Source organism: Nyctereutes procyonoides, unplaced genomic scaffold, assembly GCF_905146905.1.
Source record: "Nyctereutes procyonoides isolate TBG_1078 unplaced genomic scaffold, NYPRO_anot_genome, whole genome shotgun sequence".
In the NCBI taxonomy this organism is placed as follows: domain Eukaryota; kingdom Metazoa; phylum Chordata; class Mammalia; order Carnivora; family Canidae; genus Nyctereutes; species Nyctereutes procyonoides.
In genome coordinates, this window is record NW_026575049.1 from 20,560,251 (window position 1) to 20,840,683 (window position 280,433).

At 54.8% G+C, this 280,433-nt stretch overlaps 7 protein-coding genes and 1 non-coding gene across 18 annotated transcripts in view; 4 read left to right on the plus strand and 4 right to left on the minus strand.

Moving 5' to 3' along the window:
- Window positions 1–235: 235 nt before the first annotated feature.
- On the plus strand, window positions 236–135,815 carry CELSR1 (cadherin EGF LAG seven-pass G-type receptor 1). The gene is given in 36 exon segments (XM_055329418.1): window positions 236–4,118; window positions 54,510–55,108; window positions 55,110–55,149; window positions 73,005–73,227; window positions 76,382–76,497; window positions 76,871–76,959; window positions 94,944–95,101; window positions 96,082–96,245; window positions 96,642–96,767; window positions 97,924–98,090; window positions 103,777–103,962; window positions 105,182–105,295; window positions 106,204–106,378; window positions 106,936–107,077; window positions 108,485–108,605; window positions 109,294–109,477; window positions 109,771–109,872; window positions 110,549–110,643; window positions 111,123–111,332; window positions 112,629–112,812; window positions 114,629–114,772; window positions 118,588–118,792; window positions 119,582–119,749; window positions 121,290–121,416; window positions 123,082–123,282; window positions 127,620–127,794; window positions 128,520–128,632; window positions 128,981–129,060; window positions 129,702–129,828; window positions 130,387–130,512; window positions 130,906–131,000; window positions 131,270–131,373; window positions 131,625–131,774; window positions 132,174–132,407; window positions 133,003–133,264; window positions 134,007–135,815. Coding segments are annotated over 36 exon segments (9,060 nt in total). The 5' UTR covers window positions 236–589; the 3' UTR covers window positions 134,032–135,815.
- On the plus strand, window positions 35,630–35,754 carry LOC129512286 (small nucleolar RNA SNORD22). Its single transcript, XR_008665018.1, has one exon. It is a non-coding gene; the product is annotated as a small nucleolar RNA SNORD22 (small nucleolar RNA).
- A 2,662-nt stretch (window positions 135,816–138,477) lies between the features above and the next one.
- TRMU (tRNA mitochondrial 2-thiouridylase) lies at window positions 138,478–155,907 on the minus strand. Of its 4 annotated transcripts, XM_055329055.1 has the most exons (11): window positions 155,796–155,907; window positions 153,888–154,053; window positions 150,635–150,741; window positions 147,651–147,773; window positions 144,390–144,562; window positions 142,858–142,911; window positions 142,707–142,773; window positions 141,270–141,370; window positions 139,861–140,005; window positions 139,402–139,484; window positions 138,478–138,999 (listed from the first exon to the last, which is right to left on the minus strand). In XM_055329055.1, the coding sequence occupies exons 1-11, from the start codon at window positions 155,875–155,877 to the stop codon at window positions 138,823–138,825; spliced, it is 1,278 nt and encodes a 425-aa protein (XP_055185030.1). In that variant the 5' UTR covers window positions 155,878–155,907; the 3' UTR covers window positions 138,478–138,822. The 4 variants fall into 4 exon arrangements, with proteins under 4 accessions (XP_055185030.1, XP_055185032.1, XP_055185031.1 ...); XM_055329057.1 differs by lacking the exon at window positions 155,796–155,907 and having other exon boundaries at window positions 144,390–144,503; window positions 153,888–154,022; XM_055329056.1 differs by lacking the exon at window positions 141,270–141,370 and having other exon boundaries at window positions 138,836–138,999.
- A 3,512-nt stretch (window positions 155,908–159,419) lies between these two features.
- GTSE1 (G2 and S-phase expressed 1) lies at window positions 159,420–179,569 on the minus strand. 2 transcript variants are annotated; one of them, XM_055329033.1, is made up of 12 exons: window positions 179,508–179,569; window positions 179,072–179,166; window positions 173,017–173,074; window positions 172,290–172,914; window positions 170,145–170,315; window positions 169,373–169,487; window positions 167,025–167,411; window positions 164,155–164,227; window positions 162,226–162,465; window positions 161,004–161,208; window positions 160,357–160,569; window positions 159,420–159,883 (listed from the first exon to the last, which is right to left on the minus strand). In XM_055329033.1, exons 2-12 carry the CDS (start codon window positions 179,091–179,093, stop codon window positions 159,800–159,802), a joined length of 2,193 nt encoding a protein of 730 aa, XP_055185008.1. In that variant the 5' UTR covers window positions 179,094–179,166; window positions 179,508–179,569; the 3' UTR covers window positions 159,420–159,799. The 2 variants fall into 2 exon arrangements, with proteins under 2 accessions (XP_055185008.1, XP_055185010.1); XM_055329035.1 differs by lacking the exons at window positions 179,072–179,166; window positions 179,508–179,569 and adding an exon at window positions 178,728–178,834.
- Window positions 179,570–182,902: 3,333 nt separating this feature from the next.
- On the minus strand, window positions 182,903–205,878 carry TTC38 (tetratricopeptide repeat domain 38). Its single transcript, XM_055329052.1, has 14 exons — window positions 205,776–205,878; window positions 204,754–204,831; window positions 202,470–202,551; window positions 200,936–201,107; window positions 199,335–199,508; window positions 197,225–197,300; window positions 194,602–194,721; window positions 192,311–192,370; window positions 191,431–191,469; window positions 189,866–189,947; window positions 188,052–188,217; window positions 186,400–186,559; window positions 186,144–186,217; window positions 182,903–183,999 (listed from the first exon to the last, which is right to left on the minus strand). The coding sequence occupies exons 1-14, from the start codon at window positions 205,806–205,808 to the stop codon at window positions 183,906–183,908; spliced, it is 1,410 nt and encodes a 469-aa protein (XP_055185027.1). The 5' UTR covers window positions 205,809–205,878; the 3' UTR covers window positions 182,903–183,905.
- A 3,685-nt stretch (window positions 205,879–209,563) lies between these two features.
- PKDREJ (polycystin family receptor for egg jelly) lies at window positions 209,564–217,260 on the plus strand. The gene has a single exon (XM_055329030.1). It carries the CDS (start codon window positions 209,577–209,579, stop codon window positions 216,348–216,350), a length of 6,774 nt encoding a protein of 2,257 aa, XP_055185005.1. The 5' UTR covers window positions 209,564–209,576; the 3' UTR covers window positions 216,351–217,260.
- Window positions 217,261–224,097: 6,837 nt separating this feature from the next.
- Window positions 224,098–229,278, plus strand: CDPF1 (cysteine rich DPF motif domain containing 1). Of its 4 annotated transcripts, none has more exons than XM_055329083.1 (4): window positions 224,098–224,181; window positions 224,603–224,715; window positions 225,744–225,855; window positions 227,977–229,278. In XM_055329083.1, exons 2-4 carry the CDS (start codon window positions 224,603–224,605, stop codon window positions 228,121–228,123), a joined length of 372 nt encoding a protein of 123 aa, XP_055185058.1. In that variant the 5' UTR covers window positions 224,098–224,181; the 3' UTR covers window positions 228,124–229,278. The 4 variants fall into 4 exon arrangements, with proteins under 4 accessions (XP_055185058.1, XP_055185059.1, XP_055185060.1 ...); XM_055329084.1 differs by having other exon boundaries at window positions 224,098–224,177; XM_055329085.1 differs by lacking the exon at window positions 224,098–224,181 and adding an exon at window positions 224,183–224,195.
- Window positions 229,279–229,491: 213 nt separating this feature from the next.
- PPARA (peroxisome proliferator activated receptor alpha) overlaps window positions 229,492–280,433 on the minus strand; it is a 73,155-nt gene continuing 22,213 nt past the window's right edge. For all 4 annotated transcript variants that reach the window (XM_055329050.1, XM_055329049.1, XM_055329047.1 and 1 more), the window contains 6 exons: window positions 257,506–257,752; window positions 247,993–248,153; window positions 246,392–246,530; window positions 245,432–245,634; window positions 238,611–239,058; window positions 229,492–236,469 (listed from right to left, as the gene is read on the minus strand). In XM_055329050.1, the coding sequence (XP_055185025.1) occupies window positions 236,222–236,469; window positions 238,611–239,058; window positions 245,432–245,634; window positions 246,392–246,530; window positions 247,993–248,153; window positions 257,506–257,713 (1,407 nt within the window). In that variant the 5' untranslated portion in view covers window positions 257,714–257,752 and the 3' untranslated portion in view covers window positions 229,492–236,221. The remainder of the gene's footprint in view (window positions 236,470–238,610; window positions 239,059–245,431; window positions 245,635–246,391; window positions 246,531–247,992; window positions 248,154–257,505; window positions 257,753–280,433) is intronic.

Below are 280,433 nucleotides of genomic sequence, written 5' to 3' on the forward strand. Positions count from 1 at the left end.
TGCGCCCCCGCGTCTCCATAGCGATCCTCCCGGCGCGCACCTCGGGGCCGGCTCCCCCCCGGGCTGAACAATACGCGGCGGGGCCGGGGGCGGGGCCCAGCGGGCTGGGGCGGGGAGAGCGCGGCCGAGGGGGCGCGGGCCGAGCGCACCGCCCAGGCAGCGGCCGCGGGGTCCGAGCGGCGCGCGGCGGCCCAGCCCGCCCCGGAGCGCTGCCCCCGCCCCGCCCGGGCCCGCCCCGCTTCCCACGCCGCCCGGCGGAGCGCGCGCGGGGCCCACCTGGAGCCGCCCGAGCCGCGGCCGCCGCAGGTTGATGCGCGGCGCCCTCCCGGGACGCGCGGAGGAGCCATCTTGAAACCAACTTCGCAAACTTCGGCAAAGTGCTCTCGAGGTGGAAGCTGCGGGGGAGAGCGGGCGCGCGGCCCCCGGAGTCCCCGCCGCGGCCCCCGGGGAGGCAGGGCGCGGGCCGCCCCGCGGGCCCGGGGCGCGCGCAGGAGCCGTCCCCCGGCCGCGCCGGGTGCATGCGGGGCCGCGCCGGGTGCATGGATTGTGCTCGGGCGCCCGGCTCGGGCTCGGGCTCGGGCTCCGGGCCATGGCGCCGCCGCCGCCGCCCGCGCTGCCCGCGCTGCCCGCGCTGCTGCTCTTGGCCGCGGCCGCCGCCCTCCCGGCGCTGGGGCTGCGAGCGGCCGCCTGGGAGCTGCGCGCGCCCGGCGGCGCCCGCGCCTTCGCCCTGGGTGCGGGCTGGACCCCCGCGCCGGCCGCCGCGCGCACCTCGCGGGCGCTGCGGGAGCCGCTGGACGGGAGCCCCGACGGGCGGGGGCGCCCGGGGGGGCGCCCGCTGCCGCTGCCGCTGCCGGTCCGCCCGGGGGCCCGCGGGGCCCCGACGGCGCTGCGCCTCCGCTCGAGGGTGCGCGCACACGGCCCGGCAGGGTGCGGCGCCCGGGAGCGGCGCGGAGCGGCCCCCCGCGCGGAGCTGAGCGCTGCGCTCCCCGGCCCGCCGCCCGGCGCGGTGCTCCGCCTCCCGGCCCCCGGCGGCGGCGGCGGGGCCACGCTGCCCCGGGCGCTCGCGGCCCTGACCCGGCTCCCCGCCTGCAGCTGCCCGCGGCGGGGGCGCTCGGCCCGCCTGCGCCTGCGCCTGCGCCTGCTGTGCGCTCCGCGGCGCGGGGCCGGCGAGGGCCGGGTGGGGCCGGCGATGGAGGCGGCCGCGGGGACGCCCTCCCCGGCGCCGCCGAGCCTTGCCCAGGGCCGGCCCCAGGGCCGGGGGGCGCGAAGGGCGCGGCGCGGCGCGGGCGGCAGCACCGCCCCCCAGTTCCCGCTGCCCAGCTACCAGGTGTCGGTGCCCGAGAACGAGCCTGCGGGCACCGCGGTCATCGAGCTGCGCGCGCACGACCCCGACGAGGGCGAGGCGGGGCGCCTGAGCTACCAGATGGAGGCCCTGTTCGACGAGCGCTCCAACGGCTACTTCCTCATCGACGCGGCCTCGGGCGCCGTGAGCACGGCCCGCGCGCTGGACCGCGAGACCAAGGACACGCACGTGCTCAAGGTGAGCGCGCTGGACCACGGCTGGCCGCGGCGCTCGGCCGCCACCTACCTCACCGTCACGGTCAGCGACACCAACGACCACAGCCCGGCCTTCGAGCAGTCCGAGTACCGCGAGCGCGTGCGTGAGAACCTGGAGGTGGGCTACGAGGTGCTGACCATCCGCGCCACCGACGGCGACGCGCCCTCCAACGCCAACATGCGCTACCGCCTGCTGGAGGGCGCCGAGGGCGTCTTCGAGATCGACGCGCGCTCGGGCGTGGTGCGCACCCGGGCGCCGGTGGACCGGGAGGAGGCGGCCGCCTACCAGCTGCTGGTGGAGGCCAACGACCAGGGCCGCAACCCGGGCCCGCTCAGCGCCACCGCCACCGTGCACATCGTGGTGGAGGATGAGAATGACAACTACCCCCAGTTCGGCGAGAAGCGCTACGTGGTCCAGGTGCCCGAGGACGTGGCGGTCAACACACCTGTCCTGCGCGTGCGGGCCACCGACCGCGACCAGGGCCAGAACGCGGCCATCCACTACAGCATCGTCAGCGGGAACCTGAAGGGCCAGTTCTACCTGCACTCCCTGAGCGGCAGCCTGGACGTGATCAACCCGCTGGACTTCGAGGCCGTCCGGGAGTACACGCTCCGCATCAAGGCCCAGGACGGCGGCCGGCCTCCCCTCATCAATTCCTCGGGGCTGGTCTTGGTGCAGGTGCTGGACGTCAACGACAACGCCCCCATCTTTGTGAGCAGCCCTTTCCAGGCAGCTGTGCTGGAAAACGTGCCTCTGGGCCACTCAGTGCTGCACATCCAGGCGGTGGACGCGGACGCAGGTGAGAACGCCCGGCTGCGCTATCGCCTGGTGGACACGGCGTCCAGCTCCTTGGGCGGTGGGGGTCCCGGGACCGAGGACCCCGGCTCTCCTCCGGACTTCCCGTTCCAGATCCACAACAGCTCCGGCTGGATCACCGTGTGCGCGGAGCTGGACCGCGAGGAGATAGAGCACTATAGCTTTGGGGTGGAGGCCGTCGACCACGGCTCCCCGCCCATGAGCTCCTCGGCCAGTGTGTCCATCACGGTGCTGGACGTAAACGACAACGACCCGGTGTTCACCCAGCCCGTATACGAGCTGCGTCTGAATGAGGACGCGGCCGTGGGGAGCAGCGTGCTGACCCTGCGGGCCCGTGACCGAGATGCCAACAGCGTGATCACCTACCAGCTCACAGGTGGCAACACCCGCAACCGCTTCGCCCTCAGCAGCCAGAGTGGCGGCGGCCTCATCACCCTGGCCCTGCCGCTGGACTACAAGCAGGAGCGGCAGTACGTCCTGGCGGTGACCGCGTCCGACGGCACCCGCTCGCACACCGCGCAGGTCTTCATCAACGTCACCGACGCCAATACCCACCGGCCGGTCTTCCAGAGCTCGCACTACACCGTGAGCGTCAGCGAGGACCGGCCGGTGGGCACCTCCATTGCCACCATCAGTGCCACCGACGAGGACACGGGTGAGAATGCGCGCATCACCTATGTGCTGGAGGACCCCGTTCCGCAGTTCCGCATCGACCCAGACACTGGCACCATCTACACCATGACCGAGCTGGACTATGAGGACCAGGCCGCCTACACGCTGGCCATCACCGCTCGGGACAATGGCATCCCTCAGAAGTCCGACACCACCTCCCTGGAGATCCTCATCCTCGACGCCAACGACAACGCCCCCCGGTTCCTGCGGGATTTCTACCAGGGGTCCGTCTTTGAGGATGCACCCCCATCAACCAGCGTCCTCCAGGTCTCTGCTACCGATCGGGACTCGGGCCCCAATGGCCGCCTGCTGTACACCTTCCAGGGTGGGGACGACGGTGATGGGGACTTCTACATCGAGCCCACGTCCGGTGTGATCCGGACGCAGCGCCGGCTGGATCGGGAGAACGTGGCTGTGTACAACCTCCGTGCCCTGGCCGTGGACCGGGGGAGTCCAGCACCCCTTAGCGCCTCAGTGGAAATCCAGGTGAGCGTCCTGGACATCAATGACAACCCCCCCGTGTTTGAGAGGGACGAACTGGAGCTGTTTGTGGAGGAGAACAGCCCGGTGGGGTCAGTGGTGGCAAGGATCCGTGCCAATGACCCTGACGAGGGTCCCAACGCCCAGATCATGTATCAGATTGTGGAGGGCAATGTGCCGGAGGTCTTCCAGCTGGACCTGCTGAGCGGGGACCTGCGCGCCCTGGCTGAGCTGGACTTCGAGGTGCGGCGGGAGTACGTCCTGGTGGTGCAGGCCACCTCGGCCCCGCTGGTGAGCCGGGCCACGGTGCACATCCGCCTGCTGGACCAGAACGACAACCCGCCCGTGCTGCCCGATTTCCAGATCCTCTTCAACAACTACGTTACCAACAAGTCCAACAGCTTCCCCAGCGGCGTGATTGGCCGCATCCCGGCCCATGACCCGGACCTCTCCGACAGCCTCAACTACACCTTCCTGCAGGGCAACGAGCTGCAGCTGCTGCTGCTCGACCCGGCCACCGGCGAGCTGCAGCTTAGCCGCGACTTGGACAACAACCGGCCACTGGAGGCGCTCATGGAGGTGTCCGTTTCCGGTGAGTGGCCCCCAGGGCTCCCGCTGGGCCGCCTGGGGAGCCGCAGGGACCTGCAGGGGTGGGGGGCGCCTGACGTGCCGGGGCGCATCGGGGCAGGGCCCAGGCAACTCTGGGGCTTTGTGGCCTCTGGTGTGATGGTTGGTGCCGCGAGCTGGGGGCGTGCTCCCCACCGAGGCCAAGGGAGTGGGAGGGGTACGGCGCTGCTTCCCTCAGCATTTTTGCTGGAAGCAGTCCTGGGCTGCTTCAGGTTCAAGACCCGGGCATTTTGGGCGCCTTCCTCAGCACGCTGCAGCTCTGGCTTGTGCCATTAAAACGTGCTCTCCGGGGTTATCGGAGTCGTCTTGGTTTGCTTGGCGATGCTCTGCAGTCAGCCGTCTGCTTGTCTGGCAAGATCAAAGGTCACTGCCCGCCCCTTGTGCTGGTTGGAAATTGCTGGATGGTTCCCTGAGTCACCCCGTAATATGGCTGGAGTTGATTCCCGCGGTGTCTCTTTTCCTGTCTCCTCCAGATAATAACAATCCGGCTCATGTGTGCCCGTCTGTCTGGGAGCTCTTTGAAAAGCATAGCCTCGTTTGATCTTGGCTTCTGCTCCTGGACACGAGCTTATAATTTGGGTGTTACGGAGAGGCCTGCCCAGTTTGGTGGTGGAGCCGGTGTGGGAATCCGGCTGGCCCTCTCTGGGGCTGGAGGTGAGCAGAGGAGAGGTGGTCTCAGCCCAGCGGGCTAATGCTCGGCAGCAAAGCGTTGGTCCTCCGTGCTGTTGGTCCCCGTGTGCCTGCAGGGCCAGGGAGAGGGCACAGGTCGAGGGTGTGGGAATTGGGGGACAGAGCGGCTCCTTAAGGGGGCCTGTTTGAGGACGTGGTCTGCTGGTGCAGGCAGGTGATCTTAATCACGAGACCAAACCATCACCAACAAAAGCTTGGAGCCCGGGGGTTGTTTGAGTCAATTGTCTCGGTTGACTCTTTTGAACAATAAATTATTAGGGCACAGTATCACGGTGGGAGCCCTTCAAGCATTAAAAAATTGATTTTCTGATTTGTTTTGTTTTCACGGGTGGTTATCACTCGTGATACGCCAAGGGTGGCAAACAGGTTCCAGCTTCAGTTGTTTGCTCATAAGATCCGGGACTTACAGGTCAGTAAGTCCAGTTTTGGAGTGAGCAATCCTTCACCGTGGATTTTGGCGGCACAGTCTATCTGCAGGTGAACATGTTAGGTTTTGTGAGGTTGTGAATATGAGTAGAGAATATGGAAGAGGCCCATGGGGCAGATTGTTAACCAGGTTATGGGTATTCCAAGCAACGACCAATTACAAAAAAAGTCTCTTTCCTAAATTCCATTTGCATTTCTTGAAGTTTTGTTTTTTTTTTCCTTATGCTACTGTATCTGCTAGATGAAACGGGGTGGAAAATACCCCGTGTAGAAATGACTTGGCAACATCACGGGGTTTTCGTTTCATAGGGGACACATGGGGCTTTAGTGGGAACGGTGGATGCGGAAGCAGGGATGTGGTGTGCATCCGAAGCATCAGGAATGCGCCCCCCCTCTCATGGCAGCCGGATAACAGGGCTTAGGCTGGATTTTGTTCACAAGAGGGTAGTTACTGAGGGCTGCTTGCCTTCCTGGAGGGCCCACGGCTGGTTGCGAGGACCACAGTTGAAGGCGGGCTGGGGATCTGGGCTCAATAGGGGACTGTCTTGGTGACCCGGTGCTGGGCTCTGACCCTGTGGTGACGAAGGCTTGTGCCATTCAGGCACTGGGCCTCAGGGGTGGGGCTCCCCAAGAATAAATGGTTACCTTTCCCTGGGTTCTGATTAGACAGCAACAGTTTTATAAACTCTTGCACTGCTGACACTTATTCCTCTGGTAACTGGGCGGTGAGCAGTGTTATGCTTCTTGCTGGAGAGAAAATGCTCGAGGAATTCGTTGCTAAGCTGACTGTTCCAGCGCCAAGTCCTCGCTCAGTGCTGACTCCTTGCTGGGGTTTGAAGTGGGCACCTTGGGATGCTCTGCAGCCCTCAGACCACTTGCCTGCTACTGAATGTTCCGGAGAAGCAAAGGCTGTAAACTCTCAAGTCTGTGATTCCAAACAGCAGAGAATTGTGTAGAAACACACAGAACAAAAAGATTGATCTTTGAAGGAGGCAAGGTGGATTCTTAGATTTTGTAAAGAAACAATGGGGAAAGCTGTTGTTTGGGACTCACACCCTGTTTTCATTGAAGTGTTATTGGCTTTTCCGGATTTACAGCCCTGCCCTAAAGCCTCCAAGATGACATGCGTTATTACTGCCCTGGAGGTGCTGGATGGAGGAGTGGATTCTGTGGGAGCCAGGCCGGGAAGGGCTGTGTGCAGCCAGCAGAGGAGCCTGTTGTGAGGGTGCACACTGGGGAGGGCCTGAGGTGGCCAGGCATGGGAGTGGGCCTGCAGGGTGAGGAGGGCCTACGGAGGAGAGGACCTGCCCGGGGGGGGGGCATGGGGGGCCTGCTTGGGCAGGGCCTACAGAGGAGAGGGACTGCAGGTGGAGAGAGCCTGCAGGGGGGAAGGACCTGTAGGGAGGAGGGCCTGCAGGGGGGAGGGCCAGCAGCAGGGGGGAGGGCCAGCCTCCTGGGGGTGGTTGGGGAGGTCTTCATTGGGAGTGCTTACAGGAGGGAGTTCCCTGCCTGGGGGGGGGGCCTGGAAGGCCTTTCCTTTTGCCAGGTCAGGGGTTTTGCCCAAGCATCTTGACTGTGAGTAGGTAATTGGTTTACGGAGCCGCCGAAGAGCAGAACACCATTTGAAAATGCTTTTGAATTAGGAAATAGTCACATTCAAATAACTGCCATTTTTGGAGGACATCCAGCGATACAAAATGCTTATTTTTTGACATGGCAGTTTTTGAACGAGGTTTAAAATTCCGTGATTGGGACCTTCTTATGGATGTCTTATAAAAATCGTGTTTGCATTTTTCAAAGTGGTCCAGCTGCTAACCCAGCAGGACCCTTCAAGCACCAAATACTTTTCTCTAATCTTTCTAGATGTCAGCTTTTACTAAGGTCTACATTTATAATCCGGCCAGAACATGTGTGTGCCTGTGGGGTTAGGGCAGGACATGGCCCTCTGTGGGAAATGAGCCTGCGTTTGTGGGCGTTGCAGATCCGCGGATGTGGGACTAGCTCGTGTGGGGTAGCGAGTCATTCAGACACGCCGGGAAATAGTGCAACGTGGTGAAATGAGGTTGAGCAAACCCGGTGTGCCGGGGTGGCTCAGCAGGGTGAACGTCAGACTCTTGATCTCGGCCCAGGTCTTGATCTTGGGGTCCTGAGATCAAGCCCTGCGTCAGGCTCCGTGCTGGGCATGGAGCCTCCTTAAAAAATATAAAATAAAGGTCGAGCAAGCTTTCCGTCGTTGACCTTGGTGGGGAGTATATGGCATGAAGTCGCTGAGGCCTCGTGAAGCTTTAGAAAGTATCTGCCTGGTTAAGATACAGGGTATGGCGGGGAATTCTCGACAGGTGATTGCAGACAAGGAAGTAGAGAGGGGGCCACCGTGCCGGGCTGTGTCTGCCACTTAGCGTTAGGGTCCCTCCCAGGTCTCACGGTGAGGAAAGGCTGGAGCTGCTGAAGCCGTGTGAGCCGTGGAGCCGACTCCCCGATGACACCCCGCGCCCCGGGAGGGTTGGGTGCTTCTCACAGCTGCTAGCATCGAGGGCTTCCCCGTAACTCCGGGGGTAGCCACTTGCTAGCATACTTTCAGAAACAAAAGAGTGTTTGTCCCTTTACTGAGCACCTACTGTATGCCGGCCCCGGGGAGCTAGCGTGGCCCTGCTCTCCAGGGAGTTCGGGGGGCGCCGAGGAGCCGGTACACGCAGTGAACACACAACTGCCATCGAGGAGAGGGAGATGCAGGAGGAGGTGAGCAGGGTGTGGGGGGAGCCCCCTGAACCGCACAGGGCTGACTCAGGGGGTGGGGCTCGGTGGCTGGTGGGGGAGATCTCGAGGGAGGACCGGGTGTGTCTGAGCTGCCCATGGGGAGGTGGCTCCCTGCAGTGAGCTCGGAGGCCAGGGGAGGCATGGGGGTGGCCGAGGAGCGTGGGTGGACAAGGTGGGGTCTGTGAGGTTAGATGGTAAGGCGCGGGGGCGATGACAGGCTTGATCAGCCCACTGCTCCACGTGCCAGGGCCTCCCCAGGCACGACCTGCCTGCACATGGCATGATCCTGCCCGGAGCAGAGCAGGGCCCTGGAGGCTTGACGGCACATCCAGGGCAGCCCCAGGATTTGAACCCGGATGGTGGCTTCCAAGCCATGTTCTCTCAGGCTGTGCTTTCCAGAACAAACCGGCTCCAGGAGCACAAGGGTGAGATGAGGGAGGTACCCCTACGGAGCTGGGGTCCTTGCAGGGGAGGCTGGCTTTGGGAGGGGGGCACGAGACCATGTGTGGCTATGGCACCTCTGACCATTGTCACTAAGATGGCTGGACACACAGGTCTGGGCAGGAGAGACCAGCTGGAGTCCTGGCCAGAGGTGGTCAGCATGGCCTCAGGGTGATAGAGAGGACAGTCGTTGCTGGGGGTGGTCAGTGACCAGTCTGCAGGGGTGTGAGGGCATTTGGGCAGGGGATGCGTGTGACAGGAATGGGACCCCGGTGTGGCCTCGAGGAGCCATGGCCCCCATGGCCTGTGGGCAGCAATGGCTCTGCTCAGGAATAACCACACACAAGGGGACAACGGGAGGGTCAGGGCTCCGGGGGCTGCAGGTCCCAAAGTGGGTCACTTATGGGGGCTGGGTAGCCTGGGGACAGAGATGTGACTCTAATTAACCAAAGGGAGGTCCTTGGTGGCCCCCATGAGAGCCGAGTGGGGGGGCTGGGGAGCCCCTCAGAGGAGCAGAGGACAGGCCTATGGGGCTGAGGGCAGGTGGGGTGGCCACAGGGATGTGGAGCCTGCAGTGACCCAGGCTCAGTTGAGGGCCGGGAGGACCTGACTGGCTAACACAGCACCATACAGGCCTTCTGGTCCCTCTACCTACCTGTGCAGGTACTCACCTAGTGCAGGCACCAGACCTTCCAGGGGCACCAGGGGTGAGGGCTAAGCCTCAGTGGCCAAGCTGAGTATAGACAGGGCTGCTGGGGACGGTCACTTCTATTTCTCTTTGACTCGCAGGATCTGTGATGGGGAGCAGGAGGGTCAGGGGAGGATGGGGGAGCAGAGGGTCAGGGGAGGATGGCAGGGGACCAAGGCCACAGGGATGCACAGGAGGGCCAGGGCATCCCATCTCAGCACTGGTTATGTGGTGACCTGAAGTCTCCTTGTGGTCCCACCTACCACTCAGAGTGACAGGGAGATTGTTATTTAAATGTAGGAAAGGCTGCAGGCAGGTGAACCCCTTGGAAGGAGGGGGGGACAGAGCTCCTGTATGGAAATAGACTGGGGTGTTGGTGTGCTGGGGACGCCCAAGCTCCGTCCACGGCCCCAGCCACTGCTGGAAAGATGTGCACACCTGCCCATGTGACAGCCCCAAACAGAAAGCCGTCAAGGAAGCGGGTCGGGACGGTGGCTGCCTGGGCCTGGCAGCGGCGTCCGTGCCCTGAGGGGCGTGTTGTGTGGCACGGGGCCACGGGCCTCCACCCTGCCAGCACTCGGATGCAAACAGAAGTAGATTTTATCGTGTAGGGCTGGGCGTGTGGAAAATATTCCCGAATCTGGCATGATTCTTCTCTGCTCGCAGCCTTGGGGGTAATAGTTCTCTGGTGTTTCTGCTCCTCCTGTAACCTGAACACATAGGTTTGTAGGAAAGCCGTAGGATTCCTGCACCCTGGGGGTGGGTGGGTGGGGTTAAGTGAGCCCTGCTCCCTGCGTGTTTGGGGAGGGTCACTGGGGTGGCCTGAGGAAGCATGGAAGGTGTGGGGTCTCAGGGTGTAAGGGGCAGGGAACTAGCCTTGAGTTTGTGGGGGATGACGGGGACCCCCTCTGTGTCTCCCCTGTGAGTCTGCTGGGCTGCTCTGTCTACACTGTGGGTGCTGTGCCCTGGCTGTCGGTTATTCATGGACTGAGCCTGAGGGGCCTAGAAGGAGGGTCCCCCTGCAGAGACCACGGGGGACCAGGGGAGGCCAGCACAGAAGACAGGACGCCCCTTAGGCCCCACTCTGGGTCCCTCCGGGCCTTGCTGGGGCCGTGGCCCCGGGGGAAGAGGTCTGCTCCCCTGGCTGTGTTCTCGTGCTTTGGCTTCAGATAAGAACTTGTGAAGACCTTGGTGATCTGTTCCCCTTTCTGGGTGTGAACATTCCAGAGCTGGGAAAAGCCCGTCAGCAGCTCTTCATCGTTCTATCACTCCAGTGAGCGTCTCCTGATGTCCTGGAGATGGGCCAGGGTTTCTCTTAAACGCGCACACAGACATGTACACACATGTGCACACAGAGTCATACATGCACACACAGTGAACACAGGTACGCAGACACACATACATGCAAAACACAAATAAACATGCACACATACAGACATCCATGCACACATATGCATATATGTGGACACATATGTAGACCTAGATATAGACACGTGCACAGATGCACAAATACATATGCACACACAGACATGCACGTATGCATACATGTGAACATACACCTAGACGCAGGTACACACAGACACACAAATACACAGTGCATGGACAGACACACATGTACACACATATGCATACATGTGGATACATGTAAACACATGCATACAGGTGGACATACACCTAGGTATAGGTACACACACAAATATGCACATGTGCACGTACAGACGTGCATGTACACACATACACATACATGTGGACACATGTAAACATGCATATAGGTAGACATACACCTAGACACAGGCACACACAAGTATGCACATGTGCGGGATCCCTGGGTGGCGCAGCGGTTTAGCGCCTGCCTTTGGCCCAGGGCGCGATCCTGGAGACCCCGGATTGAATTCCACGTCGGGCTCCCGGTGCATGGAGCCTGCTTCTCCCTCTGCCTGTGTCTCTGCCTCTCTCTCTCTCTGTGTGACTATCGTAAATAAATAAAAAATTAAAAAAAATATGCACATGTGCATGCAGAGACATGCATGCACATGCATACACGTGGACACATATAGACATGTAGACACAGGTACACATATATGCACAAATACACATAGACGCAATACACATATGTACGCACACACAGTTTAACAACTTTGGAGGCGGATCGTGTGTGTAAGCCTTCCTTCCAGCCACCCTGACACACCCCAGCAACCTTCGCTGTAGTGAGAGGGTCGTGTTGGGGCCGGGACATTGTGGACCGTGGACCGTGGCCCTCCCGTGAAAGGGGTCACACAAGCCTTTAGCTTGTAGGGTCACCCAGTGGGCATCATGATGTCAAGGGTGCCAGGTGTGTGGCGGGTCACCCCCCGTGGCTGCTGGGATGGACCCTGCGGCGGCTCCTCCGCAGTGTTTGTCGTGATGTGCCATCGCGGAGGACGAGCCTAGGTTTCTGCTTCAACCCTGTGGGTGGGGGGAGAGTCCCTCCACCTTCCAGGCGGGAAATGGGTGGGAAAGGGCACACGCCATGCTTTGTGGTTGTGGAAGTGTGAGAGGTGAGCGAAGCCCACCCAGCCCCTGGCCCTGTCACCAGCCCTGTCGGATTCACAGGCCCGACTCATAGCTGCCACAGAGCTGACTGCGCAGGTTTGCTCTCCAGGGATGTTCAGATTGTTCCCGACCCTCCACGGTGGCCCAGGGGTGGGGGGCTTCCTGGCCTTGAGGGACCTCACTGGCTTTCCCAAGCCTCGCCCCAGGGCACCCCCTGTCTGCACGTGGAGCTGGTGGTGGATGGCTCTGTGCCTCAGTTTCCCCCCTGCACAGCCTGGCCGGCACCATCCACAGGGTGTGGGTGGGTGTACTGGGCATGCCGTGCTGTCGGGACACGGAGGGACGGGCTGGCCTTCTCCACCTGGTCCCTTTGCTGCGGCCTGACTCTTCCCTCTGGCTGCTGGTTGAGCAGGTGCGAGGACGGCCTCCTGCACCGCCTGGTGGAGGCCTTTCCTCCTCTGAGCCCGTCTGTCCTTTCTGCCTCTCCGGCTGCTCCAGCACGCCAGGACGGTGCAGGAGGCCTGTCGCCTTGGAGGGGAATGCAGGCGACTCTGATGGAGGGGAGCTTGGTGCTGTGACGCACCCCCCCCCCCCCCCCCGCCTCTTCCCCCAGAGGCAGAGGCCATGCGTCTTGCAGGACGTTAGGACCACAACTGTTTTGAATGAGCCTTGGTCGGGGACTTCAGGTGCCTGTGATAACTTGAGGGGACAGTGTGGTCCAGCCACGGGTGGCCTTGGGGTGGCCTCCTGCCAGTAGGCCAGTGGGCCCAACGCTCAGAAGGCAAGAGCTGCGGGAGTCCCACTGAGGCCCTGAGCTGTCGGACCAGCCTGTGTGGCCCTGTGATGCCACGTCGCAGCCCTGCCCTCTCCTCCGGCTGCCCCTCACCTGTTGTCTCGTTTCTGCTGATAGTGTGCAGACTTTCAGTCCCTCCATGGCACTGTGCTGCCTCCACTCCTCTGGCCCTACCCTCTGCCCCCCTCCTCCTCTCCCCTGGGACTTTGAGGTCAAGTGGTCAGTGCCTGACCTCTGCAGACCTGGGGGGAGACTGGCCTCAGAGCCAGGACGATGCCCCAAGAGGCCATCCAAGGGTCATCTAAGGGCCCCATCACCACACTGCTTGGGGCTGTGGGCCATCCCCCCCCCAAAGCCCCACCTTGTCATCTCTACAGAATCCAGAGACTCCCCATTTTATAGGCAAAGACATAGAGGCTGCAGAGCCCCTAGCAGTAGGCAGTCAGGCTCCCGTTTTGTGGTCCGGGTCTCTAACCACAGGTGACCCCACCGTGGGCCAGTGGCTAAGCCCTGCAAGGAGGAGCAATGTGGAATGGCAGCCCTGGGGACGCAGGTGTGGGGTGACCCCGAACAGGAGGGCTGTGGGTCACGTGTGCATCATGCCTGATTCCACGGGAGCCCTCCAGGTGAGCAGGGATGCAGCCGCTGCACGATGAGGGCAAGGGGGTCCTGGCAGCTGTCCCTGAGTCTTCGTGGGGCCTCCAGAGCTGTATCACAGGAAACTGTGGAGTGTGGGACCTATGTGCATAGGTGCGGGGAGGGGCCTGAACCTGTGCGGTGGTCAGAGTCAGAGGCAGTGGGGAGGTGGACAGCGCCGGGGGCTCATGCTGAACTCGCTGACGTGCCCTTGGGGCCCTCCAGCTTCGAGAGCACAGATTGTCCTGGCCAAGGACCAGCCGGCCTTCCTTCCTTCGTTCGTTCCTTCCTTCCTTCCTTCGTTCCTTCCTTCCTTCCTTCCTTCCTTCCTTCCTTCCTCTCTCCCTCTCTCCATCAATCAGAATTTTTCCTTCTTTTTCAATTGTTTCAACTTCTAGTTCTCAATTTTTTGGGGGAAGGGTTTAAAAAATATCGAATCTAAGTGATACTTGGTTAAGGTAAACTTACAGCAGCTAGTTCAAACAAAGTCATATGCTGTGTTAGCGTTCAGAGATAAGAACTCTCTTGCAGGGTAATAAACTTTTATCAGCGAGTTGACTGTCAAAGGACGGTTTTCACAGAGTAAGGTTGTTCAAGCTGCCGTGCAGCCCCACTTTGGAGACAGCCACACGTGGCCGTGGTCCCCGCAGCTGTCCCTGGCTGCTTTGTGACACATCTCTGGTGTCGGAAAGAGCACGAGGTTTCCCTGGCGGTGAAGCCCAGGTGGCACTCTGGGTGCTGATTGCTAACACTGGTCAAGTTAGCCCCCTCTGGGCCTCAGTGACCACTGAGACGAGATGGTGGGAGGGTCATCACCCAGGACCCTCATCCTGACTCCAACCCTGTAATCGTTTTATAGACGAAGGATCAGAGAAAAACAGAAACCCAGCCTGAAGGTGTGGCTGTGTCTTGGGAAAACTTTTTCTTGCCATGAACATTGCAGCTGCTGAGAAATTACCTCATTTAAAAGCTATCATGAAGTATTTGCGAATCATGGATCTGGTAGGGGGTTACTATCTAGAATACATAAAGAACCACTACAACTCAACAAGAGAGAAACCACCCGATTAAAAGATGGACAACGGACTTGGTTTTTCCAATGAAGACGAACACGTGGGCAACAAGCACATGAAAAAGATGCTCAACATCACTCCTCCTCAGGAAAATGCAAACCAGAACCATAATGAGATACAACCTCACACCTTTAGGGTGGTGATCGTAAAAGCAAAACAGAGCAGAAAATAAGGGATGGCTACGATGGGGAGAAATTCGACCCTCATTCCCTGTTAGTGGGGATGTAAAATAGCGCAGCCACCATGGAAGACAGTATGGCACTTCCTCAAAAAACTACACATAGAATGGCCAGAGGATCCAGGAATCCCACTTCTGGGTATAGACACAGAAGAAGTGAAAGCAGAGCCTGGATCAGGTACTTGCAACCCTATACTCACAGCAACGTGGTTCGTGATAGTCGGAAGGTGGAGGCACCCAAGTGTCCATGGGCAGATGAATGGATGAGCAGAAATGGCATATCCGTACAATGGGATTTTAGTTCCATTTTAGTCAGCTTTGAAAGGGAGGGAGATTGGGACCCGTGCTACAACATGGATGAAAAATTAGGACATTGTGCCCCGTGAAATAAGCCAGGCATGAAAGGACACGTATCGTAGGAGATAATGAAGTTCCTAGGGTGGCCGCGTTCACAGAGACCCGAGGTAGGATGGTGGGCCCCAGGGCTGGGGGAGGGAGGGGGCAGTGAGTGCCTAAAGGGGACAGGGTTTCAGTTCTGCAACATCAAGAGTCCTGGAGACTGATGGAGGTGATGGTCGCACCGCAGCGTGAATACGCTTAATGCCACCAACTGTTCAAATGTTTTAAAGTCTTCAATTTTGTTTGTATTTTACCACAATAAAAAAGTGCTAATAAAACCGTTCTGACCACTTAGGTGCTGGACGTGTGGGAGCAGGTGCCTCTGCCTGTGGTTTCGGGCACACTGTTTGCACCGGAGTTGAGTGGCTCAGCCCGGCCCCCTATTGTCCTGTCCGGGGGTCCTCATTCTGTGCGTTTCCAGACTTTCCACTGGTGTCCTGACATCGTAAACAGCAAAAGGGGTGGGTGCTTTAGTGTAACTTTGGTGTCTGAACATGTGTGAAATCTCTTTGGTGTTTGACTAGGTGTTTGAAGCTGCAAGATGAACATGTACCTTGTTCTAGAAGCCCAGGGTGAGAAGAAGGGTCCTCGGGGCCCTGGGCACACAGGTGACCCCAGTGTCTTGCAGCCCAGCCTGGGAGGGAGGCCGATGACGGGCTCGGGGCTGGAGATTCAGGCCCGACCCCACTGCTCGGGGAGCACAGGGGGGGCTCTGCTCTCGCCAACCCCACCCTGCCCCTCGGCCCCCTCTCCTCGTGACCGAGTCAGCCTGCAGGCCTAGGCGGATTTTTATTGGCAATTTTAACATGTTTAAGCAGTTGGGCTTGAACTTTCTCCGCTTTCATTTTTATTGAGATGAAATTCTCCATGTCACAGCACACAGCTCCGTGGCATTTGGTGCATTTGCACTGATATGCTGCCCCCGCCTCTGTCCCCTGAAGCATTTGTGTCACACCTGAAGGGAACCCTGGACCCATCCTGGCCACTCCCCATCTCCCTGCTCCAAACCTGGGAGGCACCAGTTTTCTGTCCCTGTGCGTTGGCCTGTTCTGGAGATTTCTGATCAGAATCACATACTGTGTAGGCTTTTGCATCTGGCTGTTTCCACCGAGCACCTTGCTTGGGGGTTTGCCCGCCTGGTGGCCCGCGTCACTGCTTCACTGCCATCTACGTCGACTCTTGGAAGCTAGCGACACGAGGGTGTCCTCTGCTGTCCCAGACTGCCAGAGGACAGGTGACTGTCACCAGAGTTGCTAGAGCAACCTCGGAAAACCGGAATATTCCGTGGCACAGGTCGGGGGGGTAGTCATTTGAGAGGACTGGACACAGTGTTAGCTCCGTGACGATGGCCTGAGAGGTGAGGAGGGACCCTCGGAGCATCACAAGCGTGCACTGTCTCTGTCTGTAACTTCCTAGCCCCTGGGAGGGGAGGTGGCCTGAGTGAGGAGTTCCAGAGTCTTCTATGTGACTCTGCCCTGTTTTTAAGATAGGATGTGGGGGGAGCTTACTTGTGTAAGCACCCTGGTCAGCCAGTGGATGTGGCAAGTCAGGGGGACCCTGCAGGTAAAGGACGGTGGGGAGACGCTTCTCAGGGAGCCCAGGAGCAATGAGCGTCCTCGGTGGGTGTTACTGAAGGGTGGGGGGTGAGGACCTGGGTGTTGGTGAGTGGCTCCAATTAGGGGCTTGCAAGCTGCAGCTTCTGGGGAGGGAGGTAAGCTCACTGGTGCTGAGCAGAATTATCCTCGGGGCTCGGGGGCTGGGGTCTGCAAGGTGGTACGGCCAGGGGTCAGGTCTGCGGCGGCGATGAGGGTGGCGTCTTGGGATTGCTTTTGGCTGAGCTGTGTCAGGTCCCTGCTGGGCATCTCCTTGGCCCCTTGTTCCTTCTGGAGTTTGTGTACAGAGAGGGTTTGAGGTTTGGATTTGTGTGTGATGTGAAGGCACGTAACCCAAGCTCCCGCTCTGCGCACCTTCTGGAAGGGTCTTCCTCACCTACAGATCTTTATAGGCTGCCACCTGGCTTGATGCAGGCTTCCCCGGGAGCCAAAGGGGCTGTGACGGGATGGATGTCAGGTTCAGTGAGGGGCCAGGGCCGGTTCTGTTTGGCCCCATTCCTCAAGGTGACAGGCTTGCTGTGTCAGCTTCCTGGGGCTGTAACATGCACCACAAACCGGTGGCTTAGGACAACAGGAATTTATTCTCTCACTGTTCGGGAGGCCAGAAATCTGAAATCAAGGTGTCGGCGGGGCAGCCTTGGGAGGGAGGGCTCTGTGAGAGGCCCCTTCCTGCCTCCTTGGCTGGCCCCGGGTCCCCCCAGCTATGCTTCTGTTGTCAAGTGGCCACCTCCCTGCGTGTGGCCTGTGCGCCCTCTCCTGTGTAAGGACACCTGTCCTACTGAATTACCGGCTCAGCTACTCCCCACTCTGACCCCGTCTCCATTTATATCTTTTTTTTTTTTTTAAAGTAGAAGCCGCACCCAGCATGGAGCCCAACACGGGGCTTGACCTCAGGACCCTGAGGGTCAAGACTTGAGCTTAGATCAACAGACACTTAACCGACTGAGCCACCTGGGCTCCCCCTTAATTTATATCTTCATTATCACCCGCAAAGGCCCTATTTCCAAATCGGGTCACACATCGCAGGTACCACAGGTTAGGACTTCAACATAACATGTTTGGGGGCCACAGCTTAACCCACCACAGCACCTGCCTTCACCTTTAGGTGGTGGCTCTGATGCCTTTGTGTTCAGTGGGATGTCGGAGTTCTGCTTTGTCCCTGGGACCCACGGTTTGGCCCGCTGAGCACCCGAAGCACTGCCTTGGTCTCCCTTACTGTGATGCCACGTGGCCCATCTGGATGCTGCGCCTCTGTCCTCTTTTCCCCTCGGGCTCCTCCAGTGAGACCCAATAGCTCACAGGCCGAGGCTCCCCTTGGGTCGTGTTCACACAGGCCCCCCACTCCCTGTGTCACTTGAGGGATACGAGCGGCGTTGGGCTGCGTGCTCCTGCCTCTGGGCATCCCTTGGGAAGGAGCAGGGTGCAGAGCCCGTGTGGCTTGAGCAACGGCACAGGGGTGCGTGGGGCACTGAGGCACAGTCTGAAGCGATGACAGCGCGGCCTGCCTTTGCCTTTTGTGCCTCACTGCCGAGTGACACGGCTGTGGGAGGCACCTTTTCAATTTAGCTCTCTCCCCTAAGCATGGAAAATTCTCTAACGTATAATTCAGAGTTCCCTAGATCTTCAAAGAGAGAATGGAAAATATGAAAGTTTATTGTTCTGGGCGATTTCCTATGTATCCGGCACGTGGCTGTCAGGGGTCAGGGGTGTGTGTGTGTGCAGGGCAGGAAATACAGCCATGAGTTACAGCGTGTTTGCCAGGGCACTGCACCATGCAGCCAGATGCCCGAGAAAGTGGGACAGGGGCTGGGGCAGGGGCTGGGGCAGGGGCTGGAGCTGGGGCAGGGGCAGGGGCTGGGGCAGGGGCTGGAGCTGGGGCAGGGGCAGGGGCTGGGGCTGGGACAGGGGCTGGGACTGGGATGGGCTGGGGCAGGGGCAGGGGCAGGGGCTGGGGCTGGAGCAGGGCCTGGGGCAGGGAGGGGCAGGGGCTGGGGTTGGGGCTGGGGCAGGGATAGGGGTAGGGGTAGAGGCTAGGGGAGGGGCAGGGGCTGGGACTGGGACAGGGCAGGGGCAGGGCAAGGGCTGGGGCTGCAGCAGGGGCAGGGGCTGTGTGGCTGGGGCAGCGGCAGGGGCTGTGGCTGTGGCTGGGGCAGGGACAGGGGCTGGGGCAGGGGCTCCCGGGGGTGGGGGACACTAGTCAGGGACTGGGTTCTACATCCTGGCTGCACTGCTTACCACCAGATAGAAAGTGACAAGTGCTAGATGAGTCTGTTTGGGGGGAAAACCAGGAGGCAGGAAGCTGAGGGCTTTAGGGTCAGGACAGCTGTCCGAGAGTCCCCGGTTTGGCCTGGGAAAGCCATTGTTTGTGGCTGGGATTCTGTTTTCCCTTCTCTGGTTGGTACTGCCCAGTGGCCTGGTGTGTTTTGACCAGAAGTGAATTTGGAACATCATGAAAATGGGCTGGCTCCTTTCCCTACAGCTGGGGAAGTGAGGCAGGGGAGCCCACAGAGGGGTCCCCCCACCCTGCTCTGTGCCATGGGCCATCGGGGGGAGCCCACCTGGTCCAGGACACTCTGGATTCTTCTTCCACAGAAACGGTGTCTCCACATCTGAGCTCTAGGAAGCTGAGCACCGCAGCCTCCGAGTCTTTCCCTTATAACCACTGCTTGGGGAAACCAAGAGGAGCATCCTGTGGCGGGCCCAGCCGCGACACGGGTTTGGGGGGGATCCCGGGGGTCAGCGGCAGGTGGATTTCGGAAGTAGGGAGGGATGAGCAGTGGTTAGCGCCACAGCATCCTGTCCCGGCTCTTGGGTGTTGCCCGTGTGAACTGGTGAGAGCCCGAGAGAGGGGCCTCTGCTGCCAGGGGAGCGAGGGAGCACAGGGCAGTGGGATGGCTGGGAACCCCCTGGGGGGTGTTGACATGGCAAGAAGGAGCTTTTTTTTCTTTTAAAGATTTTATTTATTTATTCGTTCATGAGAGACACAGAAAGAGGCAGAGACACAGGCAGAGGGAGAAACAGGCTCCATGCAGGGAGCCCGATGTGGGACTCGATCCCAGGACCCCGGGGTCATGCCCTGAGCCCAAGGCAGACGCTCAACCACTGAGCCACCGGAAAGGGCTTTGCAAGTGTGTCCTGTCCTGTTTGGCTTGATGAGATGAGACTGGTGTAGATGCTGCCAGAGGCTGGGGTCCTACCGCGTCGTGTGGGTCGGCTCCACATACCCTTAGCCGTCGGTAGCCGCGTCCAGGATCGCGGTCCAGCCCATCCAGCCGCCTGTGGTTCCGATGCCCAGGGGCAGGCTACGTGTGGGCTACAGTTTGCTGCACACAGAATGCACCCACTGAGCCATCTTGAGTGGACAAGCCGGTGGTATTGAGGACCTTCACACAATCTGCACAAGCGTTGATTCCATGTAGTTGCAGAACTTTCTCCTCCCCCCAAACTGTATGTTTTTTGGTTTACCTTGTTGTTACCTGAAGAGATCTTGTCAAATGAGACTTATCTGTGGCAATGGATCGGGCCTGGTTGCCTTTAGCAGCGAGGTGGGTGGAGGTCCGGCGAGGGGAGGCAAGTGTCCACACTCATCCTCAGGGGGTGTGTGGTGGAGGGGGCAGGGGCGGGGGCCGGCGGGCGGCCCATAGCCAGGGCCCAGGTCGATGTGCCCGCCTGCAGGGGCACGGAGCCCGGAGGTTCTGCCTTGAGAGCTGGAAACACAGTCTTCGGGTCTTTGCCTTGATGCCATGTGTGCCCCATCTAGGTGGGCACTAGAGTTAGTGCTGGGGCCCAAGGGGCTTCGGGATGTGGGACTGCAGTCCTAGAATGCGGGAGTCCTGGGCAAGGCAGGCCGGGTGGGTCCCCTTGCTGTTACCTAGGCAGACAGTCCCCTGGAGCCTTGGGCCTGTAGTCCTGGCTGTGCCCAGCTGTGCCTGGCTGGTGCTGGCTGGGCCCCGTCCTGACCCGCCAGCCCGTCTGCTGTCCCTGCGGCTGGCCCTCCGTCCATGGTCCCTAAGTGTGGCTCCGCCCCCATCTCCCTCACCTCCTGCCCCCTCACCTGGACCCGACAGATGTGTCTGGGCCTGAGGCTTCATTCAACCCTCCCCTTCTGTTCCTACATGGAATCCTGTCCCTGCCGCCTGTCTGACTTCCCAGAGCCTCGGCCGCCGCTCTAGACTCTGCCCCGAGGTTCCGAGGTCGTGTTGTGTCCCAGACCGGGGCTGCTGCCCGGTGAGTTCCTGCGCCAAGAGCCCACCTAGGTCACCCGGGACCCTTCCCTCGGGGCACCTGCTTATGGGACAGATGCCCGGTGGCAGCGTGCAGCTCGTGATGCCCCTGCGGGCCCTGCGGCCTCCTCGGCGTCTTGTGGGCGGCCCTGCTCCCCGCCGCCTGGCTCACCCCGCGTCAAGGGCTCGCCCTGCCCCGGCAGCCCGGTCCAAGCCAGGTGTCCTTCCTGTGAACTTCTGGCACCCATCAGCGTCCTACAGCTTGGCATGTCCGCCCACCAGCTTGCTTGGTAACACCTATGCTCACCGCCCAGGTGGCTGAGGCCGGTCGGGGCGAGCGCATGTCCGGAGGGGAGGGTTTAGTACTTCAGGAAAGTTTGATCCTGCGATGCGTTCCTGTTGTCTCCTGCTTTTCGGAAACTAGCTTTATTAACTAGACGAACCGGGCGGTGTCCCCTAGGGACACAGTCACCTGAGGGATTTCAAGGAGAAAGGGAGGACAGCCCCGGTGGCGCAGCGGTTTCGCACCGCCTGCAGCCTGGGGTGTGATCCTGGAGACCCGGGATCGAGTCCCACATCGGGCTCCCTGCATGGGGCCTGCTTCTCCCTCTCCCTGTGTCTCTGCCTCTCTCTGTGTGTCTATGAATAAATAAATAAAGTCTTAAAAAAAAAAAAAGGAGAAAGGTATCAGGAAGGGAGTTGGGGGTGGAGGAGCAGAAGGGGAGCCAGCTCCCACCTCTCTCACTTTCTCTGCCTTTGTGCCGTGGGCACACGTGCTGTCACCTTCTGGGGCTTGTCCCTGCCACCCAGGGCTCAGACTAGGTCAGCCGAACCCTAGGAAACCAGACTTCAAAATGAATCCACTCCAACACGGTGCCCTCGGGGTGGTGGGCCAAGGGGTCCTGTGAGACCTCCGAGGAGATGCAGAGCCGAGACCTAAGTGTGGAGGTGCCTGTGCGGGTCCCCTGCCCCCTGGGGTCGGGCCTGTGACAGTGACCCTGAGTTCTGAAGCAGCACAGGCTCCACGTGTGGGGTTTGCATGGATGCCGGGAGGCCCAGAGTGGCCGGGTGCTCACCTGCTGGGCTTGGGGACTGCGGGTGCAGGCAGGCATCCCTGGGTGGGTGGGGGCTCCAGGCTTTTCCTGCAGGGACTTGCACTTGCCGGAGGCGTGGGGATGACTCAGAGAGGTGGTGCTGAGCTGCGAGCTCCCCACTCCTGTGGCAGAGGGACTTCTACACCGGGAGGGGGACCACAGAGTCGGCTACCATCTGGGGACACGGACAGGGAGGGAGAGTATCCACAGGGAGGGAGAGTATCCATTGTCCTGCCTCCCGCAGGGACCTGGTGACAGGCGCCCTTCTGGCGTCCTTGAGCCGTGTCCCCCTAGTTCTGGTTCTGACTGGCTGGCAGCCGGAGGGGCAGGGCCCCGGGCCTCCGGGATTAGAACACGGTTGGACCTCAGCTTTGGGGCCTCTTGGACGGCACACAGGGGCCTGTTTCAGTGTGGGGCGGCAGTGTCACGCAGGTTAGCAGTTCACCTATGGCCAACTAGGACAGGCGGGAGCCGTGATGGCCCGCTCAGCAGGCTCGCTGGCCAGCCTCTGGCACTGTCACATTGTGGTGTTGGTGCCTCCCCCCACCTCGTGGTGCTGTGGGGGCCCAGCTGGGTGGGGCAGGTGTGCAGTCAAGGTCAGAGGCAGTTCCATTCTCAGGGACTCCTGTTCGCTGGTGGCTGGGAGCTGGGAGAAAGGTGGATGTGCCGAGGGAAACATTGGGACAAACTGAGTGGGACATTTGCAGGGTCTTTATATGGCTTCAGTCTCCGAGCCCATATCCAAAGGAGCATTCGTTGAGTGGTCTGTGTGCCGGTGAGTGCAGGCCGGCCGGAGTGACGGAGCGGATGGAGGGGCTGCTGCCCTCGGGAGGTGCGCTCCAGGCCGCAGCCCCCCCAGCTGGTGTGTGGAGCAGCCCCCCCGGGCCGGGTCTCACTGTGGCGAATCCCCCCGATGGCCTTTGCTCCTGACGATGTAGGGCGGAGGATGGGCGTTGGGTCACCTCCGTGTTGGTGGAGACGGTGTAGTGTGGACGAGGATGCAGGCTGCCCTGGGCTTCCCCAGAAACCTGAGTCATGAGCCTCCACGGGGGGCTGGTTTCGAGTGGGGATTTTATCTCCTTGAGGGTTTACACGCTGCTTTGCCCACGACTGTGATCACGGACACAGTGCCCGTTGCCCCGTCTGATGCACGGAGGACTAAGATGTGCAGTTGGACGCTTCCGTGCCCCGAGTGCCTCCCTCCTGGACGCGGGGGCCCCGGGCTCAGGGCTGGTCTGTGCCAGCTCGGGGACCTCGGGACGGAAATGATTTGTACTTCCCCGAAGGCAGCAGGATGCCAAGCGTGTCATGGCAGAAATAGCTGATGTTGGGAAGAAAAGAGGAGGAATCCGTCACTCCACAGTTATGTGGCCCGGGCAGGGGGATGCGCTCATTCAGCGCCTGGGCTGAATTTCCAGAAGGGAGGCGGGTAATTGGGTCTAATTATCCGGAGACGCTCGCAGGGCTGGGAGCACCCGGCCATGGAGGGTGCCCGGGTCCCTGACCCTCCGTCTGGCCGCCGTCCCGTCCCCTCTCCGTGTGCCCTCAGTGTCACCCCGGGCTGCCCCTTTATGCCCTGGGGGCCCCCAGGGACCGTGGCCCTGCAGAGTGTCTGCCCCTCTGCCCCAAGCGTCCCAGGCCCTGGCATCTAGAGCTTTCGATGTTCGCAGATGCCCTGCCCATGGGGCAGACGTGGTCAGTGTTTTTTGTATGAACGGTCGAAAGCCTGCCAGAGAGCAGAGTTAACGTCGTGTCATAAAATAGAGAAGAAGGAGAGGTTTGCTCCGTGCCCTGCTTGCCCGGGGGAGCTGCGACTCTGTGACAGATGCTGTCCCAGGGGGATTCGGGAGTCGTGCGTGTCCAGGTGCGGCTGCGTGGACTCAGAGCCACGGCGTGGTCCTCAGGCAGTGCCCACCTGTGCTCGTCGCCTGCGGTTTTTTTCCTCCATATTAATCACATTTCTAGTCCATCTTCAGTGCCTGGGTAGAAACAAAACCAGAAAAACCGCTGAGCAGACATGCTGCAAAGAAACCCAGCGTTGGATATTTTTAATTTTCTTAAAGCTTTATGACGGGGTATTAATAGAAGTTGCTTTTCAGAATCAGAAGCGTTTTTGGTTCGTTTGCAACGATGAGCATGCTCATTCTAGAAAATTCTGGCAGTGCAGAAAAGCATAAAGGGGAAAGCAGGAACTTGCCCCAAACCCCAAGCCCAGAGCGAGTCCTCATTGACCTTCTGGTTTGTTTCGAGTCGCAGTTTTTCTTTCTTTCTTTCTTTCTTTCCTTCCTTCCTTCCTTCCTTCCTTCCTTCCTTCCTTCCTTCCTTCCTTCTTTCTTTCTTTCTTTCTTTCTTTCTTTCTTTTCTTTTTTTTTAATTTATTTATGATAGACATAGAGAGAGAGGCAGAGACACAGGCAGAGGGAGAAGCAGGCTCCATGCCGGGAGCCCAACTCAGGACTCGATCCCGGGACTCCAGGATCGTGCCCTGGGCCAAAGGCAGGCGCTAAACCGCTGAGCCACCCTGGGGTCCCCCTCAAGTCGCAGTTTTTCCTCTGCTCTTTCGGACCTTTCACGTGGCCGGTGGCTTTCTGGTTCTCAGAAAATGACCCTCAGAAAGTGACCGTGTGGCTCATCCTGGAGGGGCCGCATGCCTCCCTGCGGGCCCTGGTGGGCAGGGTCGTCGTGGTGATGGTGCGGTGATGGTGCGCCCTGAGCTCTGTGGCCCTCACACCGCAGGGCCGTCCCTTTGTCCCGGGACAGGGCACCCTGCTGACGCCTGTTTGTGTGTCCAGCTCAGTTTAATTACCTGGGAGGGGATGCCCTGGGAGGGGGGGGCTGCAGTCCCCTTGGGATGAGCCCAGCAGCCGAGGGCTCCTTTTCCTTAAATGTTGAGGCTTGGATCCCTCACTCTGAAGAGGTCGTTAGTGTGTTTCCCACCAGGAGATGGTAGCTTGGGGATCCCTGATGGCTCAGCAGTTAAGCATCTGCCTTTGGCCCAGGGTGTAGTCCTGGAGTCCCAGGATCGAGTCCCACATCAGGCTCCCTGCACGGAGCCTGCTTCTCCCTCTGCCTATGTCTCTGCCTTTCTCTGTGTGTCTCTCATGAATAAATAAATAAAATCTTAAAAAAAAAAAAAAAGGAGACCATAGCTTCTGTGGCTTCACCTTGATGGGTCAGGGGTTGACTCCGAGGCCAGCTGCCCAGAGGCCCGTCCCTGCGTGCTGGCCACAGAGGGTTCAGGGCCACCCCGGCCCACCGGTTCCATAGCCAGCCAGCTCCTGTCCCGTCCCCAGCCACCCTGGAAAGAACACACTCCCTCTCCTGCTGCAGTCCCACAGCTAGGGGCTCCCTCTCCTCCCTGACCTGGGTGTTGCATGCGAAGAGAGGCCTTCCTGGAGGAGGCAAGAAGCTCCAGCTTGCTCACCTGTGCCCCAAGACGGACGTTGGGGCTGAATGGGTGAGGGGAGGGCTCTGGGGTTCTTCATACTTCCTTGGATGGGCCACGTACTCTGAAGCCTGCTGTGTGCAGGTCCCAGGACAAGCCCCCCGTCAGCACCCTCAGGTGGCCCTCCCTGAGGCCGGCCCCTCCCCAGGAGCCACAGAGAGCCTCTCCTTGTCTGACTCCCCCACTTGCTTCTGTCCGTCCCCAGGCAGGCCTTCCCCACTGGACCCCACTGGATGCTGATTTGAGGCTGGGGTGGCCTCTGGGGTGGGGGGCCTGAGCTGGGAGGATATGGAGCAGCATCGCTGGCCCCCACCCACTCTGTACCAGCAGCTACCCCCTGAGTCCTGACAGCCAAAAATGTCTCCAGACACCGCCACGTGTTCCCTGCCATCCCCCCTTTCCCCCCACTGCCGAGACGCCTGCCCTCAAGCAGTCAAGTCCAGAGGGTCAGCTCCAGGTCTGTCAGGTTGACCGGTGACTCCTCTGTGCCTGGAAGTGCCTCCAGCCCTGGGGGGCCCCCAGGAAGCCTTCGGGGGTCACGGTATGTGTGGCCTGGTGCATTTGGCCTGGGACCGGTTGCATTCTGACAGTGCAGGGGGGCTAAGGCACCAAAGAGAGGTACAGCCCTGGGTCCCGGCTTCCAGTGGAGACACTGGCTCAGCCTGGCCCCTCCGGCTGTATGACTTGGGGTGCCTCTCACCCTCTCTGAGCCCCTTGTCAGTAAAGGGGTGTGATGAGCACCACTGTGCAGACTTCATGGGTATGTGGGTCCTGCAGGTCCTCCCCACTGTGCCCTCGACTCCTCCCTGTGACGGCAGACAGCCTGGCTGTGCTCCGACTGACAGCTGTGCTGCATCCTCATGCACTGGCCTCCAGCCCCTCCTCCTGTGCTGCAGGGATAGGGGACACTGCTGACTGCCCAGGGCTGGAGGGGGTTGCCAGCCGCAGGGACAGGGTGCCTGGGAGCTGTTTCATGTTAGAATGATGGCTTTATTTTATTTTTTTAAAGATTTATTTATTTATTTATTTATTTATTTATTTATTTATTTATTTATGAGACACAGAGAGAGGCAGAGACAGAGGCAGAGGGAGAAGCAGGTTCCCTGCGGGGACCCCGATGTGGGACTTGATCCCAGGACCCCGGGATCACGCCCTGGACCGAAGGCAGATGCTCAACTGCTGAGCCACCCAGACGCCCCAGAACGATGCCTTTAAAATGGAGCAGCATAGATGGCTGGACGCTGTGCTGTCCTGCCTGGACAGAGGTTGCGGTGGCAAGAGTGACAGCAAATGAAACCGGGAGAGCCCCTGTGTTCTGGAGCCTTCCAGGGATGCAGAGGCTGCCTCTGTGCTCTCTGCAGCCCGTGCGGCAGGGGTGGCAGTTGGGACCGCACAGATGGCTGACACCCAGCAGGCCTGCCCCGTGGCCGCCTCTGTGTCCCGGGGCCCTGACGCAGGGACGGCTCAGCTTCCAGGGCACACTCACGCGCTGTAGGGGCTTCCCGGCATCACCCGCGGGGCGTGTGCTGTTTCTACGTCGTTGAACATCCTCGGTCCTAGGATCAGATGTTTCTAAATTTCAGCCCAAATGAGGCTCGCGTGGGTCCTGGAGGGAAAGTAGCCCTGGAGTCGGGGCAGGCGGGAGAGACGCGGCGGGCAGCTGCGCAGGAAGGGGACCCACAGTGAGGGGTGTCGGGGATACGCGGAATTTGGCAAGTAAGCGATGTCCTTTGGGGGAGAGGGGCCTGTGCATGTGAGAAATGCCACAGGACAAGGCTCTTCCGGGAGGGGTGTGGAGGGGGGGGGGCGGCGGGGGCGGTGACACCAGCAGGTGACAATGTGGCAGAGAATGTGGAGCCCCCTAGTCTGACCCTACGGGTGCCCGCTGCCCATCGCCGCATGCACGGGTACTTGTGAGCCTCAGCGGGTGCATCTGGCCCGCCTGCCAGAAGCTTCCATCCAAGAGGCCAGTCAGCTCCCAAGGTCAGCTCGCACTGCGGCCAGAGCTGCGAGGTGACATTTGGGCGACAGTAGGGTGGAAGGGGCTCCAGTCGGGGGCCAAGCGGGTTTCCGTGTCAGGGCTGTTGTCTCCGCAGTGCCCGTGGGGCACTGTGGGTGTCGGGGCAGAGAAGACGGGGGGGCACTGCCCCGAGCTCCCTTTCCCTTCCTGCGGGGGAGCTGAGGGTGGGCCGCATGCAGCAGGGTTCTGGCCAAGGGGAAGGCCGCCGAGGAAGTGGACGGGATGGCAGGACCTCGGGCCCCGGGAGTTAGGAGCTGTGCTTTCCAGAGGAGGCTTCCCAGGGGCCTCGTCCTGAGGCTGGGAGACTCCCCTGGCTGCCCACCTGGGCCGGGGCCTGGTCATACAGGCTCTGTGTCCCCAGCACCGTGCTGGCACATTGCAGGGCCCACCGTGGTGGCCAGGAGGGCTGCTGGTCATCCGGGGCATGGCTGGTGGGCACCCAGAATTGGATGCAACGTGAGTGAAGTGCCAAAGGCTCTAGGGCGTGTCCCATCAGCCCCACAAGGGGCGCCCATCCCTGGGGTGCTGGTGGTTGTGGAGGACCCGCGGGCCAGGAGTCTGCCTGGACACTCACTATACGCTGAGCACCGCCTGGGCATCAGGGCCACGGGGGCGAGTCCCCCAGCATGGGCATTTCGAGGAGCCCACGGCCAGGGGACAGGTAGACAGATGGACACAGTGCAAGACAGTGTGTTGAGGTGGAAGGAAGGTACTGGGAGGTGGGCCCGTTCATTTCTCCATTGGGTCAACCAGCACATCTATTGAGCACCTACTGTGTGCCAAGCTGTGTTCTGTCCTAAGGACTGGCGGAGAGTGGAGCACGTCTCACGCCCCTTCATGGCCCTTGGTGCAGCACTTCAGGGGAGGGTGGGGTGCCGGGGGGAGCACAGCCAGTCTGTTTGGGGGCAGGGAGGGCCCAGAATGCAGCCCCTGAGGCCTGAGTGGTGGGCGATAAGTGGGGAGAAGGGTCGGGACAGGCCTTTTGGACTGAGGTGCAGTGAATGGCCTGGTGAGGGTCTATACCCCCCTGCAGGATGTGGGGGGACTTGGGGGACCCAGCCTATGCGAGTGGGGGCCACTCAGGAGGCTGGTGAGTGAGCAGGGCTGGCGGCAGCATCGGGTGGCGCTGTCAGCATGGGGACCCCTCTCCACCCCAGAGTGCCAGTTGGTCCACCTAAGGGGAGGCGACTCCTGGTGTCCCCTTGGGCTGCAGTGGGTCCTAGGGGGCTGGTCAGAGGCCCACTGGCAGGCCATTCTGGGGTCCCCAGCCACTTCCCTGAGGTCTCCATTGGCATTGGATTCCGTTTCCAGTGCTTAGAAGCTGTACTCACACCCGTGGTGCATCCAAATGGTGCACGGTGCATCTCTTGCAAGATCCTGTTCCTGAACATCTTGCAAAAGATGGTGGCATCTGTCCACATGTGGACGGTGGCACAGAGATTGGAAGGTCAGAACACAGCTCCTGATTCTGGCCTGTCCGTGTGCTGTCAGCTTGGCTGGGCTGCTGTGCTTCACTGGAAGCTGCGCCCACAAGTGGTTCTAGGAACATCCACCCCCCCCCCCCCCCCCACCGAAGTGGTCTTGGAAGAGAGTGAGCATTCCAGGAGGCAGGACACCTCTCTGGTCTCGCTGGGACCTGGGTGGGGTGGGAGACAGAAGGGCTTCACTGGTGCCTGGCTAGCAGGCTCCTTGCTGGTCTCAGATCTGTGAAGGAAAGCATAGAGCTGGGGTGTGGGGGATGGAGCGGAGCAAAGACATTCTGAGGAGGAAGGACGGGCTTCCTGCCTGGAGTCTGAGGGTGGGAGGCTGTCGGGACAACTGCTCTTCTAGGTGCCAGGTGCTCAGGGATGCTCAGAGGCGCTGCCCCTGGTGGAAGCTTTACTGGTCTTTCCAGAACCAGCACTCAGCCATGTCTTTTGGGTAGGGAGGAAGGATGTGAAAGATTTATTTTATTTTATTTTAATTTTTTAAAGATTTTATGTATTCATGATAGAGGGAAGCAGAGACACAGGCAGAAGAAGCAGGCTCCATGTAGGAAGTCCAATGTGGGACTTGATCCCAGGCCTCAGGATCACACCCTGAGCCAAAGGCAGATGCTCAACCACTGAGCCACCCAGGTGTCCTGAGATTTATTTTATTTTTTAAAAATACCTAAAAATCGGGCAGCCCCGGTGGCTCAGCAGTTTGGTGCCTGCCTTCGGCCCAGGGCATGATCCTGAGTCCCAGGACCAAGTCCCACATCGGGCTCCCTGCATGGAGCCTGCTTCTCCCTCTGCCTGTGTCTCTGCTTCTCTCTCTCCTCTCTGTGTATTCTCATGAATAAATAAATAAAATCTTAAAAAAAAATACCTAAAAATCCTCCTAATCAAAAAAAAAGTAAAACAACCTTGTAAAAATTAAATGATCAGAGATGCAGAGTAATTGGGTGCCTGGGTGGCTCAGTTGGTAAAGCGTCTGCCTTTGGCTCAGGTCATGATCCTGGGGTCCTGGGAATGAGTCCAGTATCAGGCTCCCAGCATCAGGCTCCCTGCTCAGCAGGGGGGCCTTCTTCTCCCTCCACCCCTCCCCCACTCGTTCTCTCACTCATTCTCTCTCTTCCTTCCTTCCTTCCTTCCTTCCTTCCTTCCTTCCTTCCTTCCTTCCTTTCTTTCTTTTCTTTCTTTTTTTTTTTTAAAGATTTTATTTATTTATTCATGAGAGACACACACACACAGAGAGAGAGGGAAAAACAGAGACCCAGGCAGAGGGAGAAGCAGACTCCATCCATGGGATGTGGGACTCGATCCCCAGGACTCCAGCATCATGCCCTGAGCCGGAAGGCAGATGCTTAACTGCTCATTCTCTCTTTCTTTCTTTCTTTCTTTCTTTCTTTCTTTCTTTCTTTCTTTCTTTCTTTCTTTCTTTCTCTTTCTTTCTTTCTTTCTTCTTTCTTACTTTCTTTTTCTTTCTTTTTTTTTTTAAAGATTTTATTTATTTATTCATGAGAGACACACACACACAGAGAGAGAGGGAAAAACAGAGACCCAGGCAGAGGGAGAAGCAGACTCCATCCATGGGATGTGGGACTCGATCCCCAAGACTCCAGCATCACGCCCTGAGCCGGAAGGCAGATGCTTAACCACTGAGCCACCCAGGCATCCCACTCATTCTCTTTCAAATAAAGACAATCTTTTTTTTTTTAAAGATTGCATTTATTTATTCGGGGAGAGAGGCAGAGACACAGGCATAGGGAGAAGCAGGCTCCGTGCAGGGAGCCTGATGTGGGACTCGATCCCAGGACCCCAGGATCACACCCTGAGCCAAAGGCAGATACTCAACCGCTGAGCCCCCCAGGCGTCCCTAAATAGATAAAATCTTAAAAAAAAAAAAAAGTAGAGTAGAAAACTAGGACTTTCTGCATACCCTCCATATGTTCTTCTCTGGATATAAACCTGTGTAGCATTTCTGCATTTCCCACGCACCCCGAGTGCAGCATCCTTTGTAAATGTGTCGCATGGACTTTCCATTCCAGCCCCGGAAGCTCCACCTTGCTCTTCTCAATCCTTGTGACACTGGCCAACATGTGGGTATATCCAGGTTCCCATTTTCTCAAAGGGTGTTGCAGCAAACATTTAGAGAGAGAGAGTGTGTGTGTTTCACTTTGAGGCTATTCTGAATAACAAATTTCTCAAGATACAATTATTGGTGCCAAAATTCTGCTCACTGTGTTCTGATAACCTTGGTCGCAGTGCCTTTGGGAAGTTTGTACTGATTTATACCCGAATGAGCGATGTTTGAAAACCCTCGGTGTTTATACTGTCACTGCGAAGAGAAATTTCTCATCTTTTCTGATCCTACAGGCAAAAAACAAATGTCTTCTTTTCTTGATTTGTGTCTTTCTTTAGGGCAAAGGAGCCGTGTTTCACGTTCATCTGTCATCCCTAATCCTTCTGAGAATTGGCAATTGACTTTCGAGTTAGATTGTTTTTCTTTTATTGATGTAAACTCTTCTTTACAAATACAGGAATATGTATTGATTTACAGTTACTCTGTAATTAAAATACATCCTTATGTTTTTTAACATGTTGCAAATATCTTTTTGCAATTTTGTATTTTTCTCGTAGTCGATGGCATCCTTTCACAACCCCACCATGTGGGTCCTAATGGTTTTGTTGTAAATCCAGCCTTTTCTTTGGTGGCTCCTGGGTGGCCTGGGACAACATGCTCAACCTCTTTGGGCCCATTTCTGTTTTTTAAAACAGCTGACCTCGTAGGGTTGCTTGTGGATTAGATGAAGGAGTGATAGAGATGTCCAGCCATTAGCACCTCGCCTAGCCTCTGGTCCCTTGGCTGCTCCTTATTGGGAGCTGACCCAAGTCGACCTGCCGTTGGTCAAGTTCACCCGTTAGGTTATCACCCGTTAGGTTATCACCCGTTAGGTTATCTCCACAGATGATCCCACCGTCATGGGGTGATGGGAGCAAAGGGGAGCCCCTGCCTGCCTCCCCACCCAGAGAGCCACAAGAAGAAGACAGAGCCTGGCCGCAGTTCCTGGTCTGCAGCTAAGTGTCCTCTAGCTGCCCAGTGGTGTCTGGCCTGAAAGGGCCGCTGGAAACAGATGCTGAATCTTCTAGCACAGGGTCTGGCTGACCTCCTGGCAGCGGGAAACCCCTGACGACTGATTAAATACCACCAGAACACAGGCAGGGGGGATTCTTGGGTGCAGAGCTCCATTCCCAGGGGTGAGGTCCTGTCCCTCTGGCGAGGGCCAGAGGCTGCCGTGTGTTAGTAGAGCTGGTACATCCAGAGCCACTTATGTCACCAGGAAAGAGCCTCTTGGGGACAGCCATGTCCCCAAGTGTCCTGCAGTTGCCTCCGGAGTGGCAGGTCCAGTGAGAGTCCTTCAGATGCTAATAACCAAGTGCCCTGGGATGTAGGGTGCCAAGGGGGCTCTGAGAAAGGTACCTAACTGCTCACGGTGTGCATGCCTGCACAGCTCACGCTCCACGTGAGGTATTTGAAAGTCACCCCTCCGACGGAGCATGCCTCCTGTAAAAGACATCTCCTTCCTGACTTGGCCTCGGGTTGTCGAGTATTTAAAGTTAAGAGGGCAAAAGTCAGAGAGAGGTGGGAGATTGTGGGAATGTGGGGATGGGTCATGGGGTTTGATGTCACTTACCCGGTGCCCTCGGGTTTATCACATAACCTCTCAGAACCTTGATTGTCTTGTGTGACAGCAGGGACCATGGTTCTTATGTCACAGGTGATTGCAAAGCTCCTAGCAAAGGATTGGCCACTTTCCCATGCCATCAGGGCTCTGGGAGAGTCACCCTTGTCACTAGTGATTTCTAGAGCGTGTTGCCCAATAAAATACCCTGTTCCCTATGTGGTGCTTTTCTGCATAGTGTTAGAAAATGTAAGGAACTTGCCCTGCTCCCTCAGAATAGAGGCGGGTCATGAATCCCTCTGGCTTTGGGTGCCTCCGCTGGTACTTCCCCGGATGATGATGACCATATGATCTGTCTGTATCTTCTCTTCAAGTCAAGGAAGCTTGCGATTATGCCAGAAAGGATTTTTTTATTTTTATTTTATTTTATTTTTTTTAATTTATGATAGTCACACAGGGAGAGAGAGAGAGAGGCAGAGACACAGGCAGAGAGAGAAGCAGGCTCCTTGCACCGGAAGCCCAACGTGGGATTCGATCCCAGGTCTCCAGGATCGCGCCCTGGGCCAAAGGCAGGCGCCAAACCGCTGCGCCACCCAGGGATCTCAAAAAAGTATCTTAAAAGTAATAAAATGACATTTCAGTTCTACCGTTGTAGGGAGTCTTAACACTGGTGTTAGGTGTGTGGCCTGAGAACGCCTGGTGGTGGTTGGCCCTCCGTGCACACAGGGCCACCTCGCCCCGTGTAACAAGTGGGGGTTGCTGGCGCCCTGGGCACCCCTGCTTCCTGGGCCAGCTCCCAGTGTCTCGGACACCAGGCCGGGGGCTTGTCAGGGGCACGGCACACTGGCATGCCTCCACTCCTGTCGCCTGGAACACAGACCAGGGCATCCTTCTAAAGTACAGCTTCCAGAAAAGAGTGCCGGAGCGCCCGCAGAGTCATTGTTGCAAATTCCCCTTAAAGATTTAGAAGCACAGGTGTGGGCCGCCCGGGGCCTCTGTTCTTTTGTGACAAGTTATGGCGTCATTTACACCCACCCCCTTTGGAAGCCGAGCCCGCGTCACTTCATCACTTTGCCAGTGGCCTTTGTGCTGGGCTCCCATTCAGCCCGCCCAGCCATCTGAATAGGCGCTGAGCCACCGCTGTCATTGTCCCCCGGGTTACTCATCAACCGTTCCCGTGGTTACCGCCATGGTGAATGTGACCCCGGCCCCGGGGGAGGGGCCCCACTCCGTATAAAAGGGCACCTCCAGCCGGAGATGAAACCCTGCACCCGGGTTCTGCTGCTGTGATCCAAGAACTTTCCTTGTGTGCGTCCCCCAGGGGCCGGGAGCCTGGTGTTCCTGTTAGAGCCGCGCTGTGGGCCTGGGGGGTGGTGGGGTGGCCCCCGGAGGAGAGGGAGGGGGCTCTGCTCTAGAAGGGGCTTGAGTCGGGGCACCTGTCGCCCAGGGGGCCTGAGAGGCCGAAACAGAGGAGGCGGGTGAGCGCAGGGGGGTGGACTTGCCAGCTTAGAAGTTCCAGTGCAGGGCGCCTGGGGGACTCCGTGGTGGCGGGCGTGACCCCGAGGTCCTGGAATCGAGTCCCGCGTCGGGCTCCTCGCAGGGGGCCTGCTTCTCTCTCTGCCTGGGTCTCTGCCTCTCTCTGGGTCTCTTGTGAATAAATGAAGAAAAACTTAAAAAAAAAATTCCAGCGGAAGGAGCACCCTGTGCTTGTGTTTGGGGGAGGGGGGGTCCCCATTCTCACTGTTGTAACAAAGTCGTGAGAGTATCTCTGAGACCGCTGTCTTTGCGTGTCTATACCACGGCTTCCCGAAAATAGACACGGCCAAGTGGATTAGCTGCAAAGGAGCGCATGGGGCGTTCACATTTTGATCAGATCACCAACTTGTCTTCGAAACACCTGTCGCCGGTTGACATCCTTGCTGCAGAGGCGTGTTAGTGCGTGAATTCCCCAGGCTTGACATTGTCACTGAGATGTTTGCCCGTCTGCTGGCTGGAAAATAGCCCATTGTTCACTTTTTACCTTTCTCGGGTTCCTTTGAAGGGGAGCTTTTCCCCCAGTGTTTGTCGACCATCAGTGTTACTTCTGTGGCCAGTTCCTGGTCCTTTTCTAGGTGGTTTCTGGTTGGGGTTGAGCATCCCCACCCCAGAGCCACAGAAGTGGCCTGTGTTTTAGTTCAGTGTTTTCCAGCCTTATCTCCCTGCCATGCCTGGCTCTGTTGTGGGTGAGAGGGTGTGGGGCGAACATTGGTTTTCCCAACTGTCTCAGCACTTTTATTTGAAGACTCCATGCCCCTCCCTTTATCACAAACAACATTGTGCCACCACAGTGTCCCGTGTAGCCGTTCCTGCCCCACACCACCCACACTGTCTGAATTACAGGTACATTATAGCATGTTCCAAAAGCCAGTTGTTTTTTTTCCATAATTTTCTTGGCCATGCTTATGGATTTTCTCTTCTGTGTGAGCTTAATACTTACTTTATAAGTAATATAATTTTAATTCTATTGAATTAAAAAAATCTGGGAATTTTTTTAAAGATATATTTATTTATTTAAGAGAAAGAAAGCAAGGAGAGGTGCAGAGGGAGAGAGAATCTCAAGCAGACTCTCCTCTGAGCGCAGAGGCCCGAGTGGGGCTCGATCTCAGGAGCTAGAGATCATGACCTGAGCTGAAACGAAGAGTTGGACACTCAACAGACTGAGCCAGCTAGGTACCCCTTCCCCTGGGAATTTTGGTGAGAATGACATTGTGTTTGTGGATTATTTTGTGCAGTGGATTGCATAGCGGTTCTCTGGAAAGATACATGTACCTTAGAACCCGTGGATGTGGCCCTACTCGGAAAAGGGTCTGTGCAGGTACAGGTTAGCTAAAGATTTCGAGATGAGATTTTCTTGACGTAGAGCGGGCCCTAAATCCAATGACAAGTGCTGAGAAGAGGAAGAGAGGGGGCCCAGAGAGAAGAAGGACCCCGGAGGGTAGAGGCAGAGATTGGGTGGTGCAATGCCAAGCCAAGGAACCCAAGGAACCCAAGGACTGCTGGCTACCGCCAAGGCTGGAAGAGACAGGGAGCAGATTCTCCTTCGGAGGGTCCAGAAGGAGCCAGCCCTGCCAAGCCAGCACCTTGATTTCAGACTTCTGGCCTCCCTGGCTGTGAGAGAGTAATCTTCCATCCTGTGATGCCACAAATTTGTGGTAATTTGTGATAGCACTTCTAGGAAACTAATATACTTCGGAGCGGTTTCTTTACAGTGTTTTTCTTTTTAGGAACATGGTGCATTTCTTCATTCCTTAATATCTTTTGTTGTAGTTAAAACCAATCATGTTCCCAGTGAAGAAACAGTCACATGTCTTACCTCCTGTCCTAGTCCCAGAGCCTGTAAAGGTGAACCCACTGGGGCTGGCTGGGGGAAGGAAGGACATTTGCTCCAGAAGGAACTGTCTGAGGGATCATAAGAGATTTCTAAATATGGAAAAAGGGAATAAATCATTTGGTGAAGTCAAAAAAAAAAAAAAAAACCAATCATGTTTTCCACATACATATTTCATTTCAGGCTCATTGCTAGGGATTTTATACGATTTGCTGCTGTTGCAGTTAAGGACTCCCTTGTTTTCAGTTGCATTTTCTGACTGGCTTTTGCTGGGTGTTGAAAAGTAATGAATTTTTGTTTTGTGATTTTGCATCCAACCACCTTCTCAAGCTCTCTCTCTCTCTCTTTTTTAAGATTTTATTTACTTATTCACAGGAGACACAGAGAAAGAGACAGAGACACAGGCAGAGGGAGAAGTAGGCTCCCTGTGGGGAACCCCATGTGGGACTTGATCCCAGGACCCCGGGATCATGCTCTGAGCCAAAGTCAGATGCTCAACTGCTGAGGGACCCAGACGTCCCTCAAGCTTTTTTATTAATTAAAATAATTTATCAATCTATTTCTCTTGGAGAGCTGTTGTGTTGACTCCACATAATGTAGCTTTTGTTTCTATCTTTCAGCTCTTTTATCTCTTCCTCCCCCACTTTTTTTTCCATTTTATTTCCTGGTCAGGTGGTCTTTACCCTCTCAGACCCCATGCAGACCCTGTTTGTTCACAAGCAGGGTTAGGACCTCCTGGCATGAAGTCCAATAGTGAGCTCTTGAGCAGAGAGACGTGCTGTTGCTAGTTGTTGGTGATTGGCTAGCTCAGTTCTGACAGCTTGTGAAAATTTAGGTCATTCATTTTCTCAGTCAATATTTATTTAGTTTCTTCTGTTTGCCAAAGTTTGTTTTAGATGCCAGGTATATTGCAATATTGTATTAGAAGTCTTAGCCAATGCAGTAATACAAGAAAAAAAAACCCGATATAAACAAACAACACTGCTTTATTATAAACGATAACACTGTTATTATACACAGATGATATGGTTACATACAAGGAAAACCCAAAAGAATATGCAAATCATAAGAAAGTATATAAGGGAACAGACTGAACCAAATCGTTGCAGCCAGTCAGGCGTGCTGGGCAGCATGGCCACACATGATTTTTATGTGTAAATAACATTGGGTGAGAAGAGCCAAGGCAATCTTGAAGAAAACAAGGTGGGGGGACCAGGTCTGCTGGATGCCAAGGCTTATTAGAAAGTCACTGTAGGTAAGAGGGTCTGTCAGTGGCCAAGGATGGTCAGATAAGCCAGCAGAGTTGAGTAGAGAGCCCAGAAAACAGACTCCACATGTTTAAAAGCACAATGGATTGGAGTGCCTGGCTGGCTCAACTGTGAGGGCATGCTAGACTCTTGATCTCAGAGTTTTGAGTTCAAACCTAATGTTGGGCATGGAGCCTACTTAAAAAAAAATTTAAAAAGTACAGCTGGTCAAGTAACAAGGAATAAATGAATAAATCAGAGCTGAATTACACTCCATGAGGATAGTCTACACCTGCCTTTTTTTTCTGAATTTCATTCATTCTGAATATTCTCTTTTGACCTGTCTTCCAATTTACTTTCTCAACAACTAGGTATAATCTATTCTTTTTTTATTTTAAGATTTTATTTTTTAGGTAATCCCTCATTCTTTTATGGGTCTGTTCCTTGTGGTCTTGGCGCCTGCTGATTTTTGCTCAACTTGTCTTATCTCTTTGTATGCCTGGTTATTTTTATGTGCTGGACATTGTGTTTTCATAATTGTTTGTAGAAATGATATGAAGCTTATGATGTTGTTGTCTTCTTTTTTAGAGAGATTTATGTTGGGTCCTGGCAGGTGCCAGGTGTGCTAATGATCTGGGGTCACCACCCTTTAGTAGAGATTGGCTCCTGGCACCATGTGTAGTTAACAGTTGCCAGACCCGGCATGGTGACTGGTCAGGCATGTTCCTCAATGCCTGGACCTTCTGTGGGTGAGCCAGAGACGTGTAAGTTTTCTGTACACTGTTGCCCCTCACCCCTTCTTTCAGAATATGCCATGTAGCTTAGCTTGTAGGTGTCATCATTAATTATGTTGTTTGCATGGGAAATGTGGTCTGGGCTGCAGAGTTATACAACCTGTTGCAAATGGGGGCTTTGTGCAGGAAGCACTGCTTTTGGGAATGCAGTATATGTGCTAAGTTGCAAATATTGATAGCCTATTAGCCAATGAAATTGTGCTGGAGCCTGCACTCTTTTTCTACCTGAGTGAGGTCTTTTCTTCTAATACAGCAAGAAGAGATTTGTGAGGCCCTGTAACTGTATACAGGTCAAGGGGACACAGAGGTGAAGCTGTATGTTGCCATATCTTAGACACACCCTATGTGTTTCTGTCTATGGAAATAGGTCCCATCTTTTGTAGCAGAGTTCCCAAGGCACTGACTTTGTGGAATTATAAAACCAATCTCCTCCAGCATGGAGTATCTCAGGAGGGGTCTTGTTTCTGAGACCCCTTCCGCCCATCCTGCATGTGCCCTCTCCTAAGGAGGCAGCTCTGGAAATGGGCACCACTCTTCTCCTTCATAACCAAGATGCTGCTGGAAGATGGAAGAGTCCCCTTAGGATGTAACTCGCGAGGGCGGCTGTGGGGTAGATATAGGTTTCCACATGCAAATGTAGGTATTAGGCTCAGTGCAGCTCTGCCAGAGGAGCCCAGGGTGGGAGGGACCAGCAGTTCCCACACCTGCAGGCAAGGGGCCCACACGGTGGTTGTGCATGGCTATCCCAGGCACCTGGGCACCCAGATGTCAGAAGATCACCCCTGCCCAGCTTACCACTCTGCCCCTGAACAGGTGGTAGAGGAATCAGTCCCCAGTGGTCGTGAGAGTGGGTACACAGAGGGACGGGCTTCTGTGTGGCCATGCTGCCCAGCACGCCTGACTGGCTGCAACGATTTGGTTCAGTCTGTTCCCTTATATACTTTACTTTCCCCCAGAGAAAATTTAAATATTTTCCATATTCACTCTGCCTGCCTTTTAATCCTTCCTCCTGTTACCGAGAGCCCGTTACTAATGCAGAAGAAAATACATCAATGTAAGAACAATACAGGCTGTTGGTTTTGAAAACCAAGGGGTCAGCTGTAGGGAAGAGAGAAGGAAAGAGGTAATTTTCACCCGTGGCTGGAGTTAGGCCTGGAAGACTGTGGGGAATTACAACAGGACTGTGTTTTTGAGTGAAATTACTTAAGCTCCTTGTTGCTTGCTTATATACATGACAGAGCCGACATGTTTCAATGCAGAATTTTATAATGGGAAGAACTTCTGTTTTGAAATGGGGCTAGCCTGTGAGTGTGGAGGTCTCTGGAGGCACCTGGCATGCAGGTCAGCATCATTCGTGGAATGATGGGGTGGAATAGGGGGTGCATGCACCCCAGGATCACCTGGAGCCTGGGGAGCGTCCTGGAGTGGACATTGGCTTTGGCCATCACGGGTTGCAGCGGCCCCACCATTCCTTCCTCCCTTCTGCCTCCTGAGTTGTTTAGTGCAGTGTCACAACATATGTACACTATCACTCGGCCTTACCTGACTTGCTTGCAAATATTTCTTTTTTAAGATTTAAAAAAAATTTATTTATTCATGAGAGACCCAGAGAGAGAGGCTGAGACACAGGCAGAGAGAGAAGCAGGCTCCATGCAGGGAGCCCAAAGTGGGACTTGATCCCAGGACCCCGGGGTCACAACCTGAGCTGAAGCAGATGCTCAACCACTGAGCCACCCAGGTGCCCCACTTGCAAATATTTTATTGAAAATACGGTAACTATATTTTTTCTCCTTTTTCAATTTTACAAAAACATCTCTTCTTTTAAAAAAGATTTTATTTATTTATTCATGAGAAACACAGAGAGAGAGAGGCAGAGATACAGGCAGAGGGAGAAGCAGGCTCCATGCAGGGAACCCCACGCGGGACTTGATCCTGGGACTCCGGGATCATGCCCTTAGCTGAAGGCAGGCGTTCAACTGCTGAGCCACGCAGGCGTCCCAAGAAAAACATCTTTAAAGAAAACTTTCTGGTTGGGTTTCTTCATTATTCCTCAAATGGGAGCAGTTTTGCTCCCCCCCACCCCACAAGACAGTTGGTGATGCCAGGAGACATTTTGGCTGTCACAGTATGGTGGGGTGTGTGTGTGTGTGAGTGTGTGTGTGTGTGTGTGTGTGTGTGTGTGTGTGTATGCACTTCTGGCATCTCATGGGCAGAGGCGAGGGATGCTGCTCAGCATCCTTCGATGCAGAGGACAGTCCCGTGCAGCAAAGAATGATCCAATCCAAACGTGCATGGTGCTGAGGTGGAGAATCCACGGAGGGTGGATTTCGGCAGAGCCCCTTCGTGTGCCAGGAGCGTGTCTTGACTCAGCTGTGTCAGACTTGCCAGAGGCACAAACTCCCTGCATGTGGGTTTGGTGGGCAGCACTCGCTGGGGCCCCTGCTTGGATGTGGGTTTGCATTTTGGCGCGTCATTAACGAGCCAAGTGACCTTGGGTGAGCCATTTAACCTGCTGACCTTCTGGGGCCTGGTCTATAAAACAAGAGAAATGGAAGCTGCCCGACAGGACCCCCGAAGGACTCGGATGGCGCTCGGAGCCGGGTCGAGCTGGGCTGGTCGTCTGCGTGGATGGGGTTGTCAATGGGGACGGTGATGAGACAGGAAACTGGACCTGACAGTGACCAGAGGCAGGGCCTGCAGGACATGGGTGTGGATTCTTCTGTTGTTTAAAAGTGAATCCCAGGCCCCAACATCTGCAGGCTGCAGCTGGCACCATGTGAAGCCGCTGTTTCTGGAGCCCCGTTTGGCTCAAAGCTCCCGGGGCCCCTGGCATGGGAGATCTCTTCTCAGCTCCTGTCTCATCACCCATGAACTCGTGTGGGGGCCCCTGTGAGTCTGAGGGCATGTGCCGCGTGGACCCAGGGAGCCCTGCACGTCTGAGGGGCGGTTCTCTGTCTTATGTGGCCAGCTCAGCCCTGCAGGGTGGGAGGCTGAGCCTGCCAGGGGAGGGAAGGGCCTGCTGTCATGCTGAGCAGGCCCGAAAGCTGTTCTCAGGGGCTTGTGAGAGAGAACCCCAGGCTTGCGGAGGCCTGGGCTGGGGAGCATCCGAACTTAGGGGGCTGAGGCAGCAAGGGGACCTCAGAAGCTGAGCAGTGGCTGCTCCTGTAATTAGAAAGGCCGTGACGGCCACTCCGTACCTGCAGAGGCCGCGGTGCCTGGAGCTCAGGCCCGACCTGCCATCAGGACAGCCTTCCCGGCAGTGGTGATACATGGCATCTTGCTCTGCCCCAAGATCAGGAGTGGGGGGAACCGGGGCCTCGGGTTAATAGTTAGAAGTCCTACGTCAGAAGGCACACCTCCCACCCCCACAGTGGGGCCGGGAAGGGGACCCTGAGATAATCACTGGCGGGCACTTTTGGTGTGAAGTTGAGGAATTGGGAAAAGCAGCGACTTGGGTAACAATTCTGCACTCAGGCAGCCCGGAGACAGTTGCAAACTTAAAACACTTACTCTAGAAGAACCCAACTCACTGGCCATGTTAGGTCAGTGTCCACCTGGCAGGGAAGTGGCCTGGCCCTGCTGTGGGGTGGGGGCACTTCCAGGGATCTGGGCTGATATATCCCTTCCTGCCACCGTGACCCCGGGTGTCACATGCTGGAAAGTGCCACTGAAGCGCGCAGGAGCAGTCTCCTGTCTTCAGCAGCCAGCGCTGTTCCTGGAAGCCTGTCTGCTGTGGGGCTGGGGGAGGCCTTGCTCCTTCTGGGTCTTGGGTGAGGCGTGTGGGGCCGCCCCGGAGTCCCACCTTGGTGCCAGGCACAGCCTCATCGGCACACTTGCCCTTCTCAGATGCCGCCTGCGGGGTTGGGGACTTGGCCAGTTAACACTACGTCCCCTCACGGTCCCACAGGTCCACACGTGTGTGTGTATGCACACAGGCAGGCAGGTGCACATGCACACACGTGCACACACAATTCGCTGGGGCCTCTGTGGATGCTCCACATGCTGTGTTTTCCATCTGCCACACTTTGGTCCCTGTGGATGACTGGCACGGGCAGAGGCTCGGGGGAGGGAAAGGCTGGGCTCCTTCTCGGACTCTACAGCCACGTCCCCCCACAGCTGGTGCCTCAGCCTCCGGGGCCATGCTTGGGTTCCCTGCCAGCCACCCCCTCGAGGCTGACTAGGGAGGGCATGGGCCTATGGTGTAGCTCTGCTGTGAGTGCCTCTGGGAGAGAGCACGCATGGTCCCTGCTCGTCGTCACCAGGTGCAGTGACATTACAGGGACGGTATCAGCCTGGGGCCTGTGCTGGACACAAGCCTTCACCCAGCTGCCCTTCCCCGCCTGCTGGGCCCTGTCCTCCTGCAGATGAAGCTCAGGGCGGCCTCTCCCGCTGCCAGCACTCCTCCTCCCCTCCCCCAGCACCTCATACCCCTCCCCCACTCCCCAGCACCCCACACCCCTCCCTCACTCCCCCAGCACCCCACACCTCTCCCTCCACACCACCATTCTTACCCTGAATGTTCCCCCAGGGCACTTTCCACACCCTGATTGTGGCCCCATCTGTCAGGCTAAGGAGGACAAGACTGGGGTTTTCCTCCTGGCAGCCATAGATCTGGGCCTGGCACACAGACGGCTGCAAATATTTGAATTAACGAGTGATAACGATTTTAATTAGTTAATTTGAGTTTAGGTTGCAGATTACAATCTTTAAGAAGATTTATTATACTAAATAATTTCTAATTATAAATAAGTTTGTAAATGTGGTTCCCTGTGATAATTCCTGAGTGAACTTATATACCCTTTTCAGGACCCTTGGGGTGCCATACCTGGGAAATCCACTTCGTTACTTGTAAGTCATCTTTTAATCATTTAATAACAGGATATCTGATATTAGACTAATCTCTTCATCTGCTCAGACCCACGCTAAAGGCGCCAGAACAAACTCGGAGCTAGCATTCTCCCGCAGAACCTCGGAAGTGTGTGTTCTGTGAGTGTATGTGTGTGGTGTGTGTGTGTGAGCATGTCTGCGTGGGACTGTGCAGTGTATGAGTGCATAGTGTGTGGATGTGTGTGAGCATGTCTGTGTGTGAGCATGCAGTGTGTAGTGCGTGCGTGGGTCATGTGCAGTTTATGAGTGTGGATGTGTGTGCAGTGTATGAGTGCATAGTGTGGATGTGGATGCTCTGTGTATTGTGAATGTGTATGTGTGTGAGTAATGTGTAGTGTGTGTATCTGAGTATGGAGTGTGTATAGTATGAGTGTGGAGTGTGTGGACACGTGTGCATGTAGGGTGGGAATATGTAGTATGTGCGTGTGAGTGTGTAGTGTGAGAGTGTGTGAGTGTGTGGTGCGTGTGTTGGAGCGTGAGGGAGGCACGGTGGCCATGCATACAGTAGGTGCTCAGTGGCCAGCCAGGTGGCCTGCAAGGGTGGGGAGCGCAGGTGAGAACGGTGGCCTTCGGGTATGGGGTGACAGGTGGTGGAGGTGCGACACTGGGGCCAGCGGCCCGGGCCGTGTGCGTGACTCCGGAGAGAACCTGCTCCCCGACTCGTGCTGGGAGCGGAGTCCGTGGGCCACGGTCGCGCAAAGGGGCAGCTGAGGGGCGGTTCCACGTTCTCGGTTCCGGCACCTTCCCTGGGGCTGCGCGGAGCCCGGTGAGCCGCCCGTCCTGGATCCTGGAGACGTGGCTTGTTCCCAATCGCAAGCCGCTCCGATCCGGGCACGTCATGAAGGGCAAGGTGTCAGTGGGCCAGATGTCATCCTGGGCTTCCCTGGAGGTGTCCCCCCGCGGCTCCCCCGATCATGAGCCTCGCTGCCCCCGCTCCTGGCGGCCTCACCCCCCACCCCCGACCGGAGCTGCCAGTTGGCCTTGGATCCGCGCCCCCTGCCTGCAGAGGGGCCTCCAGCTCATTAATTTCAGGGGGTGGGAGTTGGGGGGCGGCTACAAAGGCCACGGGCGGGGGGGACCCACCGAACCAATAGGAGGAAGGAGGCTCTTCTCCCGCCAGAACCACACGCGAGGTGGGAAGCAGCTTTGTCCTGCCATGTGAATACTGGGGCTGATTTTACCATCTGGATGTTGGGAGGGGGCCCAAGAGATGTCATTAAAAGACTCCACTGAAGAAACCCACGTAGGACAGAATGACGATGAGAAGAAAGGGCGTAGCTCACGTGCACGTTTTCTCTATTTGCTGCAAGATGAACACGCACCCGGAGGGTGGTGTAACTTCCCTGTGCTTCCTCCACAGACTTCCTGGCCAGTCCTCTAAACCATGGAGGCTTACCCTGCCAGCGTCGTGCTAAATCAGACTCTTCAAATTTAGGATAGGAATTTCCTTAGCAAATATTTAACCAGGACAAAAAAAAAAATTCCTTGCTTTTCTGTTCTCAGCTCTTGTGATGTAAGTTGCAGATTAATAGACGTCTAGGCCAATATTTGATCTTTTCTGCAGAAGAAAGTGATTTGTCAGGTCTTCACTCGACTGCAGGGAAGGGTTCCCGGGGAGCAGAGATGACCTGCTGCTGTTGGTGGGTGGCCAGGGTGGCCGTTTGGTCCCCCAGGTGCAGAGAGCATTCACTCCGGCCTCTCCCACAGGGCGGGGACGCTGCGGGCATGACCCCGGTGCCTGGCCGGAGCAGGTGTCATGGAGAGTGGCCGAGAGGGCCTTCCCAGGGTGAGGGCAGCTGCCCTCTGCCCCGGGGGAGTCCTGGGCTGGCCCTGGCCTCTGACTTGAGGGGGTCAGGGGGTTAATATAGCCTCACAGTGCTATTTGCATGTCAAAGAGGTCTCAGTAAAATTATTCTGGAAGGGACTTCAGGGCCCCTGAGCCCGGAGACATTTGGAGACCAAGAGTGTGAGCGTGGCCCTTCTATCTCTGTCAGATGCTGTGCAGTCTCCTAAGGAAGGCTAAGCCTGTGGCAGGCAGCTACTACCACAGGCCGGGCTGTAGGCGAGGGCCCTGTGCCCTCCGGGGCTGAGCAGCCAGGTGGGGGGCTGGTGGGGGGCGTGTATACGTCAGGTCCCCTGACCTGCTCCCCACCACCTCAGCTGGCCCACCAGCACCTCCCGTTCTCTTCCCCATCCCCTGGGCCTCTGGATTGAAGGCCCTCGGGGCTCTTTCCCACAGGCGTGTCAGAGCTGGGCCAGGTCTGGAATCTGGAACCCACAAATGCATCGGAACTGGGCCGGGGTCTGGGAGCCCACGGGCGGGTCGGAGCCCGTTGTTGGGGGGGTTTTAGGAGCCCGGGGCGGTCTGATTCCTGTGTTGCTCTGGGCTCTCTGTGCTCACTCGTCCTTACCTGGAAGCAAGGAAGCAGTGTCTGATGCCATTGGTTCCACTTGCCTTTGTTGTTGCACATTTGCACTTAAATAGGTACAAATTATTGGTATTAGACATCCTTACAGCTCCCTCTCCTCATTAAGCCTCTGCAGTTAATAATTATTTTCTCTCTGTAAAGTGTTCGTGTAAAACAACAGGGAGCCACGTGGAGGCTGCGAGGCCTCCTCCTGCTGCCGTGGCAGGAAGATTGCAACCTGCATCCCTGTCACTGGAGGACCCGGTGCCCCGGGCGCAGCCCCTGAGCCTCTCTGGGCCCCACGTCCCTCGTTCCTGGGGATGTGGAATCCACTGGTGTGTGGCTCTCTCAGTCCTCGCAGACCTCTAGGGAGCAGGAGATCCCATCACCCCGGTTTTACTGAGGAAACTGAGGCACGGGGAGGTTCAGAAACCTGCCCAAGGTCACGGAGGTGAGTGGCAGAGCAAGACTGTCTCAACAGTGACTGTCAGTGCCAGGCGGATGCGTGGGGCCCTTCAGCGGTGTGTGACCCAGGTGTCACATGAGAGCACCCTGGCCTCCTGTGTTGGTGGCAGCTGACCCCAGCCCTTCGGGACTCGAGGGGAAAGGCACACAGGTCTCGCCCGTCGGTGGGGGGGTCGGGAACAGTACCTGCGGCCGTTTATTCAAGCCATCAAGCCCAGGACAGGGAAAACCTCACATCCTTCCTGAGCTTCTCACAGTGTCCCCATTGGAGCCAGAAACTCCTCTGCTTCTCTCCTTTTACGCACATGACCCTCCTCGCCACCCCGTCCCCATCTAAAGAATTTGTACTGTTTCGAAGAGTTCAAATATAGGAAATATGATCACAAATGTATGCGTGTTTGATATAAAGAACAACGGACACGTGTTATGTATTTGATTGTGGGTTCTTTCTGCGGCTGTGTACAGTCATATGTGCACCATATTCCGGATTTGGGGTCCCAGAACCATCTGATCCCAAGGGTTTCAGATAAAGGATTCTGGACCTGTCTCGTTCCGTTGTGGGCATTTCTGGCATTTGTATAAACGGGACCATCCTGTGTTTCCTCATCAGCAGCCCGCCTTTCCTTAGCGCCTGTTCTGGTGTCCCCAGCTTGTGGTCAGGTCGCTTGCACCATTGCATGGCATACAATCCTATGAACATACAGTTCTCTTTTTTCTTTAAAATATTTTATTTATTCATGAGAGACACATAGAGGCAGAGACACAGGCAGAGGGAGAAGCAAGCTCCCTGTGGGGAGCCTGATACAGGGACTTGATCCCAGGACCCTGAGATCATGACCTGAGCCAAAGGCAGATGCTCAACCGCTAAGCCCCCCTAGGGGCCTCTGAACATAGGGTTCTTAGTACACCTGTCCTGCTGTGCACGTATTCTTGTGTGCATCTCCTGGCACGTGACGCATGGCTTCCCCTGGAGTATATTGGGAATTGTTGGCTGTCGGGCATGGGAATGTTCCCCACCCTTAGCTAACTCCCGGTGTTTTGCAAGGTGGTTGGACCAATTCCCCTTTGCACCAGCAATGGACAAACCTTCCTCTCCTTGCTCGTCCTTGGCATCAACTGTTGGTGCCTGGCTTCTTAATTTTTGCCAGTCTGGTGAATGTAAAATTGCATCTCCTTGTGGTTTCAGTTTGCATTTCTCAGATTACTAATGACATTGAGCATCTTTTTATTTGTGTTTTTTTTTTAAAGTTCTGTTTTTGTCTGCTTTTCTTTTTTTTTAATTTTTTATTTATGATAGTCACAGAGAGAGAGAGAGAGAGAGAGAGAGAGAGGCAGAGACACAGGCAGAGGGAGAAGCAGGCTCCATGCACCGGGAGCCCGACGTGGGACTCGATCCTGGGTATCCAGGATCGCGCCCTGGGCCAAAGGCAGGCTCCAAACCGCTGCGCCACCCAGGGATCCCTCATCTTTTTATTTGTTTCAGGGTCAGCTATGTTCCAGTCTGTGGATTGTCTCATTGTTAATTTTTAAATCGAAGTTTTGGCAAAGTACCTGTTGTTAATGTCAAAATTAAACATTTTTCTTTTATGTTAGTGTTTTATGTATCTTAAGAAATCCTTAGGAGGGATGCCTGGTGGCTCAGCCATTGAGCATCTGCCTTTGGCTCAGGGTGTGATCCAGGGTCCTGGGATCGAGTCCTACATCGGGCTCCCCAGAGGGAGCCTGCTTCTCTCTCTGCCTGTGTCTCTGTCTCTCCCTCTGTGTGTCTCATGAATAAATAAATAAAACCTTAAGAAAAAAATCCTTACCGACCTCAAGATCACAAACATAATTTTGCAGGATCTCTTCTAAAATTGGGTTTGCCTTCACATTTAAGTCTTTAATTCACTGGAATTTATTTTTGTGTTCGGTGTGAGATAGGGATCCAATTTCATCTCGTCCTCCATATAGAGAGGCCGTGGTCTCGGGACCCCTTATGGAATAGATCCATGCTCCCTGTTGCCAACTCAATGTGTCAGGTTTCCATGTGTGTGCGGGAGTGTTCTGGGCTCTCTCTTGCCTGTGCGTCTGTTGGTTTGCTCTATGCCAATACTCTGGTTGCTGTAAATGAAGACAAGTCCTGCCTCTCATAGAACTCGTCCCCTCCCTTTTTTCAGTCCCATTGTGGGACTCGATCCCAGGACCCCATGATCACGCCCTGAGCCAAAGGCAGACACTCAATCCCTAAGCCACCCAGGCGTCCCTGCTGTTGGGCCTTTATGGACACCCTTTGTTGGTTTAAGGAAGCACTGGTCTCTCTTGTGTTTGCCAAGAGCCTTTATTGTGAAGGGTTATAGAACCATAGTTATCTTTTCCTCTACTTACTGAGATGCAAATATGCTTTCTAAAAAAGGTGTGGTGTTGTGTTAACACATTTTCCCCTAGTGCTAAATTCCTGAGATAAGTGCAGTTTGGTCTTGATAGGTCGCCTTGTCTCATATATTATTAGATTTACTTGACCTTTTCCTTTGCAGAGAGGTGTTGCATTTGTGCTCACAAGAGACTGGGCCTGTTCATTCTTCCTTGTGCTCTCCTTGTCTGATCTTGGCATCGAGGTTACAGCCGCCTCACTGAGTGAGGGGATTGTCTGCTGCTGCTGCTGCCACAAATTGCCACGGACTTGGTGGCTTGAGACAAGCCCACATTTATTCCCTTGCAGTTGGAAGGATGGAGGTCCTATGCCGGCCTCCCTGGGGTAGAACCGAGCTGTGGCAGGGCTGGGCTCCTTGTCGAGGCCTTCGGGGACCTGCGAGCACCTGTGTTGCTGGGCTGGAGGCTCCTTCCTCTTCAAGCCAGCCGGGCATCTTTCTGGTCCCACTCTGTCCGCAGCTCACTCTCTCTCCCACCTCCCTCTCTACTTGGGAGGGCCCTGGTGATGATGTGGGGGGACCACCTGCAGAATCGGGGCTGCTCCCCCTATGTTAAGGTCAGCTCATCAGCAACTTTAACCCTTCCCCACGCCTAGCATTCTGGCAGGTTCCAGGCTCTAGGACCCTCCCCTCTGGGGTGGAGGGCACTGTTTTGCCTGCCACACATGGCCTTGGTAAGATTGACAACACGAAGTGTCCTGTCCGCCTGTGCCTTGGAGCTGCCACCAGGGTCTGCATCTGCTGCCCAGATGCAGCCTTGGCTCTTGCTTCTTTTGAGCTTCCCAGGAGGCGGCGGGGACAGCGTGGGCTCGGCCATCAGAGGATGTTTCCCCCCGAACTGAAAAGCATGATGCTCCCAGAGCCAGGCCCAGATTGCAGTCCCCCACCGCCCTGGGCGGCGGCTCTGGCCTTCCCATTCCGGGGGTACTGCAGGGCTCGGGACTTGGGGAGCCTTAAACTTGGTCGTCCGTGGTGCCCAGGGACAGTCAGAATTTCGGAGGCACGTCTGGTGAGCCCAAGGGTCGAGGGCCAGACGTGAGGCCGGTGCAATGTGTTGGGGACACAGAAACGTCCAGTATTAAATGAAGCTAAGGGAGCATTCTCAAAGCAATACTCGCAGGCGTGTGTGTGCAGAACCCCAGCTCAGGACAGGAGCATAGAAGGAGGAGCGGCACACGTGTGCACTTGCTCACAAGCACACCCACCCACCTGCGGGGAGGCCAGGGTCACCCGCCACTCTGACCGGCCAGGGTACTGGCGAGGAGCTCGAGGAGGGGTCTGTCCAGCTGGGTGGTGGATGGCACAGAGCCTGGGATGATCCAGACTGGCTCCTGCCCCGCCCAAGTGGGTGGGATGGTGGTTGGCCACTTGTGGGCAGCAGCGTGGGCGCAGTGGCAGGGTGGGCGCAGGCGCCTGGGCTCCGCGGCCACCAGGCCGGTTGTGCTGCTGTATTTGTTAGAAACCTCATCTTTAGTGCCCATGGCTGTCTTGGGCTGATGGCCGCTCCTTGACGTGTCCAGGCCCGGAGACTGTGGGGCTGTCCCTGGGCAGGTGCAGGGACCACGTTGTCTTGCTGGAGGGTGTCGTTTGAGAACACGTAGGAGCTAACTAGCTCTTTCAGATCCATTTTGGACTTTAATCTTTGCCTCAGGGGACTCTGTGGGTTTTCCTGGGATGGGACCCAAGGGTGGCTAGTGCCAGGGTCCAGCAGAGAAGAGTGAGGCTGGACTGGCTTCCTGCTGGCCCTGCTGACCGAGGGAGGCCTCGGGCCGGCCTGGCAGCCACAGAACACTAAACGCCAAGCCCAGCTGCTTCCCGCGTTCCTGGTTCTCACCAGAGGAAGAATCCAGAAACCTTTGTGTGGCTTCCCCGAGCGAGCTGGACTGGGTGTGACCTGTCCCCAGCAGATGTCCACAGTGTCTGGAGCGCTTGGGGTTGGGGCAGCTGGGTGGGGTGCCACGGGCCTTGGTGGCGGAGGCCGTGAGGCCTGCCTGGGAGCGGGCGCCCCTGCATCGTCCGTCTCTCCTGGTCCTAGCACCGCCCGTTTCAGGCCGGGTGACCCCCAGCCAGGGGTTCAGCGCGGCCAGACTCCTAGACCCCCGTCCAGCAGAGTTTCCTCCACGTTGCGCAGTCTGCCCTGGACATAAAGTGAAGGGCAGGCACGACGGATGTTTCCCGGGGAACCTCTCGGTGTGGCCCCGGCGAAGCCCGGGGTGCCTTACCATGGCTGTGAGCCTCGGGCGAGGCTCCTTTCGCAATATTTGGTTACTCCACCCCGGCAGTAACCGAGCGTTTCCACGGGAGAGGGCTCCTTCCAGCCAGCGGGCCCGGGGGCGACACCCAAGGGCCCCTCCATGGACGGGGCAGCGGTGCAGCATCTTCGCTGGTCGAGTGCCCACTGGGCCCGACACTGGCATTGGCCCCGCTGTCCCCGGTCACGCACGTCCCCCTGCTCCCATGATGTGAGCCTGCGTCCCGATATGCAGGTTCTAGGTTTGGCTCTTGTGGTCCTGAGAGAAGCCAGACGCCCTCCAGGTAGCGGATCAAAACAACACACCTGCTGTCTGCCCTCAGTCTGTCCTCGGGGAAACAGCAAATCCCACGGAGGGAGGAATGCTGCTAGAAACCACTTCAAAGTCCCCTGGCTTTGGGTGGGAGCCCCGAGCGGGCCCTCCCTACCTGTTGGGAGGCGTCAGGAGGGGGCAGGATGAGGGACCGGCGGGCGGCCTTTGTCTCAAACCGGCTGGACAGCAAACAGCGCCCTGGGGATCCAGTCGCAGCTGGCATCGCGGGCGGTGCCCATCAGCCCTGGCTGGGCGTCGCCAGTAGGAACTGGAGGTGTCTCCCTGAGACTAGGGGTGCATTGGGGCGGAGTGGCAGAGAGCCACGGCGAGTGGCCTTGTTCCCTCCTGGCACCGGCTTTGTCCTTAGCTGCCTGTCCTCGAGGCCCCAGGTGTTCAGAAACTGCCCTCTCCTCCCCTGTGTGCTCAGCAGACCCTCCTAGGCCAGGCCCACAGTCCCCTGGGCCCTCCAGCCACCGTCCGCAGGGCTTGACCCCAGGCAGTCTGGGCCTGGTGACCTCAGCTGGGCTTGATGGTCAGCCTCTCTGGTCTTCAGGGTCCTCATCTGTGGAGGACCAGCAGGGGGGAAGGTGTTAGCTGATTTGGGGGTGCTGCAAAGCTGGCTTGTAGCTGTTGTCCACAGCCACAGACGAGATGCCTGCGGCACTGACTGGCAAGAGCCCCAGGCAAGGTCCGTGTCTTCCAGGGTGAAAACGGGCTTTGAAATGATAAACCTGCTGCGTAGGCTCTTGTAGGGGAAATAAGATGATACAGGAAAGTAGAGAGAGGAAGGTAAAAATCACCTAATGTCAGCAACCCGGCACATTCCTAGAACCTGACAGCCGTTCCTCAAACTGTCCAGGGACGTCTGAGAAGGTGCCCCAGCTCGGGGGAGCCAAGGAGACATGACAACTGTCTTGTGGGGTCCCGCAGAGGGTCCTGGCCCCGGGAAAGGGCAGCAGGCAAAAGTGGGGAAGTGACGTGATACCGTTGGTTATAGGGGAGACATGGTGCTGAGGATGCAGGAACTCCATACCGTTCCCCCCAGGATTCCCGTAAAGCTGGAACTGATCTAAAATACAAATGTATTGGGGATCCCTGGGTGGCTCGGCGGTTTGGCGCCGGCCTTTGGTCCATGATGTGATCCTGGGGTCCCGGGATCGAGTCCCATGTCAGGCTCCCGTGCATGGAGCCTGCTTCTCCCTCTGCCTGTGTCTCTGCCCCTCTCTCTCTCTGTGTCTATCATGAATAAATAAATAATAATCTTTAAAAAAAATACAAATGTATTTAAAACAAATTCAGGGACCCAGGCGAAATCCCTGTCAACCTTGCGGATGCGTTGCCATCCCTGCCGATAGCTCTCAGGCTCGGGGACAAAAGCATTTTCTCATCTGTGAGGAAAGGCGACTCACTTTCCCCCCAGCAGCACGGCCCCCCGTCGGATCTGTCCCGTCGGATCTGTCCCGTCGGATCTGTCCCGCGGCCTTGGTTTGCGGGCCACGCTCCCTGGTCAGGAAGGCCCACTTCGTTTCCATGGCACCCGTGGGTGGGCAGCCAGGCCCATGTGTCCGTGGAGGCCCAGAGATCCAGCCCAGACAACGTAGGTCCGATGTGAAGCCGTCGTCTCCCGGGACGTGGGGTGTCCGGGATGAGCCCTGGTCTCAAAGAAGTTGGCGGAGGAGTCCTAGGAGGGGGCACGTTTTGTGTTCCCGACCATCGGCATTAGTTTCTGTGCCATGTGGTCGCGGTGTCCCCGAGGGGAGCCGCCCGTCCCTGTAAGATCCCTATTCCTGGGCAACCCCCCGCGCCCTGCCCTCCTGGCAGCCTGCGGGAGGCTGGTGGTTTAAGGCAAAAAGGATATTTTGTAGTGACGGCCACCGGGAAGCAGGCAGGTCCTCTGTCCTGGATAATTATCCTGGGCCTCCGGGAAGAAAGAAAGGCATCGCCGGACCAAGAGCTTGTGTGGGAACCTGCAGACGCTGACGCTGTGTGTGCAGAAGGTTCTCAGTCTTCATGGGCTCCCGGGGGAGAGATGTGAACAAAAGAAACAGGTCATGCCGCTCCCAGGCGGGAAGGTAGGAGAACACGGGTGGGGGGGGGCATGGAGGGAGGGCCCCTGTGACGGGACCCGGGTGGCCGAGGGAGGGCTCAGCAGCCGACAAGGAGGGCAGCGCTGCGGGAAGGAGACAGGGGTGCAAAGGTCCTGGGACAGGAAGAGGGAGCCGCGTGGCAGGTCGGTGGAGGGTGATGGGAACAGGTCACAGAGGTCCCACCAGCAGAGGGGGTACGAGGTGTGGGTTTTATTCTGGAAGCCACTGGGGGCCCCCCAGGGACTGGTGTGACAAGGTGGGCGTTTTAGGGTGCCTGCAGCATGAGGACCACGGTGGGGGGCAACCGAGGCAGCCGCAGGTCCTGCCCGTGTTCCGGGGAGGGGAATAAACATTCTCCGGGGAGGGGAATAAACACTCTCCGTGGTGGGGAACGGGCTGCGTGGCGGGGACGGAGGGAGACGACGGCACTCTGCCACTGGCTCCTCCCGACTGCCTGGCCCCAGGCCGGTGGAACGTGAGCTGCCGCGGGTGCTGTGCTGGGGCTCCACGGACGCCGTAGGCAGAACGCCCTCACCTTGCGGCTCCCGCACCGACGCCCCACACCCGCGCTGCTTCCACTTACGAATCCCGCCCCATTGGGCTTTCACGAGTCCCGGTGGAACGGTTTGCCGCGGTCGGTCGGCGGAGAGCTGGCAGCATGGGGCGTGGGGAGCAGCTGCATTTTCCTGTTTGGATGAGAGTTGTGACCCGGGGTCCCTCCTGAAGTGGCTCGTGGTGCTCCAGGGCCTGAGAGGGACAGTCCCCATGTACACAAGCTCGGGTGCGTCCCACCCCCAGGATTTGGGGCTTTGTGCCTCTGCGGGGACTGTGCTGGGGTCATAGCGACAAGGTGGCCCCTGGGTTCTTGTCAGTGGTCCCGATGTTCCAGAAACAAGTGGGGAGGGGTCCCTCCCTCCCGTGGCTCCTGCGCCCTGCGGGGGCACCCAGGAGGGTAGGAGGGGGTCCGGCCAAGGCTCACTGGCCTACACAGATGGCCTGTGCCCCGTGGACCCGGGGGTGCCTGCGTGTGGAAGGGGGGCACAGAGGGTGGGGAGCAGGTTGGGGAGGGTTGGTACGGGCTGCAGGGACTCGGAATCTGAGCCAAGGATGTGAACTTTGCCAGGTTTTCTCAGGGTCCCCTTGCACATTTGGGATGGGGCCTGGGGGGGAAGGTGACAGCCCCTGGGTGGGGTGGCTGCACCTGTCAGGGGTGCCTGGAAGGCGGATGATGGTGCTGGCCCATGGTGAGCCCCTGTGGCCCCCCTTGGGCCGCTCTCTGACCCTGGGCTCCAATGATGATGGGCTCAGCTTCATAACCCGGATACTCCACCCGTTCCCGTCTCACGATCCTGAGTGCCGCGTGTCGTGCTTTGCTTCCCTGTGTGGGCTGAGGCACACCTTGTCTCCTGCATGTCTTCCCAGAGCAGCGTTTGCTGAGAGTCTCCTGTGTGCCGGGTGCGTAGGGATGAATAGGGTACAATTTTGGGGAAAAAAAATCAATGTGGTGTTGACCAAGGCCGTACCTGGATGGCACCGTCCTGGACACTGTGGGGTCGTAGTGGGGCTGGGGATGGTGCGATCAGAGCGGGGTCTCCCGGTGTCTGGAACAGGTACAGAGGGGGTCAAATGGGGCTCCACATCCCCACGTGTGAGGTGGGAGATGGGGAGGCACCAGGCTGGGTTGTGGGTGGTCCTGGGATGTCCTGCTGAGTGCTGGGGGGTCTGCGGGGTCCTTTGGAGCAAGGCAGGCTCAACGGGAGCTGTCCTTTGGGCAGCCGGGGTGTGGAGGGAGAAAGATGGGGTCTGGGAAGCCGGGGTCAAGGAGGTGGCACCGGTAGGGACGGGCACGGGGACTTGGGGGGGTTTGGGAGGCTCAGGCTCAGTTCTGTCCTGTTGAGCACAGCTGAGGCCGTTCCCGGGTGGGGCTGGGGGCACCCAGGACCCCAAGTGACCCTGACCCTCCTTGTGTCCACAGACGGCATCCACAGCGTGGCGGCACTCTGCACCCTGCGCGTCACCATCATCACGGATGACATGCTGACCAACAGCATCACCGTGCGCCTGGAGAACATGTCGCAGGAGAAGTTCCTGTCCCCGCTGCTGTCCCTCTTTGTGGAAGGGGTGGCCACGGTGCTGTCCACCACCAAGGACGACGTCTTCGTCTTCAACATCCAGAACGACACGGACGTCAGCTCCAACATCCTGAACGTGACCTTCTCGGCCTTGCTCCCTGGCGGCGTCCGCGACAAGTTTTTCCCGTCGGAGGACCTGCAGGAGCAGATCTACCTGAACCGGACGCTGCTGACCGCCGTGTCCACCCAGCGCGTGCTGCCTTTCGACGACAACATCTGCCTGCGGGAGCCCTGCGAGAACTACATGAAGTGCGTGTCTGTGCTCAAGTTTGACAGCTCGGCGCCGTTCATCAGCTCCACTACCGTGCTCTTCCGGCCCATCCACCCCATCACGGGGCTGCGCTGCCGCTGCCCGCCCGGCTTCACGGGAGACTACTGCGAGACGGAGATCGACCTGTGCTACTCCAGCCCCTGCGGCGTGCACGGCCGCTGCCACAGCCGCTGAGGGCGGCTACACCTGCGAGTGTCTGGAGGACTTCACCGGTACGTGGGGCTCCCTGGGGCTGGGCGGGCAGGGGACCAGTGGGTTCCGGCCGCCTTTCTCCGTCCACCCTCCCTCCCCGGGCAGTGGCCAAGGGCCCGGTGCGGGTGTGGCCTCTTCGTGATGCAGGGACGGGCAGGAGGGTGGCATATCCCTCACGGTGCACAAGGTGGGCATCTCCCCCAGCGTCCCAAGGTCCCTGTGGACCCTGCGTGAATTGGAGTCACCCTCTTTTTTTAATATTTTATTTATTCATGAGAGACACACACAGAGAGAGGCAGAGACACAGGCAGAGGGAGAAGCAGGCTCCATGCAGGGAGCCCGATGGGGGACTTGATCCCAGGACTCCAGGATCACACCCTGGGCTGAAGGCAGGTGCTCAACCACTGAGCCACCCAGGTGTCCCTGGAGTCACCCTCTTGATAAGGAAGATTATAATGTGAGAGCCACTAAAAACCCACATGCATGAAGTGACACGTGCTCCTTTAAGTGGCTTTGCACTGGAAGCACATCATTCGGGCTCTCAGGTTTAATGGGCTGTCGCAGCCAGTATCACTGGGGGTAGAAGTCCTGAGCCATTAATCACTGGGGTCTGGGAAGACGGTGCTCACACCCTCTTGTCACTACAGAGATTACTCATCTTCTTTGCCCTGAACACATGCTTGCCTAGAGACATCCTGATATCTTGCGAAGACAAATGACTCCAAGGGGTGCCAGGGATTGTGCTTGAGAACATGTAGCCGGAGCAGCCCGTTTGGAAGATAAATTCCAGGGGAGCCCGGGTGGCTCAGTTGGTGAAGTGTCTGCCTTCAGCTAAGGTCATGATCTCAGGTCCTGGGGTCACGTCCCACATCGGGCTCCCTGCTCAGCGGGGCATCGCCTCATCCTTCTCCCCCTGCATCTCCCCCTGCTTGTGCTCTCTCTCTCTCTCAAATAAACAAATAAAATATTAAAGAAAGAAAGAAAGAAAGAAAGAAAGAAAGAAAGAGAAGAGAAAGAAAGAAAGAAAGAGAAAGAAAGAAAGAATGAAAAGAAGAAAGGAAGAAGAAGAAAAAGGGGAAAAAGAAACGCACACCGGCCCGATGGCAGCCGTCCGGCGTTCGGGAAAGCCGTCTGGCATCAGGTGGGGCCTCCCTCGTACCGGAGGTGCCTCTGCGATTCTAACGTGGACCGCAGCCTGGTTTTCCTGTTGAGTATAAACAGCTGAGAAATTGTTCTCTGCTTGTGTGAGACGAGCCCTGAGTTCACCGAGCTTAGAACAGGGGTTTAGGGTATCAGCTGGTATTTATGAAGCAGGAAGAGAGCATAGCCCGGGGGCTGGTGGGGGGACGGTGCTCTGCATCAGACGAGGAGGAAGAGAGGCCGTTTGGCAGCCCGAGGACCTGGGGGTGTGCGCCCCGGCTTGCTCGTCTGAGCCCCAGCCTGGCCACCATCCTGTGGTGCCACGCAGCGAGAAGGCAGCTGGTGGCCTGCCCCGTGTCCTCCCCTCCCCCTGTCCATCTGAGGCTGGCCGTCCCGTCTGCCTGTCGCTGTCTCTCTCTGAGCGTTAGCCTGAATTCCTGGCTACGCCGGGGCATGGTGGGGAGTGGTGGGGAAGGAAGGTAAGGAGACCCCTGCCCCCCCTCAGTTCCTGCCTCCGTGTCGGGGTCCTGGCTGTGCCCCCGAGGCCTGTACCCCCCCCCCCGCCCTGAGTCGTAGTGGATGCTCCCTGGAGCTTCAGCACATGGTGGTGGCCCGTCCCTGCCTCTCCTTCCTTCGTGGCAGTGAGCTGGCATCTCGGCCCCTTCTGCTGTCCCCCGTGAGCTGCTGTCCCCTGTCCACCCCCTGCACACACATGTGGCCTCGACGGGGCATGCTTCCTCCCATGAACCCTGCTTCAGATGGAGAACCACTGGCCCCCAGACCTTGGGAAAAGGCTACGTGCTCCTGACACTCAGTTGGTAAACAGTGACTCCCTTGCTCCGTAAGTATTAATTGAGTGCCTACTGTATGTCTGACCAACGCACACGTCAGAGCTGCCCCTGTCCAGTCGGGTGGGCCACCCATGGTTGTCTGTGCAGCTGGCCCTGTCAGTGGTCACAACGCGTGGCACTGGGGACCCTGGTGGGGGACAGACCCTCAGGCACCCTCCACACTCTGGTGGAGTCCTAGGCTGGGGTCTCCAGAGGTGGAGGAGACCAGCCTCACATCAGGGGCACAGCAGTGGCCCTGGGTTCCAGAGGTCCTGGACGTAAGTCTGGGGCCACGTCTGGGCTGGGTAAACTGAGGCTGCTGGGGCCCGTGGAGCCCTGTTTCCCTCCTAAGGGGGTTCAACCTGCGGGTAGAAGGGACTTCCCGAGTTCTCCAATTTTGTTTTCATCACGAGGGTTATTGCTCGAGAGGTAATGACCAGGATTGGCCCGGTGTGTCATCACCAGGGAACTCGCCGGGATGTCATGATTGGCATGGGACCCGTCTGAGCATCTCTGGCACTAAAAGCATCTGTGTGTTTCCCTCGGAGATGCAGATGGGCTCAGACGGATTGTTTCTGCTCTGTCCCCCTTCCCCTGCGTCTCCCTTTCTGCCTTTGAAGCCCTCCTCCTCTTGCGGCCGGCCGGCTGGTAATTGCGCTCATTTGCTGGTGCTGAAGGCGGCCCTGTCGTCGGGAGGGTTTTATTACCGGCTCCCCGGTAAGCCGAGCCCCAGCCGCGGCGGGCGGCTGGAAGCGGCCCAGGGGCCCCGGAACACCCCAGCTTCCTGTGCCGCCCCCGACGGGAGACAGCCCGCTAATCCAGGAAGAGCTCCCTGCATCAGGTGCTGGGGGGACACCCGGCAGCTCCCCTGCGCTTCTTAAATCCACACAGGCCTCGAGGACAGCCCGGCCCCAGGGACGGACCCCGTCGTCACGGGGAGGCAGCCTCACCCCGGGAGCAGCAGGACAGGGCGGCTCGAGGGGCTGTGGACGCTGTCCTGGTTTCCTCCCAGCTCAGCAGATGACCCTGAGCGAGCTGGCCCTTACTCTGGGAAGGTTCTGGAAAGTTTCCCGACATCCTCGGTGCCGTGTTTCTGTGTTGGTTGCTCTGCTGACACATTGGGTGTGATTGCCTTATTTCTGTGTCTCTCAGGACAGCGGTAGCTTGGGGCTAATATTTGTGAGCCTTCAGCGAGCTGTGCTGTTCTAGATGATTCCACGTGCATTAGCCCAGTTCCTGCATCAACATTAGGCCCCGTTTATTCATGCAGAGGCTCAGGTGCGGAACAGAACAGTGGCTTCTGGCCCAGTGGTTCTCACTGGGCAGTTCTGCCCCCGGGGACACCTGGAACTACCCAAGGACATTTTTAAAAATATATATATTTTTTATTTTAGAGAGAGGGAGTTCCAGAGAGAGCTTGAGCAGAGGGGATGGAGGGAGAGAGAATCATAGACTCCGCACTAATCGTGGAGCCTGAGGTGGGGCTCAATCCCATGACCCTGGTCATGACCTGAGCCGAAGTCAGGAGAACACTCAACCTACTGAGCCACCCAGGCGCCCCCACCCCAGACATATTTGGCTGTAACAGCCAGGGGTGGGGTGCTGGTGGGTGGGCGCCAGGTGCTCAGCATCCCACAGCACCCAGGACGGCGCTACACGGAGCACAGCCCTGCTGATGTGTGTGTGTGCACGTGTATGTGCGTGCTGGAGCGAGGGGCCCCACTACCACCGGCTGTGCGTGGAGGCAGGATTCCAACCCAGTGCTCGACTCCTGGGCTCCTGCTCGCCCACCCTGTGGCCTCTTCCAGGCAGGCATGGTGGGCTTCCCCATTTACCTGCACACCTGATGTGGTGATGCTCGCTGGCGGCAGCCGTGGCGGTGACCGAGCGCTCCAGCCAAGCCCCTTCCCACAGCCCCACAAGAAGGGGACAGTTGTCATCTAGCTTTAGGAACTCCAAGGGGCAGAGCTACATGGGAGACCTGGGATCTCCATCCTGAGCTCATGTGCTGCAGGGGCCAGGCTCGTCCACCCCCTGCCCCTCCTCCCCGGGCTCACAGGGGTTCCCCTCTTGCACCCCATGACTAATGAGCAACCAAGTCCCAACGATCGTGCCTCCACGTCCCATGCCCACCTCTCCACGCACCTGAGGGCCGTGGCCTCAGCCCTGTCTCTCCCGCCTGGGAGCTGCTCTCCGTGGGGCGCCCAGAGAGGCCACAGAGGCCAGTTGGAAGGGCACTGGGTCACAGCGGTGCCGCCCAAGCCCTCCCAGGGTCCCCCCCCCCCCCCCCCCCCCCCCCCCGCTCTCAGGCCTGGGCCCGCCCCTCTGCAACGGCCCTTTGCTCACCTTCTGAAAACAGCATGCTGCTCTCACTGTGGCCCCTGCCTGTCGCGTGCACATTCTCCATGTCTTCCTGAATGTCACCTTCCTGCCACCACTTGTCTCCCTCAGCAACCCCCCACCATGTCTGCTTGGTGTCGTCTGCTCCCTCCCCAGTGCTAGGCACACAGAAGGTGCTTCGTAAGTGCTCGTGCACATATGAAGGGGTCAGGGTCTAACTGGCCCAGCCTAGACATCCTGGGGATGCTTTTGCTGCTGTTGTCACTGGGCTGGAGGGTACAGGAGGGTCCCTTCTAGAGGGGGAGGTGAGGTATTTATGACTCTGCCCTGCTGGCCGAGCCCCTGCTCTCACCGCAGCTGTGTGCTAACGTGTGCTCCCAGGCTTCTCATGGATGAGTGCCTTCTCGCTATGGAGAACTGCAAGGTGATTTATGGTCACAGATGAATGGCTGCCCATGGGGTGCATTCCTGAGGGTGCAGCAACTCTGATATCCCGGGGGTGGGGGGTTCCTGGATGCTCAGCACTCCGCGTGTCGGAGGGGAGGCCGGCGGTGGCCGTGCCTGGGCCAAGACATTCGGGGTACTGCCCCCCACCGTCGGTCGCTCTAGCCGAGTCTTCTTCTTAGGGTCCTGTTTATTCTGGAGTGTATGATTTTATTTTATTTTAACTTTTTTTAAAGATTTATTTATTTGTTTATTCATGAGAGAGGCAGAGACACAGGCAGAGGGAGAAGCAGTCTCCATGCAGGGAACCCGATGTGGGACTCGAATCCGGGACTCTGTGATCACGCCCTGAGCCCAAGGCAGATGCTCACCCGCCGAGCCACCCAGGTGCCCCTGGAGTGTATGATGTTAGATCCCTGGGCCACTCGACTGGATTCAAAGCGTGATTCGGCGAAGGCTGCAGAGTAGCCCTGCCTCTGAGCATGAAGCACGCAGCTGTCCCTGGGCTTCGGCGTCCGTGCGGCTGGACACCACAGTAGAACGGGTGCTCCCCAGCTGAGATTCAGCTGGTTTGGGAGCCAGTGGGTCAGCGTCACTTAGGAGAGTCTCAGTGATACTGGGTTTACGGTTTGTGCTAACTGCCCCTGGGTGGACTGTCCCAGTTGTCCTGTGCAAGGGTCTTCCGGTGACCAGGACCGTCCTCCGTGGTGGCCTCCCCAGGACCGGGGGCCCTGACCATCCCCCATGGGAAACTTCAGGGCCAGGACATTATGTATGAGTCCAAGGTCTGAGAAACTGCTGGTATAACAACCTAATCATCTTCTCTGTGAAGGAGAATATTTAAAACCAATTCTGGCATGGCTCAGATTGTGTCGTTTAAAAAATGCACAGTACTCCCAACTGCACGTTTTGTCTTGCATTCTCTTGTAAGAGTCATGAAATTTCCATCATCATGTGGCACACGAGCGTGATGCACGATCCCGGGCCGGGGCCGGCGCCTCTGTGTGAGCTGCGGCGTTCCCCCTGCGTGGAGGGGCATCCACACACGGCCCACGCCGGCCACGGTGCGCGGGGCTACAGGTCCCCCTCGAGGATTCCATCAGCAGGGTAGGTTTGGTCCTTAGACCAGAGGGGTCATCGTCCTTCAAAAGGAAAATCATTGCCTGGCCTGTAATGAGATCTCGGAGCAGAAGCAGGGTCTTCTGTCGGGAAGGGGTGCTCTTCGGGTGGCTGGGGTCGCGGCGAGGTTTGCGCTCTCGAGTGCCTCTTCATCCTCTGTCGAATCTGTGTCTAGATTCCAGCTGAGGATATCCAGCGTTTCGTTCAGACATTCTTGTGAAGCTGGGCATCATCGCACTTCGGGGTGACTTTATTTTCCTTAAAATTGTGCACTGAGGGGACGCCCGGATGGCTCAGTGGTTGAGCGTCTGCCTTCAGCCCAGGGTGTGACCCCGGGGTCCTGGGATCGAGTCCTGCATCCAGCTCCTGGCAGGGAGCCTGCTTCTCCCTCTGCCTGTGTCTCTGCCTCTCTCTCTCTGTGTCTCTTGTGAATAAATAAAATCTTTAAAAAAAAAAATCATGCACTGAGACTGCAGCATGGGTAGGTTTAGGAAGGAATCTCCTGTTCTCCGTGAAATCCATAGTGTCCTCCTCCTCTCCTGGGCCGAGTGGCCGTGGGCATGAGGATGATCCTCAGACCGACCCTGGAGGCCCCTGTGGGCGCCCGTTAGCTTCCCGGGGGCCGCTGTGCAGAGGCGCTCACACTGGGGGGCTCAGAACCACGGGGATGCGTTGTTTTCACAGTGGTGTCGCCACGGGTCTGGCACCGAGGTGTGGCCTGGCCCGTACTCCCTCTGGAGGCACTTCTGGTGCCCGGGGGCCTGTGGCGTTCCTAAACTTGGAGGTGCTTCTCCCTGGCCTTTCCCTGTGTGTGTCCTGGGTCTGCATCCCAGTTTCCCACTCTTTCCCAAGGACAGCGGTCATTGGCTAAGGACCCTCTGTCTGGCAGAAGCTCATTTTAACCTGATCATGTCCACAGACACCTGTTTCCAAATAAGATCGCAGTCACAGGTGCCCGGGGTCAGGACCTGAACATACGATTTTGGTGGTGGGGGCGGACATAGTTCCCCAAGCCTCAGGGCTTCTGGTGGTCTGCAGTGGTGGCCACCTCTTGTCAACCTGCTTGTTGAGACTCCGCTGGCCCCAGAGGACACTCCTGGGCGGGTGTCAGGCTCCTGTGGTTTGTTTTCCTCTTAGAGACCTCAACCCGGGAACACGGGAGCCACAGTCCCTCCCGGTGGCTTCCAGGTGGACAAGGGAGCTGGGCACGGGCATGAGCTGGTGAGGAGCAAAAGCGTAAACCAGCACGTCCAGCGGCGTGGACCGAGCAGGTGCCTCCTGCGGCCGAGCCTCCCTGTGCCATCACAGTGCCCCTCTGGGGTCAGGTCACGCCAGCCCCCTTGCGGGTCAGCCCCCGTGGGAGTGCCTTTGGACAGCTGCAGAGGCCAGGCTCACCGGGTCGCCCCTGGCCAGGGTCCCGCAGCTGCTGCACCAAGTCCCACAACGAGTGGCTTAAAGGTGCGGGTTTATTCTCTCATGGGTCCCCCTGGAGGCTCAGGGGGAGGATCTCCTCTTCCAGCATCTAGAGACCGCCCGGACGCCTCGGCCCCTCCTTCCCCTCATTCCAGCCCCTGCCTCCATCATCCTGTCTCCCGCTACTGATCCTTGGCCCTCTGTGCCCCCACCGCCCCATCTCGTGGGGACCCTTGTGATCACCGCAGCCCCCCCGTGATCCAGCACGGCCTTCCCACTCGAGCTCTCCCTTTGAACCACAGGACATCTTTGGGGGATTCCATCATTGTGCTGCCCATACTCCTGCCCCCCCCCCCAGCACTTGGCACCCAGTAGACATTTGTGGCAGGGATGAGTGAGCAAGGCCTTTGCCATGGCAGCCCCACGGGGGTGGGCTGTCCTCCGCTGTCTGGGGACGCAGGGCTGAGGGCCATCGGGAGTTGCTAGCCAGTCGGCTTGTGTCCCTGGCCTGAGAGTGGTCTCTGGCCGCATCCGGCCGGTGTGAGCCCATCACGGGGGTGGACAGACGGCCCTGGGGGCCAGATGGCCAGGCAGGACTCATCCGATGGGGCTGCTGGACACCCCCGGAGGGAGGGTTTCGTGTTAGCCAGGTTCCCTGTGGTTCTGCTGACTCCGAGCCATGAATAAAGAAAATGTCTTCTTTCTGGACATTGATTTGCCCCAAGAAACCAGCCCACCTCCCCAGCACCACACAGGAAGTGGAATTCGAACCATCTGGGGGCTGAGCTGCTGTGTGTACGATGACAGAGGTTTCAGTTAGCATTCCAGCTGAGTTAGGACACGTTGCTGTTTGAGAACTGGCACGGTTTCCCTGCAAGCTGATAAAGCGGTGGGGACCCCCTCCCGGCCTTGAGGCGTACAGCTGCCAGTGTCACCTTCCACCACCGGTTCCACCCCTCGGGTCTGCAGGATCGTGCCTGACCCTCAGCCCTCCCTCCATCCCTCCCCCCTTGGTGGCACAGCCAGCCCGCTCACGCTCTGCTTGGGCGGGGTCCTGCGCCTCTGCACCCCCCCGGGTGTGGTGCCCCATTCATCCCCACCTGCACGGCCTCTCTCTAGGAGACCTCCACAGGCCCGCCCTCCCTCACACCCTCGGGTGTCCCTGTGCCCTTAGACCTAAATCATATCCTGTGTCCGAGATGTCATCTTGGAGCTGGTTCTTGACACATTGCAGACAGATGCCCTGGCCACAGGGCTGTCCCAGGGCCTCCCTGAGCAACGTCTCCCAAAGCTGGGGGTGCCTCCCAAGACGATGTTTCCAGGCCGTGTAACTACTCCAACACCTGGAGGGAGGCAGCTGCAGAGGCCCAGACGGGCACTCGGGGAGCCCTGGACGCGGACTGGGGCTTCTTGGCCTGTGTTCAGGCCCCAGGGCATTGTGAAGACTGTGCCCCCCCAGGACTGGGTGGGGGTGGGGGGCTTGCCTGGAGCCCAGGCTGCCAGGCTCTGCCTCATTCTGGGTCCTGGCACCTCCGAAGCCGCCACCAGTATCCTTCTGAACCCCAACCCCGGCCCCTCCCCTAGCTTGGAAAGGACTGTGACTTTGCTTTGGCGGGGGTGAGGGTTGGGGGGATGGTAAGTGCCGTGTGAAGGAGCAGAGAGGGGGATCTGGGCACTCGGATCCTGGTGGTCACCCCCGCTGAGCCTGCCTGCTGACCACGTGTAAGTGCCCAGTGCCCTCCGGTCGGCCTCTCCCACGAGCCTGGGCAGCCAAGATCCGGGAAGTGCACCTGCATTGTGTGTTCATTCAGCGCCTCCTGTGTCCTCGGCCACTGCCAGCCAGGGCCCCACGAGGACCTGGGGGGGACAGAGGGCACTCTGTGGTCAGCAGCTGCGGGTCCACTGAGCCTCAGGGAGATGCTCGCAGGCTCTCGGGCTGCGGTTTGAGAACTGGCACGGGTCTCTGGGGGATGGAACCAGGCTGGTCCCCTCGGAGCATGATTAGGACTGGCTCAAGCTCCAGGGGCTTCCCTGGGGGGCTTTAAGCAGCAGGAGTGTGTTCTGGACAGTGTCAGAGACCAGAATTCTGAAATCGACGGTGTCCTGTCCCGCTGATAGCTCTGGGGAGGGTCCTTCCTTGTCTCCTGCAGCTCCAGGTGGCCTCAGGTGGCCCTGGGCTGTGGCCACACCGCTCCAATCTGCCTTCGTCCTCACACGTGTGGTGTGGACACGGGATTGCTGGGGTCTCTCATCTCAGGACCGTTAATTTGATCCCATCTTTGCCGTGTGAAGCAGTGGTCACAGGTTCTGGGAATTAGGACAGGGACAGAACTTTCCAGGCCACCACTTAGCTGACTTCAGGGTTGCCTCTTTCCTGGGCCCCTTGTGGGTGTGAGGAAAGGGAGGGTGGGGGGAGCACCCCTTTTCTGAAAGGTGGGGTCCTTGAATGTGCCCCGGGGCTGGGACTGGCTGGGACTGGCTGGGACTGGCTGGGCCGCACTGGGCCACGCGCCTGCAGGAACCTTCCGTTTCAAGCACCAGGAGCTGAAAATGCACACCGATTATTCCGGTTAGCCAGGTTTCTGCCTCCGATGTGTAGGTGACTCCCGTGAGCAAAGCCAAAGCTGTGGATAAACCAGAATCATTTTTGTTCTTTACTGCTGGAATGCATTTTTTAAATTTAGATTTTAAAAAATGGGTGTGTCTGGGGTTCTGGGAAATTGCTTCAGAGACAATAATGAAGTCATTTGAGACGGCCCAGAGAACGCCCCGACCTGGACAAGCCTGCAGTGGTCTGGCTTCTGGCTTCCCCTCCCTCCCGGTGGGTGGGGGCATCAGGGAGGGGGGCCGGCAGGTGTCCAGGCTCCCCGCAGAGGCCTTTTCTGGCAGCCTTGCCTCCTGGTGGGGGAGGATCCAGGGCAGAGCTGGTCACCGAGGACGGGGATGTGAGAAAAGTCCAACAGCGGGGGGGGGGTGGGTGTGGAGAAGGGCTGGGGGGGCCTGGGGGTGGACAGGTGAGGCCTCCAGTCTCAATAAGTCTATTAATATAACAGGGAGTCACGGGGTGCCTGGGTTGCTTCGGCTCAGGTTGTGATCCTGGGGTCCTGGGATCGAGTCCCGCATCTCCCTCTGCCTGTGTCTCTGCTTCTCTCTGTGTGTCTCTCATGAATAAATAAGTAAAATCTTTTTTTTTTAATTTTTTTAAATTTATTTATGATAGTCACAGAGAGAGAGAGAGAGAGAGAGAGGCGCAGAGACATAGGCAGAGGGAGAAGCAGGCTCCATGCACCGGGAGCCCGATGTGGGATTCGATCCCGGGTCTCCAGGATTGCGCCCTGGGCCAAAGGCAGGCGCCAAACCTCTGCGCCACCCAGGGATCCCCAAATAAGTAAAATCTTAAAAAAAAATAACAGGGAGTCACAGTACGCCAGGTGCTCAGCTCAGAGCTCTACAGAACCAGCTCATTTCACCTTGACACCACCCCCCTAGGGTGCTAGGGATTGCTCCAGGGCAAGACACAGAAATCCTGCCTACAGTGGGGAAACCGAGGCACCGCCCAGGAGCTTGCTCTCGGGGAAGCTCTGTCCCTGGCAGCGGTGCTCGGGGGTTTGGTGGAGGGCAGGGCTGAGACCCTGGGTGGGCGGAAGGATGGATGGGCAAATTTTCCCAGTGTCTAACCATTTCTGATGTCCCCTCCCGTTTTCAGAGACCCTGAAGCGTCCCCTGTCCCTTGTCTCCCGTCTCTGTGCTTTCCCTGGTGATGACGCTTCTGACGTGAACCACACTGTTGGATCGTGTCGTTTTTGTTAAGACGCGAGACCCCTTTCGGGACCCTGACATCCGCTGAGGACGGGTCGAGGGGCTTGGGTGGGGGGGTTCCGGTTCAGTGTCCTTGTGTCTGAGGACCTGACCCTGATGCTGCCCCACTCTCTCCTGACGCTCTGCCCTCTGTGTGCCTCATTGATCTCCAATTGTGCCTAAACTTCACGCTTCAACGTGCCTTTTATGCTTCGTACCCGATGCCTCCTTTCCTCGCCACCTTTGGAAGTTCTGGTTTTTCTAGTTCCAGGCACTTAGCTATTTCTTAGGATTAGGAGGGACTTGTCCCTTTATTAATTGAACAACCCAAGTCATGGAATGTGCGCATGCCTTCCCATCCTGGGCCCATCCCCAGCCCTGCTCCAATCCTGAGGGTCTCCATCTGGCCGTGCCTCTGCTTTCCCCGCTGGCTGAGACCCTGTCGTCCCTCTGGCTCCGTCCCCAAGCAGCCCCGGGCAGGTTCTGAAGCCCGTTCTTGGCAGGTGCGGGTGTGGATTCACATCGGCATCTCCCTGGTTCCAGCCCTGCCCCTCCTCTCCCATCCTGCCATGACGGTAACACGCCTGTGCACACACACATCCTCCACATTGCACACACACCACACACGCACACATCACATAATACACACGCGTACACAACACACGCATGTCCCCTGCATCACATACACACCACACGCATCTCACACATGCACACATCACATACCTCATACATCACACCCCATGCACACAGGCACACATCGAGTACCACACACACCTATACAACACATGCATGTCCCCTGCATGACACGCACACCACACACAAGCGTGCATGTGCACATATACCTACCACACACACCACATCTCACATGCACACCACACATACCACACACACATCACACCACGCATGTATACACTCCACATACACACCCAGGACCCCAGTAGGTGTGTCATACCACACCTACTCATACCACACACACCACACTCACACACACACACCGCACTCCGAAGCCATTTGCTTTCTCTGTCTTGCACACCCACCGGTTCTCTATATAGTGAAGTCAAGGTGCTTGGCTACCCCTTCCTTGTTCACAGACTTCCTGCCCAACCCTGGTGTCCCAATGGCCAGGACTCAGGCCCTCCTGCCCTCTGCTTGTGGGCCCTTTCTGGGGCCCAGTGGTCACCCAGTCGCTTGCATCACGACCCCCCGACCCTCAGGCTGAGCCCAGCTTGCAAGTTCACACACCCCCGGCACCATCCCTTTCTTCTATTTGCTGTATCTTTAAGGAATGTTTTCGTTACATACAAAAATTGGTATGTGTCCTACACTGTGCCAGGCCTCAGTTTCCTCGTCTGCAAAACAGTGATGTAGAAGAGTCCTCGTACCTGGTGCTGTGGAGATGAGAGCAGTAAGGAAGCAAGTGAGGGGCTTGGCCTGGCCCTACAGGGGGACCCCCTGCCGTCTGTAGCCCTGTGTTCTTAGCAGTCACCTTGCAGGTGAGCCCTGGGCTCCAGCTCTCTCAAGCTGAGGCTTCTCCAGGATTTCATTGCCCCCTCAGACAGAGGGTCTGTGGCCCTGACACCGAGGGCCGGGGGCCCTGGGCCGGCATGCAGGGTCCCCTCTCTCCCAGCCCCAAGCCTGGTGTGAGACTGGCATCCCATCATGGGCGGACCTCGGCTCCTGGGAGCTTCTGTTTCATAGTTAAGAATGGTTTCTGGTGGGGGGGCAGGGGGTTCTTTTCCAAAATTTCTGCTTGGGGTTCTGCATTTGTGACTGTGACCAGGAGGCTGAGCCCTGCGTCCCTTCCCTGCAGGGAGCTCGTGGTGTCATACATTATTGAGCAAGGCTATCAGTTTGCTCAGGGGAACCTGATCCTTGGCGTGGGGGTGGAGCTGTCAGTCATCTTGGGGGGGGCGGTGCACAGGAGAGAGTCACCCCGGAGTTGGAATGGCCCAGAGCAAGCATTTGACTCGAAGCAGGATGTTAGGATGAGAGAAGCCCAAACTTAGTTTGAGTAAGAATTCCCAGAAGAGGGAAGCTGAAGTTAACTCCGCATAGGATGCAAGTCTGAGAACCCTTGGATTTTCATTTTAATAGTTGTTTTTCACAAGAGCTGTATCAAAAGTCTAAGATATGGGGCTCACTAAGTTCGATCCAAGTGAGTTACTTAAAGTAAGCTTTTAGAATTAAAAACTATCTGTTTTTGGTAAATATTTTACTTATTCACAAGACACAGAGAGGCAGAGACACAGGCAGAGGGAGAAGCAGCTCCCTGCAGGGACCCCGAGGCGGGACTTGATCCCAGGACCCCGGGGTCATGACCTGAGTTGAAGGCAGACACTCAACCACTGAGCTACCAGGCGCCCCAGAATTAAAAAACTGTCTTATTACATGTCTTCTGAGCTCCGTGCTCACTGATGTCAAGTGGGTAGCTTGAAATCGGCTCTGGGGGGAGTGTGCACACCACGGAAATGGGACATACTACAAGCAGGGCTCCCCCCACCCAGGGCTGGCTCCTAGGACTTACCGCCACCCCTGCTGCATAGCACATGCATTGAAGACAACGCGCTAGTGGATTATCAGGTAGTGTAAACAGGCCACAGTGGCCGCTGTGGGAAGTGCCCTCAGGTGACCCCAGGTCTCTGAGTGGGGGTCCTAGATCCCAGACAGGGAAAGCTTTCCAGGCTCACCCAGGTTGTCTGAAACCCCCAAACACTCTGAGTTCTCTAGAGAAGACGTGTTTAAACTATAAAAGCAATTCTTGGTTCATTACATCAACATTTTCCCAACACCGTTTGAATCAAATATATGAATTATGTAGGTTTTATAATTTTGTGCAAGCATTAATCACTGGCTTGGACCCCGGAAAATCCTGGCATTTTATGACTTCATTTCACGAGCATGTGCTGCGTACCTGCTGTGTGCTGGGCATTCGTCAGGCGCCCCCTCTGTGTCTGGCACCCTCTGTGTGCTGGACATTCTTAGGCTTGGCTCCAGCAGCCCCCGCCCCCACCCTGGAGCCTAGGGAGACGGCTGGTGCCACCCTGGAGCCGGAACATGCTCTAGAAGGAAGCTTCCAGGCCCTTTAGCATCTGTCACGGGCACCCTTGGACCTGGTCAGGCGAACGGGTGAAGCTAAGGGGAGCATGCCTGAGACAGGGCTGCATCCAAGTACAGGGAAGCCACCGCCAGAGGCCGGAGAGAGGTCAGGCCCTGAGGAGGACAGTCACCTTGGGTTATCGTTGTTGGTGGTGCACACCCACCGAGAATGTTGGGGCCCCGTGTGGTTGGAGTGTGGGGTATGCAGGGTCAGGTGTGGTGTGCGTGGGGGCTGGGGGTATGGCTAAGGGCCAGGCCCCGGGGCGGAGGGGGGTCTTTATGGAGCATTGAATGGCTTCTAAGCCGGTACCTGGCAAGGCCAGCATCCTGAAAGGCTCTCTCGGGCGTTATGTGAAGCCCAAGTAGGATAGTAAGTCAGTGGGCGCTGGCCTGGGTTCAGGCATCCGTGGCAAGGATGCTGTGTCTGTGTGGACGGGGGGCTGCATAGCTGGGGGGGCGGGCGGCAGTGGAGGTGAGCGATGTGGGACTCCGGGAGGTGGCTGGGGGTCCTTGATGGGGATGAAGAGGAAGAGTGGGGGTGACTCTGGGCTTGCATCCCCTGGACGGATGGTGGGACCTTCCCCTAGTGAGGGGACCCCGAGGACAACAGCCTTGGCAAAAGGAAGATGGGGTCTGAGGTCTGGGCTTCCTGGGGCAGCGGTTGGGTTGTTTGGGTGGGGCCCCGAGGAGAGGGCCTGAGCCTGGCTATGGGGGTGGGGAGCTGGCCCCATGTGGGTGCTGCACCCCTTACTGGCCTTTGGACGAGCCTGGGGGAGAGCCCTCCTGAGGGCAGAGGAGCCAGGGCTGAGTGTCACCCAGGAGCCAGGGGCGCAGCTCCGCAGAGTCAGATGCTGCTTCCCTCTGGGCGCTCTTCGCTGAGGCCAAAATTTACTGCGATCGTGATTTTAGGACAAGCACAGAGGACTGTCATGGGTCAGGTAGTGTCCCTCCCACATTCGTGTTCAGAACCTCAGAATGTGTCCTCCTTTCAAAACAGGGTCTTTCGAGATGTATTAGCTGAGACTCTCAGGATGAAATCATTCTGGATTTGGGGTCTCCCTCACTCCAGGGATGGGGTGTCCTTGTGAGAGAAAGGAGGGGGATTTGGGACACGGAGCAGATGTTCATGTGAAGATGGAGGGAGACACTGGAAGGATGTGGCCACCAGCTTGGGAACCGCGGGAACCACGGGAAACAGAAGGACCTGGAAGGATTGAGACCCTCCCCTGGAGCCTCCGAGGAAGCCAGCCCTGCCCACACCGTAATTCTGGACTTCTGGCCTCCAGAACTAGGAGAAAACACATTCCTGTTGTTTATGCCACCAAATTTGTTGTAATTTGTCCCAGCAGCCCTAGGAGACTAATAGGATTGGAAATGAAACAAAACAAAACAAAAACGTTATGGTTAAAACAAACAGCTCCATGGAGACTTAGCTTTATTTACAGCTTATTTATCTATTTTTATTTTTTTTAAATACTTTATTTATTTATTTATTTGTGAGACACACAGAGAGAGGCAGAGACACAGGCAGAGGGAGAAGCAGGCTCCCTGCGGGGAGCCCGACGGGGACTCGATCCCGGGACCCCGGGGTCACGCCCTGGGCTAAAGGCAGACGCTCAAGTGCTGAGCCCCCCAGACTCCCCATATTTACAGCTTATTTAAAACAGCACGATCTTCAAGAGAGGGACAGGGATAAGCCTCTGGTCTGTGTCTCGACCTTTCTGTGACAGCCAGACGGCCTGAACGCGCAAGTCCCCGCGTGGCCGTCCTTCCTGTTCCTTCTGAGGAAGGGAGTGTCCCTGCAGCCATGGAAAACTGCTCTGGAAGGAGGAACACGGGCCACGCAGAGCCCAGGAGGGGCGATGGGGGTGTCGGCTTCAGGCTCATCCAGGTGGATGTGGGACAGCCTGGACCACAGCCCGCATGGCTGGTTCTGGAACGCTGGGGCGGGGTGCCGTGGGAAGGGCCGTGCCAGGCCTCCCTTTGTTTGCCGTCACGGTTTGGGGAGCACACCCCGCCCCGTCCCCTCGCGGCGGCTCTATTCCAGGATACGCTGTACTTGGCCCCTGACAGGCCAAGCTGGAACTCGGAGAGCAAACACTGCCAAATGTCATGCACATTTTTGGAGCAGAGATTAGAGAATTTGAAGTGTATGAAGGACAAACACACCTTAAGCTAAGCATTTAAGATGAACGTAGAGAATTTAAGAAGGCCGCGGGCCATCCACCTGGAGGAGGCCAGGAGCGCTGCTGTGGGAGTGGGGGCGGGGGAGGGCGTGATTGTGTGAGCAGGTGTGCAGCTCAGTGTGAGTGCAGGGGCGCATGTGTGGGTACATGTGTGAGGGTACAGCGTGTGTGATGTTGAGTGTGCATGTGCATGCGTGCACTTGTGAGCATGTGTGCATGCATGAGCCCAAGCCTGCCTGGCACAGTGGCAGGGCCACCTGGGGGGTGTCGGTGTCCATGGAGGGTGGAGCTGCAAGGTGGTCTGGGTGGGTCCGTGGGCTTCTAGCCCTTTCCTTTCACTTCCCAGCAGCGTGGGAGCCAAGCCTCCCTGGGGGCGCCCTGCCCCGGGGAACAGCCTCCTTACATTGCTCAGGGAGTCGGGGGAGGAGACCCCCCACTTGACCTGTGCCTGGCCCTGGGGGCCTCAGCCTGGGGGGGGTCACTGGCCTGCTGCCCCACACGTCATGGGATTCAGGGAGACATCAGCAGCGTCGAGCCCCCCAACTCCCCGTGTTTGACAGGCTCAGACTGCAGCCACCTCTGCCAAGCGAGTTGTACTTCCTCGGTCTGTGGAACTGGGGGTGAGCATTGGGGGTATGCGGGGAAGGAGAGAGAAAGCGCCCGTCTTCCAGGAGCGCCACTGGTTTCGGATTCTGGCGGCAGGTCCATTTTTCCTGTGGCCCCAACATAAGCTCCTCCGAGTAACTGCAAGGCTTTCCTGGGGGCGGCCGTGGAGGTCAGCAGAGGTCAGCTCAGGATGGACAGCTGCCTCCCTGAGGGTCCCCCCAGTTGATGAGCATCCCAGCGGATGTGGTCTGAGTGCCCTGGGTCTGACAGGCCTCTGGGGCAGAAGCAGTCTCTCTGGGGAAGCTTCCAGAACCCTGCTGTCACCGAGGTTTAGGCTTCTGCCCTTGGAGAGCTTCTAGGCCAGCGGGAGGGCTGGACGGAATTACAAATGGGGGGGCCCAGCATTGGGCAGGCTGCGGGGGGCTAGTGCATGAGAGGCAACGGGGCAGGGGGGCCAGGGTGCAGGGTGCTCCCGTGTGCTCCCCAGTCTCCCTCTGTTCTGACTGCACAGCCGCCGCCCCAGGCGTGGGTGTGGGAGGGCGCGTGAGGATCCCGGTTAGTGTCACCATTTCCAGGTGATTCCCTCCCAAGAGAGGGGTGTCTATCCCTGCATGTTACTCTGCCCCCCAGAGTGCGGGGACCCGGGAGGGCAGGGCAGGGATGGGGCCCCCTGCGGAGGAGCCCCTGGAGGTGCTTCCCGGGACCCGTCCTGCGATCACCCACTGGGAGCAGGGGTGCCACCGCTCCGGACAACGGTGTCTCCGTCCTCGGAACCCCCGGGTCCTGCAGCGTCTACACGGAACCTCAACCCTCGGCCCGGCCTCGCAGCTCCTCAGGCAGCGGCGCTGGCAGCCCAGGTTCTGGGGTCCGGGGTAACCTCTCACCGTCTGTCTCATCCCCCAGGAGAACACTGCGAGGTGAGCACGCGCTCGGGCCGCTGCGCCAACGGGGTGTGCAAGAACGGAGGCACCTGCGTCAACCTGCTCATCGGCGGCTTCCACTGCGTGTGCCCTCCCGGCGAGTTCGAGAGGCCCTACTGCGAGGTGACCACCAGGAGCTTCCCGCCCCGGTCCTTTGTCACCTTCCGAGGCCTGAGGCAGCGTTTCCACTTCACCGTTTCCCTCACGTGAGTGTGGCACTGCCAGAGCTCCTGTCCTCAGAGCGTTGCGTGTCCGCGCACCGCGTCTCTCTGCCTGGGTCTTGCAGCGGCCCCACCGGCCAATCTGGGGGTTCTGAGCTCAAAAATGAATAATTTCAGGGGGCGCCTGGGTGGCTTAGTCGGTGGGGCGTCCAACCACTGATCTTGGGTCTCGATCTCTGGGTTGTGGGTTTAAGCCTCGCGTTGGGTGTGGAACTACTTAAAAAAAAATGAATTTCAGGAGAGCGGGGTGAGAGCCACTTCCATTGACTGTAAAAATAGTTCTGAGGCTTGGGTCACCTGGGTCACCTGGAGGCCCACGGTTTTGAGGTTGTTGCTGTTTTATTTTGACCCTCCGTCCGTGGCTTCCCCACGTCCTGTAGAACAGCCAGTGAGGGGCCCTGTCTGGGGCGCTCTGTGAGGGCATGGGGCAGCAGAGGACGTGCCCGGCTTTCCTGGTGCCCCCCATGACCCACCAGTTCCCCAGCTGTAGTGTGGACACGTGGTGGCAGCCTTCGACGTGGACTGCTCAGCTGGGCCGCGCTGCCGGGCCCTGGATCCTGGCTCTTTCCCTGCTCAGAAAGGGCTCTGCCCTCAGCCCACACGTCTTGCACTCAGAAGGCCCACCCCGTGGACGCAGCCTCCGAAACCAGGGCTCTGCCGTGGGATTCCTCTTGGCCACTCTCTGCCCCGTGTGGCCTGGTGTTTAGAACATTGTGCTTCTGTGGGCGCCCGCCCTCTGAATCAGAGGTGTTTTATGTCTTCTGACAAACGTATCCCTGGCGTGTGATGGGCGTTCGTCTGAGGCATGTGATCTTGACGTCCGTGTAGCCGTGGCGACCCACCACCTGGGCATGGCTGGCAGTCCTCACTCACATGCTGTGACCATTGGCAGCGAGTAAGGCGCGGGAGGGGGTCCCAGTGGGAGGCTGACCTACAGGTGACCAGAAGTCCTGGTCCCGGAGGTGGGCAGGCCCCGGGGCGCACCTGCCGGAAACCGACAGGAAGTCTGTTGGCTCCAGACTTAGAAACTAAAACATAAAGCATTTTTAAAATAGATTTTATTTATTCATGAGACACAGAGAGAAAGAGAAAGAGAGAGAGAGAGGCAGAGACACAGGCAGAGGAGAAGCAGGCTCCATGCAGGGAGCCCAACGTGGGACTCGATCCCAGGTCTCCAGGATCACGCCCTGGGCTGAAGGCGGCGCTAAACCACTGAACCACTCAGGCTGCCCTAAAGCGTTTAATTAAACGTCCAAGTGCCATAATGTGATGTCCACTTGCTTGCCCGATTTAGTATTTTTAGGTGATTTCATCTGACGGCAGGATACGGGGTAGTTTCCCATGTGTGGCCGTGGCTGGGACATCAGGGCACCGTTAAATCAGTGAGCAGTGCTTTAGGAAGTGACTTCAAAGGCAAACATCATGAAAAATCCTCCCCAAATCCTCCCAAAACGTGAGCAGAAGAGCAGCTCCTCTGTGGGGGCTGTGGTTGCTTGGGGATGGGGCCCTGGGGGCCTCCTGCAGGTGCCTGGCGGGGAGAGCGGGGCTGGGCACCGGCAGGAAGCTTCTGTTTCAGGTGATTTCATTTACGGCGGACTCTCCTCGCTCTGGTTCCTGTTTGCCCAGTGCCTGGGCTCCCTCACGGCCCTGTGCACCCACAGCCGCCCCCATCCTGTGTGCTCTGCTTTCCTGGTCCCCTCTCCAAGTCTTGGTCTCTGTTTCTAGTCTTTCCTCTTCTTCTTGCCTGTCTGGACCCTCCCCTTGGCCCTGGGTCCCCTGTTAGGGCTCCGTGTCCAGCACGGACCTCTGGGTGCCTGCCCTGGGGCAGCAGGTGGGGGGTGGCCACGCAGGACCATTTGGCACCAGCACGCGGTACCAGCTCCAACCATGGTCCAAAGAGTAGGCCACAGCAGTGCAGCCTCCCAGTAAGTGGCCGTCTAAATCATAGAAATGTCCATTTTAAGGCCCTTGAAGGAAAGGCTGGGGTCACATCCTCTTGACAGTCTCTGGGTGCATGAAAACAGATGAACCAACCCCAAATCCAAAGGAATAATTTCCCCCACGTCCGGCCCCCTCGGGAAACAGTCCCTGTTCATAGAGGAGACTCTCCAGGTTCTATGTGACCAGGGCGTCCGGGGGTGTGGCTGTGACCCAGGGAGCCCCCGGGCCAGTGCAGCTGGCCTTCCTGGGACCACGGGGCTGGGCGGAGGATCTCTGAGAATAGGTATCTCTTGTTGAAATAAGTGGCTCTTTATGCGTCAGGTGCTTGAGGTCTGTCAGGTCTGCTCGTTTTCACGGATCTGCTCTTTCAATCGTGCTCTTTCATCTATCCGTTTATTCAGGACGTCATCATTAAGCGCTTCTACGGGCCAGCCCCTGTTGTGGGCCCCAAGTTGTGGTGGCGAATGAGAGTCCCTCCCCTTAAGGACCACAGGTTCTTGTACACAAATGAATAAGCGGGAGAATTTCAGAAATAGACTTGAGTGATGTGATAGAGTCGATGTGGTGAGGGCACGCCGTGGATCAAACGAGTTACAGAAAGTGCAATTAGTATCTTCCTGAGAGATCCGCAGAGCCAGGGAGGATCGTTCCTGGCAGAGGGGGCAGCAAGTGCAAAGGCCCTGGGGTGGGTGGGGGGAGGCGTGTAGTATTTGGGAGCAGAGGGACCTCGTGTAAAGGCCCCAAGATAGTCATCAACACAGCCTCCCTGCGTGGGGGGGTACGGCATCCCCGAGCCCTGGTGAACGTGAGTGGGGACCTGTTTCTAGTCGCAGAAGATGCACCGCATGTGTTTCTGTCCAGACATCTCTGATGGGCTCAGTGGCTCATAGGACACCGTTCAGATGTCATCTTTTCAGTTTCTACAGGGCCGTGGAAACCAGATTCCTCTGTGGAATCTGGTTTCCTATTTCCAGAAAAGAACATCGCTAAGCAGGTTTTATGGGCTGTCAACTCCTGATGAGAACAATGAGTGCCCGGGGACGCTCATGAGAGTCCTCCCTGTGTTTGGCCCCACGCGCTCGGCTGCTGGTGGCTGGGCCTGTCGCGTCTGGGCAGACCCCATTTCTGCTCTCGCCGTCTGCAGACCCTCTGGTCCGGGGTCACCCCTCCTGTGACGTGCTTCTGCTTGGCCCCGCAGGTTTGCCACCCAGGAGAGGAACGCCCTGCTGCTGTATAACGGCCGCTTCAACGAGAAGCATGACTTCATTGCCCTGGAGATTGTGAGCGAGCAGGTGCAGCTCACCTTCTCAGCAGGTGGGACCCCTTCTCCAGGCAGGAGCAGCTCTCTGAGCCCTTCCCGGACACCTTGTTGGGTGGAAACCCCCCCTCCAGTCCTACGGGTGCTCACCCACCAGTCCCCTAATTCCACTGGGAACCTGTCCCGGGAGGGGCGAGTGGGGGGGTGCAATCTGGAACGCACAGAGGTGTTCACGGCGGTGTCCTTTACAACGCCGAAGATACCGAAGACACAGCTCAAATTTCCAAATGGGGAATCATTGTGACATCTGTAGACTAAAACTATTTTAAAAGCCATTAAACACATGATGTGCGTTGTCGGAAGAGAGCGTTTATCCAGACTCCTTAGTGGCCCGCTGACGTGTTCTCTCTGGACCTCCCCCACCTGCAGGTGAGACGACAACCACAGTGACACCGCAGGTCCCCGGGGGCGTGAGTGACGGGCGCTGGCACTCGGTGCAGGTGCAGTACTACAACAAGGTAGGAGGGGTGCCCCCCACGCCACTTCTCGCCAGCCTGCGTGGCCACTGGCAGGGCTCTGGCTGCTTTTCTGTCTTAAGCCGTCCACACTCTGAAACATAAAAAAGTACCCACGCTGGCTGGAAAAGTTAACGTAGGCAACGCGCGGTGGCTGAGGGGCTGCGTAAATGTGTCCCCGACCCCTGTGTGGGGCTGGGGAGATTCAGGGACCCCGGGGAGTCACCCTGCGGCGGAGGAAGACATGGAAGGCGTTTATTCCTTGCGGCTGCCTTGGCTCCGGCCATCCCTGGTGGCTGTGCACTCAGCTCCAGAATATCCGCTCAGACCTCGATGTGACCTGAGCGTCGGAGGAAATGGTGTGATGAAGGTGTGGGCACTTTTGGTTTCATCTTTTCTTGCTGTGTTCTGGCTTGTAAGGAAGCAAGTACTTTCATCAGAACGTCCCATTTTTCCTCACTGTGGTTTTTGCTCACGGCTCTTCTCTTTCCTGGGGAACCCGAACCCTGAGATGCCTCCCGCCGGGGGTGCAGGGGGCAACAGCCTTCTCTGGGGCACAGGTAAGGAGATTGTGCTCCTGTGACCTGGAGGGTGAGGAGCACCCGAGGACAGGGTGATGCCGTGTGCCCTGTGTCCCAGTGGCAGGGACTGTTCCATCTGCCTGAATCTGCTCTGGCCAGCAGGACCGACGCGTGGGCAGAGCCATGCTCCCGGGTGTCCCTGTTCATGCAGGCTGGGTAGCTTTCCCGCATCCAGCGGGAAGGATGAGGACGCAGAATGGAGGCAGAGCACCTGTGAGGCTTGAGCCCCTCCTGGCTCAAGGACGGGGACCTGGGGTCAGTGGTTTTCTGGCCCAGACACACCCGGGCACGCGCCCTTGAGTGAAGAGGGGGAGTAGTAAGAGCTACTGTAGCTCCTCTGGCCTCCCCGCTGTCCCGGGGCTAGGCGCTGCCACCTTGCAAGGACATCCCACCCCACGGCGTTGCCCCTGCACCCCTCTGAGCCAGGCCTGTGTGCCCCAGGCTCTTGCCATTGTGCTGTTCCCGGGGCTGGACACCAGCAGTCAGCACTGTCCAGTGGCTGAGCGCCAGGTAGGGTGCCAGCCTGTTGGCTGAGGCCGAGGGGACCCTCCGGAGGCCACGCTCTGCCAGGAAAGCAAAGAAAGCACACGCAGTGACTGTTCCTCCCTGCTTGTGTGGGAACCACCTCCCCAGGCCAGGCTGCAGGCTCTGGGCTGCAGGACCTGGGTCGGCCTCAGCGTCCCTATCCAGGTGCCTGCACGGAGCGGGTTCCAGAATCATCCAATGGCCCAAGCAACAGTTGAGCAGGGTCGGGACCCCTGATTGGGCCACCCCTGCTCCTAGTACCTCGTCCTCGGCCACTGCCTGCCTGCTGGCCGCGACCCTCTGCGTAGCACCCCAGGTCAGGTCCCTCTGCGGTGTCCCTGGACTGTCCCGGAGGAGGGAGCCCCCCTAGGGGCCGTGCAGAGGTGAGTCCCTGCGGTCGCCACTTCTGTGCCCAGGGCCAGCCTTTCGGCCGCTGCGCCAGGCCCTCGGGCGAGATTAGGCCCATCCTGCCCCGGGGTCAGCTCCTTCCTTTCTTGCCTGAGATCATTCGATGGAAGAAACTCGGCCGTGTTCGCGTGTCTTCAGGCCTCTGTTCCGGGTTTTGCGGGTCACGCAGTCGGGTAGGGTCCTGCGGGGGCGGGAGGGGGTCCTGTTGTTTCCACGTGACTTTTCGTCTCTGCCCGAGGCCCTTCTTCCCCAGCGGCAGCGATGCTCCTCGGCGAGGCAGGTGGGTCTCGGCAGGTTGCAGGCCTGTTTGCAGGTGGCGGGGAGGGCTGCTGGCCCCAAGGTGGGAAGCCCTGGAATAAGGAGCAAAGATGACTCGGGGAAGGTCCCTGAGGGCCGCTGGCTGTGCCCTCGAACCTCGTCCATGCCAACTGTGGGCCTAAGTGTGGACCCACCTGCCTGGGCTCCTGAGCACCTGGGCCCTGCGCCCTCACCTGCGCCCTGTGTGCCAGACGACATATCTGAAGAATTCAGGGCAGGGAGTGAGGGACGAATGGTGCTGTCAGAGGCCCCCTCCTGCGTCCCTCCCTGCGCTCACCTGCTGCCTGGCTCTGCCTCCCGTGCCCTCCCTGACCCGTTTCTCCAAGGTGTGCCCTGCTCCATGTTTCTTGCATCAGTGTGGGAACCCCTGGGGCCCGTGACCCTCCCTAAGTGTTCGGGGGCCTGGGGCTGCCTTATCAGGCAGGGTCCTCCCCGGAAACAGGGAGCCCTCCAACAGGGTAGTCCCAGCAGGGCTTATTCCCAAAATAGGGGGCATACACGGGGGCCCACGTGTGACTCGGGTCTGGTGGCAGCAGCAGGGCCATGACCGTCTGCAGGTCTGGAGGAACAAGGGTAGGGCTGAACCCACAAAGACCGAATTGTGAAGAGAAGCTGCGGGTGTGGAGCAGTGACCTTTGGTGGAGGCCCCCCCGACGGCTCGCCCTGCCCTCCCTCCTGTCTCCTGTTGGGCTCCCATTGGCCAGAGCCAGCCAGAAGACAGACACAGTGAGCCCTGGATACGTTCCACGTGGGTCAGCCTCCCGTGCAGGGCGCAGGGCAAAGTCCGATGACTTTTCTCTCCTTGATGACACCGGGGATGAGATCCATGCGATTTGCCTTCCATGAAGGCAAGACACACGAGAGCTGGGCTTTTTTCTGGGAAGGTGTTTTCAAAAGCACATGTGCATTTTTTCTGAGGCTGTTTTGCAGCATAAATATTCGCACCCCCAACGTGCAGAAGAGTGAGCGAGCCCAGTGGGGAAGGTTTGTCTTTCCCACTTGGAACTCAGGATTGGTTGTGGGGTGGCCGTGGGGCAGGGCGTGGGGCAGCGCTCCCTATGGAAACAGCTCTCACGTAGGCAGCTTGTCTTTTGTTCTTCCTGGAGAGGATTCCGTGAACGGGAGTTCCTCACTCCCTGAGCACCTGCTGTGTGCCCAATGCTCTCATGCTGGGCATCTGCAGGGATCAGGCCCCTCGCCTTGTTCCAGAATCTCTCAGCCCGGGGCTGGGGGCAGAGTCACGTCATCGACAAGATGTTTAGTAAGATCCCGGGGAAACAAGGATCTTACTCGTGACTACCGTGGCTGTGGCATCAGGGAGTGTCCGCCCAAGCCAGCCGTGCCCGCTAGGAGTCTGCAGAGCGACCTCCCGACTGCTGGGCAGACGTGGACGTGCCAGGGAGGGGTGCTCCTGGGACGCATTGGGGCTCGGAGACGATGGGTGGTGAAGTTGGTGTGTGAGGCTGGGCCAGCTCGACTGGGATTTCGACATTGGGTGAAGAAGGGATTTAGGAGGAGGTGAGGTGCATTACGCAGGTGTGTCCACCTCGGCACTGTTGACACCCATCAGTGGTGGCTCATTCTTTGTTCCGAGGGCCTGTCCTCTGTGCTGTAGGATGTTGAGCGGTGTCCCTGGCTTCTGGCTGTTAGGTGCCAGCAGTAGCACCCCCAGTTATGACAACCAGAATTATCTCCAGTCATTGTCATGTGTCCCCAGAGGCACCTCAGTGGGGGACACACGTGCCTGGACGAGGTAGTGGAGACCCTCGTGATGGGTCTGGCTGCACAAGCCTCCATGGGCTTGACCTGTTCTGGCTTGGGGCATTCTGAGATGATGTGGGCTGCCTTTGCCAAGCGCTGAAAGTATTTTCATAAAGACAAGGGGAGCTCTAGCTGAACAGAAAGTCTCCCTCCAGCACCAGCATCCTCTGCTTCTAATTGGGCGCAGCAGCCAGGTGTTTGACATTTCCAGGACCTTGGGGCAAGGGGCTGCCTGGTGCAGGCCGTCCTTGGGAGCTACTCTGCCCAGCCTGGGGCACTTCAGACCCTGGGTTTCTTCAAGTCCCTCCTAACCTCTTGGGTCTGAGCCACACATTAAACTCCAGGTGTCCCGAGGGAAGTGGGCAATGTGTAGGGCAGTGCAGAGGAATGACCCCATACACCACACTCCGGGGTTGGGGGAGGTCCCCCTCTGCTTCGCTGAGTGTTCCAGAAAGCTCCAGGGCTTCTGCCCATAGTCTCATCTCAGGCTGGGTTTTCTGTTTTTGTTTTTGTCATTTTTTAGGATTTATTTATTTCAGAGAGAGAGAGCATGCATACATGCACGTGCACACAATCAGGGGGGCAGAGGCAGAGGGAGAGAGAGAAACTCTAGCAGACTGTGCTGAGCACAGAGGCTGACATGGGGCTCGATCTCACGACCCTGAGATCACGACCTGAGCTGAAACCAAGAGTCGGATGCCTAACCGAACTTAGCCATCTGGGTGCCCCATTGTCTCAGGCTGGTTTTGATGGAAGCCTTCCTGGGGTCAGTCCTACAGACCCCTGTGCTTAAATGGGTGTGTGGTCCTAAGGCTGTGGCTGCCTGGTCCTCCTGGTCACTCCCTGCAGCCCTTTCCTAATGCCATGGTCATTCATGGAAACGTGGAGCATTTATTGAGTGTCTACTGCATGCCAGGCACAGAAGTCATCAAACCATTGCCATGTGAGAGCTCCTGTTCCAGAGTAGGGGGAGGGAGGGGGGAAGGAGAGGGAGGAGGAGGAGCAGAGGTGCGTACCACCTTTGAGCTGATTCTTCTGGACAAATAGGCCTGCATGACCTTGACTTCTCCCCTCCCCACTCCTCCCCCAAGCACAGGGCCAGACAAGAGAGGTGTGTGGGCTGTGCTTGTTTGTGATAGAGCACCCAAGAGCCTATCCTTGTGAGATGCGTCCAGAAAGATGGAAAATAAATGGCTCTTAGTAGAGTGACAGGCACGTATGTGTTTCCAACATCACACAAATGGCAGCATTTGTAATTATCGTTTTTATAGAAGGGGATGGATTATTCTTTTGTAGAGTCCAGCCTACAGGAACAGGGAAGGTATTCAGTAGAATGGAGGGTTGTTCATGCAATGCGATGTTGTGCAGCCCTGAAAAGTAATGAGGTCGAGCTCTGGGTGCTGATGTGGAAAGATTGCTAAGAATGTTGTTCATGGGTGTAACAAGCACACCGAAGACCAGGTTGTAGACCATATGCGTTTTTTTTTAAAGATTTATTTATTTATTTGAGAGAGAGCACACACGCATGAGAGAGCGTGAGCAGGGGGAGAGGCAGAGGCAGAGGAAGAGAGAGAATCCCAAGCAGACCCCCCCTTCCAGCGAAGAGCCTGACAGGGGCTCGATCTCACGACCCTGAGATGGTGACTGAGCCAAAATCAAGAGTTGGGATGCTTGACTGACTGAGCCACCCAGGCGCCCCACGCCATATAGTTTTTAATTTCAAATTGAAAACTTGCAAAAAAGTTGCAAAATTAAAACAAGAACTTATATTCCCTTTGCCCAGATGCCCCACTGTTGACATTTTTCCACCTTTGCTTTATTATTCTCTATCCTCCTCCACCCCCCCCCCGCCCCGTATGTGTCCTCCTCGCATTGCACCTGCCGGTCTGAGCTCCTTCGGTGGTCACACCTGTGTCAGGTGTCACTGTGCTGAACGTCGGCCGTGTTCTAATTCCATCACGCTCTCCACATGTATTGGTTGGCTTTCTGCTGTAACAAGGAGTTCTCTCTTCTTTCTATTTATTTATATTACTATGGTTTCACAAATTCCTCTTTTATTTGATGGAGCGTAACTTTTTGTTTTCATCAATTTGATGTTCAGATTGTTTCCTATTTGGCCCATGTCTCAGACTTGGCTAAAGGGATGCAGGTGTAAATGCCAGCTGTATATAGCTCCGGCCTTTTGGCACCACCATTGTTTTTATTAGCACTACTTTGCTTTTTTGGCAGAAAAAGACATTCCAGGCCTATTTTCTACTATTTCTGCCCCAGCCACGGAATCAGCCATTTACCCACGAAACTCTGGATTTTTTTTTTTCAATGAATGGCATTTAGAAACCAAGATCCAGGTGCCAGGTGTGCTCGTTGCTGCTGGGGCCTCTCACTCACCATCTCCCTCACTGGGCAGAGCTCGGACATGTATGTGTGTGTGAGTGTGTGTGTGTGCATAGACATGTACGCACATGACGAAGTTCATATTTCTTTCATCCCTACTTCTTGAAAACCTTGATTTCCATCCCAACATGACAGGGTCATTCTGGTTTTTCCTTTTTCATGTTTGTAACTCTTTTCTCTCAGTGAGAAACCTGTTGCTGTTATTCTCAATATGGCTATTTATTTTTTCACCTTACTGTTATTTAAACAGTGTGCTGGCCCACTGGGGCCATTGACTTGCCAGCCATTCTGTCTGTGGGCCTGACTCTACCAGTGACTCCCACAGGTGCTGGGAACAAGGGGCCTTAACAGAGATATGGCTGATGTATTAAATTATTCAGAAAATAGAGGAAGAAAAGAAGGAAGTTTGTCTAAAGTTTGTTATAAATTTAGGGGCAATGAAAATACAAAATACGTGGGATGCAGCTAAAGCTGTGCTGAGAGGAAAAGTCATAGCACTAAAAATACTCCGAGGAAGAAAAGGAAAGTCTCAAATCAGAAATCTTAAGCTTCCACCTTAAGAACCTCTAAAAATAAGAGTAAAATGAAGTCAAAGCAGGCAAGCAGAAGGAAGGAAATAATAAAGATAAGAATAGAAACCAGAGGAGTTGAAAAAAAATACAGAAAATCAATGAAACAGCTTTGGAAAGATCAGTAAAACTGGTAAACTTCTAGGAAGACTGACGAGGAAAGAAAGACAATACAGTTCCCAATGTCAGGGAGAAAATGGGATTTCCCTATAGACCCTGCGGGCAGCAGGGGTAGCAGAGGAATTTCACACACAACCCTACATATGTGCATTTAAGGCCCAGATGAAATGGTCCAATTTCTCAAAAACACAAGCTGCCACAATCCACCCAATAAGTAAATAATTGAATGATCACTTTGGTGTTAAGGAAATGGAATTTGAAATTTATTTATTTATTTATTTATTTATTTATTTATTTATTTATTTATTTATTTATTTATAAAAGATTTTATTTATTCATGAGACACACACAGAGAGAGGCAGAGACACAGGCAGAGGGAGAAGCAGGCTCCTCGAGGGGAGCCCGATGCGGGACTCAATCCTGGGACTCTGGGACCATGCCTTGAGTTGAAGGCACACCCTCAACCACTGAGCCACCTTGGTGCCCTGGAATTTGTCATTTAAAAACTCCTGAAAATCAATTCTCGAGGCCCAGATGGTTTCACTGGAGAATTCAACCAAATGTTTAAAGAATGACACCAATTCTATACAGTCCCTTCCAGAAAAATAGAAGAAGAAGGGATGCTTCCCAGGTCCCTGGGCCGTTAGTGGTGCCCTGGTATAAAAACCAGATGACGACCGCACAGAGAGGTGCCTGGGTGGCTCAGTTCCCCCACTTGTGCTCTTTCTCTCTCTGTCAAATAAATAAATAAAATCTTAAAAATAAAAGCACAGAAGAAGAAAAACCAGGGGCTGGGTCCCTCGGGACTCCATGCAGCTCATGTCCCCCGCGGAAGCCTGTACACGCCTGTTCACGACAGCCCCCGCCTGGAAGCAGCTCAGCGGCCCCCGTGGGCGAATGGTGAGACGGGCCGTGGCGCGTCCGTCTCCAGGCGCAGGGGCTGAGACTCGGGTGCTCGCAGCAGAGACACATGCTGAGTGATAAAAGCCAGCCTCCCGAGCTTACGTGCTGCGTGATTCCATTTATAAAACATCCTTGAGGTGATGAGATGACAGACTTGGAGAAGAATGAGATAGTGGTTTTCTGGGGTCGAGGGGAGGGCAGGAGGGATGTAGGCGTGACTGCAGAAGGACAACAGGTGGGGTCCCAGTGGGAATGGAATGTTCTCCATCCTGCCGTGTCGGCGTCCCCACCAGGTTGTCACACCTGTGACACTCCCACTGTTTTGCAGGATGTTTCCCGTTGGTGGAAACGGGGTAAAGTCACCTGGGATCTCTGTTATTTTTTATTTTGCAATTGCAGGCACATCTAAAATTATTTCAAAATAAAAGGCTTAATTAGAGGAACTTTGAAAGGTTTATAAATATGTGCTGGGGTCACCTCAGTGGCTCAGTCTGTGAAGGGTGTGCCTTCGGCTCAGGTCATTATCTCGGGGTCCTGGGATCAAGTCCCACGTTGGGCTCCCTGCTCATCGGGGGGTCTGCTTCCCCCTCTCCCTCTGACCCTCCCCTCGCCCATGCTTTCTTTGTCTGTCTTTCAATTAAATAAATAAAATCTTAAAAAAAAAGAAAAGAGAAAAAAAAAAACATGTGCTGACATATGCATATTTTTTATGAAGGGTATCCCCCCCCAAAAAAAACCCCAAATCCATCAACAGCATGTATCAGAAACCTTCTGCGAGGTCAGAAACCACCCCAAAGTGTAATGTCTTAAAACGTCAGATATTTATCATTCCTTACGATTCTGGGGCAGGAGCGTCGTCGTGGCTCTTTTGTGAACAGTCTGCCGCGTGGTGGACAACTGTGGGCAGGAAGAGGATGCAAAAGACGTCCCTCGTGTTCACTTTGTAGCTTTCTGTGATCTTTCTGTGTTTTATATTTTCTCACCAGTTAAGCAGGAGTCATCTGGGGGACAGGACCGTGAACCAATTTTGTTTTCTTCCTTTCAACTTTCTGCTAAAGAGCCCATTCGATCTACAGGATGTTCGAGACAAAGAAGCTATACTTTTTAACGTTTAGGAAGCTTTTGCCGCATCCACCAAGACTTTCTGGGACGGGAGGGGTCCCGCGGGCTTCGCCTCTGCCCCGACGCAGAGCTGCAGGCACAGGGGTTTGAGATTTACTGCCCGGGCCTCCGGGCCGCAGCGCGAGCGCGCTCATTTCTCCCCGGTGGCATTTCCCCCGGATGCAGCCAGTTTCTCCAGGATGGGAATGACCTCTGTTGTGTCTGCACCAGCGGGTAGGGGACAAACACCGAATATCCACGCTCTCGTGACCCGCCACGTAGCATTCACCCGCCGCGTCCGAGGGCAGTGTCTGCAACCACGTTAGCCTTCATCTGGGCCTGGAAGGTTCGGTGCCTCCCTGGGAACCCAGCAGGTGGAGAGGAAAGCCCGTGAGCGGCCTCTACGGGGATCTGGGCTGGCAGTCCCCAAGGGAGGCAGGGGCCCCAGCCCGGGGGCGGCCCGGGGGCTGGAGCTCACATGCTTCCTGTCCAAACTTGGCCTCATCAGATGCTGGACGGCCACCTGCTGTGGAAACCTAATTATTGACCAGGACTCACGCAGCCGCGCCCTGGGGCCTTGGTGTTCCACGGCCTGGTTGTGGAAAGTCAGCCTCGGGCCTGGGCTCCGGTCTGGACGCTGTCGCTATCCTGCACCTGCCACCTGCCTCACACCCCCCATCCTTTCCAGCTTTCTGGGGGGCCCCACCCTGGGGACGAGGACATTTACTGACCACGGTCCTCACGTCCACCCCTAGTGGAGGAGGAAACTGAGTCCCAGAGCAAGGCCATGGGGGCCAGGGCTGGGCCAAGCTGGGGCCAGTGGGTCTCACCCACTCGTGGACTCCGCGGATCCAAGGGCTAGCCCGGATTCCCGGACGCTGGGGGGAGCCCAGGGCCTGTGAGGCTTTGTGCTGCTGTCCCGTCTCTGGGGACGGGGTGGGGTCTGTTAGGGTCCCGGCTGGCGTAGGCAGGGCCTCGCAGGAGTGTGCATGCACGTGTGTGCGCACAGGCACACTGGGGAATGTGTGTAGTCACACGTGTGAGTGTGTAAGCCTGCACGTCTCCCATAAGCCTTTCTGCCTTTATCTGAAGAGGCTTTTTGCAAGGGTGACCCTGTGGCCCGTACATCGTTGCAGCCTGGGGTGACTGGCCCTCCAGGAGCCGTGCGTCCTGGGAGGGGGGGTTTTGAGTGCAGGGGCGGCCTCTGGGAACCCAGGGGCCCCTCCCTCCCAGGCTCTGGGTGCCTCTGCCGGTGTGCGGGCCCCGGGGGGCTGCTGCCCCACCTCTGGTGCAGCAGAGGTAGCCAACCGTCAGATCTGGGGACCCCACGTGTAGAGGGATTGAGCTTCTCATCGGTGCCTGGATGTCCCCCCCAGTTTGCCTTGAGCAGAGCATCCAAGAGAAGGAATGTCACCCCAAGTTTCTGCATGAACTTCAGGAACCCCTATTTTGAGCTCTTCATTTGTCATTGGAGAAAAGACCCCCTCTGAGCAAATCTGCATAAATCCCTGGTTCCCAGAAAAGCTGGAGAGCCTGCTGGCCAAGCTGCGGAGGGGGAACCCGACCCCCACCAGCAGCGACAGCCGCCAAGGCTCCTGGCCCCTCACAGACCCCGGGAGCTTTTGTCTGCTGGAGGGCCAGGCCAGTGAGGGGCTGGCGCCGTGCCCCGTGGACCTCTTCCAGAATGAAAGTCATCCCCACGGAGATGACTGGGGCCTGCGGAGACGCTCTTTGTATCCAGGGCCAGCCCTCGGCCCCGACGGTCCTCCGTGTGTTCCGCATCCACCAGTAGAGCACAGGGCCCCTCTTATACCCATGGCCAGAATTGTTCGTGAACTGGGATCAGCCACCTTGCCGGAGAAACAGAAGATGCTGGTGGTGTAAATTAAAAAAAAAAACAAAAAACAAAAAAAAAAACTCTGTAAAGTGAGCAGTTGGTTCTGACTCTTGTTGAAAATCTTTTCTTTTTAATGCCCCCAAATAACAAGAGTCTGCTGGCGCCATCCAGTATATTCTGGGGCCGCTCTCTTTTCAAGCCCTGGAGAAGAACCAGTTGCTTCCCCAAAGACACGGTGATGTGCAAGCTGCAAATTGCTCATTTTTTTTTTTCTCTAAAGACATAGAACTTTTTTTAAAAACTACGGGAAAATATTAAGGCAACAGAAATACAGGGAGGACAGCCATTTGCACTTTTTTGTGTGTGTTTTCCTTACCATCTTTTTAGCAACCACAGGGCAACAGCGGACTTTTGTGCAATGTTCCCCTTGTGCCCAATGCGGTGCCGAGCCCTTCATGCACGTTATGTGTTTATTTGATCCTACAAGGGAGGTGCTATTTTTATCCATTTTACAGATGAGTCTGGTGGGCAAGGAAGTCAGGTGACTTTCCTGAGTGGGGTCAGGATGTGACTTCTTGGCCTCCAGGAGGCGACACTCGACAGAGGCTGTGGACCCTGCTGTCCTGTGTCGCCTGTCGGCCTCAGGCTTTCAACGCTGGGCCTCACGTTGGCGTGGCAGCCTGACCAGCCGCACCAGCTTCAGGCTCCCTGCAAAGAGGTTCAGATCTACTTTTCTGTTTTGCTCCCAAATGCCTCCACCGTGGTTGCTGTGAGCTTCCCCACTCTGGAAGAGGCTGCCCTGGCTCCGAGCACTAAGGATCCTGCACCAGCAGTGAGGACTAGGGAGCTCCTGCCCACTCCGCCGCAGCTGTGTGCAGGAACTTGGCCTAGTCTTATGCGTCCGAGTTCAGAACTGTCTGCCCCACCTGGTGGCCAGTAAGGGGCCTGGCCTGAGGGCCCAGGCCGGTGTGCTTGCAGCCCAGCCTGTTGCTGCCTTACGCTAAGGCGGATGCTGCGTCCTCAGGATATAGATTTCTAACGTCTTTATGGGAAAAAAAAAAATCAAGAAAAAATTTTTTTCAAATCCTGCCTGTTAAGCTTGAGAAGTAAATACTTTTGCAATTAATTTTGGGGAACCCTGAGCTTCTGCTGGCAATCCAGTTGACTTTTTACCCCAGCCCCCTGATGGTCAGTGCAGGTGACATGTAACAGGGGAACGAGCTGTTGCTCTAGAACCGTCTGCAGGCGCTGGCCGTACGCACCAGCTCCCCACGGAGGGGCAGCCCGGTTCTCGGTGAGCAAGCCATTTTATCCTCCTGGAGACACGGACTCGTGGGCTGAGTTCCCAAGACGCGTGGCCAGTTTCACCATTTGGGGAAACCCGTCGAGTCAGTGTAGCACTTGGGGTTCCTCCGGCATTTACCGTGTGGCAGATCCGGGGTGTAGGTGAGCCTGCCATGCGTGGCATCCGTTCGTTGTGCCCGATGGGGGCCAAGCCTTGTCCCGGGATCTGGTAGGAGCGGGCAGGTGGGGGTCCTGCAGCAGGGACTTGGTTTGCAGGGTGGGAAAAGCAAGGCAAGTCCGGATGAGAAATATCAAGTAGCCTAAGTGCCTTGAGACAGACCAGAGGGGTGAGGTGACGGCAAGTGGTTAGACACCCAGGTTCTGCAACCCGCCTTTCCCTTGTTCCTCCTCTTCCCCTTCCTTGTGTGGCGTTGGCGGGGAGTCCCTGCAAATAAGGATGCTCCTTACGAATCTGCCGTGGATCCTGGGAGCCTGGTCTGGATGTTATCCTCTCGACCGCGTCTGCCAACATGCTTCGAAGAAAGGTTGTGCCTGCTTCCAACGGAGGGCTGGTCACCTGTGTGCGGAACTCGGCGGGGTCTGGGCCACGTTTCCTGGGGCGGCGGTCGTCGCCCGGCAGGCTGTGCCCCCCAGACCCTCACGTCCAGTCTGAACCTCACCGTGTTTGAGAAGTGATAGCGCGGTATGTGTTCGAGGCTGCATGTTGACTCTTGAAGACATTCCAAAAGTCCAGCCGTGTGTGAATTCTTTGATACGAATTCTAATTGAGCCTTTCTGACACGGAGCACGAATCCGTTTATTTCCCAAGACTTGCAGCTCCCGGTGTCTGGTTTCCAGGAGCCCCCCGCATCCAGCACTTGAAACCAAACCCCATCGGCTTCCTCGATGAGGAATTGTTTGCAGCGGGGTAAAAGGCCATAGAAATGTGAGTACTTCGTGAGGACCAAACGCTTTTGTGCACACGAGAAAATCTCCACCCGCTGCTTTAGAGCGCCTGAACGGGACATCCTGGGGGGTGGGGGGGGTCTGCACGTAGAGAAGAAAATTGAAGTAAGGTAAAGAGAAACAGGCCCTAAGCGATGACTTCTGATTGACTTACTGAGAATCAGGAATCTGGATCGGTTCAGAGTTGCAAAGCTTTTTTGCTTTTGGGTCCCTCCCCAAAGCACATGGCATCTTCTCGGTGTTTCTCAGTGGGCGGCAGGGGTGCTCATGCTGGGGTGTGTCCTCGCTGGCCCCCATCCACCTGCCCTGTGGCGGGGTCTGCTCAGGACCTGTGCGCTCGATGGGTGCAGGCGTCACCATGTGCAGGCCCTGCTGGCTGGCTCGGGCCTCCTGTGTGCCTGCTTTGCTCAGACCTGGGGCGTCCAGGCCTGGCGGCTACAGGTGCAGGATCCCCCAGGCCTGGGCGGCTGCCTCACTGGGCCGGCAGAGCCCGAGGAGGAGAGATGTGGCGACACCAGCCTTCGCCCTGCCCGTGTCCAGCCCCCTTCCAACGTGAGAACTGTTGCCATGTGACCCCTTTAGTTCCCGTATCTTCTTTCTTTTGTGCCAATGCATGGCAAGCCTTCACAATTCTTAAGAATATTAGAGACCGTTGGTTTTGTCTTGTTCATCTCGTTCCTCTGTACCCGTGCCAGCAGAGCACCAGCGAGCTCTCTCTCATTCGCCTGTGCCAAATCCCCGCGTCCGTGCTCTGAATGAGCAGCTTAAGCTGCTCTCTCCTCTTCAAACACGAGAGGTGGGGCGCACGGAAGCAAGCCTGGTGCTGCCACGGTCCTCCGGTTTCTGCCCCGCCGGGGCTCCTTCTCTGTACTGGCCGAGCGGGCTAAGACGCCCTTTGTCTTTGCTCAGCAAGAACAGATGACCTGACCCCAAGTCCGGCACACCTGCTGGTGTCTTCGTCTTCCGTTTCCGCATCCTGATGGGGCTGCCTGCGCAGTGACGTGCACGCCTCCCACCCTGGCCAAGGGCTCCCCGTCTCCTCTGGTGTTTCATTGCCGGTGATGATCTCGGCAGGAAGGCCACATGGTGTATTTTATCCCTGTTTTCCAGATCACCACGGGAGGGGGCTTCCCGATGGTTACCAGGTAGACAGGGCCAAGGGGCCCGAGGATGGCGGGTGCCCCCCCAGACAATTGAAATTCACATAACGTAGAACGAACCGTTCGTTGTCAAGTGAACAACTCAGGGCCATTTAGTGGGTTCGCAACATGGAGCCACCGCCACCTCCATCCAGATCGGAGGTCTGTCTGGCACCCTCAGAGGAGACTCTGCAGCCACCGGGAGTGCCTCCCGATTTCCCCCTGGGGAGGCCCCCGAAACCACCATCTCTGGATCTGCCCGTTGTGGACACTTCACATAAAAAATCTGCAACACGGGACCTTTCACGTCAGGGCTGCTTTCCCTCAGCGTCACATTCTGGAGGTTCATTGCCCTGTAACCAGTTGTCGGTGCTTCGTACTTTGTAAAGGCCGGATCGGAATGCTCTGGAATGGATGGGCCACATTTTGTTCACCCAGCCTCTGCAGACACACATTGGGGTGGTTTCCACCTTCTCGTTATTGTCGACGGCGCTGCTGTGAACATCCGGGAGCAGGTATTAGTGGGGGTCTCTGTCCTCAGCTTCTGGGGTCTGCCCAGCAGGGGCGCTGCCAGGTCCTGCCGTAACTCTGACCCCTCCTTGTGTCTCTGGCCCCTGCCTGTGGATGTCCTGCGGAGCCTGAGAAGGGACGGGACAGTGCGGGGCCTCTAAGGAGCAGGGTTTCCCCGGGTACTCCACTGTGGCTCTGCTATTGGTCGGTCCCCTTAGTTTCTGATCTGAGGATGCTTGGCTTTGTGGCCAGAAGGGCCCTTGGGCCGGGGAGAAGCTGGTGTTGGACGATGTTTATCAGACTCTTGTCTGTTTTCCTAAAAGGTGCTCTTGCTACTTTGATGCCAGGCTCTGCAGTAGGCCTGAGCTCAGCTGGTGCTACTCTATTTTTTTTTTTTAAAGATTTTACTTATTTATTCATGAGACACACACACACACACACACACAGAGGCAGAGAGAAAGGCAGAGGGAGAAGCAGGCTCCATGCAAGGAGCCTGATGCGGGACTCCATCCCGGGAGCTGGTGCTACTCTAAATGCACATGTTGATTTATTCCGGGGGCTTTTGCCTCCAGTTGTTCCTCCCTCGCCCAGAACCCTGGCCCGAAGATGATGAGCAACGGCAGTTTTGCAAACAGCAGCTCTGCTTCATTAGAGTGTAAATGGCGTTTATGCCCTCGGAGAAGTCTCCCACCCATCCCCAAAAATGCAAATTATAAGTTGTAAAGATAATGCGGGACTCACACAGCCTGGGGACAGCTCTTCCCCCAGGATGGCACCTAGCACTTAAGCGGCCCGTAATAGGCACTTGCGCATGTTTTTCCAAAGCAGGCTGCTGCAACAGAGCGAGAAGCAGATTATTTTTTCTACTCCTCTAACTGTTGCTTAACCGAAGGTGAAATCATTAAGGATATTGCTTATCAGATCTCGTGATCCCATCAGAGGATGTAAAAGGACATCAAGAAGATTAGAGGGAGGGATCCCTGGGTGGCGCAGCGGTTTGGCGCCTGCCTTTGGCCCAGGGCGCCATCCTGGAGACCCGGGATCGAGTCCCACGTCGGGCTCCCGGTGCATGGAGCCTGCTTCTCCCTCTGCCTGTGTCTCTGCCTCTCTCTCTCTCTGTGTGACTGTCGTAAATTAAAAAAAAATAAAATAAAATAAAAAGAAGATTAGAGGGACTCCCTGGTGCCCTAGCGGTTGAGCATCTGCCCTCGAGTCCCGCATCGGGCTCCCTGCAGGGTGCTCGCTTCTCCCTCCGCCTGTGTCTCTGCTTCTCTCTCTGTGCCTCTTATGAATAAATGACATCTTTAGAAATAAAATAAGATTATGCAGGAGCTAGGAGGGTACTGGGTGACATGGTAAAAGCCCCTCTTGGATTTATCAAAGAAGGGTTCCCGGGAGAACCATGTGTCATATTGATGTCACTCTCGAGGTCCCTGGAACAGAGGGAGGACAGGTATTCTGAGAGCCTTCTCTTGTGGGCAGAGAAGCCGAGGTTCAGCAATGGGCATTGTCCAGTCAGATGGTTGGCCAGGAGGGAGTGGAAGGCTCAGCAGGGGGGTCATTATGTACGGTGGTGCAGGCAGTGCACCGCACAACTTGGGGGGAGGGCAGACATTGCCAGGGTTGATGGGGCAGCCGCTGGTGTCACACAGTTTGGCCACCTGGCTGAGCTCCTGTTACCAGCAGCTCCTTGTCCTGCCTCCCAGCCCAGTGTCCTCGATCGAATGGGTACTTCTTTACTTCTCTGAAGACCTAAAGATTTCTTTTTAAAGGAACTGTGCGGTGGTTATTTCCCTATTAAAAGGCATGGAGATGATGTAATTAAATTCTGTGTTTTTACAACTCCCTGTTGCCAGTACTATCAGAAAGAAGTGTAAAATCTCACCGTGTTACACACTCGAGTAGACCCCAGAGCCCTCAAGTGGGGGCACTGAGGCTGTTGTTTTTAGAGGCAATGAGTAGAGCTGCTGGGGCCGGGAGAGCACATCCTCTCTGGGAGGAAGGAGCCCTGTGCGCCGTGTGCTGACTGTGAGGCCCGGTGGCCCTTTGCACACGCCACCCAGATGAATCCAAGCCACCCCATGGAGGGCGGGTCTTGCGATCGGGTTGGACAGATGGGGCAGGGAGTCCAGCCGCCTGGCCCAGCCCGAGCCAGCTCTCGGCTGCCTGCTACATTTCTGGAACTTTGAGACCTGCGTGCTTCTGTTGTGTGGTGGCATGCACAGACTCCCAGGCTTGTGCTGGGGGGATGCCTGCGGCCTGTCTGGGTGGGTGTGCTCTGTGTCCTCAAGGGTCAGGAGACATGGGGGGTGCCGGGGACGGGGTGAGGCTTCCTGGGAGTTACTGTCGTTGGTCACTAACCTCAGCCCCCTTGGGGAAGGAACCTGCTTCTTCTAGAAGTGAGCCGGCTATACCCCAAGTCACCAATTCCAGAAGAATTCTTTATATGTATGTGTGTGTTTATATATATATATATATATATATATATATATATATATATATATATTTGAGAGAGAGAGAGCATGAGCAGTGGGGAGAGGCAGAGGGAGAAGCAGACTCCCCACCAAGCAGAGAGCCCGATGTGGGGCTCGATCCCAGGACCTTGAGGTCATGACCTGAGCTGAAGGCGGATGCTTCACCGACAGAGCCCCCCAGGCACCCCGTCCAGAGGAATTCTTATGACCCGGCCCCAGGCGGGGAGGCTGTGCTGGTGAGGCCCTCAGGGACGGCCTAGGGGGCAAGCTTAGGGGGCGAGTAGGGGCTTGATCTTGGGGGCACCAAGGGTGGTTGACTTCAGGCCAGTAAAGGGCACAGGAGGGTCATTCCAGGACAAGGACAGGCCTTGGCCCAGGAGTGACTGGGAGCCCCCGGAGGCCCACACTCTAGGAGCACCGAGGGGTGCGCAGGACCTGGTCAGGAGGTGTGTGGCCCGCGGTCCAGCCAGCGCTTGGCTCACAGGCAGAAGCGCATGTTCGGAAGGAGGCGTCTCAGGAGGCGTCTCAGCGTCTTGGCGTCGGCTGCTGTAACAGATTAGCACACCTGGGGGGCTTGGGATGCAGAACTTTGCTCCATCATGGTCATGGAGGCCAGAAGTCCGAGATGCAGGTGGCAGCGGGGCCGAGCTGCCCCCAGGGGGCTCTGAGGAGGGGGGCCTTCCTTGTGTCTCCAGATGCTGGTGGCGCGGGCCGTCCCTGGGGCCCCTTGGCCTGGCACGTGTCACCCTGCCTGCCTCCGAGGCCGCGTGGCCCTCTCCCCGCGGGTCTGTGTCCGGGCCTGCCTTATGAGGTCACCAGGGTCCAGCTTGCTGCTGTGGGCTCCCGTCCTAGCTGATTACATTTGCAGACCGTTTATTTCCAAGTAAGATCACATTTTGAGGTTCTGGGAGGAACATAAATTGTAGGGGTACCCAGGGCAGCTGGTTTGGGGAATCGATTTAAAACACAGCTGTCCGCCTGTGGCTTTCCCACGTCCTCACCGCCCGTGGGTGGGAGGCACATGTTGGCACCAGCAGGTCTGCCTCAGGCGCTTGTAGCCAACACGCTGACGCCTTCTGTGTTTTCTCTTCCCACAGCCCAACATCGGCCGCCTGGGCCTGCCCCACGGGCCGTCTGGAGAGAAGGTGGCCGTGGTGACCGTGGACGACTGTGACACGGCCGTGGCTGTGCGCTTTGGCAGCCTCGTCGGGAACTACAGCTGCGCCGCCCAGGGCACACAGAGCGGCTCCAAGAAGTGAGCATCGCGGGAGGGGAGGCCCCAGCAGCCACCCCCGGTGACTGCTGCTCCCAGTGGGGTCATCCGGAGCAGGACCTGGATGCAGGGCGCCTTGGGCACAGCACCCTGGCAGCCCCAATCCAGGCTGGAATCAGAGTCCCTCCTCTCGCTCGGGGTACCTCCCATCTGACACGTTAGAACCTTCTAGAATAAGTCCTCTTTTTATTTCTGTCAAAGTAATGGCCAGGCCAACCCTGCAGTTGTGACAGCTAGCTTGCTGACCCTAGACACCGTGGGGTCGCTGACCTCCATCCATCAGGAACGGGTCCCTGCGGCCCAGCGTTGGGGTCAGTAAACCTCCCCCCGTTAGATCTAACTCAGAAATAAGACCACCGCCACCGACAGCTGTCACGCCAGCCTCAACGGCCAGAGCAGAGGCTCCGTTCCTACTCAGTAAGCTTTTGAAGTGGTGGTTAGTCCGATCCAGGCCGAGCATCTGGAGCAGCCGTGGTGCCCATTTTACTGGCAAGGAGGCTGTGTGTGGCCTGGAGGGATTGGCACCCTTGCCCAAGGCCACGTGGCGGCTCACGGGGATCTGGGGCTGTGGTTTGCTGTGAGCTGGGCGAGGTCATCGGAGGTGGGGGGGGGTAGTGCCACAGTTTGGTGTTGGCTCGTGCCCGCTGGGCTGCTCGTACTGCTTGGGTTGGACTGGCCCCGGCAATGGGCGAGACTCAGTCTGTCTGGATCCGATGAGGGTTCGAGGAGTCCAGGGCACAGCCTTGCACCTGAAAGTGGAAGCCAGTGGTGGCCCTAGAATAGGACCTGCCTTTTGTGTTCTGACCCATTGGCCGCCTACCTCCCTGTTCGGTTACTGAGGTTCAAGGTGATGGGGTGTCTGGTGGCGTAGGCCACTGTGACGTTACGGCAGCATCAGGACCCCCGATGCCGCCTCTGGTACCCCAGACACAGAGGTCAGAGGGCTGGCTTTGTCTTCCCAGGTCCCTGGATCTGACAGGCCCTCTGCTCCTGGGAGGCGTCCCCAACCTGCCTGAGGACTTCCCGGTGCACAACCGGCAGTTCGTGGGCTGCATGCGGAACCTGTCTGTGGACGGGAAGAACGTGGACATGGCCAGCTTCATTGCCAATAACGGCACCAGGGCAGGTATGGCCTGACCGCCAGGGCCCAGGGGAGGGCCCCCTCCACATCCCGGGCTACCCAGCTCTGGGCCTCTAGGACGGGAGCCGTGGCTCTCGGATGTGCTGCTCTTGGGGTCTGGGCGTCCTGCAGTGTGGGGTGCGGTGTGGGGCAGACGCTCAATGCCACGGTCTTGAGCGTGTCACCAGACGACCTGGCCGGCTGGCGGGACGAGCAGCGCATCCTGTGCCGTTTCAGGTCTGCCGATCTTACTGCTGCCGGAGGGTCCCAGGCCGGCCTGCCTTCCCTTGGGGCTGTGGCTCACTGGGCCGTCTCCCCACCCTGTGGGTTGGTGTTAGGACTCGGTGCCCCCGACTGAGTGTTTCCTCTTCTGCGACCGTGCTGTGTGCTCTGTGTTCCCAGGCTGCGCTGCCCAGAGGAACTTCTGCGACGGGACCTGGTGTCAGAACGGGGGCACTTGTGTCAGCAGGTGGAACATGTACCTGTGCGAGTGTCCGCTCCGGTTCGGTGGGAAGAACTGTGAGCAAGGTGAGGGCCTGGGTGCCCACCTGACCCCAGGGGCTTCGGAGACCCCAATCTTGGGTGTCAGGGCTCATGTGGGTCTGCATGTCCAGAGCCGCAGCCTCTGATGGTGTGTGTGTGGCTGCAGGCGTGGGCCCCCGGTGGGGGGTTGGAGCACACGCGGAGCACATGCAGAGCCCGGCTGGGGTGAGATGCTGGGGCGGGTGTGCAGGAAGCTCGGCTGCACAGGGGGCCGCAGCCGGGTGGACACGTGCCCACGCCCAGAGTTCCTGTTATGGAGGCTGCGAGGCCCAGCGTGGCTGTGCCAGAGAAAACAGATGCCCACGTTGGGTTCACAAGAGCAGGAAACAGACGGCCCGGGTGCATGAGGCCCAGCTGGTGTGCCCTGTGCTGTTGACCGGGGTAGCTCGTGTTTAAAGCCTCGGATGACGACCGTGCCGTCCTGCCGGGAGGATGTACGCGGTCTGGAGACAGTGAGGCTTGTCTGGCACCTGGTTTGTCCAAGTGTCACAGGCTGCATGGGGCTGTCGATCACCCACTGTCACCTTCCTGGTCCCCCCCAAACATCTTGGAGCCCTTGGCTGGTCAGCAGCCTCCCCACCTCCATGCCCATCGCGCAGTGGCCTGTGTGCCTGGGGGTTGGAGCCCGCCCCAGACACGGATGTGGGGCTGAGTGGAGGTGCCGGGACTTGTGTGCAGTACTCACCACAGGTCACACTCTCCCACCAGGAGACCCTGCTGCTGCTCCTGGGCTCCCCACCCGAGGGTGGGACAGGCAGGTTGAGCTCACAGGGCCCCCCAGCACCCCGTCCGCTGAGCCCCAGGATACCGAGCCACCGCACCGTGCTCTGCCTTCTCTCCAGCCTGGGAGCCCCGTGTCATGCCCTGGGCAGGGCTGAGAACCCCCCAGCCTCAACCTCCCTCCTCAGGAAGGTGGCGGGAGCCCCAGAGGGTGGGCCTCTTCTGTAAGCCTGTGGGTCTGGACTCAGAACACCAGATACTGCACGTGTGGAAGTCTGACACTGGGCTTTGTACTGAAATGAAAAAGGCCCGGGAATTTTTCCATCCATTCTCCCCCGGAGCCTGTCCTGCTCCCCGGCAGCTGAAAAAGGTTCTCAGAGGCACGTCTGATGTGCGGGGCTCTGCATTTCTGCATCCACAGTCATGCCTCACCCCCAGCGCTTCAGCGGGGAGAGCATTGTGTCCTGGAGTGACCTGGACATCACCATCTCCGTGCCCTGGTACCTGGGGCTCATGTTCCGGACCAGGAAGGAGGACGGCGTGCTGATGGAGGCCACGGCAGGTGTGTCGTCCCGGCTGCATCTGCAGGTAGGGGGAAGCACGTCCCATACCCCCCACCGCACCACCTGGGCGGCTGCGGGGCCCACATGCACTGAGTGGTGCAGCTGGAGCTCCCGGGCAGCTCCGCCCTGGCTGCACGGGCTCCCGGGGCACACGGGCCCGGCGGGGACCCTCCCTCTGCCCGCACCGGCCCGACGGGGTCCCCGGTGTGAGGAAGAAAGGAAACACGAGCCTGCGTTCCCAGCCGGCCGCACAATCTCGCCATTCATAGCAGGGAAGAGTGCAGGGACTCCGGTGTGCCTCTACGATTCCCACAGGGAGGCTTGATTCCAGCACTTTCTTTCTTCCTTTATCGCTGAGAGGGAGTACGTGCGGGGCTGGCTGGACCCAGTAGCCCGACTCCTCGGCTGCAGGACCCAGCCAGGGTGTGTCTTAGGCAGCAGCTGTGGCCTCCGGGCGTGTCGGAGCCGCAGGAGGCGGTGAGCACCCGCGGATGGGGATGGGGGTCCCGAGCTGGAGATGGGCTGTGGCCGCGTGCTGGGGGTGCCGCACACGGGCTGGCACCCCGAGGTTACGCTCTGCCCAGAGGTTCCTGAAAGTCCTCCTGAACTTTGAATCTCCTTAGGCTTGTGCTCTGTGAATCTTTTTGGAGTTTTCCGTTTTGTTTAATTTAAAACGTGGGACAGGCAGTAGAGATCCTAAAAACCTTTAAAACATGATTTTAATGTGCTGAATTCCCTAACTTTTGCTCCACAAATAGCTCCCTCTTGCATCTTCCCAGCTCCGCAGAGATTTCATTTGGAGAAACAAGGGGAGTTCCTGTGGGTGGTGAGAGTCCCCTGGTGACCCCGTTGGGCACGGCGCCCACCTCCCACCCTCGCTCTGGCCTGGGGTTTCACTGTATTTGAGGGTCCAGGAGACTCGGAGCCCGGGGAGCCCGGGGGCCACCTGCTATCTCCACATACTTTCTGTCTGCAGGGTGGGTGCAGGGGCGCAGCAGGTTCCTGAGCAGACCCTCCCCCTCTGAGCCTCTGTGGGACCTGGGATTAGAAGGAATTCCGTAACTAGGTTGTTTTTCCTGCCTTTCTTTGGGAGTTTCTTTCAAGTATGTGCGTGTGTGTGTCTGTGTGTGAGTGTGATGGAGGAACTGGGGGCCGTGGCCACAGTGGCACTGACTCCATTTGCACGGGTCATTCACAGGCTTCAGCCACACAGCGTGTCCCCTGGACCAGCCTCCCCTTCTGCCTTGGGGCCGGGCCACCCCTGAGCCCCCCATGGGCCTGCCCGGTGTGGTGGCTCCCCTTGTGGGTGTGGGGGATCCTCTCGGAGCTGTCATTCCTTCCCAATGCTTCGGGCCTGGGAGCTCTTCTGCCCATTTGCGGACTGGACTCGGTTCCCAGGAGGAGCAGGCTGTGCTGGGGTCACGGAAGGTCAGACGTGAGAGGGACCCCATGGAGCAACCCCTCCAATCTCTTTGCTTGAGGGAAGCGCAGAGACTGAGCTTTGGGCTCCGGGGTTTCCTTGTCACCTGGGCTTTGCGGTGTCCACAGGACCCCTTTCTATTGCCCCTGTGGGCTGTCTGCCTGGAAACAGTTGCGAGAGGCAGGGGCAGAAGTGGGCAGTGGGGGGCAGGGGTAGCAGGCGGGCAGCAGGGGGCAGGGGCAGCAGGCGGGCACCAAGGGCAGGGGCAGCAGGTGGGCAGCAGGGGACAGGGGCAGTAGGTGAGCAGTGGGGGACAAGGGCAGCAGATGGGCACCGAGGGACAGGGGTAGCAGGCGGGCAACAGGGGACAGGGGCAGTAGGCAGGCACAGAGGGGCAGGGGCAGTAGGTGGGCAGCAGGTGGGCATCGAGAGGCAGGGGCAGCAGGCAGGCAGTGGGGGACAGGGGCAGTAGGTGGGCAGTGGGGACAAGGGCAGCAGGTGGGCACCGAGGGGCAGGGGCAGCAGCCAGGCATCGAGGGGCAGGGGCAGCAGGCAGGCATCGAGGGGCAGGGGCAGCAGGCGGGCAATGGGGGGCAGGGCAGCAGGTGGTCAGCGGGGTGCAGGGGCAGCGAGCAGGCATCGAGGGGCAGGGGCAGCAGGCAGGCATCGAAGGGCAGGGGCAGCAGGCGGGCACCGAGGCAGTGGCCAGCGCCCCCTGTGAGCTCCATGTTGCTGGTCAGTGGGGGCAGGACCCCGAGGGCGCCCAGTGGACGCGCAGGCCCCAGACTTGCCCACAGATCCGTGGGGACAGGGCCCCGGGGGGCGGTGACTAAGCCTGTGCAGCAGGGGGCTGGGACTCAGAGCTCCAGCCGAGGCCTCTCTCCCCCAACCAGCCCTGCTCCCCTGTGTCACTGCTCAGCAGTACCTCCAGCGCCGGCCCATTCAGGTCCTACTGGAGGTATAGTCCGTGCGCCCCATAATTACAGCCATCCTCGGGTTTCCCTTATTAACGTGAGATTTCATAGGGTTGCCGCCATCCCAGGGCTAGCTCTGGGCCAGGATTTGGCAAGCACAGTTCTGCCTCGGGATGGTATTTTTCTCTGTGGTTATTTTACTCTTGGAACAAATTAAATTGGCTGTTTTAGATTCAGGTGATGAACTGGAACTTGCACGTTGTCATTTGGCAGTGGGGTCTCTTGGAAAAAAGTACGCCTTTGGGAGGAAAAACACTGAAAGCTACAAACTCCCATATTGCTTGAGTAATTACGTTATGGGGTAGCTAATCCAAAATATTTGTGGGTTTTTTTTTTTTTTTTTTTTTTTTTGCCAGGGACCATGGCCAGCTCCTCCACGTGGAAGGCTGCATGGCGAGACCGGTGGCCTTGGGGGGAGTCCTTCAGACTCCAGTGGCCACCCAGAAGGCCACTTCAGGGCCTGAAGGCCGGTCAGCTGGGCGTTACAGGAATGTTCTGGGTTATTTCCATGTGGTGTGTATGAATGCAGGCCTCCTGTAGGCCTCGTGAGCTCTGTGGGGCAGCAGTGTAGGTGTTCCTGGCTCCCGAGCAGGCCAGACGCGCTTCGCCGTCATCCTGCAGCTCACACAATTTGGGTGATGGCTCTCCGGCGCCCTTGCTCCACCTGCATTGTCAAGGGGGATCTCCTGGCCATTGTTGAACGTCCTTCTTAAATCCCATGACAGACCTGAGGGGGCAAAGCAGTCACTGCACGTGCGCCTGGGATTCATTCTGTTGCCTTTGTCTGCAGACACATGTCATTTTTATTGTTGATCCACTGGCCTTGGGGTTTCGTTGGCAAGGATGGTGAAAGAGCACAGCCAGGGGATTAAGGAGGTTGCCTTAAACTTCTGTGGACAGAAGGAGAGAGAGCATAGAAAGGTGCAAAATCCCCTTCTTGATTTCACTCTCCATTAAGACTAAAACCCAAAACACATTACCAGTTGCATTGTCTTTATAATCAGTTAAAAATACCTTCTATTTTTCCATCATGATTTCTTTTTTTGATCCATGGGGTATTTAGAAGTATGCTTCAGGGCACCTCGGTGGCTCAGTCGGTTGAGCGTCTGACTTTTGATTTCAGCTCAGGCCGTGATCTTGGGGTCTCAAGATCGAGCCCCAAGTTAGACTCTGCCCTGGGCATGGAGCCTGCCTGGATTTCTCTCTCTCCCTCTGCCCCTCTCCCCACTCGAGCCCACGCATTCTCTCTCTCTCTCTCAAAACAAAAGTAGTATGTTTTTTTAAAAATATTTATTAGAGAGAGAGTGCACACACATGCAAGTGGGGGGGGGAGGAAAGAGGGCAAGAATCTTGAGCAGACTCCTCTCTGAGTGTGGAGCCCAAGTGGGGCTCGATCCCACGACCCTGAGATCATGACCTGAGCCAACATCCAGAGTCAGATGCTTGATGGACTGAGCCACCCAGGTGCCCCTAGAAGTATGTTTCTGAGTCAGGAAACAGGTGGCATTTTCTAGCAAATCATTCTGTTGTTGATTCTAGCATAGGTACAGGTCAGAGAGGGCACTGCTGTGTGATTTCAGACCTTTGACATGCATGAGGCTTGCTTCACAGTCCATCACTTCGTATTTGTGAACGTCTCACCAATACCTTGAAAGAATGTGTGTTCTGCGGTTGCGTTCTATAGTGTTCTGTATATGTCAAGTAAGTGAAGTTCGCTAATTATTGGCGTGTTCAGACCCCTTATATCATTATTGATTTTTTTTTTTTTGTCTCTCTGCTCAGTTACTGAGAGAGAGGAGTTTAAAAAGTTTGCAGCCCCCATTGTGGAGATTTAGCTTTTGCCCCTTTTCGTGTTCTCAAGTTTTGCTTTGTACATTTTGAGTCTGTGTTATTAGATGCATACGAATTTAGAATTGTTGTATTTTCCCGGACAAGCAACTCTGTCATCGTTAGGAAAATCAATTTTATCTCTGGAATCTCTTTGTTTACTTTCAAGTCTACTTTGTCTCGTTAGTAGAGCTACACCGGATTTCCTTTGGTTGGTGTTTACATGATGTACCCTTTCCTGGCCTTGGACTTTCAACACTTCTGAATCCTTATATTTTAGGTGTGTCTCTTTTAAGCAGTGCATTAATAGCTGTTGTTTTCTTAACCTGTTCTTTTACTTTGAAGCAATCTTTCAACATGAGCATCTTAGGTTAGTTGCAGTGCTGTTTCCTCATCTTCTTACATGTCTTTATACTGGGTAGCTTGAGTCTTATCTCCTGAAATAGAACATTTATCCAAAAAAATAAGAGTCTAACGGTCACCTGAATCTGTTTCCTCGAAAGTTCTCTGGTTCTCATTGTTCTCAGGTCTGTCTGCTGATTCTGTTTTATGGATTCCCTGGGTGGGAGGGGGGTTGGTGGTCTGTTTCCATTCACTCTTTCTTGCATCTCTTGGTTTTCACGCACACGGTCTTGTCTCCTCCAGTCCTGGGTTATTTTTGACTGAGTGCTGAACATCATATTGAAAACCCAGTGAGAATTTAAAACTAGAATAATGGTGTCCCTGCCCCTCATGTTTCTTCCAGCAGGCACCCCCACACACTTTGGATGGGCTCTGAATTCCAGTTTTTATCATCCCAGCCCCAGGAGCCTGGAAAGCTTTGCTCAGCTTCCAGGTTCAGCTGTGTCTTCCAGAACCAGCTGACAACCCACAGTGGAAGCAAACATCAGACTCGCTTCTACAGATTTGCATTTCCCCTGGTTGTGGCTCCATAACTCTGCCTTGAGTCGTTCTGATGCCTTTTAGTGTTCATCTCGTGTTTCTAGCTGTTCTCAGGAGGAGGATTACTCCAAACTACCCAGTCCTTTGTTAGGACAAGATCTTGCCATTACTCCTGGCTATGTTTTCTTAAAACATGAATGTCTTGGGCCAATTACTTTGCCAGTGTTTGTTTTTCTGTACATGTATGTAAATGTGGTGGCCCGAATCCTGTCTCATAAAAGTGGAACGTATGCCTTCAAAAATAAGAGCTCAGTACTCACCTGAATCTGTGGTTGTTCAGTTCCCAGTAATGAAGTCCAATGGGCTTTATCTCACCTTCCCTCCATCCACATCCGACACTTTTTGCCACAGGACAAGGCATATAATTCTGCAGAGTGATATGGACAACAATTAGAAATTAAACTTGGCCTCATTTTTAGGTCTATCTTTGGCTCAGTGCCCTGTGGGAAGTCTTGTTTGTGTGGCTTTGTTGTTGAAGTGACCGCAAAGCGTCTTCTGTTCTGTCGTCATCACATCAACTGGTAGGTCTGGCTCTCCTTGTCCTACAGATCCTAAACAACTATGTCCAGTTTGAGGTGTCCCATGGTCCCTCCGACGTGGCGTCCATGAGTTTGTCCAGGTCACGTGTGACTGATGGGGAGTGGCACCACCTGTTGATAGAACTGAAAAGCGCCAAGGAGGGCAAAGACATCAAGTACCTGGCTGTCATGACCTTGGACTATGGGTTGGACCAGGTGAGTTGGCACCTGTACCCTCTTTGGAACAGGATACTTTTACTGGGCCTGTGGGAGAACAGAGTGACCCCTCCACATGCCAGGACCTAGCAGAGCTCTAAAGGTTTCGGGGACACGCATTCTGGGCCCCCCTGAGTTTGGGTCTCACGCACCTGATGCTGTGGTCCCTAGAATCTGTAGCTCAACCCCTTTCCGGGTGGTCAGCTCCTGGACTCAGGAACTGGACTCAAGGACCAGACTTTGTCTAGCTGTGTGTCCCCTCATGGTGCCATTAGTACCTTCAGCTGTGTTTTTTTTTCTTTTTTAAAAGATTTTATTTATTTATTCATGAGAGAGGCAGAGAGAGGCGCAGAGACACAGAGGGAGAAGCAGGCTCCTTGTGGGGAGCCCAATGCGGGACTCCATCCCGGGGCTCCAGGATTACACCCTGAGCCAAAGGCAGACGCTCAACCCCTGAGCCACCAGGTGTCCCAGCTGTGGTTTCTTTTAGCAGAGCTGTCCCGAGTAATGACAGTGTGCTCGGTGCCATGCCCCTGGGATACAGAGATACGGTATGAGCCGTGGGTACCAGAGGGGCCGCGGGACAACAGGCAGGTGCACCTGTCCCGATGGGCAAGTGGCCTTCCAGGCAGGGCTCCCTCACAGCACGCTTGGCCAGCCACACTGGATTTCCACGGTTTGCAGGCAGTAACCAGAGGCCTTTTTTCTGGGACACTTCAGGGGCTGCTGGTGATTCTCATGCCCTTGGAGTCTAGGCTCATCTCACACTTGGTTCTGAGAATAAATAAATAGCTGCTGTGTTCCACGTGCAGCCTTCCAGGGCCTGAGGGTCCAGCAGGGACTTTCTCAGATTCCTGCCACAGTGGACGTATTTTACATTTGCTGCCGTCTCCCCAGTTCACCTGTGTTTTCCTGGAGTGGCTCAGTCGTGGCGCCCATTACGGAGGTGGCAGGTTGCCTGTGTGTCCCTGCAGCTGACCACCTCGGGTTGTGCTGGCACGTGGATGTGTGTCCTGTGACCCGGTTCCCACTCCTGCCTGTCACACGCAGACGGTGGTGTTCTCTGCCGGGAAGGCTGTGCCCGGGCCCCCTTCTGTTTGGAGGCCCGAATGCCCTCAGGCTGTGGCAGAGTGACCATGTTTTAGCCTTCGAGCATGTTCTTCCCAGATGTGTCCAGCGTAGTAGATGTAGCCCCCCCAACCCCCATCTCCTTGCACAGGACACAGTGCAGATCGGGAACCAGCTTCCAGGCTTGAAGATGAGAAGCATCGTGGTGGGTGGCGTGTCTGAAGACAAGGTCACCGTGCACCGCGGGTTCCGGGGCTGCATGCAGGTATGACAAGCTGGGGTGCCCACCCCTCGTGGCTGGCTCAGGGGCTGCCCACACCACGCTCGGTGCCCTTGGCCAGCCTGCTGGTTTCCAGTAAATGAATAATGTGTCTTGCAGCCAACCCAACCTTAGCAGATCCGGCTTCCAACTTAGACCCATCCTGCACACCATCCCCCACCGCATGCCCATCCTCCCCACGGTCCCCCAGCGCATCCCTGTCACCATGCCCCAGTCGGCCACCTGCAGCTCTGCCTTTGTGTTGTCTGGGATGTGCCCCTCACTGTCTCCCCACCCCCCCACCCCCTGGCCCACTGCCATGCTCACCTGAACGGGTGCCCCACTCGTCCCCTGGAGCAGGCATTCCAGCAGCAGCCAGAGTGAGCTGTTTATCAAGTAGCTCCACACGTGTCCCCCCGGCCTCCCACTGCAGAGAAGTTAACTCGCCACGTGCCGCCCCTTCACTGTCCCCAGCCTCCCCGGTGACCCCTTCTACCTCTCCACCACCATCCAGCATGGTCCATGCTGTGTGGCCCCACGTGGTGTTGTGCAGGTGGCCCCTCTGCCGGGATGCCCTCCTCCCACGAGCCACCTCGCCTGCCTTCATCAGTAGCCAGGCTCTCCCACGACCTTCACTTACTTCTTCCTGACGCCAACCTTGGGATTATTGGGATGTGGACGAGGAAAAAAAATATCCTCGTTTCCGGGCAGCTGGTCTACCTACCTGCCTGGAGCGTACACCTGAAGCCGGCAGGAGCAACCCTACCCTTGCCTGTCCCGGTTCTGCACATAAAGGAGGCATTGCTTTCTGGTGACCAGAGAGAACTGGGGGCTCTCCTAACCACCGGTTACCTTTTGGGGTCCCTCCAACCCCACGACATTGGGCTGAATCCGGCTGCCCCTTTTTAACTCAGGGGGTGAGGATGGGGGAGACGTCCACCAACATCGCCATGCTGAACATGAACGACGCCCTGAAGGTCAGGGTGAAGGATGGCTGTGACGTGGAGGACCCATGCACCTCCAGCCCCTGCCCTCAGCACAGCCGCTGTCACGACGCCTGGGACGGCTACTCCTGCGTCTGTGACAAAGGTGGGAGCCCCGCGCCCGCACCCCCTTGTCGCGAAGCCCACCAGTAGGTGGCCGTGCTCTGGTGTTGGGAAGAATCTGGGAGACCTAAGCTGGGGCCGCCCCCTTGGTGCTGTGGGTTTGCAGAGGCCTGAGCCATGCTGGGGCCCGCTCCTCAAAACGCGTTACCATGTCTCATCCTCATTTGGGACACGGGGGACACTCCAGGCTTTATCCTCAGGGCACGTGATGAGGTGTGGGAAGGAATTCATGAAAAATCCACACTTTCAAAGAGTGTACTTTGAGGGGTCGCCCCTGAATTCTGAGGTGCTGTGATGCTGCTCAGCTGGTCTCTGCCCACTGTGTGACCTGGGGTGGCCGGGGCGCCCTGACCCACAGAGGGACTGTGCTCCCCATGACGCTGAGCGCCCCCACCCCCTCCATCCATGGCGGCAGAGCACGGGACGGTGAAGATCCAGGCTGCTGGAGACGTGTCCATCTCGGGGCTCGGGCTCTGGGGGGGGACCCACGATGTCGCAGGCGGATTTCAGGGTGGTGCTCATGCTGGCCTGTCCCCACAGGGTACTTTGGAAGGAAGTGCGTGGACGTGTGCCACCTGAACCCCTGCCAGCATGTCTCAGCCTGCGTCCACAAGCCCGGCTCCCCGCGGGGCTACGTGTGCGAGTGCGGGTCCAGCCACCACGGGCAGTACTGCCAGAACAAGTAAGGGGCCCCCCTTTCAGAGCCCGGCCACCACTCCTCCCCTAATGGGTTTTCTCCTCCCGGTCACTTTGCACAAAGATATGTGTCATTGTGGTTCCTGCGGGCATGGTTTTTTTTTTTTTTTTTTTTTTTTTTTCCCAAATTGGTCATGAAGTGAGTAAGAATCTCACGGAGCGTCTCGAACTCAGCCCGTCTGAGTGTTTTTGCACGCCGGAAACCCAGAGCATAGCTCGTATGTCTGGGGCCACGCACGGAGCAGGGGGGATGCTGGGATGCAGGGACCTGCCCCACAAGCCTGGAGCAGAGTGTGGGCCCGTGGCAGCCCAGCAGAAACACAGCAGCATTGAGTGTGGGCCTCTGAGGGTCCCGGCTGCCGCGTGGGGCTCAGGAGGAGCCGGTGGCGGAGGAAGCTGGTCCAGGGGTGGCCGGGAGGCTGACAGTGTCCCCAGGGGCTGGCACTGCAGGTGCAGAGGGCTGAGTCGGCAGGAGGGAGAAGGGGGCCCTGAAGCCCTGGGGCCCCCCCTGCTGCAAAGACAGATCCACGGACAGGTGACCGGAGCACTTCTGCTACGGTCATTTTTATGCCCCTGCTGTGTATACCATCAGTGCTTAATAATTGCTTGCCAGGTGAGCAAGGGAGCAGGAGAGGTTGACTGCTGGGCGGTGGGGGGTTGGCATGCACTCACTGCAGCGGTAAACCCAGGGCGGCACATCATCTGGAGGAGCCTGAAGGATTTGGTTGGGTTGAGGGTGTGCATCCCACAGGTTCTGGGTGTCTGCAGGTGACAGTGACAGGCAGCGGCCCAAGCCTGGGAGGGGCGAGCCTGACCTCGTGACTTTCAGGGTCACACACCTCAGGGTGTGTGGGGCCCTCGAGGGCAGGACTGGGTCTGTGTCATGATTCTGAAGCCACCAGGCCCAGCCCATGGCTGCAGGATGCTGAGCGCAGTCCGTGAGCCCGGCACCATCGTGCGGGGGCTGGGACAGGGTGAACCCAGATGAGTGCAGTCCCCACCATGTGGAACGTGGTGAGGTCGTGCTAACAGGAAGCCCAGGTTGGGGTACTCACCTGGGCTATCCAGGCAGAAGGAAAACATGAGCAAACAAATTATTTTATTTATTTATTTATTTATTTATTTATTTATTTATTTATTTATTTATTTATTTTTTTACAAATTATTTTAGAACTAAGTTTTGTAGTAGATACTCTCCAGACCTGGGGCCCCTCGAGTCTGGGGTTCTCAGGGGTCATGGGAGAGGGGGACCAGCAGGGGGGACCCGAGGCCACTCCAGGGGGACAGAGGGGCCAGAAGCAAGCCAGCTAAGGCTCCCGGCCCCCAACTGTCCTCCTCTGGCTCCGAGGACAGTTACGCACACCTTCCCTCTGCTGTCCTGTGTCCCAAACAGGATTGACCTTCCGTGTCCCAAAGGCTGGTGGGGGAACCCCGTGTGCGGACCTTGCCACTGTGCCGTCAGCAAAGGCTTCGATCCCGACTGTAACAAGACCAACGGACAGTGCCAATGCAAGGTGAGCCCGCCTGTGTCCTCACCCCGACAGGCACCATCCCCAACCCCGGCTCAGGCGGCCAGCCCTGAGGGTTGACTGCATCCCCACCTGCACAGGCACCTCCTCCTACCAGGTACTAACACACGTGGTCAGACCCCCTGTGGGGACGGTTCCATGTCCCTGCCTGACAGGAGCCTGGACGCTGGCCGTGGCTCTGCCCAATGTACAGCCCAACCCACTGTTTGGCAGGGGACCCTTGAGTCGCCTGGCCAGGGCCGTGTTGCCAGTAAAAATCCGAGATGGGCACAAACCCAGGACTTTGCAACCCTAAGCCCATGCTCCTGACCATCACCCTGACCTGCTCAGTGGTAGACCTTCAGGTGGCTTCTCACTTCTCACAATAAAATAGCCTGCAAGGGCCATCGTTGTACATAAATCTCCATTCGAATCCAGTCTTTCTTGGGACAGATCCGCGGGTGGTCCACAAGTATTGGCTAGGAAGTTGGAGGGGTACTTTCCTGGACAGGGCACCTGCCCCGTCTGGCATGGCGGGCGCCCGGGAAGCCAGCGCGGAGGGGTGTGGGCGGAGGGCAACGGGCAGAGGCCCCGGAGCCGAGCCGAGCTGTAACCGGGACGCGCTCGGGAGCCTCCCGCGGGAGCAGAGCCTCCGCCCGCACCCGGAGCCCATGCGCCGCTCTGGCTCCCACAGGAGAATTACTACAGGCCCCCGGATCAGGACGCCTGCTTGCCGTGCGACTGCTTCCCGCACGGCTCCCACAGCCGCGCCTGTGACATGGACACCGGGCAGTGTGTCTGCAAGTCCGGCGTCATCGGCCGCCAGTGCAACCGCTGTGACAACCCTTTCGCTGAGGTCACCACGCTCGGCTGTGAAGGTCCGAGGGGCCCCATGATCCCTTCAGGCCGCATCGCAGGGACAGTGCGCTGGGCTTGTGCGCGTGTGCCTGTGTCTGCGTGTGTGTCAGACCTCACGGTCTGACGGTGTCCACTTGGCCTTCTGCTGGTGGCCGCGGGTCAGAGCCTGGGTCACCCCCTCCCCACCTAACACCGATGAGAGAAGATGCAGGCGTCCGGTTCTTGGTGGGGGCGGGGCAGCGGAGAGCCCTGCGTCTCTGTGGGCATGGCCGTGTCCGGCTGAGCAGCCTTCCTTCCCCACCCCGTACCCCAGTGATCTACAACGGATGTCCCCGCGCTTTTGAGGCTGGCATCTGGTGGCCGCAGACCAAGTTTGGGCAGCCAGCAGCGGTGCCGTGTCCCAAGGGCTCCGTGGGTAAGTACCGTGGTCTGTGGCATCCATTCCAGGCAGGCAGTCGGTCAGGGGTGGGGGAGACTTGGCCGAGGCATCAGAACTCACGGGATGTCCTGTGTCAACAAAATTTCTTTACCGGAGTGTTGGGGGAAAATTAGACCTTTTCCTTAATAATAAATGACAAAACCCGGAAAGGCCATAATGCAAACGTTACTACGAGCTTAGTGGCCGGGACTCAGGCTGCTTCACTGTTCCCAGCGCGGGGTTCTCTTTGTAAAGTGGGGGTGGTAGCTGCATCCACGCCCCGAGGGGTGTCCGGAGGTCCAGGGAGACGACAACCGAAGCACACGACTGCGAGTCGGATTTGTGGCAGACGTGCAGGCCTCACGGATGTTCAACGACAGAGCCCGTTTCTGTTTTCGTGGGCCTGCTCACATGTTTGCTCACAGTCCCCAGGTGGCTCGGGCCTCACGGTGCAAGTCAGGCAGCTGCAGACGTGGCCCCGGATGCGCGGGGAGAGAGCTTGCATGGGCTTCGTGGCCGCAGGGCCTGGCTGGCCCGGGGCTGGCCGAGGGGCGGGCTTCATGCCTGGGGATTGCACCTCAACTGAACACACCAGGCGTCAGCGCACACAGATGGACGAGCATCATTAGCGACTGGGGTGTCAGGGTCCCCTGTCCCTTCCATTGTTCCCTAGGAAACGCAGTCCGACACTGTAGTGGGGAGAAGGGCTGGCTGCCCGCGGAGCTCTTCAACTGCACCACTGTCTCCTTCCTGGAGCTCAAAGCCATGGTAGGCCCGTGCCTTAGGGACCTGCGTGCGTGCGGGGGGGGGGGCGGTTAGGGAAGGAGCGGGTGGCAGAGGGATCCTGGGCCCAGGGGCTGGACCGACTCCGGAACATCACGCATATCTGTTCCGGCCGCCCCCCCTCAGGGCGCAGCTGCTTTTCCCGCCAGGACCGGCCCTGCATCTGGATCTGGAAACATGGGGTCCCCCATATTCTGGCCCCACTGCCCCCAAGCTTGCCCTTTGTCACCACAGGTTTCTCTCTGGCTTCTTCTGTGGCATCTCTTTCTAGCGCTCTCTGGCCCGGCAGCCCCGCCTGGTTGGTGCCGTAGGGAACAGCCAAAGTTCACTTTTGCTTTGGGGTTTTTTAAAGTCCTTGTCCGACAAGGACGTTTCTACTGGAATGTTAGGGATTTCTGAGTAACAGGAAGGGGCACGGCAGCCGCCGTCGGGGCGCAGACGTGTCATTTGCTCCCCCTGTGCAGAACGAGAAGCTGAGCCGTAATGAGACGCGGATCAACGGCGATGGGTCGCTGCGGCTGGCCAAGGCCCTGCGGAACGCCACGCAGCACACGGCCGCGCTCTTCGGCAACGACGTGCGGACGGCCTACCAGCTGCTGGCCCGCGTCCTCCTGCACGAGAGTGGCCAGCAGGGCTTCGAGCTGGCGGCCACGCGGGACGCCGACTTCCACCAGGTGAGGGTAGGCGGCCCTGGGGAGGCCCCGCGGGCTGAGGCTGAGCTGTGGCCCGGGGGTCCCCAGGGGGTGCGAGGGGCGGCCGTTGGTCCGTGCTCAGCTGTGCAAGATCGCTGCAGCCCGTACCCTCAGGGCGGAGCTTCCGTCTCTGCACCTGCGCCAGGCCAGCACCGTGACCACTGAGACTGGTGGCAAGGGCTAGGGGCGTTTGGGCAAGGGCACGGATGAGTCACGGTCTTGGTGGTGGGGACAGCCTGGTCACTGACAACTGACCGTTAGTACTGGCCGGCGTTCCGTATGGTTTACGTGAACTAGCCACTCACTCCCCACACGTCCTGGGATGTAACATGGTTACCGCCCCATTGGCGGTACAGGTTAGGAAACTGAGGCAGAGAGAGCCCAGGGCATGTAGCTTGTAAGGAGGCTCCAGAGTCTGTGCTCCCACCTTGGGGTCCTGCTTTCAGAGACCTTGATCTCTCCTGCAGAGGCCATCTGTTTTGTGTTTAAGTAATCGGCCCCAAAGAAATGTTCAGAATGGTTGGTGAGGAGAGATGCTCATTCATCCTGACGTTTGTGAACTGCTGGGCAGTGAGCAGTATTGTCCCATGCTTCTTCTGGACTCCTCTCCAGGCCTCCCCCTGCACGTAGAGACCCCTGGGGAGCCTCCCCCTGCACACAGAGACCCCTGGGGAGCCTTCCCCTCCACACAGAGACCCCCGGGGAGCCTTCCCCTCCATGCAGAGACCCCCGGGGAGCCTCCCCCTCCACACAGAGACCCCCAGGGAATGTCTCTATCTACACTGAGGCAGGTTCCCCTGGATTCCATTTCAGTCCAGACCTGAGTTTGGGCTGATGGCGTTTATTCCCATTTTTGATTCTTTGCAAACAGAAATTCTCCTCCCAGTTTTCATGTGGATAGCCCCGTTTGCATGTGGATAGCCCCGTTTGCATAAACCTTGAGATTGCAGGGGAGGAGTCAGGAGCATGACCTCAGGGTAGCCCGCAGTGTGTCTGTGGGCTGCGGTCAGCAGAGGGTGGCGGTGCGGTTGGGGTTCTGATGTAACCGTGCCTTCTCCCCCTCGCATCTCCGAGTGTATGTGGGCTTCTCCCTGACACATGGGTGGCTCCAGCCTCTGAAATAGGAAACACCCAGGATCTTCCCCCATCTGATCCCTCCCAGCCTGGTCTCAGGATGCTCGAGGCTCTCCAGAGCCTGGTGTGCCCCCTGCCACATCAGGTCGGCCTCCTCGGGCCCGGCTCACTCACCAGCTGAGTGCCATCTGTCTGTCTGACCAGGACGTGGTGCGCACGGGCAGTGCCCTCCTGGCCCCGGACACCCAGGCCGCGTGGGAGCAGATCCAGCGGAGCGAGGGGGGCGCGGTGCAGCTGCTGAGGGGCTTTGAGGCCTACTTCGGCAACATGGTGCGCAACGTGCGGAGGACCTACCTGAGGCCCTTCGTCATCGTCACTGCCAACATGAGTAAGGGCGTGAGCCGGCTGGGCTGGGGGCCGTGGGTGTGCTCCAGGTTCGGGCCCCCGGGGTACAGGTCTGGGTGTGGCCCCTCCTGGGGCCGACTGTAGGAAGGGGTCACCGGCTCTGGCCTCTGTTTCTGTGTCTGCAGATAGGGAGACAGGACCCTACTTGTCCAGCCTTTCAGAGATGAGCCAGGGAGACACACACCTCACTCCCAGGCCAAGAGTCCGGGCCAGATCCAGCTTGGCCCTGGTGGTCTGCAGGCCCCCCAGCACGCGGGTGTGAGGCTGTGGGGAAGTGGGGGTGGGGTCTGGCTGCAGGTCCAGCTCTCCAGGCTCAGAGAGGCACAGAGCCGGGAAGGACAAGGGACAGGCTGGCCAGGTACCTGGGCGGTGTGCCCTCCCTGAGTCAGCGGCTGAAGGTTGAGCAGGTACCTGGTGACCCAGGTCACCCCAGCGCCCAGGATGTGCCACTCTGAGGTCCAGGGGTTTAAACAGTCAGATTCCTTCATGAGGAGGAAGCCCCAGATGGTTCAACCAACCCCCACCCCACCACCCGGACAGAGCAGCCAGTCCCTGGGGTGGGGTGGGGGCCCCTCCCTAAGTGAGGGCCCTTGCTTTCTCCTCTTGCACATGGTTACTAGGCACCCAGGTTGGGGGCGCTCGGGCGGTGCTGGGGGACAGCTTTATGCATATCCATCACCGGGAGGGCCTGAGCCCTAACCTGGAAGCAGCATCCCTAATGTGACCCCTGGGGCTGCCTGGGGAGGGGCCCCCACATGGCGACCCGAAGATGTGCACGTCCTAGGCCCTTCCTGAGTACCCCCACCCTGGCCTGCCCTGTGCTGGGGGAGTGGGGTAGGCTCAGTACCCATCATCACTTGGGGGCACAAAAAAAAAATGACCACACCGGGCATTCTTCTGCCCTGGAGGAGGATCTGTGGAGCTGACCTCAGGGCGGGACAGGCTGCACCCTTGTCCCTTCTGGAACATTTAGGCGGTTCTTGGCCGAGTATCTTGCCTGCCGCTGCCTGCAGCCCCTGTGGCGTGTCCCTGCTGCTCTGTCTGGGAGCATCCTTCCTGCACTGGGGTGGGAACTCAGCCCTTGCTCGTGTGGGTGGCTTGTGGGCACCCTTCATACTGGGGGGTGTGAAACCAGTCTGCTCAGTGGGGTGACTGGGGTCACCTTGCGGCATGTGGGGGTGACTGCTGGCCTCTCCACCACCAGGCTCCTTAGAGCAGTGGAGGTCAGTGCCAACGTTGGGGGGGGCGACAGCCTCAGGCTTGACAGTGTCCCCCCACAGTAGCCCCTGGGGTCAGTCCCAGCACCTGCTCAGGTTCTGGCAGAGGCAGGGAGAGAGTTACTGCTTCTCTGACCGCCCCTTTCTCACACCCCGGCCAGACGGTCCCCGAAGCCACTGCGATTTCTCACTTCATGCTCAGGGCTAAAGCAGTGTGACTCTTGGCAGGTCTCAAGAACACAGAAGAGTAGAAGTAGATTCTGTTTGAAAGGTGGTCGGGGGCAGCCCGGGTGGCTCAGTGGTTTAGCGCCGCCTTCAGCCCAGGGCGTGATCCTGCAGACCCGGGATCGAGTCCCACGTCTGGCTCCCTGCATGGAGCCTGCTTCTCCCTCTGCCTGTGTCTCTGCCTCTCTCTGTGTGTGTCTCTCATGAATAAATAAATTTTTAAGAATTAAAAAAAAAAAAAAGTGGTAGTCGGTGAGGGCAGTGGTTCTGGTTGGTCTGGAAACCAGAGGTGGTGACCGAGGAAGCTCCCGTGGGAGGAGTTGGGGGATGGCTGACAAGGACGACCTGTCCCTACAGTTCTGGCCGTCGACATCTTCGACACGTTCAACTTCACCGGCGCCAGGGTGCCGCGCTTTGAGGACATTCGTGACGAGTTCCCAAAGGAGCTGGAGTCCTCGGTGTTCTTCTCTGCTGACTTCTTCAAACCACCCGAGAGCAAAGGTGAAGCCCCATAGGCCGCTCGGCTGCCCTCGGGAGGTGGGGGGCCCCCCGGAGGTCCTACAATAGTAAGCAGAGCGGTTCTCAGTAGCAGAGCGTGTTCGGGGTGGGGGGGGGGTGCGTGTCGCATGCCTACCCTGAACGCAGGGCCCACTGTGGGCGTTGGCTGGCGCCACACCCAAGTGGCGGTGGCGAGTCATTCTTGCAAGTCCTTGGCTGACTCATGACCTGACAAACGAGAGAGCGCTTAAATCGTGTGCGCTAGTCTTCCCCGACGTGCAGGGGAAAGCTGTCTCTACGTGTCTGTGACATTTTAGAACCCCCCATAAACAAGCTAGTTCTTTATTCCTGGGGTAGGACTATATTACCAAGTGGCTTAAACATTTGGAATTTTCTTAAAGCATAGTATTTTTCACAGATCCACTCCAGCTACTGAAAAATGTCTCAAAATAACGGACGCTTGAAAACGTAAAGTTCTATAAAAAAAAAAAAAAGAAAGAAAGGAAAGAAAACGTAAAATTCTCTAACGGACAATTTAAAGTTTGAAACATTTTTTTTAAAAGATTTATTTCTTTATTCATGAGAGACAGGGAGAGGCACAGGCAGAGGGAGAAACAGGCTCTCTGCAGGGAGCCTGATGTGGGACTCGATCCTGGATCCTGGGATCATGACCTGAGCCGAAGGCAGGCACTCCACCGCTGAGCCACCCAGGTGTCCCTGAAACATTTTTTTTTTTTTTTTTTTGGAAATTAGTTTTGTCGGTTCTGTGGCCTTATCATCCTTACTCTGATGTAGGATCCACCTGGACGCTGACCTCATCTTTCAAACCATAACCTGGGGTCGGTGTGGGCTTCCAGCGTTCGGCAGGGTTTGTTCCTAGCTGTCGTCGGGAGAGGTGGACGTGTGGTGCCTGCGCACGTTGCTTCTTATCCTGACCTAGAAGCAGCCTCTTTCTCTGACGCTGTCAGTGTCTCTGCTTCTGAACTGACCACTGGGTCGTCCTCCATCTCCAAGCCTGTGGCATCAGGAGTGGACACCCAGGAGCCCAGTCTGCTTTAGAAGGTCCCATGAGAGAAGCTTCTGGCGGCTGCTGCCCTGCTGTCCTTGGGACAGCTGCTGGCCGACGTTCGGGCCCCCTCGGCCCCGTACGTGGTGTTTCATTCAACTTGTCGGTTAGCCAGCACCATCGCCGCGTAGGGGACCCCACCAGTTCTTTTACTGATGAAAAGACTCAGGCCCCTGGCTTCTGTGACCTAACCCCCCTCCAATTTTCCCAAACACCTGACTCCTCACGTGGCAGGGGAGCAGAGGAAAAGCATCCAAGCCTCCAGCTAAAAATCAGAGCACGATCTGGGTAGATGAACTTACAGGAGGTAGAGGGGGTGCCTCTGGCCCCCCAGCCCCTCGGAATCCCACCACCTGCTGTGTCCCTCCTGGAGGACCTGCGTCTCTTCCCCACGTATGGGACAGTGACCCAGAGCCCCGGGGCTTCACTCCGAGGGCTCGCCTCTGCCCACCTCTCACCCACCCCCTTGGGCATGGCCAGACCTGTGCAGACACTGACCTTCCCCCCTTGGCCCAAATCCTTCTTTGCCCTGACTGTCCCGTAAACGGGCTTTCATCCCAGCCCTGGACTCCAGCCCCTCTTCTCCCTGTGACCTGGCATGCCCTTGGCCCAGATGGCATATACGTCTTGCCTGCTTTACTGGGGTGAGGTGCTCCTGAATGCCTTATCCACGGGGAGCCCTCAGGACCCACTTACTAGCTGGCAGGTTCGTTGGGGATGCAGTGAAGCCAGTTGAGCCATGGATGAAGCTAAGGCTTTGGACGTGGCCATTCACTGGGGCCCGGAGGAACACTGGGAAGGGGCAGGCTCTGGAATGTGAGAGCTCCCGAGAGGCCACCGTGACCTGGGACACTGTCCAGTGTGCCCACTGCTCCCTCTAGTGCCATGTGACGCTGCCCGGAGGCCGTAGCTCTGCTGGAGGAGGAGGATGGAGCCTTGGCCAGCGGCTGCTGGGAGTCAGACCGTCCGTTGCTTCCAGAAGCAACCAGATGAGAGGCAGCAGGACCGGGGGGCACTGAGCACCTCATTTGGCCCCCACTCTTTGGGACTGTCCAGGAGCCAAGTACCCATAAATGTCCTTGCTGGGTGGGGATAGTTGCTTCTGTCCAGGTCACGTCTGAGCCCTGGGGGGCATCTGGCCCACAGGCGGAGGCCCGGGCAGGGTCGCCCCAGTGGAGGAGCACCTGGCCGTCTCACTCAGAAAAGCCTGCAGCTGCACTGCCTCCCCCCAGAGGAGGAGCTGGGGGCAGGCCAGTTAGGTGACTGGTGTCCCAAAGCAGGTGGGCTGGGGGGCAATGCCCTGCAGCCGCCCCATCGAGGAGCTCCAGCTGCCACCCCCCCACAGTTACCTTCCAGAAAGCCTCGGTGCAAACCTTGGAAACAGTGACCCCTGAGACACTTAGAGCCTCCTGCCCTGCCTAACCCCAAAGCCAGGGCCGCTGACCAGCCTTTGGTGGTGTTGACCCGTCATTGACCCTGAGCAGGGCCAGGAGGACGTTGAAGGTGCGCGTGCCCACGTCAGAGGGGCAGACACCAGTTGGTCAGATGGCATTTTGCTGGGATCGGTTAGCTGTCCTGAGCTGGGCCTTTCAGTGTGCGGTGTCCCCCTGCGTGGTGGGGGCGCGGGCAGAGAGGAGAGCCGCCCCCACTGCATCCCCCAGCGCCCCGCAGGCTTGTCTCCCGGGCCCCGCCCCTCCCACGACCCCTGTCCCTCCCTGGAGCACATGCTTGCCAACGCGGCTCGGCGCTGCATGGTCTGGATTCTCCCAGAGGTGACTTGTGGACGACGTGCCATCAGGGGCATTTTGTCGGGTGTTGAGAACGCGGTGAGGGTGGCCAGGCCCCCTCCTGTGACCACGCGTGGACACAGGGATGGGGGAAAGCCTCAGCCTCCCAGCACCCGTGGTTACATGCCCAGTGGCAAGATGTCTTAAGCATCCACACCCCAGTGTGTGTACTTCGGGGGCTGCTCCTGGCCTCTTGCGTCGCTAGAGCACGAACAGCTTCAAACACTCCCACGATTCACGTGGCATAAAAGCACGAGACGTAAACCCACAGGAGGGTCCCCTGTCCCTCTCGCGTGCTCCCGCTCCTGGGGCAGCCCACGTGGGCCCCCTGCCTGGGGTGATGGAATCAGCCTGTGGGCCTGTGAGCGCTGCTGCTTTTTCCTGAATCGTGGGGAGGTGCCCGGAACATGCTCCATCCTGAGCACGGCCGGGTGAGAGTTTGGCAACGTCTGCTCCATCCCCGGTGTTGTGTGGGCGCTGCCACCGTCGTCCCCAGAACTGGTCTGTCCCCACCAGACACCCGCCCCCAGCGGCCGGAAGTCCCTCTTCTGCCTCTGCGTTCCCCGGTGCTCCCATACGTGGGGTCATGCGGGATTGAGTGTCTTCCACCGAGCACGGCGTGGTTGGGGCTCGTCCGAGTTGGGGCAGGTGGTGGTGCTTCCTCTGTCCTTAAGGCTAGATCGTGTCCCACCGCGTGGACAGAGCCCGTCTGTCATCCGTCGGTCGGTTGATGGCCTGCTGGGGCCGTTGTGGGTCGCGCTGCTGGCAACGCAGGTGTGCAGGTGTCTCCCGGAACCCCTGCCTCAGCGCGGGGCACGCACGCAGAAGGGTTGGGGCGTCCCGTGGGGGCTCGCTGCGTAGTCTCCCGAGGGAGCACCTGCCGTTTCCCACAGAACCGCTGTGACTTCAGGAGGCACCTGCCGTAGGACGCAGGCCCCCACCCTCACGCCCCGCTTGCCTTGCAGAGAGCCCCACGGTGAGGCCGGCCGCTCGGAAGGCCGCATTGCAGACGGCGCCCCCAGGGCCTGGCGCCCACAGGGAGGCTTCTTTCAGGAGGCAGAAGAGGCACCCCGATGAGCCCGGCCGCTTCGCCGTGGCCCTTGTCATCATCTACCGGACCCTGGGCCAGCTCCTGCCTGAGCGCTATGACCCTGACCGCCGCAGCCTCCGGTAAGGCCCGTTTCTAGATAATTCCGGGGGGCTTTCCTGAGTCACATCCCCACTGCCCATGCGTCTGTATGAGGACTTCACACCGTGACCCTGGCCCCCAGACGCAGCCCCCTGCCCTGATAGCTCCCTTGGACAAGGGTCTGGCCTCGGGCCCCACCTTCCCTGCTGTCGCTGCCAGGCTGCCCCCACCCTGCATGCGCCCTGCTCGGCCTCCATAGACGCTGTTGCCACCCGGCCTCCACGGACGCTGTTGCCACCCGGGCCTGTCATCCCGCGCGGAGGGGCCGCCCCCACCCCATGCACCCCGGGCTGCCCCCCTAGCTGCCAGGTCCACACGGGCTGGAGAACGCTGCCCCGAGGGCGGCAGGGCCTCAGCAGAGCTGGGTGCCCCCCGGGGCCTCACTGGTCGGCCTTCCAGACCTTCTCCACACCCGTCCCTGGGCCTGTGGTCCTCAAGTTCACCCTTCTCCGCGGCCGGCTGAGACTCGGCCATGAGCTCTATTTACTCCGGCCCTCCGGTGGCTTCAAGGCTTTCCGCGGTTTGTGGATCACGCGCCGCGACACCTTGACGCACGTGCCTCCTTTCTCTTCGCTTTTACGTTTCTGAAGTCCGGAAACCTGGGGGTGACCAGTCCCCCGCGTCCTCCCCGTCAGTGACAGAGCCGCCGCCACGGCCCGGGCCCTTCTCGGGAGCAACATCTGCCCCGGGTGCTCCCGGCGTCCGTGCGTGGGTTTAGACGAGTGCCCGCTAAGAGCATCCTTCCCTGCGTTCTCACCTCTCCACCCCAGGCTGCCTAACCGGCCTGTCATTAACACGCCGGTGGTGAGCGCGGTGGTGTACAGCGAGGGGGCCCCACTCCCCAGCCCCCTGGAGAGGCCCGTCCTGGTGGAGCACGTCCTGCTGGAGACAGAGGAGCGCACCAAGCCTGTCTGCGTGTTCTGGAACCACTCCGTCACGTAAGGGAGAAGCCAGGAGGGAGCGATGGCACCCCCACGCCCACCCCTGGAGCTCTGCGTTTGGGCATGGGGTCTTTGCTGCAGCCCCCAGCACTCCAGTGTCTCATGGGGTGTTCGTTTGTGGTCTCTTGCGCCCCTTCCGGGCTCTCGTGGGGCAGGAGGCTCGTCCTGAGGGTGTCCAGGGCCCCTACACAGAGTTCCACAATAAACACGTACATATCTATGTACACACATATGCACACACACATACGGGCACTCAGAGGTTCCTGGAGAAGGTCGACATGGAGACAGGGCCCGGGATGCAGCAGCATTCCACCATCAGACGAGGTGGGGCTTGTCCTGTGCACACAGGACGCAGGACTCAGACACTGGCCCAGGGGCCCTTCCATGGACAGTGTGTGTGTGTGGGGGGGTCTCTTTAACAAACGGGGGTCCTTGGCCTCTGCCACCTGCCCGTGAGGTCAGCCCAGTGCCTGCTGGGGCCGGTTTTGCCCCTCCGAGGCCCGGCCCGCACCCCCCTGCTTGAAGCTAGGATGGCGTCTTGCGCATCTGAGAGTTTGTGCTCTCACATCGTGCTTCAAAATAAACCGAGGAGATGTCCACCAAGTGGGGTTCCAGCTGCACACCGTGCTGGGAGCTGGCACCCGGGGGAGTGTGCAGACGCCCGGCTGCAGGGCCTCCTGCTGGGAAGCAGGCTTGGCTGGGCAGAGATCTTGCAGCTCTTTTATTTTCCAAATTCTGGTTAATGAGCGCGCAGCATTGTGTCTGGAGGATAATAGACACTCGGCTTACAAAAGAGAGAAAGAAGGACCCACTTTTTCAGGCATGAGGGAAGCGTGAAGGTCTGTTTGGCATGCGCGAGGCATGGCTGTGCCTCACGGGCGCCCGATTGGATCCCAGCAATTAGCTATTGCTCTAATTATCCTCTCTGTTCTCCTCGGTGCCTGTCCTCCCCAGATCTTAGAGCTCTTGGCAGATGCGTATTAGCCTTCACACCCCATTTTACAGATGAGTAAACTGAGGATCAGAGAGCAGGTACTTGATTTTCCCAGAGCCCCGGAGGGCAGGGCTCTCTCGGAGCCTGAGCCACACCTGTGGCAGCTTGTCATTTGGGGCTCCCGTCAGGGAAAGGGGAGCGATAATTGGGCCCTGCTTCCAGGCAGTTACCATAAAACCTTGTGCAACCTGAAGATGAAAGCGGAAAATGAACGTGAGATATTCTTTCTCAAAACACCTCGACTCAAAAGAGAGACTAAGTACAAGGCAGCCACTTTCACAACCGACGGATGTTTCTGACAAAAGGGGCGTGTGGTCGACCCAAGACGTCCCCGTTTAAGTTTTACTGCGAGATGACACACAAACCGTGAGCTTCAGAGGGTTGCCTGGGGCCACTCCCCGGCCACAAAAGGGGGGAAGGGCGTGCACACAGGTCCAAGGGCTCCTGTCCTTGTAGTGGGCGACAGACAGGGGCGCGTGTCTTAGGGACGCCGCACGACCCCCGGGGGGAAGGGGTCCTCTCACACCTGCCTTCTTTCTGCAGCATCGGGGGAGCAGGAGGGTGGTCGGCCAAGGGCTGCGAGCTGCTGTCCCGGAACCGGACCCATGTCGCCTGCCGGTGCAGCCACACGACCAGCTTTGCGGTGCTCATGGACGTCTCCAGGCGCGAGGTGGGCACGGCCCCCGTGGGCAGCCCTGCCCTCCCGGCACAGTGTGTCCAGGGATGAGGCCCCTTTGGAGAGTCGGCCTGGCTCCCAAACCTGCCCCCTCAACAAACCGAATCCGCGGTTGCAAGCTGTGTTCGGGGGGCTTGGCCACAATCTGCCAGGATCACAACCCCTTTTCAGAGAGGCTGGGTTGTAAATGAAAACGCCACGGCCGCGAGACCCTGAGCCTCAGAAAAGAAAGCCCCGGAATATGCGCCTCACTTCAAAGCAGGATTCCCGTGCTGTGTCTACCCCACTTTAAATTTTAAGGGGCAGCAGAGCCGGCTGGCCACAACAAAGGGAGTGTCGCCTGTTAGCGCCACACACGCTGGCCCAGAGACACAAAACGGGGGGCTTGGTTAGGAGCCACCGAGGCCGCCGGCTAATGTTTAACCTCTGGCTTCCTCCCACCCCCACCCCGGGCCTGGGAACGCGAGCTGGCCCCTGTGAGCCCGCGGGGGGCAGGGTGAATAGGGCAGTGGGCCCCCCGCGAGGGCAGCCTGGGCATGGACATGTGCGGACGCTGGTGTCTGGCACCCAGAACAGAGGCCCGTAGGCCTCACCTGTCACCTGTTTTTCTCAGGCCTGGGATGTGTCCCGGGAGGCCAGGCCGTTGTCCCTCCCAGAGCCTCTCTGGTGTGCCGGTTTCTGTAACGTTGCTGGGAGGGTGACACCCCGAGTTGCTGATGGCAGCCAGGGTGACAAGAGGAAAGGGTTTGCCCCTGGGCCTTGCCCTGACCGCAGAGCTCCCGGGGGCAGGTGGCACTTCTGAGCCAGTAGCACCAGGTCCTGACCTGGAGGGGGTAGTTATTAGTGGCCTCGGTCCACGTAGGGGCAGGATTGGGGTCCTCCCCTACCCAGCGAGCTGGGCGGGCCATGAGCGATTCTCAGGCAGAGAAAGCTGGAGCTCAGGGAAAAGAAATCAAACTAGAATAGGATTCGCTGTTCCCTGCCCCGGTGCCTCCAAGCCAGAGCTCCCAGCAGCAGGTGCAGCTCCGGGGCCCCCCGAGTGTGGAAGGAAAAAACCCCAAGCCCTCGGCCTCCCCATCCCAGTCCCCTCCTGGCTCCCGGCCTTTCCCTGGGGAGCCCGGCTCACAGTCCTATGTGAGTCATGAGCTCAGAACAACGCTTTCAGGGAGTCGCTGGAGAACCGATGCTGGTTGTTCCCTGAATTCTGCGGGGTCCTGGGTCCTGTTTTGCAGAAGGAGACAGTAGGACCCCTGTGCAGCTGTCAGAGTCTTTTTGAAGTCCCTGTCGGCTCAGGATTTGGGGCAGGTGGGCCCACCATCTCCTTGGTAGTAGCATTCACGTGTGAGGTTTTATAGAATTTTTTTTATGGCAGCAGTATGCACAGAACACAAATTCTCCACCTTGGCCATGTGTCCGCAGACGGGCTGTTCGCAGTGTGGGGCAGCCACCACCGCCACCTCTCTCCAGGACTTTTTTTTTTTATCCCCCCCCAACAACTCATTTGGTTTTTGTGGTTGGTTTTGGGCAGCCTGAGAGCCGTGTCACGGTCACATTGGCTCCTGCCCTAATAAGCTCGATGTCCCTGTGCCTTCACTGTGCAAAAGCTCCGTGCCACCGAGGCCCTTATGCCCTCCTGCCTTGCCCTCCTGCCGCCCGCAGCACGGAGAAGTCCTGCCCCTGAAGATCGTCACCTACGCTGCCGTGTCGCTGTCGCTGGCCGCCCTGCTGGTGGCCTTCGTCCTCCTCGCGCTGCTGCGGACGCTGCGCTCCAACCTGCACAGCATCCACAAGAACCTCATCGGGGCGCTCTTCTTCTCGCAGCTGATCTTCGTGATCGGGATCACCCAGACGGGAAACCCGGTGAGGCCCCCCGCCGCCCCTTCCCCAGGGTGTGCGTGCAGCCCCGCAGACCTTTCTCCCGGGCGGAGGCAGCGGCACCTTGGGTTTCACACGTAACCTTCCAAGGGCGCGAGTGGGGGTGACGTGGTGGAGACGCTAACGGAGTAGGCCGGCCTTGAGCGGGGAGAGGGTGAGAGGCTGGCAGGGCTGCTGTGGAATATGGGCTCTCTGCGCCCCTGACAGGTCTTGGGGAAGGAGGGAGGGGCGGGCTGACGGCCTGGCGAGGTCCTCAGGGAGCGGGTGGGGACCGGCCTTGGAGGTGAGGTGGTGGTGCAGCCGCGAGATGGGGAAGAACAGGACACGGGGAAGCTGGGAGGTCTGTGGCTTTGGCAGGGCCTGGCTGGGGGCGAGGAGATTTCCCGTTATTACGAAGGGGATTTGCAAAACAGTACGGTCACAGCACGCTGATGGAGGGCGTGGGGGCATGGGCGTGGGGGGGAGGCAGGCCGTGCGCCCCAGGCCGTATGCACACGCTTGGGCTCACTGAGTCCCCCCGGAGCCCTGGAGGGGGGAGCGTCCCTTCTCACAGGTGAGGCTCCCAGGACCAGCGAGATTGAGGGACTGCCCAAGGCACACGGTTCTGTGTGTGCCCCCTTGTGTGACCATCACAAAATGGGCACCCCAGTCCCCCAGGGAGCTGCGAGACCAGCTGCCCAGCACACTGCATACGTGGGAACTCCCAGAAGTCCGGAGGTCACTCTCACCTAATCCTTGTCTCTCCCGAGGTGAGCGACGGGCTCTTGGTGGGCCTTTCTGGCGCTGCCACCGCGTGCTGTTGACATAGCTGTCGTTTCTTCCTTCCTCGTGCAGCAAGGACCTTCTGATGGTCACTGTGCTACCCCCACCAATGACCCAGATCCAGGAGGCCTTCCCATCCCTGCCCATGGAGCCCCCACTCCTGGCGCAGACACGCATGGTGGTTCATGAGTGTCACGTGCCAGAGTGGTGCCAGGGTGGCAGGGGGCGCAGCTGTGCCTGGTCAGGGAAGGACCAACCTTCCAGTGGGAGGGGTCCAGCATGAGTCGGGACAGGTTGGGGAATCCGGTCACCCAGAGCCCGGGGGGCCCCACCTGGCAGCGTTGTACCAAGGAGAACCACGAGTGGGCCTGCACGTTGGGAAGATGATGAGGTCAGAAGGGCGGCCAGGGTGGCATCTTCCTAGGTCTGCAGGGTGGAGGAGAGGCCTGGAACCAAAGCTGGGACGGCGGGCATGAGAAGGACAGGAGTCGGTGCCAGGTGGGCATGGGAGGGTGCCTCAGGGCTCCAGAAGGGGGGCGCTTAGGTGAGGACGCCTCTGAGTGAGATGAAAGCCAGGACGGGTGACTGGCCAAGCCAGAGAGGAAGTGGCATAAAACAACAAAGAGGGAATGTTCCGGCTAGGTGCTCAGGGCCCCTGGCACACTTGAGCTCCTCCTCCTCGGGTGTTGCAGGCAGTGGGAGCCCCTCCGGACCCTCTGGTGTGGCCAGACTCCTCAGGAGGAGGGCGGTAGGCGGAGGCGAGGGGACACAGGCAGACACCTTGAGAGCCAGCCTTGGGGGCTTCTGAGCCGGGACCTGCCTGGCAGAGGATGGACCCCCAAGGGCAGACCTCCTCCTCGCCGCCCTCGGGGTGCTCTCTGCGGTGCAGGTGGGGGGGAGGAAGGGGGCCTTCCCCCTGTGTGGTGCCGGGCAGGTGCGCTTCTCCCCACGTGTCCTCAGCACATCAGACAGGTGAAGGCGCCTGGTGGGAAGCAGCATGACTCATCTCAAAGGCCTTCAAGGGTGTCCTTGAGTGGTCCCAGCAGGGGACCACAGAGTCCGCAGCGTGCCACCCCTTGCCGCTAAATCCCCAGCGTGGCACTGACTCCTCCGCTGCCCGCAACGCAGCTGCCGAGCTCCAAGGGAAAGAATGCTGGCCGCATGGGATTCTAGGGACTTGGCACCTCGCCTGGGTTTTCTGGGTTTTCTGTGAACCCACAGTCCTATCACTGGGGCAGGTTTTTCGTCTCTGAGATCACTGGCAGGTTGAAATGACTTATTATGCATTAGCATTTTGCATTTGTTCCGTTTCTGGAAAAGGTAGTACGTGTCATGCAAAAGTCTGTGCTTGTGCAGCCCCATTAAATTTTTTTAAAGATTTTATTTATTTATTCATTAGAGATACACACAGAGAGAGAGAGAGAGAGAGAGAGAGAGAGAGAGAGAGGCAGAGACACAGGCAGAGGGAGAAGCAGGCTCCATGCGGGGAGCCCGACATGGGACTCGATCCCGGGTCTCCAGGATCAGGCCCTGGGCCAAAGGCAGCGCTAAACCGCTGACCCACCCAGGGATCCCCCCGTTAAATTTTAAAGTGTATCTCTAGCACTTCTTTTTTTTCAAAAGTGGTTTTGTGGGTTTACTTTTCACATGACTGAAGGCAGCAAGCTGGCCAGCCTCCTCCTGTTCTCCCCTGTCCCAAGGCCACCGGGCTTTGCATGCGGGGCCCCTGGGGGTGTCTGCTGTGGGGCTTCCCCACCCCAGGCTCACCCTTCGCGTCCCCATCGGTAAGGGCAGCCCCCCGCCTCCCGACTCCGCCGAGGCCGAGGCAGAGGGCAGTTGTCCAGGCGTCACGTGAGACGCTGTCCTTTCTTCCACTTGAGTTCCTGGTTCGCACTGTGCTGGCCAGGTGCTCCCGCATCTCTGGGCCCCGTTTCTGGGGAGAACCCGGCCTGTGCAGGTTGACAGGGCAGCAGGTGGCTCCGCTCCCCCCAGGGTTCACTGGCCTGGCACCTGAGCGGAGCAGCCCCCAGCGTGGGTCAGGGTGGCGGCCCTGTGTCCTGCACGCCTGTGTCCGCTGGATGGGGTGGGGTATCTCCTTGGCAGGGACACTGACACCCTGGGACAATGCGCTGATGCTAAGGCAGCCGGGATTGCATAGACCCTCTCAGGAATGGGGCGGGACTATGGGTGTGCCCCGAGGGAGGGACAGGTGTGGGGCGGGGCCTAGGGACGGATGGGACCAGGAGGAGCAGGGGTTGGCTGTGCTCTGGGGAGGGGCGGGGCCTACTTATGGGTGTGACCAGGAGGGTGGGACCTGGATGTGGGGGTAGTTAGGAGTGGGGGTGAGACCAGGAGGTTCAGGGCCTGGAGGTGGGTGTGGCCAGGAGGGGCTGGACTGTGGGTGTGACCAGGGTGTGGGTGTGACCAGGAGGGGCGGGGCCTGGATGTGGGGGTGTTAGGAGTGGGGGTGGGGCGGGGCCAGGAGTGGCAGGTGCTGGCCAGGGTGTGGGGGGTCAGCAGGGCAGGGCTGGGGCTTTCTCCTCCCTCCCGTCTCAGTTACCCCCTTTCCCCAGCGCCTGCCCAGCGTTTTGGGACCTTGGAGGTGTCCCTGCTCACACCTCCCGCTGGGCAGCCTGGGGAGCCCTGGCCAGTGTGAGGCTGCCCTGGACCAAGGCCCGGAGCTCTGGGAGGTCTGGCCTTGGGCTCCTCACGCTGGAGTCACACTGATGGCCTCAGGCTGGACTCCATGGGGCTGCACAGTGTCCCCAGCCCCTCGCGGTCGCTGCCTTCCTCCTGTTCCTGGGGACACAGGGCTGGCCCTCCAAGGCCTGGAGAGAGTGGGACGCTGGCCCTCGGCTGCCCCGTGGCAGCTGGGTTTCCCTCCGGGCACCTGGGCAGCGGCGGCAGGTGCGGCCGTGGCACTGAGGACAGAGCAGATGCTCCCGCCCCTATCTTCTCCGCAGCAGGCGCGGGGCTCTGTTAGGTCCGCGCAGGATGGATGGGCTCACTGGGGGGGGGGGGGGGGGAGATGGGAAGCAGGAGGCGTCACCGTCCCTCTGGCCACACCTGCTGGACCCCAGAGACCACACCAGGGTCCAGGGGTGGGTGGACGGCAGGACCACAGCCTGGAGTCTGCCGCCTGAGCTGCTGCCTCCGCTATTTCCTTCACCTTCGAATGCCTACAGCTAAGGATTCGGAACCATGACCCGGAAATACAAGTTTCCAGCTTCTAATGGAAACACTAGCGGCTCTGCCTACACCTCCCCCCCGCCCCACCCAGCTGCGCTCTCCCCGGGCACGGTCCGGGTTGGGGAGGGTCCCTGGGGAGGACCATGCTGGTCCACACCGGGAGCCTGAGACGTGTGACTCAGTGCCCAGCCATTCTTGGGTGAATCCCACAGAAAAACCCGGCTCACGCGGTTCCCCTTCTGAGACCCACGTAGCCTCAGGTTTGCAGAGCGGTCAGATTTGGTCCCTTCTGTCCGCACCCTGCGGCCGTTTGTCCGGTGCCCCATGGCGGTGTGGGCTCAGCCGGCGCTGAGCGAGCCTCCCCCTCACAGTTCCTGTGCACGGTGATCGCCATCGGCCTGCACTACGTCTACATGAGCACCTTCGCCTGGACCTTCGTGGAGAGCCTGCACGTGTACCGCATGCTGACCGAGGTGCGCAACATCGACGCCGGCCCCATGAGGTTCTACTATGTCGTGGGCTGGGGCATCCCGGCCATCATCACAGGTGAGGACGCCACCCCACTGGGGTGGCCTGGATGGAGCCGACCCCCGCCTGGGGAATCCGCATGACGGGGCCCAATGGGAGCCCACGACAGGGGGACCCGCACCCCCGGGCCCAGACGGACGCGCTCTCCAGCCTCCTCTGTCCCTGGCACCCGGTGCGACTGGCCCAGCAGAGGCAGCCCGCCCCCGGCACTTGTGTCTGTTCACACGAGCGTGATCATTCAGTGCCCACTGGGGAGATGCATCCCCTGAGAGCCGGGGGTGGGTTCTGTCTGTGGCACTTAACGCCAACCCTCGGAGTCTGCCCACCGTGTGGATTGATCGGGGGGGGGGGCGCGTGTGTGCATGATCATGTGGTGTGTGTGTGTGTTCTGTGCGTGTGGTTGTGGTCTGTGTGTAGTGTGTGTACCTGCTGTGTAGCGTGTGGTCTGTGTATCCTGTATGTGGCATGTGTGGGGGTGGAGGGGATTGGCGTGTGCTCTGTGTGTAGTGTGCACGGGTGTATGTGGTGTACGTCCTGTATATAGCGAGTGTGCTTTGTGTGTGGAGTATGTGGTTTGTAGCGTGTGAGGGTGGGGGTTGCTGTGTGGTCCAGACGTGCTGCGCGTGGTCCGTACACAGCGTGTCCAGTCCCCGTGGTCCGCGTGTGGAGTGTGCGTGGGGCTGGGAAGGCCCGCCCGAGGCCTCTCCCGGGGCGAGGCCCTCACCCCCCGCCCTGTCTTCCAGGATTGGCGGTGGGCCTGGACCCCCAGGGCTACGGAAACCCGGACTTCTGCTGGCTGTCCCTTCGGGACACCCTGATCTGGAGCTTCGTCGGGCCCGTTGGAACGGTTATCATTGTGAGTCTGGGAGCAGCGCCCACGATTCCGGGGATGTGGGAAGCCGGGTGCGTGGGCTGGACGGGGCCTGGGAGCCGGTGGGGTCCCTGGCTCCCCAGAGCTCCCGATCTGTGGTGCTGAGGCCTCGCCCCGAGACCCGCGCGTCTGGCTCCAGGTCTACACCTCGGCCCTGCGAGGCGTCTGCGTCCTCGGGAGCCGCTCGGCGGGCAGGCGGGGCGTGCGGGGCCCTCTCCCTCCAGCCACACCGCCAGTCGCGGACAAAGACCCTCGGAAGCGTTTGGCCTTCAAAGGTCTGCTGTGGCGGTACTGAGGAGCTGCCCCGACGTGGCTTTTAAAACTGTTTTTCAGGTCAACACAGTCATTTTCGTCCTGTCTGCGAAGGTCTCCTGCCAAAGAAAGCACCACTATTATGAAAGGAAGGGAGTTGTGTAAGTTGGTGCCCACGCTGACCGGCGGTGGTGGGAGCCCAGTGTGGGTTTGCACACCCAGCAGAGCCACCTGCAAGTGCCCGTCTCCTCGCAGCCAGGCCCTTGGCCTCCCCCCAGCTCGGCCCCTGGGGTGATGACACCCGTGGACAGGTCGGCAGGTCGCAGTGGGGAGAAGCCAGGAGTGCCGGGGCACGGTGCGCGGGGGAAGGAGGGGGCCAGCCACGCGGGGCCTCGGGGCATCTCGGCTGTGGGACCCGCAGGGGGGCTCTGGCCCCCAGAGACGTTAGGGGGTAGGGTCTGCAGCATTCGAGGTAGATTTGCCGAAGGGAGCAGGCTTGGTCCTGTCCTCCTCACCTGCCAGGTGTTAACAGATGGGGACCAAACAGGCCGGGGGGGGGGGGGAGTGGTGACAGCCGGGCGTGGGGAGGAGCCGGGGTCCCCGGAAGCCGCGCTGTGGAGTCAGGCAGGGCCTGCAGGGTGGGGGTTGGGGGTGCTGGAACTTTCCTGGTTGCTGGTGATGCCGCAGGCCTGGAGAATCGTCTAGGTGCTTCGGAAAGGTTTGGGGAAGGCAGGGAGGGGTGGATATGTGGGCGGGCAGGTGTGGGGGGGCGGGCACCCAGAGTCTCTGGCGCCCCTGGCAGCTCCCTGCTGCGGACCGCCTTCCTCCTGCTGCTGCTCGTCGCCGCCACCTGGCTGCTGGGGCTGCTGGCCGTGAACAGCGACACGCTGGCCTTCCACTACCTCTTCGCCGTCTGCAGCTGCTTACAGGTGGGCAGCTGGCCCCGTGACCTGGCGGCCGCTGTTTGGGCCAGCCTCGGGAGGTCACAGGTCATCGTGCCACCTGCTGTCTGAAAGGTCCCGGGAGGGTCCCCGGGGGACCCCAGTGTGATGCCCCACAGCTCATGGTCCTACCCCCAGCAAGCACGGCTCCGCCCGGGGCCTTCCCAGGCACCCCCGGGACCCCACCCCTGGCTCAGCCAACACAGGGGCTCCTCCTCCCTCCGCAGGTCAGAGGGCGTCCCTGTCGTGTCCGCAGGGAGGGTGCTGGCCATTTGCCATTCACACCACCGGCTTCCCAGCGTGTGATAGAACGTTGGGGACCAGGTGGCCCGAGGGCTGTGGCCTGGGATGGGGCCCCGCTGGCCCCTGGCATGCTGGCTGCCCTGCCTGTGCCCTCCCCTGAGCCAGCAGAAGCCTGGGGGGGCCTAGCATGGGCCCCAGTGGTGGGGCTGGCTCTGGGCACTGAGCTGTGGGGCATCCACAGCCACGGAACCCTGGCTGCTGCCTGGGCCCGGTCCCTGCACTGAGCAGCACCCCCACCCCCAGGGTCTCTTCGTCCTCCTGTTCCACTGCGTGCTCAACAGGGAGGTCCGGAAGCACCTGAAGGGGGCACTTGCTGGGAAGAAGCTGCACCCGGACGACTCGGCCACCACGAGGGCCACCCTGCTGACCGTAGGCACTGCCCAGGGACCCCATGGTGGGGGGATGTGGGTTTCTAGGCCAAGCATTAGAGCAGCTGCATGGCCTCTGTGTCCCCCACAAAGGGGCATCGAGCCAGATGCCATTCCCGACGTCCTGGGAAGAGAGCAGAGTTCAGGACTCGGGGTCTGCCATCGTCACGGCCCCATCTCCCACGGTCTCTGGGGACAGGGCAGCCACAGGCTAGGACCCCACACCCACCGCCGCAGCCATGAAGGAAGCTGCAGGGGGGCTGGGGAGGTGCTCTCCACTAGGGGTGCCATCGGGGTGCTGGGCCCGGAGCTTGCAGTGGGGACAGAGCCATCCTCTGCACCCGGTGGCCTCTGCTCTGCCTGTAACCGTGTCCCCCCCCCCCCCCCGCCCCAGCGCTCCCTCAACTGCAACCACAGCTACAGCGAGGAGCCCAACATGTTCCGCACGGCCCTGGGGGAATCCACCGCCTCGCTGGACAGCACCATCAGGTCAGGCCTCAGCGTGCGCCCTAGGGTGTCCCTGGGTGGGGGAGGCCCAGCCCTCAGGGCGAATGCTGGCTGCCCGGCCAGCTGGGAAGGCCCCGCTCTTCTAGGTGGCATGTGGTTCCCCATGCATTCCCAGGGTCTTTCTCGGCAGCGAACCTTTCAGAGCTTCATGGGGCCATCTTGGCACCTGCAAAAGGTGCCCAGGGAGGCTGGGTGACCATGTCACACCACCCCCAGTGATGGTGCTGAGCCCACCCTCCTACCCTCTGCAGGGACGAAGGGGCCCAGAAGCTCAGTGTGTCCTCCGGGCCAGCACGAGGGGGCCATGGGGAGCCGGATTCGTCCTTTGTCCCCAGGAGTACCAAGAGGCATCACGGTACGTGTCCCCTGGAAGGCGGTCCCCCAGCAACCTGGGCGTCTCCCTCCTGGGGGCTACACTGCCAGCTTCTTGTTGGCTCCCGTCTGGCCCGTGGGCCTCCCGGTCACTGGACGTTCAGCCTCGGGGGAGTCTGCAGCCACATCCCATTCAGGGGGTCAGCGGGGAAGCAACAGCTCCCCGGGGCCCGGGTCCAGCCTGCCACCCTCCGCCCTTGGCCAGAGCCCGCGTCCTCCTGTCCACCCCTGCAGGCCACGACTCTGACTCGGATAGCGAGCTGTCCCTGGATGAGCAGAGCAGCTCGTACGCCTCCTCCCACTCATCGGACAGTGAGGATGATGGGGTGGAGGCTGAGGACAAATGGGACTCAGCTCGGGGCCCTGTCCACAGCACCCCCAAAGGTGAGCAGGTGGGAGGTGCTGGTGGGGGGAAGGCCCTGTGCGCAGCATCTACAAGCAGAGGTGGGGGCGCCTTGGGGCGTCTCTGGGGACCCTCACTGCAAGGGCCCCCTCACAAAGCTGGGCCTGACTGCTGCTGGGGGAGCCAGCATCGAGGCTCCGGGGTGTCGGGGTGCAATGGGGGGATCGTCTCCAGGGCCCCCGCTGCCAGGAGCCGCTCTCTCTGAGCGGGTTCCCCACCTGGAGGGTGGCACCTTGTCAGGCCTGCAGCTCTGGGAGCGGGGGGTCAGGGCCATGCAGGGGCGGCTCCCCGCCGAGGGAACCAGGGCACCTCTTCAGGGGTGCAGCTCCAAGCTGCGCACGGAGCCTCCCTGCTTGTTGACGGCCGCCCTTGTGCCTCAGTGGACGCCACAGCCAACCACGTCCCGGCCAGCTGGCCCGACGAGAGCCTGGAGGGGAGCGACAGCGAGGAGCCTGGAGACCAGCCGCGCCTGAAGGTGGAGACGAAGGTCAGCGTGGAGCTACACCTGGATGAGCAGGGCAATCACTGCGGCGAGCGCCCCCCGGACCAGGGGAGCGGCGGCCCGCCCAGGCCTCCGGGGGTGCTCCCCAGCCAGCCGCCTGAGCAGAGGAAAGGTGCTGTGGGAGTGGTGGGGGCCGCGTGTCCCAGGAAGCCTCTCGGGGGGGGGGCGGCGGCACAGTGGGGTCGAGGTGGGATACATGTGGGGGCAGGACAGTGTGAGGTGTGTTAGGGGAACAGGATCGAGGCAGGATGCATGTGGGGGCAGGATGAGGTGCCTGCGGGTTAGGGGGTGGGGTCGAGGCAGGATGCATGTGGGGGCAAGACTAGGTGCTGGGCGGGTTAGGGGGTGGGGTCGAGGCAGGAAGCAGGTGGGGTGGGGGTGGGGTCAAGGTGGGGTGCAGGTGGGGGCAGGATGGGGTGCCAGTGGGTTACGGGCTGGGGTCAAGGCCACATGCAGGTGGGGTGAGAGTGGGGTTCAGTCGGAGCAGGTGCAGGTGGGTCAGGATCCCGATCCATCCGGGTCCTGGGGACGTGTTTGGGGTGGGGCCCAACACAGGGGTGACCATTGGTCCTGCCCCTTGGTGCTGAGACCCAAGGAGGGAAGAGCGGGGGCTGAGGGGTGCCCCGGTGGGCCCCAGGGGTCTGCCTCCCCAAGTGCCCGCCTCGGGCAGCGTCAGCCTGAACATGGCCTCTTGTCCCCACTTGCAGGCATCTTGAAAAACAAAGCCACCTACCCGCCGCCGCTGACCGAGAAGACGCTCAAGTCCCGGCTCCGGGAGAAGCTGGCTGAGTGTGAGCAGAGCCCCGTGTCGTCACGCTCGTCCTCCCTGGGCTCAAGCGACGGGGCCCGCGCCCCCGACGGCACCATCACCGTCAAAAGCCCGTGCCGGGAGCCGGGCCGCGAGCACCTCAACGGGGTGGCCATGAACGTGCGGGCGGGCAGCGCCCAGGCCGCCGGCTCCGACTCCGAGTGAGTAGCCTCGGCCTTGGCTGCAGGGCAGCAGGAGCGGCCCCCAGCCAGCTCCTCCGGGGTCCCGTCCTGGGACAGGCGTCCAGCCCAGAGCGGGGCGGTGGTCAGGGGCGGGGGGCCGCGCCGGGGGCCGCGGGGGGCTTCAGGAGGAGGTGGCCAGACAGCCCGCGGACCTCCGACGGGGGGTGTGAGGGCTACACTGGCCGAAGCCCGAAGTCCTGCCCAGCCCCGAAGCCCTAGGACTTAAGGCCGTGTGGACTAAGCACTTTGTAAGGACCTTGGTCCAGGTGGCGACTGCCCCGTGTCATGGTCGAGGGCATCGAGGCTCTGGGCCCCCCCGCCCAGGACCAGGGTGCGGTCTTGGCTCCGGGCAGTCTGTGGGCCTCTGCCCGCAGCTCCTCTGTCCTACGGACTAGTCAGGGGGAAGCAGAGGGTCGGAGCCAGGTCTTCCAGAAGGCTCTTAAAGCTGAGTGGGGTCGCTAACCCTGATGCCCGGTGCTCGGCGGCAGGGCTGGCTGTGCGGGTGCCTGGGTAGGCCCAGCCCTGGGTGTCCTGGTGGCCAGGGCTGCCCTGTCCTGCCTGGCATAGCTGTGCCCACACGTGAGCTGCCCCCTCTGAGCCCCCGGAGTGTGGGGGGGTCTGCATTGCGTGACCGCCAACCCGGCCCAGCTGCTGGCTTCACGCATCACAGGGGGTGTCCTTGCTGACCTCTGCCTGCCTGACGGCTTCTTCCCACGCACAGAGGCAGTAATGAGACTTCAATCTGAACCATCAGGAAACCGTGAGACAAGCCCATCGCTGCCAGGCAGGCCTCTGTGCTGCATCGATGCACCCTGGACCTTGGAGCCCAATGGGCCGGTGGTGGGGGTTCCTGTGGTGGCGGCCCCGTGACTGGTGTGACTCATGGTCCAGATACAAAGCCCTGGGCTGCCCCCGGGGGCTCGGGGCGCAGCTGACCCGCGACAAGTGCCAAAGGCCGTAGGCACGAGGAAGCGTGGACTCCCGGGCCGGCTCAGCGCGATCCCGACCGCAGACAGAGCCAAGGCTGCACACTGGCTGGGCCCGAAACCACCAGGCCCAGCTTGCTGGGGTTCGGGGGTGCCAGGCAGAGGCTGCAGACGGAGGTCCCGCGGCCATGCAGGCCCCTCCCTGTAGCATAGGCCCCGGTTGGTGTCCCGCGTGGCCCTTTGCGGAGACATCCCTTGTCTTAAAGCAAATCCCTTCTCTTGTTGAAAAGGCGTAGCTGCTTCTCTGTGTCCTCCTGTGGGACGCGGGGAGGGGAACCCGGGTAGGTTTGCGTTCGTGCTGTCGATACGAGATCATGGGGTGGGCTCGCGCTTTTTTTTGTACGAGGACGATGGCACCGTTGTTGTACTTGAATGTGGTGTGCACTGAGGCACCTGGGGTCCCAGCAGATCAGTGGGGCGTGCGCAGGGGCGAGGCTGTCCCGGAACAGAGGTTCCCGCCGCGCCGCCGCCGGAGTTCGCAGCCCGGTTTCTGAGACGCGCGCCCTGAGCGCCAGGCCGCCTCCACCTGCTGGATCCGAGACGGGCAGCCTGGGGCTGGCCCCGAGGAGCGAGGCCGGTGGGGGCTGCAGGTGCCCCCCGCCCCCCGTTCCCACTCTCCGCCGCGGGGCCGCCTGGCCCCCTTCCCAGTCCGCGCGGTCCCGCAGGTGAGGACATGTTTTGTCCCCGGCTCCTGTTCCGGGTGGGATTCGGCCGCGCTCACGGGCCCCGATTCAGGAGGTGTGAGTCTTCGGCGTGTCACATCCCTTCCTGCCAATTTTCCAGCCCTTTCAGACTCGGGTGGGGGCTGGGGGGCCTCCAGGCAGGCTGGGGCCTCACCCCCGGGCCCGGCCAATTACTTCATTTTGCTTCAAATGGCCAATTGTGCGAAGCGACAAAGGCCCCGCCACGCTTCCCAGTGGTTCCCAGGCGGGCTTTAGAAGCTCCAGCGAGCGGCGGCTGCGCCCGTCCCACTGCAGGCGGCTGGCACGGTGGCCGGGGCTGCGGGACGGGGCCCAGGACGCGGCGCGGCTCCTGCCAGCGTCGCCTTTGTTCCTCAGATCAGAGCCCAAGTAAATCTTTAGCGCAGCTGCTTCCAAACACGGGAAACCACAGAACAGGACGGAGGTGGAGTAAGATGCGGAGATTTCCACCCGGGCTCCGAGGCCGCGCTCCGCACGCGGGTGAAGCGACCCCCCGGGGTCCACACGCCGGAATGAGCTGTGAATGTGCCTTAGCCACGAGCGGCTCCTGACGGCGGGGGAGCCTCTTCCAGCGCCTGTACCCTGAGCAGACCTTTCCTAAGGGGTCCCGGTGCCCCCCGTGGCTCGGTCCTGCCCCTTGGGGTGCGGCTCTCAATCTGATCAGAATTGTTACCAAAAAAACATGTCAGTTTTATTGAGACAGGAAAAAGTGTAAACATATTTTTGTGACTTTATGAAAGATGAGACACTGGAAATTTTTTTAACAAATGTCTATTTATTAATGTTCGGAACACTGGAATTACAACACGAGAGAAGAGTCTGCAATAAATTAATATTTCTCAATCGGCTTCTGCTGTGCTGCTTCCCTCTCCGCGCCTGCCTCCCGGAGCCAGCAGCACAGGGGCCGTAGACAGCAGGCAGAGGACAGGCCCAGGGAAGGAGCTGTACTGGAACTTTCTATCCGTTCTCCTGACGTGGTCACGGTCGGGATGGGCAGGCCCTGTCTGGGGTTTCCCAAGATCTGGCTCTGGCTCTCACCGCAGGCCCTTCCCTCACCATCAGGGAATGTCGGGGAGGGGTGCGGCCTGGCAGCTGGGTGCCCCTCTGGGAAATGGGGGCAGGGGGACACGTGTCCAACTCCTCAGCCCCAGCCCCTCGGACCTCCCTGGGGTGTCCCGAAGGCCACCTGGGGGTACAGCCTGGACAGGGCCATGGAGAGGCCAGACGGCTGCTGCTGAGTCTGGTGCAGTGTACGACGTGACCTTCCACGGCTGGTGGCCCCGGAGGCATATGGAAGGAGGGTGGTGAGGGGTTCGTGCCCTGCCCCCAGCTCTCCCCAGGGGCCGTGGGTGGCACTGGGCTGGCTGCCCTTCCTCCCTGCGGTTCCAGCTGGTTCTCAAGGTCGGCCCTGTGCGGAGTGGGCTGGGCACTGTGGGGCCTCCCCAGCAGGGCTCATGGCTGACACCCGGCTCCCTCCCGGGCAGGGGGCCCAGCCACCAGTCAGGGAGTCGACACCGAGGCTGAGGCCGGGGAGGCTCTCTACGCCCCGGGGGGGGGGGGGGGGTGCTCGGGCTCTGCCTCCGCTGGCAGCCGGCCCCCCAGCCAGAGTGCCCCCAGGGCCGCCTCCTGTATCTGGATCACGGCCCCGGGGGCCCCAGATGTGACCCGGGATGTGCTGGCCCCTCCCCACCCCTTCTAGCCCCAGAAGCCTCCTGCTGGGGGGAAGACCCAGGCCACTGGCCTGGGAAGCAGGCCACAGGGAGGGGCTGCGGCTCCGGGGCTGGCACCACTCCCTTGTTGGAATGGCGTAGATGGCAGATGCTTTGCTCTGGGCGCGGCCCCCGCACCTGATCATCACCGGGAGAGCCTGTCCACCCCCGCCAGGCCCCACCTGCGGCGAGGCCCACCAGCACAGCCTGGCCCAGGCCGCGGGACTGTGGTACCGGGTCGAGGCCGGCCTCCCTCCCTGGCTGCTCCAAAGCGCGCCACGTCCTGACAGCAGGACCCCCTCGGACAGAGGCCTTAATCAGCCAGCCCTCCCACCCCCCAGTCTGACTTCCCACACCTACCCCTTGTCCCTGCGGCCATATCCAACCCCACGGCCCACCTGGTCTCCCCTTCCCTCCCACCCACCTGTCCCCAAGAGGGATTTTCTGCCCAAAACCTCCAAGCCTCCCTCCTGGTCACAGGGAAGCCCTCCCTCTACTGTAGCGCTCTGGGGCCTGTGACCTGCCTTTGGGGGGGGGGGGGCTTAGGTCACTGGCACCCAGACCCCAGGGCCAGCCCTGTCACCACCGGAGGCCCTGAAGGTGGGGCCCATGAGACAACCTTCCCAGGTGCTCCTCTAGCAACCCTGTTGCTAACTCTGGTCTAGAACATTCTACCCCCAGGTGACAGAGAACCACACTTCCAGCCCCCAGAGGCCCTGAAGCACTAAGAATGTGCTGGGTGTGAGGCTGTGAGAGATGGGAGCCCAAGCTGTCCCAGCACCCAGAGCAGGTGGCTGGGCCCTCGGGGCAAAGTATTAGAAAGCCTGGAGGGGGTGCCAACCACAGCCCGCCCCCACCTTCAGGGCAGGGAGCTGGAGGCAGTGGAGCGCAAGGACTGCCTCCCCTGGAAAGGCCAATTTCCTGCCTGACCCAGGTGACAACCCCTCCCACGGCCTGCCAGCACTGAGGACAAGGGAGAAGCAGAGCCCGGGACTTTGCATACTGCCCCCCCCCCCCCCCCCGCAGGCCAGGCTGCTGCCCAGCAGAGCCCTGTGACCACATACACCCAGGGATGGTCACGCCGGGACTCCATGGCGAGCAAAATACCCTGAAACAGACCAAAGGGCACCGCCCACGCAGCACAGCTGGCTCGAACTTCATTCTCCGAGCGGCTCCTGGCCTGACCTGCGCCCTCACCACAAAGTATACACAAGCACACACACCCAGGCTGTGGTCTGAGCATGTTCCCCAACGGTCATATGGGGAACCCCTAAATCTCCAGGGTGACGGTGTGAAGAGAGGCGGCCTCTGGGACGCACTGAGGTCGCGAGGGTGGAGCCCTGGCCAACGGCACTGTGTTCTTGGAAGAGGCCCCCTAAGACCCTTCGTCCTCCTGGCCGTCTGCGAACCACAGGGGGGGTGTGGCCCACCACGCCAGCACCCCGACCTCGTGCTTCCAGTCTGCACTGCCATGAGAGGCTGTGTGTAAGCTGCCCCACTGGAGGGGACAGAGGCACCCGCTCCGGCCACCAGCCCCCTCCTCACTGGGATGAAGCCCCTCAGTCCTCCTGTTTCCCATGTGACCGCAGCCAGGACACCGGGCACTGTGCAGGGAAGGGGTGGCCTCTGCGCAGCTGCCTGCAGGAGGCCCCGAGGCTGTGCCCCCTTGCGCACCTGCAGTGTCCCACCATCACTCGCCCACTGCCACAGGTGAGGCACTGCGGGAACGGGGGGCTATGTCCCTGCCCGTTGGCGCCTGAGGCCTCCGTCCCTCAGGAGATCCCCGTCAGACTCTGTCCCAGACAACGGTTTTATTGGATGCTGTCCCCGAGGCCGCCTCTGCAGGCCCCCTGTGTGCATGCAGGTTGGAAACCTTCCCTGAGGCATGAAAGAGCAACACTATAAATGGGGCACTTAGGGCCCAACCCTAGCCAGTAAGTCCTTCTGGCCAGAGCACCAACTTGGAGAAGACCGGGTTGGCCTCTCTAGGGCTCTCCCTGGCTCTGGAGGCTTTCTGGAACCTTGGCCAGCCCGGACAGAACTGGGGCGGCAAAGCCAGCCCAGCTTCCCCCAACTCCTCCAGTCCAGGTTCCACAACTCTGCGTCTGACCCCCGGGTGCTCAGCAGCAGCTCGGCCTCCGTCAGAGCGCGGGGCCCAGCCCTGGGCCGCTGCCCGGGCCATTGCTCGGGCTGTCGCTGGGGCCCTCGGTGGCCACTCTGGACTTGCTCTTGCCCTTCTGGAGTACGTAGGCAGACGGCCCCAAGCGCAGGATCTTCCCACTGCCCAGACACTCATCCCCTTTGTAAAAGACGGCAAACTAAAAAGGAAAGAGGCCCAGGTCACAGCAGCGGGGCCCAGCCAGGCCCACCAGCAGCCAGGATGCGGGTCCATAGCTGCTGGGCTGGAGGGGGGCAGGGGGCAGCGGAGGGCAGGCCAAGACGGGGCAGCCAGGCCCTCCCAGTAGCCAAGCAGGACCAGACATCACTGGTGCGGCTGGGAGAGGCAGGCTGGGCACAGAGCTGGCTCGGCTCCCACCCACTCCACCCCTCAGCCCCCCACCCCGTGAACCGGGTGCTCCAGTGGGGAGAAGGGCAGCCATCCCTCCCGGGCACGAAACCCGCTGGCCAGAGCCCTCTCAGCCACATGGGCACTGACGAGGGACAGCCCGAGCAGGTGCTGAAGCCCATCTTGTGTACGAGGCCGGGCTCGCCCCACTCACCTGTCCCAGGGCCAGGGCCCGCACAGCCTTCACAGCTGTCACCCACACCGTGCCGTCTTGATTGAGAGTCAGCACACAGGGCACTGGGTAGAAGGGGGGGGTCCTTGGAAGGGGCACTGGCCTTTCCATGCATGGCCAGTCCCAGGTCTCGCACGCCCAGCCCCCAGGGGTAGGGGGAGCACCAGGCAGCGGGGGCAAGAGCTTCTCCGGGGAGCTAGGGGCAGGGGCCATGGGGGGCTCAGCGCCACCTGCTGCCCGGCCTGCCACACCTGCACCTCTGGAGCTGACCAGGGAGGCCACTCTGGGCCTCAGAGCCGCCCGGTGCAGGCTCCTCGGGAAGGCAGGTGAAGAGGGGGTTCTGAATATGTTATGCAATCCAAGCCAGGGAGACATTCCGCCCCAAGTCCAATGATGCTCCTACACTGGGGCTCCTCTGAAGGGACCCTCCCGCTCAGTCACCTAGCGCCATCTGGTGGCGGAACCGGAAGTGGCACTCCATCATTTTGTCCCGGACCAGGGCGGCAGGCGGCTCCTCCGCGATCCAGTGCACGCGGTTGGTCCGCAGCAGGTCCCTGTAGAGAGCCGGGTGGTCTGTCCGGGGGGCCTGCGGAGCGGATCACGCGGGTCAGGACCCCGAAGCCCCCGGCAGAAGGGCCCCCACCTCGAGCCGGCCACCGTGCTTCGTCGGTAGCAACCCTAACAGCATGCTCACTGCTGACTGCAGTGTCTGCCACAGAAATGCGACGGCCCATCCCCCAGCGTTCTGGTCCCCACTCTGCACAGGAAGGAAAGTGTCTGTCACAGTCAGCACTCTGCCCGCGAGCTCCAGGCTCAAGTCTCCCCACCTGCCGGGCATGGGCCCACCATGCAGCTGGCCTGTCTCAGAAAGGTCACCGCAAGAAGCCCATCAAACACCGAGTGGCTGGGGAGGAAGGGACAGGGTCGGCTCCCAGGGGGCTGTGCTGAGGCCATCTGCCTCTGAGGCTCCTGTCCCCAGGCCCCAGCCAGGGATTACCCACATGCGGACAAACGTCAGTTGATGACATATTGGTCTCAGAGCTAAAGAGACCACTGAAATTTTACACTAAAATCACTTTAATTCATGCATGAGCACCACCCCTGTTATGCCTACAGCTCTTCTTGGAAGGACATGCCCCAGAATCAGCAGGCCGGGTCTGCTGGCCTCACTGCCTGTGTCTAAGACAAGGTCCTTCAGCTTTGTGACAGAGCACGGGATGGCACCCAGCTCTCTTAAGGCAGGGCCTCTCACCCTTGGTATGACGGGTCTGAGACCACATCACTCTGTCAGGGAGTAGGGGCTCTCCTCTCCTGTGGGATGTCAGCAGCACCCCTGGCCTCCACCCATCAGATACTGCAGGGACACCGCCAAGTGTCCCGGTGTACAGAGCAAACTCCCCGCCCCTTGGCAAAGCCCTGCTCTAGAGCCCAGGGATGGTGTCCTAGGTCACAGTGGTTCAGGGCCCCACGGGAGCACACAAACCAGTTTGGCCCTGGCTCGGCCACTTCCAACTGTTCAGCAATGACTTGCAGGAGCCAATGATGTGCAAGCTCCGTCCCAAGCACTACAGGGCCTCTTTTGTAAAGTCAGAAAAATAATCCGTATTCCCAGCAATTAACATCACGATTACTAGTGTGGCCAACATACAGTAAGACCCTGATAAGTACCTTCAACAAAATCCTTCTGGTACCTTGGGCCAATCCCAGGAGGACGCAGAGGAAAGGCAAGGATGGTCCATCAATCACTGCTGCTCTGTAGGACTTCACCAGCCCTGCCTGGTCTCACAAACACTGCTGGTTCTGCCAAAAACAGACCTCCGTCACCTGCCTAAAAGGCGAGCCCAACTCACCACAAACACGTCGCCCTTGGTGCCGTCCTTCTCCACCACATACCAGGGCTCGCGGAGACCACCTATCTTGGCTCTCTGGCCCAAAGTATACAGGAACCAACCTACGGGAATACAGTGTCTCAGTGGGTTGGCACCAGCTCCATCTCAAACACCACACCCCTCTTAACGGGGAGGAGAGGATGAGGGGCAGCAGTCGGGAGGTTCTGCCGACCACTGAGAGGTAGCCCGGAGGGGCTGTGTTCTCCTGCCGTGAGCATTAGTCCTGGCCAAGCCAATGAGCTCCTCCCATCCCTTGTTCAGGCCAGGTGAGGCTGTCCCCCGCAACCCGAAAGGAGCAATTCCAGCTGCCAGACCACCTAAACCAGGAGCAGCACAGTTCCTTTAGAACGTGGACTGGGCATTGCTCGAACCCATGAGCCCCTGCCTGCTGAGTGTCCACTACTGGCCCCTCCAACATATGAACCACACTGGGGCCGTGGCATCGGGCTGCCCCCGCTTCTCTGCACATCCCCATCCCCGCAACAAATATCACAAGACCAGATGGCTAAGTCCTGCCCTCCCTAATGGCATTAGTACAGACAGGAACAACCTGAGGGATCACAGTGCCCTGAGCCAGACTGCCGGAGGTGTTGGGAGCAGCCAGCAGGCCTGTCCCCAGCAAGGCTGTCACCTCCTCTGTCTCAGGAACACATGGCTTCTCCGCTTGGCTCCCCAGGAGCCCATGACATCTCGGCCCAGCTCCCTCAACAGGACAGAGGAGCCATCTGCCCGAACCAGGTGGGGGATTCCAAAGAACCACTTGTGGCCCTGTCCGTGTGTGAGTACCAGCCCCTGTCCCTCCAGCAGGCCAGACACAATCTGGGTCAAGCCCTACCTGGTCCCCAGTCCCTGAGGATGCCCCGAGGGCACAGACCCACCACCAGGATCCCCACACCTGCCCTCCCGCCAGGCTGTGAACGCCGGAGCCTGACTTGTCTATCGGAGCCTTCATACACCAACCCAGTGCAAACTCACAGTGCTCCCAAAATTGTCTGTGCATGAGCCAGCAGCACCCCAAGGGCAACAACCCTGCCTTATGGGGAAACTCTCTGATCCGTTTCTTTGTCCTAGAGCTGGAAATTCACACTCTGAATTCAATCAAATGAGCTTCTCTCATCAGGGTGGACTTTTCTGTTCTAATATTTTCTTTTTACACGGAAGATAATTCTATTTACAGGGACACAACACATCACTCAGAGAGCAGCGTCTTTCTGAAGTGGAAGGCATCCCTCTTTGTTAGCTGCAATGCTTCACAGAGACCACACATAACACTCGCAGCCAGCCGCCCCCACATTCCCTCATGTCCCTGTGCCCCGGTGCACGGGCGGGTTCAGAGCTGACACTTGCCCCACGACTCAGGGAGCTTATGACGAGAAACATCCTGAGGTTGTGTCTCACCTTTGTGTGTTCCCAGAACTTTATTGTCTTCAATGGAAATAAATTTACCAGGTCGAGGCTGTAGATACTAAAAGACAAGCATGTCCTTACTAAGGGATCCAGGTCCAGAGCAGAAACGTGGCTCCATTCTTTTGCATCAAAGAATACTTACCTGAAGAATGAAATTTTCAAAATTTCTTTTACCAACGAAACAGATGCCCATGCTCTGAAACAAAAGGAAAATCGACTGTGAGGTGAAGAAAGAAGCAAGAGGTTCCTGCATAAAAACTAGCACCCAGGCCTCCCCAGGCCTCGCCACCTGCCCTGAGCCTCCCGGGCTGCAGGCCTGGCTTTCCTCAGCCAGCACCCACAGACATCAGCCATGCCTACAAATGGACCTCAAGGGGTTTCAGAACATCTCAAACTCCCAGGGGCTACTTAAGGCCCCCAAGCCTGGACCTGGTGAGTGAGCTAGCAGGGTGACAGCATGGCCACCTCGGCTGGGTGTGGTCCTTGCACTGAGGACCGTCAGCCCAGCTGGCCCAGGAGAGTGCGCTGCAGCTGTGCAAGCCCTTCGGACCACTGTTCGTGAGCCACGGAGGAGACGGGAGCCAGTCGGGCCAGAAGCCAAAGCATCCATAGGAAGGTCCGAGGAAAGAGAGGGCTCCCTCCAGTGATCTCCTCTAGCCCAGAAGACGAGCAGGAACGTGTGCTCCTGTCACATGGCTCTCTCACCTGCTCTCTGCTTGTGTCTGAGACGTGGCTCCCTCACCTCCCACCACAGAGCCACACCCAGAAACTGAACAGGTAAACAGAGGAACAGAGATGACGGGTAAATGGATGCATGGAAGGAGATCTTCCTTGGGGACAATGACTTGCTGATGAAAAGCACGTGCTCATTCCCAGGAAGACAAAAACAAAGCAGCAGCCTCAGCTAATGGTGACCCAACCCGAGGTGGCCCGACCAGACCGAGCACACCAGGACCATCTCCTAGTACTAGACGTCTGCCACACTGGCTTCACTGTCGTTCCAATGCCCAGGCTCTCCTTGCCTCTGGGCCTTTGCACACGCTCTTCCCACTATCAGAACTATCTCCCCACGATCCTCTCGGTGACACTAAATCTTATCATCCCGAGGTCTCAGGTTGAATTAAATGTTAATTCCTCGGAGCCTGTCTTAGGGTCTAGGCTGATCTAGTTAGAGTTCACTGGCGTCTCCTACACATGTTCTAATTTCCCCATGACATGTTTCATGTCTGTCTCCCTTTCCTGTGAGCTCCATTAAGGCAGGACCGAGGGAACCATGTGCTCCTCACCCTATCCTCAGGGGCCAGCACAGCCCCCAGTACAGGAAGGCCCTGGAAGAGGAGAGGCTGGATGAGTGCGTGAAAATGGCAGATCTGCGTGCGAGTAGTGACAGAGCCCGAGATCAGGGCGTCCTGGGGCCCGGTCCCCAATGCCCTGCCTTCCCCTGGCAGGCTGGGCCAAGAGCACTCCAATGAGCCAGCCAGACTGCTGTGAAAGCTGCCCACCCAGAGTGGGGCCAGGGAGACGGAAGGGAGAAGTTGAGTGCACCTCCTACGGCGCATGTGCCCCGGGGTGTGACCTGATGTTGTATCCTGGGGAGGAAGCACCCAGCCAGGGCACCCTGCGTCTCCACAGACTGTGGCCACGCGCGGCAAGTGTACCTCACTTTGGTCCTACCTCCTTCTTTTGAAGCACGTGATGGAGTCTATTCTCAGCAGCTATTTTCTTGACAAAATCTTTCGTTAGCCCCCCCAGAGGGAAGAGGGTTCTCCGCAGAGCATCTTGGGAAACCTGGCTGAGAAAGAAGGTCTGGTCTTTAAAGCTGTCAGCTGCTTGAAGAAGTTTTACCGCTGCCAAGAGTAAAGAACAGAAGACGTTGCGGGAATAAACATAACGGCACTTGGCTCTGAATCACGTCTTTCCATTAGATTACCCCCGGTCTGTCAGAAGCAGAAATCAATACTTAAAAGCAGACCGCCAGGAAAACAAACAACACCCATGCTTGAGGGGAGAAAAGGTCCCACCCCGAATTGATCGGCCATTAAGAATAATTTTACGTGATTGGGAAATTTATTCTAGTTCTCACCCGGGTTACGGTATCTCACTGATCAAACAGTGCACAGCCCTGCGCGTAGAGGTGATGTGACACAGGCCTGAGACACACACAGCCAGGCGGGAGAAAGCAGGACGAGAGGACCCCCAGAGAACCCCAGGAAGGGGACGGAGGGGGGTCAGCGTGCTGCTCCCCACGCCCCCCCACCGCCCCAGGCCCAGCTCCAGTCTCAGCGCCTCTGAGCCGTTTCCTTTCCCAAGCAAGCGGGTTCTGTTCAGAGGCACGTGGACATCCGCCAGAAGCTCCTCCACGACCTCTGGACCCCCTGCACCATACAGAACTGCCTCTGGCTAAGGCCACAGCGCAGAGGTGTCCCTGACCTTGAGCCCGTGACACCATCAGAGGAGGCCCGGCACCACCGCTGGGCCACATAGGACCTGCCTGGCCTGTGCGAGGACTGCCACGATGCAAGCACCAGGCTGCTCACGCTCGCTCACACACTCACGCTACACGAAAGGAAAAGCAGGGAAAGCTACACGAATTCTCAGGACCAGATGCAATGCTGGGAGAGGCCGCTGCACATCACCCTTGGGGCACTACACATGTGCCTGTCGGCCTGGCACGGTCACGGGGAGAACACAGGCTCTGTGGAGGGCACATTCTCCACCTGGGACCTCAAATGTGATTCTCACTTTAGCCATGGGCGGTTCGATTATCCCCATTTTACAGACGAGGACACTAAGGTTGAGATCAGTGAGGAGGCTCAACAGAACGGTGCACCTGCGGCCTAAGTCCTGGTCCAAAACATGCTATGTGCAGAGCAACACGAGCAGTCAAAATATGACAACCAGCCAGCCAGTCACCGGCAGGCAGACTCGTCTACCCAGGGCTGCTTTTTGTTTCAGAAGGAAGCCTGGTCAGGCTGCACGGAGGCCTCGGGACACCCGGAGCCGCTGGGTTCTCCTCACGGTTCCCAGTCATTTAAAACAGCCTCCAAATCTATTTTTTTAAAAGGAGGCCAGCAATCCTAAACACAGAAAGAAACACAGGAGGATGTGCCAGTGCCAAGGACTCCATTCACGCACCCTTGCAATCCATCTGCGGTCAGGCCAGTGCTGTGCCCACTTTGCGCAGTGAGGCCTCATCCTCGCCAGGCCTGGGCCCAGGAGCGTTGGCTCTGGGGGCCAACCAACCCAGGCCGGGCTCTCTGCTGCCCCGTGTGCTCAGCCCCCGTGTGCACTCTGCCCCAGGACCCGGACCCAGGCGCAGACCAAGAGACTCCAGTCCAGGTCTCCAGGGCAACTAAGAATTAAATAAAAAGCTCCAATGTGCCTAGAAAACACGCTGAGGACAAAGACACGCTTGTGTTATTACAACAACGCCACATTAAAATTACTCAACAAAACACACGTCAAAGCAATCAGAGAAGTTTCAGAGCGCCCAAGGCCTCACATAAAGGTCCAGACAGGTCTGGAAGGCAAACCATTTTCTAGGAGATAAGCAAAAATGTCTATTCAATATGGAAATAATTCCTTTGGCTACTCAGGACCCTTAAGTCCATGTTTACTTGGTGAATTGTGCTGTGGAGTTCCCAAGCAGCAGGCCTTTGCGTTCTTCCCGACAGAGACGCTTCTGGGGAGAGTGGTGCCTGGGGGTGTGAAAGGTGACCTCTGGAGTAACGGAGAGGGGGCGCAGAGGAAACCTGTCCTCTCTCTTGTCTAGATTGGAGGCCCTGGCAGCAGGCACAGTGGCTACAGGTAGCAGAGGGAGACCCTCCCAACAAGGGAGGGAGTGCTATCCCTGTCTGCGTTCAAGTCGGGAAGGTCATATGCACACCCTCTGCTGTGAATGGGGGAGGGATTAGGACAAAACCAGGGCAGCCAAGCACCCGCCAGCCCCCTCAGGGCTCACACAACACAGCAGACTACCACATGATCGCTGCGGCCTTCCTACCAGCTCGGTGCCACGCAGGACAGAATGGGCCCGGGGCCGGGCACACAGAAAGAGCACAACTGTAGAGCTGGATGGACCTATGGACCTAGGCAGAGATCCAGCTCTGCTGCCCAAGGCCCCCCGGTCAATGGCTCCCTGCCTCGGTCCCCTCACCTGCCAGCTAGACAAGCAAACCCAGCTCTGCTCTCAGAGGGGCCAAGTGTCTGGGCTTTGGGGAAAGAGGGCAGGTGCTGCAAGGCAGGCAGGCAGTAGGCCACACTGAAAATGCCAGCCCTTCAGCAATCCCACAACGAAGGAATCTTCTTGCTCAAGCGTGGCTCTGAGCCCCTGTTCTGTCTCTCCCTTTGCAATGACATGAATTCCTCTTTTCTACACATGAGTGTACACCAAGACCAGCCAACAGCATCCCTGATGACAGCTGGGCATTCTTCTAAAAAGGTGAAACCTGGCTCCCTCCAATGATAATAAACCCGATTTGTGTACACAATCTCTGCAAACACATCTTCCACCAGGCCTGAATGTCAGGCAGGCCCCAGCACCTGGGTCACACTGAGATACGCGCACTTAGTATTGAGCCCTCGAAAACCTGATGGTAAGTGACAGGACCTCTGAGTCCTCCAACAATCAACACGTACTTCCTCAAATATCATGGGAATCTTCGAGCCACCAACAGGGTGAAAAGGCCTGGGTAATAAACCACAGATGCAGGTTCCAGCCAGGCCTCAGCCAGGCGTCCAACCAGCACTTCCCCTGGTGCCCGGCCCCAGGCTCCACGGGGAGATGGCCCTCCTGGTAACTGTGCTTTTCGAAACCAGCAAGCTGGTCTGGAACACATCAAGACCCAGCAGGTGTGCTGGGATGATGACCCACTGCCACACTTCAAAGTTAAGTTCCTCTGTGCACTAAGGTCTGACCCGGGCACGTTCACTTACCATTTCTAACTTCAAATCGATTTCTGAAAAGCCCTTCTGGCCTCCTAATGTGCTTCTGCTGAAAGACTTCCTCATCTTCCAGTGAGGTTCTGGCATAGTGACCTGTGGCGACAGCATCTGCTCCTGGGAAGTTTTTAAAAACGCAAGATCAAACTTGAGACTCGCATTTGCTGGCCGTGGCCACCTCGGGCTCGGGTGTCTCAGGAACGTGCAGACCCCAAGCTTTGAGCTGGATGGTCTCCACCGATGGTCCACCTCCCACTCAAACAGGGGAGCCAGAGCGCAGAGACCACCCTGCCCCGGACATTCTGGTCTACAAGTGGCCTTGAACTCTCCACTTACATGGATACAACCTTGCTACAAGGTTTCACTCCAACTATACCAACCTTTCAAAAGTTAGTATCTATCCGCTCCTTGACTCTAGCTTAGAAACACAGATAATGCACACAAAGACTTGGAAAATGAAAACACCAAAACGTTCAACTCCAGGAGAATATGAAGTTAAAATGCCATTGCCATTAAGAACAGCATCACTTATGAGGATAAATTTTTCATGACATTGTTAAGTAGGGAAAAAGTACATAATACTATGATCCCATTTTATTTAACGTACAGAAAAAGGTTAAGAATAGGGAAAAGCCCATTCCTTTGATTCTGGGAATTGAAATGATAGACGCGTCTCCCTATTTTCACTCTGTGGTAGTTTTAATTTTCACCGCAGTGAAGAACCATACAGCATATTCCATTTCTTCTCGCCACATTAAACAAAAAAGCGAAATAACCTACCAAGGCACATATCAGTTCATAATCTTTTTTGTGAACATTCCAGATATTCAGTATCACAAAAGACTTTTTTAGGGAGGGGCAGCAAACTGAGTCCCTGCCTCTCCGACTAGACCAGCTCAGAGTAAGACAAAAGAAGCAATGAGAATTAACCGTTGAGGGCGCCTGGCCAGCTCAGTCAGAGGAGGGTGCAGGTCCTGATCTCAGGGGTCATGAGTTCGAGCCCCATGCTGGACACAGAGGCTTACTTAAAAAAATAAGTAAATAAACATTTTACTTATTAAAAAAAGGGGGGGGCAGCCCCGGTGGCGCAGTGGTTTAGCGTCGCCTGCAGCCCAGGGCGTGATCCTGGAGACCCTGGATCAAGTCCGTCAGGCTCTCTGCATGGAGCCTGCTTATCCCTCTGCCTGTGACACTCTCTCTCTCTCTCTCTCTCTCTCTCTCTACGAATAAATAAATAAAATCTTTAAAAAATAAAAAAAATAAATAAAAAGCTTAAAAAAAAGGAAGTTCTAGTAATACTGGTCTGACGTGGAAGCCATCAGCTACAGCTAGAACAAGCAGAAACCACCTCTGCACAGGACTGGGCTCTCCAGTTTGCCATCCTGCATTCCCTGCCCTGAGGCAAATTCTTAGTGATAGAGTTAAAAAAAAGAAAAATTAACTGTTGTATATGGACTACCTGAGAAAGCACATTTGGGACCTCACTGAATCTACTTCCTTCAAGAACAACTACTTACATGAACCTGTCACCCCCTTCCCGAAAAAACGAGATAACACAAGCTCCCTGACATGGCCCACCAGGGCAGACACCTGTGTTTCCTGACACCCCCAACCATCAGGGGACACCAGACTGTAGGCAGCTGAAGCCCCAGACCCGCTCCTCATCTCAGATAAGGATGGATTATTGAACCTAGTCAGCAAACTCAGAATCACCTCTAACTCATGTTCAGTTCTGCTATTAAGTCATTCAAATGCATCCAGACTTCTGGAGCCTTTGTTGTGCAGGTTTCACTGTGGCCTGTGAAGCAGGGTCTTGTCACCTCTTTAGCTGCAGGACCCTGTGTGTTGGGTCTGCAAGCCTGCTGTGGGCCTGCCTAGGCCACGGTGGCTGACAGGACACTACTGCACCACTGGCAATGGACAGTCACATTAATACCTCTGGGCACGTGGCCAGACACGGCAGGGTGAGCCGCACGGGACAGAAGCCAACAGAAAGGCCAGAATCCAGAATCTTGGAGACGGCAGGGTACAGAAGTCAGCTTGCAGGCTTTATGGCAGCGCAGCAGTAGACACCACAGGCAGCCCAAGCGAGCAAGGTGGCCACACAAAGGAACAAGGATGCCCCTATGGGCAGATGGAGAAGAGGAAGGAGAACCATCAGAACAAAGTCTGCAGGCCAGTTGTCTGCGGGTAGCAGGGCCTCAATAGGCTTTCCGAATAGACCACTAAGGGATGCCTGGGTGGTTTAGGTCATGACCCCGGGGTCCTGGGATCCAGCCCCTCATCGGGCTTCCTGCTCAGTGGGGAGTCTACATCTCCCTCCCTCTCCCTCTGCCCCCCAAACTCATGCTCTCTCTCTCACTCTGCTCTGTCAAATAAATATAATCTTAAAAAACAAAGCAAAACACTAAAATGTGGCTTCAAATCCAGGGAAAGAGAGGCCCAGAATCCAGAATAAGACACAGACACAGACTTCTTCTCAGGACAGAGCAGAAAGCCACCCTGGGATACAAGATAAGAAGTCTCAGGAGGACTAGCCAAAAGGAGGACTACTAGCAAGAAACAAACGCCGACTTTCCTGAGCTCTAAATAGGGCTCGTGAAATCTCCGCTAAGTATAACCATGCCGGAAATGGAGCTGCTCGAGCAAAGCTGGACCTGCAGGCAAGGTCCGGTGGCCCCAATCTTCGGCTCTCTGCCCGTGACCCCTGCGTTTCCTCAGGACGTTTGGTGCTCTGAACCTACAACACGGTCCCCACACCTGTGAGGTCCACGATGAAGACACACTCCCTCCTCCCTGTGACCCTGTCATTTGCATATTGCCAGAAAGTTCTTTCTTACTCAAAGAAATACAGATTATGGTTTTCACTACTTCCTTTCCTTCTGAAGATCAAACTATTTACCAGAACTTGGCTCCTGGCTATCTCTGAAAACCTTATGATTTTAAAAAGATTAAATGGAAATAGCAGAACAACTTACCAAGATTATCCACGGCATAATGGAAAAAACAACTGAATTTGATGTGCTTGTTGCAGACTATGTCAGGATTGGGAGTCCTTCCTTTTTCATATTCACTTAAAAAATCACTGGAATAGAAAAAAAGATTTTCATTTCTAAGTGTGAAACACTCCTCAAAAAAAATAAATCTGTAGGGGCACCTGGGCGGCTCAGTCAGTTGAATGCCCAGCTCTTGATTCTAGCTCAGGTCATGATCTGAGAGTCGTAGGATGGAGCCCCACATCAGGCTCAGCAGTGGAACACAGTCTGGCTGGGATGCTCTCTCTCCCTCTGCCCCTTCCCCTACCCCATGTGAGCTCACGCTTTTTTTAAAAAAAATGTTTTATTTATTTATTTGTTCATGAGAGACACACACAGAGAGAGAGACAGAGAGAAAGGGGGAGAGAGAGAGGCAGAGACACAGGCAGAGGGAGAAGTAGGCTCCATGCAGGGAGCCCGATGCAGGACTCGATCCTGGGACTCCAGAATCACGCCCTGGGCCAAAGGCAGGCACTAAAACGCTGAGCCACCCGGGGATCCCCATCAAACAAATGAAATCTTTAAAACTATATTGGTTAAATTACTTAGTTTCTACTTGTCTTACCAAAGCTATAATTTTCTGTAAAATAGGAGAGCTTCAAGAGACAGCCACTGTCAGTGTTTTCATCAAGCATTTGTGTAAAGCCAGCCACTTTCCACCAAAATCTATAATAATGTACAGACCTGGATATAAAGCTCACCTGCCACGCAGACTCAGCAACCATTCCGTCTCCCCAGAGGCTCACAGGATGTGTAGGGAGGGGATGGGACTGACTCACTCAACTCCAGCCTCCCCTGACTTCATCAATAGAGGAAGGCGTGGGTGAAGAGCATGCTGGAGTGAGAGCAGGAATATAATGACCCAGAGCTGCAATTTGGGGCTGTATTAGCCATTCCACATTCCTGGCCTAGGGACCCAGGGCAGTGGGCAAATAAATGCCAGCAAATACTTCTCCAATGTGACTGACATACCTCTGAGGACCAGCTTCCAGGACACCAAGCATCCTAGTGTACTGGACCCCTGCTCTAACAGGCTGAACGACTAGACATGGGAGGAGGATGGCTCGGCAGCAAGTTCATAGTCTCAGACTCCACTTTAGGAGGATTATGGTGTCTGTTCCAGGAGTTTAAAGTGAGTATTAACGGGTGAGGGGTGCCCAGCTGGCTCAGTTGGAGGAGCATGCAACTCTCAATCTTAGGGTCAGGGGTTTAAGCTTCGCATTGGGTGTACAGATCACTTATATTTTTTAAAAAGATTTTATTTATTTATGAGAGAGAGAGAGAAAAAGAGAGAGGCAGAGACACAGGCAGAGGGAGAAGCAGGCTCCATACAGGGAGCCTGATGTGGGACTCGCTCCCGGGCGCCCAGGATCATGCCCTGGACCGAAGGCAGGTGCTAAACCACTGAGCCACCCAGGGATCCCAAAATAAAATCTTTTAAAAAGCAAAAGTTAAAGGATGTATTTTGAGTATCTGTGATCATTTTTCATTGAACCTAAAGCTTTTTGCTCTACAATGGTTACAAACAACAATGCTGATGCTGACCGAGAGGGTGAATGTACACGGAGTCATAGGCCACATGTGCAGCTTCAACTCCAGCAGGCAATGCCAAACTGTGTTCTCTCAATCCTCTCAGAAAGGGAGAAAACTTGTATGGCTCCTTATTTCAATTGTTTAACTGTCAGAAAGTTGTCAAGAGGTTCATGAGAATCCAGGCTTTACTCTCGCTGTGTGTTCACAGCCACCAGAACATTTTCTAAGAAGTGCTGAATGAACGTGAAAGAGGCTGAACGTTTCCTCTGGCTGATGAAAATCATGTTAACCATTTCCCAAACTGCTTCACGGAAGACAGGTCAGTGGCATCAGTAAAAACCACGGATCACAGCCTGCTCGGCGAGGGGACAAACCCTGCCTGCACCCCACCAGAGAGACAGCAAGAGGAAAGAACATCTGCACTCTGAGCCCTGAAGGCCAAATGGGCCTTGAACAGAGGAATTCAGAAATCTCTGAGCTAGAGAGTGCTATCAGAGCAGGGAGCGTTCGGAACGATGAGATCATGGAGCACAATCGCAACTCCCCCCACGGGCGACCGGGATGAAACTAGGGCAGAGGGCAGACTGGTCAAAGCCCACCCGGGCTCAGTTAAATGTGAGTCAACCTCCAAAAGATCACATTCACTCGCATACTTGCCAAACCTTACGAGGTGAGGTTTAAACCTCCTTGCCAAACCTCAAGGGTGAGGTTTAAATTCACCTGGATTTCTTGCTATCACCTTAAGCCTTGCAGTACTCAAAGGAACCCCCAAAAGCAGCTTTCCCCGCCCACCCAGATTTGATGGTGAAGCTCTCCCTGACTATCTCTCTCCTGCCTCCTACACTCACTCTCGTCAGTCACCAGGCCCCACAGCACGGCTTCCGAGTGAGACCCGAGAGCCTCCATCAGAATGAACGGAAACCCTCTCTACTTCACTGTTATTCTCAAGAGCAGATCAAACCTCACCTCTTCCATGAAGCCTTCCGTCAGGAAGTCTGCTCCATGTGACACATTTCTCCCTCCTCCGAACCTGCAGCATTTTCATGAAGTCACTGGTACTTCCCACACGCCGCTCCCCAGTTACCTCTTTTGAAGGAAACGTGCTCCTCCCCGCCAGGCTGCAAACCCCTACAGAATGGAGCCATAGCTTATCCATCTTTATGTCCCCAAATGCACTGTGCCCAGTACAGAGCAAGCACTTAGAGGTCACCGTTAGTATTATGTCAGATTTTTAAAGTCTTTGTGTTTCGTGTTTTCCTGAGGCGTGCGGGGAGTGGATCACCTCATTCTTTTCCCCAGAAGCCCCTACCTGCTGACCTGCACAGGCATTACTGCTGTGTGGTCAGGGAAGACCTAGCCTTAGCTCTCCCACCCTAAGTTAGCAGCAGAAACAATGCAAGGCTGCTCATAAGCGTTAAGAGACTTCAGACTTCAGCAGAAACAACGCAAGGCTGCTCATAAACCATTAAAGAGACTTCAAGATTTATTTATTGGCACAATAAATAAAGAGGCCGGGTATTCTGGGTCCTCCCATACGCGGTCTCTGGCACCACGGCCAACAGCCTGGGCTGCACGTCACTTGCCTGGCCGCCATGGCAGTTCCTCCCTTGGAAAGGCGGCACAGGCCACCAGGAAGCCTTCTGTGCCTCTGAACGGGACCCACCTGAACACGTCATTCCAGTACTCCTTCACATAGGACACCTGATGGAACGGGATGTCTAGAATCTGGCAGACCCTGTAGGCATCTTCACAGTCTCTGTCTGCAGTGCAAACTCCGTGTTCATCCAGCGAGTCCCAGTTCTTCATGAATACCCCTGTCACTTGGTAGCCTGGGGGAGACAGCAGGCACCAATCAGAGTCCATAATCAGCCCAGGATGAAAAGGCAGGAGTTCCTGAGCTCCCAGGAGCTCCCGGACACGCCCCACTCGGCACCACCATCCGCGGGTTCTCCCGGCAGTGCCTGCATTGCTATGTGGCCTTTGGAGTGACTCCCATCTCCGTGCCAGCCACCGGACTCAGGGGCCGGCCGATGGGCCCAGAGGCTCCCTCCCTAAGCTCCCACAGCGCTCTGTAAACACCTCTGTCATCATGGTGCGCTGCCGGATGGATGGCAACTGTTTGCCCGCGTCCCCCAGGTGAGCTAGAAGGCGTGTTTTCATCTTTGTGTCCCTGCCCCGTGTCTGCACAACGCCTAGCACACAGGAGAGGCTCCGCAAAGGAGTGCTGACAGAAGACCAGGAAGTCAACACTTTTCAAAGCAAACAAGAACCACCATTCAGTTATGGGAAAAGTAAACGAATTTCAAAAGTTGTTGCCAGTCATCATCTATAACATAGACTCTTAAGTCATCACACAAGAAGACAATTAAAATCTGGACTATTTTATTACAAAAGCAATACTATGTATCTCTTGACCTATTTTTTTCCTCTTTTTTTTAAAAAAAGTTTGCTTATTTGAGAGAGAGCGAGTACACGCACAAGCGAGGGGAGAGAGAGAAGCGGACTCCCCCTGCTGAGCAGGGAGCCCGATGTGGGGCTCAGTCCCAGGACCCCGGGAACATGGCCTATGCTGAAGCCAGATCCTTGATAGACTGAGCCATGCAGGCACCTTTTCCCTCTTCTAACAGAGTAGCCAACCAAATACCAGCAGGACCAGCTCTTAACTTTGCATCATCTTAGAGGACTACTCAGGTGCCTACCCTACAGGAGAAGTGTTTTTTTTTTTTTTTTAAGATTTTATTTATTTATTCACGAGAACACAGAGAGAGAGGCAGAGACATAGGCAGAGGGAGAAGCAGGCTCCATGCACCCGGAGCCCGACGCCGGACTTGATCCCGGGTCTCCAGGATCGCGCCCTGGGCCAAAGGCAGGCGCCAAACCGCTGCGCCGCCCAGGGATCCCCAGGAGAAATGTTTTTTAATGTTTCTTCGTGTGTAGCCTCGATGTAACAAAAGCCAAGATATTTGACTAAGAGGTGTTAAGTCAGGACTCCAAAGCCCAGAGATTCAGAGTTAAACCCTCTGTCCCCGTGCCCTGCACAGAACGGGAGCTAAACCAGTGCTTGTAGGAGAGAGAACCCCACATGTGGCTTTAAAAATCCACTCTTCTGGGCAGCCCCGATGGCGCAGCGGTTGGGCGCCGCCCTCAGCCCAGGGCATGATCCTGGAGACCCGGGATCGAGTCCCGCGTCGGGCTCCCTGCGTGCAGCCTGCTTCTCCCTCCGCCTGCGTCCCTGCCTCTCTCTCTCTCTCTCTCTCTCTCTGTAAAATCCGGGATCCCTGGGTGGCTCAGTGGTTTAGCGCCTGCCTTCAGCCCTGTGTGCAGGGCGCCGGGGCTCGGGGCGAACGGAGCGCGGCCCCGACCCCAGGCGCGCGGGCTCGGGGGGAAGGCAGCGCGCGGACATTCCGGGCGCGTCTCGCCGCGGGGCCCGGCAGGACCAGGACGGCCCCGGGGTCCGCGCGGACGGCGCCGTCACTCAGGCCGCAGGTCGTCGCAGCCCCAAGGCCGGGGCGCCCCCTGCACTGCCCGGGGAGCCGGGCGCGGCCGCAGGCCCCGAGGAGGGGCGGCTCACCTCTCCGCCTCAGCAGCAGCGCGGCCACGGCGCTGTCCACCCCGCCGGACAGGGCGCACACGACGTGCCGCGCCGCCTGCATCCGCTCGCCGCTAACCTCCCGCAACCTCAGCCGCCGCTTCCGCCCTGCGCCGGAAGTCCCGCCCCCGCCGCCGCCGCCGCGGCGACGACGACGCAGACGCTGCCCGGCCGGAAACGTGCGTTCGCGCACGGCCCTCCCCTCCGCCCGGGCTTCCGCTCCCGAGGCCCCGCCCACGCGTCCTGCGCGCGCACCCCTGCTCCGGCTCGCTGCTGCGGCTGCGCGCGCCGGCCGGGGGCGGGGCCGGCATCCGCTTCCAGGGCTCCCTGCAGACGCGCTGGCCGCGGGCGAGGGCGCGGAGGTCGTCTGGGGGTGTGGCGGGGAGCTGGGTTCTAGGAAGGGGGACCTTTAGGCGGGACAGCGAAGTGACCGCATCTAAGTTTAGGAAGGTTTTTGATGGCTGCCCTGTGCAGAGGACGAGCCGGGAGCCTGGTGTGCAGCCCTTGGGGGAGGGGTGCATTTGCAGGTAGACTGTGCAGCCCTTGCCTCGTCCTGCGGAATATTCCCGGGGGGAAGTGGCCTTCCAGGTCAGCTCCAGCGGGTCAGGTGCCTTGGGCCGTCATCCACCTGCAGATGCATCTGAATGAGCACGCATTTGGGGAGGGGGAGACAGCAGAACCCGGACACGTTCACTGGGGAGGAGAGGGGATTGTAGGAGGCCCAGATGGGAAACCTGGACGGAGCGGGGCCGTTTCGAGGCCTGGGGACGGGACGGCTGGGGGGCTGGTGGAATGAAGGGGTGGTCAGCGCCCAGCGCTAAGGCACCGCTCAGATCCGGAGGGCCCCAGCACCCGAGGGACTGAGATTTGGGTGGACACCAGGGGCTGTGGTCCGCACAAGCAAAATCAGGCATCCTTGAAATCAGCAGCTCTCACCTTTCTTCCTTTCAGAGCCAGTGTCACATTTTTTACAGGGTGGCCCGCAGGACGCACCAACCTACACATAGAAAGCATTAAAAGAAGCCTTCTGTGATCAGTTTTTATCTTTGCCATGTGCCATGGACTCTATTGTAATTTCCCACTTGGGTTTGTTTTGTTTTGTTTTTTTTGGGGGGGTTTCTATTTCATTTTTAAGGACTGCTAGTGCAGTCCACTAAATTGATTTCATGTAGAGTCTGAACCATGGCTTCAAAGTGTGAAGGAGGAGATGCCACAGCAAATGCAAATACATGGGAATCAGGCCAGTAACACACACAGACACACACACACAAAGCTTCAGGTTAAAATTGTGCTAGTTTCTTAACAGTTTCTTAGACTGACAGTGGACCAGATGTTTAAACATGGATAATTATTAAGGCAAGCTGTTTTCCTGAGGACAGGGATACTTTAAGGGTCTGGAGAGAAATAAGGAAGGCCCCAAGTCTCTGTTTCTAGAAGAGAAGCAGGACCTGCCTGCTGAGAGTCGTGGCCATTGGTGCAAGAGCAGACACAGGGTGAGCTCCCTGACAGAAGGGAGGCTCACAGGGCCCCATCAGGAAACAGAAGAATGACTGCTTTTTCTGAAGAATAAGTATTATCCAACAAAACCTCCAACGAGAGTATCTTTTTCATCTCACACTTAGAGAAGAGAGGAGTAGATGCAGTATCTGGCCGCCTGGCCTTTGGCAAATTTTGGGGTGAACGTGTGGTTGAGTCTGTGGCAGTGGCCAAGCTGAGGCCATTGGACATTCTGGTTCAGTCTAGAGGACTGAGTGTGGGATGGTTTAAGCAATGGGAAGACCAATGACGTCCCAAGTGCCATCTGCCAACAATGATGTGAGGTATGTAGATTTCAGAGATGTGCACCAGAAAATTAATGAAACACCGGAGGGTGGCCCTCTAGTGGCAGCCAAGGCATCTCCCACTACTGTGCAGAGCACCTGTCTCCAGGACCACACACTGCGCTCTTCAGTGGTGAGTGGTGTGCTTGGGGCCCAGAAACCGAAAGAGGAAGAGAGCTTGGGGAACATTTTGCCAGAATAAGCAGCTTCAGCAAGTCAGGAGGACGAAGCCAGAAAGGAAAAAGGATGATGCACGTAGGGTGGGAAGTGCTGCCTTATCCAACACATGCTCTTGGGGCCGGGGGGGGGGGGGTGGGTATCTCCCACTTGTTTGAGAATTAAAATCTTACTACTTCTGTCCTGCCTGGGCACAGCAAGGAGCAGCTTGAATTGCAAGAAGAGTTTGACCGCTCCAGGGGCAGCCTGAGGGAGGGGTGAGGCCTTGGACGAGGAGAGCCAGGGAGCAGGCCCAGCTCGTCCCCAGTTTGGATGGGATGTGGCCAGCGCCCCACTGGATGATCGTATATCATCATAAGGTTTGATGTCCCTCCCTCACCAAACTGTCAAGCCCCCAGAAGGCAGGGGGGTTGCGGGAGCTTTACTCCCCACTGCATCCCTGGGAGAATGCAGCCTGCCTACCATCATCTCCGTCAACATGTGGGCTGCCTGGTGGGCTCAGTAAGAAGAGCATGTGATTCTTGGTCTCGGGGTGGTGAGTTCCAGCAGCCCCCCGCCCCTCCCCCAGCGTTGGGTGGAGAGGACTTAAAAAAGAATAAAATGTGAATAACATATGAATGAATCAATTCAATTTCAGGTTTTAGGGTTTCTCCCTGTGAACTGAGAGACCACACCAGACATCAGAGGACCTTTGCATTAATCCTGGATTCTAGAATTCTCACCGCCCACAGGAATAGAGATGAGGGAGGAGGTGTGGGCTGCTGTGATTCCAGTAGGTTCTCTGCTCCCCCTGGCCAGGGAGTGTACCTAGAGCAAGGTGCCCTGCTTCCAGAGTCTAACTGGAGTTTACGCATTCCCACTTCTGAGCATTCCTACCTTTAAATGTGAAGCCTTTATCTGCAGGTGCAGCGATGCTATCCATGACACACGCTTGCTTTTTCTAGATAGCACAGGACTCGCTATTAACCGGAGAAAGCTCAAACCGCAGCCCCAGCACTCTTCCTTCAGCCCTGTGTGGACCGGGGCTCTCTGGGCTCGGGCAGGAAACTCCAGGTGGGAGCCCCAAAAGCAGGTCCCATGACTACTGTCTGCTGTGAGGCCGCTGGACTAAGAAATTTTCTCAAAAACTGAGGTATCGATACACATCAGTGGCTTCCAGGCCAGCTAGTTTTTATATTACATTAGAACGGCTTCAGGCAGGGATTGTGCTTTCCAGTGGCCCTTAGCTCCCTCTACCAGAGGGGCCCTGCTCTGGGCATTCCTCAGACACAGCCATCACCCCAGCGCCCACACAGCCACACCCCACCCGGCCCCGGGTCTCACACCTCTCCCTCTGCCTGGCCCCCGCCTCTCTGGAGCAGCCTCTCCTCTGGGTGTGGCCCTGAATGTGCGCTGGAAGTGCAGTTTACTAGGCTTGCCCCAGACCTGGGCGGTGGGGCCTGGGGTCTGCATTTAAGACAATTTTTCTTTAAAAGAAAAAAAAAAAAGAATTTTTCTTCATACTTAATTTTGAAAATCACTTATGGAAACAGTTTGGATAACCTAAATCCGATAATAATAAAAATAGTTAACGCATGTTTAAAAATCAAGATAACCTTAAAAATCAAGCTGTGCTTCAATACGTTTTCATTTATTTTACAATTTAATTTAAAATCTAGAATATTTAACTTTTCATACAAACTTAATTTTAAAAATAGTCAATTGCTATTTTACATACAAAAGATTCAAAACAAAATTCTTCATCTGGAGCAACTACAACTCCACGCTCCTGCTGGGTCCTCAGGGCAGAGGAGGGGTAGTTGCCAGGCAGCAGTGGTCTCAGGAGCCCAAAATCCCAGTCCCACCGCACCCTCTCCAGGCACAGTACCACTACTGAGGTCTGATATTTCCCCCTAGTACAATTTCTCCTAAAATTTATTTCTAAGGGTTGAAAACCACCTTAGGACTGGCCATTCTCTTAACAGAGTAAAATGTAAAGGACTACTCTACTCAGAACTTGAGAAGTGGAGAATCCACGTTTTCCTTGTCAGCCTCGGGACTCAGCTGGATCAGAGGAGAAGCCAAGTCTATCAGCTGCAAAAGAGAAGAGACAGGAGGTGAGTGGCATGGCCAAGTTGCCCCTGCCAGCCGCCCGTAAGCTCCCCGAGGACCCGGCTGCCCACGAGCCCTCTCTGACGTGGCTCAGGCCCGCTGACATTGCAACCGTCACGTCTAAGAATTTGTAAAGAGGAAATGCCACACAGAAGACCTTAGTTCGTGCAACATGTGTACTCCCATCACACAGTAGGCACCAAGGGACCCTAGGGTGGAGGCGATGCGACCCCCGGCCTCAGAGAGCTCTGGGCTTCCCGGGCAGGATTCCTTAGCAGGACTGGGTGCTGCTCAAACGTCACGCCACCAAGGGAGTGTGCCGTGAGCCATGTCACTTTAGAAGCCCCACTGGCCACTCTCAAGGGTCCCCGGGAGGTGCCCTGGTATGAGGAGCAAACCCAGAACTGAGACCACCCGAGGCCGAGGTCAACACAGAACCTCCTGCTGCTTCTCACCTGTGCCACCTCATGGGGAGGCTTGGACACCGTGTTTTTGTTCATGTCTGGAGTGTTTATCAGCAGGTCGATCAGAGGTCTACTCTCAGATCCTGGAGCTGCGTTTGCTTCTGGAGTATTGCCAAAGTCAATGAGAGGGTGGTCAACGAGAGCTGTGCTTTCAGCTTTCGGAGTGATGGCAAGTTGATCCAGGTTGATGTCCACGAGAAGAGTCTGGACGAGAACATAAGTTTAAAGGCACTTGTAGCATCTTTCTGTCAACCACGTTGAGGAAACCTAGGAAACCCAAGGAAGGGTGGGCCTCTCGGGGGGGAAGGGCTGGCTGTGGTGTGCCTGCGCTGACAGAGTTGTCTCCACTCTGGCCACCCCCCACAGAACTCCCACCCACGTCCACCTCCCTCTGGCCAACAGCCCACCCTGGAGCTCCTAGAGACCCTCCCACTGTGCCTTCCTACTTCCTGTCCTCTGAGCCCTGGCCCTCTGATCAAACAGGGGTTGGGGTGTGGCTTCTGTCCCCATTAGAGGCGGGAGGGCCTCACTCCATCTCTGGCACGGCTGGCAGCAGAGGCCCTGGGGCAACGGGCCATGGTACCGAGTGAGCACATGGCTCTGGGGGCAGATTCCGTTCGCCAGGACCGCACAAGTACCTCACTAGCAGGCCTATCTCCAGGTGGCGGGGCTGCATCCAGCACTACTTCTGAGCTGATACTTTTTGAAAAAGTAAAGTCACTCTTTTCTGGAGAAAAGTTAAGTGCCTGTGGCACAGCCAACAGAGGGGAGGAAGGCTTGGCAGGTGATAAGTCCTCATGCTCAGAGGCAGCCTCACCGTGGCGCTCCCTCGTTAGTGCAGCTCTGCCGGAGACAAAGACGAAAACCTCATGAGGGGACTTCTCGAAGTGTTAGCTCTAGGATTCCCATTCTAGACGTGGCATGTCATCCGGAGGGGCGCAGGCTGGCTTTCCTCCCAGCTCTGCCCGTGACAGCGCTGAGCATGAGCAAGTCCCCTTTGGACCTCAAGCTTCCTCGTGAATTAAAATAAATGGACTGAATGGTCTCTAAGGTCCTTTAGGCTTTAAAAGTTTAGCAACCTGCTGACAACATGGGCCCCTTTCCTGGGGGTCTGGTAAGAGGACAAATACATACTTCACACTCAGGCAGTAAGAAGAGATGCTCTGAAGAAAATCAAGCAGGGAAATGGAATAGAGTGACTGGGTAGGGAGGTGGGGCTTTCTGGAAAGGCCCCTGAGGTTGGCCCTCGAACATGGACTGCAATTGTGGAGGGGTGGCACACTCCAGGCGGAGAGGATGGCCAGGACGGCCCCATCCACCGTGTGGTGAGGGGCTAGCGTGGCTGGAGCAGATGGACGCGGGAGGGGCAGGTGAGGTGGGAGAGGCAGGTGGAACAGCTGCTCAGAGCCTGTTTCTCAGGAAGCCTGAGTGTGGTCAGTCCTGGCCAAGACCCTAGCAGCCAGACTGTGGGTCTCTCCCCGGTACTGGGTCACAAAGACTGAACCAGACCCCTGAGCTCTGGATCTGAGTGGATCTACAGACCCTCTCCCCAAAGGCTCCTCCCCACGAGAGGCCGTGGCCCAACACGGGGCCATCAGGGCAGGTGCTCCCCTGCTTGCCCAGGCCAGCAGCCACCCGGGGTAGGACGCTCAGTGAGGACTGTGATGGCAGAGCAAGCAGGTGCCCTCTTCGCTTCGGAGAGCCACTGACGGCTCCTGTGGCTGTCGCTGAGCAGACGTGATGAACCTCGGCCTGGCTGGTTCCGGGCTCGCTCAACAGACAAGGCAAAATTCTGGCGCAAGAACTCCGGGGTGTTGGGAATCGGAGACAAAGTTATTGCAGGGTTTAACAAACTCTTACCTCATGGAAGATTTTTTCTGGGGCTCAGAAGAAAGCTGCCAAGCAGACATACACGGGGGCAAAGCCAGAGCTCTGGGCATGGTTTTGGGGGTCACCGGCGGAAGGCCAGAGAGCCGACGGCTGGCAGGTGTGGGCAGGGCTGACACGTACTTCGTACTCACGGGGGTCCTTGTACCGCCTACAAGGCTTTGTGAGGCCACCATTGATGAGCGTCTAGCAGGAGTGCTATGCACAACTACCCTGGAAAAACAAAATTGGAGTCTTCAGCAGACATGACCGGAAAAAAAAAAAAACATCCAGCCAATATGCTAATGTGGTAAAAAGTCCTGATTTCAAGGTAGAAGAGTCAAGCCCGCAAGGCCCGTTGGAGGTCTGCTCTGGGAAGAAAGGGCTGCCACCAGCCCCCAGGGAGGCCCCGGTGTGGGCTTCCGGCTCCTCGATGAGTGGCCTCTCCATCCTTCTCGCAGGTTCTGATCAAATGTGATGGGCCCTTTCAGGTGGTGTCAGACAGACGCATGGAACGAGAGGTTCCAAGGACATCTGAAAGTCACCTTCGGTATTTCCATAAGGAAATGCAGATCCCCCAGTGGGACCTGCCTGGGCTCGCAAGCACGTTCACACACCCCAGGAGTAGCACACATGAGTAAATCAGGGTACCTGCCGCTTATTTCTCAGACATCCCTCCTTCCACCCTTGGTGATACATGTGGCTTCAACAGCAAGTGAATCCCGCCCATCTGTGTGGAGCCAGCTGCTTATTTTAAAATAAAGGAGTCGAGGACATCCTACCAACATGCAGCCCACAGGAGGGCTGTGGATCACTCAGGACAATCTTATGTGCTTCAAAAGAGTCTGAAAACAAACTTTAATATTAACTGAAGAACAAAATCACTCCAAGGGCAGGAGGGTGGGGTGCTCTAAGTCAAGCAGCCGCTCTCTGTAAGGTTCTGGAACCACTGCTGAACTCCAGCAAGAACAGATAAAAACACAAACAAATATAATCTTCAAGGTAACCCTGGGAGGTAGGAACCACTGTCCCGTTATACAGGTGAGAGGACTGAGGCCCAGGGGTAAAGTGAGGCAGGCAGTGGCCATCTGGCTGTGGGTGTGGAAGGGAGACTCTCCGCATGGCTAATGCTGTAAGGGGAGCATCCGATCCCACCCATGAGGCTCCTCCCCAGTTCACACTCAAGTAAATGAAAGCCCAGGGCCACGGACAGATTCACAGAGTGCAGGCTGGTCTGTGGCAGAGCCAGCATTAGGGCCCCCGTGCTGGTGTCTTATCTCCCAGCCCATCCCAGCCCCATGCAAAGCAGCACTCCCATCCCAGCTGCATCCTGGCCCCAGATATGCTGCTGCCCAGCCTGAGCATGTTCACTTTTGTCCCCACTCCCAGCTGACATGCAGAACGAAGGAGTGCTGGGACAGGACCCCTCTGACCCCAGCAGGTGGCAGTAATGGTGGTCACTGGCCCAGGCCTCGCGTGCATGCATGCGCGTGTCCTGACTGTAGTACCTGCTGTGGTGAGTGTGCACCACCCCTCCCACACCCTGCACAGGTGAGGAAAGCAGGTCAGGGACATCCAGACACTTGCACTAGGTCACACACCAGGGATGGTGGAGCGGGGATTCAAAACCCAGTTTAGAGGGATTTTGCCCGTGGCACAAACAAGAGCCCCCTTTTAAGAGTTGTGAGGGTGGGTGTTGCCGCCACCCCAGGTCGGGGCTGAGGATCGGCATGTCACGACACAGGCGACAAGTCTGTGACTATCACGAGGCGAATGTAAAGTGACACTGGCCCTCGGGAGCTCAGGCCACAACCCAACAGACCGGGGCTCAGGCCACACGTGGTCAGGCTGTGGGTCACCACATGTGCTTGAGAAGCCTCTGGGTGATGAGCAGGTCCCTCCTTAAGAGTCGGGGCTCCTCACCTTCCCGCCGACGTGCAGGACTGCGGCCTCTGTGCCTGATGGGACTTGGGTGTTGTGCCATCTGGGGGCTCACCTGAGACGGGAGAGGACGTGCGTGTGGTCAGTCACACGTGCAGCAAGTGACAAAGCCGCCAGCCAGGCAGCTCCCCTCATACACTGAGGGCCTGACAGCAGGGCCCTGTTCACACTGTGCCCGTGTCCCCTCCACAAGGACAGCTGGTGTCACCACCAGCACTCGCAGCCACACAAGGAGTATGCTGCCACGCAGTCGCAGGGCTGTGCGCTCTGAACAGTGCACGGGCTCGCCAGCCTCGCCAGCACTGACTATGGGAACAGTGTGACCCAGGGAGACAGCCCTGTCCCTGATACTGTGAAGGAAGGAGAATCCATTTCAGAAGAGCTGGAGGTGCGTGAAGGGGCCGGAACTGGCAGCAGAGGGTAGCCGCTGAGCGGCGGTGGGACTGGTAGGACTGGTACAGATCCCGTGGCCTCTACAGCTTGACAAGACCTGCACACAACGCAGCTGGAGGAAAGGCGGCCAGAGGCACGCCATGGCTTTGGGCACCTGGCAAGAAAGGAAGCAAACACGGCCGAACAGAGTGTGCGCCACGGGCCGCCCTCGAAGCAGCCATTCCGGCAAACACACTGAGCTCCCTGCCGTGGATCCTAAATATGGGCTCCAGCCGTGGCTTCTCCCTCGGCGTCCACACTCACACATTCAACTGCCTGCTCAACATGGCACACGGAGCCCTGCAGCACCCCACACTCAACGGGTCCAAACCGGGCCCGGGGGCTGTGCCGGGGCTGCTCTTCCTCCAGCCCTCGCCTGATGGTCGGGTGCCCCGCAGAGGCCCCTCCATGCTGCCGCACGCTCTTCCATCTCCTAGGTCTGTCGCCCCTCCCCAGACCATGATCTCTCTCCCCATTGTGGCAGGGCTTCCGCCTGGCTCCCCCAGCTTCCATTCATGCCTGAGGGGAGGGATCTGCAAGGCCAGCAGCCCTGCCCCATAGAATCCCTCCGCACCACTCCTGTCCCGAGACGCGAGGAGCTGGCCTGTGGCTGCCCGTCAGCCCTCACCTCTTGTTCCCCTTCCCCTCGTTCACTAACTTGGTTCACTAGGTTGCTAGTGTTTGTTCAACACCCACTCTCCTCTCCTTAGTAAGAAATGAGTGAGGCGGGAAGACAGCACGTCTTAGCATCCCTGGCAGGTTAGCAGTCACACGACCAAGGCCTGAGCGATGGGACGTAGGTGAAAGTGGCCAACACGACTTCCAGTAAGTACTGTTGCTCCTCCTCACCTAGCCCATCCCTGCTGCTGACCGGTGAGAAGGCTGGCGCTGCAGCAGCCAGACAAGAGCGTGAGGAAGAGGAACTAATCACGGCAGAACAAGACGGAGGAGGCCCGGCCTCTCAAAAGGAGGCTTCAGGGCTGTAAAGGCTGCCTGTGCCAGACATCGCTGCTGGAATACTTCGGAACAGTCAGGCTGCCTGGGAAGCACATCTTCTTGAGGGCAGCTACAACCACCTTTTCCCCTGAGTCTGCTCTGTACAGCCTTCTACATTTTACACACTTTTTAGATTAATGTACCAGACAGCATGCCGGCGCGGGCAGGGAAAGGCCAAGCCAGTCTGGCTGTCTTACTGATGAGTGGAGGCTGGGGGCTGGAATTTGAAGGGCAGAGCTAGACAAGTGGGAGCTACAGAGGCAGAGCTCCAGACATGGGAAGGGAGCCCCAGTCCCTGGCTGTGCAGGAAACAGCAGTGAGCGCGCAGTGAGACTCTGAAAGGCCAAGATGAAGATGGCCACCGGGGACAACTGCCACTGCTTGCACACGGCTGGGCAACCCCCATGTCCCACTGGCCAGAGTAGAGACCTAGGAAGCACAAGGCATGCTCAGCAGGGACCCGGGCAGGCCACGTGTTAGAAGGGGGGCCGCCCTGTCCCGAGGGTAAAGACTACAGACACCTGCCCCATCAAAGCTTCAAAAGAATCCTCAAAAGGATCAAGTTGACCCTCAACTTAAATGCCTTCCAGGGCGAAATTCAGCTCCTTCAAGCAGGACAACAAAGCCCAGATATTCAAAAATTCTGAACTTACACCATCTGACAGAGGATCAAATAAACAAGTGAAAAAGAAAAATGTGACCATCACCTGGGAAAAAGTCACTAGAAATGGACCCCAATATGACAGGGAAGATGGCGTTAGAAGAAACAGAGGTTGAAACAACCAACATAAATACGTTCAAGAATTTAAACACTGTTAGGACAAAGATGGGGAAACTACAATGTCAGAAACAAAAAATTAACCAGATGGTCTTCACTGCAGATTAGACACACCACCGAGAAAGTCTGGACTTGAAACGTCCTTTTCTTGAAACAGAAGAAAAGGTGGGGAAACCAGGCCTCCATGACGTACAAAACCACGAGAGGTAATACTTGTAATTCGACTCCCAGGAAATGAGGGGAGGCAAGAAAAAAAAAATCTGAAGAAAGAATAGCCAAGTTTTTTTTTTTCCAGAATTAATACGAGTATTAACCCTCAGATCAAAGCAGCTCACAAACCCGTAAGAAGGATAAACCCAAAGAAAGCCACTTCGAAATTCATAATAATCAAAATGCTGAAAAGAGTAAGAAACAGGAATTCCTGAGAGCAGTGCAGGATCGGTGACAGGACCTTGAGATAAGAATGCCACCGAGTTCTCGCTTGAAATGGTGCAAGCTAGAAGATGCTAGAACCACATGTTTAAAGTGCTCTAAGGAAAAAGAAAGCCAAAACACCATCATCACCAAAACAAACACTTCTGGAAAACCTTACATAGAATCTCTTCAATATTTTAAAAACACAAGAAATGAATGACCCACTCCTTACCAGTAGAAAACCTTGGTATCTTAAATTGACTTGTCGGCGTGGGCATGGCCCACGTCCTGCACTGAAGGTAGGAGTCACGCCTTCTCGTACTCCTGGCTGTGTTCCCCTGAGAAGGCTGAGACCAGATGGAGCTGGAGCAGGAGCTCGGCCCCGGGCCTCTCTGTTCCGGTGTCCCAGCTCTGCTGACAGCCGCTGGGCTGGGTGCCTTGGCTGGCTCCGCCGTTCCCCCAGCCGCCCTGGCCCACTTGCTTGGCCTGCAGGATGCACCCGCAGGGCCTGTCTGCAGAGGCTGCCGAGGCGTGGCGAGTCCCGCTCTGCCTGACTGGCTGGGGTTGGATGGCAACCCGGGACTACCCGCAGGGACACTTGCAGGTTCACTTGACCTAGCTGGAAGAGGAGACACAAAATCTGGTTATCGCTCAAGTATATGTTGTTATTAAATTATGAAGTTACTTAACACCTAAGGAGTTTTCAAGTGAAGATTATTTTGACCATGATGATTTCCATATGAGAAAAATAGGACCCGTGAGCAACATTCTGTATGCCCATCAGGTAATGTCCTCAAACACAGGACAGGCTAAGTTGCGCACAGCTTAGCTGCATGTGCTCTAAGGTACTAACTCTAGACACAATTACCAAGATGTATGTATGTAACTACATGTGATTTCAATCTCTCCCGTCTTCCCTGATTTTGTCAACAGCAGACATTCTACCCTGAGTGGCCAGAAGAGGACAGTGTTGTCACATGCCCCACCCCCTGGTCAGGGTGCAGGGGAGGACCAGAAGAGAAGGGGCAGTCATTCCTGGCCGGTTCCTTCAAATCCTAGGCGGTTGGGCCATAGCAATCATGGGCACTATTTAAAACAGAAAGAAGGGATCCCTGGGTGGCGCAGCGGTTTAGCGCCTGCCTTTGGCCCGGGGCGCGATCCTGGAGACCCGGGATCGAATCCCACGTCGGGCTCCCAGTGCATGGAGCCTGCTTCTCCCTCTGCCTGTGTCTCTGTCTCTCTTTCTCTCTCTCTGTGTGTGACTATCATAAATAAATAAAAATTAAAAATAAATAAATAAATAAAAATAAATAATAAAACAGAAAGAAGATAGACGTGGGTGAAAAGTACTCAGGTGCCGCTATGCCCCACACAGACGTCAGTCCCGGGAGGACTCCTGCAGAAAAACTCGAAGAGAAAGGCTGACGCCATAGCATCCCGGCTTCAGTGCTCCTCCCCAACGCTGTCCTGTCTGACCTAGCCATCCCCGAATACACACACACACCATAAGGCCCACTCAACGCCCGTCTCAGCCCTTATCAGAGGTAGGAACACAGCAATCCCCAAACCGTGCCCATGTCCTGCACCACTGCAGCCACCAACTTCACCACCCCTCATATCACAGAACTTCCTTTCCCCACTCAGGGCCCGTGTGTCAGAGAGGCCAGGACAGGCCTTGGAGCACTCCTAGAGCAGGTGACAGCACTGCAGGGGAGGCACTGTCCTGCGGTCTGTCCACTGATGGAAACTTCAGTTCTCTTCACCACCACTGGGCAGTTGGGGCTGCACATATCATCGGTCTGATTCCAGACTTAACACTTTTCACAGTTTGTGAACAAACTCCACACACATGTCCACAGCAAACAGCACAGGCCTGAGCAGGGAGTCCTGAGGGGCTGGAAGGGCTCTTCCCTGGAGGGAAGACTGGAGGGCTCCCCCTCTACCACTAGATGGGGCCCTCGGCCCACTAAGACGACCACATAGTCCGAATTGAATCCGGTTTGGGTGTGGGGATTAAATAAACGCCAAGTTTAAATTTTTTTTTTTTATTTACTTATGATAGTCACAGAGAGAGATAGAGAGAGAGGCAGAGACACAGGCAGAGGGAGAAGCAGGCTCCACGCACCGGGAGCCCGACGTGGGACGCGATCCGGGGTCTCCAGGATCGCGCCCCGGGCCAAAGACAGGCGCCAAACTGCTGCGCCACCCAGGGATCCCTAAATGCCAAGTTTAAAAGGGTCAGGTGCCCTAAATTATTTGGAACAGTCCTATTTTTAAAACCTGTGTCTGATTACATGTCCACAGGCTGGTCTCAGCGTCCTTATGCGTCCCAGGCACCCAGAGCCTAACACCAGCTCCAGCACTGCAAGCCGCCCTCAACTAAGCCCCTGCTAAGAGCACCTCTCCTCAGAGGACCGGGAGCATGGTGAGGGCAGGGACCCTGAAACAGTGGCCCCACCTCCCCCCTCCACACCACAGCAAACCCTCCAGAACCTTGTGCGGAGTCTAAGTGAGAGTGGGCACACAGTTGTGGTCCAGGGCACAGGTGGGTCCAAGGGCAGAGAGCCCCACCGGCCTTACCTCTGCAGGCTGCCGGAGAAGCACACGCATTGGAAATCACAGCCAAAACGGACCCTGAGGAAGAGGACTTTCTCGAAAGACCGCCAGCACAACCAGGTCGTTTCAACAGGGTTTTCTTCAGGCCCAAGTGAAACAAAATGTTTAAAAAAAAAGTCACCAAAGAGTTCATTATCCACCTGTTACTTTTTTATGCAAAAATAGTGTTTTAAAATAATTTTTAATAATTTAATAATTGTCATCTTGAATTCAAAGGAAAAGTCCAAGCCATCCTGCTCAAGTGCAGTCTTCAAAGCCCTGCATAGAAATAGCTGGGAACTTGCAGAAATGCAGGTTTCTGGGCTCTATCTCCCCCCCCCCCCCCGCCTCCCTAAAGGAGTCCACAGCTGTAGGGCACAGTTTCTAGCGATTTTAACAAGTACATCAGTGGTTCTTACAGCTCAGTTTAACCACAACACCAGAAAATAAACAGCAAAGCCGAGGGTGATCGTCTGTGAGCTGTGTGTCCGAGCCCTGACATCCCATCTCGTCTGTGAGGGAAGCAGGGAGCAGCACAGACACACAGATGTGCAGAGAGGCTGACCTTCTTCAGCCCATGGAGCCCTGGCGTGCACCAGGCCACACTCTCTGCCTTTCATCAAGCCGCCTCTCACGGATGCCACTCCAACCTTTCTAAACTGGATTTTCATCAAAGACACATTACGTGTATACATCGCTGCCCCTTCATTCCCTTTGCTCACAGGCCATGCCCACCCGCAGCCCTGGTGAGACCCACCTTGTTTGGAACAGGGAGCGATCGCTTGCCTTGGACCAAGTGGCTTCCACCAGCTGGCATGCCGGCAAGCTCTTGGGCAGCACTGGATTTGTCCGGGGGCACGTCCCTGTGGGATTCCTTTTCATTTAGGATTTTCATACCCGAAGGACTAGCTGGTATCCTTTTCATAGCCTGAAAATTTTAATATGAAATGTGAAAACTGTCCTCTTTAGTAAAGTACAGACACACCAAAGCTTTGATTTAGAGCAACTGCAGGCACCGTCTTCCCCATGCTATACACATTCCTTGACTCAGCAACCAGATTGAAGCGAATATAGCAGTTCACTTCCGCCACCAAATTACCACGGATGAAAATGACGGCACTTGCTTTCGCATTAAAAACAGTAAAATAATATCGAGCCAGATCATTAACAGGAGAGAGATCCTCTAAAGCTATTCCTCAATCAGGATTATTTAAGGATGATAATGAGGAAACTGGTTCTAGTAACAAAAATTTTTAAATGCTGTATGGAGAGGAATCACTCATTAAAAGGTCGTTCCTTCTAGCAGGGATGCTGCTCAGTTATAATAAATCTTGGAAGAGTACTGAAAGCCATTTTTCTTTGGACAACAAAGAATAAATTTCTAACATATATAGATACAAGGGCATTCATGAAACCAACCTATGCTTATATAAATAACCCTCTATAACGAGGACAGCTAATAAGAAGCAATAGCAGCTCATAAAGTCACAGGACTGAAACAGTTAACTTTCTTCTATAGCATTTTTTAAATTGAGATATACCTCATGTAACATAAAATTCACGATTTAGAAGTATACGGGTCAGTGGTTTTTAGCACGGTCACAGCATCAATCTGAGAACATTTTTGTTGTCCCTGAAGGAAACTGCTAGCCCTTAGCAGTCGCTCTGCACCCCTCAACCTGCCCACCTAGCCGGCCACTAACCCACTCCCCACTCTACAATTTGCCTATCATGGTCCCTTCCTGTAAATGGAAGCACACAATATGTGACCTTTTGTGTCTGGTTGCTTTCACTAACCAGGTTTTCAAGGGTCATCCACATTATACTATGTATTAATATCGAGTTTCTTTATTGCCCGAGTCCACCCGTTGTCACACACACAAATCCCTGCCTGGGTCCACACAGTACACATAAGATCCACGTCACTTGCATTCTAGAGACATCGCTTTTAGAAATGTACATCCAAATGGTCTCCAGGAAAAGGAGTTTGTATGATTAAAGGAATAGCTCCAGCTATTTAGGGGAAGTGATGGCCAGCGTGCCTCCTGTCCAGGTTTCAGTGTGGCAGACAAGCTTTAAGCTCAGATCAGTTCTGGGTTCTGAGAGCAGGGAGTCAGTTTGGGAGATGTGCTTGTAGAGGGAAAAGAAGCTCCCAGGCCCTCGCTGAGTGGTTTGCACTGACCCAGACCTTCCTCAGTAACTGGTTCAGACAATGGAGGCCTGGGGCCCAGGTTAGCATCAGAGCTGAGAAACAGCACACAGAGGCTCCAACCTGTCTGCCTCTCCTCAGAATAGGAGCTTCCTCCCCTAAGCAGAGATGTATCAGCAAAGCTTGGAAGTAGCTGCCCTCTAGCACCTTCCCCTACCCTAGTGCCCTGCCCCATGAACCTCCAGGAACCCCAGTGCCTCAGAGTTGGCTAGCCGTACCCCCAAAGGCCCGCCTGTCCACTGCTACTTCCAAGGACAGCTCATCTGTTTAATTCCTGGGAGGAAAGTGATCTAAACAAATTCAGTTACTCAAGATGACTAGGTGGCTATTCCAGGAGGGGAATTTTTGGAAGTTGCTTGTCAATGCAAATGAAGTCCCTAATGAGTAGAAAATCCAGTGTTGTAACAAGCAAACGGAAAAATTTCAAATGGCATTTAGGAGGAGGTGTTCTTAAGGCATCACAACAGGAAGGCAGCCCTTGCCCCCGCATATCCACCCCAAGCCCAGCTCTCATGCTGTTCCTGCTCTGAAAGGACTTGCCATTCCTACGCTTCTGAGCCCACAGCACAACTACATTTGCAATAACAGCTTCTCCCCGTAACAGTTTCCATCAGAACCATAAACGGAGAGGGCTAAAACGCCAAGGAGCACCGAGCTCTCCAGACAGACGTGTTAGTACGTGGATGTGTCTACCTGCTCTGGGGCCACATGAATGTTTTTCCCTCTAAAAGACAAAGCTCGGGGTGGCACCAATTTGCTGATGACCCTTTTCTGAGTCCCCGCCTCGTGTGGAGGGTGAGCAGTTCTTGGTTTCACAGGCAGAGAAGGGCAGGGTGACCGTGGGGGTTCCTGTGTCCGGGTGAGGCTAGTCTGGACGGGAGCGCTTGGCAGGGCCATGCCTGAAGGGGTCTGGTTTCCCAAAAGTGGCAGTCCCCCCAAGGGGCTGTCTGACAGGTAATATGTCTCCCTCTTAAGCGACTTGGGGCTTTTCTTCATTTCATTTTCTTTCTCAAACAGGTCTATTTTTAATTTTGATTCCTGTATAAATCTTTCCACACCCTGGCTCCAAAGATCTTCAGCTGTGACCTCTTGGGCTGCTTTGTTTTTGCTTTTGCTTTCTATCTGTAAGGCCAATAAATGAGCTTCTTTATACACTTCCACAAATTTCTCCCCAGTGAGAGGACTCCAGGTGAAGTGACTTTCCGAAGCTGGCAAAAGAGGTTCTTTGGGAATCTGATGATTTAATTCCAAGCTGGCAGCAACGCATCTTTCTTTATGCCCAACGGGTCCAAAGAAGACTTCCTCATCTTCATTTGCACTATTTTAAATAAAAGGATTATTAATGACATTGGCATTTAAATGAAAGACTTTATTGAATGTGGTTAAACCCAAGGCAAAGGAAGAAAACAGCTCTGTTTACCTTGAAGAAGACAATGAAAGATCGAAGTCAAATTTTTCATCAGCCAAGAGAAGAATGTCTGTGGGGAAAGAGTTCAGCATTATTTGAGGGTTGGGGCTAACAAAGAGAAAACATTACCAGTCTCTACAGCCATAAAAACAATGACAAAACCTCATCCCCTTATCATTATTTATTTATTTATTTTAAAGATTTTATTATTTATTCATGATAGAGAGAGAGAGAGAGAGAGAAAGAGAGAGAGAGGCAGAGACACAGGCAGAGGGAGAAGCAGGCTCCATGCCGGGAGCCCGATGTGGGACTCGATCCCGGGACTCCAGGATCGTGCCCTGGGCCAAAGGCAGGCGCTAAACCGCTGAGCCACCCAGGGATCCCCTATTTATTTATTTTAAAGATTTTATTTATTTTTTAGACAGTGAGCACAAGCAGAGGGAGAGGCAGAGAGAGAAAGGGAGAAGCAGACTCTCCACTGAGCAGAGAGCCTGATATGGGGCTTGATTTGAGGCCCCGGGATCACGACCTGGGCTGAAAGCAGACACTTAACTGACTGAGCCCCCAGGTGTCCCCTTATTATTTTATGATTTTATTTATTCATAAAAGACACAGAGAGAGAGGCAGAGACACAGGCAGAGGGAGAAGCAGGCTCCGCGCTAGGAGCCCGATGTGGGACTTGTTCCCAGGATTCTGGGACCACACTCTGAGCCAAAGGCAGGTACTGAACCACTGAGCCACCCAGGCATCCCCCTTATCACTATCTTAATAGTCACATCATCATAGAGGGCTCTAGATTATCTAAATTTTTTTGTTTTCTTTTTAAAATAGCATCAGTAATTCTGTTTGCTAAGCTGACACATAAATCCAAGTCCTTATCTTAAAAATATTATCTAAAATGCAATCACCAAGTCATCCAACTAGTTTTTCAAGGCTAGATAAGTCATCTTCAGGTACAGACCATTTTCAAAAGACCACCTGCTTCACGTCCGTCAGACTTAACTTCCTGGCTTACAGACTACGTAACATCTGTTTTTGTTTCAAAAACAAATCCAGAATTATTCAAATGCACAGTTGGGACTCCATAGGAATTTGCTGACAAGCATCTCCTCTTAGAGCCCACCTTGAAACCCCAGATGGAACTGCATTTTGTACCCCTTATCCACACTTGCACCACAGTCCCTTTACCAGCCCCGCCTGGAGGCCTGACTCCCTCTAACAAACCTCAGCCCCCCACCCCACATCACCCCCCATTAGTGGATCTCTTTCATGGGGCAACTGCTCCCTCCCCTAGCTCCAACACCCCATCCACACCCATTTTTCTCTAGGGCCTCCCCATCACCTAGACCTGACCTCTGTCACGGTGCTGTCTTGCTGTTCCTTAAATGTCCCTTTACCCTTCTGAAGCTCCAACTAAATTGTAAGGTCCTCCAAGCCAGAAAATGTCTAATGCTCTCACAAATTCCCTTAATGTCCAGCTAAGGGCCCGGATACTTGACAAATAATTATCGTTAAGTGCTGAACAGTTATTTCCATATCGTAAAGTTTATACAGCATTTTAACAAATCATGTCTTATTTGATCCTAATAAACAATACAGCATACTTATTAAAATTATGAAAATTTAAAATATACTAATATCCTAATTAGATTCTAAATAGTCACTTCAATTATTCTTAATTACCCAATAAAGGAAAAAATAGAAAGCACAAATGCACAAATGAAATAAAGAGAAATAACCAGAGAGAGAGAGAGGGAATTAAGAGATTCATAATCTAGTCTGCTCAACTCCATGCACATAAACCCAAGAACTTGGCTGAAATGCAAAATTTTCTAGAAAATACTATTTTTGTATTTAAATTACTTAAGTGGATTTATTTATAAAACTGACTCCAGAAGAGAGAAAAAAACTTAATAGTTCAATTACCACCAAAAAACTGCACAAATTTATTCAAGAGCTATTGTCCTCAAAAAAGCACAAGTTCCAGATAGTTTCGCAGAATAATTCTGACAAATCTTTCAAGAATGTATCATTCCGAAACTATTTAGACTGTTCCACAGGATAGAAAAAAGAAACCTTTCCACTTACTTCTACAAAGCAAGCATAACCATACCCAAAACCTCTAGAATTAGCTCAATAAAGAAAGCTACAGACCAGGTTGATAACATAAATCCTAAATAGGATTATTAGCTAACAGAATCACCAACACATTAAAAGAAAAATATATCATGACTAGGTCAAGTTTGTTTCAGGACTTCAGGACTGTAGGATGACTTACTCTGACATAATCTAATAACGTAATTGTTATATTGCTAGATCTAAAAGGAAAACCCTACATCATTTCCATCTATGCTAATAAGACATGAAAAAATGCAACATACCTTGTGGATCTTAAAAGCCCTTCATAAAAAGTAATAGATACATAACAGATACATTTGGTCATACAAGGAAGTATCTATCTCCAGCCAAAAGCCTAAATTAGGTTTAATGGGATATGATCAGAAGCAGTCCTTCTAAAGCCAGGAGCAAATGTACCTCATCAGTCAGGACAGGCTAACTTACGCTGAAGTAACAGACAAGCCCTGAACCTCAAGTGGTGTATTTCTCACCCTTACTCTACATCTGCTGAGGCTTGGGCCCTGCTCCACATCCTCCTCACTGCACAACACAGGCTGATGAAGCCTGGTCTTTGTGCTAAAGAAACTCCATACCAGTTCCTACAGACTCAGAAGTGACACATATCATCACAGCATTCCCATTTCACTGGCCACCTTTCAAGTCCCTTGAGCCAAATCCAAATTCAAGTGGGTGGGCAAGTACAATTCCAGCATTTACCCAGGAGGAAAAAAAAAAAGTAGAAAGAAGGAGAAAAAAAGTGGAAATACTGATAAACAGCACCCAGAACCACTATCTCTGTGTAAATTAACTTGCAAACCAGCATGAGGCTTACTGGAAATCTAAAGAGGAAATGCCATGAAAGCCGGGCACATGGCCATGATGTCTGCTGTCACGACAGCCGGGACGCTGTTCTGAGTACACCAACCAATAAGAGACAAGGGAAAAAATCTGGATGTACGAGTATCACAGTGCACAGATGCTCTGACTACAGATGCAAGAAAACCAAATGAATACCATTACAAGCAGTTAAAGGATAAAAGCAGATGCCTGAGGACAAAGCCTAACAAAAGGTTAGGTAGGACAAAAATACCTATAAATAAACTTAACAAGATATACGCAAGATGGATATAAAGAAAACTTAGTATATCATAAAAGTAGCACATCAATTAAAGGGGGAAACAGTGTATTCAATAAATGATATTTTCCCTCAGGGGAAAAATATATAAAGGGAACAAGAAGAGGTGCCTGGGTGGCTCAGTGGGTTGAGCGACTAACTCTAGATTTCAGCTCAGGTCAGGATCTCAGGGTTGTGAACTTGAGTAGGCACTGCACTCAATGTGGCGTCAGCTTGAGATTCTCTTTCCTTCTCCCTCTGCCTCTCCCCCGACTTATGCGCACACACTAGCTCACTCAAAAGAAATAAATCTTTAAAATAAAATTTAAAAAAAAAAGAACAAGAAAAAACCATGAGGAAACTATTTTATAATCTAGGGAAAAGAGGTCTAACTATGACGCCAAACTGGACGCCATAAAAAACTGATGGTACGATATGTAAAAAACAATTTTAAATCTCTGCATGGCAAAAATCACCATGAGCAAAGTTAAAGAAACAATAAGCAGGGAAAAATATTTGCAGCTCACATCTCAAAGGGCTCATTTATGAACAGTGCCTACAAACTGCTAAGAAAACAACAAATGATGTAATGGGAGAACTAACAAAGGATATAAACAGATAAAATAACTGATAAAACAAAAATAACCCCGAGATTCCACTTTTCACCTATCAGATTGTCACAAAGAGGTGGTAAAACGTGGGCAAGGTTGTGGGGAAAGAGACGACTCATACACTGCTGGGGAAGGCATCACTTAGTCTAGCTGTCCTGAGAGTCCCCAGGCAACACCTACAAAATAGAGAAGTGCACAAGTCCTCCGGCCCAGCAAGGAGACTTGCGTGAGTACATCCCACAGACAGTCATGGTGCTGCTGGGTGCAGCAGCATTTGAAAAAGCAAGACACTGGGCACAAACTAATGTACACCCACAGCAGATGGGAGAAATTATAGTCCCCCCACCAAGATGGACCACTACAGAGGTACAAGAGAACAGGAAGAGTGCATGCGTTGATATACAAAGATCAAGATAAATCGGTGCCAAAAGCAAGATGCAGCACAGGGTTCCATCTGCTATAAAAAAGGGGCAATTGGCTGACAATGTACACGTATTGGCCTGGAAGATCAAACAGACCAAAGGCACTGATGGCCTTTCGGGGGCAGCTAGGTGGCTGAAGGAGAGGCTGCAGGAAGTAGAAACAGGTAGGGGCCAGATCCTGGAGGGTTTGCAAGCCATGGCAAGGAGCTTCTATTTTATCAAAGTGCAAGAGGAAGCTATGGAAGGTTTTAAGCATAAGAGTTATGATCTAACTTGTGTTTTTATTTTATTTTATTTTTCTAACTTGTGTTTTTAAAAAGTTACCCTAGCTGCTGTGTAGAGTATCAGCCAAGAAGAAGGCGTGTCTATTGAAATCACAAATGCAGAAGTAGGTGGAGGTGAGTTAATGTGGCTGAAGCACAAGGCAGTGGCATCTGGTGGGTGGAGTTGTCAAGAGGCAGATGGATCCAAATATATTCTGAAGGTGGAAATAGCCATAAAGAATGGCTGAAGGGGGATCCCTGGGTGGTGCAGCGGTTTAGCGCCTGCCTTTGGCCCAGGGCGCGATCCTGGAGACCCGGGATCGAATCCCATGTCGGGCTCCCGGTGCATGGAGCCTACTTCTCCCTCTGCCTATGTCTCTGCCTCTCTCTCTGCCTCTCTCTCTCTCTCTCTCTCTTTCTCTCTCTATCATTAAAAAAAAAAAAAAAGAATGGCTGAAGGAACGTGGCCACTTCACAACTTAGCTGAGTACACGGAGGGGCCATTTACTTCCATGAGAGGGCAAAGAGCAGGCTAAGAATGGGGTGGGAGGGGGAGCACATTGAGCTGGAAGTGCAAGACATGAAGGGGAAGATGCCAAAGAGGCTGGTGGATATACGAATCCAGAGCTCTGAGCAAAGGCTGTGCTCAAGACAAAACGTGGGCACCACTACAAAACAGATGGGGTTTAAAGCTGCGGGAATATCTGAAAGGCCCTGGGGTGGGGGTGGGGGTGGACCAAGAGACCCCAGACCAAGTCCTGGGGAGCATTAGCTTCAGAAGACAACAGAGGAAGAGGAGCCTCCAAAGGGATGGATAAACCAGCCAGAGAGGTGGAAGGACTTGCATCTGTATGCCAATGATGAGCAGGAGCAAATGGGCCGGCACAAAATAAGGCTACGACGGAGAGGGGGTGACATTAGGGGTGAAGTCCTCCAGAGCAGCAGCGGGGATTCTGCATGCACACTGAAGGGACTGGTACTTGAAAGGGAGGAAACAACAGGAAGGAGAAAGGGCTGCAGCAGCATTTACCTTTCTAGATACAATGAACAAGTGATGAAACCGGCAAAGCTTCCCGGGGGGCGGGGCGGCTTCAGTGTTGGGGATAGCCAGTCCCCCGGCCTCCCCGAGGTGGTGAGGAGCAAAGGATACGAGGATGTCAAAAGGCTTTAGGAGAGTAAGAGGGTATGGCCTTACGCTCATTTTCCTGAGGCTGCATTCTCACGCTGACGCTCAAGCCAGACAGGAGAGTCACGGGGATCCTGCACAAACTCTTAGCGAGCAGAAACCAGCAAACGAACACAAAGAGAAAACATCACATCCGACCCCTCCGGTATCCGGGTGCTCTCGGCACTGGCTGAACACAGCAAGACGGGGTGGGAAGAGTCTAGAACTGGGTGGGAGGGGGGGGGGAGGCAGAAAACTGGAAACTAAGGACACTAGATGGCTGCAAACCCCTTGAAGACGTGGACGGGGAGCTCGGCCCACACCTTCACAGAACCATCTCCCTGGACCACGGCGCTGCGGCCGCACGCACGTACCGTCCTCCTTGGGAACATCCATCTCTGCTTCTCCTGGCTGCCGGAAGGCCCCTCCGAGGTGTCCTCCTTCCACGGGGAGGGCTGTCAGGGAGCCACTGCGGGGAGGACCGGGCCAGTAGGTGAGCAGGTGTCGGGGCCCAGCCCCACCCCACCCCACCCCCAGGTCCGCCGCGCCCGGGTCAAGGCCGGGCGGGGGCACAGGGCGCAGGCGGCTGCGGCCAGGTCACGGAGGGCAGTGGCGGTCGGAGGCCTCGGGAGCTGCAGCCCGGGACCCTCCGCGTCCACCCCCCGCCCCGGGGCCTCGCGCCCCCAGGCCAGGCGCTCCGGGGGCCCGATCAGCCCTGAACTCCGCGGACAGGCACAACGGAATCCCCCGCGCTCGGGGCAGCCCCGACCGGATACGCGAGGGGACCCCGCGACCGTCCGCCCGACCTACCGGCGACCCCCAGCCGAGCGACGGCGACACCGGGCGACCCCTCCCCAGCCCCGGGGTTTAAATGTGGCGCGGCGGCGCGGCGCCGGCCTCCGATAGGCCGGTTTGAAGGCGCTCCGCGACGTCACCGCGCCCGGTGCATCCTGGGGGCTATGGGCGGAGCCGCGGGGCTGGGCTCCGCGAGCGCGGCTGGGCTGCGCATGCGCACGGTCAGGCTGGCTCCCGCTGGGTTCCGCGGGCGTCGCCGGGGTGTGTCCCGCAGGCTCGGCGTCACGCGCCGAGGGACACGGTTCCGATGCCACCTCTTTATCTGTGAAGCTACAGACTTCATTTCCTAGCTAGGGCGTCGATGGGAAGGCCGAGCGACGTCCGTGCACCTGTCTGCTTTGTAAAGCAGCGCGCGCCGCTTGCTAATGCGGGCGGAAGGCGGGGGCCCTGCCCCGGGGAGCGCACGGGGTGGCCCGCTGTGTGCCCCTGCAGCAGGGGAAGCCAAGCTGAGTGGTGGCCTGAGCATGGCCAGAGGTGGCACAGAAGCCTGCCCTGGGCTTCAGGGCTGCTGGGGAGCTGGGTGCGTCCTGCAGGCAAATGGGGGGCGTTGGAGGGGTGCGCGGGGTCCTGTGGGCGGGGGGTGGGGTCTGCACGGGACAATGCACACGTTGGAGCAAGATCCCTGATCTGACTGGCGAGAGGGTCAATCAGCGGCAGCTTGAGATTGACCTCACTTGAGCCTTAGACTGGGAGCCAGGTATAATACCCACCCCGTGGCCTGGGGGCGGGGGGGATGAGGGGCGCCGTTCAGGACACAGTGTCCCCAAGCCCTTGCTCTAGGCATCCGGGACTGGTGGTTGTAGGGGGAGGTGGGAAGGAGGAGCCTGGGATGGCCCCATAGGGTCTGCTCTGGGAAGGTCTGAACTCCAGAGGGAGAGCACCATTTTCAGAGGATAATGAGCTCTTTATTTGGGGGCAGGTTGGGTGGAGAGTTGTCCAGGGGGCAGTCATCCTGGGCCCAGGACCTATGCCAAGAAGCCTTCCAGGCTGGCGGGCATCTGGACTCCCGTGTCTCTGGTTTCACAGCATCCACACCAGTCACCCCATGTTGTTCTGGTCCTTCTCCACTTTTTATTTTTTTTAAAGATTTTATTTATTTATTCGTGAGAGACAGAGAGAGGCAGGCTCCATGCAGGGAGCCCGATGTAGGACTCGATCCCCAGGACTCCAGGATCACACCCTGAGCTGAAGGCAGATGCTCAACCACTGAGTGCCCCTCTCCACTTCTGATCCGGCTCCCCATGAGACTGAACCCCCAAAAGGCAAGGTGTGGGTCTCATCACGTGATGTCTCCCAACTTCACCCAGCCCAGCGATGGGCCTCAGGCAAGAGTTGAGAGAGTGGGAGCTGGATACTGAAGAGGCAGGAGGTGGGGAGTGGGGCTGGGGGGGAGTCTAGCAGCTTGGAAGGAGCCCAGCCTACCCTCTGCTTCCCCTTTGTCTTGTCCTGGCATCACCAACAACCTCTTTTCTATCAAAGGGCTCCCTCTGTAGCCTTTGGCTTCCCATGGTACTCCCATGTGCTGGGTCCTTTGGACCCTGCCTTTCCCACCTGAGTCTGTTCATGAGGTCTCTTCTGAATTCCATTGTCTTTTTTTTTTTTTTAAGATTTGTCTGTTTTATTTTATTTTTTTGAACATTTTTTTTAAAGATTTTCATTTATTTATTCATGATAGACATAGAGAGAGGCAGAGACACAGGCAGAGGGAGAAGCAGGCTCCATGCCACGAGCCCAACGTGGGACTTGATCCCGGGACTCCAGGACTGCGCCCTGGGCCAAAGGCAGGCACCAAACCGCTGAGCAACCCGGGGATCCCAAGATTTGTTTGTTTTAAAGAGAGGACACATGAGCAGGAGGAGGAGCAGGAGAGGGAGAGAGAATCTCAGGCAGACTCCACGCTGAGCATGGAGCCTGATGCAAGACTCCTCTCACAACCCTAAGATCATGACCCAAGCTGAAACCAAGAGTCGGACACCTACCCACCTGTGCTACCCAGGCACCCCAATGAATGCCATTGTCTTTAGCTCAGATTCCTGCTTAACTAGGGAAGAAAGGGGCAGCCCAGGTGGCTCAGCGGTTTAGCGCTGCCTTCAGCTCAGGGCATGATCCTGGAGACCCGGGATCGAGGCCCACATCGGGCTCCCTGCATGGAGCCTGCTTCTCCCTCTGCCTGTGTCTCTGCCTCTCTCTCTCTCTCTCTCTCTCTCTCTCTCTCTCTCTCTCTCTCTCTCTCTCTCTGTGTGTGTGTGTGTCTTTATGAATTAAAAACAAACAAAAAAAATCTTTAAAAGCTAGGGAAGAAAGGTGGTGCCAGGCAGACCCATGTGCAAATCCCAGCAGCAGGTATCCATCAGAGCCTTTGGGTTGTAAGAAACAAAATCAGCTTCAGGCTGGCTTTAGAAAGAGGAGAATTTACTGGCTCGAGGGACCGGGAAGTCCAGGAACAAGGGGCTCGCAGAGGGCACCGGGTCAGGTCATCTTCTGCCAGCTGCCTCTCTGGGGTCCTGCTCATCCTCGGGCAGCCTGGCTTTGCTGCGCCCACCAGCCCGGTAGCTCCCAGCTTCCCTCCACTTACCAGGGCCTCTTGAAGACTAGCTGGTTTGGTGCTGCCCGTGCCCAGTCAAGGGTCTGAAGGCCTACGCCTGCCTGACTCAACCATGGGCTTGTTGCAACCCAAGCTGGGGAGTGGGGGGTGGTGGTGGCAATACATGGCCCAGGTCCCCACAGCCCTGTGGATGCTGCTGGGGGTGAGGGTCCCCAACACCCACTCCCTGTTCCTCTCCCTGTATCACGTCAGCACATCGGAGGTGCTTGGTATCTGCACCAATGATTAATAGCTTGTTGCTAACTCTCAACAGTCCCTTCATCCATCTGTCCTATCCCTGCCTGACAGATTCATTTCTTCCTGCCCCCTTGATGCATCCATTCATGAGTTCATTCACCGACATCCACTGACAGGTCCTCAGTGCAGGCTGTGTGCTGGGTGGTGCTGGGGTAGATGCCATCCCTGACCTGAGGAGGTCACAGCAAGCATGGGTGCCGAGTGCTGCCAGGCAGAGGGGGCACCGTTGCCAGCCTGCAGCGGGTGAGGGGAGGGCTTCCGTTTCCTGGTCAAGTCGTGTGTTGCTTAGAACCAGGAGAGGGGAGGGCACATGGAGGGGACAACTTAGGATGGGAGAAGCACCCCCTCACACACCCAGAATATGTCCCTAGCTCCTGGGTTGTGACAGCACCTGTCTCAAAATCCTATCGTAATCACCCATTTACCATCCCCACTCCCAGGTTCAAGGAGAAGCCTGCCTCTTGCCCAGGCCTGGCACATGGGAGATGAAAGGTACCACCAGCAGTAGTCACAAGAACCAATTAGCTGATTTATTTTAATCTCAGAAATGTGTCTATAATCAATTTGGAGGCATCTGCTGCCCCCTGCCTGAGTCCCTGCCTAATTTCAGCTTTACACTGAAGGAACCTGAGGAAGGGCCGGGATCGCCCCTCACCAGCACATTCCAGTGAAATCAGCAGCTTGCCCAGGAGTGTCATTGCGGCCAGGTTGAGAAGACAGAGAAATATAAAATTGGCTCAGATCTCGTTAAAGCTACATGGCTCAGTACTTTGGTTTTTGCCACAGCAGGGCAACCCTGAGCTCAATCCACACCCCGCACAAAGTGTGCCAGGTTCGTGCACACACACTCTCATGATTGAAGTCACAGTTGGCATAGGAAGCCATAGACCCCATGTCCCTTAATTGGCACCACCAAAGCTCCCCAGGAGCTCACAGACCTCTCCAGGGACACCAGAGGGCCCCCCACATGCTTCATGGGGGGCAGTGGATGCAGCAGCTGGGGAGCCCAAGGCAAATCTCCACTAGCTGTGACCCTGGGTAAGTCACTTGCCTCCCTGTAGGTGCTCTCACCCCAAAGATGGGAAAACACATCTAGAATATGATGAGAACAAAAGGAGAGGGTTCATCTCGGGGCAGCCAGGGGGCGTCCCCAAGAGCTGTGTGGAAGACTCTCCTCCCCCAGCCAACCCTGCCTTCTAACTCTTGAACACCAGGAGGTGTAAGTCCCCTGGGAAGATATGGTTTGCCTGGCAAGTGGTAAGAGCACTGCGCACGCAGGTTCTAGCTGCTTGACTGTGCACCCTGGCCCTTCACAAGGATTACAAGATGCTGAATCCTGTGTCGGGTTGATTTGGGTCTCCACGTCCTGTAACACTGCTGGTTACAGGCTTTCTGCTTAAATTACTCTTAAGTTCTGCAAATGGTTCAACAGACCTAACATGCCCTAGCTGCTTCTACCCCTGGGAGTCGGGGGCAGCGGATGGGACTCTGGGGAGGGGGCCCGGCCCAGCTCACTGCAGGAGGTGGACAGCAGCAGCCTTTCGGATGAGCCGCTGGGTCAGGGGTGAGCCGGGCTTCAAGGCGTCACGCTCCATCAGGAGGCTCCTGTGGAAACAGGGACAGAGTCTGTCGTGGAACCTCCTAGAAAGAGGGTGGTCTGCTGGTCCCTGGGCCCCAAGGCAGGACAGGCAACTCGGGCTGGGGCTGAGATGGGCAGAGGGAGGACAGGAGGGACACAGCCCAGCAGCAGGAGACCTGGGCTTGGAGGGGGGACCAGGGAGACAGTGCACTGGGGGGCCAGGGATGGGGCGGTCGAGGATGAGAAGGCAGGGACCCCAGTGCATCACCAGGACGCCCAGTGTTTGGAGAACATGTCAACACTCTCCAAGACACACAGCTGGGTGAGCACATAACTATGGCCTCGTCTGCCTCAGGAAGTTGGGAGTGGGGGGGCATCTTCCCATCAGACAAGAGGGCAGAGCCTTTCTGTGGGGGTGGGGGGTGGAGGGGAAGCCACACCTGGCTAACTCCAAAGGCAAGTGGCAGGAGACAAGGTATGGAGAAACCCAAATTTAAACAAAGCAACTATTGTTTAAGGCAAAGACCCCGAAGAATTGATAACAGTGATTCTGTGGTGTGAGGGTGGGGGTTAAAGGGCTAGGCCACACTTGGTGTGGGGATACCATGGGGGGTGCAGGGTTTCCACCTTGGAGGGGAGGGAAGTGAGCTTCCTGTCAATGACAGGAGGGCACCTGGAAGCATGCCTGTCACCCTGACAGCAGCAGGTTCTCCAGGGTCAGCATCTACTCTAGGCCCCCTGCACGGCTTGTCCCCCCATGGGCCAACCCCCTGCTGCACAGCACCCTCTGCCCAGCTTGGAGGGTATCCTCCACCCACCCATGGCATGCCCCACCCTGCGCCTGCCCTGGCTCCCCAGCTCCCCAGCTCCTGCCCTCCACCTGCCTCTCTGTCCAAAGGGCCCACCTTCCTGCCAACCTGAGATGCCAACTGGCACCCACACTCTGGCCTGGAGCTCTCTAAGCGATGTGACCACTAAAGAAAGGTGTGCGGCTTCGGTGTGTGGCCGTGGAGGGGCGAACGGTGAGGGGCGTGTGTCCAAGATGCTTCAGAGTTTTAACCAACTCTAGAGCATCCAGAGTGCACACCTATCTCATTAGTGCTGAGAACACTGCTTGGTCTGCCAATGCTGCTGGGGCGGCTGGGTCTCCCCAGCGCGGACCACCTGAGCCTGCGCTTAGACCCTGGGGCTTTCCGCCTGCCCTCAAGGGCTCAGCTAAGGGCAACCCTGGACTTAGAGCTGCACCTTCACTGGGTCTCCCAATACCTCTTCTACCCACGAGGCACCCCACAGCCCCTTCCCCCTTTCTTGTTGCTGTTCCAATGGGGTGCAGGGGACCCATGAGGAGGGGTCACGTCTCACCCCAGGAGCTGGAACGAGCATGGAGCCCAGCCGCCCCATGCAGGACAAGGTGAGCTGGGGTGTGGGAGCTCTCAGGCTGCTGGTGAGGGCTGGGCTTTGCAGAACTTGCTTCTTGGGGCGCCCCTGCCCCAACATCCCTAACCCTCCAGCCCCTCCTCCTAACCAGACCACTGGGCCTGGTAAAATCTGCTGGTTTGGGGGCCTGCTCTCAACTGTCTCTTCATCAGGGCACCCTTCCTCCCTGACTGCCAACCAGCTCAGCCTCCACCACAGCCTCCAGAGCAACCTGCCCTGCCCCACCCCCATGGCAACTTGACCTGTGTGTGTGTGTGTGTGTGTGTGTGTATGCGTGTGCGTGTGTGTAAGAGATTGCTGCTACGGTTCCCACATGAGAGGTAAGCTCCACAGGCCAGGCCCTGGGTCTGCCTGCCTGCACCCTACCCCCCACCTCCTGGAGCCCAGCCCACCCCATGAGAAAGGGTGTCTCCAGCAGAGGGTGCGGCACGTGTAAAGGCCAAGTCCTCTGGAAGAGCAGGATGGGTTGGGTCCAGATAGCTCAGCATGGCTAGACTGAGGGGACAGCTGGGGGGAGGCAGGGCAAGGGGACAGGCCTGGGGGTGGGATGGATCCCTCTGGTCAAGCTGAGCATGCGAACAGGGAAGACCAAGCACCCCACAGCCTCACGGCCTCAAAGGTGGGAACCTCCGTGCGTGCTGGGAGCCCGTGGGGGGGACCCCCATGTGAGAGAGGCAGCTGTGCTCAGAGATGTCCCCACACGCAGCAGCATGGATATGAGGGAGCAACTCACCGCGCCACGTTCCTGTGAACGCCAGAAGTGCATTTTAAGGCTGCCTGGATCAGCAGCTGGTTGAAGACATCTCTCTGAAAGGTCCGGCGGGCGGGTTAGGCCCCGGTAACGTGGGACAAGGGATGGGAGCCCCCATGCTGCCGTGGGCAGGCCTGTCCTCGGGGACCACCATCCCGGGGGCGTGCACGACGACACCCCCACACGAGAGCGCCCACCCCAGGAGAGGCTGCTGGAGCCCAGCCTTTGGGAGGCTCACCTGGGCTTTGCTGCCTCCGATCTGCACGATCTGGTAGCGGATGGGCAGGAGCAGCTCCACGACACGGTCAGGGTTCCCCTTCTCGGCCTCCACCAGGGCCTGGCACAGGGGCAGCCCCACGTCACGGGCCAGGAGGTGCTGGCAGTTTTCCCCGGGGGACCTGCCAGCCCGAGAAGGTGCCCTTGGTTACCTGGGGTGCCTCACACTGCCTCCCTGCCTGACCCTGGCATCCCGAGGGATGGGGCCACTCCTCAGCCTGGCATCCCTGGCTCTGTGCCCGACACACGGCAGGTGCTCTGGGCAGGGAGCCCACGAAGGAGCAGCACCCAGGGGTCTCTTGACCGCGGCTTGAATAACCCTGTCGGCGGGGCTGAGCTCTGCTGTTCAACTGGCCTCAGGCAGGCCCTCCAACATCTGGCCTCAGTTTGCTCATTTGGAAAGTGTGGGTGACGGTGCCAATGTCACAGGGTTGTCAGGAGGACCGCATACAACGTGGGCAAAGGCCCGGTGGTGGAGTTGGCACCCACGCTGGGGCAAATGGCCATCTCTGGTGGCCTGCAGGTGGCGCCTGAGCTGGGTCATGGGGACTGCTGGAGACACCCTTTCTCATGGGGTGGGCTGGGCTCCAGGAGGTGGGGGGTGGGGTGCAGGCAGGCAGACCCAGGGCCTGGCATGTGGAGCTTACCTCTCATGTGGGAACCGTAGCAGCAATCTCTTACACACACGCACACGCATACACACACACACACACACACACACACACACACACACACACAGGTCAAGTTGCCATGGGGGTGGGGCAGGGCAGGTTGCTCTGAGCAGGTGGCACCTGCTCCAAGCCTGTCTTAAAAGCACGGGTCAAATACTCGAGGGCTTGGTGGGCTCCTCAGGCCTCCCCTGCAGTGACATGACTGCCGTCTAACCGTGGACACCTCACCTGAGCTGCCTTCCCAACCGAGGCCCACAGATCCTGCAGCACAGCTCCGGGAGGCAGGGTGGGGCAGGCGGCGGCGGTGGCCAGCTGAAGCATGGCCCCAGGACAGGACACCAGGGCTCACGGCTCCCACGGCTCCAGCCCTCCAGGTGGGAGTCGAGGCGTGGCTGCATCCCTGGTGGCCCATGCCTCAGAGGACTTGCTTCCCTGGCCTCCCTCTGTGTTCAAAACTGGCTCCCACCAATTCCGGGAACTGTGCCAGGGAGGTGTGTCACCATGACCCCGCACCTCACTCTCTTGCCAATCTGTCTCGGCAGGCACTGTCCCCAGTTTTCAGATGAGAAGACTGAGGCTCAGAGCAGAGAAGCACTCTGTCCAGGATCTCAGATGGTAAGCAGCGGGCCTTTCTGGCTCCAGGCCCTCACCGTGCCCCCGTGAGAGGCTGCACGCAGGATATTGAGGCTCCCACCCTCCAGCGGGGGATGGAGAGGCAACTCTGTCTCTTAGGGGAACAACGACTGTGCCCTTGTGGGATATATCCAGCTGGGAGCACACACCTGTGGGTGCACGTAACGCAGCAGGCATCCCCATGGGTGTGCTCACCAGTGGGGCCTCCACCCCCAGCCTCCCTGGCCGGTAGGGGCCGGGACAGAGCAGACCTCAGCATGCCCCCAGCACCCTGTTGCCCTCCCAGCAGGGCCCTGGACCCTCTGCATACTCGCTGGCATCCTGCAGGGTGCTCAGAAGCTCCTGTGTGGTCTGGGTGTCCCCAGCTCCCAGGGAGGCCATCAGGAAGTGCGCATCGTTGAACAGCAGGATGTGGTCACGGCTGTGCTTCTGGGTCATGGGCAGGATGTCCTGCCACCGCTCACCCACAGACACTCCTGAGGACAAGGGGAAGAAACCCATAGGCCTGGTTTCCTGGGTGACCGTGGCCTGCACAGGGGTCTTCCGTTTTCCCCACACCCCACAGCAGCCCTCATGTTCCAGGAGAGGAAGCAGGTGGGTAAGCGGGGCTGGCGAGTGGCCTCTGGCCTTACACTGACACTTCTGGGCCCAGCTTATGTTAACTTTGTTTGATTATAAAAGCAATAGATTCATATGTAGAAAACAAACAAAAAAACAAGTGAAGGGCATTGAAGTTTCTGGCCCCTTTGGACAAACCCCAAAACCGTTTTTAAAATTCTTCCCGTGATTACCGTTGGCATGGCACCTGACACATAATAGGCGCTCGATAACCATCCCTGGAGTTAATAAATAATTCTCTCACATTTCCGTCTCGACTTCTCAGCTCTTCAGTACATGCCTTCCCCCTCCTGAGTCTTTGAAGTCATTACCTCCATCCTACTTCTCGGGGGGCACCTCCCACAGTAGAGACATTGCCCTTGACATCGGACAGGTCTCTGGAGTCTCCACTCTGGATGGTGAGGGAGCAAGTGGCCTCTCCCTTCCATCCGCGTACCCCTGGCACCACCACTGTGCCTCCCAGCCTCTCCCGACACGAGTGCGGAGGTGTGAGGCCTCGGGGTCCCTCACAGTTCCAGGCAGCCTCACACTCTGCCTCTGCAGGTGGAGGGTTCACTGGGCCGTAGGGCAAAGGGACTCCACCTTCTTTCCTTGACAAATAGGCCGCCTTCTGGCTGAGCTCAGCCCTACGGCCCAGAGGCAGAAGGGAGCCCGCCCAGACCTGCTCCTGGAGGCTCCCGCAGACCCGGATGACAGCCAGACCCTTTACCCTGCCTTTCCCACACGTGGGCTCCAGCTGCCCGCCTCTCATCCTTGACCACACCGACCCTGCCCTTTGGTCACTCGTCCCGTCACTCGTTTCCGTGTCCTGGGAGCACTGGACAGGCTGTTCTCTGCACATACCATCCTTTCCCGCCTCTGCCTCGCAGAACCCTACACATGCTCCCATGTCTCACATTTCACTCCCTTAGGAAGCCTTCCTGGAACCCTCTGGAAACAGCTTGCCCCGCCCAGGCCTCATCCCCACACTGTCCCACTGGCGCAGGCCCTAGAGTGAACACAGGTTTGGCTCCATTGGGCCTGAGGGAAAGCAGAGAAGCTTCTGGCACCCGGGCTGCTGGCTGGAAACACCAGAGCTGTGATCAACCTTATCCAGGCAGCCTGCAGAGCCAGTGGTGACAATGTTGAGAAACCTCTCTCTGAAATCCCAGGGGGTTGAGAAACTGTCACCTCTCTGATTCTAGGAAAAGAAGCAGCACCCAGAGATAGATGGTCAGCAGCCACCTGCACCCTGCAGGTCTGGTGCACAGGCGGTGGGAATGGCCTGGAGCCTGAGCATGCCCACCCAGAGGTGATGGGAAGTAGGAGAAAGGGGAGTGGTGGCTTCAGGCTGGTGGGGAGGCAGCACAGAGCTGGTACCCAAGGCCACGGACAGGCAGGCCACTCGGGCCTGCAGCAGGACCTGGAGCTCTTGCCGGGCTTTGGGCCCAGGCCAGAGCCCCTTCCCCTGGTTCTGCGGGAGGGGAGAGGGCCAAGGAGCCTGAGGGGGATGCACCGATCAGCTACCTTCCATCTGCAGCCGGTACAGCATGGAGCAGCTGTCCACCATATCCAGCATGGTTCCGCTGGTCTTCAAGCTGGGGAGGATCTGGGAGACAAGGGTGGGCGGGCAGGAGAGGGCCCACAGAAATGAGCCAGTGCAGGGCCTGCACAGAGCCCGGCCTCAGCACACAGGGTCCATCGCCATCCCCCCTCCACCTCAACTAGCAGGACCATCCCATCACCCAGGGCTTGGGCCGCTCCAGGCGCCAGACCCGAAGAGAGAGCCTTGGCCCTGAGCACAGGCCAGGCCCTGGCATCTGTCACCTGCCAACCTGGGCCTCAGATAATGCTGGCGGGAGGCCGTGTCTCCTGCTCCTGGTTCAGTGTTCAGCTGGCCTGTCCCTCGTGGCACTTGGGGAGCCGCCCTCCTTTGTCACCCCACAATCCTAACACAACTCCAAGGGAGGACTCAACCGAAACTTTACTGGGTATACCCTCGGATTTAGTGCCCGGGCCCCAAGCATTGTTGTGACCCTGGCTTTCTATTACAATAGCATGCATGGTGGTTCCCAGGAGCTGTGAGTCACGCTTCTTTTTTCCTCTTTAAAGATTTTATTTATTTATTCATGAGAGACACACAGAGAGAGAGAGGCAGAGACACAGGCAGAGGGAGAAGCAGGCTCCCTGCAGGGAGCCCGATGTGGGACTCAATCCAGGGTCTCCAGGATCACGCCCTGGGCTGAAGGTAGGTGCTAAACCACTGAGCCACCCAGGCATCCTGGCTTCTTTTTTCTTAAAAGCTGCCTAGGGATCCCTCTGCCTGTGTCTCTGCCTCTGCCTCTCTCTCTGTGTGTGTCTCTCGTGAATAAATAAAATCTTAAAAAAAAAAAAAAACCTGCTTAGGGGTGGAGGAGGGGGAATGGGAGTCATGCTTGGAGGGCATGGAGCTGCAGTCTTTTCCGGAGACAGACGGTGGTGATGGTGATTGGCCTCCTGCACCATGGAACCGTACTCTCAAAAGTGGTCACAGTGCAAATTCTGTGTGTATTTTACTAAAATAAAAAATTCCTGTGGGCACATCAGTAATTCTACCAAAGAGAAGCCATCCAAGATGACTAGAGTAGGGCGCCTGGGTGGCTCAGGGTTAAGCATCTGCCTTCAGCTCAGGTCACGATCCTGGGGTCCTGGGATTGAATTCGGCTTGGGACTTCCTGCTCCCTGGGGAGTCTGCTTCTCCATCTCTCTCCCCCCGCCAGCTTATGCATTCTCTCTCTCAAATAAATAAATAAAATCTTTTAAAAATAATAAAATAAAATAAAATGACTAGGGGTACGTCCAGGATTTCAGAAAGGATCAGCTTAGATGTGTCCTCTACCAGCACCCATGGCGAACAGAGTCACTGGGTGTCTTCACCCCGTCCCGGTTACAGCAACCACTCAGGGCAAGAATGAACCCCACGAGGTCTTACACAAGAAGTGAGCTCTTGCTACAGCTGTTGTTTCTGGCTGAGATGATACTAATGGCTCAAATATCTGCTAGACACTAAAAGGCAAATTTTGCAATCAAATTCGGTGCAAACGTAGACTTACATGGTTATCGTAAATGGTCAAGGCGGCCTCGTATTCACCCTGGAAAAAATCAAGTTCCCATGATGAACATGTGGCTGAGGTCCAACGGGATTGAGAAATGAGCCGAAAAGCCAATGTCCACCCTGCCCCCAACCCCAGCACCCTCCACAGGGGATGCACAGTGCCACCTGAGGGTCTTAGGATGGCCGAGCAGAACCACCTGTGCTCGGGCTCCAGGCCCCCCAACATGGGAGGCAGTGCCCACCTCTGCCACCAAGGGGACGGTTTCTGTGGAAGCATTAATTTCCCCGTCGTGCTTATCAAACTGTTAGAAGCTTTCTCACGTATTTCTTCTAGTCTTTTCCCCACCTTTCTTTTCTTTACTGTTTAGTGCGGACCACTGCTTCCCTCCAGACACTGCAGGCCCTCACCTTCCAAGCATCTCTCCTTGGACTTTTAGGGAGCATGTACGTTTTCTCTACGATAAGCGCCACTGAAGCAGTTCCCTCATAAATGGGACCCAGTGGCAGAAGCAGTGAGGTCAAGGGTGCCCCTCCCTACCCCTGCTCCCACTGGGACAAAGCCTTTGGAGGGTCTCATGGCTCCTTCAGGTACAATCTGGGGTGGAGGGGGGCTAGCTGTTCACTCCAGCAGCAGAGAACACTCAGCCTAAGTTGTCTCCATAGATGACATACAAGACACATGATGTCCATGTCCAGACAGTGAAAAATGCCTAACGTAGCTTAAGCCTGAAAAGCTATTTGAAAACATTAATGCTCTATCACATCCAGGTGCTATTCAAATGTGTGAACACAAAATATGACCCCCAGGACCCAGTAAAACGTAGAAAGATAGTTATTTCTCTGACATCTTTATAGGATAAGACAGCTGGCCGTCTCACCTTTTCAATCAGATACAGAGCCCAGTGCCAATAATTATGACAAGCAAGCATATCAGAGTCCTGGGGAAAGAATGAGAGAATTAGAGAAAAATCTGACCGCCTGTGGGGGAAAACAGTTCCTGGGGGTGGTTTTGTGGCCCCTCTGTGAGGGCAGGAAACATTCCCCGGGCCAGCTCTGGGGGACGGTGCCTCGTGTGCCTGCATTACCAGGGAGTCTGAGACCAGGGGAGGCCGGTGATACATTAGCCCCGCAGCCGGAGCCGACACAGGGCTGGACTCCTGCAAGTAAGGGGGTGCAAATCTGACATCTGGACAGTTACTACCGGCACGCTTAGGCCCCCTCCTTCTATGAGGCTACTGCAGAAGCTTCCTCCTCTGCCTGGACACTACCTTCCGTTCCTGGAAAGAACGACTGGCAATACTTCCTCCGTGGCCCACATTCACCTTCCACCCATGCTTGAGGACACCCAGATGCCTGCGTCTCCTCTTCCTCATGGGCCCCAGCAGGCCTTGGCGTCTTTGCTCAATCTGGCCCTGGGCTGGGATGCCCTCCATCTCCCCCATCCCTCACCTGGCAAACCCCTACATCCTTCAATACTCAGCTCAGGGGTTGCCTCCTTCAGGAAGCCTTCCCTGACCACACCCCCCTCAAGTCCAATGGGGTTGGATGTCTCCTGTGAGTTCCCATGTCCCTGAGAGTGGCTCTAGCACGGTGTGTTTCACAGTGCTCTGGGGAGCGGCTCACTCCACTGGACCGGGCCTTTTGAGGACAAAAAAGTCTGGGGGGGGGATCTCTTGGCGGGGTCTGCAGGGTGGGATCTTGACTGACCTCCAGGATGGGGCAGGAGGAGGAGGAAAAGGAGCCCAGGCCACACCATCTACCCCAGGGTTCTCCTGCCAGCCCGAGGCTGCCCAGAGCTGTGGCAGGGGACAGATGCAGATGCCAGGAGCCTAACGCCCCTCGGGAGGTGAGCCGGCCAGCCTGGGTCTCTCATTTCACACACATCTAGAACCAACAGCAATGGGAACTCATCTGGGGCCAAGGGCTTCACAGTCATTGAAAGTGGACCAATGAGGAACCAAGGCTCAGAGGGACCACTTCTTGCCTCAGCGTCCAGCCCGGCCTCCAGCACCCAGTAAAGTCACAGCATCTGGGGAAGGGACATGAATGGAATGCCCCAGAAGGCCCTGGCCAGGCATTCCCTGGCCTCCCCCAGATCTGCCCGGGCAAGCCCCTGGCCCTCTGGCAGCATGGTGGGGCCACCTGGTTGCTCCTCCAACCCCAGACCCAACACTCTGGCAAGAACTAGGAGCATCTACCTCGGGGTGGGGGGGGGGGCTGAGGGCAGGGCTTCACCCCACTGCCCCCACCCCAAGCTCTGGCTCAGGCTGCCCCCATGCCTCTCCCATCCCCAGGGTTCATGGGTCCTCACAACAACCTGTGTGTGAACCTCACAGGATCACAGTTCTCACACCTGTTCACCTACTCTACCTAATTCCACTCCTACTTCCCACTGGGATGTTCTAGGCCAGGGAGCAGCTCGGAGGAACGCAGGGGCTGTGCCAGTTCCCTGCTCCCTGCCTGATTCCTGGTCTCTTTATGGTTCCCTCAGGCACAGAGCACCTGCTGCTCAGTGCCAGGCGGAGACTCAGTGCCTTGGCCAGCGGGACCTTGGGAAGCCCACCACGGCACAGACTAGGGCGGGGCAGCAGACCACACCTGGACAGGTGGCTAGGCTGTGTGCCCTAGAACAAGCGATGCACGCAGAGGAAGGGGGCGCCACCAGAGCCGCTCCCCAGGAGTTGCACGCTGAGCCAGCTGACTGGTGGGGGCAAGAGGGACAGCTCAGGGACCATATGGTTCTCACCGGTGCCTGGACTCTTGAGCCCCCAGTAATTTTCTGATCTGTTCCTTTACACCAAATGCCGCCAACCCAAAACCTACTGTATAATCAACTGCAAAACACTGGCAGGGGCACTGGCAGGGCTCAGTGTCTGCCTTCAATTCAGGTCATGGTCCTGCATCAGGGAGCCTGCTTCTCCTTCTGCCTGTGTCTCTGCCTCTCTATGTCTTTCATGAGTAAATAAATAAAATATTAAAAACAAAAAAACGCTGGCAGGTTTGGGGGAGCGTTGTGGCTCCCAGGGGACTGTGGCTTGACAGAGGCTCCTCTAAGCAGAACACAAGTTTGCCCAAAACTAAGCCACACCCTGGAACCCCCATCCATAAAGCCTGGGCTTAACTCATGGGGATGGATGGGATCTTCCAGGCCCGTCGACAAAAATCATACCTTCCAGTGGGTTTCTGAGTGCTGCATAAACTCCAACCCATCCTTGATTTCTGCTTTCATCTCGTGAATATGGGCAATGGTGTGCACCGACCATGCGTCCGTGGGGTTAATAGACAAAGCCTACACGGGGAGGGGGTGGGAGATGATTGGAGATAATGTGGATTAGTCAGGCTGCCCAGCGACGGGTCATCTCCAAGTCACGCAGGGACGAGACGATGGGCCGGAGCTGGATGGGCGAGCATGGGGCGGGTGCAGGTGTGGGGACTGTGCTCTGCCTCAAAACAATAATGACCCCAAAGTCCAGCCCTGCTGACCATCTACACAAGGCTACCGGGGAGGAGACCCCTGCCCATTTCAAAGGTGAGGGACTGAGCTCAGGGAGGCTAAATGACTCACTCAAGACCACAGCTGGCTCTTTCCTAAGCCAGGGCTCATCCTCTGGGCCCCACAGCCTCCAGCATACAGCTGAGCCACCTGCAACACGCCAACTAGCCTCTCTGGGCCTTCCTCCCTGGGCCGCTGTGGAGGTGAAGTGGACAAGATACGTACGAATGCTGAGCAGACTGCCAAGCGCTCTGCGGGCTTCTGGCTGCCCCCACGGACGACCACACATCCATGAATGGCCTTCTGGGCTCGTTCTGATGTTATTACTATTAATCACATGCCCAGTGAGCTTGACAGTGACCGGCAAAGCAGGTGGGACACATGTAGGATTCCTACCGCACTGTAGCTTTCTCCTTCCCATCCCTCATATGCAGCTCATGTTTACTGGGCCCCTCCTAAGTGCCAGGACAGAGCAGTTGAGGCTCCAAGTAGCCCATGACCAATCCACATGGGCCCAGGTCCCCCACGCCAGGCCACGGCCTCCCCCAGCCCCACTGTCCCAGTACCCCAAGCCTTTCCCAGAGGCAGGGTCCCTGGCCTGGCAGGGACCCCCTGCGGTGGGGTCTATGCTGACCGGTTGTCCCCAGCAAGCCCTGCGACTCTGCTCCCACCCACTGCTTACATGGGCCTGCCCAGTCCACATGGAGACGCTCTAAGAAAGACCGTGTCCTGTGAGATGATGAGCACCCGCAGAGCCCTGCAGGACCAGGACACTCAGGGAGACTGCAGGAGCACAGCTGAGCAGGCCCAGGAGGGGACATCTACCAGGTGAGCTGCTCTCATGCAGGGCAGAGGTTAGGGCTGCAGCCCTGGGCAAGGAGCAGCCCCCACCCGCTCCCCAGATGAAGGCCCCACCCTCTGTGAAAGGCTCCCGACCAGCTTCTTCCCAAGTCTCCCTGGATCAGAGTCACGAGACACAGTGGGACACCCCCAGCCTTTGCCCCCAGGGACTCCCCCACCCCCCTCCACCCTAAGCTTCAGCCTATCCAGTGACTCCGAGTTTCAGGAGTGCTGAGGCAGTGCTTTCCCTGCCAGCTACCCTTTGCTCTTTCTGACCCTGGGGTTTGGCTTGCAGATGCTAAGCCCACACCATGCCTGCATCACCTCCCTGAGGCCTCTCCAGACTCCAGTGGGGCCAGGTGCAGAGCACCCACGCTGTCCAGGAGGCCTGGCGGTCACTGTCACAGCCACATGGAGCCCAGTCAACCATGAAGCATCCCCCTGCACTCAAGCCTGGGCTCCATCTCCATAACCAGAACAGATTTCAGAAAATTCATGGCCCCCTGGGCCCCCAAAGGGGCAGGGGTCCAGGGGTCCAGCTGGGGCAATGTCTCAGGGAGGAGCACTGGCTGGGATGCTGGGAAGCCAGGTCTGGTCCAGGCAGCCTCAGGGATGGTGGGGTGGTCAGGCGGTCCGGGTGTGCACCTGCTCTGCCCTCCCCGAGCCCTGTGGACTTGAGCAGAACTCCAGCCTGGGCCTCCCTCTGAGCCGTGACCCTCTTGTCGGGACAATGGGAGATTAGTGCCTCGTGGTACAGGGGATGAGCAGATGAGAACGGGTGTATATCAGGTGCCAACACGGAGCCAGGCACCCCCATGTTCCTGACAGTCACTCCCCTGGTCTCAGTTTCCACTCCTGTTGGGGAGGACTGAGGACAGGGACTCCAAAGGCCACAGAGGACACCCTGTGCCCCCATCCACTGCTGCAGCCTACCGCTTGGTCCTGGGCCCACAACACACCTCAGTACCAGCCAGCGTACCAGGCAAGCATGGCACAAGGGCCTGGGCCGACGGGAAATACTTGGTGAAACCACACTCCTCTGCTCCCTTCACCCTCCCTCCCTCTGGAAGGAGGCAGAGGTCCAGAGAAGGGCTGGCTGACAGGAGCCCAACCCCAGGTCAGGGCCCGCCTGGAAGCAGCCTTCGTTGGCAATCACGGGGCAGCTTCCCGAAGCTCTGAACTGAGACAAACAGAGCTGGGGGGGCCTGGAGCTGTCTCCCATGGGGCCCCTGAGGGTGAGGTGAACACAGCCTCCCTGGGTCTCACTCCCCTTCCTGGCCATGGAGGCAGTTTGCAGAGCCAGCCCTGCAGACTGCAGGAGGGGCAGCTGCTCTTGCTGGTAAGGAGAGTCCTCCCCAGCGTCCCCGAGGAAAGGGAGACCCATGGGGGCCCGTGTGTGCTCTGCCCCCCACCGACTCCCCTCCCTGAGGGGTCAGCACCCAGGTTAGGGCCCACTGACCTCTTTGGCAAGCTTCTCTGCCTTATCGTAGAAGTTGGTTTCCATTAATCCAAAAGAATAGATGCCTTTCACATAGCTAGAAAGAGAAAAAAAGTCTTCAGGAAAGTGGACTGTTCAACCCTCAGTATGGGCTGAAACTGTGTCCCCCCAAATGATGCTTGAACACATGCCCTAACTTGGAATTAGGGTGTTTGCAGAAGTGGTCGAGATGAGGGTGGGCCCTAAATCCAATGACCGGTGTCCTTACAAGAGAAAGGAGAGGAGGGCTTGGACACACACACACACACACACACACACACACACACACACACACGGGATGGAGCCACACAACCCAGCAGCTGGATGCTTCTGACCAGTGAGGTCCATTGTGACCGTCATCATCTGCACAATCATCCACCCCCCAAACCCTGTCTCTATAGCAAGCCCTCTGCAAGTCACACCCTACCCCCTAAGATGTCAACACACCACCTCCACTGGGGATGCCAAGGGCCCCCTCCTTCCTGTCCGGCTGGTGGCACCCACCTAGAGGCACAGCCCAGGCCACCTCCCTGGGAAGCCACAGTGAGCGCAGGCGGGCGGTGGCTTCTCTGCGGGCAGCACTGTGCACGCCCCCGGCCCAGCCTGGCCTGCCCTCACTGGACAGGTCCCCCCGGACCCCAGCTCCTAGAGGCCAGGACCCCATCTGTCCAGCTCACTGTTGGCCCAGCCCAGGGTGAGCTTAAAGACACTCCACTGAATAAATGCACACTACCATTTCCCATCTGCGATCCCTGGCGCGGAGTGCCAGGGTGAAAGAGGCATTCTTTCCTGGGGTGGTGTTGCGGCATTGTGGGAAAGCAAGATAGAGTGAGAGAGTTCCTATTTGTGACTCAGACATTATCTTTACAACCATGTATACAAAGTCTAGCTCTCGTTATTCACAGAAGCGCACTGGCTTCCAGACTTTGCTGTCAAATATTTATTTCTTTTAAATATTTAAATATTTCTTTTAAATATTTATTGGAGTCATTTAACTTTCAGCATTTATACACGTATGGAATGCTCATGGTGTGCCCGGGATTGTTAGGCTTTGATGATGGTTAATCTCATGTATCAACTTGCCTGGGCTATAGTATCCAGTTGTTTGGTCAGACACCACCTGGAGGCTTTCATGAAGGTATTTTGTGGATGTGATTAACATTTAAATCTGTAGACTTTGGGCAAAGCACATTACCCTCCATGATATGGTGGGCCTCATCTAATCAGTTGAAGACTTAACAGAAAGGAGTGAGGTCTCCAGAAGAAGGAAATCTGCCTCCAGATCGCAACACAGAAAGCCTGCCTAACTCCCCAGACTGCTGGCCTGGCCTGTGGATTTCAGACTTCCTTGCCAGTCCCGGTAACTTCATGAGCCAATTCCTTAAAATCAATCCATCTCCCCCGACATATATGTAAATGATACAGCCAGATATTGATACCCTCTTGGTCCTGTGTCTGTTAAAAACCCTGACTAATACAGCTCTCCAATCCACGAGTCCTGCTGACCTTCACAGCCTTCCTGTGATTAAGAGGAATGGAGGCCGTTCTGTGTGGGGGTCACTAGGGCCACTCAGGTACTCCAGGCCTCTCTCTCTTCCCGAGCACACAGCAGAGATGCACTTCCTGGCCTCCTGTGGGTGGGTGACCAGCTCTGACCAATAACTTGGGAGTGGCAGAGTGTCCCTTCCTCCCTGAGGCTTGCCACTGTGAGTCTCCCTGGAGTCTTCTCTCTCTCAGTGACCTGCTAGATCATCTGGGACCCTGATGTAGGAGGGAGACAATGACAGGGGTGCAGACCCCTCAGCTCTCCCATGATGGGCGTGGAGTATATGTAAGAAATGAGCCTTTGGAGAATCAGAGCTAGAGGATGTTTGTTACTGTGGCAATAACTACCCTGCACTGACTGATACACATGGTACTGCCCCATTCACAGGATGGGATGGGATAAGAGCAAAGGGAAAGATCTTTTCACCTTCTAGAACTAGGAGAATAGCCACAGTAGACTCACTATTTTTAGGGCAGGGCTAGGACAGATACCATGAAGAAGAGAGAGAACAAGAAAGAAACGAGGTGATCTCCAACTGGCACGTACCTGCTCAGAGGGATGCTGGGTGTCCAGAAGGGATAAATTCGAGCCACAGAATCTCGCATCTGTTCCTGGTAACCCAGGTAAAAATAAGCATCATGGGAAAATTTTAGGGCTAACATGTCTGTTGGGTGGTCCCAGAGGATCTGTTCCCATAGTTCACAGGCTCCGGAAAAGTTTCTGAAAGCAAAGGGATTTATCAGGAACACTGGACATGTAGTTCATCCACATGGGGTGTGCAAAAGGCATCGTTTCTTGCCAGAGTCTGAACTGGTTAAATATATATATATTTATACACACACACACACACACACACACACACACACACACACACACATAGAGAGTCGGGGGAGAGAAGAGGAGACCGAGAATGATAGAAGGGGAGGCATGCCTGGGTGGCTCAGTCGGTAAAGCAGTGTCTGCCTTCTGCTCAGCTAGCTCATGACCCCAGTGTCCTGGGATCAAGTCCCGCATCAGGCTCCCTGCTCAGGGGGGAGTCGGCTTCTCTCTCTTCCTCTGCCTCTCCTCCCTGCTTGTGTGTGTTCTTGCGTGTGTGTGTGTGCACATGTGCACACTTGTGTGTATGTGTGTGTGCGCTCTCAAATAAATGAAATCTTTTTTAAGAATTAAAATAATTTGGGGGTCCCTGGGTGGCTCAGCGGTTTAGTGCCTGCCTTTGGCCCAGGGCATGATCCTGGAGTCCCAGGATCGAGTCCCACATCGGGCTCCTGGCATGGAGCCTGCCTCTCCCTCTCCCTCTGCCTGTGTCTCTGCCTCTCTCTATGTCTATCATAAATAAATAAAATCTTAAAAAAAAAGAATTAAAATAATTTAAACAAAGAAAGGGAGAGAGGAAGAGAGCATATCTTACACACAGCCACACACAAAAGCTTCTGTGTTACACTGTGGCTCAGAAAATTGGAAAACCAGTGGGGAAGTTTTACTGCGGAATTCAAACAAAAAAAACTGGTTTAACAAGTTGCCAAAGACAATTTCCCCTGAGAACTAGCCTGCTGCAGGAAGTCCAGGGAGTCCACAAGGTGGAAACCCACTCCCCCCACCCCTCCCAGTGCTGACACCCTGCATAGCTCCGCAGGAAGGCCCAGGCAGAACCTGGTTAGGTCACCTAGCTGTGCGGAGCACACATCCCGGCCTGAGCAGACCCAGAGGCTGTTCCGGAGATGGGCTCCAGGGTCACAACACCCCCACACAGGGTGATGGCTGTAGGGACGACGGAGGCAGGGGGCCACCCGGAAGACTCTGAGCAGGTGCTCACAGGGGTGTGTTGGGGCAAGGAGCAGAGGGTGAGGGCTTGCTTTTCTCTTCTTTCAAATACTTCTGTAATGTGCTCCTAGTATTTCTATAACAAACGTGAGAACCCATTCATTTAAGGCTGTAAAGTAGGTTGCTTTGAACGTGAGATCAGAAATCCTAGCCAACCGTTTCCTCCTCCTGCAGTCAGGTGAAGACAGGGCAGCAGGCAGGGAGATGGCCATGGGAGGCAGGGCAGGAGCACTCCCAGACCCCCTTCCCCAGGGCGTTGGGCAGCCCGTGTCACCAGCCCGCGTGGTCTCAGGGCACCAGCCCCCCGCCGGCCAGGCCCTCACCCCTTGGCAAAGGTCTCCACTGCAGACACGTGCAGCCGCTCCCGCTGCGTCAGTGGCTGGGTTTGGGAAACCTCCACCATGGTCTTCACGGCCAGGTCCAGCTCTCTGTCCAGCCTCACAGAGCTTCCAGTGCCGACCAGCACGAGCCCATTGGAGATGGCGTGGCCCATTGCTGGCGAAAGGTGGGAGAGCAACTGGTGATTCACAGGGTCCCGCCCCATCCCATCCCGTCTGCCCCCCGCCCCCCGAGTGTGAAATGGATACCCCCCATCCCAGGAGGGGAGGCCAGACGGCTGGTGGGCTGTGCAGGGCCCCCAACAGAGTTCAGAGCTCGGCCCGGACCCTCACCACACACATGGAGAAGCAGCAACCCCTGAAGCATGCTGCCCTCCACCAACATTTTTCTAACAAGGGCACTGTGGTGAGTGTCAATGTCTGGAGCATCTCCCTGCCCCCTTCACTGGGTGAACTGGTTAGGGCTGTCTGTGGGCTCCCTCCACCCCTAATTGCCCCCAGCAGCTGACATTAGAGCCTCCAGGGAGGTGTTCAACAGGCACTCCAGTGTAGGCGGCTGGTCCCTGGAGCAGAGTGGTTCTGAGCCACTCTCCTGCATGGAGAGTGGGGTGGGCTGTGGGGGTATGCCTGTGGCCTGTGTAGCAACCTTGCTGGCAGGTTTGCAGACCCCCAGGCCCTACTTGAGCTTCCTAGGCTCCAGCCTGACAGAGGCAGGGTGTCTGGCAGCACCTGGAATGCAGCCACTGGCCCAGGCCTGAGACCAAGGAAGGAATGAACTATAGTGTTGGGACCACGCATGTGGCCCCTGCTTCTATCCTGGAGCCTGAGGTCTGCTCAGAGAGTCTGAGCCTGCTCCTGGCTCCTGGTCCCCCATAGGCAGGGCTCAGCTTCCTTCATTCCCCATTATGTGCTCCCTGTCCTCAGCAGGACAGGGAAAGGGGTGGTGGTTGCTGCCCTTTCCTCCTCAGCCCTTCCAGGCCTGGAACCTCACCCCACGTGGGGCCTCCCTCGTGGGCTGACTTCCCTATGCCCAGAGCATACATGGCTCGTCTGTGATGCCAGCCTCTGTCACGAGGCCTCCACAGCCCGATGCTCCAGCCTAGGCCTCACTGGTGCCCTGAAAGGCTGCAGTAAGCCACCTCTTGGGTTCCAGAAGCAGGTCCGGGATACGGAATGCCTTATTGATCCCGGCCACTCAACTACCAGCTGGGTGGTTTGGGATACATTTCTCATTCCCTTTCCTCCTCTGAGAGATGGGGTCAGTGTCCTCCTCACAAAATTGACAAACAATGAGGGAAACAACTAAAAAGATGCCTCCTGTGGATCCTGGTATCTCTAAGAAAGCAGCTGTTATTCCAAGCCCAACAGTGGCCATCATCTTCCTGCCCTCCCTCCGTGCAAATGCCAGCCCGGTCACGGCCACCAGCCTGCCCTCTCCATGCCAGCCTGAATCGGTCAGGGAACCGGAGAGGGGTTGGACCCATGAGACGGTGCTCAACTCAAGGACAGCATCACTCACCGAAGGTTGGATCTGCTGCTCTGAGCTTTGATAGGCAGCCCTCAATGCCACCAAGACTTTTGTCATTAGTCCATGTTACATACTGAAACAGAAAAGGCAAAAGAAAGCTGTCTTCAGAGTGTCCTTCGTTCGTGTTAAGGAAGGCGTGTGTCTCGATCTGGATTTTCTCTCCGGAGAATTCAGTATTTCACAGCCTGAACTTCAAGGGGCCACGCCTGAGTTGATCTCAGGTGGAGAGACTGAACACTCATAACTGAAGGCACGTCTTCTAGGGCTGGTCAGATCACTGTTTTCAGAAAAAAAAAACATCTAAAGGAAGCTTCTTCCTGACAGGTGACCTGCCCAGAACATCATCTTCTTTAGCCATAAGATGGGCCTTGAAATCAGGTACCACCGTAGGAACCTTCCTATTTTTTATTAATTCCTTCCAAAAAAGAACTTTCCTAAACATTTATGACAAAAAGTTAGGGAGAGGCATGAAAGCCCAATGATCAAACCTGATCTCATCCCATTGCCATTTTGGACAATTTGGTAGATCTGTTTCTAATCCTTTCTTCAAAGATGCTTATTTTGGGGGCGGGGTGCCTGGGTGGCTCGGTCAGTTAAGCGTCTGACTCTTGATCTCAGCTCAGGTCTTGATCTCAGGGTCGCGAGTTCTGGCCCCGTGTTGGTCAAAAGAAAATGCTCACTTTTTAAAGAATCCTAAAACCATAATAATGCACTGGATTTTAAAATGTGTCCTATCAGATGTCTAATCTACATCTATACAGAACTAGCAGTGTGTGCTTTACTAAGTCACGGGGAGGTGACGCAGACTCAGAGGACGCCCGCTCTAACACGGGGTGGCACAGAGGCGCTGATACATGGGACAGGATACACACAGGAGGTGTGGGGGTGGAGGTGGACAGTGCTACATGGAGGAACCAGGCTATGTAACGAATCGAGGGCTTTACCAAGGCCAGAAGGTGCAGGAAGCACCCAAACAGAGCTCACATGCACAGTGGAGTCCTTCGGCAAGCTAGCAGCATTGCACCAGTTGTTTCTCGCACTTAGATTTCTAGAAGCTGGGGATTCCTGGGTGGCACAGCGGTTTGGCGCCTGCCTTTGGCCCAGGGCGCAATCCTGGAGACCCGGGATCGAATCCCACGTTGGGCTCCCGGTGCATGGAGCCTGCTTCTCCCTCTGCCTATGTCTCTGCCTCTCTCTCTCTCTCTGTGTGACTATCATAAATAAATAAAAATTAAAAAAAAAAAAGATTTCTAGAAGCTTTCTCAGTCCTTACATTGTGGATGGAGTTAGAAGGCAGTGTTCCCATTGCTCATGATAAAGACCAACTCTAGTTTTCCATCGGCATATACAGACCCAGGCGCATTCTACGCCTCCTCTATCTGAGTGCATGAGCCAGCTCAGCTCCCTGAGCCTCAATTTCCCCATCTTTCAAACAGAGTAGTTGGACCTTACCTTGGAGGCCCTCCTAGTTCTAAAACTATAGGATCCTTCATTGGTGTTAGAAATTAGTGGTAATGGGCTAGAGGATCTTGGAACAGCCATAGGTGAGAGTAACATATTCAAATGTTAGCTCCAGTACAGGGCCTCAGGCCCAAAGTGGAGGCGGCCCATATCAAACCCTCAGCAGGCGACAGCAGGGGATGCCTAGGGAGGGTCAACATCCTCATAAACATCCCACTGCTGTCTGCCTGCTGCAGGGGCACCTCTCAGCTGTGCCATGGGTTGGCAAAGATGCTTCTACCATGTTCCTGTACACCAGGGCCCAGAGTACATAAATTCCACTCTAACCCGTTGCTAAATTCATCGTGCAGTTCAACACTTTCCAAGCTGTTGGCTGTGGGGCTTCAAAGATTCCCTACTGTACCCAAGTTTATCAGGAGATTTGTGTTGCCATGGGGCTGACAGGCTTCCCTGCTTATAAAACAGGAGTGCTGATAAATGTGAAAAGCTTTAGAAGCTTCGAGTATCGTGGCTGCTCATGGTCATCATACAGCAGCTTTACTTGGAGAGTACATCAGAGGCCACACACGTCTGGCTGAAAAGTTAAGCAAGCTGTGTTAGATGAAAGTGCAGAGCACTGCCGCATGCTTAAGTACCATTTATTTTGTGGCATAAATAAATCTCACTGTTAGGTGTGCCAAGATATCTAAAAGTGAAAAATACATTAATTAATTAAGCATTAATTAATACATTAATTAAAAGTATTCAATTATTTAAAAAAAAACACATCACGGGCCTTAAGAGCAGAAACCACTGCATTGCTTGACAGGCCTACCTGGGTCAGGATAGCGTCAAACAGCTTGCAGGCCTCGTTGCTTGTGGTTGAGAGTGGGAGCCCGGCATCCTTCCATGCCTAAACACAGAGACAAGGGAAAAGCCATGACGTCCTCCAAACATGAACATGAACCCCAACCCCCAAGCACAGGAGATCTCCAAATGCGGAAGATCAATCATGTGGCTTGGGTTTCCAGAAACCCCAGCCTTGTGGGGCTGGCATGGACTCTCAGATTTCATAGGACAGTGCAGAGCACATGAAGCTGAGCCCTGGGTGGGGGAGCCTGATGTAAATCCCAGGGGTCTCTAAATAGCTGTGTCCCTCCTGGCAACATCTGCCACCAGACCCTTGGCTGGCCCACATGGGGCTCTGGAGGGTGTATGGGGCAAACACTCAGCAAATGGCAGGCCCTGATCGGGCTTGAAGGGAGGTCTGGGCGGGGAGAAAAAAATGCATAGTGCTAGGAGGTGGTCTTTCCATCTGGCTGGCAAAATGGACCCTATCTGACTGCCAAGATGGACCTTATCTGCATCTGGCAGGCAAGATGCACCGTATCTGCTGACTACGGAAACAACTCCTCTCTTCTCAACTTCATCAGATGATTCAGACTGTTCACTCTTAGGGCTGCCCTTGGTGGGGGGGGGGGGGCCCACAGACCTGCGACTCCCCTGGGAGGGGAGCCCTCTTCCACTCCCCCAGCACAGACTGCCTATTGCATGACCTGGAGGAGGGGGCAAGTCCCCCGAACTCCACCTTCCTCATCTGCAAAATGGGTTCAGGCTCCTCCCCCCGGAGGGTCCGAAGCAGATGCCCCCGCTGCGCCATGCCAGAGCTAACGCTTCTTAGGTCCCGGGGTCCCACGGGAGGGTGCTCGGGCCCCTTCCTGCCCCCAGGACGCGCTCCCGGCCCTCACCGCCGGCTCCCCGGCTGACCCCGGGTCCCGCGCGGGTCGGGGCTGCCCCGCCGCGGGCGCCAGGCCATCCCGGGGCCGCGGGGCCCGGCCGGGCTCGGCCTCCACGTACCTGGCAGTCGCGCAGCGGAGCGGGGGCGGCCATGGCGACGCGAGGGTGGCGGGGTCCGGGGTGGCGGTCCGGGGCGCCTCCGCAGCGGTCCGGGCGCGGGGCGGGGCGGGGCGGACACGGGGGCGGGGCCGCCACGCCCCCGCCCGCTCATTGGTCAGCGGCGCCGGCCCCGCCCCCGGGCGCTCCGAGGAGGCCGCGCCGACCCCGCCCCTCCGGGGCCCGAGGGGAGCGCTGCGGTGGGGGCCTCGGTGGGCGCACCTGCCTTCCTCCCGCAGCACACTCACAGCCCGGCGGCGGGGCCGGAGCGGGGCGAGGGGTTCGCTCACCGTCCCAACTCCTTCCCCACCCCCGCGGGGACCTTGTTGGGGACGCAGCTGCGGAGTCCTTGGGAGGCAGGGGAGCCCTAGGGCAGAGGACACTTGCAAGCTCTTCCCAGTCCCACTTTCAAGCCTTGCGCGCACACACGCCTCGAGGGCATGTCTTGAATGGCGCTCACAACTACAGTCTGTGGGAGAAAATCTGCAGTAGGATCCCATTAGGTCACGTTTGCTAATATGCAAAACAATACATTGCGGAGGGACTGGGTCCTGTGTAAAGAAAGTGAATAGATTACTGGGTCCCAGGAAAGAAACTCGAGGCAATAGCAAGAACTGAACTCGGACCAAGGAGTGCCTGCTCCGGTGGTGCTAAGGACTCTGACCTTGGACTGCATTGCCATGGCTCTGTCTGCTTAGCGGGGATGTGGGCACATGGATACTCTTTGCTATTTTTCATATCTTCTTTTTCATATCTTAGTTATTTTATTTTGTTTTTTAAAGATTGTATTTATGTATTCATGAGAGACACACACAGAGAGAGGCAGAGACACAGGCGGAGGGAGAAGCACACTTCCAGGGGGGAGCCCGATGTGGGACTTGATCCCAGGACCGCAGGATCACACCCTGAACAGAAGGCAGATGTTCAACCACTGAGCCCCCCAGGAACCCCCATCTTTTTATTTTAATATTCCCATTCCCCTCTGCCTGCTGTGCCACTTCCCTGCTCTACTGTGTCCGCAAAACTTGTGCAGGGTTTTATGTGGTTGTTCCCACCAGGCACCACTGACACTGCACTTGTCCAGGTCAGGTTCCAAATCCAGAAGCTGCCTGGGCCACCTCTTCGACCTCCCCTTCCTCATCTTCAGCTGTTCTGACATAGCAGGCCACACTGCTTCTTTCTTGAATCCCCTTTTCCCTTGGCTTCCAGAGCGTCAAAAACTCTTGGTTTTCTTCCTCCCCCACTGCCACGCTGCTTCTCTGTCTCTTTGTCTGTCACACCTCTAAATACTGGAGGAGATCAGAGTCCATCTCCTTCTCCACCTGTGCCTCCTCCCTACATGCCCTCTGATGACCCCAATCTGAGTTTTCAGCCCTGACCTTCCTTGTTGTCTTAACTCAGATTGCTAAAACAAAATAGCATAGACTGGGGTGGAGTAGGGGGGTGGTATTTGAACAGCAAGCATTTATTTCTCACAACTGGAACCAAAAGTCCAAGGTCAAGGTGCCAGCATGATCCGGTTCTTGGTAAGGGCCGTTTCCCTTGTTTGCAGATGGCTGCCTTCTTATGTCCTCACATGGCCTTACCTTGGTGTGTGCACTCAGAGAGAAAGAGAGAGAGTGGATAAGAAAATAAAACTCTATTAAATGTTGCCTACAGGGGTCCCTGGCCAGCTCAGTCGGTTAAGCGCTCAGCTCATGTCATTATCACAGGGTCCTGGGACGGAGCCCTGCCTGGAGCCCCACATCAGGCTTCCTGCTCAGTGGGGAGTCTGCTTCTCCCTCTTCCCCTCCCTCTGCTTGTGTGCTCTCTATCTCACTCTTTCTATCTCAAATAAATAAATAAAATCTTTGAAAAAAATAAATGTTGCCTACAAAAGACCACTTTAGATATAAAGACATAAATAAGTTGAAAGTAAGTGAATGAAAAAAAATACATATATATGCCATAGAGGCAGTAAGCATAAAAGCATAAAAGCATAAAAGCATATATATGCCATAGAGGCAGTAAGCATAAAAGGCTAGTATGGCTATTTTATTTTCCAGTTTCTTTTTGAGATACAATCAACATATAATTTGGCATTTGAATATAAGGTAAAATAGACTTCAAAACATAGATTATGGGGATGACTGGGTGGCTCAGCAGTTGAGTGCTTCCCATGCCCAGGGCGTGATCTGGGGTCCCAGGATTGAGTCCCTCATCGGGCTCCCTGCATGGGGCCTGCTTCTCCCTCTGCCTGTGTCTCTGCCTCTCTCTTCTTTCTATGTCTATCATGAATTAAAAAAAGAGAGAGAGAGAGAGATAAAAACAAAACAAAACCAAAAAACCCACAAAGATTATTAGTAGAGATAAACAGAGACATTTCATAATGAGGAAAGGACCAAATCATTGAGACATAATCACAAACATGTATGTCTAATAGAGCCTCAAAATATATGAAGCAAAAATTGACAGAATTAAGGGTAAAATTGACAGGATTAAAGAGTAAAATAGGGATCCCTGGGTGGCGCAGCGGTTTGGCGCCTGCCTTTGGCCCAGGGCGTGATCCTGGAGACCCGGGATCAAATCCCACGTCGGGCTCCTGGTGCATGGAGCCTGCTTCTCCCTCTGCCTATGTCTCTGCCTCTCTCTCTCTCTCTCTGTGTGACTATCATAAATAAATAAAAATTTAAAAAAAGTAAAAGAGACCATTTCGTAGTCATAATAGAAGAGATTAACACCCTTTCAGCAACTGAAAGAAAAACTAGACAAATATCCAGAAAAGACATGGAAGATCCAGGGGTTCAATACCAACTATCTTGATCGAGTTTGACATTTTTAGGATCACCCACCCAACAACGGTAGAACACGCAGTGTTTTCAAGTGCTTGAGGACAATACATCAAGGCAGACCACACTAGTCTATGACCTTTCCAACAAGTCTCAATAAATGTAAAGGGATCAAATCATATTGAATATGTTAGAAATCAATAACGATAAGATTTCTTTTTTTTTTTTTAAGATTTTATTTATTCATGAGAGACACACAGAGAGAGGGAGAGACACAGGCAGAGGGAGAAGCAGGATCCCTGCCTGGAGCAGGATGTGGGACTCTATCCCAGGGCCCTGGGATCTCACCCCGAGCCAAGGCAGATGCTCAACCATTGAGCCACCCAGGTGCCCCAAGAACCATAAGATTTCACACAAACTCCAAATATCTGGAAATTAAAGACGACACTTTAATTCCTGGATCAAAACCCAAACCGGGGAAGAGTAGAGATGTGTTAAATCGAAGGCTAACAAACACCACAGATAAGCAGGAGACAGGCAGGCAGTGTTTGCAAGGGCATTTACAGCATTAAATGCTTCTATTTAGAAAACAAAGATCTAAAAGCAGTGACTTGGGGTTTCCATCTAAGAAAGTAGGAAAACCAAAGCAATATTAGAAACCCGAAGTCAGAGCTCCCTGGGCTCTCAGGGAGGACCAGTCCCTCTCGGTTTCCCTGCAGGCGGTTGGTCCGGAACCAGGCCGTGTTATTGCACGGCCACTCGCGGAGGCAGCCCCCCCTCGGGTGTGGGGGGAGGGGCGGGCACCCCGGAAGCCCATCCCATTCGCCCCTGCAGGGTCGCTGCAGGGTCGTGACCCCGCGGCCCGCACCCCCCCGCGGCAGTTGGCCAGACGCGCGGCCTGCGGCGGCGGCGGCGGCGGCGGCGGCGGCGGCGGCGGCGGCGGCGCGGCGGCAGCGGCGGCAGCGGCAGCTCCCAGGTCTCCGGGGAAGGCGGCTCCATGCGGCCCGGGCCCGCGCTCCTCCTCCTGGGCCTGGGCCTGGGCCTGCACCTGGGCCTGCACCTGGGCCTGCACCTGGGCCTGCACCTGGACCGCGGCCGCCTCCCGCAGCCTCCGGCCCCTCTCCCGGCCCGGGCCGCCGTCTTGCTCCCGGGGCGGCACGGAGCCGGGACCCGTGGCCCTGCGCAGGGAGACGCGGCCGCGCTGCGCACCTGGAGGGGCGCCCTGGGCCCCGGGGAGCTGACCGGCAGCGCCCGCCTCCGCCTGCGGCCCCGCGGGGCCTGGCCCGGCACCGGCCGCTGCTGCCTGCCCCGCAGCCCCGCGCGCCGCCTGTGCGTCCAGGTGCGCGCCCTGCTGCGCGCCCACCTGGCCTCGGCACCTGCGCGGGTGCACCTGCAGCCATGCACCTTTGGGCCGCAGCTGGGCCGAGCCTCCGCCCCGAGGCGCCTCCGCCGCGCGGCCCTCGTCGAGCCGGCCACCGACCGCCCGCGTCCCTACCCAGGCTTCGTGGCCAAGACCAGGTGCCCCACGGACGGGCCCACGCCTGTTGCTCTAGAAGCTGTCAACTCGGCCGGGCCCGCAGCCGACGAGTCTTCGGTGTCCTGCAAGTTAGCGGCACAGAAGCCCTGCATTGTCCCCAAGGTAAAGATCAGTAGGAACCAAGAAGGTGTTCCTGTGCTGTTGAACAGGAACAAAGAGGACACCTTCAATGCCACCTTTAAGTACTACTGCCCGTCCACCACATTCATTCTTCCACGGTGGCAAGTCTTTTCCGTTTCCTCCGAATCTGAGGTACCAGACTGGAGTAAACCTTTGGATGTACCAGAGCTGCGATTGGGGAGAAATCCCGCACATCTGTATGTCCCCCCAAAGTCTTTAGCTTGGGGGATGTATGTGTTTAATTTCTCACTGACCTTCTACGTAGAGAGAAACAGAACAATTGCGGCAGTGGGCTCGGATATCCTCTACGTTAACATCACCAGAAGTGACCTAAAGGCAGTCATTGCTGAGAATCCCAACGTAACGATTAACTTCACAGACACGCTTCTTCTGAATGGATCAGGTTCCTCTGACCCCGACTCCGACAATCCTTTAGACGGACTCATTTTCTCTTGGTACTGTACCACAGAGCCAAAACAGTACCGGGGAGATAGAATCGCAGTGATGAGCAACAAAGTCTGTATCCCACACAATGCTAATCTGAAGTGGCCAGGGGCCTCTGGCCCTGTCTTCACAATTCCACCAGGAACACTTAAAGGTGGAGGTGTCTATTTTTTCAGACTGGTGATCCGGAAGGGTGGTAGGAAAGGCTTTGTCGACAGAACGGTACATGTGCTCAAAGGACCTGCACCTGTAGCCAGCATTTCATGCATTGAAAATTGTGATGCGGTTTTGGTTATTTCGGATAGATTTTCTTTGTTTCTAAATTGTACGAATTGTTCATCAAGTCTTGATTTCTATGAATGGTCGCTTCTGTCGTCTAACGGTAGTCAGGTACCATTTGATTGGGTGAGACACACCACAACAGGGAAGACTAGTGCTTATTTGACTCTTAAAGCTTTTGTTTTTAGGAATTTTTCTGAAGCTCAGTTTTGGATTTCTGGGCATATAGCAAGTTGGAGTGGGCATGACTTGCATTTCAGGCACTCCTTTATTATTAACCGTGTCCCTCAAATTGGACACTGCACCATTGATCCACCTAAAGGAGTTTCATTTCTTACCAAGTTTGTCATCCAATGTCAGAATTTTAAGGACAATAACATCCCTCTTACATACAAAATAATTGTTTCTGATTTGCATGGGTTTGGTCAGATCAGTTCTGTAAAAGAGAACAGTTTGGGGGCCATCCTGTATTTGGGGAATCAATCCACAGCACCCCCTTCCTTTCTCCCTGTTGGCATGTTGGCGAATCATTATGCCATGAAGATATACGTTCAGGTGTATGACTCTTTAGGAGCTTTTTCTCAGGTGACTTTGTACTCCACTGTACACGCTCCAACGGACGAAGTTTCAGAAAAGGATGTGCTTGACCAGTTATTCAATTTCACCATGGGAACGAATTCATCACTATCTGCTTTGCTTCGAAACAGGGAATTTTTACCTGCAGGTTATTTAATATTTATCGCAGCTTCTGTCTTGAACAGCTTAAAACCTGAATTGACTTTGCAAGCTGACAAAGCCAGACTCCAGGAATACCTTGTCAACCAGACTTTCATTCTTCCCAATAGCACTTTGGTGGAAATTAGCCAAGTGGTCATGAGCATTGCTAAATTAACTCAGACCACCTCTGGATGCACCCTAATGACTCAGAAGCTTGCCACAGTGAGGATCTGGCAAGCAAACCAAGCCCTACAACAGTCTCGACAGAAGGATGCACACCGTTACTCTGAGCAAATAGAGATCATGAGCACTGGGATATTAACAAGCTTGTCTAACATCATTAAAATGATTGTTAGCTATGAAGTGGTTGAGGAGCCTTTCTACGAGATGGAACTCCTAGCAGACACAATACTGGACAGCAAAGTGCCAGGGAATGAGACCACTGCGCTGATGGCTTCCAGCTTAAACATGTACATCAGAAAGACCGAGAAGTGGGGTGTCACCAATGCCTTCGGCAATCAGCTAGCCAGTCGAAATTACTTTAACCCAACACTCAACGTGAGCAGTGTTCCTAGTCTGCCTGCAAATGCCCCTATTTCCATCATGTTTTGTGAGTTTGTAGACGATCCCTTTCCTTGGTTGAAGTATCAGGAAAACTACTCTGTGGAGGTGGTTGGATTCAGAATGACAGGAACCACACCGAGTGGCAGTGTGATAGAGATCGTGCCTGACATAGCGGAAGTGTACATCACCAGAAAAAACTTGAGCTTTGCGGCTTTTAATCTCACCATGGGCCCCAGCAATGAGCCTGGTGAAGTCGAGGAGTCCTTGAAAAGGACAACAGGGGAGTTTAGCTTTGAGGTGGACAGCAGTGTAGTCAAGGAGGTGCTGGTTCACATTGTGACGGAAGTGACCGTGTTTTTCACCGTACTGGTATATGCCGGCAGTCAAATCACCCCCAGTGCTCTGGTCGCCACCTTCTTCGTGCCCTATGACATCCCTCCTGTGGCCAACCAAAGTGACCTGTTTGACTCAGCCTGTACGGTCAAGGAGGCCCGTGTGGTTTGCATTCCGCCGTCCCTGCTGCAAGTCATAGCTCAGCGAAGCGGCTCGACCGAGTGTGCCATGATCATAGTTCTGCAGGCGCCTCGTTTTGTCATGGTACCCAGTGTAAAGCTAGTGAGAATTGCTCTCTTCGGTGCTTACTGCTTAGACATGTATGGGATCCAGAGTGATTGGAGAGAAGATACCTGTGTTCTCGGAGAGAAGACCACCTGGCGCCGAGTGCACTGCATCTGCAAACACTCAGGGAGGGCCCGGCGGCAGCTGGACGCAATAAGAAAAGGTGGCAAGCACCTGCAAACCCACTTTTTGACGGCCAAGGTGATCGTGATCCCTAATGCTGTAGATCTGCGGTTGGAGGTCATCAAGAACGTTACCCAGAACCCTGTGACACTCTTCACTGTACTTTTCATTATGCTCATGTACCTAATTCTAGCTTTCTGGGCCTTGCATCGGGATGGAATGGATCGGTTTCTTCGGCATCAAGTGATAATTATACTCGATAATGATCCTTATGATAAGGTATGTTACCTCATCACTATTTTTACAGGAAGCCGTTGTAGGTCTGGGACCAGGGCCAATGTCTTCATCCAACTTAAGGGAACCGAAGGTGACAGCGATGTGCATTGTTTGAGCCATCCATATTTTACAACCCTCCGCCGGGGAAACATCAACTCTTTCCTCCTAACCACGAAAAGTGACCTGGGAGACATCCATTCCATTCGTGTGTGGCACAACAACGAGGGCAGAGCTCCCAGTTGGTATCTGAGCAGAATCAAAGTGGAAAACGTGTTCAGCAGACAAATCTGGCTGTTCATGTGCCGAAGATGGTTTTCTATTGACACCTCTTTGGACAGAACATTTCCTGTGACCCACCCAGACCAGCCTCTGAACAAAATGGACTTTTTCCTGATAGATTCGATATACAAGCTGGGGAGAAATCACACGTGGTTCTCTATTTTCTCTAGTGTCGTGGCCAGGCCATTCAATAGGCTGCAGAGACTGTCCTGCTGTTTGGCGATGCTCATGGCGTCCCTTCTGTGTAATATCATGTTCTTTAATCTCAATGCAGAAGATGAAACGGAGCCGGAGGAGAGAAGGTACATCAGGTCAATGATGATAGGCCTGGAAAGTGTCTTAATTACGATCCCAGTGCAACTATTGGTCGATTTTCTGTTCACCTACTCTCAGAGGGAACCTCGTGTGGCTCTAGAAGAGGCAGCTCCCCAGAAGCATTCTTTGGTGCCAACGAGCGAACACTGGGAGGAATATCTGGAAAAGTGGCATGCTCTGGAAATGGCGGACGCACGGACCAAGGTGGCTTTGAAGCTGCCACCCGGGAAAAGCGCCAGACCTCAGGAGGCTTCGGCCAAGGCGCCCCCCGTGGCACTGCGCCCGCATAAGAAAGGACAGAGCAAGATCTCAGGCCCCCAGGAGAAAAAAACCAAAGCCAGGAACCAGAACGCAAAAGACAATCAAAATCAAAATGCCCAACATGTCACTATGACAGAGCCGTCTCTGATGGTGAGTCACCTCGAAATTAACAAGAAGTGCAGGGTCATTCTGCCTTGGTATTGCGTGTACCTAGCGTGGGTCCTGATTTTCATCACGTCCAGCATAGCTTCCTTCTTCATTGTGTTTTACGGGCTGACCTACGGCTACGATAAGTCGATAGAATGGCTCTTTGCATCGTTCTGTTCCTTCTGTCTGTCCGTCTTTCTGGTGCAGCCGTCTAAAATTGTATTCTTGTCGGCCCTTAGAGCAAATTGGCCCAAGTACTGTAAAAATCTTTCGTGGACAAGCGGGTACTGCTACACCGAGATCAAGCTGCACAGCAGGAGCTTCAGCCCCAAAGAACTGCAGAAGCGACACGAGCAGATCCTGCAACTCCGAAACTCCAGGATGTACCAGCCCCTGACCGAAGATGAAATCAGAATATTCCAAAGAAAGAAGAGAATCAAGAGGAGGGCGTTCCTGTTTCTGAGTTACATCCTGACTCACTTCATCTTTCTCGCCCTCCTGCTGAGCCTCCTTGCCCTCCTGCGCCACACAGACAGCTTCTACTATAACCAGTTCATTCGCGATCAGTTCTCCGTGGATCTCAGCTCGGTGACCAAGCTGGCGGACATCTACAGGTGGCTGAACAGCGTGCTGGTGCCTCTGTTCCACAACGAACAGGATCCAACGTATCTACCCGATAGCTCCTCTAAAATCCTGGGTCTCCCCCTGCTGAGGCAGGTGAGGGCAAAACCTGGTGACAAACTCTGCCCGCCTGCCAAAAGCTTTGCGCACACTGGCATGGAGCAAGAGATCCGCTGTCATCCCAGCTATGGCACTGACCTGGAAGACACGAGAAACTACACTGACCTTTGGAATACAGTGACTAAGAGGGCGGTGGACAAGAATACCAACGGGTTTACCTACAAGCCCCCAGAGAAGGTGTGGGCGTATTTCTCCCATGGACTCTTACACACCTACGGGTCCGGAGGCTACGCCTTCTATTTTTTCCCTGAGCAGCAGCAGTTTAATTCCACGGTGAGGCTCAGGAACCTGCAGAGCAGCGACTGGCTTGACGAGAAGACATGGGCCGTGATTCTGGAGCTGACCACCTTCAACCCAGACGTCAGCCTGTTCTGTAGCATTTCGGTCATTTTCGAGGTGTCTCAGTTAGGAGTTGTAAACACAAGCATATCCGTGCACTCCTTCTCGCTTGCTGACTTCAACAGGGAAACTTCAGCCGAAATCTACTTGTATGTGGCCATTCTCATCTTTTTTTTAGCTTACGTTTTCGACGAGGTCTACGTCATCTTGCAAGAAAGGGCCTCCTACGTGAGAAGCGTGTACAATCTGCTCAACTTTGCTTTAAAATGCATATTTACCGTGCTCATCGTGCTTTTCTTCCAGAAGAACTTCTTGGCCACTGGCATAATCCGGTCTTACTTGTCGAACCCTGACGATTTCATTCCCTTTCATTCGGTTTCTCAAGTAGATCACGTCATGAGGATCATTTTGGGTTTCCTGTTATTTCTGACCATCTTGAAGACCCTCAGGTATTCCAGATTCTTTTACGATGTGCGCCTGGCCCAGAGGGCCATTCAGACCGCCCTTCCCGGCATTTGCCACATGGCGCTTGTGGTGTCCGTGTACTTCTTCGTGTACATGGCCTTTGGCTACCTGGTGTTCGGTCAACATGAGTGGAACTACAGCAACTTGGTTCACGCCACACAGACAATATTCTCCTATTGCGTCTCAGCATTTCAGAACACGGAATTCTCCAACAACAGGGTTCTGGGGGTCCTGTTCCTCTCATCTTTCATGCTGGTGATGATCTGCATACTGATCAACTTATTTCAGGCAGTGATTTTGTCTGCCTATGAGGAAATGAAGCAGCCCGTGTATGAGGAACCGTCAGACGAAGCGGAAGCCATGACCTATCTGTGTCGCAAGCTAAGAGCTATGTTTAGGTTTCTGACCTTCCAACCTAAGGACGAAGATGAACCAGAGTTCTTTGTTGACATGCTGTATGGACAGCCAGAGAAGAACAGCCGCCGGTATCTGGGGCTGAAGACCAGAAACATAAACGGGAAGAAAATGGTTTATCTTGTTGTGTGATGAGTGACAGGGTTGAGAACCAAGGGCAAGAGTTCCCCCAGATGCTCATTCTGTGGGTATAGGGAATGTTCAGTGGCTCAATGGTGCTCTCTACCTGTGCCCTTCAAAATGCACACCCCTACTTTTGGAAGTGTCTCCACTTTTGGCCTCTGCTCTTGAGTGTTGGAATGTAGGGCAGGTCTGCGACATGGGAGCCAGGGGCTAATTCCTCCTCTAGAGGGGAATTAGGTGTCTTTGGAGCCCATAGCAGGTTAGAGTATTAGAGACCCAGAGCTGAGAGAGAGAGAGAACTCAAGGGCCCCCCCCTCCACCTCACCAGGGCAAAGCATTCTCCCTGGGACTGAGAGCCAAGAGCTTGTGGCTCATCAGCCCCTCTAGGAGTTCTTTTTCCAGACCTGGAGCACCCTTCCCAGCACTGCCCCCACCAGGCCTCCCCTCCTCCACCCCCCCAACACAATCCAGCTGGGCCAGGCCTGGAGGGACCTTGTGGGGAATTCCAAGATTTGTGCTCCTGCTTTTGAATTCAAGGATGGGAGCTGAGGGTCAGCAGCTTCCCATCTACTCCGTAGGGCTATTGCAAGTTAAAGGTGTAAAATTTAATAACATATTCCAGTCATTAGACATGAATTTTGTTAAACAACAAAAAAGCATGTGTAGGGGGGGGGAAGGAGTGGGTTCATACTGAAAGATAGTAAACATTCTATATGTTGACTAAAACAGTATATCCATCCAGGACTTGGGCTTTGGGTTATTTACAGCATGGTGGATTATTTCCGAATAATACAGAAAATGTGTTTTTTTGTTTTTTTGTTTGTTTGTTTAAGAGAAATATGGGCTCGTAACTCTTATTGTTCTGACCAGAAGCATGTTCATTTATGTAGATGCCACTTTAAACTTTATCAGAATTAAATGTGAGATTTCTTCTGTGAGACTTGCCGTGATTTCTGCGTGAGGGGCTCTACAGGTGGCTCCTGCCCTCCGCATTGAGAGCCAGTGAAAGGGGACGACTCAATCAGGTGGGCGACAACTTTGTCCCAAGCACTTCTTACTTGATGCCCCTGCGGTCCTGAGCTCTATTGGAATGGCTCACAGGCGCGCACACACATTCCATCCCAGTCACACAGTAGGATCCGAAGGTCAGGTTTGGATTTGTTAAGTCCCCTGGTGGGGAGGTCATGGGAGTCGCTGGGTCCATTCTGGCCCACTGGCCTCAGCTGGAGTTCACATTCATAGATGTCACCTCCTTTACCACCCAGCTTCTGAACAGGTTGAGAAAAAGTAAACATGATGGCCAAATAATTATTTTTTACATTTAGAGGCCAGTTGGGCTCCAGATAGGTAGATGTCCTTGCCTATGGAATCCCAGGATGAGAATGTGAGCCCCGGCCACAGGAAGCCTGAACCATCCTCCCCTGAGAGCTTAGAAGACCCACACAGGTGAGGCAGAGATTCATGCTCCATGGATGGGTGCTCTCAGACACTCCCAAATTAGCAATCAGCTGAAGCCTCGGCCCCTCTCCAGGCTTCGGGTAGACTGGTCGGTCTCCCTTCCCAGGAAGAGTGCTCTGGGGGTGACCGTACCCCATGACCCAGAGCTGTGCATTGGGAAAGAGTGAGTTACAGGGCCCGAGTGGGCAGGCCCAGCTGGAGAGGCCTCAGGCCCAGGAAGGGGACCTGGCCTTCCTGGTACCAACACGGATGCTGTCTGAGGACCAGGGAGGCAGCTCTAGGTCCTACGAAGGAGACCAGGCTTTTAACTTCTGGTTACTATAAGAAGTCTGGGAGTCACAGGACTTTCCCATGCATACTGGGAAAGAAGAGAGTGCCAGGCACCTTCTAATCCAATAGAGCAATGATAACTATTATCTAGTTAAGAAATATAGGGATGCCTGGGTGGCTCAGTGTTTGCCTTCGGCTCAGGGCGTGATCCCGGGGTCCTGGGATTGAGTCCCATATCGGGCTCCCCACAGGGAGCCTGCTTCTACCTCTACTTGTGTCTCTGCCTCGCTCTCTGTGTCTCTCGTGAATAAATAAATAAAATCTAAAAAAAAAATGTAGAAATGCCAATGATAATATTACCAGGAAAACAGAATAACAAGTGAGACAAAAATGCAGGTTCTTTTGAAGGCCATTTTATTATTATTATGACTTTACTCTCATACGCAGAAAACATAAAACTTGAAGTAGTTCTAGATTTTTTCCTCCTGTTGGACTGTGGCTGCTTCCTTGCACAGGAGGAAAAATCTCCATCCACATTGGTTTATCTGAGGACCCAGTGCAATTCAGGCAGCAAAACTGCAACTCAGCAATTTTATGTATTTTTTTTTTAAAGATTTTATTTAAGAGAGAGTGAGGGAGAGGGACAAGCAGCCTCTGCACAGAGTGTGGAGCCCAAAGTGGGGCTCAATGAGCTCAAGACCCCGAGATCATGACCCGAGTAGAAATCAGGAGTCAGACACTTAACCGGCTGAGCCACCCAGGTGCCCCACAACTCAGCAATTTGAAAGCTGTTTCTAAAGATCCTTCTGTTCTCATCCTGGACTAATGTGACAGTTCTGAACACCCAGGTGTACACCCAATAGGAAACCAAGATGAACCTTTTCAGATTTGTTCTCACTTTAGCCCCTTACCAGCTCAGGATTTCAAGAGTCCTACATACAGAGACATCTCTCCATCTGCAGCTACTGGGGAGCTTCATCCATCTCAGACTCTTTGGTTAGTTATGAAAACTTGCTTTTTTGAGGCCTGCAAAGTGTTTGTTTTACTGTTAGAAATTTACTTAAAAACGATACATCACAAAAGGTATTTTGTCCACGGGTGGCCAGAACAGGTCTCTAAATGAAACCCCCGGGACGCCTAGGTAGCTCAGCGGTTTAGTGTCTGCCTTTGGCCCAGGGCATGATCCCGGAGTCTCAGGATCGAGTCCCGTGTGGGGCTCCTTGCATGGAGCCTGCTTCTCCCTCTGCCTGTGTCTCTGCCTCTCTCTCTCTTTCTCTGTGTGTCTCTCATGAATGAATAAATAAAACCTTTAAAAAATAAATACATGCAACCTCCCTCTACCACTCCATGGGGAACCAAACCTCCCTCTGAGCCAGAAGGGAGCTCTGGCGTGGTGTGTGGCAGGTGGGTATCCACGCGTCACGCAGGGCTTCACTGGGGGCTGGTGAGCCTGTCGTTCCTATTTTGTGGAGATTCGTCTTGCTGGGCACTTAGGAGGTATGGCCTTCTCTCTATGTATATTGTACTTTTAAAAGTTTTCTTTAAAAAAACTCAGGCCTGCTCCTGAAATTTTATTAAAACTAAAAGCAAAATGCAATCTTTTAGACCTTAATTTTGCTGGCAGAGGTGGAGACAGGGATGAATAGGATTATTCTCAAGGGCAGAATGAGGTGTGTGAAGAGTGAATCTTCCACACCAGCACCCTTTTGTTGCTGCCAGCAATGCTTTGCTTTAGAGTCTAGTCTGCATTCAATGCTTTTTTTTTTTTTTTCCCATCTTCAGGCTTCCTTTCTCAGTCTTCACCGAGATACACAATGTGCACTATTTGTTCAGGATTGTGACTTTTAAAAGTTATTCTTTTAAGACCACATTGATACACAGTTCGTAAGAACTGCCACAACATATGGGTAATTATCTTCCCCAGCAAGCAACTCCTAACATGGGGTGAGGATGGCACCAGGAGATACTATAAGTCTCCATATGTCTAAATATTTAAAGGTTATAAAACAAGCTACAAACTAATACATAAAATAAGTTATATCTACCTACCTTGATAAATATACCTATGTAATGACAAAAAAATATTATACATAACACAATGGTTTTCCTAGAACTACAAATTGGCAAAATACCAAAGATAACCAAATTATCATTGTGGACCTCTGGGTGTTCTTCTGATGGGCCACCAGTGCTTGGATGAGCAAAAAGACATTCCCGATCAATCTGTAAAGTCTTACATATGTATTCCATAAAGCTATGTTCTCTTGCCTTCGTTTCAGAAAAATCATTATATTGATAATAATAAAGATTTTCACATGATTGTTCTATGGATGATATGCCACACTAGACAACTTTTCCTGAGTCATCAGAGTGTCCATACTGTTTCTGATTATCTCAGTTGGGAGAAAATTCATTCTGCAGAGGGAGTAGCAACTGGAATTGTCAATAAAATTTGTAAAGCTTTAGGTTTAGAATCAAATCACCAGTGTTGACGTCCTGTTTGAACATTGCAAAGAGTGAATATAAAAAAATCCCACAAAATTTTTCCTTCCCTGATTTAAATTTTGCCCTCATTTCACTACCACCACTGTTCCTTATAATTTACCTCAGTCCACAGGGTGTTTATGTTTTTCTATTTTCACATTTTTCAGTGCTGGGATATCATAAAGAAAAGTGGCAACTGTGGCAGGCCTTTCGTGTTGCTCAAATTCCTCTTCAGTAGAAACTCTGCCTCGATCTAAAGTGGCCAGAAAACAGTCTCTATAGAAATGAGTTCTAGGATTATTTGTACATGAATCTTCTCATTCAGGCCCCAGCAAGTGTTTCGGTTCCCTAGTTCTAATTTCCCTATATTGAATGTGAATGTCATTTTGGTGGTTTTGTTTTGTTTGTTTTAAAGATTTTATTTATTGATGAGAGACACAGAGACATAGGCAGAGGGAGAAGCAGGCTCCCTGTGGGGAGCCTGATGTGGGACTTGATCCCAGGACACTGGGATCACGCCCTGAGCTGAAGGCAGACTCTCAACCACTGAGCCACCCACGTGTCCCACATTTTGGTGTTTTTTTAAAAAAAATTTAGGCCAGTTTTAGGCTCACATCAAACTTGGGCAGAAGCTACAGAAATTTTCCATAGACCCCTGACCCCCCGGCTCAGGCACAGCCCCCCAACCCCCTTCATCAGCCTCCCCCAGGTGGCTCATTTGTTACAACTGGTGAATCTACATGGTTGACTTCAGGGCTCACTCTATGTCCCACATTCTATGAATTTGGACAAATGTATAATGATATGTATCCACCATTATAGTGGCATGCAGAGTAGTTTCATTGTCCTGATAGTCCTCATCATCCCACCTATTCATCCCTCCCCTCTAACATGGGCCAAACATTGATTTTTTTTTTTTTTTTACTGTCTCCCGTTTTGCCTTTCCCAGAATGTCACATAGTGAGAATTGTATAACAGGTAAGCTTTTCAGACTGGCAGCTTTCACTTAAGAATATGCATTTAAGTTTCCTTCATGGCTCGGTAGCTCCTCTCTTTTTAGTTTCGAGTAAGATTCCATTGCCTGGATGGATCACAGTTTACTTATCCATTTGCCCACTGAAGGACATCTTGGTTGCTTCCAAGTTTTGGCAATTATGAATAAAGCTGCGATGATGGCACACCTGGGTGACTCAGTCAGTAAAGCATCTGCCTTTGGCTCAGGTCATGATCCTGGGATCTTCTGGGATCGAGCCCCACAACAGGCTTCTTGCTCAGCAAAGAGTTTGCTTCTCCCCTCTCCCCCTGCCATTCCACCCACTTGTTCTCTCTAATAATATTTAATGTCCAATGTCAAGGAGGCTCTTTTTTTTTTTTTAAAGGCTCCTTGCAGGGAGCCTGACGTGGGACTCAATCCCATGACCTTGGGATCACCACCTGAGCCAAAGGCAGATGCTCAACCACTAAGCCACCCAGGTGCCCTCAAATAAAGAAATCCAAAAAAAAAAAAAAAAAGCTGAAAAGAACATCCACATGCAGGTTTTTGTGTGAACATAAGTTCTAACTCCTTTGGATGAATACCAAGGGGTGCAATTGCTGGATTATACGGTGAGAATATGTTTAGTTCTGTAATAAAATGCCAAGCCATCTTCCAAAACAGCTGTACCATTTTGTATTCCCGCCAGCCATGAAGGAGAGTTCCTGTTGCTTCACATCCTCCTCAGCAGTTGCTGTTGGCAGCATTTGGATTTTGGCCATTCTAATAGGTACAGAGTGGTAGCTCATTATTTTAATCCACATTTCCCTGATGACATAGGATGTGGAGCATCTTTTTATATGCTTATTTGTCACCTGTATATTTTCTTTGGTGAGATGTCTGTTCAGGTGTTTGGCTGATTTTTAAATCAGGTTGGTTGTTTTGAGTTTTAAGAGTCATTCGTACATTTTGGAAAATAGCCCTTTACCATATACATCCTCCCCCGCCCCCATTCTGTGGCTTGTCTTTTCGTTGTCTTGATATAGCACTTATTTTACACCCAGTTTCTCTTTTTTAAAAAGATTATCATATTTTTATTCTTCTTGACAAGTGGTTTATTGTATTTCCCACGATTCATCTGTAAATATTTAGTTTCTTTTAGCAAACCATTTTTTGAGACATTTTGAGATGTTTTTAATCCTTTCGGATTTTTTTTTTTTCATCTACTAAAAACTGTGGAGGAGCTCAAATTCAAAATTAATTTTGTTTTCTGCCAAAGACCGTGATTATTTGCTCTTTGAATATTTTGCTTAGCTTTTCTAACTTGTCTAGCCTACCGGCTTTAAAAGTATTCATGAGACCACAGTCATGTATCTGAGAAGTTGCAGGTCATATATGAAAAGCTTGGCGGGGCGGGGGGGACTGGGGATCCCTGGGTGGCTCAGCGGTTTAGTGCTGCCTTGGCCAGGGGCCTGATCCTGGGGTCCCGGATCCAGTCCCAGGTCGGGCTCCCTGCATGGAGCCTGCTTCTCCCTCCTCCTGTCTCTGCCTCTCTCTTTCTCTATGTCTATCATAAATAAATCTTTAAAAAAAAAAAAAAAGAAAAGTTAAGAAAAGAAAAGCTTCGGGCTCAGCAGTTTAGCACCTGCCTTTGGCCCAGGGCATGACCCTGGAGATGGGAGTCCCACATCGGGCTCCCTGGATGGAGCCTGCCTCTCTCTCTCTGTGTGTCTCATGAAATAAATAAAATGTTAAAAAAAATGCTTCCTCCAGTTGGTCCATCTTTGGGCAGACCCATAAAAAACCAATTTCAACAGTATATGTAATCTTGGAATCAATCCAAAGAATGCTATTGCTGTTATGCACCCAGAGCAGAGCTCATATCTGCAAGTTAAAAAGTCTAGAGCGCTTGCTAAAATCCCCAGGGTCCAAGTCCAGGTCCAGGTCCAGGTCCAGGTCCAGGTCCAGGATTAGTTGTTATTCCCAGGATTACTAAAATGCCTCAGATACTCCTGATTTCTCAGTTCCCCAAGGGAGGAAGCCCCACACCGCAGGCCTGCTGGCTTCCGAGGCTGCGCAGGGCTTCGCGGGTGCAGGGGGCCCTGGGGGGGGCCTGGAGGCGAGCAGGGGAGGCTGGGGCAGGGACACCCCGGGGCCTGCGCAGGGCGGGGCTCTGCAGGGCAGCTCCCCGCCGGCGTCTGCGGGGGTCGCGGGGAAGGGGGGGCGCGTTCTGAACCCATGTGGTCCGCCGCCGGGGGTGGACGCGGCCGCTCCCGCCGGTCCTGATGGGGTGCGGGGCACACGGAGCCGGCGAGCTGGAACCAGGGCGCGCCAGCCCCGGCGCGGGGACAGCAGGCCCTGCCCAGCCCCGAGGCACCACTACAGCGACACCCAGCCCGGCGCTGCGGCCGGAGGAAGACCCGCCCCTCCCCCAGCCCGGGGCCGTCGGGGGCGGGGCCGTCGGGGGGCGGGGCCGGGGCTGCGCACGCGCCGTGGGGCGGGGCCGGCGGGAAGCGGGTCGCGCATGCGCCGTGGGCCGACGGCCGCGTGGTGCGCACCTGCTGGCCGGGATTGGGCGGCGGAGGCTTTGGGGCCGGCGCGCGGGGCCCCGGGGGCGGACCCGGACGTGCGCAGGCGGCGGGGCCCCTGAGGCAGGCAGGACTGCGCGGGTGAAACAGCGGCGGCGGGTGGCGGCCGGGGCGCGGCCCCCGAAGCCCGAGGGGAGGGAGAAGGCAACACGGCCGGGGGCCCGGGGCCTGACCCGCCGGACAGCGGCTGGAACCCCCGTGGGGACCTGGGGGAGCCCTCGGCCGTTGCCCCGCCCTGTGTGCGCGTCCTGGGCATGGACGCCTGGGTCGGGGTGCCGGCTGGAGTGTGTTGGGGAGCCCCCTAGGTTTGAAGCCAGCAGCCAGCCTTGTGTTGAAGCTTGTCCTGCTGGCTCTGCACCTGTGCACCGGGGGTCCTTGTCCGTAGGGGGTGCCCTGGGTCTTGGGGGTCAGAAGCAAGCAGTGGGAGGCCTGGAGACCGCGCATCGCTTGGTTCTCAGGGGGCCATGCCCTGTGTCTTGGGCTTGCAGATGGAGGGCGAGGCCGGGCGCCTGCCCCTGGGCGTGTTTAAGTGCCAGCTCTGTGCCCTGACAGCACCGTACAGCTACGTGGGGCAGAAGCCCCCTGACACCCACTCTGTCGTGTGAGTACACCTGGCTCCTTGGGCTGCTGGCCCAGGAGGCCCCAGGCTGGCGGTCCCTGAGTCTGACACCTGGGTGGTGCTTTATTAGGCCCTGGACACTGCAGGGGGGGCCTGCGGAGGCACAGGGCAAGGCCCTCGCCCCTTTCTCCCCTTCCTCCCCACTCCACCCGGAGCCCAACACCTGCTCCCGCTGTGGCGTAGAAGCACTGTCCCTGAGGGAGTGAAAGGCCCCGTGGCAGCCCCTTCCTTTGGGCCTGAGCCTTGTTGCCATTCCTCCTGGTTCCCGTGGACGTACTTTCTGAGTGGAAAGCCTGTCCGCCCCCCTTGCACGGGTGGAAGTGAGTCCGAAGGACCAGCTTCTTGTAAATTTGCCCAGAGCCGACCTTGAGTAGAGCCAGTGGGTCCTGGGATTTGAATCATGACCTTTAACTTGTCCTTCATCAAATGCCGTGTCATGAGGAAGCTGACCAGTACATTGCTCACCCAGTGTGTTACTCAGTGGAGCAGGTGGCAGGGGCCAGGGCTTTCTCCTGGGTGGGTTCCTCTGCTGACCAGGAACCTGGGCTGTCGTCACAGAATCCCGTTGGTCTCCTATGATGTGCAGGGTGAGGCCAGGACCTGACACAGGGTGTTGGGTGCCCTGGTTCTCCCTGTGTGGTGGGAGCGGGTGGCTTGAGAGTAGGTGTCCGCATGCTAGGAGTGTAGGGATGAGCCCTGTGCCCCGTGCGCCCGTCCTAGCGGGGCAGGTAGGGGGTGGGGCCTTGCCTTGCACTGACCTTTTGGTGGGTGAGGAGTGGTTTTCCCAACGCAGCTGTCAGAGCCGAGAGCAGCTCCAATTTCCATTCCAGCCTGCTCCCCGATTGCTTGCTCTTTTGCTACTACCCGGTGGCACAGGGGGACCAACCCCTCCTCCTGTGAGCCCACCCAGGCATGCAGGCCCTGGGGAGGTCCATTCCATGCTACTGCCAAGCTTCAGGCAACGGAGGTTCAGGCCGTTCTGACCTCTGGCGTCACTTACCGTCCTGCAGCCTCCTGGAGGAGAGTTACGTCATGAAGGACCCATTCACCCCAGACAAGGACAGATTCCTGGTCCTCGGCTCTCGATGCAGTTTATGCAGCCGGCTGGTGTGCGTGAGCCCGGTGGGTAAGCTGTGTGGGCCGGGGCTGCCTCCCCTCCCTCCCTTCCTCTGGCTGGGACCCTGCACATGGTCGTGGGAAAGGTGACATGTGAGCCTTTCCCAAAGACGGCTTGAGTATCAGCCCCTTCTTGCCTCAGTGATTGTAGGAGCCCCCCAAGTCACATGGGGGGGGGCAGCTGGTCCACCTGGTTATGGGTAGGACCTGCAGAGGTGAGGAGACAGGCAGAGGGGTGAGCTGGGGTCAGTGAGGGTCTCCGTGTTGGCTGTGGAGTGGGTGTGGACAGTTCTGGCCCTCCCCACCGTGCCTGTGGCCACTGGCTGCTCTCTGTGGGACGGTGACCTTCTTCCTACTTGTTCTTGGGGGGACCTTCCCCAGGAAGGAACTGTGCTTTCTCGAGTGTTCATTGTGGGCCAGGCCCTGTGCTTGGGGCCTGGTGCACCAGTGCAGGATCCTTTATTCCTGCCCTGAACATAGCTGTGCAAACCAGTGTTGGCGCCATATCATAGGTGAGGACTCGGAGGTTCAGGGAGGCTGAGTAGGCCCAGGCCACCAGGGTAGTGAGCCTACTGTTGGAAACCCCAGGGATGGGCGGTAGTGTGGCCGTGTGGCTGAGCAGCGTGGCCGCTGTAATCCCAGTGACCCAGCGGTACAGTAGTCCCTGGGGACTCTGCGAGGGGGCAAGGTGCGGGCAAGGCTGCTGTCACAGGTCAGGTTTAAACATCAGCCTCTGTCCCTGAAGGGGCAGAGTGACAAGATTGGGCAGGGTGGGAGGAAGCCTCAGCAAGGCAGAGGCCTGGGTGTTCAAGGACATGGGCGGCTGATGGGTGCCTGGGAGGACTCAGCAGGAGAGAAGCAGCTGGGAAATAAGACTGCAAAGGGAAGCTGGGCCAGGGAGGGGGAGAAGGCTTGAATGCCACACTTACACTTTTGGGCTGTACTTGGTGAGCAGAGGAGAGGGTGCTCCAGGTGGTATCCGAGGTATCCAGCATTGTTGGATGAAGTGCTTGGTTGGTGGCAAGTGAGTCCCCTCTCTTACATGGGAACAGATCTCTTCTGAGCACCGCAGGAAGGACAGCCTTGTCTTAGCTGAGGCACACTCTGAGCTGCTGGAACCCAGAGCCCCCAAAATACAGTGGCCTGATGATAACAAACAGTTTTCCCTTACTTTTTGTACACGTGAGAATCCAGAGCAGGTGGTGCCACCTGGAAAGGCACTGCTGCCATTCTCAGCACACAGCATCCACTGAGGCCGTGGAGGCTGCTGCAGCTCCCACCATCACACCTGTGCTCCCGCCAGCAGGAAGAGACAGGGAGCACATGCCCATCCCTTCAAAGGGCATGCCTGGGAGGTGGCGCAGAGCTGCCAGCGACACAGACCCAGCCATGTGGCCACACCCAGTTGCAGAAGGGGCTGGGAAAGTAGTCTGTGGACGGGGCCCTGGGCAGTGGGTCTCAGGGATTGAGTGGCAGAGGATGGGCACAAGGGAGGGTGGCCCCCATTGCACAGATCTGACCTCCCACCCAAACCAGCCACCTGCCTTTGGCCTTTATGGTGTGTGTGGCTGCCCCCAGCCCGGTGGTCGCCGAACCCTTGCCCACTGCTGATAACCAGGGAGGGGATGTCGGGTCTCTGACTCTCTAGGTCTGGGCTCTGCTGCTGCTATGCATTGTTATCACTTCACTCATGATGGAGCCGGGCAGTCCCCAGAGCTCTTCCATGCCATCCTGGCCCTTCCACCCTGGTCGACCCGGGCCTGCTCTCTGACACCTTCACCAGTCTTACTGGGTGATGCTCACCTGCTCAGAACCCCCGACGCCCCACTGCCTGTGGGGTCTGATGGAGGTCGGCTCTCTGCTCCCCAGCAGCCCTCTGTGGTCTTTCCTCTTAGGTGATGACCATTCTTGGAGGTGGCTGGCCAGGCCCTGGGCCCTGCTGTCCCCTGTGCCATTCTGGCCCTGGCTGCCCCATCCTGGCCACCCTCTGCCCAGCTGACCGCTGCCCCCCCCCGCCCTGCCACTCCCCACCGGCTCCTGTACATGGCCAAGGGCTGGCCTCTGAGAAGCCTGCACTGCACTCCCTGCTCTGGTACTTAGCCCGCATCCTTCCCCGGCCTCTTTCAGGAATGCAGTTTATTCTACTCCAAGAGATTTTGCCTCCCCTGTGTCCGGGAGAACATGGACGCCTTCCCTCAGGAAATCCGGCAAGACTTGGAGAAAAGGAAAGCTCCATCGAAGAGGCCTGCCAGCCAGCCTGGCTCTCGGACGTGAGTGCGGCCAGGTGCGGGGGTGGCAGCGGCACCTCTCATGGAGCCCCTGGGCCGCCAGGCCTCTGCACCCGCGGCGGGGATGGGGCTGTACGGGAGCTGTCATGGCAGCCTCATCCCGGGGCAGGCAGGAGCAGCGTCTGCAGAGAGCAGGGGCCCAGCCTGCAGCAGGAAGGGGCCCGGGAGGTGGGCAGAGAAGGCCGTTGGGGGGCAGGCCTCGCACATCCAAGAGCCCCCTCGATGCCGAGACCACAGGGCGGGAACTGACGAAGGGCTAGACACCAGCACCGAGGGAAGCCGAGTCTGGGCCATCTGGGCCTTCCGCCCCCCTCCCCGGACCTGGACTTCTAGGCCGCCCCTCCAGGTCATCCCCTGGCGTCTGTGTACCCGGGGCCAGGCCTGGAGGGCCCTGTGCGGATTCATCAGATCCAGGAATTGCCTCCGGTGACGTGCTGCTCCCCTTGGCCCTGAGGACACAGGAGTGAAGGGACAAAGCCCACTGTCCTGGTCCAGTGTGGGGAGGACCTCTGGTCGCGCTGGGGGTCGTGCCACCCGTGCTGACATGGAGGCAGGAGGGCTGGAGTGAGGACACGTGCCTTCCCCATCCCGGGGAGTGGTGTCCACGCAGTGAAGACATCACTCAGTGGGATGGTTCACAGGGAGGTGACCTGCGGGAAGGTGCCTGAGGGGTGTGGGCAGCTGCACATGGTGATTAGGGGGCCTGAGGCCGGTGGAATTTTACTTCACACCTTCATGATACCTGGATAATGTTTTAAATCTTGACCATGTGTTAGATTCATAATTAAAAGCCCAAAGATTCAGTTAATGTTTTGAAACATTTGCAAGACAGATGTTCCCCTTGGCACTCGGACCTGGCATGCGTGGCTGGGGGTTGGGCGTTGCCACTTGCAGCCTCCTCCGTTTCCGCGGGCTCTGGCCCCTGCCCCAGGCCCAATCCCATTCCCAGGCACAGGGATGCTTTCCCCCGCCCTCCTGCAGGGCCTCGGAACTTGAGCTGCTTGCTTGCCCCTCTCCACGGGAGACTCAGCACTGACCCTGGGGCACTCCTCCCCCATGGGCACCCCTCCCCGGGGGCTCCCGCGGCCCCCACCTCGGCAGTGGGTGAGGAGAGAACAAATAAAAAGCTTTTATCAGCCAATCTGCGCACTGGGTTTTATTTCCAGACGCTTCCCCTGCATCACTGCAGGCAAATGGCTGTCATCCTGCGGCCATACTGTCCCAGGTCCATGCTGTGCCTTTGCCTAGAGGCGAAGACCCCTGCGGGCGGGGCCGCGCTGGGCTGAGGGCAGACGCTGCTGCCGGGGATTTTCACTACACGTTCGCCTCCCAGCATCACTCAAAACTCACCGACTGATTTTAAAAAATAGTTTTATTTTTTAAAACCATTAAGGCAACACTGTACCCTGAAATTAACTCCTTACATTCATCAGTCTTACAGCAGGACATTCCAGACACGTACATTCCCATCAACTCAGGACTTGGATCAACAGATGTGATCAGTTCAACCTCCTAGCAGGAAACAGAATAAGACCGAAGATTTCTTGAAATTAAAGTCCTAGTCCTCTAATTGCTCGGAATCGCTATTGGTTAACGTGACTCGGGACGTTGTTGCATTTGTTCTTCTGAGCCCACCCCTGCTCCCTGAGGCCCCAGAGGCCCCGCCCAGACCCCCGACCCCAACTGAGACACCAGAACCCGCCCTAAAGGATCTCTCTGGAGCTGCCCCCGTTTAGCATGAAGACGAGGGGTCTGTCATCTGAGTATAAGGCACCTAAGTGGTAATGAGGGACACACCAAGATCTTGCCTTTGAAACCTGCACGCGTTGGATGTTCTGACACGTGTTGGCCCTCCCCTCGGCCTTGGGGACCCCAGGGGTGGCACACGGGGACCCCAAGAACACATTCCGCCAGGATACTACAAACGAGCCGAGGGAGCCTGGTGGGGCCTGTGGTTTCCATTGTGTGCTTCGGGGGGGGGGGGCGGGGGGTGCCGTCCAGGGGCTGCAGAGAGCCCGACGTGCAAATACCCTGTCAGAAGGTTTTGGATTGCCCGAGTTCTTTGGTAATAACCCACAGGTGACAATTCCCTGAAGCGCAGACGGCGGCTCACCACCCGGGAAGAGTTTGGGTCTTCAGGACGTTGCGCGAGCACTGCATGACTTCAGACCCGGGGCTCCGGCCTCCCGGCTTTGAGGGGGTGCGGGGGACGGTGCAACAGGCTTGCTTGTGCTTCCCGCGTGTGACGCCTGATGAAGGGGACAGATTTACACACGGAAATAAATTCTGTGTGGCTCGGGAGAGATGAAAAGCCATGTCTGTGTGCGCGTGTGTGCCCGTGTGCACACACGTGTGCCACTGCACGTCGGCTGTTCTAGCCCAGCGTCCTTCGTGTTTCCAGTAGGTTCCAAGAGCCAGGCTACTAAGAGTATATGTCAACTGATTTCAAAAGAACCCAAACCTTAGTTATTAGATGCGTGATTATAAGTTAGTAAAATATTTATACTAAAATTTTTCTTGAACTTGAATCACAGTATTTAAGATACAGCGATCAACATGGTTCTTTTCACCGCACAGTGTAGGAAAATGACACTCAAATACAAATACTGTGATCTTACTGAGAAGGGTACCGAGTGGTATTCACGTATTGTGAGGTACATTTTGTTTGTTTGTTTTTAAGAAAAAAAGGAACAGACCGTCGGTGCTTTTTAAAAGATGGTTTTCCAAAAGTGAATGATTTCTTACTTTGGAAGGGTTGATCACTCACTGGTCTTCAGGGCTTGAAGCTTGATCCCCCCCTCCTTGCCTTGCACGGGCCATGCTGAGGCCAGAGGACCCCCTTGGGGCCAGGAACCCTCACATCTAAGCTCACGGGGAGGGCAGGTCTGCACATGGGTCTGCTGGATGCTGCAGTTCGTCGAATCAGCCAAGTTCAGAGGCTGAGTATGGGGAGAAGGGGGAGGGCGGAGGAGGCTAGTACATTCCCTTCTCTGGAGAAGCACTTGGGGATGTTCTTCACATTTGACCCGAATTAGCAAACATTTTAAATGAAAAAAACCTGATCCAAAGTCTTAACCCTATCTCTGATGTGTTAAAAAAAAAAAGAAAGAAAGAAAGAAAGAAAAGAAAAACAAAAAGAAAAAAGAAAAAACAGTTTCTTAGTTTTTTTTTTTTTAAATGCAAATAGTGCATTGAACAGCTACAGGCCATTAGAGTCCTTGACCTTCTCCACTCCTTCCATCAAGATGTGACCCCGAACATGGATGCAGTTTGGTCTGTTCCATTTGGCAAAGAACTCCAAAAGGATGTGGCTGTTTGAGCTTCAGCTGGGCCGCACTGTATGGTCACCTCCCCAACCCCCGGTTTCCGAGAGGTGGGGTTGTCATCGTTGACATCGTCTGTGTCTCAGACTGAAATGTCGAGAAGCAGATGGCGAGCTGAGAGCCCCCCGCAGGCCCTAGGAGGCGGCCCGGGCAACGCACGCTGGCCTCCAGCCTGTCCCTCACTGTCCTAATGCATGGGCCACTCCCGCTGCTCTTAGGGGCCTCAGCCCCCTCCGCGGAGACTGAAGACACTCCCTGCACGCCACAAAACCAGCAAAATGGATGGAATTCCGTAATTCGTTTAATGCGTGATGATTCACTTTTTTTTTTTTCCCATATAAAACTTCCAATACCACCTCTAGTTTGCATTGTGGTTTCCAGAGAAATGTAGTGGATCTCCTATATCCTGAGTCAGACGGAAAGTCACTGCCATTCTTCTTACTCTGGTGCATTTTACAGGCTGTGGGGGTCAAGGATCATTTCCCTGAATTCTATTAAAATGGCACCTAAATATATAACTATATATATCCCAGCAAAACCGTCGACCTCCACCTTCGGAGCCTGGCAAGAATCCTTCATCCCAGGGGAACCCTATAAATCAGCTTGGACCAGGAGTTAAGAGAAGCTAGGCCACTTTCACAGGAGCAGAGCAAGTACAGAGAGCCTGGCTTTGGAGCCGCCCAGTGCCTGGCAGCGCCAACACCATAAAGACTTTATATGTGGGGAAAACCCAGGAAGCCCTCAGCTGGTGGCAGCGGTCTCAATTTGTGACTTCCACGGACAGCAGAATGTCCTCGCCATCCTGAGTGGACGCCACTGCCGAGAACTTCAAAGGAAGGCTCTCTAAGCAAGGGAGCCTTCCGGAGACACCTGCGGTGGGGGGTTGACGGACACCTTCACCCTCTTGACACATGAGTTTGCAAGACATTCCAGAGACAGGTGTGGCCGCCGGGTCAAGACAAAAAACCCTCCATCCTGTGTCCAGCAGTTAGGTATCAAATGTGCTTGGCACCACTGGGGTTTGAAGAAGGGGGGGGGGGCATGAAGCAAAGTGCCTGGAGGCAGCATGGGGGCACAGGTGTATCTACTGGTAGGGAGCCCTTGGAAGAGTCACGGCCCGGCCACGTGTGCCCGGAGGCATCTCCTTCCAGCCTCTTCTGGCTGGGGTCCCTCTACGAACAGGCTTAGGGAGCCAGCTGAAGGGCAGGGGAGGCCCTCCACACGTGGGTCACTGCAGGCGGTGGCCGCTCCACTTCTCCGAGACCTCGGTCATGCTGGAATGCAACTCCCGCAACATGCGTTATCTTTGAGGCTCCCTTGAAACAACGAAAGTGCCTCTAAGAAGAACTACGGCGTGTAACCAGGCAAAGGTGTGTAGCTTCTGAATCTTAACCATAAATGATCGGACCAGAGACGCTCCAAAAGGACCCCGAGTGTTCCACGCACCTTAATTTTAGCTGTGCCTTTCGATGTATCTTACTGAGGTAGCTGTTATGCTGGAGATTTGGGGAAACAGTAGTTGCAAAATTATTAGCTTACTTATCATCATACATTGAACAAAGAAGTTTACTTGTGCTTGGAGCTTCTGCTTGGATCCTAGGATGCTGCCTTGTCTCCGGAACCACCGCACGATCCTGGAGGCCGCTCGTTTCCTCGGAGCTTCACGCAGCCCAGTGTAGGAAATGCATCCGCAATGGAGAGAGAGACATTCTCACTCTTAAAAGGAAGAAAGTCCCTCTGAAAGAGGGGCAGCCCTCCCACGGGTACCCGAAGGCACCGTGCACCGGATTCTCCTCCTGGACCTCACATTCTTACTGACACACGTACACCTACTCTTTAGGTGCTTTAGAGGCATCTTATCCACGAGTGACAGGAAGGCCACGGGGGAAGCTGAGAGCAAGGCGGGAAGAGAGGAGCAGGTGACTGGCACTGCGGTGATACCCAAAGTGCTCCTGCCTCCCGCTCGCGCTGATGCAGTTGCGAGCATCCTGGTTTTGTCGATGCTGGGCTTCACCAAAGCGGCCACCAGCATGGGCAGCCCTCAGGGTGGCAGGGCCAAAATTCCGAGTGTGGGACACCCGACTGGAAAGGCCCAGGAGGAGGAGGGGAGGAAGAGGAGGAGGGAGGCTGAGGGATGGGGAGGGAGAGGGCCGGCCGGCTCCCTGGATTTGTCCTTGTCAGCCCTTGCAGACAAAGGCTGTTGGTAATTTTGGGGTCTCGCAGGCGTTTGGCACTTGGTGGCTACAAACAGGGACTTGTTGGAAGAGCGTCAAGGTGGTGATGAGGGGGCTGCCCCGTGTGCTGAGTTCCCCAGCAAAGGAGGGGCTCCATGCTCCGGTCTGAGGCTTCTTGAACCTGTTCTGCTGTATCTACTGCACTCTATGCTGACATCTACTGAAACCCAGCAGGCAAGAGGGGCGCTTTAACGGGTCCCTCCTGGAAATGCTATGGTATTTTCAACTGGTGAATAGTTCGTCCATATCTGACTGTCGGTGGCCTGAGAAATCTTTGTTTAGGTGGCCCAGATATTCTGTGTGGCAAACAGTGACTATTATTTAAAATGAATGGGAATCTGTGATTTTTGTACTTATCCATAAAAGTGAACCAACTCAAGTGACTTTCGAGCTGAGGTCTCTGCAGCCTCCCTCGTGGCCTCACCAGGAACCTGGCCGGGGGCCTCACTGGGCCCCAGGAGAGCCAAATGCTCACTAACACTCGGAATGCAGAACCTGGGCCTTCCGCAGTCTGGCTGTCCCCGCAGAACGCATGAAATAAGGAACTTTTAAAAATAAGTTTTACGAAAACAGAGACAGAGTGAGTCTGGAGCCTGGGTCTCGAGGATCACCTTCTGAGGCCACATCTGTGCATGGCAACTGTCTGGGGCCATGTGAGGAGAGACAGGCCAGTGGTGGCATGGACGGGACACAGACCTGGTGCAGGTCGAGCCACGGCCCTCCAGGCTCACCAGCCCAGGAGATCAGAAGAACACTGACACACGTGTGCCCTCCCTCTGACCTTGGTTGACCTCTTGACTGCTGTTGTTCACGTGTGGAAATACTTCTGTTTGCTTCCAACAGATCCTCTGACTGGATCATGCAACAAAGAATGAAAACTACCAGTAAGGTTTAATTTTGAAAAGGATGTGCCTGTGGTCACATTCGCCTTTCCGAGGTGAAGGCCCACTGTTTTACTGTTCTCTGTCCCGTTGCATTTCCGTGACGCTGATCTTGGGAACTTTATCGATTTCAACCCTAGTCATTCTTCAAGAGCAAATCACAGCAACATTACAGAGTCAAGTTTTTTAGAGACGGAGGGGGCAGCGCCCTGTGGGGTCAGGTCCTAAGAGCTGCTGCGAGGCAGGGGGTCAGAGGCAGGTGGCCTGAGACCCCCACCCCTGTGCTTCAGGGACCCCGGTCGGCCCAGCCTGGAGGGTGGGGCTGCTGCACCTCCTCTGACAGGACATGTACCTACCATGGTGGACAGAAAGAGTCTGGATGATCACCACCATCAGCACTGCTTTTGTAACCAGACCCAGGTTAAGAAATGATCTTTAAGGCTGAAGCAAATATTTCAGATGTTGGGAAAACCACCTTCCACACGTAATTGGAAAACTGTCACATGAAGGGATTCTATGCCTGCCCTTCTCATTCTCCACATGGTCCCCCTGCCCCCGGGCCCACACTATAAAGGCCCGTGTGCCTCATCTTTTACACTCCCAGGAGCAGCTACCACCACCGAGGGTTAAAAAAATAAAGCTGCGTATTTTAAAAAGCAACACAGGAAAAGACCAAGGAGCTGCCTTGACACACGGGGCCCAAAGACACGTTGGCAACCAACCTGTCGGTTTGCCCCCCCCCCCAAGAAAACACTATCATGGCCCCCAAACAACCTGACTCGGTTGGTTCAGATTTGATAGGAGACAGAGGTCAGAGGGTCGGAGAGCTGACATAGTCTCCGTTTGTCTTGTTCCTGCTGACCACGGGACCACAGACACCAGCTGGAGAAAACAAGCAGAGCGTCAAGTCCGGGGGGGAGTCTTGAGACTCAGTTTTCTGGGATCTTCTAGACAAACCTAGAAACAGGCCCTCCTGCCTATTAAGTCACAACCCCCAACACAGTGAAAACCGACCGACTGTTGCATTTGGATAGCTTATCAAATAATCCTTGGAAATTTCAAATCCTCTGATTAAGAAACAGCATGTTGTCTTTCTTCAAATTCAGGAAACAGAATTAAAGTCTCCCCAATAAATATTTTGCTGCTTTTAAAAAATAACCTAACCTTTGGATTCATCTAGATTTACAGGATTATAAAAGTTAAAAAGTGCTGATTAGTTTCCAAAACGATACAAAGGAGCGCAAGAGTCAACAGGGGGCAGAAAGAGAAGACAGACCACGTATTTCAAGGTCACCAGTTAATTCAAGGCTACACGGCTAATGTGATATAAAGAAATCTGCATGGATTAACATCAAGTGAGTTAAAATCAGACCGCTGGGCATCATTCCCCTTAATTTTCCAAGAACTGCCTATCAGCTACCTGTCACCGGCGTTTCGACACTTGGCACGCTCTTACAAGTACTGGTGTGAAAAAGAAAGAAATGTGGTCTAGGGTTCCGGTTACCTAGGACTCATCCGTCCCATTCTCTAAGGTGAAAATGGTGGAATTTGTGCAAAGCAGGCATTGCTCCCAGTTTTCATTTGTAGTGCTGTCGACTTTAAAAGTCCTCGAAGAGCTGCTTGTCGTGCGGTTGGCTCTCAAGCTGTCAGTACATGTCCCTGTAGATTTCCTGCAGCAGGGGGTGCAGGGCTGCGTCCGACTCCGTCTTTTTGATGACCTGCACCAGCTGTGCGTGCTCGGTGACCAGCTGCCGGAGGTCTGCCATTTTTTGAAGGAGTTTTGGGAAGAGAAAGATGTTGTCCGGGTGGTTGGTCTGCAGGTGAAGTTTGAGCACGTGCACAATGCCCTCCTGCATTTTTTCAATGTGTCCCACGTTTAGAAGGCCGGGGCGATCTATTCTCAAAAGAAAGAAGAGACGGTTGTGATAAACCTCCCACGGACACCTCCTAACTGTTTATGGGTTCGGGAGACCAAACATTCTTACTCTTACACTGCCTTCCGATAACGTCGACTCGGCGGGAAGACAGACCTCGATTCTTCCAAAGTCACTGGGCCTAATGCGCAGACAGGACAAATACTCGATCCTAAGTATTTTTGTACTCCCTTAAGTCGACCAGCTACCCTACACCATGGCCCTTTCATTTTGGATTTCCCTGATGACCACCGATTAGGGGAAAAAACCCAAAACATAGGAGTAATCAGACATTCTGATGACGATTAAAACAACCAGTTTTGTATAATATGAAATGAAATACATCTTGAATCAAAACTAGATATTCGGTTTTAAGTTCTCCACCACTGTTTTAAGGATTGCGTTAGACTGGGTTTTGTGGTAAAAAGCACTCGTTAGGGGAACGGATGCTAGGAATCTTCCAATATGAATCTGCTGCATATGGAGTGAGATGTGAGTGGTAGATGCTACCTCGATGGGGTGCTGACGAGCCCCTGGAATGCCTGAGATCCAGTGCAGGCAGTTCAACGTGTACACCACACACCCTCCCCGGGGCAGCTCAACCGCAGGCACCAGACCTCCTGGGACAGAGGAATGCACACGTCCTGGGCACACGGGTCTTTGGTCTAGAATATTCCCTGTCCCCACCACCGTCCAATAGGCAGTGCTCTCTTTAAGGCCCCACTCCTTACTAGGGTTGTTAAAAGTGCTGCTAAGGATGTGGATTTTTTCATTGCTTTTTCTGGGGTTGTAAAATAAATATAATTACTAACTTTTTAAACAGAGAGATTAAAAAAAAAAAAACAGAAAGCGAATTCCCCTCGTAAGGTTTAAGGTATACCACACCAGACACTTTTCTATACATAGGATTGATATATGATTTTTTTTTTTGAGAGAGAGAGAGAAATGGAGAGCATGTGCGGTGAGACTCCCCACTCAGTGCGGGGCGCAATGTGGGGCTGGATCTCACGACCTTGAGATCATGACCTGATCTGAAATCAAGAGTCACATGCTTAACTGACTGAGCTGACCGGGCGCCCCGGGATTGATAAACGATTATAACTTCTTTTAGAAAACTCTGCTCGTACTACCTATAAATGGTTGTGCGCTTGCTTTTTACTCACAGCACTACATCTCGAGCATACAAAGGACAATGTAGATTATGTACAACTGTTTTTGCATTTTACATTTTTTGCCAGAGCAGAAGGACTCCCTCCACCTGACTGGGGGCAGCTGAACAGTAACAGGAACAGGCCTTGTGAGCTTCCAGCGTCTGGGCGTCTGTAGCCAGCCTCAGCCCTGCAAGTCAGCAAACCGTGCAGGACAGTACAGCTTCTGGCAGTTTGCAGCAGTGGTCGGTGGTCACCCCCTCGGCCTCCCTGGAGGCTGGGTGAGGTCAGCTGAGTTTACAGTATAGGGATGACCTTCTTATACCAGGACAGGGTTATTTAAAGGAACATGACACTGAGCCAAAATTCTGGGAGCTGTAGAGCCAGCTTCCTTGCAGAGAGGCCCAGATTTTCCTTCACTGGGATCCATTTCCTTTGGCAAAGCAAACTGCAAACACTGCCAGTGAGCTACTGATATTTTTCATTATGAAATGGAATAAATATACCAATGGTGAAATAAACTGCACTAACATCTGTACGGCCCTTTATAGAATACTGCCTATAATACGGATATAACACTATAATAATAGAATTATATAACAGTGACATGATACACTGTACATTGTAACATAATTCTTTCTAATATATATTAAATATATTAGATAAAACTATATTACCATTACACCTAATATATTATATTTGATATGATTATATTATGATTACAAATAGAATATTACATATACAACATAATTATGAATGGAACATATTCATTTACTGCACAACTATGTGTTTATATATAATAACGTATGCTGTACTGTGATATGATAGGATATAAATCTCACTGAATTCCAATCGGCAGCGATGTAGGGGCATAGACGCCCTCCCATCCGCCAGCGCGTGCTCCACTGTGCACGATGCACGTGTGCACCAGGAGGCTGCAGGTGACACGGCACTGGGTTACGTCAACGACTTACCTCCACAGCAAATGATAGCAGCCACAAAAAGGGAGATGTCGCTGTCATCTAGCTCCAGTGCATTGAACTTCATCGCAAAATCAAACTTTGGTTCCATGATATCACAGAACGGTTTCCTTAGGCTCTTTAGGAACTCACGAGTTATAAAGCCATTTCCATAGGCTACCAGCATCCCATCTTTATTCATCACAGAAGACAGCATCGCAAATATGGCCTCATACACTCCGTATTTCAGTAGAGTGACCTGATCATTCAAGTCCAAGTTCGCGAAGCCAGGGATGGACTTGGCGAACTCCGTGAGCTCCGTGACGGTCTCCACAGATGTGCACTGGCAGCAGTGGAAGATGCGCACCTCTGCCTCCTTGTTCTGGATGCCATTGGCCACCAGCTTGGCCACCAGAGTCTTCTCGGCCATGCACAACGTCTCCATGTCATGTATGACAAAGGGCTGCAAAGAAAGACATGGAAGTGAGCCAGGTAACTGCTGACAGGCTGTCCTCTTAATTATCGGTGAGCTGATCAGCAGCCACTGTCTGCAGATCACCTGCAGAGAAGCAAAATGTGAACAAAACGCAGTCTCTGTCCTGAAGTAACCTCAGAATTGGCTGGGGACACAAAGACATTCGGAGAGAACTAACGGCATAAATCAGTAAGATAGTAATCATCGTTGCCTCACACCAAGTGGGGATTTCATCGCCGTGAAAGTGAAGTCCTGATTTCAGCAATATAGCTAAGAAGAGAGTATTCGCAAAGCACTTTTAATATTTTATAATATTCTCTGAACTCCTAAATACTACTGCGATGGCCCTAATTATAGTAATTTTAAAATTTTATTACCAAAGTACAGGTGACACACAGTGTCATGTGAGTTTCAGGTGCCCAACATACCGATTTAGCAGGTCTACACATCACACAGTGCCCGCTCCGACGGAGTGGAGTCACCAGACAACGTAACTACGATGCCGCTGACAACAGTCCCCATGCTGTCCTTTTCATTCCCAGGGCTTATTTATTTTATAGCTAAAAAAAATCTGTGCTTTCACCTCTTTCGCTCATCCCGCAAGAATTCTCAATTTTACCATTTTATGAACTTTGGAGGTAACCATCGTTATCTGACATTGACTGCCACGTGACTAGGTTTGGGGAGTAAACATACAGAACTCAGAAAGTTGGCATTTGTGTAGCAATCAGCAAACAAGCATTGTTAAGCCCTTGCTCTTTGGGAATAAACTGGGAAAAACCTGAAGCACCCTCGTTTCCCTGTGTGTAAGACTAAAATCTTCATTTTGGTGCTCTGTGTTCTGGAAGAAGCACTGAACCGCAGTGCTGGCAACTTCCATGTTGCCTTACCATTTGCTTCTAAGCCCACGGGTCCTGCCATTTTCTAAGGATCCAGTTGGAGGAAAGAAGAGACTATTGGCCATATTATTTGAAGCCAGCATGCGCGGAAGGGATTATATATCTGGTGGGGCACAGGAGAACGGACATAAATGTTTTGTGCTGTTGGCCAAAACACACACCGGATCTGTGTGCAGAGCAGAAGAAATGCCAGGCTCTGAGGGATCTCTCTGACTTATAATGTGTTCTACCGATCAGTAACGAGGCGGGCCAAAGTATTATTTTCCATTTCTACCAGGATACTTATTTTTTTTTAAGATTTTATTTATTCATTTTTTAAAAATATTTTATTTATTTATTCCTGAGAGACAGAGAGAGAGAGAGAGGCAGAGACACAGGCAGAGGGAGAAGCAGGCTCCCTGCAAGGAGTCAGATGTGGGACTTGAATGTGGGAACCACTCGAATCTGGGATCGCACCCTGAGTCAAAGGCAGACACCCAACCGCTGAGCCACCCAGGCGTCCCTCTACCAGGATACTTAAATGTGGAATGCATAAGCAGCTTGTTATTTTAAGCCTCACTCTGCCAATGGGCAAAATACATAACCGACCCTGTATGTGGCCCCGTGGCATGATGTGGTCCCTATTTCTGGGCCCCCAAGACTATCTGGAAGAACCACAGCCCAAAACCACCTGCAGGGCACCTGGAGGGCGTACTTATCTCAGAAGCAAGGCAGATGTGTTGGCACATAGCAAGGGGTTGTCTCTGAAATGTTTAAACAAAATCAGAATTTGCAATACAGGGTTGGACAAAACAATAATTTGATTCTACATCTGAAGAAAGGGGATACTCTAAAAATTACCCACGAACGAGTGAAAACATTGTGAATACAAAAGCCTGAGTCCTGAATATCTCAAGTGTGACTGAGGAACACTAAACTTGTCTCCCTCCAAAGCCCGGAAGAAGCAGGCCACATTACCGTTGTTTGGGGGCAGTTCTGCTTCACGGGAAGTAGCTCAGAGCAAAGGCATGAATATTCTAGGGTGGACGGGAGGGATGCTCTTGAAGGATACATAGCAGTAACCCTTTGATTCCAGTTAACACGCTAGTAGGCCACCTTGGCTGTATCACTGGCTTTGTAAAAAAAAGTACATAAAAGCATTAAAAACAAAGGTTGTGTGGCCCAAAGACATCTGGGAAATGCTGAGTTCTGTGAAGTTAGGGCCTCCGAAAACCTCGACCGCAGCACGGATGCACCGCGAAGCCTCAGGAACAGGCCAGGCCAGGCAGCGGTGCCCCAAGTGTGTGATCACAGAGGACTTGCATCCTTCACTTGAGTATCTTGTGGAATTGGCCACAGAATTTGCAGGATTCAGGGCAAAATGAAAACATGGGGCCTGTCACTCAAAAATGATGAAGAATTTCAAGAGAGTGACAGCGGGGCGTTAAATGCCAACGCGAGGCTCAGGCCTCGTGAAACAGGACACACACCCGTGAAACCCGCCCAGGACTAGTTTTATGTGAAACATACTCTCGTAAATGGGGATGCGACTGGTACAAATACTTTGTTTTACTTTTATAAAATTATCACTTGGATTTTAAGAAGGCAGGGCCTCATTAACAGACAAAATTAGAAACCATCTGAATTCAAAACCAGTGCTAACATTAAGAAACCAACGTTTATGGAAGCTCAAGAGAAAATGCATATACTAACACACTTGATAAACACTGTTGATAAGACTATTTTTAAGAATCCATGCTGCTTATATTTAACTATGGAACGCGCCTTTTATACTTAAGTTTGGAAATGAATGTATCTGACATCACAGGTGGTCATTGTAGATAAATAAAGCATGTTGTCACGAGTTTAAACAGCACGAGGGAGAAAGCTACCCAGCCTCTCCCCCAAATCATGCCCCACCGAGACCAGAAGGTTCTCCTGACAACTATCACTGCAGTCACGCCTGACGCTGCTCTGTATGTGTTAATGACAATACTGACAAGAACTCGTCTTCACATACATCTAAGTAGTATTTTCCACATAAAGTCAGGCAGCACCATCTTTCAGGAAAAATTTAATTGTGATTTATTGGTAGAATTGCTTTGGATGAAACCATTTAATAAGCTTCTGGTTAGGTTTTACTACATGTTTCTAGAAACAGTATAAAATATTAAGTATATTTTTCAATCTTAAGGCAACTGAAGTCATGGGTATACTATTTCAACAGAACACAGTGGGCAAAACCCCACCATGGGGTGAATCATTTCAGGATGGTGCCCAGAAGGCCCCTTGTCCCGAAGATTTCAAAAGGCTGAGAGTAATGTGGGAAGCCTTCTTTTTTTTTTTTTTTCTGGGGGAGGGGGGAAGCCTTCTCAAAACAAGTGTTAGAGTCTATTCTCAGCCACATGCCAAAAATTCATCCCCTTGCTTCATTCATTCTTCTCAGACAAGACACTTGACTCTGTTACTGGCTTTCTGCAACGGACTCGTGGTTTTGTCTAAAATTCACTTATCTTCTCAGAGGACACAGATTTTCCATAACTGAAGACACTCAAAGACTCTGAAGATTATTCCTGACGATTCCGAGCTCCCTGTTTATCTCTGAGACAAACATACGCTGTCCCCTTCATTTGAATGAAGTTGTGACATGTTTGTGACATTACAAAGTAGCAGTAGTACTATTATACGACTGGCACGCAAATAGCGCTAAATAATTGTTTTTTTTTAATCTGAACACCCTCCCCTGGGTTCCAGAGGCGCAACGAGCTTCTAAAGCCAGAAGCGAGCTGGAGCAGGGGCGGGCGTGCGGTGCACCTGCACGGGGCTGCAGCCTGGGCCCTTGGCTGCAAACCTCACACAAGAGGCGCAGACTTCAGCGCTCCTCACCGTCTCATTGCCTGTGGCCTCCTGGAATGTCTTCCTGTGACATTCTTAACACCTCACATGTCAACACACCAACTTTCTATGACACTGTTGAAAAGCGTGACTTTTGGAAGCCAAGTTCAGATGGGACTGGTGAGCCTGTCCTCTGTCAGCTCAGCTTCCACCCCTGCCGTCCTCGAGTCAAGGGCCAACCAGGGACCTGACGAGCAATATCTAGGTGACTAGGGGCCTGATAGGCTCTGCCTAGGTGACTTGGGACCCTGGCCATCTCCTGGCCTCTGGTTCTTAAATCTCAAGTGCTCAAACCAGCCCATGACCAGACAGAAACATTCACTGTCCCTCCCATCACTCCCTGCCCTCAGCTAAAACCCATCTTTTCCCCAAAATAATGGAATCTACATGCTTCCAGCAGCTTCATTCCTCCTCCAACACCGTTTCCCCACCACCATCCCATAGCATCCCTCTCCTGGCTCACCGAGCCTCCTAACCAGTTCTAGGCGAGCTGCAGGTCTTGTGTTACATGATCTAGAGGCCATGGAAAATAGGAAAGCAGAGGCTGTGTCCTGCACTGGGAGCTCCAGGCTCCCCAGAAGTGCCCCATTGGGCTGGGTGGGGAGACGGGGAAGGGACATGACCTCATCATGTAGAGACCTGGGGAGGTGGTCGCAGGCGTAGAGAGCACAATCATGGGATCACAGGCCACACCTGCATGCTGCCTTTCAGACTGGCCCGCAGTCTCTGGTTCGGAGGTAGAGGGCAGGAGCAGGCACTTGTCCCCTAGCAGTACACGCTGATTTCTGTCCTCCTGTGCCCCTCCATCGCCCCGTGTACGGTGAAGCCCAAGCCTTGATTTTGAGTCTCTTATTTATTTCCTTAAGACCAAAATACAGGGATACCTGGGTGGCTCAGGGGTTGAGCATCTGCCTTTAGCTCAGGGCATGACCCCGGGGTCCTGGGATCGAGTCCCACATCAGGCTCCCTGCATGGAGCCTGCTTCTCCCTCTGCCTGTGTCTCTGCCTCTCTCTCTCTATGTCTCATGAATAAATAAATAAAATCTTTAAAAAAAAAGACCAAAATACAGATTCCTAGCCAAGAGGAACTGCTCAGATGGTATCAGCTGGGGCCAAGGGCAATGGGGGTCCTTCTGAGAGCGTGTGGATCTCAGTGGGGTATGCAGAAGGATACTCCATGGGAACGAAATTAATATTAAGAGTGTTTGGTTAAGAGTAAAGTCGACTTTTAAGGTTCCTTTAAATTCTAAAAACCCAAGACAGAAAGAGAAGATCTCAAAGAGATCGGAATTTTGGGTTACTATAATATGCTGCTCTCCTAATCATTTCCAGGAGAGAAATTTAAAGTTAAAAGGTTACTTTGCTTTCACCCATGTGATCCAGAAAGGGTCTAATTTATAAAAGCCCCTGGGGCCTCCCAGCATGGGTGTGGCTTTACCAATTTAATAGAGTTTGCTCTAGCCCTTCTGTAATGTCTCAGCCTATTTAATTGGAGAATTTTACTGAAGAATTAAAGACTCAGTAAAAGAGAGGTTTGGTTTGTTCATGAAAGTAAGTAGCTTGTGAAATACTTCATTTTCCTGTGACTAAAATTCCAGCTTGTAATTCCCAATCAGGCTTGGTTTAAGCTATTCATTAGTACAAATTAAACCTGTTTCGCCATGCTTGTAGGAAAAAGGCAAAATATCTTCATTAGCCAACCTTGGGCCGGCTCCTCTTTGAAGCAGCTCTGAGATTAGTTCTGCACCGGACACAGAGACTGTGCTGACCGCGGGGTGGGGAACCGGTCACGGGTTGTGGGGCCGGGTGGCAGGGTGCAGGGCTGGGGGCGAGTGGCAGGGCAGGGGGCCGAGTGTTCTGCAGAAAAGGCCCAGAACTGTCCAGAGATGACAATAAAGTCTCTAAACAAACAGCCCTTTCTAAACCCAGAGATGTCCTTGCCTTTTCACTGAAGACATAGGAGTGAGGGATGAGGGGTCGCGGGCCAGTGGGGGTCAGAGAGGAGGGAGGAGATTTAGGGCAAGGATGCTAGAACACGTGCTGAATAGAAGAAAATGCTTTCATTTTCTGGCATGAAAATAGAGATTTAAGAAAATATAGGGGATCCTTGGGTGGCTCAGCGGTTTGGTGCCTGCCTTTGGCCTGGGGCGCGATCCTAGGGTCCTGGGATCGAGTCCCGTGTCGGGCTCCCTGTATGGAGCCTGCTTCTCCCTCTGCCTGTGTCTCTGCCTCTCTCTCTCTATGTCTATCGTAAGTAAATAAATAAATCTTTAAAAAAAGAAAAAGAAAAAATAAGGTTTTTAAAAAATGTACCTAAGAAAGATCCCTAAGCTATTAACCAGATTTTTTTTTTTTTTTTTGGTGCATTAATTACAGAGTCATCATAGTGACCTAGCTGCTAGGAGCTCTGAGGTGGAGCGAACCCAGAGGATGCGGTTGCTGAGAAGCTGCGGCCTCTGGACTGCTGCTTGCATCCACTGCCCAGGGCACAGACACCGCTGCCTCCTCAGCCCTCCCCGAGGCTCCAGCTACCCTGCAGCCCAGGAGCCACCTCTGGCCAGATGAGAAGCAGCAGCGAGGATACCTACCGGGTTGTTGTTGGCCTTCCCTGCGAGGATGACCCGGGCTTTGACTTTGTTCATGTTGAAGTTCTTGAGGTAGGCCTCGTAAATTCTCTTGGCCAGGGACTTGAGATCTGCTGTCTCTGCGTCTTCTGGGTCCTGTTCACAGGTGAGAATTTCCGCTTTCAGTTTTGCTTTTTCTGATCGTGGCATTCTTCCAAAGCGGATGGCTGGGGACACGGGAGAGAACGGGAGCAGAGGTGAGGTCTCTGGCGTGCGGCAGTGACGGGCCCCGGTGGAGTGCATGCCCCGGGAATCTACCACAGACAAAAAGCCACCCCTCAGGACTAGCCAATGTTCTGCTCTGGGGAGAGGAAAAGAAAACCCAACCCTCCTTCAATCCTGGGGTTTTTCCAAAGGCCAAAAGGAAAGGCAACACCGTCACTCATTTGGGCAACAGGATTGGCTGGAGGTCATTTACTGTCATTATGTCCAAAACTGACCCTTAGTTCAGGGAGATGGGAGTGACCCCTAGGGCGAGTTCAGGTGACACCTTTCTTTTTTGTCCAGATGATAGACATGCACCTGCTAGGAACTAGTCATTTTAGACTTGCCTTTGCATCGCCATTGGCATGTTCTAAAATGACAGGACAGGTTCAGAATAATGACATCCGCAATGGGGGACGGTGTTTACAAAACGTGTGCTCCGTGCAGATGCTGTGACCAATCTGGCCACCCAGGGGTTTGCAATGGGTCCGAAAGCCTTCAATGGAAGTCTTACCGTGTGGAGGGTCTCAGAGGAGTTCCAGGAGCTCTGCTGCATCTCGGCTGTGTGACTTTTCCCTTCTTAGGCTATTCTGGTCGCAAAATGATCTGGGCCCTAAGTGGTGTTGCCGTGCATTCACTCAGAATGCAGTCGGCGGCGACCAGACACGGGAGGTAAGCTGAGGCATGGGGCTGGGGAACACGCTAGACAACCTTACCTACCATTATGGGACATCCCGACCGAAAGGCACTTGTGGAAACGACAATATTGGCACTTATTCCGGTTCTTTTTCTGAATTTTGCAGCTGCGGTCACATTTGTCATAGGCCAGCTTCAGCCGGATGGTTCGCCGGAAGAAACCCTGTGGGATGGATGCACGATTGAGGGGGGGCCACGGATGCCAGGGAGTCAATGTCGTGGCTCTACTCACATTTCCTGTCGCTCACGTATTGTACTTTGCAAGAGGCCCGAAATTAGTAAAATCATTCTAAGTGGTCTGCCTTAATTAGGACAAACTAAAAAATTTAAATTTCATGACATGTAAAATGAAGAACTAACAGAATGAGGCAAATTTCGAAGTAGTTTCAAGGCGTCCTCATCTGGCTTGGGAAGACACAATTAAGTCTCCCAGAGTCACCAAGTCCCGTTCCGACTCATATAAGTGTCACCTTCCTCCTCCTACGCACGTCCAGGTTTCTAGGCATTTTTTATAAGAGAATATGAACTCCCTAAAAAGGCAAAAATGATAATATACTGTACTAAAAGGAGGCCAACCATTTGTAAATAATGTTCTCACTTTACCAAAGCATCTTAAACTCTTCCCAGTAAGAAGCTTCGGTGTTTCGTCTGTGTAAACACCAAAACGTAACAAAAGGAACTCGGGCCCGCCAGCTAGGACACGCCACTTTGCAAGTAGCCTTTTTTTTTTTTTTTTTTTTTTTTTTTTTTACAGGTTCGTGGTCAGAGGCTTGTGAAGGCCCCTGCGTTTGCTTTGGTTCCTTTTCCCGTTTGCTTCCCACTCATTCCCGCACATTTTGGGTGGCACAGGTCCAGCAGGCCTGCAGGAGGGAGACAGCAATTTCTTGGGGGGGCGGGGGACAGGAGGGGAGATTGAAGCCTCCCAAGCTGGATGTCCAGGTCTGTAAAGTGGGACGGCCAGAGAAGGCACAGGGTCATGAGGGGGCGGAAGAGAGGGTTCTAACGTCAGCAGGCAGAGCCGGCCCCACCAGCGTGGCCCTTCCCCCCGCGGTCCAGGCCTCCAGGACCAGCCTGGGCTCAGGTGCAGCATCAGCGTGTCCAGGACGCACGTTGTGTCTGCACCAGGAAAGGCCATGGCATCTTCCAGAAGTCAATCAGCTGTCTCAGCACACACACGGGAAGGAGATTCCTGACTTTCACCAAACACTGAGAGTCCTAGATCCCCCACATGTCAAGTACAGGAAGTACTAAAGCTGAGCATACAGAAAATTCTAGAAGCGTGATGCGGGGTCCTGATATCCCTGACTGCCACGAGAATTGCTGCCCACCTCACCCAAGAGGAATGAAAGGAAGTGGGCTCCCAGACCCCAGATTCAAATAAAGGGCTCGTCTCTCTGTCCTGGGGCCTCTGTTCCTAAAAATGCACTTCTTCGGGTTATTTAGCGGGCAGGCCCGGCAATCTGCCACGGTCCCTCGGGAGGGAGAAATGAACCCCCAACTGAGGCCAGTCTCTTATGTGGCGGGATGTCTGGCGGGTCTCGTGGGTCACGAGGAAAATCCGTGTTTGACATGAAAGGAAGCACGCGTGGCCCGTGGGGCAGGGCCCGGCCGCTCGGCCAGCATACCTTGCAGCCTTCACACGCGTGGACTCCGTAATGGTAGCCCGAGGCTCTGTCCCCGCAGATTCTGCATTCAATGTTCAAGGCTACGCTGGAAGGTTCCTCGGCACCACCGGGAGCCGCTGGGTGCGTGACCGACGAGGGGCTGGGAGCTGGTGAAAGCGTGTCTGAGGACAGAGGACAGAGACCGATGAGCACTGCAAGCGTGGTCAGGGACGTCCACACCGGGTTTGCGAGGCCACGACTGCACATGGGGTAGTCGGTGAGGAGGCACCTGCTAGTGGGCAGAGCTTCCATCCGGGCCTGGGCTGCCCCCCGCCCCCAGGTTCTGGACCCGCACCCCATCGGTCTCCCCACTCCCCACTGGGTGTGGCCTACACGCAGTTTGTTACTTTGCTTCCCTCCAGCTCTTTTTCAATTGTCAACTTGGCAGATGACACCAGAACACGGGATTAAAGAATCCATGTGGGTGACACCGAAAGCAAAAATCCGTGAAAGATTAAAAAAAAAAATTGGACTTTCTTAAAATTAAAAACTCCTTTGTGCTCTGCAAAGGACACTGGCAAGAGGATGAAAAACAAAGACAAGCCACAGACAGGGAGAAAATATTCGCAAAGCACACAGCTAATAGAAGATTTGTATCCAAAATACCCAGAGAGGGATCCCTGGGTGGCACAGTGGTTTGGCGCCTGCCTTTGGCCCAGGGCATGATCCTGGAGACCCGGGATCAAATCCCACGTCGGGCTCCCGGTGCATGGAGCCATGGAGCCTGCTTCTCCCTCTGCCTATGTCTCTGCCTCTCTCTCTCTCTCTCTCTCTCTCTCTCTGTGTGTGACTATCATAAATAAATAAAAAATTTAAAAAAATACCCAGAGAAGTCTTAAAACTCAACAATAAAACAAACAACTCAATTAAAAAGTGGGCAGAGGATTCGAACAGACACTTCACTGAAGAATGGTAAAAAATTAGCATGTGAGAAGATGCTCCCATCACTGGTGGCCAGGAAATTGTAAATTAAAATGAGGCATCATCATGCAGCTGTGAGACTGGCTAAAAAAAAAACAATGTGCCTGGGGGGCTCAGGCAGTTAAGGGTCTGCCTTCGGCCCAGGTCATGATCCTGGGGTCCAGGGACTGAGTCCCGTGTCAGGCTCCCTGCTCAGCGGATAGCCTGCTTCTCCCTCTCCCTCTGCCACTCCTCCTGCTTGTGCACTCTCTCTTGCTCACTCAAGTAAATAAATAAATCTTTAAAAAATTAAATTAAATTAATTTAATTAAACTAAATTAAACAACCAACCAACCAACTAACAATACCCCATGCTGGCAAGGATAAGCAGTAACAGGTGGCTGGTGGGAATGCAGAATGATGCAGCCACGTTAGAAGACAGTGTGGCAAAACAGTCTTCAAGGAATTATAGCCCTAAGTATGTACCCAAGGGATCTGAAAACTAAGTTCACACAAAAACCTACACATGAATGTCTATATCAGCTTTAGTGCTAATCTCCCCAAATCAGAAGCAACCAAGATACCTTTTGATAGGTGAAAGGATAAAAAAATCAAAAAGTCAGTCTGAGAAGGTTATAAACTATATGATCTAAATATCTGGCGTTTTGGGAAAGCTGAATTATAGGTTTGGTACAAAGGTAAGTTGCTGCAGGAGCCTGGGAGGCAGGCTGAGCAGGTGCAACAGAGGTTTTTGGAGATGAAACAATACATATGAAACATCACAGTGAAGACAACACTATGCATTTGTCAAAACCCACAGAGCTTTACAGCCCAGAGCGAGCCTTAACGTGCGCAAATACACAAAAATCATTTGGGAGGTGTGGAGAAGACCTGATCTAAGGAAACTTGGAAACGAGTGGCTGGCATCTATGGGACCAAAGGCAAAGGAGCTGCATGTAAGCACGGGGTGTCAGCTGTCGAAGTGGCCCTGACAGGGGCACAGGTTATCCACCCTGATGCCACCAAATGTAGACTGGAGACAATGAACTGAAGGAAAAGTGGCATGGGAGCCAGGCCTCTCACTGCTGGAGTGTGAGCCTGCAGATCCGCTAGGAGAGGCGAGGATGACCCACGTGGTGGTGGGTTAGAGCTGCAGGCATCAGCCCAGTAAACAGAGATACAAATCACTATGTACAGAAATATTTATAGACCTGTGTGTATACAAGGGTCAGCACACACACGTATCTCTTTGTTGCATCAGCTAGGAAAGCCTAAAAGAAAAGATACTCCAGCAGCAACCTGAAATGACAAGGGAACAAGCAGCCAGAACTCTGATAAGGCTGGATATAGTTCTATGAGCACCGCTCCCAGTGAAAGCCTCAGAATTTATAGGCCACCAGGCAAAGTACTCAAAAGTGTCTTGCCCCAGCATTGGAGCAAATGTACCTGTAGAATCAACACTGTTACAGTTCCATCTAAGGTAAGACCTGAAAGGTCAACCGTTTCCCAAGTAACTTAACTGCATTCCAGAACAAAACTCAGAAGCATTTACGGGAATACAAAAATAGCCATCAGGAACAAAGTGCACAACCTATGGCATTCAATAAAAAAATGTACAGGGCACCTGGGTGGCTCAGTCGGTTATGTGTCTGACGATTGATTTTGGCTCAGGTCACAATTTCAAGGACAGGTTCTACCCTGGGTGAGGAGTCTGCTTGAGATTCTCTCTCCCCTTCTCCCTCTCTGTCCCTCCCTCCCTACCCCTGCTCATGTGTGCATGCTCGCTCTCTCTAAAATATATATATATATATATATATATATATATATATGAAATATGCAAAAAGCAGAAAAACATGACTCATGATGAGGAGAAAAATCAGTGCAAAACTGACTCAGAACTAACACAGATGAAAAAAAAAAGAGAGAACTAACACAGATGGGGATCCCTGGGTGGCGCAGTGGTTTGGCGCCTGCCTTTGGCCCAGGGCGCGATCCTGGAGACCCGGGATCGAATCCCACGTCGGGCTCCCGGTGCGTGGAGCCTGCTTCTCCCTCTGCCTATATCTCTGCCTCTCTCTCTCTCTCTCTGTGGGACTATCATAAATAAATAAAAATTAAAAAAAAAGAACTAACACAGATGATAGACAGTTATGACTGTATCCTAGGTGTTCAAGGAGCTGGATGAAAGGCAGGATGTGGTAGGTAGAGACCAGGTAGGAAAGAACCACATCATACTTCTAGTGAGTAAGACTATACTAAATGGTGTGAGAAATACCCTGGATGGGGTCAGGGCCAGCTGAGACACTGCAGAAGAAGGAGTTAGTAAACCTGACGACATAGCAAAAAATAAAATATCCAAAATGAAACACTGAGAAAAATAAGATTTAGAAAAAAAAAAGACTTCATGCATGAAATCTATGAACTATTTAAGGAAGAGAGAGTATCAGCTCCACAGAAATACTTACAGAAAACTGAAGAGGAGGGGGTACTTCCTAACTCATTCCACAAGGCCAGCATTTAATGATACCGAAACCAGATAAAGATTTTACAAGAAAACTAGAACCAATATCCGTCATGAACACAGATGCAATTCTTTTTTTTTGACATTGGAAACAGTCTGCATAATAATATCATATCATAATATCATAATAATGTTGTATGGTGACAGATGGTGACTGCATATTGTGGTGAGCGCTGTGTAATGCACAGGATTGTAAACTCGCTGTGTTGTATATCTGAAACTAATACACTATGTGTCAATCATACCTCAATAAAAACATTTTTAAAAAAAGAAGATATTTGGTGGGGGCATCTGGGTGGCCAGGCAGTTAAGCATCTGTCTTCAGCTCAGGTCATGATCTTGGGGTCATGGGCTAGAGTCCCGTGTTGGGCTTCCTGCTCAGGGTGGAGGAGGTCTGCTTCTCCTTCTGTCTCTTCCCCTGCTCATGCTCTCTCTCAAATAAATAAATAAAATCTTTAAATAAATTTTTAAAAAATTAAAAAGAAGATACCTGGCAAAAGAGCCTCAGCATCATTAGGCCTCAGGTACATGCCAACGAAAGCCACCACCGTGACAGGCCATTACATACCTATTAGGACGGCTAAAACCCAGAAGACTGACCATATCTAATGTTGATAGAGGGTGTGCATGAGTTGGAACTCCCACGCACGCTGGTGGGAACATAATCTACCTTGTGTCCCAGCCATTCAGTCCTGGGCATTTACCAGAGAGAAGTGAAAACACATGGTCACACAGAGACTTGTATGCGAATGTTCCCAGCAGCATTATTTCTGACACTCAATACCTGGAAGCAATTCAAATGTTCATCAACAGGTGCATGAATAAATAAACCGTGGTGGAGCCACGGATACAACGGATAAAAAACCTAAACGACCGATATGCGCTTCGATGCAGATGAAATCTCAATATAATTTTGCGAGAGTGAAAGAAACCAGACTGAAAAGAATACCTACTGCATTATTCTTTTTATATAAAATTCTAGGAAAAAGGCACCTGGGTGGTTCAGTGGTTGAGCATCTGCCTTTGGCTCAAGTCGTGATTCCGGGGTCTTGGGATCGAGTCCCACATCAGGCTCCCCAGAGGAAGCCTGCTTCTCCCTCTGCCTGTGTCTCTGCCTCTCTCTCTGTGTCTCTCATGAATAAATAAATAAAATCTTAATAAACTAATAAAATCTTAATTTTTTTTTAAATTCTGGGAGATACAAACAGATCCATAATAATAGAAAGATTGGTGTTGCTCAGGGGAGGGAGGGAGACCCAGGGGTGGGGAAGAGGGTTTATAAAAAGGTATATGTAAATTTGGAGGTGATGGGTTATTTTTTAAAAAGATTCTATTGGGATGCCTGGGTGACTCAGGCGTCTGCCTTCGGCTCAGGGCATGATCCCAGAGTCTCAGGATCGAGTCCCATGTCGGGCTTCCTGCGTGGAGCCTGCTTCTCCCTCTATGTCTCTGCTTCTCTCTCTCTGTGTCTCTCATGAATAAATACATAGAATCTTTAAAAAAAGATTCTATTTATTTATTGGAAAGGGAAAGAGAGAATAAGCAGGGGGAGCGGCAGGCAGAGGGAGGGGGGAAGCAGGCTCCCTGCTGAGCAGGGAACTTGGCGCTGGACTTGGTCCCAGGACCAGAGAGCATGACCTGAGCTGAAGGCAGACATTTCACCGACTGAGCCACCCAGGTGTCCCTGGAGGTGATGGGTTTTGTCACTATTTTCATTGTGGTGATGGCTTCACACTCAAAATGTGTGTGTGTGTGTTTGTGTGTACGCATCAAGTTGTACACTTGAACTACGAGCGGGTTTTTGTGCGCCAGTCAAGTCGCTTGGAAGAATGGGGGGTGGGGGTGGATCAGCCGCGCCAGCAGCCTCACCCATCTGTTCCCCTGGGTGTCAAGTTTAAGTGAACACATTTCAAAAAAATAATAAAATAAAGTGAACACATTTCATTGACGGCCCTTCCACGGAAGCGATTTACATAATGCAGAAATATCCCCCGAGGGTTGGAAAATCTCATTTACAAATAAGCGGTAATCTTCGCTCTCAAATTAGCTAGTGACACCAGCCCTGGAGAATCTGGAAGGGAAACGAAGCAAGGTTTTAAGAAGCAAGAGATGATTCCAAATGACCAAAAGGACCAGCAACAACGGTAAGAAGTTAGAAGGACTGCAAATGCTGAGCACACACCTGGGCCCCGAAGGCCAGGGCCCAGAGTTTGGGGGGTACCCCTAGTGCGTTTCGCTGTGAGCCCTTCTGGTAAGTTCCCCCGCTTTGGTTTTTACCACAAAGTTCCCTGGAATTCCCTGAAGACCAGTGTGGAACCCTCTCCCCACAAACCCTTGCCCTCTCTTTATTTAGATGCGAAGTGCGTATCAGGCCCTGAACTCGGGTCCAGTGTAGGTTTTGATGAAGCCTATGGACCTCGGGGCTAGTTGACATGCCCCTTCCAAGTCTCAGCTGTGTCAGAGCTTTCAGATGGCTTGGGAATACATGTTGGGTTATAGTTCTTGGCAATGACCGAAAAGACACTAGTTCTAGAACGGCGACCTTAAAACAAATTGGGGGAAGGTAATTTCAGACCCCCCCTGTTTGAAGGTGAGGATTTGGGAGAGAGGAAGTCCAGGCTGTGGACTCTGCCTTCCAGAGAAGGTGGGAGGGCGTCTGAACACTTCCTGTCCATGGCGAGAACTTTCCAGAGGCTTTACCACTGCACCCACCCTGCTCATGCAAGTTCTTTGTTTGAGAAGGACCCTGAGAGTGTGTGTGACCTGGAGGAAAGTGTATCTTTGAATTCTTTCATTATAAAATGGACTATACGGGACGCCTGGGTGGCTCAGTGGTTGAGCGTCTGCCTTGGGCTCAGTGCATGATCCCGGAGTCCTGGGATCGAGTCCTGCATCAGGCTCCCCGCAGGGAGCCTGCTTCTCCCTCTGCCTGTGTCTCTGCCTTTCCTCTCGTGAATAAAGAAAATCTTTAAAAAAATAAAATAAAATGGACTTTATGATTTCCAAAGAAGGGGGAAAACTGCTTTCTTTAGAAAAAGAAACAAAAAAAAAAAAAAACAAAAAAAAAAAAAAAAAAGAAAAGAAAAAGAAACAAATGACAGGATGAGCACTGGGTGTTATACCATATGTGGGCAAATCGAACTCCAATAAAAAAATATACAAAAAAAAGAGAGAAACAAATAGACACAGATAATTATTCTCAAATCCAGAAGAAATAACATTTCTGAGAGTCAATATAAACACAAATAGTATCCCAAAACAACTAACCAGCATGCCATGTGTCTGTAACGTCGGGAATAAAAGACCCATTGGAAGGAGATGAGAGCTGGGTTTTGATTCTGGGTTTTCTCCTACTCTGGGCTTATCCTCTCCAGCATGTCCCCATGTCCTGAGGTCTGTCTTCCCTACTCTTTCCTCAAATAAACAGAACGATGAACTCAAACATTGCTCTTGGGACTCAGGGAGAGGAGGTGCACGCGGTGACTAACACGGTGCCTGGCAACCTGGGCTGTCGCTGCCCCGACACCAGCACAGGTGGGCCTCAGGGTGACCTCCAGATGCTCTGCAAGGTGGTCCCACACCACAGCACACCTCATTGTTTCTGGAAGCTCCTATCACCCTGGATGCTGGCTTCTTTCCCTCGAAGCTCCTTCCCTCCCTAACATGGTATGAGAAAGACAGTCAAGACTTGAACCATTTATGAAGGTCTGTTGGGGTCACTACAAAGGCTGCTTGGTCAGGTAGGCCACAGAGTCCATTAACGTGTCACCTCCTCTGGGTCTCACATGGATCGTGCAATCCTTGATTTACTAGGTTGAGGACACTGCTGCCAAAAAGGATGTTCGTACGGAGAACATGGCTTTAGAGCCCGCTGGGGGGCATGGGGTCAAGTCTTGGGACGGTCTCTTTCTAGCTGTGTGACCGGGCCATGTTACCTAATACCTGTGAGTTTATTTCCACTTGTAAAACGACAACAGTCTTCTCACTGAGTTTTTACGAGGATTAGGTGAGGCTTTGCACAAGATGCTTTTTCCTTCTGCCAGGAACGCTCCTTCCTGCTGCTTGTAGTTTTCTTTGAAGTGTTTCAAACATACAGGGAAAATATGCAGTATAACACCCACGCCCAGGTTTGCAAATTGTAATGTTTTGTCACACTGTTTCCTGCCTTTTGTCTAAAGCGCAACCCACGGGAGCGAACATCTCTGCGGGACTCTTTCCCCGGTGCCACCAGGTGACCGGCATCGTAAAGCTGGCATGAGCTTTGCCAGGTGTGCGTGTCCACATCCACCGACCACATAGGGTGCTGTTGGGTGTTGGAGACGTTACATGAATGGAATTATATTGAATACATCCTTAAGCTTGTTTATTTTCATTCAGTGTTGTTTTTGCAGATTCATGTTGTTACAGGTGGAGCTGATTCACTCTTTTAAGTTACTCTAAAGCATTCTGCTGCAGGAAGCTTTCACGATTTATCTGCTCCCCTTGTGTCCTAACCATCCCCACCACGCGTGTTACTGCGATGCGCATGGCGCCACACACATCGCTGCCCTGCATCCACTACCCCAAATACGGCTGCCATGCATGCATCTCCTTTTAAGCGATGTCGGTCCCCAGTGGCCCTGCTGGGTTTGGGTGGGTGCACCTTGCACTCCTCTCTCTATAGAGGTTTTATCAGTGTACACCGCTTCCAGCAGAGCATGAACCTTCCCTGCCCACTGTCACTAACGTAAGTGCCCGGTCCTGAAAATCGTCTTCCTGGAGCAGGAAAAAGTGAGAAGATGGTTGGTGGAAATGGGCTCCAGGTGAAGGACCTGACACACGGGAGAGCCACGGAGGGCAAAGAACGCAGAGGCCTTTCACTGACGGGGAGAACACCCTCCCTGGGGTCCCCAGAGAGTCCTGATATTCCGTGCTCGGAGTTGAAAACCATACGACCTCTTCACTACCAAGCACAAGCTGCCAACCCAGACCCAGCACCTTCAGTCCCGACCCAAGACCCACTCCCACCACAAAGCCTGTGAGTCAGGCCCACCCCAGATGGGTAATCGAGGGCACAGTTCACACCACATTCTCCCGGGCTGGCTTCAACGTTGCCTGGAATGAAGTGTTCCATGATTTGTTCTCAGAGATGGTGAGGCTACCTGAGTGGACCCCATGTTTTATTTCTTTGTATTTGCCCTGGTGATGCTTGCTGCAGTTCTCTCTTTTTTTTTTTTTTTTTTTTTTAAGATTTTACTTATTTATTTTAGAGAGAGAGTGAGTGAGCACGGGGAAGGAGAAGAGGGAGAGGGAGAGAAACTCAAGCAGACTCTCTGGTGAATGCAGAGCTCAGCATGGGGCTCGATCCCAGGACCCTGAGATCATGACCTGAGCCGAAACCAAGAGCTGGATGCTCAACCGGCTGAGCCACCCTGGAGCCCCTTCATTGCAATTCTTGATGCAGTGTAGAAAATAGGGAGATAATTCATATATACTTCCAGATAAAAAATAAAAAATCATCCTTTTTATTATAACAGAAGTCTCTGCTTTAAAGAGATAGAAACTCAGAATTTTTAGAAATGGAGCTGACTACCTTAACTAAATTTCAAGCGTCATTTCATGTATAGTTTTTAAAAGTGGGCATACATAGGGCAGCCAGGGTGGCTCAGTGGTTTAGCACCACCTTTGGCCCAGGGCGGGATCCTGGAGACCTGGGATCGAGTCCCACGTCGGGCTCCCTGCAGGGAGCCTGCTTCTCCCTCTGCCTGTGTCTCTGCCTCTCTCCTTCTCTCTCTCTCTCTCTGTGCCTCTCATGAATAAATAAAATAAAATCTTAAAAAACAAAAAGTTTAAAAAATAACAAAATAAAAGTGGGCATACTGTGAGACACAATGTTTCTGGAGACGCCTCCAGGCCCAGTGGACTGGATGTTGTGCTTTATCATGTCTAAAGAGTTCACTGCACAAAGATGTGGCTTCTTTGCCAGCTAAAGAGAACAATTTTCTCTGCAGGAAAAACAACAACAACAACAAAAACATTTCTAAATAAGGTTTTTTAGGATCCAGCACACTCACCTGTGATAACAGATCCATCTGATCCCGGGCCACTTCCTAAATACTGGTATTCTGTAAAACTAAAACTTCCAGAACTATCCTCACCAATGGACTGAGAAATCTCTTGGATGTTTCCCATTTCTTGTAGAAATTCTTCAGATAACGGGCTTTCCAGGTCATCAGCCTCAAGGGGGGAGAGGGGGCAAATCGGGCTTTCTGTGTCTACCATCTTGACCGGATGGTTCTGGAAATGTAGCTGAGCCCCAACCTGGGAGGAGAGAGAAGTGACCAGTAAGACATAGAAGAACACTGGTTTTCCTTCAGTGAGGACATCACTTACTGACGACGATATGCCGAGTTCATAATCTAAGAAGGAACACGGTTGACCACCTTATCTCAGTGTGCCTCTCGATAAGAGCACTCAGAACATGAAAATCTGGGGACGCCTCGGTGGCTCAGTGGTTGAGCGTCTGCCTTTGGCCCAGGGCGTGATCCCGGTGTCCCTGGATCAAGGCCCACATCGGGCTCCCTGCAAGGAGCCTGCTTCTCCTTCTGCCTGTGTCTCTGCCTCTCTCTCTGTGTCTCTCATGAATAAATAAATAAAATCTTAAAAAAAAACCCAAGAAAATGAAAATCTTTAAACACAAAATGCTTAAGGAGGCAAAGCCGATCTTGCTAGAATCATTTACCTGCTCACGAGTGCACACTGCACGCTCAGCCCAGCCCACTGTATCTGAGCTGGACAGAAACGGCAGTGGACACAGAGTCCTCGCCTTCCTAGGACATCTGTTTTGGCGGGGCCACAATTAGCAAATAAACAAATGCACGTGTGGAATGAGTGTCCGGTGGCAATCCAACAGCACAGTAAAAGTGGATGTAGAACGGACACAGACTTAGTGAGGGACACTGCCTTGCCCATTTGGGGACAGCAGAACCTGAGAGGGTGAGCTGCGCTGAGGTCTCAGGGGAGAATGTTCCAGCCAACAAAAGCAAGCACAGAAGCCCCATGATGGAAGCCTTCTAGGAACAAGCAGGCCAGGGTGGCTCAATTGAGGGGCATGGGGAGAGCAGGAGGGACAAGCTGTCAGCACACACCCTGGTATAGTATCATGTTTTCCTTGTACCCATGGGGTAACTCGTGTAGGTCAGACTAAGCGGCAAACAAACAGTACTCTCCGGGTGGGTACTGTTAGGAGCTGAACTGTATCTCTCCAGAATTCGTATTGGAATTGGAATCCCAACCCCAGGACCTCAGAATGTGGCGATATTTGGAGAGAGGGTCTTGAAGAGGCACTTATGTTAAAATGAGGCCTTTAGAGCAGGCCCTGATCCATCTGATGGGTGCCCTTATAGAAGGAGGAAATTGGGACACACAAAAAGAGACACCAGATGTGTGTGTGTGTGTGTGTGTGTGTGTGTGTGTGTGTGTGTGCAGGTGGATAGGTACATGCCAGGTCCACCTGCCTGAACTGCCCTCCCATCTCTGTCCTCCTGGGCTCTTGCCCTGGGCCCAGCCCTGTGCCCACCCCTGGGCCCGGCAGCGATGCATCATTCAGTGACATTTAGTTTCTAGAGCTGCTTTTCCATATGAATGGCCACAGTGAAGTCCACGGCCCCCGGCACCCAGAGGACCCAGGGAGGTGTATTGCTGCCAACAGCCAGGGATCACGAAGGTGCTACCACCACATCGTGACCACCAGATGCCAGGCTCTCCCAGCCGAGTGAGAAAACTATTCCAAAGCAAATCCCCGGAACATGCTCTTATAAAACATTTTCACATTTCGGCCCTACTTACAGTAAACATCTTTAAGTGCAAAGATGAAGGGATGTTTTGACTTCCTTTAGAAATGAAAAATGGGGACAATTCACACATTTTTGTGAAAGTCCCATCCCATGCTTAGAATTCAGACAATAAGTTATGCTTGACAGTAACACACAGGAGAAATAAAAGTGAATCATTAGCCTTTCATAAGATTTAAAAGGCTTTCTATCTAATCTATATATAATCAGGCTGTGAATCTGTGTGTTTTTTCTATTCTGCATTATATCTTTCAAAATTATTTTTATTTTTTAGATTTTATTTAAATTCAATTTGCCAACATATAGTATAACAGCCAGTGGTCATCTCCTCATTCTGCATTATATCGGAAGGAAGATTTCTTCAAATGGCAAGCAAGACAGTGGGGTAAATATTACTTAAAATATTTTTTCACCATGAACAAAAGGTTAAAAACTGCAGTCACTAACGTAAAATAGTAACCATAAAGTTCAGCCTAGTAAGTATCAGATAGCTGGACAGAGACTGTGCTGTCAGTGGGGCTGGGACCAGCCCCTCATCAGATTCCCAGCGCTACATGGGAAAATGCATGTGGACAGCTGCCTTTTTTTTTCTTTTCTGCAAATATGTATTTTTTCTTTTTAATTCATGAGAAATACAGAGAGAGAGCCAGAGACACAGGCAGAGGGGGGAGCCTGATGTGGGACTTGATCCCAGGACCCCGGGATCACACCCTGAGCTGAAGACAGACGCTCAACCACTGAGCCACCCAGGCGTCCAAACACCTTTATCTTTAAAGGTGCAAGAAGAGGGGGCGCCTGGGCGGCTCAGTTGGTTGAGTGTTTGACTCTTGGTCTCAGCTCAGATCATGATCTCAGGGTCCTGAGATTGAGCCCCGAGTCGGGCTCTGCGCTCAGCGAGGAGTCTGCTTCAGATCCTCTCTTGGCCCCTCCCTCTTGTGCTCGCTCTAAAATACATAATGAGTCTTCAACCGCTGAGCCACCCAGCCGTCCCTTTTCTGCAAATATTCTATCTTCCAAACAGGAGCTTCAAAGCCGGAAGAATTGATCATCGACTATAAAAAGATGTCAAGTTCCTTGTCATTACATTCAGGGAGCTCAAATGCTCTTATCATTTTACTTTTCAGTTGCTTTTAAAGCATAGCTGAGATTTATTTAGGGAAATGTTGGTCTTACTGTCTATGGAGAGCTAACAAGATAAAATCCCTCTGCAGAGTGAGGCAACACTGTCCTGAACTCTGGCCAGAGGACTGGTGCTTGCACAGATCGCTGAACACACTGGCCCTGTCTCGCTTCCGGCCAGGGCAGATAAGGCCCGGCTCCCTTTGAAGGCGTCCCCAGGTAGGCAGCTGGGGCTGCCCGGGCACACCTGCCCTGTGGCTCTGGGCGTGCTCTGGCTCCCGGCCTCCCCTTCCCGCGGCCGTGGCTTCTGCTCAAGCAGCAGAAATAACACAGCAAGTCTGGCTCTAAAGTCCACATAGCACGGCCACTGCCCAGTTCCTCGAGGAGAGCAAACCAGGCGCCAGGGGCTGTGTCCTCCGCCCCAGGTGCTCTGGAGGGACAGACGGGCACAACAAATGACCTCGTTCCTCAGCAGCTCCCAGTCTGGCTGGGGAGGCGAGATGAAACGGCCACAGGAAAAGCAGAGAACGGCAGCAGGACTCCAGAGGGCCTCCCGTTCCCTAGATCAGAGAGGCTCCGACGGAGGCCGAGAGCCAGCTCCCAGCGAGGTGCATGTGCCGTGTAATCCTTCTCAAACCCGGGGCCTGCGGGGGCCCTAAACACATCTTTGCTTTCCCGTCCAATGTCACTGCTGGAGCTGCAACTTGTTATTTCAGAAACTCGAGTGTAAGCTGATGAAATTCATTTACCAGTCACAATATTCCTGTGAGCAGAGTGTGCAAAAACTATAGGACATAAAAGAAGGAAGGAGGGAGGGAGGGAGGGAGGGAGGGAAGGAAGGAAGGAAGGAAGGAAGGAAGGGAAGGAAGGAGGGAGGGAGGGAGGGAGGGAGGGAGGGAGGGAGGGAGGGAGGGAGGGAGGGAGGGAGGGAGAGAGACCATCACCATTCTGTGTCACGGAGGGCAGGTGAAGCACGGGAGGATTTGACATTAACTCACGAGCTTTACCGCATGCAGGGTATTCTCCAAACCCCCAACCCTTCCACGACATCACTTTTTAAAAGATCAGGATGAAATGAGGTGCTGAGGGCACCACGAGCTCTTACTCTGGGAAGCCGAGCGGGGCTCGGCCCACCGGCCTCTGGGTTCCCGCGGCACCTCGGCCCTATTCTGACTCCGCTCTGATCAGAGGCCCGGAGAACTTTCCGCGCCTGCCTGGGGGGCAGAGGATGCATTTAGCTAATCTCTGTATCCGTGCTTCTGGCACTGTCCTAACGGTGCGGGCGGCGGCCCGTGTGGACTCCTGAGGCTCCGCGAAGACCGCACAGCACGTGCCCCTGCCAGCGACCCCACAGGGACTCGGTGAGAGGGCTGGGGGCCCCCGCTATGCCGTCAACCACCCCCGGCGTGGGCTGCTCTGGATCTAGAACAGAAGTCAGAGTGGTTCTGTGTTGGGAAAGGATCAGATATTTGCACAGTGAAGTATGATCGCCTGAGGGGCTTAAAAACGCGCACTAGAGGAAAAAGAAATCTAAGCCTCAGAGTGAACAACAGAAGTTCCAAGTCGGCAGGAAAGAGCATGTGTTGGTCAGGGGTGGGGGAGCCAGTCAGGGATTGGGGGAACGGGTCAGGGATTGGGGTGAGTGGGTCAGGGATTGGGGGGAGCGGGTCAGGGGTGGGGGGAGCGGGTCAGGGATTGGGGGGAGCGGGTCAGGGATTGGGGGGAGTGGGTCAGGGGTGGGGGAGCCGGTCAGGGATTGGGGGAGCGGGTCAGGGATTGGGGTGAGTGGGTCAGGGATTGGGGGGAGCGGGTCAGGGGTGGGGGAGCGGGTCAGGGATTGGGGGGAGCGGGTCAGGGATTGGGGGGAGTGGGTCGGGGTGGGGGAGCGGGTCAGGAATTGGGGGGAGCGTGTCAGGGATTGGGGGAGTGGGTCAGGGGTGGGGGGAGCAGGGCTGCCACCGTGGGCTCCTTTACACCGAGGGAGAGGCCTGGGTACGGACCGTGGGGTAAAGGCCTGAATGGATGATAATCAGTTTGACTCTGCACCTTAGAAGTGACAGAGAACATGGGGGAATGTCCTGTGCTAACATAAAGTCGGCGCTTTGAAGAAAAGGCAAAGAACTTTCTCGTTTCATCAAATGATTGTGATCAGAGACCATGGAGGAAGCACCTCCTCGTTGGCTCCCGGGGCTGTTACTGCGTCTGACTCACCCCTGCACCCCGTTTCTTGAACCTGCGAGGCCTTCCGTAAATATTTTCAGAAATTAAACATTAAATAACAGCCTGATACTGTCCCAACCGTCAAAATATTTTTATATGCTATGGGATCGGATACTCAAGAGAAAGAACCGATGGAGCTGGGCTTGAATTTTCCCCACTCGGGACTTGTATTGGACACAAAGGGATTCAAATACAAACACTGGGGATCCCTGGGTGGCGCAGCGGTTTGGCGCCTGCCTTTGGCCCAGGGCGCGATTCTGGAGACCCCAGATCGAATCCCACGTCGGGCTCCCGGTGCATGGAGCCTGCTTCTCCCTCTGCCTGTGTCTCTGCCTCTCTCTCTCTCTCTCTCTCTCTCTCTGTGTGTGTGTGACTATCATAAAATAAATAAAAAAAAATACAAACACTGGACTTTTACTGCTATAACTTGTTTTCTGTGATCGATCCTGATTTATTAGACTGTAAAACTCCCTTGAAGTACACTTGATGTGCCTACTAATGCCACCTTATAGAAACCTGTTTACATTTTCCTTTGCTAAATTAAGTCTGATAAGACTTCACAAGGGTTTGAAAAGTAAAGGATGGGATTTTTGTCAAAAGAGTACCGTTTACACGGCAGATGAGAGAGTCCACCAACCGTAATTTGCTACCTTGTCGGATTCTTGATACTTTTCTGTATACCTATTACTTAGTATTTAGAGATTCAGCTCAATTCGTTGGGCTAGGATTTAACGTAACATTTCAAAATAAACAAAGAAATGCCGCAATGCTCTCTGTACTTTCACCGGGCATCAGAAGTTCATAGAAATTGATTACCCGCAGCCACCTGCATAATGATTAATGTGCTTCCAAAGTCAGCTCAGAAAATGCCTCGGACGTCGGAAACAGAAGACTTGAGCACCAGAGTGTGGAGGAACCCGGGACTCGGTGTTTTAATGCATTAAGCCAAAGGCGAGGTAATTACAAGTAGTTTGCACGCCACACAGATTTATCTGGGAACATCTAAGATCTTCCCCAACGACGCCTAAGGCATCGGTGTTTTGTAACCAAAAGAACTTGGCGAGTGAAAGTGGGTGAGGAGCACAGTGTTGCAGGGAAGCTGAGTCTCTGCACCTTTATCTTTATTTTTTTAAATTTATTTTTAAAAGATTTTATTTATTGATTCATGAGAGACACAGAGAGAGGCAGAGACACAGGCAGAGGGAGAAGCAGGCTCCATGTGGGGAGCCTGATGCAGGTACTCGATCCCGGGACCCCAGGGTCACACCCTGAGCCAAAGGCAGACGCTCAACAGACGCTCAACAGCTGAGCCACCCAGGCGTCCCAACACCTTTACCTTTAAAGGTGCAAGAAGAGGGGGCGCCTGGGTGGCTCAATTGGTTGTTTGACTCTTGATCTCGGCTCAGATCACCATCTCAGGGTTCTGAGATTGAGCCCCGAGTTGGGCTCTGCGCTCGGCGGGGAGTCTGCTTCAGATTCTGTCTCTCTCGGCCCCTCCCACTTGTGCTCGCTCTAAAATACGTAAATGAATCTTTAAATGAACAACAAGAACAAAAAAAGGGGGGATCCCTGGGTGGCGCAGCGGTTTGGCGCCTGCCTTTGGCCCAGGGCGCGATCCTGGAGACCCGGGATCGAATCCCACGTCGGGCTCCCGGTGCATGGAGCCTGCTTCTCTCTCTGCCTGTGTCTCTGCCCCTCTCTCTCTCTCTGTATGACTATCATAAATAAATTAAAAAAAAAAAGAACAAAAAAAGGTGCAAGAAGAATGTTCCCAAGAAAACTCCTGAAAACTTCCAAGAAAACTCTTGCCGGTTTTACACAAGGTTTACACTGTATGATAGTATCTAACTTCACTTCACACCCAGCAAGCCTTTCCCATTTTCCAGAAACAAGACTTCTTATTTTTAAATACAATCTTATCCTTGTTGGTGGTGAAATTAAAATAACAAGAAAGCTGTAACTTTGGACACATCGTGCACCTGTCGCAATGAAATCTGAGCCCAAGTGCTTGTCGCAAGACTCGGTAGCCAATGGAGATGAGGTTCATGTTGACCACACAAACACGCTGCTCTGATGCAGACGGAAGCCCAGCGGTGAGGGTGGCTCTGAAGCAGGTGCCCACCAGACAGCAGAGACGTGACAGTGGCCGAGGGCCTCGCCAGGGACAAAACCAAATGATGACATTCAGGAACAAGGAAGGCCCTGCCTGGTTATGGCAGAGCGACATCAGACATGCAGCAGCAACCTCTGTAAGGCTGAGCCTTCCTTTCTGGATGAAACCGATGGTCACTTTGGGTTGGGAGACCACATTTTATGAACATCCTGTAACACGTGAATGTCCACCTGAGCTAGTGACTTGCTTAACCCTGAAAAGACACTGGAAAAGGCAACCTTGGCCTGGAGGGACCCACGGTCCCAGGGCAGAGGGTGTGGGGCCGGGAAGAGGACACAGAGGGACACGGTAATGCTGGCTGAGCACTACCTCGGGCAAGGCCCCAGGAACAGCCATACGTGCTAAGTTCCCCCCAACTGGGGCAGGGCAGGTGGTGCCCATCCCATTTCCAGAGGAGGAACCCAGCAGTTAGGGGGCTAAATAGCTCGCCCAGTAGTAGGTGAGGAGACACAAACAAATGATTACAGAGGCAATAACATACGGAATCCTGGGGTGGGGTGGGGGCGCAGGGCGTCCAGAACGTGCCTTGAAGGAAGGGACGTCCAAGTTGAACGCTAAAAGATGATTAGAGAGAAATCCAGAAAATAGTGATAGGAAAGAGGGGAAGGGGCATCTCCAAGCCTAAAGCATCATCGATAAACTGCTGAGAATGGTGGCACGATCTGCACTGAGACTCGTCATTGCTATGCTACCGCATAACAAACAACCCTGCAATGTAGGGGCTTGACACACCGCCCTCACACGTGCTCACAATTCTGCAGGTCAGCGGTTTGGGCCACGCTGCTGGGCGGGCCATCGGGCAGCTCACCCACGGCCAGATGGTATGTGGAGACCGGAGCTGGCTGCTGCCTGGGCCTTTCTCAGAGGCCTGCCCAGCCGGGTTCAGAGTCTTCGGGAGCGCAGCATCCCGAGGGCTGAGTGTGGGAACTGTAAGACCACACTTGCGAGTCATTTGGCGTCACTTCTGTCCCACGCTGTGGCCCAAGGCAAGTCACAAGGCAGACTCAGATCCAAAGAGCGAATGAGCCCTACCTCTAATGGGGGTGGGGTGCACGAAGATTTTGTGACCATTGTCGACGCAGCACAAGGGGCAGTGGGAGGGATGGATGGGAGAAGCAGGAGAGGTGCGTGGCCCAGCCCGGCCTGAGCATCACTGCTGGTAGTGGGCAGGGGTGTAGTCCTCAGCCCCTGAGCAACGGGAGTCAGGGCAGGGTGCTGGGCAGCAGTGGGGCCCGGCAACATCCGCATTGGGACACCCCGGCATCAGGGTGGCACCTGGCTTTGAGGGACACAGGACAAGAAGTAGCCAGAGTCCTTACGAGACTGTTGAGACCATCCCCAGGAGAGGTGTCAGTGCCCCCAGGAGGGAGGACCAGAAGGACACCAGGGCTCACGCTGGTGGCGCACGGCAGCAGGGATGAGGGGCAGAATCGAGGGGAGATCTAGGCTCTGGCCGAGGTAACTGGGAGGGCGAGGTGACGTCCGTGGAACCCAGGCCGGAGGGGAAGGGCAGGTTCCCCGGGGGAGGGGGCCGTGGCCCGTGGAAAGGCAGTCATAAAGCAGCTGCAGGGTTTGTGAGGGACACACGGGTTCCACTCCTCGGGCCTCCCCACCTTCTCGGGGAGTCGCAGCGCAGCAGGCAGCGTTCACCTCTACGGTTCTCAGCAGCAGCGAGAGAGGATGCAAGTCTCCCTCTCAGGGCACAGGGCAGCGCTACGTGTGACCCTGAATACGTTACCACGTTTCTTAGAACCTCGCTTTCCATACCTGGAGTCGGGGGCGCTTCGGCAGGTTGTTCTGAGTGGTTGCAGAAGGATGGGCACCCTGTCCTTCCCCCAGACAATATCGTCCCCGGAGGCAAGACCAGGCCTCATTCGAGTGTACGCACAAAACACACCCTTGAGCTAAACACAAAGGGAAGGGGAGAGCCCTGCCGGTAACCAAGAACAAACGTCTGGGACCCGTGAAGGACTTCGCGTCACTCAAACCAATGACGCGGTCGGGAGCAGATCACACCTGGTGAGCAGCGGCATCCAGCCCACGAGGGTGTTTCCAACCCGCCAACCCTGCAGCCTCTGGATTCTCAGACAGACACGCAAGGCTAGTTTCAAAGAAAGTCCCTTTCTCTTTAACTTCCAGGGAACAAGTCAATGGAAGTCCATATTTGCTCAAGATCAAGAGTAACCAAGTGGAAAGATAATTACCTCTGGGGTAATTCTATATCCTGGAGGTTAATTTTGGTTTTACGATTTCAGGAAGCTGATAAAAAGACGTGCCCATTCTCAAAACTTTCTCCTGGGACTTTCTCCTTCATTTTCAGAAGGCCACGGTGTTGCGTTTTGCCTGAGCAGACAAGTTCTGGATGCACCTCGACTTCTTCCAAGTCCAGCGAAAGGCGGCATGGGAAGAGGACAGGGTCAACAGTAGAGTTCTGAACTAAGGGAACACCAAGGAAAAACGCTTCTCACTCTATTTATAAAGTTACAGGAAACGGTAAATGCCAGGGGTTTCTGATGAGGGCACAGCCTCTCCAGCAATGCTCTGAGCGCCCAGCACCCACTCGCCCGTGGAACCATCTAAGAACTCATCATCAGTTCCTTCTACACACACAAGAATGATTTTTCCAATATGGGCCAACCTTTAAAAAAATTTTTTTTGAAGATATTATTTATTTATTCGTGGGAGACACAGAGAGAGAGAGGCAGAGACATGGGCAGATGGAGAAGCAAGCTCCCTGCACGGAGCCCGATGCAGAACTCAACCCCAGGACCCCGGGGTCACGCCCTGAGTTGAAGGCAGACACTCAACCACTGAGCCACCAAGGGGTCCCCATGGGTCAACTTTCCCCATGGGTCAAGGTGAGAACCGTTATGACAACTTCGTAAATGACTCTACATAACAAAGTCAGGAGATGTGTCTTCAGGGTTTTCCGCCGTCAGATTTTTGAACTAAACTGAACAACGGGTGCCGGCTCGTTCCTCGTTCTGTGTTCTGCTCTATGGCAAAGTAGACCAAAATAAGAAAAAAGCCCAAATCTGGGATAGTTCCTCCTGCATGGGATGGAGGAAAAGGAAATGCTTCCTCTCTGCATTGGTTCTAGTTACATGGGATATTAGAATTATGTTTCTTCTGTCACCAAGATGTCGTGTGTCTACTTTATTGGTCTGTGCATGGCCTGTAATGGGCACGTAGGACACAGCTGACGAGGACACCACTCGTCCTCGAGTGGGGAGGGGGGTTAGAAGATAAAAGGTGTTAACCACCAACCACCCCCGAAATACCAGGCCCATGGAGGGCTCTGGGAAGAGAGACCCTGCAGACCACAGAGGAGAAACCGGGTGACCACATGCAGAAAGCAAACAGGAGCTGCGCTTTCTAGAACTTATTTTCAATATAAAGCTTAAACTCAGCCCAGTGCCTGGGAAGCATATGCTTGGAGTCTGTCAACACCGCCACCATACTCAGTCAGTGGAGGGTCCAACTCTTGTGTCGGCCCAGGTTGTGATCTCAGGGTTGCGAGATCAAACCCCACGTCAGGCTCTGCGCTCAGTGCAGAGTCACCTTGAGATTCTTTCTCCTTCTGCCCCTCCCCCACTCATGCACTTGCACCTCTCTAAAATAAATAAATAAATCTTTAAAAAAAACCACAAAAATCAAAAACCAAACCCACCACCATAGCTTGGAGTTGGGCACCACAGAGCAAATGTCCTCAGAGGCTCTGAGTACCACTCCCTTGTTGGTAAAGAGACGAGCATGTGGAGGGGAGGTGGTGGCTCGTACGGTTTAATACGCTCATGTCCCAATCCTCGCTGAAACCATGGCAGAGAAATTAAAATAAAAAACAAAAGGTGTAAGTGGATGAAGTGCAGGAGGGAGGTGACAACAGAAGTATTTGAAGGCTGGAGAGTAGGGGGAGGAAGGCCTTGGAAAGGAGGAGGTAAACCAGCATCAGGAGAGCAAGACTGTGAGGCCCACCCTGCAGAGTGTGGGGTGTTGAGGCACCAGGTGCACCAGTGGGGGGCAGCCCAACCCACAGGCCTGCCCCCATTCTTCTGGGGGGGGTCTCCCGCCCTCCACCTGCCCCCACTGCAGGGGTCCGAAATACCTCATATGGGAAGGTCTTCCCCCGAGAGGGAACACCTGCAGACACCCGCCAAGGGCAGGCCCTGTCTGCTCCCAGCCTGCACTCTGCAGCAGGGCTGCCTCCACCGTCCCCACCCTCGGCCTAGGAGCCCAGCCAGCTACGAAGCCCCTCATTTTCCCGTGGAAGGAGACAGACTGCCAAGATGGCAGACTGTTTGCCAGGAAGGCCTCTGATAGGGAAGAAAGAGAGCTAACCAACAACCAACCAAGATCGACGTGGGGAAACAGAATACAGGAGGAAGAAAGGACAAAACCAGAGGAACTGGTATTAATTTCCCTGGACAGATAAGACACTGCCCTTGTGGAACAAGAACATGCCATAAAAATGAACAGAGAACAGAAGCTCTCTTGGGAATTAAAAAACCTGCCATCGTGGGGACACCCGGGGGGCTCAGCAGTTGAGCGTCTGCCTTTGGCTCAGGGCATGATCCTGGGTCCTGGGATTGAGTCCCGCATCGGGCTCCCCACATGGAGCCTGCTTCTCCCTCAGCCTGTGTCTCTGCCTCTCTCTGTGTGTGCTTCATGAATAAATAAATAAAATCTTTACCCCCCTCCTGCCATCATACACTTAATCAGGAAAGGTAGGGTGGAGGCCTCTCTGTGTGGCAGAAAGAAGTGGGAAACAGGAAAGGGTAGCTGACAACGGAGAGGGCCAGGAGGTGGTCTGCAAGCCTGGCTAACAGCGGGAGGCCTGGGCGAGGGCGGTGAGCACAGGAAAGTGGCAGCGGAGGAGCTCAAGAACATTGTGCAGAAATGAAGGCAGTGGCAGCACCCACCAGGTCTGCCACAGGTCACCGGGAGGCTCCAGTACATACTGGGGACAAAGAGAAGCTTTTGGAAGCTTACGAGAGGCTTTTGGAAGCAGGAAGACACGTCATATGCAAAGGATCAACTACCAGGTGCTTCTGGGTTTCTCAAGCAAGCGCTGGAGGCAGAAGCACAACCGGCTCTTGGATGCCAAAGTGAAATCACTTCCAAGTCGTTACTAAATATTCAGATGAGTCATCCATCAGTGGGCGGGCAGAAAAGTTCCTATATATTCTCTTCGTATGGTAGCTGTGTCTCTGGGCCTCTGGCCTCTCTCCCTCCATAATGCTTGCCACGGGCCTGGTTCTGGAGCGAATTCTTGGTGAAGATGGTTCTCGTTTACACAGGTCTGGAGTTGGACTCTGCAGCAGCAGCGTTTCCAGCTGTCTAACTCGTAGTGGGGCAGCAAACATTGCTTGTACCCCTCAGGTCAGCACAGTTCTACAGACCCCTGTGGGCCAACTTTATGACCGGGTCATCGTCGGCCATTATGCAGACACGACACCACTGTCAAGTAGACATTCTGACGATGTGGATGACGGCAGGAACGCTTCCAGAATCCTTATCGCATGCCAAGACTGGATGAACGCACTTCAGTCTTCAAACAGCCCCACAGAGTGGGCACTCTTGATATGCTTACTCTCCCGATGAGAGAACTGCAGGACAGAGAGGTGGCGGTGACACGCTCAGGGTCACGCCACAGGTGGAGTCGCGGTTCAAACCCAGCCAGGCAGGCAGTTTCTTCATCCAAGCACCACACAACTGTCCTCTTTGGAACGTCTCCCAGAGCTCATGTGCACGGCTTCCAATCTCACCACCAGCGATTTAGAGATGTGACAACCTGGTTCCCAGTTACCTGCAAGGGCTTCCCTTCCCAGTTCACCTGTGCCGGGCACACGCTCCACTGTGTCAATGTCATCCTTTGCTAGAGTCCTTATTTAGAGGTGAGAAAAAACAACAATCCAGCATCTCTCTAATTTGTTTTTAAAATAAAGACTGGAGGGGTGCCTGGGTGGCTCATTCAGTTAAAGCGTCCATCTGACTCTTGCCCCAGGTCATGATCTTAGGGTCCTGGGATCGAGCCCCACGAAGGGCTTCACGCTCAGTGTGGTCTGCTTGGGATTCTCTTTCTCCCTCTCTCTCTCTATCCCACCCCCCTGCTCTCGCTCTCTCTCCCTAAAATAAATAAATCTTAAAAAGTTTAAAGACTAGAAGTTTCAACCAGAGGCAAAATGAAATGTGAGGCCTACTGGAATCCCCACTATTAGGGCTGCTTAAATGTTTGCAGAGCTAGTAGAGAACTGCCCCCTTGGCCAGCGGATGGAGTCTCGTCTGTAAGTATCTTCACATGGGGCCACTTGAGGCTCCGAGGAAGACCTCAGAGCCAAGGCTTCAGTGCTAGTGCTGACTAGGGCCCAGTCGCTTTGTTCTGTTTTTAAAATCGGCTTTATTAATGCAGCGTAAGGGGCCTACAATAACCTGTACATAACTAAAGTATACAGTTTGATAAGTTTTGACCTATGGATACACCTGTGAAACCACCACCATAATCCAGATAACAAACATATCCAGCATGCCCAAAAGCTTCCTTGTGCCCTCCTGTAATGTTTCCTCCTGTCCTCCACATTCCCGTCCCACTGACCCGCATCTTCTAGAGTTTTATACAAATGGAATTATACAGGATATGCCCATTTTGTCTGGCTTCTTTCACTCAGCATAATTACTTTGAGATTTGTCCATGTTGTCATGCATATCAATAGTTCATTTTTTTATTGCAAAGTAACATCCCAATATATGGCTAGCCACAGTTTGATTATCCATTTACCAGTGATGGATATTTGCATCGTTTCCAAGTTTCGGTTATCATAAATAAAGTAGCTCATGAACACTCATGTACAGTCTCTGGATGGACATATGCTTTCTTTTCTTTGGCTAAATACCTGGTCACGGAATTGCTGGGTCATACAGCAGGTGTTTGGTTAACTTTTTAAGAAACTGCCAATGTGTTTTCCAAAGTGTGTGCATTGTTTTAGATTCCCTCCAGTGGTGTATGAGAGCTTCAGTCCCTCCACACCACAGCCAACACTTAGTATAAACGGTCCTTTTCATCTGAGCCATTCTAAAGGGTAGGTCATGGTATCATACCACCACTGTGAAAGCCGTGGACATTAGCACAGGGACTGTGGGCTTAATTTGCACTCCCCCGATGACTAATGATGTGGAGTATTTTCACACTGCTGTCCATACACCACCTTTGGTGAAATGTCTGTTAAATCTCTTGCCCATTTATAAAACTGGGTTATTTTTCTTATAGGTGAATTTTCAAGAGGTTTTTTTTTTCTGTATTCTGGATATAAGTCTTTTATCAGGTTTATGCTTTATAAAATTTTTTTTCTCAGTCTATAAATTGTGTTTTCATTCTCCTAAAGCTGTCCTTTGAAGAGCAAAAGCTTCATTATGATGAAGTCCAATTTCTCAACTTTTTCTTTTTTTTTTTTAAAGATTTTATTTATTTATTCATGAGAGACACAGAGAGAGAGAGAGAGGCAGAGAGGCAGAGACACAGGCAGAGGGAGAAGCAGGCTCCATGCAGGGAGCCTGACGTGGGACTCGATCCCGGACTCCAGGACCACATGCTGGGCTGAAGGCAGGCACTAAACCGCTGAGCTATCCAGGGATCCCCCTCAACTTTTTTTTTTACAGATCGTGCTATTGGCGTCGTATTTACAAAATCCTTGTCCAACACAAGGTCATAAAGATTTTCTCCTGTGCTTATTTTAGAAATTTCATATTTTACGTTTAGATCAATAATCTACTTTGGGTTAATTTTTGTATACAGTGTGAGATATGGATCAAAGTCCACTTTGAGCATACAGACAGTCAATTGTGCTGGCACAGTTTGTTGAAAAGACTGTCTCAACAGAATATTTCTTGACAGTATTACCTTTGCACCTTTGTAAAAAAATCAGTTGGTTTTATTAGTAATGATTGTAGAATTTTATCTAATATTGTTTCTAGGGGATCCCTGGGTGGCTCAGTGGTTTAGCACCTGCCTTCGGCCTAGGGCATGATCCTGGAATCCCAGAATCGAGTCCCACATCAGGCTCCCTGCATTGAGCCTGCTTCTCCCCCTGCCTGTGTCTCTGCCTCTCTCTCTCTCTCTCATGAATAAATTAATAAAATCTTTAAAAAATATTTTTCTCTAGGGATCCCTGGGTGGTGCAGCGGTTTGGTGCCTGCCTTTGGCCCAGGGCGCGATCCTGGAGACCCAGGATCGAATCCCACGTTGGGCTCCCGGTGCATGGAGCCTGCTTCTCCCTCTGCCTGTGTCTCTGCCTCTCTCTCTCTCTCTCTCTCTCTCTCTGTGTGTGTGTGTGACTATCATAAAAAATTAAAAAAAATATTTTTCTCTATATATTAAATAATCATGTGGGTTTTTTTTCATTCTGTTGGTAAATGGTAAATTACATGAGTTTTTTACTGTCAAACCATCCTTGCATTCCTGGGCTGACCCTACTTGGTTATCATCTAACATTCTTTTTATATATTGTTGAATTCAATGTTCTAAAATTTTGTTTGGAATTTTTATATCTATCTCCACAAAGGATATTAGGCTTTAGTTTTCTTTACTTGTAATGCCTTTGTCTAGTTTTGGTATCAGACAATGCTGGTAGAATTTGAGTGGAATTCATATTATTTATTCCTTAGATATTTGGTAGACTCTACTAGTGAAGCCATCTGAGCTCAGAGTCTCTTGGAGGGAGGGTTTTTAAATACAAATCATATTTATTTAATAGATGTATATGTGCTGCCGAAGCGAGCACTATTTAATAGATGTATGGCTTGTCAGGTGATCTATTTCTTCATGAGTTCAGTTTTGGAAGTAATTTGTCCTTTTCATCTGAGTTGTCAAATGTACTGGCATAAAGTCATTTACAAATCCTCTTGTTATCCTTTTGATATCTACAGAATCTGCAGTGATGTTGCCCCCTCATTCCAGATAAATATTTGTCATTTGTGTCCTTTCTTTTCTAGATCAGCTAGGCTATAGCTTTATCAATTTTATTTATCTTCAAAAGAACCAGCTTTGTGTTTCATTGGTATTCTCTACTGCATTTTTGTTTTCTTCCTTTTTTAAAAATGATTTTATTTATTCATTTGACAGAAAACAAAAGAGCACAAGCGGGGGGAGCAGCAGAAGGAGAAGGAGAAGCAAGCTCCCCACTGAGCAGGGAGCCCCAATGCAAGACTCAATCTCAGAACCCTGGGATCATGACCAGAGTGGAACGCAGCCACTTAACTGACTGAGCCACCCAGGTGACCCCATTTTGGTTTTCTATTCACCAATTTCCACTCTGTTCTTTATTATTCCCCTTTTTCTGCTTACATTTGATTTAATTTGCTTTTTGTTTTCTAGTTTCTTAAGGTCGTTGAGTCCTTTCTTCTTTTCTGTTTAGCGCTATAAATTTCCACCTGAGTACTGCTACAGCAGGATCCCACAAATTTCCATAGGTTGCTTTTATTTACATTCAGCCCAAAGTAATTTCTAGTTTCTTTTTTTTGATTTATCAACCCACGGATTATTGGGAAATGTGTCATTTAGTTCCCAAATATTTCTTGGTTGTCCAATCACGTTTATATTATTGATTTCTACCTTAATTCCATTATAGTCAGAGAATCTAATTTGTGTGACTTGAATATTTAAATTTATTGAAACTTGTTTTATGGCCCAGAATATGATGTATCTCAGTAAATGTTCTACACGTGTTTGAAAACAGTGTCTATTCCACTATGGTTGGGTGGAATGTTCTACATATAAATGTCAATTAGATCAAGTTGATGTTCAAATCTTATGTATCTTTGCTGCTATTCTCTATATTTGTTCTATGAATGACCTCTGACTATAACTGCATATTTGTCTATTTCTCCTTGCAGTTCTCGGTTTTTGCTTCATGTACTTTAAAGCTCTGTTATTAGAGGCATAAATGTTTACTATTGTTAAATCATTCCAGTGATTTGACCTCATTTTCAAATATTTTTTTTCTGTCCCTCACTTTTATCCAGGGTCTCCAATTATACATATATTAAGCTTCTGTTGTACTGTTCACTGATTTTGTTCTCATTTTTTTAAATTCTTTTTTTTTCTCTGTGTGTGTCATTTTATTTACCAACGCTAGGCCTTCAAGTTCACGAATCTTTTCTTTTGCAATGTCTACTCTGCTATTAATCCTACCTGGTATATTTTTAACCTCAGATAGTGTAGTTTTCACTATAAAGTTCAATTCATATCTTTTGTTATATCTACTTAACTTTTTGAATACCTAAAAGAGAGTCATAATAACTATCTTCACATAATTCTCTGGTAAATCTAATATCTTTTTGAGTTTCAGATAGATTTCAATTCATTGGTATTTTCCCTCCTGATTATGCACCTTCCTTTCTTGCTTCTTGGCATATCTAGTAATCTTTCAGGTATTTTGATTTCAGTTTATTCAGTGCTACATAGTTTTGTATTCCTATAAATACTCTTGAGCTTTATTCTAAGATGCAGTTAATTTATTTGGGAAAAGCCTGATTCTTTTGTGTCTTATTTTTGAATTGTGTTAGGTAGGGCCACAGCGGTATGTGTTCTAGTGTAATTATTCCCCACTACCAAGACAAGATCCTTCTGAGTACCCTATCCAATTCCCTTTGAAGTCTGAGGTTTTCCAGACTGGCAGGTGAAAGAGGCTCTCTCTTCCCGGCCCCTTGGAAACGCCAGGCACTATTCCTGGCCCAGTGTGAGTGCTGGGCACGGTTCCCATTCATCCTCTTGGATGGTTCTTTCCCTGGCTTCCAGTAGTGCCGCTCACATGCATGCACCTCAGCAGATCTATGGAGTTCTCTCTATGTATGGCTTTCTCCTCTGGTACTTTGCCATGGGAATGCTAGACATTTCAGTTTCTCTGGACTCTCAGCTACGCCTCCTCACCTAAGGGATGTTCCTCCCCAGCACAGCCTGCCAGATCTTGAGTCACACCTCTCACCTTTGCTATTTCCCCCTCACAACATCAGTGCCATTCATTGCCTGATTCCAATGTCTTGAAAAACATTGCTTCATATAATTTGTTTGGACTTTTCATAGTCTCAGGCAGGAGGGTAAATTAGTCCCTGCTATTCCACTTTGGACAACAGAGCCAATCAGTTTTCAGCCATGGAATAAATGAATTGATTATAAGGCCATTGCCAGGACTTCTCCATTTTAAAAAATCCATGTCCCCTTTTGATAAATAGAAATATCTCATATCCCCTTTTAATATTGTTTTGAGTTTTTAAGTAAATTAATTACTAGACTCTACTTTGAAAATCCACCCCTTCCTCAGAGATCCTGCCAAGCCTCCTTGGGTCTATACCTGAGATTCTGCTATAACTCCTTGGGTAAGTACCCTTGATTCTGACATATCTCCTGGATTTACTTGAGGTCCTGATACAGCTTCCAGGATTTTGGAACATCTCCTTCCCCTCACACACACTCAAATCCCTGCTTAGACTCAATACTAAGATCTAAAAATCCATATTTATCAAGAATAATTAGGATTGTTCAGAATTCATTTTTAATCTTGCAGGGCATAGTACTTTCAAATTTCACATACCATATTGTTGTCACTTCTGACATAACGTTAAGATTAACAAGTGCTGAATAAATAGGGAGGGCAGGACACTAATGGGCTCTTAAACAGATTATTTTTTAAAAATGTACTAAAGGGATCACAAAATGATAAAAGGATCCATCCACTAGGAAGATATGACAACCCTAAATATATATGTACTGAACAGTCAAACCTTAAAACATGTGAAGCAAAAACTGGTAGTGCTGGCAGGAAAAACAGATGCCTCCACCATTATAGTGGGGACTAGAACTTCCCTCTTAGCAATTAATAGGATTGCATTAGAGGAAGCCAGGAAAGTTATAGATCTGAGAAACATCATTGACCAGTAAGCTCTGAGTCACATACATAGAACACTCCATCCAACAACAGCAGAATAAACTATTTTTTTTAAGCACCCATAGAACACTCACCAAGATAGATCACATCCTGGACTAGTAAACAATCTTCAACAAATTCAAAAGAATTGAGAGCTTATGGTACATATTTTCTAATCACCAATGGAATCAAAGTAGAAATTGAAAACAGACAATTCGAAAATCTCTAAGTATTTGAAAATTAATCAATACACTTCTGAGTAAACCAGAGGTCAAGAGAAAGTTGCAAAGGAAACTTAAAAATACATAGACCTGAATGAAAGAGAAAAATATCAAAATACATTAGATGAAGTGAAATCAGTGCTGTGAGGGCAATTTATAGTAGTAAATGCTTACAATAGAGAAGCTGAAAGGCCCAAAATCAATAATCTAAGTTCATACTTCAAGAAACTAAAAAAATAATAGCAAAATAAGTGCAAAGCAAGCAGAAGGAAGAACATAATAAAGGTAAGAACAGCAATCAAAGAGATTAAAATCAGGGAAACCAAAGAGAAAAGCAATGAAACAAAAGGCTAATTCTTTAAGAAATCAATAAAATTGATAAACCCCTAAAAAGACTGACAAAAATCAAAAAGACCAGAAAAAAATCAGATATCAGAAATGAAACAGGATATCATTACAGACCCTGCAACAAGTTAACAAGAGACTGGTATAAATAATTTCAGGCTCATAAAATCAACAACTTGGAAAGAATGGGTCAATTCCTCAAAAACTACAAACTATCAAAACTTAAGCAAAATGAAAAAAGACAATCTTAATAGATCTATAACCATTTAAAAATTGAATTTGTGGTTTTAAAAAAAATCCTGAAAAAATAAATTTCCAGGCCCAGTTGGTTTTACTAGAAAATTCTGTCAAACATTTTTAAAAAATATTTTATCTTTGGAGCACCTGGGTAGCTCAACTGTTAAGCATCCAACTCTCGGTTTCAGCTCAGGTCATGATCTCAGGGTCCTCAGGGTCCCTGTGTTGAGCTCTGTGCTCAGTGGGGAGTCTGCTCAAAGATTCTCTCCCTCTCCCTTTTTCCCTCCCCCCACTCACACACTCTCTCTCAAAATAAGTAAAGAAATCTTAAAAAAAAAAAAAAAGATTTTAAATAACCTCCACATCCAATGTGGGGCTTGAACTTACAACCCCAAGATCAAAAGTCACATGCTCTACTGACTAAGCCGGCCAGACACTCCTCTGTCAAACATTTAAAAAAGAATTAACACCACACCAATTTCCTACAATCTCTTCCAAAATATAGAGGAGAAAATTCATTTCAGGAAGCCAATATTACTCTGATACCAAAACCAGCAAAGTCAGTACAACAACAGCAATAGACAAAAAGCTGCAGACCAATACTATTTGTGATCTTAGACATTGAAATTGTCAATAAAACATTAGCAAGTCAAATCCAAAAATACATAACAAGAATTACACAATGATCAAGTGAGATTTATTCCAGGAATGCAAGGCTGGTTTAACATTTGTAAACCACTCATTGTAACTCACCATATCAACAAACTAAAGAAGAAAAATCATATGATCGTATTAACTAATGCAGAAAATGTATTTTATAAAATCTAACCCTCATCATAAAAAATTCTCACCAAGTTTGTAATACAGAAGACCGATTTCAACTTGATAAAGAATATCTACAAAAACCCAACATCCTCCTTAATGATGGAAGCTGAGTGCTTTTCCCCAAAGACTAGGAACAAGGCAAGGATGTCCACTTGCACTACATTTGTTCGACATAGTGCTGGAGGTTCTAGCCACTATAATAAGGCAAGAAGAGGAAATAAAAGGCATATGAAATGAAAGGAAGAAACAAAACAGTTCTTACCTGCTGATGACATAATTGTCTAGGTAGAAAATCCCTAGGAACCTATGAAAAACCTCTTGGAACTATAAAGTGAGTTCTTCAAGGTTGCAAGATCAACACATAAAAATAAACTATATATCTATCTAGTAACAATACATGCAGAAGTGAAATTATAAACAATGCCACTACAGTCACTCCAAAGAAAATAAAACACTTAAATATAAGCTTAGCAAAACATACACAGGATATGTATACTGAAAATTAAAGTGCTGATGAAAAAAATAATCAAAGAAGATCTAAATAAAGAAGAAACATACCATATTCATGGAATTGGAGACTCAACAATAAAGATATTAATTCTCCCCAAATTATGGGTTTAATATAATTCTATCAAAAACCCAGCAAGATGGGGATCCCTGGGTGGCGCAGCGGTTTAGCGCCTGCCTTTGGCCCAGGGCGCGATCCTGGAGACCCGGGATCGAATCCCACGTCGGGCTCCCGGTGCATGGAGCCTGCTCCTCCCTCTGCCTATGTCTCTGCCTCTCTCTCTCTCTCTCTCTCTCTCTCTCTCTCTCTCTCTGTGACTATCATAAATAAATTAAAAAAAAATTAAAAAAAAGCAAGATATTTTGTAGACATAGACAGGCTTACTCTTAAATTTAAATGGAAAGGCACATGCCCTAGCAAGGCTAAGATAATCATGAAAAAGAAGTATAAAGTGTGAGACATGACTCTACTTAATATTAAGACCCAGTCAGTAATCAAGACTGTGTAGTTTTGGTGAAGGGACAGACACATAGACCAAGGGAACAGACTAGAAAGCCCTGAAATAGACCCACACAAATATACCAAACTTTTGACAAAAATAAAACAATTCAATAGAGGAATGCCAGCCTTTTAACAAGTGGTGCTAGAGTAAGTGGACATCCATTTAAAAAGAGAAAAGAAAAAGAATGTCAATCCAAGTCTCACAACCTAAGTCTTACACAAGAATTAACTCAAGGTGGATCATGGACTTAAATGTAGCATCATATAAATCATAAAACTTTTAGGAAAAAATGCATCAGAAAACTTTCAGGATCTACAGCTACCTAAAATGTTCTTAGGCTTGATACCAGAAGTGTGATCCCTAAAGAAATTGATCCTCATCAAAATGGAAAATGTTTGGTCTGTAAAAGATTCTGTGAAGAGCATTCTGGGTGAAAATATCTGCAAATTGCATATCTGACAGAGAACAAGTATCTTGAATATATGAAGAACTTTCAAAACTTAACAATAAAAAAATAAAAATCTAACTAGAAAATGAGTAAAAGACAGGAAGAGGGGTTTTATCAAAGAAGATGTACAGATGGCAAAACATGCATATGAAAAGATGCTTCACATCATTAGCCACCAGGGATTTGCAGACAAAAACCACAATGAGATATCTCTGCACACCTATCAGAATGGCTAAAATAAAAAATAGCACCAACACCAAATGCTGGTAAGGATGCAGACAAACAGGATCACTCAGACGTTGCTGGAGGGAACAAAAAACAGTATAGCCACTTTGGAAAACAATTGGCCATTTCTTATAAAGCTAAACATACAACTACCATATGATCCAGCAGTTACACTCCTGGACCCTTATCTCAGTGAAACGAAAGCTTATGTAACACAAAACCCTGTATACACACCAAAAGTGGCGAAAGAAAAAAAAAATAAGTTTGATATCAAAACTTGAAATCTTTGTGTTATAAACACCACCAGCAAGAACATGAAGACAACTCACCAAATGGGAAAACAGATTTGTAGATCGATCATTGAAGACATTTGTATCCAGAACATATAAAGAACTCTTACAACTCAACAGT

What these genes read in the sequence shown, in the direction of transcription:
- TRMU (XM_055329054.1), bottom strand. Translation starts at nt 155,877, where the DNA reads ATGCAGGCGGCGCGGCACGTCGTGTGCGCCCTGTCCGGCGGGGTGGAC. An exon ending in AGTTCTGGGAACACACAAAG is followed by an intron (nt 140,006 to 142,706) that starts GTGAGACACAAC and finishes TCCGCTCCGCAG; the next exon opens with GCCCCCCGGACAGACCACCC. An exon ending in CCGCCACCAGATGGCGCTAG is followed by an intron (nt 139,485 to 139,860) that starts GTGACTGAGCGG and finishes CCTTCTACCCAG; the next exon opens with TGCCCTGTGTGCTGACTCTC.
- PKDREJ (XM_055329030.1), top strand. Translation starts at nt 209,577, where the DNA reads ATGCGGCCCGGGCCCGCGCTCCTCCTCCTGGGCCTGGGCCTGGGCCTG.
- CDPF1 (XM_055329082.1), top strand. Translation starts at nt 224,579, where the DNA reads ATGCCCTGTGTCTTGGGCTTGCAGATGGAGGGCGAGGCCGGGCGCCTG. An exon ending in CCTGACACCCACTCTGTCGT is followed by an intron (nt 224,716 to 225,743) that starts GTGAGTACACCT and finishes ACCGTCCTGCAG; the next exon opens with CCTCCTGGAGGAGAGTTACG. An exon ending in GGCTGGTGTGCGTGAGCCCG is followed by an intron (nt 225,856 to 227,976) that starts GTGGGTAAGCTG and finishes GGCCTCTTTCAG; the next exon opens with GAATGCAGTTTATTCTACTC.
- TTC38 (XM_055329052.1), bottom strand. Translation starts at nt 205,808, where the DNA reads ATGGCCGCCCCCGCTCCGCTGCGCGACTGCCAG. An exon ending in CTCTGTATCTGATTGAAAAG is followed by an intron (nt 191,470 to 192,310) that starts GTGAGACGGCCA and finishes GATTTTTTCCAG; the next exon opens with GGTGAATACGAGGCCGCCTT. An exon ending in GTTCACAGGAACGTGGCGCG is followed by an intron (nt 184,000 to 186,143) that starts GTGAGTTGCTCC and finishes CTGTTTCCACAG; the next exon opens with GAGCCTCCTGATGGAGCGTG.
- GTSE1 (XM_055329033.1), bottom strand. Translation starts at nt 179,093, where the DNA reads ATGGATGTTCCCAAGGAGGACG. An exon ending in TTCATGTGGCCCCAGAGCAG is followed by an intron (nt 170,316 to 172,289) that starts GTAGACACATCC and finishes TAAAATTTTCAG; the next exon opens with GCTATGAAAAGGATACCAGC. An exon ending in CAGAAAAAATCTTCCATGAG is followed by an intron (nt 161,209 to 162,225) that starts GTAAGAGTTTGT and finishes TGTCTCCGGCAG; the next exon opens with AGCTGCACTAACGAGGGAGC.